The sequence below is a fragment of the Carassius auratus genome, chromosome 14 (genome assembly GCF_003368295.1).
Source record: "Carassius auratus strain Wakin chromosome 14, ASM336829v1, whole genome shotgun sequence".
Classification (NCBI taxonomy): Eukaryota; Metazoa; Chordata; class Actinopteri; order Cypriniformes; family Cyprinidae; genus Carassius; species Carassius auratus.
The window spans coordinates 14,463,738-14,752,095 of record NC_039256.1 but is presented as its reverse complement, the minus strand read 5'-3'; the positions used below and the strand labels follow the sequence as shown (position 1 = coordinate 14,752,095).

General features: G+C 36.4%; 15 protein-coding genes across 29 annotated transcripts in view; 10 read left to right on the top strand and 5 right to left on the bottom strand.

Annotated features, from left to right (window-relative positions):
- Positions 1-682, bottom strand: part of LOC113113769 (kazal-type serine protease inhibitor domain-containing protein 1-like) — a 3,951-nt gene extending 3,269 nt beyond the window's left edge. Inside the window, exon 1 of the mRNA XM_026280245.1 lies at positions 1-682. This exon is cut by the window's left edge and continues 124 nt beyond it. Coding sequence (XP_026136030.1) covers positions 1-357 — 357 coding nt within the window. The 5' untranslated portion in view covers positions 358-682.
- Positions 683-8,035: 7,353 nt separating this feature from the next.
- Positions 8,036-25,006, top strand: aup1 (AUP1 lipid droplet regulating VLDL assembly factor). Of its 2 annotated transcripts, none has more exons than XM_026280244.1 (12): positions 8,036-8,227; positions 8,904-9,041; positions 9,557-9,707; positions 12,615-12,805; positions 14,520-14,592; positions 17,522-17,595; positions 18,021-18,087; positions 20,292-20,397; positions 20,520-20,663; positions 22,503-22,654; positions 24,044-24,132; positions 24,348-25,006. In XM_026280244.1, exons 1-12 carry the CDS (start codon positions 8,187-8,189, stop codon positions 24,391-24,393), a joined length of 1,272 nt encoding a protein of 423 aa, XP_026136029.1. In that variant the 5' UTR covers positions 8,036-8,186; the 3' UTR covers positions 24,394-25,006. The 2 variants fall into 2 exon arrangements, with proteins under 2 accessions (XP_026136029.1, XP_026136028.1); XM_026280243.1 differs by having other exon boundaries at positions 20,292-20,415.
- Positions 25,007-25,470: 464 nt separating this feature from the next.
- Positions 25,471-28,260, top strand: LOC113113767 (tubulin beta-4B chain-like). Its single transcript, XM_026280241.1, has 4 exons — positions 25,471-25,628; positions 26,586-26,694; positions 26,792-26,902; positions 27,125-28,260. Exons 1-4 carry the CDS (start codon positions 25,572-25,574, stop codon positions 28,183-28,185), a joined length of 1,338 nt encoding a protein of 445 aa, XP_026136026.1. The 5' UTR covers positions 25,471-25,571; the 3' UTR covers positions 28,186-28,260.
- Positions 28,242-53,945, bottom strand: loxl3a (lysyl oxidase-like 3a). Of its 2 annotated transcripts, XM_026280239.1 has the most exons (15): positions 53,705-53,945; positions 52,575-52,906; positions 52,271-52,434; positions 49,109-49,326; positions 41,662-41,854; positions 41,359-41,539; positions 41,110-41,264; positions 40,477-40,647; positions 38,396-38,551; positions 37,118-37,277; positions 36,754-36,997; positions 32,825-32,940; positions 30,467-30,603; positions 29,879-29,990; positions 28,242-29,693 (listed from the first exon to the last, which is right to left on the bottom strand). In XM_026280239.1, the coding sequence occupies exons 2-15, from the start codon at positions 52,867-52,869 to the stop codon at positions 29,620-29,622; spliced, it is 2,376 nt and encodes a 791-aa protein (XP_026136024.1). In that variant the 5' UTR covers positions 52,870-52,906; positions 53,705-53,945; the 3' UTR covers positions 28,242-29,619. The 2 variants fall into 2 exon arrangements, with proteins under 2 accessions (XP_026136024.1, XP_026136023.1); XM_026280238.1 differs by lacking the exon at positions 38,396-38,551 and having other exon boundaries at positions 29,067-29,693; positions 53,705-53,928.
- A 6,896-nt stretch (positions 53,946-60,841) lies between these two features.
- Positions 60,842-104,304, top strand: LOC113113766 (BTB/POZ domain-containing protein KCTD8-like). Its single transcript, XM_026280240.1, has 2 exons — positions 60,842-62,156; positions 102,193-104,304. The coding sequence occupies exons 1-2, from the start codon at positions 61,322-61,324 to the stop codon at positions 102,717-102,719; spliced, it is 1,362 nt and encodes a 453-aa protein (XP_026136025.1). The 5' UTR covers positions 60,842-61,321; the 3' UTR covers positions 102,720-104,304.
- A 55,511-nt stretch (positions 104,305-159,815) lies between these two features.
- Positions 159,816-173,101, top strand: LOC113113763 (seipin-like). Of its 2 annotated transcripts, none has more exons than XM_026280236.1 (8): positions 159,816-160,431; positions 169,654-169,738; positions 170,708-170,851; positions 171,276-171,410; positions 171,554-171,651; positions 171,811-171,940; positions 172,368-172,449; positions 172,548-173,101. In XM_026280236.1, exons 1-8 carry the CDS (start codon positions 160,172-160,174, stop codon positions 172,793-172,795), a joined length of 1,182 nt encoding a protein of 393 aa, XP_026136021.1. In that variant the 5' UTR covers positions 159,816-160,171; the 3' UTR covers positions 172,796-173,101. The 2 variants fall into 2 exon arrangements, with proteins under 2 accessions (XP_026136021.1, XP_026136022.1); XM_026280237.1 differs by having other exon boundaries at positions 160,172-160,431; positions 169,657-169,738.
- Positions 173,102-173,710: 609 nt separating this feature from the next.
- LOC113113762 (inositol-trisphosphate 3-kinase B) lies at positions 173,711-179,150 on the top strand. Of its 2 annotated transcripts, XM_026280235.1 has the most exons (8): positions 173,711-173,810; positions 174,121-174,962; positions 175,470-175,554; positions 175,708-175,921; positions 176,328-176,532; positions 177,364-177,465; positions 178,544-178,615; positions 178,699-179,150. In XM_026280235.1, the coding sequence occupies exons 2-8, from the start codon at positions 174,198-174,200 to the stop codon at positions 178,915-178,917; spliced, it is 1,662 nt and encodes a 553-aa protein (XP_026136020.1). In that variant the 5' UTR covers positions 173,711-173,810; positions 174,121-174,197; the 3' UTR covers positions 178,918-179,150. The 2 variants fall into 2 exon arrangements, with proteins under 2 accessions (XP_026136020.1, XP_026136019.1); XM_026280234.1 differs by lacking the exon at positions 173,711-173,810 and having other exon boundaries at positions 173,827-174,962.
- Positions 179,151-180,079: 929 nt separating this feature from the next.
- Positions 180,080-197,673, top strand: nxf1a (nuclear RNA export factor 1a). 3 transcript variants are annotated; one of them, XM_026280232.1, is made up of 22 exons: positions 180,080-180,288; positions 181,238-181,294; positions 182,303-182,501; positions 182,573-182,696; positions 184,045-184,128; positions 184,242-184,346; positions 184,436-184,513; positions 184,601-184,670; positions 184,827-184,915; positions 187,065-187,172; positions 187,316-187,425; positions 192,975-193,011; positions 193,340-193,408; positions 193,495-193,550; positions 193,654-193,758; positions 194,959-195,017; positions 195,108-195,223; positions 195,319-195,361; positions 195,454-195,526; positions 195,748-195,927; positions 196,344-196,423; positions 197,231-197,673. In XM_026280232.1, exons 1-21 carry the CDS (start codon positions 180,207-180,209, stop codon positions 196,375-196,377), a joined length of 1,878 nt encoding a protein of 625 aa, XP_026136017.1. In that variant the 5' UTR covers positions 180,080-180,206; the 3' UTR covers positions 196,378-196,423; positions 197,231-197,673. The 3 variants fall into 3 exon arrangements, with proteins under 3 accessions (XP_026136017.1, XP_026136016.1, XP_026136018.1); XM_026280231.1 differs by having other exon boundaries at positions 196,363-196,423; positions 197,231-197,670; XM_026280233.1 differs by lacking the exon at positions 180,080-180,288 and adding an exon at positions 180,664-180,746 and having other exon boundaries at positions 196,363-196,423; positions 197,231-197,309.
- A 1,461-nt stretch (positions 197,674-199,134) lies between these two features.
- atg2a (autophagy related 2A) lies at positions 199,135-220,231 on the top strand. 2 transcript variants are annotated; one of them, XM_026280228.1, is made up of 42 exons: positions 199,135-199,651; positions 199,946-200,108; positions 200,216-200,365; positions 200,484-200,586; positions 201,630-201,768; positions 202,052-202,246; positions 202,438-202,540; positions 202,840-203,013; positions 205,170-205,312; positions 206,631-206,706; positions 206,788-207,040; positions 207,120-207,261; positions 208,276-208,374; positions 208,450-208,614; positions 208,748-209,012; positions 209,479-209,566; positions 209,689-209,857; positions 209,928-210,070; positions 210,256-210,410; positions 210,625-210,779; positions 210,902-211,052; positions 211,182-211,366; positions 211,460-211,540; positions 212,163-212,269; positions 212,356-212,448; positions 212,531-212,601; positions 212,693-212,769; positions 213,314-213,484; positions 213,575-213,701; positions 214,246-214,469; positions 214,552-214,781; positions 214,952-215,087; positions 215,171-215,383; positions 215,457-215,558; positions 215,646-215,730; positions 216,295-216,448; positions 216,547-216,616; positions 216,775-216,857; positions 216,928-217,049; positions 217,278-217,432; positions 218,283-218,435; positions 218,536-220,231. In XM_026280228.1, the coding sequence occupies exons 1-42, from the start codon at positions 199,481-199,483 to the stop codon at positions 218,770-218,772; spliced, it is 6,078 nt and encodes a 2,025-aa protein (XP_026136013.1). In that variant the 5' UTR covers positions 199,135-199,480; the 3' UTR covers positions 218,773-220,231. The 2 variants fall into 2 exon arrangements, with proteins under 2 accessions (XP_026136013.1, XP_026136012.1); XM_026280227.1 differs by having other exon boundaries at positions 214,243-214,469.
- A 620-nt stretch (positions 220,232-220,851) lies between these two features.
- On the top strand, positions 220,852-222,285 carry trmt112 (tRNA methyltransferase activator subunit 11-2). The gene is made up of 4 exons (XM_026280229.1): positions 220,852-221,060; positions 221,314-221,415; positions 221,569-221,661; positions 221,939-222,285. Exons 1-4 carry the CDS (start codon positions 220,986-220,988, stop codon positions 222,035-222,037), a joined length of 369 nt encoding a protein of 122 aa, XP_026136014.1. The 5' UTR covers positions 220,852-220,985; the 3' UTR covers positions 222,038-222,285.
- Positions 222,286-225,998: 3,713 nt separating this feature from the next.
- Positions 225,999-232,826, top strand: tgfb5 (transforming growth factor, beta 5). The gene is made up of 7 exons (XM_026280226.1): positions 225,999-226,557; positions 227,927-228,090; positions 228,338-228,470; positions 228,581-228,691; positions 229,066-229,243; positions 231,466-231,616; positions 232,099-232,826. The coding sequence occupies exons 1-7, from the start codon at positions 226,209-226,211 to the stop codon at positions 232,255-232,257; spliced, it is 1,245 nt and encodes a 414-aa protein (XP_026136011.1). The 5' UTR covers positions 225,999-226,208; the 3' UTR covers positions 232,258-232,826.
- A 6,610-nt stretch (positions 232,827-239,436) lies between these two features.
- On the bottom strand, positions 239,437-246,829 carry kcnk4a (potassium channel, subfamily K, member 4a). The gene is made up of 7 exons (XM_026280225.1): positions 246,739-246,829; positions 245,213-245,413; positions 244,341-244,455; positions 244,109-244,269; positions 242,731-242,917; positions 241,256-241,392; positions 239,437-240,538 (listed from the first exon to the last, which is right to left on the bottom strand). The coding sequence occupies exons 2-7, from the start codon at positions 245,399-245,401 to the stop codon at positions 239,723-239,725; spliced, it is 1,605 nt and encodes a 534-aa protein (XP_026136010.1). The 5' UTR covers positions 245,402-245,413; positions 246,739-246,829; the 3' UTR covers positions 239,437-239,722.
- A 5,161-nt stretch (positions 246,830-251,990) lies between these two features.
- LOC113113755 (centromere protein F) lies at positions 251,991-272,914 on the bottom strand. 6 transcript variants are annotated; one of them, XM_026280222.1, is made up of 17 exons: positions 272,699-272,914; positions 270,917-271,135; positions 269,244-269,440; positions 268,144-268,247; positions 267,831-267,877; positions 267,471-267,735; positions 265,492-265,673; positions 265,281-265,406; positions 264,930-265,058; positions 259,918-260,040; positions 258,338-258,473; positions 255,511-257,870; positions 254,704-254,891; positions 254,327-254,471; positions 252,881-253,745; positions 252,249-252,417; positions 251,991-252,165 (listed from the first exon to the last, which is right to left on the bottom strand). In XM_026280222.1, the coding sequence occupies exons 2-16, from the start codon at positions 271,076-271,078 to the stop codon at positions 252,278-252,280; spliced, it is 5,169 nt and encodes a 1,722-aa protein (XP_026136007.1). In that variant the 5' UTR covers positions 271,079-271,135; positions 272,699-272,914; the 3' UTR covers positions 251,991-252,165; positions 252,249-252,277. The 6 variants fall into 6 exon arrangements, with proteins under 6 accessions (XP_026136007.1, XP_026136006.1, XP_026136005.1 ...); XM_026280221.1 differs by having other exon boundaries at positions 252,253-252,417; XM_026280220.1 differs by having other exon boundaries at positions 251,991-252,417; positions 270,917-271,220.
- Positions 272,915-275,816: 2,902 nt separating this feature from the next.
- Positions 275,817-278,690, top strand: LOC113113754 (protein RD3). The gene is made up of 3 exons (XM_026280218.1): positions 275,817-276,167; positions 277,179-277,480; positions 278,327-278,690. The coding sequence occupies exons 2-3, from the start codon at positions 277,179-277,181 to the stop codon at positions 278,688-278,690; spliced, it is 666 nt and encodes a 221-aa protein (XP_026136003.1). The 5' UTR covers positions 275,817-276,167.
- Positions 278,691-279,284: 594 nt separating this feature from the next.
- On the bottom strand, positions 279,285-285,590 carry stx5a (syntaxin 5A). 3 transcript variants are annotated; one of them, XM_026280215.1, is made up of 12 exons: positions 285,470-285,573; positions 284,714-284,774; positions 284,346-284,603; positions 283,654-283,721; positions 283,479-283,534; positions 283,223-283,293; positions 282,913-283,029; positions 282,664-282,720; positions 282,286-282,367; positions 281,766-281,872; positions 281,524-281,645; positions 279,285-281,307 (listed from the first exon to the last, which is right to left on the bottom strand). In XM_026280215.1, the coding sequence occupies exons 3-12, from the start codon at positions 284,412-284,414 to the stop codon at positions 281,148-281,150; spliced, it is 909 nt and encodes a 302-aa protein (XP_026136000.1). In that variant the 5' UTR covers positions 284,415-284,603; positions 284,714-284,774; positions 285,470-285,573; the 3' UTR covers positions 279,285-281,147. The 3 variants fall into 3 exon arrangements, with proteins under 3 accessions (XP_026136000.1, XP_026135999.1, XP_026136001.1); XM_026280214.1 differs by lacking the exon at positions 284,714-284,774 and having other exon boundaries at positions 285,470-285,590; XM_026280216.1 differs by lacking the exons at positions 284,714-284,774; positions 285,470-285,573 and adding an exon at positions 285,246-285,463.
- Between the last annotated feature and the right edge of the window lie 2,768 nt (positions 285,591-288,358).

Here is a 288,358-nt window from a genome sequence, read left to right as displayed (position 1 = left end):
CTTACTGCACACACAGATGGCTCTGGGTTCACCTGCGGGGTTTCTGCGTGGGGCTCTGCAGCGCAGACCTTCAGCACAGCGCCCGTAAAAAGCAGACCCAGATCGGGGCTCCGGGTCACACAGTTGTCCCTCATCGTTTCCACATTCCCAGCAACACCCGCACTGGTCACGAACCAGCCCGGCTGGACAACCCTGCAGCTGCCTAACATCTGGACAGCGCTCAGGGTGGCACTTTTTAGGGCATCCCTCGCCTGGTCGAATGCTCTTCTGCCAGTCAAAGCGACCGAGGCGATCCAAATGGACAGACTCAGATACTGAAACTAGCATCAGCACCAGTAAAACTAATAAATAAGCCATTGTCTGTTAGGTTACACTGGTGGAAGTCACCAAAAACAGCCAATGGATGGAGAAAGTCCTCGTCTCTGATAGCAGAAGTAGCTTTAATGTTGATGTAGCAGGCCAAAAGTAGCAGTCTTGTAGGGCAGTCACTAGGCCTGAAAATCCCAAAATGCAGTATTTCTAGAATTCCTGTGATCATCAGCAAAGCCTTTTCTCCCTGCTCAGTCCTTGAAGTATCTTTATAAACTGAACTCTTTGCAGTGTCACAAAAGTGCAACAATGAGCAAGGTGGGAAAGAAAACACAGAGGCAGCTCTAACTTTGGTGACCCCCTCTTAAACTGTAGGGTGCCTCCCCCCCATTGGCTCAACAAAAGTTTAAAAAAGGTGTGAGCTGGGAGATGAGTAACAACCAATCAAAACACTCAATCCTGAGTTTGGGCGGGGGTGAAACCAGAGTTTGAAATCATAGGTTAGAAACCAAACTGGACACAGATATGGTCATAAATTAACACTCACAAACTTGGTCTCAGGTAGTAAATGATTTTTTACATACCCCATCCATACCCTCCCCAAGGCTGTTTTCCCACATAATATGTGAGTTAAGTAATAATAAAACATCAATTCATAAAACAATAATGATTTAAATATTGTGTAACTCAGAGCTTATAGCTCACTGAATCAAAGCGTTCCTATTCACTTTTTATAGCCAATCACAAGAGCCGTAAATATCATGTGACTGATCACATGGTGCATTTTACAGATCTGACAACAAGTGGAACATTGTTGATAAAGCACAAAGAGATATTAAAAAGAAATAAAGAAAGAGTCTTAATTTTATTGTGTTGTTTAATCACAAATTTGACATTTTAGCTCTGTAGTTGCAGTTGTTGATATCAGACATGCTGAGGACGTTCAGTAAAGTATTGCACATTTATTTGGACAGGTTTCTGCAGTCATTCAGTCTAGGTTATTAGGTTATTTTTATTTTTAGTAGTTATTTATTCATTTCCTTTGTTGCTCAAATGCTTTCAACCAGCTATTTGTTAATTGGACCATGTTGATTAAAACGGTTTGGACCCAATTTACAACTGAATTTAGGGTAGACTTTGTTCTTGAATCTTTTTTTTTCCAGTGACACCAAGAAATTGCTAATTGAGTGTAAGTGTGAAGACAGATTAAAAGCCACAAAACTCTCATTTTGACCTAGAGGGGACTAAAATCATTGAGCAGATTTGTTGGTGAAAAACAAAACGCTCCTCCATTACAAGAGAGTTTATCTGTGCTGTGAAAGAAAGTGAGAAGACATTTAGCTCCCCTCTCTCTCACTAATGTCCTTAGTTTATCTGCTGCTCTCACCTCGCCACGTTAAGCCAAAACAAACAATTAGGCGGCCATTAAGGGCCCATTGTTAATTGTAAATAATCCATCATTAATATTGATTAGCTGTGGCGAGCAGATCTCATTCACTTCTTACCTCCTAATGAGTGGGTCTTAGTGGGCTAATTGCTTCAGGCTATTTCTATCCGACACCGTAGAGGCTGCAGCGAGCTCTGGAGTGTGCCTTGAGTTTTACTATTAACTAACACAGATTGAACGTCCATGATAAGATCAGACCCCACTCCAATTAAGTTTCTTTGAGAATCTTTCCCAAGGTTACAATGTGCTTTTTCTATTACTGTCCGAAAAGCACCATAAATGCAGGTCACATGACTCGCACAACTCAAGTCTTCTGAATGTAGAGTACAGGACATACAGACCATTTGTTTTTCTTGTTGTTTTTTCACCTCGACAGCTTCTGGTCAGTGATTGATGACATTTTTATGGTTTGAGTAACCTTTAAGGATTTTAACTGAAAAATGCATGCTGTCACAATAATTAGACAGCCTTCATAAAGACTGTATAATATATATAAAGAAGGGGCATTAAGATTTTTGCATTATTTTTCATGACAAGACATGAAAAGACATGTCCTCGTTGAAATCAGAATTTCTCTGTATTTTTTTATTTTTATTATTATTATTATTTAAAAATAAGCATATTAAACATTTAATTCAAGTCACTAGAAAACATATAATAAATATTTGCACCTCAGAATTTATTGTGCTTTCATGGAAATATTATAGTGGATAAAATAAAATAATGCAAAATATAGTTTCTTATCGTGTTCTGTATTACAGATGGAAATGTTATGCACATATTAGTGACTGAAGAAACTTTTGGAGGCTATACCAGCAATATAAATCTAGGCTAGTTAATCATAACGCATGAAAGTTATTACGAATAAAACAGAATTGACCAACAATGCAGAATTATCAGATTGCTTCACCCAAAGAAATGCAAATCTTACCAATCAAATATTCTTTAGAAAACCTTTAATCGCAATTAGAGACCCGTTTAAAGAAAACAAAACTTGATATGTAAATCATTCTTATTCATGTCCATTTCTGTTGTCTGTTTTGCAGTGTAATGGGTACCTTGCTCTGTGATTTATTTTCAAGTGGACAGGAATGTCAGTTTCATGAAGATCAATTGCCTTATCCTGTCTCGTCTGTCTCTCCCGTGCGTCTCTCACTCACACACAAGCAGTCTCAGTCTTCATGGAGCCTCCGCAAATTCAATTCCTTTATAACAGTGATGTCACCAAGCGGAAGTCACATGTGGAGCAAATGTTTGTAAATCCAAATGGCTGTGGTGTATTAAACAGTGCCAGCAATGGAATTACAGGAGGTGAAGCAGGGGAGAGGTTCAGCTCACCTCGGGGAGTAGAAATATTGGTTTGTGATGACACTGAAGCCATGAATCAGCGCAGTGTGAGCCATTATCACGAGCCTTTAAATGATGATCAGTAGGATCTTTATTTGACTCATTTGCTCATTTCATAGATAGATAGTCCAATATTTGTTTTAATCATATATCTTAGAGCTGCTTTACTGTAGCATGTCAACTGTCTTTTTCTATTTTTCTATTTACCACTGTAACAATTATACAATATAAAGTGCTAATGAAATAACTTGACACTAAAATATATATTTTATACAGTGTAAATACCATGTATAGACTACTTCTGTTGTGCTGTAGGGTAGTTGTTTTTGTCATGGTGCTCTGGCAAAGCACGTAGAGCGTTTATTCATTACACTCTTTTGTTTTGGTCTCCCATATAAAGATGCATTTCCTTGAGAAAGCAATATAAATCCCATTCAGCACATCACCTGCTGTGAAATCGCAGTACGGTGTTTTGTCGGGCTGTGTACGCACGCTGTGTTGAAGGTATTGAGTTTAGCATAATGGATTTTGGAAAATATTTCCGTTGACGTTTTTGAATTGTATCTTAATTCACTTGCATCTTGTAGCCTGTTAGCGAAGGAAACAAGAATATTAAACAAAACAAGTCAAATACATCAGCGCAATCATTTTATCCAGCCCATATTTGCAAAATACACCAATCCACATTTATGGCACTTTCATTATCCATTATTTCCAATATTATGAAACACCTTATAACCTGTCAAGTCCTTTATCTCAACAGGCAGGTACTTAACTTCAGCGTTATTAACACGATTCAACTGCCGTAGACTCTCCACAGGATGCGTTTCCCGCAAAGTTCACCCCTTGATTTCTTTTTAAATTGTTTTAAAGTGCCTTTATTTTCCTTTGACAGGCATTAGCCTCACAGCGTTAGCCACGACTTGAGGACTTGGCACGCTAGGACACTGAAATGGTCAATCGGAGCAAGTAATATTGGTCAGGGAGGGTGGTTGATTTCTCTTTGCAATCTTCCAGTACGCACCATTTAACCATTTATTCCATCGTTTTGATAGTTTGAATGCTCAACAGGTACACAGATCTGGGCAGTGTGTGCTGTGTTTCCCAAAAGTCACACCCTGTGCCAATCTGGACTTGAATAATTGAAGTGGTTTTGCGTGCACTCATTCATCTGAAGTGCTCTCTCATAAGTCTTTCTCCAGAGACGGATTTGAACGGGAAAAGGCGGCCCTGTTCCTGCATTAATGAGAAGCTCTTTGCTGCATCCCAGCTGGACTCTGTTGAGAATGACTGTACGACCTCCAACATAACAGTTTTTACAGCCATTAATCACATCAATCCCAACTGACATACATGTGTGTGTGTGTATGTGTGTGTGTGTGTGTGTGTGTGTGCATTTTGATCATAAATACTTCTCAGTAAACACATTTTGATATTATATGAGGTTTTTATCAATATTATTATTATTTTTTAATTATTATTTATTTATTTAACAGAAAGCTGTGGATTTGAAAATTTGGGGTATCAACATTTGTCTTCAAGGACATAAATATACAATTTTCTCGCTCCTCTATGGCAGTGAAAAGAACGCATCGAAGGTGCTTAGAAATGCATTTCATGGCTTTGGTACATTGAGGAAAGTGTGTTTAAAATACTTAATTTACTAAAAGGACCTAATGTGGCAACCATACTCATAATACACTCATAAATGGATGTTTTATATAGACAGATAAACATAGCCTCATATTAAGGCCTTTAAACACAGTGGATGTCTTAAAGCCTTAAAGTTGGCTGAAAAATTACTGTTTTTAAAGGTATTTTAAAGGTATACAGTTTTTGTAAAGTGAGTCATTTTGTTCTTCTTAATAAATCAGCTTATATATATATATATATATATATATGAAGAGTTCAGATGCAAAAGCCTCTAAGTGCCATCTGAAATTTTCATCTAAAATTAGGATTTTTATCAAGCTCCTATGCTTACGTTGAGTCATTTTACTTCAATTACAATGTGCAGGTAATTTTCCAGGCTATTAAAGTGAAATAACTGAACATAAATATGGACCCTGATAAAAATCCTAATTTTAGATGAAAATTTCAGATGGCACTTTGAAGATTTTGCATCTGAACTCTTCATAATATATATATATATATATATATATATACAATAGGCACTGAAACGGACCCCGGCAAACACAGAGGACGTACTGACGCAGCCCAGCACCACAACTTCTACTGTTACACAAACTTTGCTTTCGCCCCCTCTAAATCAAACCCCTTTACCAGCATCTGCCATCTGTTCCAGGAGAATCTGTTTCACTCCCCGAGCCAAGCAAGGCCGTTATTGGTCCTAATGGCGCTATCAGCTAAGCCGCTAAACCCAATTACTGCTTAAAAAGGGAGGCCACCCCAGCTAATCATAGCCGCCTAACCTGATTTGGCTGTGATGAAGAGATGGGATAAAGATCAGTTAATGCAGGGAGAATGATCTCACAAATACAAAAAACTCAATTCATTTCTCTGGGAGGCCAATCTGTCCGATTCAGCGCTAATGGAGTGGAGTTTCATTAGACTCGAAGCGTTCTGCTCGCTCTTATCAGCCTGGTGACAAATAATATCAAAAACGGGTGATCTTCAGACGTGTCTCAGAAAGCTTTGATTTGTGAGGGGTTAAAGCAGAATATGTTAATATACTGATCGGGACATAATGGTGGTGAGACAGGACCAACATGGAAGCTTCTAAAGTGCACCAGTGTCTAAAGGGAATATACATAGGGATTTGAACAAAGTTAGCATGTATTTGTGTATCATTTGTACAGACATGAATGATACCTTAGCTTGTTCAAATTAGTGTTTTTGGAGTGACTTTTCTCATCTTAAAATTTAAAAAATAAACAAGAATGATGTGAAAATCATTGCAAAAGTGTGCTTGTTTTGTTTTATGGTGGACATGGTCAAACATCCTTTTTTCCAGTGTGGTTTTAGGCCTTAAAGTCAAGTCCTCTTATCACACTGTTAACTACACCATCTGTTAACAGGTCTGGACCCACAGCGTGTTTGCGTGTGTGTTCACCTGAGGCTACAGATTCATTTATTGGTCCGCTCTCATCTGCAGCCCTGCAGTAAGCATGAGCTGTGCATGAGGCCGAGGGGCTGAAGGGCAGGTCTGGCCTAACAGAGCCGGGCCAGGCCTTACAGACGGACATTAGGCCAAACCGGAGTTAAAATCCTATTAGTTTCAGCTGGGAATCAGATTATCGTCGTCGAGAATCACTCGTCTGGCAACTAGGGTCTAATTTATGCCAATCAACAGCAATTATTGAGGGGAAGGGGAGCATCTATTAGGGAAGCTCATCCACTTAGGCTAATGAATGGGGCAGATTCAATCTCTAACTGAAGAGACATATTTGGGAACTGCAGCTGGGGGCGAATGCGCTGCATTCAAGGGGCACCACTGTTATCTGAGTCTGATTGTGTGTGTCTGTGTTTGTGGACTACATTCATTCGTATAGTGAGTTTTATTATAGATGGCAGCCGTATAGATCGGACGTTTCAGTTTTTTTGTGTAGCATATTACCTTTGCAGTATACTTGGATCAATATATGACAAACTGTGTTATTTGGTTTGTCAGTATACTGTCAAACTGTTCATGAGAGAGATGTAGTTTGCTACATTTAATGTACCCTAATCTGACTTATTACCCTGAAGGAGAAAAAGTTGGAGAAATAAAGAATTGTATTGTTTTATTAATTAATTTAATGGTTTTAATCTGAGAATTAATATGGAGGGCTAACAAAAAGTGATAGGACATGACAGCCGAAGTTCTGTTTTGAGAGTTTGAGAGTTGGAAAGAACATTGGGAAATAAGAAAGATTGTGGTGCCCTCTATTGTTTTAAACTCGCAAGTGTTTCTTGCACAAAATGAATTCCTTACAAAAATAATAGCCTATAGAATTTTGTACACAATGCAAAAAGGTATTTTTCCCCCACTTGAAGATTATTATTATGATTATTATAATATATATATTATATATATATATATATATATATATATATATATATATATATATATATATATATATATATATATATATATATATTTTATTTTATTTTTTGCAGAATTACAAGTAGGCCTACATATCTTAAATGTTTAACTTTTCTGACAGGATTGCACAATAAATTAATAATAATAATAAAAAAACAATAATTATATATATATATATATATATATATATATATATATATATATATATATATATATATATATATATAAATTTCACCACTAGAGTGCTAATCTGTAAAAAAACAAACAAAACAAAGAAAAAAAAAAACAATAAGGCTATGAAAGGTTGTCAGACTGTATCGAAGTTCATATTCCATAACGCAAGATGTCAGCCTTTTGACTAAAAAATACACCAGGCAAAGCAAGTGAATAAGATGATGAAAGGTGAGCTGTCCTTTGAAAACTCAAGAGGAACATAGAAGCTATACTTACCAGCTCGTCCACTCTGCACTATTTAGTAGCAGTTATCAAATACGCATTGAGAACGCTGGACTTTTAACCTAAGGCTTATAACTGAAATGGTAAATGCAAAACAGTAATTAAGGCACTTATTTTTGCAAAATAACACATAGATCAATATTTACAGCATTTATATTAAATATTGGTTTCATTGTATTAATGAAAACACTTTGCTCTATATCAAACAAATCTATTTTAAAATGTATTTGCAGATAACTGAACTTCTCCTATAATTATTATTTGGTGGTGTGCATTGTTAAATATTGAGTAATATAATTATTGTGTAAAACCCATAGAAACCCAGTAAATCGAACCGCAACATCTATGTACCAATCAGATGCGCTACAGCTAAACATGTGACCTAACACGGAAATAGCTCTGGAGTGTCTAATGTCTCGTGAAGTTCTTTGTTCCCCATCTAGAAACATCATCAGCGTCTCAACATGGCGAATAACAGCACAGGCTAATGGCGAGCTAGCGTCTCTCCCCTCTCACCCGCCGTTAAAGTCTGAAGAATAGCATGCAGCAGCCTTTGAAAATATCCAAGAAAGAATTTAAATAATGGAAACGCGGGGGATTGAGCAGATGTTCGACTTCCAGCGGTAACTTTCTCACATTGCAAGCTTGAAATGATAAAGAGTTGCAGAGCTAATGTAATTAGCCGTAGCATGTTCAACATCAAACTCACAAAACACAAGCGTATAAAGTCTGACACGTATACAATCTTCAGATACATGTATATGAGAATGGATAGTCAATGCATGTTGTCTGTTTATTATTAATCTTTTTTTTGCTTTTTTTTTTGCTTTTATGTAATATAATACACCATATTTTCCATAAAGGTTATTCATAACGTTATATGCATAATATGGTTAACGAGAGTACTGCGGTACACAAAAAAATCTGGCTGTGTTTATATTTCATGAAAATATGTTGCATAATAACAGAAAGTTTTAATATTTGTGGATGTTAACAGTAAGGCCTGTTGCATAACGCTTATCTAAGTTAATTAAAAATAAAAACGAAAGAACGTATATTAGCTGCTTTTCACACAAAAACCAAGATGTTTGCCATAACGCACGTTTGTTAGGTTTGTCTTTCTGATCTCTGAATAACTCAAGCTTGACAGCAGAAATGAAACCCTGGTTGGTACACATTATTTGAATTGTGTGCACTGCTCAGGTCTCTGACATTAGAGATGTTAGTTTCTGGCTAACTGCTCTTGTCATAAATAGATCCTGAAGCTGGTTGCTATTCCTGTCCTCTCTCTTTCCACAGGTTACCAAATGATCGCTTCATCCTGCTGTTGTTGTTGCTGTACTCCCCTGTTGGCGTATGTTTGATGCTACTGCGAATATTTATTGGTGTCCATGTGTTTCTAGTGAGTTGTGCACTGCCTGATAGTATTGTCAGAAGGTAAGATTCCACACTGGAGCATTAATGGTACAATTCAGAACAGCAAAAGGCTACATTTAGCTTTTTTTTTTTATTCGTTTTGAGGGATTTCAAATATTTCTGTTTGGCTTTTAAGTATTTTTTTCCCTCAGTTTTACTTATATATGTTTTACAACTGTTAATTTTTATTTCAGATTTGTAATGTTTTTAGTTAACAATAACAAAAATGCTGCAGTATGACGTTCTCAAGCTTTTTTTTTAAGTGCATTCATATATAATTTTCACACATGCAGATCTGATTAATGTTATTACTACACATGTAGACTATTATTATTATTATTTTTACTTTTCAAACTTAATATGTAACAGACAGGATATTTAATTAAGATTCAAACAAGCTAAAAGTGTTAAAAATTTACTAACCTTTTATAATACATGTATTTGATTTTTTGTTACTTTTGGTTTGGCCGATTTTGTTTTTGCATTAGGAAGTGTTTTTAGTATTGCTTGTTACACATTTGTCTTTGTTGTTACAGGTTCATAGTAAGAATAATGTGTTCAGTGTTGGGTCTGCATGTCCAGCAGAACAGTCCACGCTTACGGGACAAAACCGCCCGACTTTACATCTGCAATCACGTTACACATTTTGACCACAATATTATCAACCTTCTTACCTCCTGTAACACGGTGAGTGTCAGTGTTTTCCCAGCATGATGTAATCTTTTTCTCCTCCTCTGCTCTGCCCTTGACCTCTGTCTTTAGTTTTTTTCATTGGTTTACTCACACAATGAGGTCTGTTTCTCCTTTGGCAGCTGTGCTGACTTAATGTTGGGCCAGAAGCCAGTGAATGAGGTTTAGTTCTCTCTGTTTGCTTACTTCAAATGATTCAATTCGTTTGGTTGCAGGGCAGCAGGAATAACTTAAACATTAAAGGGGGGGTGAAATGCTATTTCATGCATACTGAGTTTTTTACACTGTTAAAGAGTTGGATCCCATGCTAAACATGGACAAAGTTTCAAAAATTAAGTTGTACGTTTGAAGGAGTATTTTATTTTGTTCCCAAAATACTCCTTCCGGTTTGTCACAAGTTTCGGAAAGTTTTTTTCGAGTATGGCTCTGTGTGACGTTAGATGGAGCGGAATTTCCTTATATGGGTCCTGAGGGCACGTCTGCCGGAAGAGCACACGCTCCCGTATAGCAGAGCAGAGAGAGCACAACAGACTTCACTGATCAGAGCGAGAGCGTCGCGAAATGTCACAAAAGAAGTGTGTTTTTTGTTGCCAGTGCAAGACAACCCTGCACAGATTACCAAAAAAAAAACAGTATTAAGGAACCAGTGGATGGAGTTTATTTTAACAGAGCATCAACGGAGTTGTGCAAGTGTTTGTGTTTGTTCCCTGCATTTCGAAGAGGCTTGTTTTACAAACAAGGCCCAGTTTGACGCCAGATTTGCACATCGTTTATTTCTTAAGGATGATGCAATCCCAACGAAAAAGGGTCACGATCGTGTGTTGGAACCGCAGGCGGTGAGTAAAACTGCTTAAAATATCTCTGCCTCCTTGTTAGTGCATCCGCCTCCCATGCCGGAGACCAGGGTTCGAGCCCCGCTCGGAGCGAGTCGTTGCTGCTGCTGCTCTCGTTCAGTTTCAGCCTCTGGATCTGATTCTGGATCATAAATAAACGGCTGAATCTGACTGTAAGCCATGGTTTGTTTTGGATGATGGTTTTTCCCTCAAGGTAACGTCACAGCTTCCAGACGCTCTCAACGCAAAAGCCTACTGGCGCTCGTGATTCTTTAGCTCCGCCCACACGTCACACCTCCAGACGCTCGTGTTTTTCCGGGAGAAATCGGTACAGACTATCTTTCTCTTATGAATATAATAAAACTAAAGACTTTTTGGAGTTATGAAGGATGCAGTACTACTCTATATGTACTCAAGATTAACAGGATATTGAGTGAAAACGAGCATTTCACCCCCCCTTTAAGTCATGCTTGAATACTGTCTGGATGAGTTGACCTAGGATTTAGTTCGAAAATAAATGTTATTTATATATATACATGGGTAATATGAGTTTATTACTAGCATTCAAGTTTGAGTTCAGAAATATTTTTATTTTCTCATAATATTTTTATTATACATGACACTAAGCTCTAATAAAACTGACAAAATATGATTATACAAAATATTTCTGTCAAACAAATGCTGTTTTATATATATATATATATATATATATATATATATATATATATATATATATATATATGATATGATATGACTCATGTCATGACTAATATTTCTTCATACTGATTTTACTGTGTTTTTGATCAAATAAAATGTATCCTTGGTAAGCAAAAGAGACTTCATCACATTAGCATAAGAACAGCAAAATATTTTTCCCTGACCACAAACTTTTAGGTGGTAGTGAATGTATTGCTCAGATGCATTTTAAAATGTACTTTTATTTTCACACAATGTTCCCTACTTGATTCAGCTTCAATAATAAAAGAATTAGGCCCAATCCCAATTCTACCCCTTAGCCCTTTCCCCTACCCCTCCGTTTCATGCGTTCACATGAAGGGGTAGGGGTGTCTCAATTCTCTTTTGGTTGGAGGGGTAGGGGTAAGGGGAAAGGCCAGATACCCCTTCAAACTAAGATTTTTCGGCACCACACTTCAAACGAAGGGGTATGAATTATCTTGGCAACATGGCTGCTACAGGGAACAAAAAGACACATAAATGTAAGCTTTTCTGGCATAAATAAAGATTTTAACGAAAAGTAATCATTGTTTTATTTTACATTCAATTGTGAGTTCATATTAATGGTCATGTTACTCAAAGAAATCTTTGCAAAAAATCGCTAATATTAACGTCATATCATTACAGACTGCATAATAGTGCCACAGCATATGTCTGATCAGGGCGATAACTGCCGTAGACATTGATGGGGGCTAAGCCACCCAATAATTAGAAATCGCTAAACCATTTTCTCAAATATTGCCAATTCTAGAGAAAGAGAGAGTGAGAGAGAGAGAGAGGGAAATTGCACGTATTTGTGTCTCTGCGTTTATATTTTTAGAGTGAGTTTACTTAAAAATAGTGATTGTATCCTCTCGTCACTGGAAAATATAATGTAGCGATTCAGTTTTTAAACTGTATTTAATAAAAGTTGTGGGGCAGCGTCGACAAGTTTATTTTCTCCTGGATGTGTGAGCTGTGTGATTTCCGATATGTGTGTGTCAGTAAGCAGTGCATTAATACAGAATGATAATTAAAGCTCTAATGCACACCAGTATATCACCAGTATATATGTGTGTATTGTAAGAGCTAGACGACAAATGATGGTGTGTGACGTCATGATAGTGGTGTCCCAATCCTTAGGGGAATATTTTCTCCCCCTTGACACTCTGTTTCAAGGGACAAGGTGAAGGGGTATAAAATAGAATTGGGATTGGGCCTAAGATAGTTTTAATGACTATATAACCCTTTATATTTATTTTACACATTTCATTATTGCGGACTTCATGACTAACATAATGCTCTAGTTAATCAGCTACATGTAACCATGTTTTCCTGTCCGTTTCTTTGTGTTTAGCCATTGCTGGAGGGCCCTGTGGGGTTCCTGTGCTGGGCGAGGGGTTTTATGGAGCTGGGTCAAGGTGTCCAGAGCAGGGCGGAGCTGACGGAGACCCTCCGCAGGTATTGCTCATCTCCTGCCGCTTTACCCCTCCTGCTTTTTCCAGAAGAGGACACCACCAACGGCCGAAATGGCCTCCTCAAGTTCAGGTACTCCAGCATCACACAGCTGCCATCAAAACAATATTCCTTTATACATTTGACTATAGTCAAATTAATTTTAAGTGCTTTTTTCAGATTTTAAAGCAGCTTTAAAGTAAATCATAAAGTTAATGTTATATAATAACTTGATGCTTTATAGTCACATTTAGCAGATTACAATCAATCAAGTAGCTAACTGCTATGTTTTATATATATATATATATATATATATATATATATATATATATATATATATATATATAGTGTATATATATTTGTGTATATAAATACAGTTATTCAAGATATGGAGTAAAAATGCCCCTTTATGAGTTTTTTTCTCATTTATATCACATGATGTCAAGTGATCACATGAGCAGCGAGAGCAATATCACACAAGTGCAGTTTTTCCTAGTTTCTGAATGAATCTGTATTTTGAACAAGTCATGTAAACCAGTGATTCAAAGCCATTTTATAAAGAGAGCCATTTACTTCATTCCTGAAAATCGAAAATTGACTTTGCTCTTTCAAGCTTTCAGTGGAGTAAGCGGTTGTTTGTTGTCAACAGTTCAGAAGACGTGAAATAAAGCACATCCATGATAAAACATCCGTCGCATGGCTCTGGGGCATGAATAAAGGTCTCCTGTAGCATCCATGCATTTTCGTAAGAAAATATTTCAGAAGTAATAAACACTTTCTATCACTTCCACCATCTGTCATATGCGGAAGGCGTTTGGGCGGATGATGTAGGACATCATCGCTGCGTGGCTAGCATGGAGAAAGAACAAAACAAATCATTGTTCATGAATTAGAAGCACAAAATGAGGATTTGTAAAGAAAAATGTTGGGTAATTTCGGTATAAGCCAAGAGGTTTTCCTTTGCTGAAATAAGGAAACTTTGTTTTCTTTGTTCCTGCATTTCTCAAGAGGCGCACACAGGACACAAACGTCCTACATCATCAGCCTGAAAGTTTTCTGCATTCCACAGTTAGCGGAAGTGAGAAAAAAAGTGTTTATTACATTTGAAATCTGGATATTTATTTTTTACAAAAAAACATGGATTCACTACAGGAGGCCTTTATTCACCCCCCGAAGCTGTGTGAGGGATGTTTTATTACAGATATGCGCACTTTATTTCATGTCTTCTGTACTGTTGACATCAAACCCCCATTGAAAGGCTTGGAAGAGCAAGACCAATTTTCACAAATCAATCGACAGCCCCCACATTTTATATATAGATAGATAGATAAATAGATAGTGTATTTGTGTGTGTGTAATGTATTAATAAACAATATGAACTCTTTTTTTTTAATGCTTCACTTACTATATGTAAGAGTAATATTACTAAAAGATATCAAACAAGTCATTAATTTAATGTAAAAATACCCTGAATACTGTTTGCATTCTCATCTGGTTTTAAATGTGACCATACTGTGCATAGACGGTCAGCTGCCTGATATAAATATTTTCTGGTAAGTAAGGGCTGCTTTAATGCTTAGTCTCTGGTGATTAAATGTGGATCTGTTCTGGGAGGGTTGCCAGGTCCTCGCTAAGCATCCTTGAAGGGTTTAAGGTGTGATAAGTCTTTACCGATCCTCAAGGTTTAGACTTTACTGCCTGTAAATCAGCTGACACCCTCTTTGCCATTAGCTTTTAGAAGACAACATTTCCTTTCTCTTTAGGAAAGACACCATTTTTAAAAGACCAACTTCTACTCTCTCCTCAGCTCTTGGCCATTCGCTGTGTCTGACACCATCCAGCCTGTGGCATTGCTGGTGAAGAGGCCTTTCATAGCTGTGGTAATTACATTCAAAACTTCTTCTGTAATCCACTGTTGACAAATGATCGGTCATTATGGATGTGACCCTTTTATATTCTCAAACATTACAACAAAAAACTGATTGTTGTGGATGTGTATGTAATTCGACCCATAGTTTTTGTCATGGCTGCTCTTGTCATTTCTGCAAATCCCTTTGCTGTAAAACCATCCACCCAGGCATTTAAATGTGACTGAACAATCGTGTCTAGAGTTTCCATATCTTTTTTCATCCTCAAGTTCCTGTTAAAGCACATAAGAGGGTCTTTGTGTTAGTGTGACACATCAGGAGGATATTTATAGCAGCACTGATAAAAAGTTATTGACTATACAGTAGAAAGATGGACTGTTAAATGCCGACACATCGGCTCATAGTGACCTCTTGCTCCCATTACAGCATTGCAAAATGGGTTTATTTATTTTTGGGTGAACATTGGAGTATGTTTATGATTTATTCCCTCAGCTGCTGTATTGTAGCAGGGTTTTCAGTCTTTTAGATGCCACGTACGTTATGGCCATATTCAAATTTAAAAGGTTTAAGGGTGGTTTTTCTACAGTGGTGAAACCACCCTTAAGGCAAAATTTTATATTTATGTGTGATCCAATTTATGCAGTGTAGGGCTGGGATAAACGATTATTTTTTAAACGATTAATCTAGCGATTTATTTTTTCGATGCATTGATTAATCTAATGATTAATTTTCTCAGACCGATTCGATTTTGATTATTTCCCAATTAATTGACTACTAACAATTTATACATGTTGATTTACATATCATATAGCAATATGTTTATTGCTCTTAAAATTACAAAATAAAAGACTGACTAAGAATGCATTACTTTGCACTTGTATAGAGATAGCATTCAATAAAACCTTAAACACATAGCTTACTGAAACAAGCTTACTGAACACATAGGGCCTAGCTTACTGAAAAAAAGTTCTTCTTTCAGATGAAAATAACATCAACTTGATGTCTAGCATTCAATAAAAAAGGTCACCCAAAATACTTGTTTAGAGCAATTGAAAGAACACAGTAACCAATGTAAACTTGAGGGCTTTAAGCTAATACAGAGAGTGCTTTTCCAAAAATAATAATAATTTACAGTGGGAGCCAGCAGCTTGTCATGGAGAAAAACAAATCTCTGAATGCTCCGCGTGAAACTTTGGCGTTCCGCCCTTTTTCTATCGCGTCTAATGATTTTGGTTAATATGCCCTGTGTCAGGCGCAGCAGTCATTCTATTCTACATCACTCACCGATCAAATAAGGCTTTGACAGCCGCCAAAAAAAAAAAGATCAATGCAGAAAAACCCCTGGATTGGTTATATAATGTTGGACAGAATGTTGATCCGGCCATCGCTTATATTCAGCGCACATAAGGTAAACGTTTTGCAAATGTTTTTTAGAGAAATAAAAACAGGTCGACGAATCGATGCGCATAGTTTGCGTCGACGTATTTTTTGCGTCGACGCCATTGATGACCTTGACGCGTTGTCCCAGCCCTAATGCAGTGAAAAACGATCATACTCATGTAAAATTATTTGGAAGATACTTCGTTTCTCTTGTAACATGCCTACACTTTTGCCTACTTTTTTTTTTAGTGCTGTCAGTCGATAAAAAAAATAATAATTTTTTTACTGAAATTAATTGCAATTAATCCCAACTAATGTTAAAGTTTTTAAATAAAATTTTATATTGTGAAAATTTCACATTGGATCTTCAAAATTAATGCAGAAACAACATAAACAGTATATTTTCTATATTTGTTTAATGCCGTCTTTTTTATGACTGAGGGCGAGTTTCGAGACCAATATTTCTCATGTCTCTTTGAAATTGTTTTTCCCCATAATATTTTATGATTGACTATAGCCATACACCATTACAGTGTAATTGAGCGCTATCAATTTTAACTTGACTTAAAATAAAAATTTAAGTTAACTTTAAACCATTCTCACATAAACTCATTATAATAAATGTCATATTTAGCTACCTGTGCACTTCAGCTGTAGAAGTGTAAAGAAAAATTTAATAAAATAATCAAATTCGAAATTAAATGGATGATTTCAGAAGCTACAAAAGTAATTTTTATCCCAATTTTTCTCTGATTAACAGACATCACAGCAGCTAGGTTATTTTGTTATTTTAGTGTTTCCACGCTCGTTTGACTACTGCCTGGCGCTGAGGTGGAGTGGAGTGCCGGTCTCAAAAGTCTTCCATTTGATGTGGTTGTAAACATTTTTTGCCTTTAAATAAACACAATTCTTTTCAAGAAAAAAAGAGACTGAAACAGCAGTAGGGAATAGGGTGGCTCTGCCCATGCGTAAACTTTAATGTTTACGTAAAAATTAATGCCATTAAACTGGAAAAATTAATTGCCTGATCAAAGTCTTTTGGTTTTGTTTGTCATGTCATCACTTGGTTTTTGTTATTGTATAGTACAGTAGTCATATTCTACAGTTTTTAGTTTATTTTTATTTTCTACCAGGCTTTCTTGCATACATAGGTTAAACACACTACTGTAGCTTTAGGTCATATATTGAAATGACCTCTGTTACGATTTGCTTACCTGTTTGCATGTGAAAACAGCTGGTGCAGCTCGCACTGTGGTTCAGGATGGCATGGGGGTGATTCTCAATACTGTATATAAGTGTTTTATGGAAATGTGGGCGGTCATAAGTTAATGTGCTTATTGTTTTGATGGTTTTTCCCGGACCGTTTTTGAATGACCTAATTTTGAAGCTCTGTAAATTATTTCTGTCAACTGGAAAGGGAAATTTGCATTGTGAAAGTAAAAGTATGTGTATATAATAAGTGTCAAATCATCTACATTCGCTTAACTGTGTTCTGTTAAACACTAGCATCTGGGATGATATAAAAGGTCTTTCTTTGGTTTCTTTTTTTTTTTTTTTTCAGAACATACCAGAATCCTCATGGCTGACAGAGATGCTTTGGACCTTTTTTGTACCGTTCACAGTGTACCATGTAAGGTACTACATATTACAATCTCTTCTTTGTCCAGTGGCAGTATTTTAAATGTACAACCCTCTCTTGCTGCTGTCGACAGGCCAGCACTGGTAATACGACAATAATGAAGCTTTTTAGTATTTAATAGCCTCAAGAGTCTTAGGCATGCAGCTTATAAGATTGACAGTTTCAGATTTAGTTCTGAATTTTTGTGCATACTTGCCTGTTGCAAAGTATATTAATTTAATTACTATCCCTTTTGAATATTTGGTTAGTAAATACTTTCACACCATTGCAAATATTTAGTTTTATATAATGTTGTCGATTAAGAATAGATACAAATGTTTAATGACAATGTTTATTGTTGTAAAATTTAGCATTGCATCATTCTGAATAGATCTCTGTACAAAAATGTAAGGTGTAATTGTTTTGAAATGCTTTCAACCAGATGGCTACCACTACTGACTAAAGAAGATGGTGAATCCCATCAAGAATTTGCCATCAAAGTACAAGAGGTAAAACTGTTTTCTTTCTATCTTTTTGTGTTGCATTCTGTTTATTTTATTTTTCTCTGTCAAACTTCGAATGGTGGCAGTTTGCCATGGTTTTTTATTTAAACAAAACATTTTAGAAATGTGCAGTGATTGTAGTCACATTTACCATACAACGATATAGTTAAAAGTGGAAAAGTTTTTAAAAAGTTGAACCTATACACAACAAAGTTTTCCAAATGATTCACATTTATACATATCCGCAAAAATGTCTAAAAACACTCTTCTACGTATGACAGGCCACTAGTTGGCGCTGTCACCTTGTTAGTAAACAGTACCTGTAGGGAATTGATAATTATATGTTGTATGTGATAGTTGGGCGATATGGTCATTTTTCAAATCGACATCGTCAGCCTGTGAGATTGATGATACACGATATTATTGTGCATGGGTGGAGCAAGAGAGAGACTCTTTGTTCTTGTCATAGCAGAACTATTTGGTGTTTTAAACCATTCAGGTGCGCAAGAGAGAGCCTATGAGATCACCAATAATTGAAAAAATTTACTTCCAAACATACTGATAAACTAATGTTAAATATAAAAATACTGTATTTAAAACAGCTAGTTCATATATAGTCGGACGCAACTGTCATGTCGCGCGTCCTGTGACAGATTTTCTAAATTTGTTTAAATGTTCTTCAAAAACAGTCAACGATGAAAATCAATAGTAGATTTCATTTAATGTCCAATAGTTTAACACTAATATTGGACATAAACGAACATGTTAAATATAAAGTATTCAAAACGGGTAAGTTCATATATTTGGAGTAAAGTTGAATTGAACTGATGCGCCTCATGACGCACCGCAACAGAAACAAGAATAAGATGCGTTCTAACATAGTAAGGGCTAGTTTAAAATATTGCACATATATAGGCCATTAAGATTACTTGTTAAAGTGCAATGAAATACCTTATATTAGTAGACGATGTACGTCTGTTTGTGGATGGCGTTGCCCCATCACCCAATATGAGTTTTTGTTTTCGATACGTTTTATTTCGTTAAGTACTAAATTGAAGTTTTCTATAGATATATTTATCATGTCTGTGAGGCATGTATTCGCTGAGTTTCGGTTCATTTTCTGAAGCGCTCCTTTTCAAGACCAGATGGCAAAAAGCGCAGCATGTTTGTTTTCTTTGTTTTATAAAAGCACAAAGTTTTGTTGATATTGTGAGTGAACAAAAATAAAAGTAGACCCTTTACAGTTACGAATGATGTATTACTCTTACCTTTTATGAGCAAAAATTATGGCGTATCTACTGAAAAAATGCAACTGATCACGTTGGCGTCTCCATGTCCTGAAGCGTTTCTGCGTAAACTATTGGATATAGTGCACATTTATCTGGGTCTAACATTTAAACATTGTTATATGCTTGGACTGTTTTAGTATATCTATAGATTTTGATTAAGGCAAGTCATGATGATTTTCAGTCCCAAAAACGCTGTTTTTGTGTAAACGAACAGGCAAAATGCATAAAAAGTTTACCGTTTTTGGCTGAAAACGTGTAAACGGCCCCTTAGTCTGATTAACATGAGCCCCTTTCACATTGCACATTGGTCCCGGAAAATTGCTGGAGTGCCTTTTGTGTGAACGCAAACATGCCCCGGGATTGGTTCCGGGATCGATCCCGGGTTGGGGACCTAGTAACATCGCTGTGTTCAGTCCCAGAATAAGCTCTGTGTGAACAAAAACCAATGCCATAAAGTGTGTGTCATAGTGATGATGCACGTTATCGTGCGACTCTTTAACTGGGTGTTTTGAAGGCAAATCAACGTTTGCAATGAAAAAATATGTAAAAACTTTAATGAAGTAGGGATCAGGTAGTGCCTATCGTTTGCCAGCTTAAGTGAAACAGAACCCATCACATCGTAATGTCACATGTCTTTACCGATCCTCTGCTTATAGCCTGTTCAAAAATCTGTGAGTCATGCTCCTGTAGCAATTAACACTTTCTGATATGTCTTGAAATTGAATGGATTTGAAACCATTTTTCAGTAATGTCATATTTAGTTGAATTACCATTAAGAAGGTTCAAACAAACCATTATCTTATTGTCTGCTGACATGGCTTTTCATCTGCCTAACCTTCAGATCTATATCTTTTCCAGTTCAAAGCTTTGACTTGGTTTGGTGTGTCGTTTGATATAATGTCCATTGTGTCCCTTCTTCAGCTGCTGGCCACCGAGCTGGGCGTGATCTCCACACAGATCACTAAAGCAGACAAAGCAGAGCACATCAAAAGGAAAAGACACACTGCCGCTCAGACTGCACATTCAAGTAAGAACGGATTCAATGGTGAGAAAGAAATTATGATGTATATCTATTAAGTTAGATAACTAAATGTATATAGTAGATGTATTTATTCTTGTAGTGTAACATGAAACTATTTTTGTCTTTAGATTTGGGAGCCAGACCTCGCACAGTGGCACAGGGTTTCCTGGGCACAAATGCAGGAGCTGAAGACATACGAGTAGCACGTATGGCGCAGCAGGTGAAAGAGGTGCTGCCTGACGTCCCGTTATCGGTCATCACCAGAGACTTGTGTATGTCATCCTCCCATAATGCTTTAAATTAACATGAATTATTATTAGGAGTAAATGATCCAATAATGAAAATTTGCTAAAAATGTACTCAACTATCCAAGACAGGGCTTGAAAAATAAGGATTATGTCATTAATAACTCACCCTCATATCGTTCCAAACCCGTGAGACCTCAGTTTATCTTCGGAACACAGTTTAAGATATTTTAGATTTAGTCCGAGAGCTGTCAGTCCCTCCATTGAAGCTGTGTGTACGGTATACTGTCCATGTCCAGAAAGGTAAGAAAAAAATCATCAAAGTAGTCCATGTGACATCAGAAGGTCAGTTAGAATTTTTTGAAGCATCGAAAATACATTTTGGTCTAAAAATAGCAAAAACTACAACTTTATTCAGCATTGTCTTCTCTTCCGTGTCTGTTGTGAGAGAGTTAAAAACAAAGCAGTTTGTGATATCTGGTTCGCAAACAAGTCATTTGATGTAACTGGATCTTTTTGAACCAGTTCATCAAATCGAACTGAATCGTTTGAAACAGTTCGCGTCTCCAATACGCATTAATCAACTAATGACTTAAGCTGTTAACTTTTTTAATGTGGCTGACACTCCCTCTGAGTTCCAACAAACCAATATCCCGGAGTAATTCATTTACTCGAACAGTACACTGACTGAACTGCTGTGAAGAGAGAACTGAAGATGAACGCCGAGCCGACTCGTTCTCGAGTCAAGAACCGTTTGTGTCAGACTGTACGATTTGAGAACCGAGGAGCTGATGATACTGCGCATGTGTGATTCAGTGTGAAGCAGACCGACACACTGATTCTGTACTAGTGTTATGAGCGCGGGTAAACCGAAGGCTTGAATCAAGGGCAATCATCGCCAAAAAGATTCGATTACATCGAATGATTCATTCACGAACCGGATATCACAAACTGCTTTGTTTGTACTCTCTCTCACAACAGACAGGGAAGAGAAGATAATGCTGAATAAAGTAGTAATTTTTGTTATTGTTGGACCAAAATGTATTTTCGATGCTTCAAAAAATTCTAACTGACCCTCTGATGTCACATGGACTACTTTGATGATGTTTTTCTTACCTTTCTGGACATGGACAGTATACAGTACACACAGGGACTGAGAGCTCTCGGACTAAATCTTAAATATCTTAAACTGTGTTCCAAAGATAAACAGAGGACTTACGGGTTTGGAACAACACGAGGGTGAGTTATTAATGACATAATTTTGCTATTTGAGTGAACTAACATTTTAACCCCCAGAACTGCGTTCCAAAACAGCAGGTTCCGAAAATAAGATAACATGACCTAGTTTCATCCGTGTGCTCTGAAGCTCGCAATTTTTTTTTTTTTTTTTTTTTTTTTATTATTATATTTACCACAGGTTAATCAGAAAGTGATGATTTTGTTCTGGATGGAAATGGTGCTTCATTCGCAATTGGAAATATTCCATGTTTTGCGCACAAGTTTAATTCGTAATTTGAATGGAAGCATAGCTAGTGGCCCGATCAGGCCACTGTTGCGTCCTCGCGAATATTTATAATTTGCATGTGTTTTTAAGCTTTGCTTTTATTTATTCAATAATAAATTATTATTCAAGCGATTTTATAGAATTTGAGCATAAGACGCGAAAGACATTCATTCAGTACTCATGCGCTATGTTCTGTGTGTAAAGTACACAAACAAAGGAGCATCTCACACCGTGTCCTAACTACACGTGACGTGCGATAAAAGGTATCTTTTCCATGTCAATCAGTGTTTTTTCCCTAACTATAGGCGGCACATGAAATTTCTAATTTGGTTAAGTAACCCCTTGATATTGAATCTGTACAGTGCAGACCAATTGTGTGGACACAACCATAACCAACCTGCTGGAGAATACTGACCAGTTCACCTCGGAGGTGGCTATGGGCACACCTTCAGGTCCAGCTAAACAAGCAGCTTCTTCCACTCCGTCTGTAACAGCATCCACACCCAATTTAAAGGTACAGTTGACCCTCAAATCAACCATTGAAAAAAACTGCAAAGCAAATGCAGGAGCAAGACAAACTTTAGTCAAAGTCCCAAAGTGTCTTGTCCCATATTAATGAAAACCATTTATTACAACAAGATTTGCAATATACAGCCGCGTTTCCACCCCAGGAACTTTACCCAGGAGCTAGGGACTTGGTGTACATGGTGTGTTTCCACCGCAGGAACCTGGAACTAAATAAAGTTCTGGGTAAAAAAATGCCCCTCAGAAAGTCCCTGCTGGCGAGGTAGTACTTTTTCAAAGTTCCGGAACTTTCTGGGGTGGGACTTGGGAGCTAAACATGCTGATTGGTTGAGTTCACGCAGCATTGTGATTTCAACCAACATTTATTCGGATCAGTTTCTAAATAATACTGTTATTGTGTGTGTTGTGTTTTAAAAGTATTTCAGGTGAGAATGTAGTTGTTTAAAATTCAAATCTGTGTTTAATTTATAAAGACCGCGCCTATTTAGAAATGTTATGCCAATTTCGTAGACGGTGAGCTCCACGCGATCAGCTGGAGCTCAGTAATCATGTATCTGCCGAGAACAGCCTCACCTCAGCTAGAACTACTGATGTGTGCCGCTGGCTCTGATGTCTCTTTAGTGTTTAAACATAAAATATAATTTGTTTTGGGTAAATCTAACAGGTAATCTTCGGCCTGTATTCAATTTATCTATATGTTGAAATTAAAATAAAAGAGGTAATTGATATAATATTTTGTTTCATTGTAATGGCTGTATATATACACATTTCCCTAACCTTAGTACATTTCTGCTGCTATTATTATGTTTAAATGAAAAACTAAAGGAGGCAGTGGTATTTGATATCATAATTTGTTTTATTGTAAATGTACAGTGAGGAAAATTGCAAGCCAAGGCGAGTTGACTAATGTTATCAAATACGCTGCTGTTTGCAGAATTACAGGATTTGCGTCATGGTGGACATCACACTCCCGAGACGAATGCGCAAAGTCTGAACGACCGAGGATGCAAGTCTGAAATCAGAATACTTTGTATTTAGAAACACGCGCAGACCTACGTCACCAGTCTATTTGCCTAATGTTCCCGGTACTTTACACCGCGGTGGAAACACAGAAACCAACAGGTCTGGGAGGAAAAAAAGTTCCTGGGGAGAAAGTTCCTGATACAAATGTTCTTGTTAATTTCGTTGGAAACGCGGCATACTTCATTGCCCCACAAAGAAACAAGCTCTGTGTTTTAGATTTGGCTTTATCCTGTGCGAACAGCACAATGGCCTCCATCTCGCATGGCCTATATTAGTGCATTTATCTATAAATAGTAATCAAAGCCTTTTGTCTGACAGGATATTTATATTAATATGTCTGTGTATTCATCAACAGCCAGCTGCCAGTTCTTTTGGAAGATCACCCATAGACAGACACATGTCTCTACATGAAAGAAAAGAAGCCTTATATGAATATGCAAGAAGGTAATTGTTTTAAAATCCTTAACATAATAAAATGTGTTGCATTTTAGACATATCTAAAATGTTTGGCACACAACGGCATTGTGCCTGAAATCAATTCTATGCCAGTTTCCACTAGGGTTTTTTTTATGTGTGTGTGTAAAAAGGTATGTTGCACTCCATTTGTATTTTTTTTTAACTGAGTAATCCGATTCTTTTTCTGTTCACCCCACCCGCAGACGATACATTGAAAAACATGGACTGAACAAACAGGACGATCTATGACCGTGGACAAAGACACACCCGAGGAGTTGTTTTGGAAAGACTGCTTAACACAAAATCCACATAGACAAAGAAAAAATTATAGAGTTGACCCAGAATGAAACAATATTTGAGTTTACCAAACTTGCTGAGAGAAGACTGGATTTTTCTTTTCTTGTTTTGTTCCTTTGTAAATCTTCTTGCATGGCAATCATGCATGTCTTTTTATTATTTCTCTCTGCAACAGAAAAAATATAAATATTTTGGTAAAAAATTTGTATTAAGACCCAGTGACCTTGGCACACTTCATATTATTTTTATAAGGTCCTTGGGTAGAGATTAGGGGATCAGAAACATATGACAGTGAGCTAAAATAACTTGAGGTTCATTATGTTGTCAAGAATACATGTTGATGCAATATCAGCTTTTAAAGACATTAAAATCATATAGAAATGCAAAGACTCTCCTTGTATCTATTAATACATCTTATTGATGCCTTTTTTCAATGAAAACGTGGTCGGGAGAGATGGATGTACATTTCTAGGCATAAAGACTGGGCATATAGCTTGTATAATCTTAAACACACTTTTTGGAAAGATTTATTTTCAGGAACCCTTTATAAACGACCCCAAATGACTATACTGTCTGTGGTTATCTTTGTTTACACATTTGCACACGCTTAATAGATAAGCTTTAAACCTATTAGCGATTTTTATGTATTTATTGCTGCCATATAAAATAACTCTCTTTACTTTTTCAACGTGGTGAGCGAGGTGCAAATAGTAAGGTTAAACTCAAAATGGCATTAGCCCTGATTTCATTCTTTACCAGCAACCACGTTTTGGAAAATAATATCCCTGCAGCCCCTCCTATTTCACAAAAACGTTAGATTTTTGTAGATTAGCGTTTTGAATGTCGAGAGCCGTTATAACCGCGCTGCCTTCCAGCCAATAAATATAAATCACTTGTAGTGACGTCAATGCCCGTGCGAACCAATCATAACAACGAGCACACAAGAGAGCCAGTGAGAATGCTGGGGAGGGCGTACAGCAACCAATGAGAATGAAGGAAATGTAGGTGATTTCTCCAGACTGAATAAGTAGGAGCACGTCTGATATTACGATCTCATTGTCGAGGGTTTTGAGTGAGAAGGGGCTTGTTTCAGTTACGTTTTGTGTTGTTAAGCAAACAAGTAATCGACAATGAGGGAGATTGTGCATTTACAGGCTGGACAGTGCGGCAACCAGATTGGTGCTAAGGTAAGAACCGAACAAATACATATATTTTAATCGTACTGTATTAAATAACAATTAGGCTTTTGTGGTTAAAAATAACTAATCCGCGGTTTAGAGCAGCGATTTTATTTTCATTTATAGTTTATGCATTTGTTCTTAAATGTATAGAGCATTAACCTTCCTGACTTCGATGGTGGTTATCCTTTTTAAATCTCACAATTAAAACCTACTCCAGTCCTGGATTAATCTCACACGCAACAAGTTTTTAAAAATAAGGTCTTATTTTTTGAGTTCTCGGTTCAGACGAAAATTGGCTCGATGTTTTTTAAAGGACGTAAATTTCACGAAAAATCAGAGCGATTGGAATGAAGTAATGGTGAAACAATGCGTTAGTTTTAGGGTGTTGGCCGCGCCTGACCGGTGTAATATCCGATTCGCCAGCGAATCGGTTCTTTTGATTTGGTAGAGCCGAATTGCTCGAGTTTTCACTCCTCAACAGATGTCACCCCACTTTACGGAGTGTTGACGCAAGCGAATTGCGAACCGTTCAAACGAGTCGATTCGCTTGGAAGAATCACGTGTCGTAATGTGGCCGGTTGTATCTGGTTCAGCTGATGGAAAAGTGCGGGAACGCTAATATGACGCAAATGCTATTCTGGCCCCATGTAGAGACTTGATTTAAAGGATTCTGTAGCACTGAGCAATAACCGAGACTAATATTCGTGACTCTAGTTTTGCTTTGTCTGCTCTGTTTCTTTAAGCTCCTGGGTAATATAAAATGGCCCCGGTGACTTGGCAAACTCCATTTTACAAGTCCGGAGCTCGACTAACGGGAAGCGCTGGTCATTCGATATTGCATTAGGCTTTTTTTTTTTTTTTTCTTTTTTTTTTTTTTTTTCTTATCGGAATATTTGTCCAAGGTCCAAAAACGTTTTAAATCTTAACTAACCTGTTCCTACTTTTGAATCCATCTTGTTCCAGTTCTGGGAAGTCATTAGTGACGAGCATGGAATTGACCCGACAGGCAGTTACCATGGCGACAGTGACCTTCAGCTGGACAGAATTAATGTTTATTATAATGAAGCCTCAGGTGAGCAGAAATGCCATGCCTTTTGTAAGGTCACGTCACATGACAACTTTCATATGCACACTTCGTTTGACCTAAAACTCTGCTCTTTGTTTTTAAGGTGGAAAGTATGTTCCACGTGCTGTTCTGGTGGATTTGGAGCCTGGTACAATGGACTCCGTGAGGTCCGGTCCATTTGGTCAGATCTTCAGACCAGATAATTTCGTTTTCGGTAAGTGTTTTTATATATATATTTTTTTAATATGCACCCTAAAGCGGAGTTTGACTGTCAAATGTTTATTGGGACATTCGATTTGGAAAGGATTGATCCTGCACTGTCTGGCTCGGAACAAAATTTGAATGGCAGATTGTAACCTGATATGGATCTAGTTTCCTTTTGCACCGATGTAACTAAACTCCCTTTTGTTTTTTTTGTTTTGTTTTTTAATGTTAGGCCAGAGTGGTGCTGGAAACAACTGGGCTAAGGGCCACTACACTGAAGGAGCGGAGCTGGTTGACTCTGTTTTGGACGTGGTTCGGAAAGAGGCGGAGAGCTGTGACTGTCTGCAGGGCTTCCAGCTCACTCACTCTTTGGGTGGAGGAACGGGGTCCGGTATGGGCACCCTCCTCATTAGCAAAATCCGTGAGGAGTATCCTGACCGTATCATGAACACCTTCAGCGTTGTGCCCTCTCCTAAAGTCTCCGACACTGTGGTCGAGCCCTACAACGCCACACTGTCTGTCCATCAGTTGGTGGAAAACACAGATGAAACCTACTGCATTGACAACGAAGCCCTTTACGACATCTGCTTCCGCACTCTCAAACTCACAACACCCACATACGGTGACCTCAACCACCTGGTCTCTGCCACCATGAGCGGGGTCACCACCTGCTTGAGGTTCCCCGGCCAGTTGAACGCCGATCTCCGAAAACTGGCAGTGAACATGGTGCCCTTCCCTCGTCTGCACTTCTTCATGCCCGGCTTTGCTCCTCTGACCAGCAGGGGCAGCCAGCAGTACCGCGCACTGACCGTTCCCGAACTCACCCAACAGATGTTCGACGCAAAGAACATGATGGCCGCCTGCGACCCTCGTCACGGCCGCTACCTGACCGTTGCCGCCGTCTTCCGTGGCCGCATGTCCATGAAGGAGGTGGACGAGCAGATGCTCAATGTTCAGAACAAGAATAGCAGCTACTTCGTTGAATGGATCCCCAACAACGTGAAGACTGCCGTCTGCGACATCCCGCCCCGTGGGCTCAAAATGGCCGCCACCTTCATTGGCAACAGCACCGCTATCCAGGAGCTGTTCAAGAGGATCTCCGAGCAGTTCACGGCCATGTTCAGGCGCAAGGCTTTCCTGCATTGGTACACAGGAGAGGGCATGGACGAGATGGAGTTCACGGAGGCTGAGAGCAACATGAACGACCTGGTGTCCGAATACCAACAGTACCAGGACGCCACCGCTGAGGAGGAAGGGGAGTTCGAGGAGGAGGGCGAAGAAGAGCTTGCATAAATTAACCATTCTGCTTTGTTTTCCATGTCTTTTCCTTTTTCAAGTCCTGTTACATCTTTTTTTTTTTTTTTTTTTTTCTTACTGCATTTCCTGTCACTTACACCTTCAGTTGTACCTTCTCATGTTAATGTTAATAAAACCAATGTAAGAACCTGACTGGTTTACTAGTGTTTTTATTTGTATTTTTAACGGAAGATCTCGAGTTCAAATAGATTAATTTTATAAATCAAAGCTGAGCCTGAAGTTGTCTGGACTGCATTGCAAGCTTAAAACTTAGGCTCATGATACTTTATGGAAATGCAGCCCAGGTACAAACCATTTTTCTTGTAACTTGATTTAAGACTGGTGCCTGGTCTTGGAGATCTAGCTACCTGCAGAGGTAAGTTCAAACACACCTGTCTGTAATTATCAAGTGTTCTATCAGATCCTAAGTGATTGGTTTATATATGTTTGAGCAGAGTTGGAGCTTAACTTTGCAAGAAGGTAGATCTCCAGGAAAAGGATTAGACCCACCTCCCCATTTAGGATTATGCGACTGGTTAAAATGTACTTTATTTTTTTGGGAAGCTATAACTACCTGGTTCTAAACCTTCAGAATTTGTTGGAAACCATCTGTCTGTTAAATGCGTACACATTTGATTCCGAAACCATGACTTCCGGGAATTGCTGTCCATTTATCATGGATGACTGGAAAAGTAAAGCTTTTCTTGACTCGAACATGTTCAATCTCAGTTCTGTATCATTACAGAGTTTTCAGTAGCATTTACTAAAGTCATTTGAGAAATGCCCAGAAATGGCAACATTCAAACCTTTTTCCATCTTATACTTTTTTTTTTTTAGGTCTGAATGTAGGCAGAGAAGATTTATTGACTCCAAGATGGTTTAAGTGCAGTATTTAAACTGTATTTTACAAACATGATTATAGGACATTCCAGAAATATACAAATATACACATACATTGCACACACAAATCCTTCATGGGCATACACATAAATGCACATACTGTGATGAAGTACAAGAAGCCTATTTCATCCACAATCACAGTCTGTAAAGATATATAAAGCATCTTTTATAATTCCCTGATGCATGTTCAAAATTCATTAAAGGAAACTGGTGTTTCACGTGACCGTCTGCTCTGAGGTGTTCAGCATTTCATCAAGAGGAAGTGTATAGCCACTGTCTTTCTCTAAACCAACCACTTACATTTGCATGGACAAAAGCCCAGGCCACAATCACAGCTTTGTTCTGTCTGAGGCCCTTGGCTACATGATGATTTCTGATGACCTAACCTAAAAGTAAACTCCGCATGATTGGACCACAGTAGCAATGGATTCAAAAGAGAATAAATAGTAATGTTAAGTGATTAAAGTTTCTCTCTGTCCTGAGCCATGTGGTTTGCAGTTCCTGGGATCCATGGGTTCATTCTCAAAAATGTTAAGATATCTTGTTGTTGAGTTGCCCGGGATAATGTTCAAACTCTTTCTCAGCCTCCTCGCTAAATGAATCACCTGAAAGCACAAACAATACAAATTAAGCTGAAATTGGCCACCAACAAGAAAACTGAGGGTAAAGAAACTTCCATTTGGTGCTCATCTAAAATATCTGTGTAAGCAAGCATGTCATTTCATTGCCATCAAATGTTTAATCGAATCAGGCAGGTCTGAAGGAGCCAGCGAACAACAGCCCGTCTCACCGAGATGACATTTATGCAACCAGACACGGTTGCCATCGTATTTGCAGTTGCACCGCATAGCATTGTTGGTGAAGTCGCTCTCAGCTACCTCAAAGTTGGGGTTTATTATGACCTGCGAAAGAGGAAAAAAATGAGACTGATACTAGAAAACCTGGTAGCATAATTTAAATCAAATTTGATCTAGCTAACAGCATAATCAGCAAAGCATGTGGACAAACGTGGTCTTTTTATTAGTTAATCCTAATCTGGGAGGGGTTTTTCCAGTAAAACCTGGCCCTCCCTCTGTGTACTCAAGGTTTATTACATCATTAATCAAACCAAATCCTATTATTCTTCTAACAACCTTTGCATTCTTGGACAGGATGGTGAGCCCTGTGACGCATCTCGACCACTAGAGAGCAGAACTGCAGCAGCTCTTTGACAAATGTTTGACTTGCTGAAAAGCCCAGACAATGGGGTCCTACGGGACCAAAGTCTGCTCATGTAACAGTCTCTCCTATTAGTGTGCTATATATCTATCAGAAATACATTTCTACCAAAGTACCAAGGTGGTTAATATTTCTGCAACAAGGTAGCACAACTGAATACCTGTAGAATGTAGTTTCCTGGTTTAACATCTGTGATGTCAATCCACTGGCAGTCAATATCATGTCTGTACAAGTCCCAGCAGCCCGCTGTGATGCCCTGCTCACCAAAGTTGGCACACTCGTAGTGTTTCGAAACACCTGTATCAAGATAAGCAACAGGTCAGTGGAGACACAAGCCAGTATTCCTGCTGAAGTACACCTTGAAATAATCAAAGGTGTCGTCCACATGAAACGTGTTTTTGCAATGGTTTTGCATTCTACTGCACTTCTTTTCCATAGTTTTTTTTCTATTTAAAGTGTTAGATGGACATCTTTCACCATTACTCTCTTGCCATGCATCCTTGCAGCATCTCGCTGATGACAATTGCTTTTCAAAAAGCGTTTAAAAAAAGGTTATATAAAAACAGGCCTAGAGACCTTAAGCATTTAATAAATAAAAATAGACTCAGTCCAGTGGGATTAAAAACCTAATATTGAGAAATTTTAAATATAACTATTTTTGAAAACATGGCAAGTTCGAGCACAATGAATGAAATTGAAAATCTATGGAGGCCCATCTCCGCCAAAAAAAAAAAAAAAAAAAGTTAATTGCGACTTTTCAATTCTTACATTTTTCTTGCAATTGCGAGTTTACATCTCACAATTCTATTTTTCTCAAAGTTGTGAGGTATAAACTCGTAATTTAGAATTTTCTCTCAGAAGTGCATTATATAAACTTGCACTTGCAGGAAAAAAAGCTCAGAATTGAGCAATAAACGGAAGCCCGTTTCCACCACTAAATAAAAGTAAATATTAATAAATAAACTTTCTCAGGATTGCAAGATTTAAATTCACAATTCTCCAAAAAAAAAAAAAAAAGTCAATTGCAAGTTTATATCACACAATCCTTAGAATAGTATAGTATATCTTGCAAATCTGAATTTAGAACTCGCAATTGCGAGTTTATATCATGCAATTCTGAGAAAAAAGTCAGGATTCAGATTTTTTTTTTCAGGTGCAGAAACAGGCTTCCATAAAAATAAGTGCTGTAGAAAGCAAAAACATTCCGTTTGAAGTCTAGCTTAATCAAAGTTAGAATGAACTATACTGTTTTAGAAGATTTTTAGATAACTGAAGACCAACTAAACCAGCTTAGATCAGCTAAGACCTGCAAACTACCTTTGGTTGGTTTAATGTCTTTAATATTTATTTATTCAGTTCAAAGTATTGAATAACATACCAGATGTATAAAGGTGATAGAGCAGGTTTACAGTAACGGTCACTGTAATGTGACATTATTATAACTGATAAATAAATACATTTCTATACTTAAAAGTTTAGGGACCCCTAGTGGATAAACAACTGACCTGACACAATGTTACTCTAAAACAGTTAAAGCTGCGGTAGGGAACTTTTGACGCTCTAGCGGTTAATAAACAGAACTGCTTGCATCTTGCGGAAGAACATTGTAGCCGGAGCTACTTCTCTCTGTTTATGTCTATGAAGAATCACAAAGGTACTGGGTTACTCCGCCGCGGTACCCCCGAAACAATCTAAAATAGTCCGAATATAAACACTTATTATAGGTGTACCCTAGTGATTCAGGACAAGCTAAAAACACGATTTGGAAAATGGATTCATGGTGTACTCGCTTATTATGTTCATTTTTCTACATTTTGAACACAAACAAAGTTACGGACCGCAGCTCTGATTGGTTGTTTCTTACCGGGAGCGGATGACTTTCTGCAAATGGCAATAGGACACTGGGGTCTCATATTCTACTGTCAGGACATAATGACAGGTTTAACAAATATGTAAAAAAATTATTTTTACAAAAGTTCCCTATGCTTTAAAGGGCACATATTATTGATAGAACATGACAGAAATATAGTTTTCCTTTATTTTTAGAAAAAAAAATAGACTATAGTTATGAATGAAACTCTGGGTAAAAAAAAATGTAACCAAAATTTGGGTCTGGTTTCACAAACAGGGCTTAAAGGGTTAGTTCACCTGAGAATGAAAGTTCGTCCATCTTCTAATCATCCTCGAAGCATCCTAAGTGTATGTGACTTTCTTCTTTCAGAATAATCCAATCGAATATATATTACAACAAACACCCACTTACTCCATTGAAAGTCTTTGAAAGAGCAAGGATCATATTTAATACTTCAATTGGATTATTCTGAAAGAAGAAAGTCACATACACCTAGTATGCTTCGAGGGTGAGTAAAAGATGGACGAACTTTCATTCTCAAGTGAACTAACCCTTTGGCCGTAGTTCAGTTAGGGCATTTAAAATGTACCTTAGAAGGGTTGGTTGGTTAGGTAGGTTTTCATTATACAGACATGTCCAGCATTTGACCTTTGACATCTTTCTTACCTTCATGGCAATCTGTGTCCTCTAGGCAGAAGCTGGCTTTATGTCCGTCTGCCACTTTGGTCCCATTTGGAGACAGCAGGTCATAATAGGTGAAGATATCCATACTATGATAGTGCCTGGAGGTTATAAACACAGTCTGCTGAAATCTAACAGGGTTAAACCATCCCAAAAACCATACGATATTGCTGAAATGTGACTGGCTGTACAGAATATATCTTTAAAATCAGTTTACCAATATGTATGTGTACAATAACTGACTTTAAGCTACTCTGAATCCTGGATACAGCAAACTACAAATCTGCCGTTTTCATTGACAAAATGATTTAAACAGCCTTGGAGAGCAGATTCAGTGCTGTAGGCCTGTAGGAGGGAACTGAAGCCATTGAGTAAACACTAGCTTCTCAGACACTGGCCTCTGTCCCAAACCCAACTGTGTGTCCTTTTAGCCTGAGCACATAACAGGTTTCCTCATCATCACTGTGTCAGGCAAACGCATTGGGAAACCTAATGTCTGCTATGAAGCTTGTAGTGTAAACACAGACCACACAAAGAGTTAATGGAGACTACTCAGAGCTGCACTTATTCATTAATCAACGCAAAAAGCATGGCGAGGACAGTATGAAATTCACTATGTAACAAAAAAAATGGAAAAATAATTTACTACTAATTTAAAGGGGAAAGTTAATACTAAAATTTTATTTCTGTCATTATTTACTCACCCTCATGTTTTTTTTAATTTTTTTTTTAATCTCTATGCTTTAATTTTTTCTGTGGATCTCAAAAGTAGAAATTTTGAAGAAGTATATCTTGGGCAGTTCAAATCGAACACTAAAACCAATCAGTGAACAAATTATTTAAGTTGGTTCTTGAATTAGTTCAGTTGGTTCACAAATCTGTTAAATTCACTTTAGCTGGTAAGTTTAGAATGTTTGAAAGGATTTACTTTTAAAACATCTAGTTTGTGTTCAACAGAATAACACGAGGGTGAGTAAATGATGACAAAGTTTTCATTTTTAGGCGTATTGACACCGTGCTGGTTTTGCAATGGCATTCTAATTATTGTTATGGTAATTTATTTTCCATAATTTTTTCCCCATTACAAGATCATTTTGAAACCTGTTCCAAATGTTGGAAAGGCATATGGGAGGCCATTCTACAGCTATATTGAGAAAGCCAGCATGATATCAGGCCAAAAACTTCATGAGTTTGACTATGTTTTATAAACGTTGGCCAGTAGGTATCGCATCCACCACCACTACCACCAATGATTCTCAATAAGAGTACTCATTTTAATAATTTAAAATTCAGTTTTAAGGGCTGCCATAGAATTCAACGCACAAAGCAGAATAATAATTTTTACAGATGCAAGAAGAAATTGTAACCGTACAGACAAAAAACTATTAATATTTAAGCACTTAGCTCATGCTTTGTCTCTGTGTAATTAAATGTTAGAACCATGACAAACAAAAACCACTGTTAGACGGTTATAACCAGCCCTGGATCATGTCGGCACACATGTGTTCATTTAAAGCAGAGACAGCTAGCGTGAACTTTCATTCACCCTGTAGGTTGTCCAGGGTCTTGAAAGCTTCTGCTCTGGTTTGTAAAAAACAAATTTCTATCAGTTTATGACCTTTAGGAATCAGATGTTGAGCCGACATGACCACGAGCGCTCAGTGTTAGTAAAGCCATATGGGTCCTTGGGGCTGCAGCCGGATCCGAACGGAGCAAAAGGAGATCCAGCAAGGCGGCCAGACACTCAAAAGAAAAACACAGTTGATAGATCCCTGTTCAAAACAGTTTCAAGTGCTCTCTGCGAACAACATTAGCATAAGTGAACATGAATCTATTTATGCATATTTCAGTCTGAGTTCAAATCTTGATGCTGTCATAGACCAGAAACATACTCTTTACTCTCATACTCTTTCTATATATATATATATCCTTATTTTAAATCTGCCTTCGCTGTCTGGCACAGAGCCAGAGACACATATTTTTAAAGTACTGCCCTTTATAACGAATCCCATATGATTCTGTTGAGCGTATGAAAGCAAGGACCAATCAGAGGCGTTCAGATGAGTCACTGCTGAAAAACGCTGTTTCGTCACCACTCGCGCTGGCTGACTGAATTGTGAAAGAGTGAAGATGTTCAAATTTAAGTAAGATATTAATTCCACAGTGTAAACAGCTTTAGAGATTACTTTGGCAGTTTCTGAGAGCGCTTGAACTCGTTGGAGTGAAGTGAAAACGTTCCTTGATAATGTAAAAGTTATTTGCTCTCTTTTTGTACAATGAAAGTGTTATATAGGCTAATTAGTAACATATGTTTTTATTAAATTCACATTGAATAGAAAGTCAGTCATATTTAAAGTATTTTAGGGTATGACACCCATATCTGGTACTTGAGTAAAAACACAGGCTATTATGCAAAGTTAATAGATTACAGTATCAGGCTACTTTGACCATCGCCCATTATATATCAACTAACAAAATCTATAAAGGTGCAAAATTAATTTACTTACACATATTTGAGAATCAAGATGTTTCATGATATATTTTGGGGATATATCGAATAAAAACAAAAAACCTTGCTGAAAAAAACAATAGACACCATTACAAAATTAGTAATGGTTTTACTTTTTATAATGGGACGTGTATTGGTTTAACCTGTAATGGATCCTGTTGGTCTCTACTGGTAATTGGTTGCCTTCTATTGGTGGCTTGTTAAAACCAATAAATCCTAATGGAATATGTCCCCAAAACAAACTACAGAAAACCATTTTTAATGGTTAAAAGTTGATATTTTGTAATATCTGTAATGGTATTTGTAGTGAAAACCATTAAAATGTTTTTTTTTAATGGTGTTATTTTTATTTTATTATTTTCCAGTGGGGACATAAGCCTATATTAGTTATACATACAGTGGTATTGTGGTTGCTGTGTGTCACATGACAAATGACAGCCCCAGTGAAAACTGACATGGAAGAGAAGAATTGTTGAATAAAGTTATTTTTGTTTTCTTTGTGCACAAAAAGTATTCTTATAACTTCATAAAATCATTGAACCACTGATGTCACATGGACTATTTTAACAATTTCCTTACAACCTTTCTGGGCCTTGAACATTGGCAGTTACATTGCTGTCTATGGAGGGTCAGAAAGCTCTCAGATTTAATCAAAAATAATGAAAATTAAAAATGGTTTTATAGGTTTGGAATGACATGAGGGTGAGTAATCAATGACAGAATTTTTATTTTTGAGTGAACTATCCCTTCAATATTAAGTTATAAGTTAAGTATATTAACACGTAACATGCAATCTTACATTACTGGGCAGTAACAAATCTCAGTACTGGAATGATTTTCAAGGCATTAATTTAGAAGTCGACAGTTTAACTGAGTTTAATTAGCTTGTCTTTAAATTTTTTGCTTGAAAAGACCAAACTGACAATAGAAAAAGACAGTTCATGGACGATGGCCACTGTATTGCCACTGTAGTCTATGTATTAGACACCATGAACTAACAATTATATATTTTTTAGATTATTAATTAGTATAGGATCCTAGATTGATAAATGCTGTAAAAGTATTAGTCCACTTTCAGTCTCATTGTGTTAATAGTCATCTATTTGCAAACTATTTCTGTCTCAGACTTTCAGGATTTTTTTTTGTTTTTGTTTTTGTTTTTTTCTAAATACAATTTAAAGAGCTTAGTGGAGGTAAAGCTGAAGTCACATGACTGCGGCATAATTCGTTTACAGCCTAAATTTAGCTTTTACTTCTGGTGACTGAATTAACCTCATATTAAATGAGCATTTGCATACTTGTGTAGTGTGTGTTTTTGAGTGTTAAACACATGCACTACATGCAAGACTGGGCACATAGATCAAGTATACAAGATCTAAAAAACAGCCACAGCTCCAGCGTTTACCTATGGCATTCATGCCACACCCAGGAGTGGCGACCGAGCCGTGGCCGGAAGTCAGCCTTGCCGATGTTGTGTATATAAGAGGAGAAGCGCAGCAGGCGGCGGTGGCCGTACGGCCAGTCGGCTTGAGCAGCTGATTTGGCCAGGCAGTTCTCCTCTGCCGCGCAGTACAGCAAGTGCAGGGGTCTGTCCTCGATGTAAACCGTCTGCTCCACCAGTGGAGCGTTCAGCACAAGGTCCGAAGCCGCTAGGGATTGTGGGAGAAAGAGACCATTATTACACTCAAATACAATGGAATAACATTAGCTATTGCTTTACCCCTTCTCTTGCGAATTAACTTTTGTTTACAGACTTGCATATGACTTACTGTCTGAGCAAATGACGCCAGCAGAAAACTGTGCTCCCGCTTTTTTGCAGCTGACGACAGAATGATGCTGACAGTCGGTCAGAGTCATCTCATCTCCTTTACACTTTACTCCGCTCAGAACCATCTCCGTCACATTACTGCTGTCCCAGTACCAAGTTTCCTTTACACAGGGGAGAGCTCATCAGTAGATGAATGAATGTATTAAATTACTGAACACGGATAAAGGAAGAAACCCAATACAAAGCATGTCAGCAGCAGGCATTAATCAAACAGAATAGCAAAAAAAAAAAAAACAGCTAATTCTTCCAATTGGTCAAAAAAACAGATAGTCCCACCCAAATTTACACTATTGGTTGAGTGTTGCTGGTTGCCATATTCTAAGCTACAATGTTTACCATTCAGGATATGAGTAGATTGCTTAACGTTTTTCATATTTGCACATAAAGAAAAAAAAATTGAAAAAGTTTAAAATTACATTCATTAAGTAAAGAAAATATATACTGTTTGACTAATAAATAATAATAAAAATATATAAAAAATATATTAATTTCAATTTTATTCAAATATACCGGAAACACCTCAATGTTTTAGTAACCTATCTTGACTATTTTATCTTCCACTGTTAATATGTCTGTTAAGTGGGAAAATAATTCCACAAAAATAGCCTCTAGTTTTATTATTATTATTAATATTTATTTTATTTATTTATTTTTCATGTTCTACACCGTTCAGAAGTTTGGGATTTGTAAGATCTTTTTTGTGATTAAAAAAAAGGAAAAAAAGTCTCTCATGTTAAGCAAGGCTCTATTTATTTAATCAAAAATACAGTAAAAATGTTAATATTTTGAAATGCTATTACATTATAAATATATAATATTATAAATATTACTTTCTGTGTTAATATTTGTAAAATGTAATTTATTCCTGTGATGCAAATCTGATTTTTCAGCATCATTACTCCAGTCTTAAATATCACATGATCATTCAGTAATCATTTTAATAAGCTGATTTGCTGCTAAAGATACATTTCAATTTATTATCAACATTGAAAACAGTTGATATTTCTGTGAAAACAAAATACTTAAGTATTATTCGATATAGCATTTATTTGAAATAGAAATCTTTTGTGACATAATTTTTTTTTTCTTATTGGCCCCAAACATTTGAACGGTAATGTACACTACACATTTGAATAATAATTCACATTTAAGGCTAACATGGGATTTCATAACCAATCAATCAGAGCTTGATTAGTCCTATAGCTCCTCTCTTACTCACAGTGATAGCATGCAGGCAGTATCTGAGGCCTAACTGTCTGCACGCCACCATGGCTTCTCTTGTGGTCCAGTTGTCACTGCATACAGTGCCCCACCTGGACTTGACCTGAACCTCCACGCGCCCCTCGTGATCTGTCCTGCCCCCCACTATACGGATCTGCAGACAGACCCCCACTGCAAGGGCTTAGCATTGGAAGTAGGCTAAATACAGTGCTAGCCAGGTATGAGCCAGCTATGCTAAAGCTTCAATTACAAAGTTCTGTACTATCTCATACTATCCAGTAGTCATTTTAATGGATTATTATGATCATTCACAGAGGCAAGAGAGTATTTTATTTGTAAAGTTAATGTATTGCAGGGATAAGAGGTGCTAGCATTATGCCCCGTTCACATGCCCCGAGTGTTTTCATGACACAACATTAATCCGCAAGTCAGCCATGTTGGCTGCACACAACATAAAAAATTACACTGAACCGAACAGAACTTTTTGATCATTGCTGCTTTTTGGTCAATTGTTGTTGCGTTTCAGGCTTTAATAATCAGTCGGACAGGAAAACACATCTGGAGTGCTAGTCATAACAAATCAAGGAAAATAGTGCAAAACCTGAGAAAAAAAGGCATTTGTGGTTGGCCAAAATGAACCAGGATTTCAAGTGCAAGAATCTTGACAACATTCGTGTTTGTTCTTATATTTATAATTATTATAATTATTCTTATAATTAAATTTCAGGGTAGGTGAAATGTTAGGGTAATATCTTAACCACATATTAACCTTTGTTTGTCAAAATATTTCACCCTTTCCTGCTTACTGCTTTCTTGCTTAAGTCCTTCTCTATATTATTCAGCATCTACCACAAGTTTTTCCCCTGGTTTAGACATCCTAAATTATTAGAACGTCTTCAGTAGTACATCAGCTGTGCAATCCAATCCAAGTATCTCTACGATATAGCCACGTATAGGGGTAACTGACCAAACCGTGATGCACTGTAGGTGCAAATGCTCTATTATTATCAGCTGAAAACTTCCTGTTCAGTGTGACCACCTACACTGCAAAAAAATGTTAAAATAAATTAGGGGTGCTCCGATCACGATCGACCGATCGTTATGCGCATCTCGTCAGTAAAGCCGGTTATCTAATCAGCGGTTAATTCCATCAGGTGAGGGATTTCACATAGAGAATTAACCGCTGATTAGAGAACCGGCTTTACTGACGAGATGCGCATAACGATCGGCCGATCATGATCGGAGCACCACTAAAATAAATTATTATCTTGTTGTTCAGTGCAAATATCGAAACATTCCTAAATGGATATTAATTAAATTAAATTAGCCCTTGCAGTTCCTTCACGAACCCCAGTTGGGAAACCCTGATAATGAAGTGCTTAATGCCTTTTAGGTCACAAACAGAATATATTTTAATATTAATATGATATAATTTTGGAATCAGTAATGAACTACAATTTGTAAGTAATCTACCCAGTTTTGCTAGTGCTTGAATGGGAGAAGAAAAAACCTTGTCACTGCTAAAAGCGTGTGTATATATGTGTAAACAATAACTTTCATGCCTTATTACATAACACAAAATAGTTTTCATGGATCAGCCTACCTTCCTTTATTACTTTCAAGAAGCAATCTTTTCTGTTCAGATGCTAAGATCATTCAACAATCTTGTGAATTTAAAGTCTGTAAGGAATTTACGCCCACAGAAAGTTCAGCAGAAACACACATTAATCGTAGAGATTTGTTCCAGATTTTCCCACATAATCAACACAGAAAATGTGGAAAGCATGGATATTCTGTCTGGGTCTACTTATTGTACACTGCAGGCTAAAAAACTGTGCCAAAACCTGCTGTCACCACTTGGTCTGTTGGAACTGCCTAAAAACATCATTTTCAGATTTTGAAAACCCTTGCAATGAATTGTGTGTCTAGCTATCTCTTTACGGTTACCTTCTGATTGATCTGTGTCTCTGTAACTCTGAATTTTTCATATGGTGCTTGAGATGCGGTATCTGTGCAACCCCCTATATTCACCTATTTATATGTGTGCATGTGTTGTATGATATACAGGGGTTATCTTACTCTCAAGCCACTGCTGGCATGTCCCAAGCCCAGCTGTCTGCACACTACCATGGCCTCCCGAGACGTCCATCCGTCCCCGCAGACCAAACCCCAGTTTCTCACCCTACTGTCTGTAGAGAGCAGCAGCTCAACCCTCCCTTCCAACCGTGTTCGACCCCCTGTCAGGCGGATCTATGATGGGTTACAAAGCAAGCATGAGAATAATTTAAAAGGCTTAAGGACCTTGACTTTGATCATTTAACAGTGCTGATCTAGGGCTGTGAGAACTTGATTTTACCATGCATTGCATCACCTATTTGAATAAAAACATGCTCGTTTTAAGTGACTTTACAAATTCTGGTGGTGCAATGCTTTAGTTAGGATCAGCCTTGAAAAGCATTGTTAGATTTCACAGCTGAGCTAGGAAAAACTTTTGCACAATGCACAAAACTGCACTTAAGCGTTATGTTAGCTGCACAGGAAGGCACTTTGATGAGAGCCTTAAAGGTTTTTTGAGTGTTGACTCACACAGAGACAATTCTGGTTAAGTATATTAATTGTTACATGCTGAATAAAAGCCAATTTTAGGCAGTTTTTTTTCTCCAAACACATTATAGTTTACTTTAGTAGTAGACATCATGTATGTTATCTGACCGATTTCTCAAAGCCCATGTAGGGGGTGTTGCAGATGACGGAAGCGTCCTCCATGTGTTTGCAGTCTTTAGCAGTGATGCTCTTATGAGGACAGTCCCACAGGCTCTTCTCATCACCACGACACTGAACTTCATTCATGTAGATGGGACCCATACCTATGGACAAGAGATCATAACAGTTTTTCAATGGGGAGCATGGATCAACTATGATCAGCTGAAGCCCTACTATCTATTGTTATTAAAAGCCCACCTTGGCCCATTCGTGCTCCGGTCAGAGCCTCTTTAGCAGTGCCGAAGCCCAGCTCTCTACACACCACACTGGCGGACTGCAGGTTCCAGTGATCGTCACACACCGTACCCCACTCACTCCCATTTAGGACCTCCACACGACCCTCACCTGTCTTTGCCCCGCCCTTCAGACGCACCTGAGACTGGAGAATGAAAAGGAGGATGGTCACTGGGAGCCTTAATGCAGGTGTTCATTGTTATACTGTTGTTATTACTTTCATAAATGATTTGAAATCAGTTATTAAAACAAGTTTTATTTGATCACCATTGGATTCAGCTTGACTCTGCGAGCTCTGCCCTGTGTGAAAAGTGGCCCGGGCACACAGCTGACTACAGCAGCTCCTCCATCGGGACAGGGAGCGCTAGAGTTCACCTTGCTAAACTCCATAGAGCATGCTGAAAGATGGGCCTCATTTCCTGTGCAGGCCACTGAGTGGATCCTATACACAGTCTGGAGACTAAACAGAAACACAATTGATCAAATGATTACGAACTAAAAAAATATACATTGAATCCCTAAACAGTAGAAAAGAATAATGACATTGACACCAATTCATGTACCACATTCAGTAAAATACACCAGAAGATGTCTTTGAAAACTGAACTGTGTTCAGTGTTCAGAAACCCCAGCCCCCCGAATAGAGAGCATGACAGATTTCTCACATTCTGTCAGCTTGCTGAGAAATAGTATCCGGTCCAGTGTGAGCAAATAGGGCATGCTGACGTTGCTTTTCCACTGAAGGCCTTGTTTAATTTACCCTTAGAACAAAAGTTTAGAATAATTATATTTCAATGTTTCTGAAAGATGTCTCTTATGCTCACGAAGGCTGCATTTATTTAAAAAAAAACACTAAATGAAAATTAAAAAAATACAGTCTGAATATAGTTTAAATATATTTTATTCCTGGGATCCAAGCTGAATTTTGAGTATAATTTCTTCAGTCTTCAGTGTCACATGATCCTTTAGAAATCATATTAATATGCTGATTTGCTGCTCTCAAGAAACATTTCTTATTATTAGCAATGTTCTAATCAGTAGTGCTGCCCAATGTTTTTGTGGGGGAAAAAAAAAACATTATTTAGTCCATAGACACATACATGCATACAAAGTTCTGTCATGAAACTATAGATCAGCACATGTCTAACTCAGTCTGACATAGTGATATCATTATTCACATGGCGCAGATGATTGGATTCCTTCACATAAGCAGCCAATGAGCTTGCTTCTCAACATTCAAATACTTTGCTAGTCTTTGCTTTAGCAGGTTCAGCAAGCTTCAGAAACCCTCCACCTTCCCCAGCTCCACTTGTATAGATCTGCTATGGGGTGATTAATGTATTTTACATATAGGGGTTATTTAATAAATATTATATGTGCAGCAGCAGCAGTTTTTCTTACATGATTAAAGAATGTCTGTGGATGTATTGGCAGTAGCAAGTCTTGGTGCTTGCTCTGCAACAGCAGCATCAGCAATGTTGCAGATCTATTCTGCCAAGAATAAACATTAACATAAACATTGCCATGTACATTACCATGCTAAACTCTCTGAGAGTTGTCCTAAAATGGTCCTTAAAAAAAGGGTGATCTCCTATTTCTTTCTATTATCTGATGAAATATGACCCAGAAATGTTCTTGACAGCTTTCCCAAGATTCACCCGCAGCATGTCTAGCTCACACTGCATTATTTTCTTTATGAAAGGCTAGACTTTTACATTGGTTTGTCTGATTTATGACACATTCTAGACTCTCACGCAGGCGATGACATGACCATGTGAAATCTGGTATGGAGTAATATTATCGTAGTGAGGGGCGGTATGAGGTTGAGTCACCGAGGTTTTATCACACTCCTGAGAGAAAGGATACTTTCCACTCACGTGTGTGTGTTACATTTTCGTTCCAGAGCAAAGCAATCTGTCCAATTAAATGATCATATAAAAAAATCTAATAAAATATTGGAGAATACAATCTATGTACATTGGCCCCAAAAATATTTACATGCTTACAAATGTCTGAATGTCATTGCATCACAAGAAATAACACCAAGTAAGCAAACAAATCATTTCACTGCAAAATTTCACTTTTTTAAACTGAATTTCTCATCTGAGAAGTGCAAGATATCCACAGTCTTCTGAATGTGCAGAGTGTGCTATTTCTGAAGTGTATCTAGCCAAGCACTTATGTTATGTTTATATTAGCACAAACCTGATATGAATGTCATAATTACAAAGACGAAGAGAAGTACAGTATTTTATACATTTCCTTTCAGTAAATTGTCTGAGCCCACAATCATTTAAAAGCAATGGAAAAGATAAATGGCATCTTTTTCATCCACTGAAGATTACTTGTGTTTAGTCAGCTGGTAGACTTTAATATTAAACACCATTAAGTGTAAATAAAATGGACTTCTGTCAAGAGGGGATTTTTATCAGTCAGAATGAAGAACAGCCAGCAGGAGTGTGTTTTTGGAGCTTAACTTCAGCATGCTGAGGACTTGAGCTCATGTCTAAGGGGGTATGAGTCACTCATTCAGTTTAGTACACACACAGAGAGCTCATTGGTTGAAATTAGTTATTCTCTTAAACAATGAGGATGCACACGTGAATTCTCAGATGCTTGCTTGTTTTTCTGTCCTGTCACAGACTGCTTACATTTCACCATCTGCTGTGAATCTGAGTAAGTGTCTCAGAGTTCAGATGTGGATAATTGTTCCAATGCAGATGAAGAAGAGAAGCCAAACAAGCAAAGCAGAACAAAGCAATGCAATCACATTCAACCTTATTAAAGAATCATCAAAAACTTGCACAAGCTGGGTTGTATTATGTGGCTGCCAGAGCATTGCCTCTGGAGGGTCAGAACCCCCCCCCCCCCCACACACACACCTGAGGGTTGCCCCCCTAAAAACCATGCTGTATTTTACAATTTTAGCTGTATTATTTGTGTCCCCTTCAGGAAATTTCTCTTCAGAAATGTCATGTTTATTGCCCCCAACCCCCAACTGTTAGAGGAATTTAACGCCACTTGGGAGTTTGGTCTTTTTGTTTAAAGAAATTGAACAGTTGAGGATTTTAAATGGATTTAAGAGATTAAAGAAAATTACAGGTTTTTTTTTTTTTTTTTTGTAATCAGTTTGAACTATTTGCAAATAATATTTTTATTTTAAAACAAGCATACATGTACATCTGAATTTGTGCACAATGTGCATGTCGAAAACACAAAATTGCAAAATGAGTTATGAATTACATGAAACATGTAAATGATTCATCCTATATTTTCAGTTCAAATATATTTTCAATTCAAAATGGCAAAATCTGTCAAAAAAAGTTGAGCCGTTTGGTAATTTAAATTTCTATTGTAAAACAGTTATAAAATAATTTACATATTACCTCACACTTTTTCACTGTTTTGATGCCAAAAACAAACAGCAGCAATTTGGCTATTTCTAATTATATATAATATGATATTACTTCCAAAGTGAAATACATTATATATTACTAGTTACTGTCTTTTGAAAGCAATTAGTTACATTACAATAATACTGTCTCTAATTTGTAATGTGTTGCACTACTTTTAGTTACTTTTGAGTTACTTTCACCAAAATATCCACAAAAGTAGGCTATGCATTCTAAAATGCCAGAATATAGCTTATTGTTAAAAAAAATCTAATTAAATCGAAATCACCCTTTTCAAATATGCATATGCATTTGGCCTGAGTTCAGGCTGAACTGCACGGATATGTCAGACTATATTTTATTCTGATAATGAACAACAGGTTTAAGCATTAGCAATGCTATATGTGTGTGTGTTAGGCGCCAGCGCAATCAAACAACGGAAACATAAAATTATCTGTACTTTTTGGTCATAGATTATTCGAAGCAATGTGTTTACTTTTATTTTAGGATGTGCTTTTTGTCATCTCAGTTTCCTTTCCGTGAATTTGTTTTCTAGAGCACCACGCAACACAAAAATAAACCAAACTCAGCTGCATATATTCACATTTTTTCTTTTTCTTTTGTTGCAGCTCTCAACGTTAGCTTAGTGGTACCAAACACTCTTTGTTACTCGAGCTTTTTCTCCATGTTGAGTTCGGTGTTGCACATAGATTGCACCTGACTATGCATTTTGTCCTTTTCTCTGATGAACCGAAAACAACGGGAGTGTGTTCGTCTCAAATGTAACACGTCTCTGCAATCGTCTCACTCAACCATCGAATTATAGCAACAGGAAACAAACCATTTTACCCACGGAATTTATTCTCTGTTGCTGTTTTGCTGTAAATTTTGAGTTTAAGTATGTAGTTGTAACTTGCATTACTGAGGTTGTAACGGGTAATAATATTACCCATATTTTATTAATAATGTGCAAAATGTAATATACTACTGTAATAGCGTTACTTCCAACTTACCAGGTTACAGCCTGGTTTGCAGTTCAGGATCAGATTAACAAATTAACATAACAACATTTTATTACATATCGCTATGATATTAAATCAGAATAAATCAGAGACAAAAACAAACACCGCAGCTCAGTATGAAATTCCCATCAGGGCCTCACTAATCCATATGGTACATTTTTCACTGGCACAATGATAAAACTTCCACATCCCTCACACAGTTAAAAACACGTTGGCCAGCTGCCCAGTGGCCACATATGGGATGGATTTCACTTTTTTCAGGGCTTTGTAAACATTCGTCAGTACTTCATGTGACAATGCACAGAAACTGCCAGCAGAACAACATCGCCTATGACCCCACAAAACACTGGGGTCTGCAATAATGGATCTTTCTCTGACACTTAATATATTCATCCAGATTTGTGTGTGTGTGCTCACATACGCTGCCAGGTTTCATAACTACATATTTTGACTTGCATAAGCAGATTCTTACAAAAGTCTTTTTGGCAGGAGCATGGAAGTATACGATGATCTATAATGATTCATTGGCCGAGGTTCATGAAATAGAGACAGTTTCCATCTTTTTCCATCTTCTTGTGTATATGAGCTCTTCATTCCAGGTATTTGAAGAAAAACTATCTATAAGGCATTGTAGTAAAAAAAAAAAAATAATAATAATAAATATATATATATATATATATATATATATATATATATATATATATATATATATATATATGTGTGTGTGTGTGTGTGTGTGTGTGTGTGTGTGTGTGTGTGTGTGTGTGTGTTTGAAACAATCTTTTGAATCCCTGGATGCTCTGGTTAAAATGCAAACACTAAAATAGGTTTAAAATAACATATACATAAAAAAATGCACAATAACTTCTCCTAAGAATCCAAAATAGTCTAGATCACACAGACAAATGATAATTTAGAGGAAGCCAGTCAGCCGCAAATTAGACAGTCAACGTCGAGGAATTCCAAACAGAGCAGGATGCTTTTAAACGGCTGTTTTGATCACAAAGTGGCTTCAACTAAAATATAATATTTATTTTGATTTAAAGTTATAAAATACCTGAAACTGCCCCATAAACCAGTGCATTATATAACAAAATATCAAGCCAAGTGGTATGTAAAATAAAGAAAGATACCATAAGCACCCTTTTTGAGAAAACATTTAACAAAAAAGATGTTTGTTAGTGATAAAGTTTTCTGTTCAAAAGTGCCAATTTGTGGTTGTCAAACATTAGTGGACCTCATGTTCATTAATTTAATGAACAAACCTGGGATTAGTCTGCGAGGACATCTAGAAATTATATCAGACATCCACTAAAAATCACCAGCTGAATTTGGTACTCTAGGTCTAGCCACTTTCTGGGGGAAGTCGTGGCCTAATGGTTAGAGAGTTTGACTCCTAATGCTAAGGTTGTGTGTTTGAGTCTTAGACTGGCAATACCACGACTGAGGTGCCCTTGAGCAAGTGCAATGAACCCCCAACTGCTCCCCGGACGCCGCAGCATAAATGGCTGCCCACTACTCCATGTGTGTGTTCAACGCTGTGTGTGTGTTTGCACTTTTGTACAGTATGTCACTTTCACTTATTTTTAGCGCCCAAGTTACGATGGTGTGAAGATCCTATTGTAATTGCTCCGTTTCTTCTTCTTCTTCTCCAAAATGAATAGCATTTTTGAGGGCCTAAACATGCTCAAAACTCACAAAACTGCACACGTGACAGAAGTGGCAAAAATGTACGTCTGATATGAGTTTCAGAATTAGGTGTGGCAAAATGGCTCGATAGAGCCCCTTTTCAAATTTAAACGGCTTGCGCCTCAAGCTACGTTTCACGTACATGTGACTTTTGTGCAGTTTTTGCCATTTTCAGGCCTCGTACACAGTACAATATGCCATTGTGTGCTAAACATGCTAGAAACATGCTCAAACATGCTAGAAACACTTACTAAGTGCTAAAGCATGCTATTAACGCCATCAAACAGGAAGTTGTTGTAACTCATGATATAATGTCCAATCTGCCTCAAACTTTGCGTTTGATTAGAGTCCTGGCCTGAAGACATCCACATGCTCATATTTTGTTATAGCGCCACCTACTGGCAATAGGAAGTGGCATCTTTAACAGTGTGACTGTGACCTTTTCATCGCTGCTTGCAGCCTTAATTTTATATGCACCTTTTATTATTCAAATTGATGGTTCCATGAAGAACTTTAAACAGCTATAGAACTTTTCCATTGCTCAAAAGTTTGCACATACAGTGGAAAACAGTTATTCAGATTATTAAAATGTTCTTCACACTAAGAAAGTAAAGGTTATTTTAAAGACTGTTCAATGAAAGCTTATTTTGATAACCAAAAATGGTTCTTCTCCACTGAAAAAATAAAATAAAAATTCATTTAAAATGAAGGTTATAATTAAAAAATAGTGTGCATGGTTTATTTATTTTTTTAAAATGTGGTTTAGTGTTGTAAATTAAATATTGAGAACATTTCACTAATATAACCAAGAGTCATGTTCTCCTAATTTTTAAGGAAACTTGAGCAGTTATGAGGCTTGAACTGAGGAACTGATAAAGCTGCAAAATATTAAGCAAAGAAGGCTTTTTATTTATTTCAAGAGAATTAGCTCAATTATGCAGTTTTAATTTGGCAGTGATTTAAAGTTCCCAGCATGCTTTGCATATGGCTGGATATGGAGGGTAAATATTGAAATGAACTGCTATTTTAAGTGTTTTTGAGTCAAGGGAAACATCTGTTTATGTTTAATGTTCAGTTATGTTTGACATTTGAAAGAGTTTCTGTGAAGTTTCTATCATTACCATTGTGCAAAGGAGTAGAGCTTATGGTTAGGTTCTGGATAACAGCATGAACTAATACTATGAGGCATGATGCATTGTTTAATGAACCGTATCCTTGCTAATGCCAGAGCAGTAACAAGTTTGTTCCTACACAAGCTGTTTAGCTGTATATAGTTTTTAATTTGTATAAGATGACTCAAAGTCACAAACTTTTGAGGATCAACTTAAAATGAATGAGCAGATCTAATAATATTACATTCATTGTGTCATAGATTAAACAATTAAGGAGATGATTCCATTAAAGAAATCAAGCTTTAAAAATGACTCAAAAATATTATGTGTAATGTAAGTACATAGCACATACCATTTTTACAGTGTATGGCACCACTGTAAAAAAACAAATGCAGCTTAATTATTTTCAAATATCACTAAGACATCTGATAAATATGGTCTAAGAGGTTTTTTGGACAAGCATACAATCTGACCCTTGTATTATTTAAATGTCCTTTACCTGCTTGGCTTCTTCCCCATAGTTCTCTGCGAGGGGAATCCCATCATGCCACACACCACACGAGAGTTCTTGATGGTCCAGCCAGTGTTGCAGATGTGACCCCATCCTTCCTTAAACTTCACCTCTATCACTCCCTCCATCACAGGCATGCGGCCGGCATGGGAACCAGAGAGAGGACGCAGACGAATGTTCTTCATTCGGTTTTCATTCACCTGCATCTGAAACACATATGCAGAACAGGTCCATTGGATGTAGGGCATATACAGGCTTTGAGACAGGTTTGATCAGTTTTTGTGTACATGCATGTTTGTGGTAAAGAAGTCATGTTTTTCAGATGGTTATAATAAGCTTTCGATATGTTTAACTAGTCAGCTACAATCTCCTATTCCATGAGTTTTTAATGAACGAGCCTGTCTCTTTGGCTCATGCAGGATATGAGTCATCTCACATGAGGGTTTTGGATCTTTAATGGCCAAACCGCACCGTAACTGTGCATCGGCTAGAACACAAACTCTCTACACCACTTACACAAGCACTTCCAAATGTCTAGCCAGAACGGTCAACAACGTCTGCTGAGCACCTTGCCATAAGACCATCAACTGAAATCTGAAGTTGGAGTCGCAACCTAAGGCTGAACTGCAAGGCAAAGAAGTAGCAGGCCACATCTATTCCAGTCAGCCTTCTTATGGAAACATGAAAGTTTCCAAAAAAAAAAAAAAAGCTTCTGCTTTTATTTGTGGGACCTTTGACCTCTCAGATGATCTTGTCAGAAAGAAGTTACAGTGAAGACATTTATAAGGTCTGGTTTCTATTTCAAATAAATGTTGTTCTTTTGAACTTTCTTGGAATATTTTTCCGAGAATCATGAAAAAAATTGTATCACACTTTCCACCATAAAATATTAATCAGCATATTAGAATGATTTTTGAAGGATCATGTGACACCGAGGTCTGGAGTAATGATGCTGATAGGGAATATGCTAATGATTATTAAAATGATTATATAAAGTGATCCAATCATTTTTGTTAAATCTAGTAATATTTGCTGTCTAACTAAAGTACTAAGTTGAAATCTATTTTATAAACATCTGCACGTGTGAATAATCATCATACAAACATTCAAATTAAAATGATGCCAAAGACTAAATGTCATATAGTGAGTCTGGTGTTCTTTTGTTTATTTGTCTGCAAGTGTTTTTGGCTGTGTGCGAGTGTGTGTGTGTGTGTGTATGTGGTTATGTCACAAGTCTACACTCGGAGTTAGGTAACTGACATCTAAAAACAGCAGAAAACAAAACAAATGACATTCAGTTTCAAATTAAATAGCATTTCTTTGACTCAAATAGAGTGCAAATTCTAATTCTAATTTGGGAAGGTCTTTGAAAAGAACATTCTTCTTGTCGGTCTGTGTTCTGAAAAAACATTTGTACATTTGGAAGTGAAAACAGTCTTTTGCACCATTCCAGTAAACTCCGACATCTGTAGTGTAACACAGACTGCTGTTTGCCAGAGGTTCGTCTGACACCCACTTGTGTTCTCTGTGTTCCTTCTGCCTTCCGGACAAGAACACAGAGAAACCTGGCATGTAAACTGAGCAGTGGAACTTCTGCACGTACTCAGCCCTTCCATCTCTTCATTTCTCTTCTGCTGTTCAGTCTCTAATTCTCCAAGCTGTCGTATCTCTACATCTGTCTCTCTCTTTCTGGTGTGGTTCCAGCACACAAGCAGATCATCAGAGACTAATTTACAACAGAGCAAAGACTTTCAGTTGAAGCAGAGTGACATTGGCTGTGGACCTTCATTCTTTGCATGTGGATGAAAGAGGAAGAGAGAGAGAACATGGGAGGGGAAAGAGGCTGGCAGATGTAGCGAGAGAAGATTATGCAGTAGAATAAAACAGGTGAAGAGATAAAAGGTGTGCATAAATTTGACAGAAAGTAAATGCATTTTAAACAATGTGTTATACAGTTATGGGTTGTGCAAAGTGGTTTTTTATTGATCGAGGACACGAAAACTCTAGCTTTGAAAAGTAACAGCCCCACTCTTCTGAAGATGTCAAGAAAAAACAAATTTAAAATTAAAAAATGTATCTAAAAATCAATTTTTTCCCCAAATTATGGACAGCAATCGAGTATTTTGAATCTCTAAGCATTGCTCCAAAACACCATCTCAATAAGCATTTTCATATTTATCTTTTTTTTTTTTAAGAAAAAGAGGAACAATTGTTTTGAGAAAAACCACAGGCAAACACAACATCAGCAATAAAAACCAGTACAAATGTGCTTTTGATTCTAAATGTCTTGCATGCAGGCTGAGAGAGCTTTCTTATTTGATATGCACTTCTCAATCAGCATAACTTCACATACAGGAGACTATTAAATCAGTTTTCATTGCTACATTAATATGATTTATTGGTGCAATAAAGTGCTGCAAAGATGCCTTATTTTTTGTAGGCCAAAAAATCCCAGAAACTAATATTTTAGCAGTTCCGGTTCCTTCACCTTGAAGTCAGTGTCTTTTTGTTTTTTGTTATATAAATTTTTGGTTAATGCCTAAAATAAGGTCTGTGGTTATCCCAAGCACAATATATGTTTTTTAAATCTGTCATTAATTACATAACTAATACACCGTTGGGATCTTTTGAAGCCTTTACTTGTCGTGGAAAAGGTACTTGCTAACAAGCGTCTAAATTAAACTGCAGAGGTTTTTGAGCATGTTAAACATCACAGGTAAACTCATCTACACACCCCTCTACTTTCACAGCCCCACTGTGTTGATAATAACCAAGACCTTGCAAACTATTCTAACTCAATCTTTCATGCAAAACAAAACTGAAAGAGTTGTCAGGAGGTGAGACATGTGATTGTAGTGTAGATCTTTATAACCTATATTTAGCTTTTAACTTCAGACAATTTAATTTAGGCGAAAAAATTCATAAAAGATTCTTATATTAAGAATCATGAACTTTGTTGGTCACAAAATCTTATTTTTCGCTATGATTCAAAAGCCAATGGAAAAATCTTATTGGGTTTTTGTCGAGGGAGCCAGGGTGAAGCTAACATCCAAATATATCATCACTGCAGCTCTCTAATGGCATCAATGTTATTTTTTTCTCGCTTTGCCAGAATCAGTGGGATTGCATTGGATGAAAGTCTCCATTTACCTCGATGATGTTGGAATCTGCAAAGCCTGGAAGTCTCTCGTCTTTACAAACTACCCCTGCGTCCTCCTGGTGTGTGCAGTCACTGTTCCCCCAGCCACGGGACACACATTTCTCTATGCTGTTTTCCGATCCTCCACACAAGACATTATCCAGCCAGATTTTACCTGTAGGTTTTTGAGCACCCAGGTTAGCTTATAACATCTTTTCTACCTTTTTCTGAGAGTGTATAGAGAAAGCTGAATTCAGATGTGAAAAATACATAAACTGCATTACGTTTTGCTAATAAGATTCATTTTTAACTCACCAGTGCCCGGTCCATACTTGGCACTGTGCGACCAGCTTAGTGCCTCCACAAACCCTAGATGGCGACAGAGAACATGAGCGTTGGCCAAGGTGAAGTCGTCATCACAGATAGTGCCCCACTCTCCGTTGTAAAACACTTCCACTCTCCCTTCATTGTGCTTGCGAGGGTATCCCGCCAGGCGAAACTTTATTTTTCCATCCTGAGAGGGTGGGGGGGTCTGGCTGAAACAGGAGGGCAGCCAGACGCCCCATAGCACCATGACAATCACCATATCCCACAATCCTCCTCTCAGCATGGCTTGAAAGTGTAAAAGGTGAAGAGAGCAAGAAAAACTGAAAGAGAGAGTAAACATTCATTTACAAGGTTTTAAAATGTGCATTTTATTACACTAAAATAAAGCAAATCTCACTTTAATTCTCAATGTTTCCTGTTTCCATGGAAAAAGCAGGGCAGAAATAATATCAAGCAATAATTATATTAGAATATGTAGGAATTCAATTCCAAATAGTATCGTGTCAAAATATATAAGATTGAGAAATATAACTCATTGTTTTTTTATATGTTTATGTCTTTTTGTTCATAATTCATATTTTTGTTATTTTTGTATTGTTAGAAACTTAAAATGTGCAATAGTTAACTGTGTATTTCCACAGGAATGATTAAATATATCAGGCCAAGGAATGAAATCAGTCAATTTTACTCATACTATCAAGTTTAAATCAATTGTATGTTATTCTCATATACTTAGAAACTTAAAATATGAACAAGAGTGCTGAATTTAGAGAGCATTTTTAGCTGTGGGATTTACACATATTCCGGAAAACACGTTGGATCTTACACTGTAGCTACTAAAGCCAAACCTTCCTCAAATCTTTGAATATCTTCTTAACATAGTCATGTTTATGATGACAACACGCAAATAACAACTGAATTACTGTATAACCAAATCCACAATAAAGTGAAGTTTAATGCTTACTTTATATCCCATATAGGAATATTATTGCATGCAACTATTTTAAGTGAAACAATTGTGTTAATTTAATTTTAAATTCTAGAATAATTTTGTATTTTAAAATAAAATGCATTTAAACTAAATAATCAAATTTCTATAGAGTACATGCTCTACTTACCTGAATCAAGGAGATAGAAACTTGCATAGAATTTCTAATAATTTAATAGGTTTTGGGCTCAGTTGAGATCTGATTGCTAAGTTTGTTCAGTCAGTGGAAGTCCAGAGCATCAAGAGAAATCACAGTACGCTGTTGCTGTCTGCAAATAGAGAGAGAGAAAGAGCTGGCGGGATGCAGGGGTTGAGCTGGGACTGCCCACTTCACAGGTTTATGAGGAGGCAGGTCTTATGTAGAGGTCTCTCTCAGAGTCACTCAGTGGAAATGTCACGTCATGTCCTCTCCATTTCTGGCAGATCTGTTTTTGCATAATCTGGAAAAGACTCTCTGAGGATGCACGTGTGCAAGGAGTAGGAGGGATGATCAAGCATTTCTCCACTCTCTCCTTTTAATTTTCTATTTTCTATTTCACATGCATTCATATCATTCTAACATAACCTGTAAGCCATTTAAAGGTAACCCATTTTAGATCGCATCTCCTAGGTTTGAAATTAAACATCCCACCTGTGTAGTAAACAATTCTCCCCTCCAGCCATAGACTGCCTTAAACTCAAGGCAGCTGTCAGAGTCAGCTGAGAAACAGCGTCATCTCTTGGTCAATAGCGCATAGTGCATAGAGGTTAATACTCTACAAAACGAACATGATTTGACATCATGATATTAATACTGAAAGATACATACTTTAAAGACAATAGGACAAAATTAATTTTTATATCTTAAGTATTTGTACTGCAGACTATGGTTTGTTTGTTTGTTTACTATGGTTTCAACGGTAATGACCAACTTTTAGAATTACTTCTGAACTGTATTATTGATTGATATAAACAAAGAACAATAAAATCAAAAGTTTGAACTCCAAGGCCAATGTTTCGAATGAATAGCTGGTACGTTTGTAACAATGCAACTTCACAGCCGGTCATTGTCGCAAAATAATGCACCAATATTAAGTTACTTAAGATAAATCTCTCAATTTAGTTTTAAATCGTGTAGGTTTTCATTAAAGAAACAATTTATTGATAAATCAGCAGAATCATTTTACCTTGACACTATCGACAATTAATTCGTGAATGAATCAATCTTTTGAGTCGGTTCTCGAATCAGTTTTGAATCATCCGCGTGATAATCGCGGTGAATCATTTGAGGCTGCGTTTCACTAGTATCGACAAAACAATGAAAACATTAAAGACAAACGTTAGAAAATAGAAACAGTCGCTGAATCAAGTGGATATTTACCTTCAGTCTAACCAAACTCGACAATTACTTCAAACGTGCATGTGAAGCTTGTGAACGACTCTGTGTAGGCTACAAACTGAAAGACTGTCAGTAGGCTACTCTTAAAATACAAGTTATATTAAAGTACATTGATATTACTTTGACTTGGATACGCACACAGCAAAAGGGATATCAAATTTATGTTATATCTTTATCATATATTGACTGTTTTTAATATTTAATGTATATAAAAACAGAAATTATCTTATTGCTACGTATTACCAACTTGTGTTACATTTTCTGACATGTAAATTAGTCTAACAACCTGTTACCAAAAGAAAATACAATACTTTTACATAGCTAGTAAAAGTGTGTGTGTGTGTGTGTGTGTGTGTGTGTGTGTGTGTAATGAATAATTGCCATACCGATTAATATTTGCATGGTACTCCAACCTAAATGTCTTTGAACATTTCTTTAAAATTACTCTTATTCTGCACCTTACATTTTTGCTCTTTCTTAAATGATCCATTGAGACAGTTTGATATGATTGACACCTGTTAAAGGCCTTAAGGTAAGGCAAGCTCATACTGAATTACCTGCCCTTTTTCAAATGTGTCGTGTCATACTGCCTCAAACCTTTTAAATCAGCTTGACAAGTCATGCTGATGACACCTTTCCTCTTCATTCATCTCAATGTGAAGTGTTGACTGCTGGTCTACAGAAACAGTGCTGTTGCTCTGCAGGAAGTCGTCTCACCCCAACCCGTAATTTAACAGCAAACGGGTGGGTGTCGGGGGGCCAGTGTCAGGCAGTATCTCCTCTGATAGGCTTGTCTTCATTCCCCTCACACCGCCGAGGGAAAAGCAAGGCTGCAGCAAAGAGCTGTCATTTGCTGCTGTCAGTCACTGTTCAGTTTTGTATACACTCCTCTTCAGGCCCGGAGATTTTTCAACCTCTGCTCTTGAGTACTTTTTAAAATTTTATTGAAAGTGATTGTAACAATATGTTTGAGCTGCTATATAATTTTTTTTTGTGCTGAATAATTGTGTTATGGAACAGAGTTGGGAGGACAAATAGTAAACAGCTTAAGACAAATAGATTTTTTTACACCGTTTAAGTGTTTTTTTTTTTTTTTCATTCAGTACGATTGTTATTTTAGTATGTTATTTTATTTTTGTTATGTTATTAAAATATTTAGCATTTGCTTTTTTATTTGTATATGTTCAGTTTTATTACATTTGTTAAGTATAAAGTCATTCTATTAGTTGATATACATATTTAGTACATTTAATCATTTAGCAGACACTTTGATTCATAGTTACTTACAAATGAGGACAACAGAAGCAATCAAAACCAACAAAAGAGCAATAATATACAAGTTTTATGACAAGTCTCAGTTAGCCAGCCTAATGCAGTACTTGTAGCAAGGTTTTTTATACATGCATATATACAATATAAAACAAGTAAATAGAATAGGGAAAGCTAGTATTAGAGGAAAAAGCAATAAGAAAATGTGTAAGACTAGAGAGCCGTTTATATATACAGTCAGGTCCATAAATATTGGGACATCGACACAATTCTAATCTTTTTGGCTCTATACACCACCACAATGGATTTGAAATGAAACGAACAAGATGTGCTTTAACTGCAGACTTTCAGCTTTAATTTGAGGGTATTTACATCCAAATCAGGTGAACGGTGTAGGAATTACAACAGTTTGTATATGTACATCCCACTTTTTAAGGGACCAAAAGTAATGGGACAGATTAACAATCATAAATCAAACTTTCATTTTTTAATACTTGGTTGCAAATCCTTTGCAGTCAATTACAGCCTGAAGTCTGGAGATTAGACATCAGCGTACGCTGGGTTTCATCCCCGGTGATGCTTTGCCAGGCCTCTACTGCAACTGTCTTCAGTTCCTGCTTGTTCTTGGGGCATTTTCCCTTCAGTTTTGTCTTCAGCAAGTGAAATGCATGCTCAATCGGATTTAGGTCAGGTGATTGACTTGGCCATTGCATAACATTCCACTTCTTTCCCTTAAAAATTTCTCAGTTATTTCTTAAGTGAAAGTAAACAGTTGAGGAAAATCGTCTCTTAAAGTGACCACGCCCAATTTAGCTACTGGCTGCTGTAATGTTAATCCAAGAAAATTAAAATTAATATCACTCACTGCTCTTGACTACTTTGTAGTTTTAATAGTCAAACCAAAAATTATTCAGACACCAGATATATTTTTTGATATATATAGCAAAACTGTAATAATGTGAGAAATGTTGAAGGTGTCTGAATAAATGTAGGTTTGATTGTATATTTTATTTTTACTTTGAAGACTGTCCAGTGATTTTTTACATTTAATTATTTAGTTTCTGTACCTTGACACCTACAAACTTGAAAAAAAAAAAACTTAAACATTGTGTAAATAGCACAAATAAATAAAAATAAACTAACATACAAATTAAATTACAACCTTCACCGGGGCTCCGCTGACCCCAGCTACTTTGGAAACAGGAGATGTACATTTCTAATGCACCATCTAGCTTGATAAACCCCTTCTCAAAGGCTTACTGTTTGTCCATTTTATTTGGGTAACACACATATTCTGAATGCCATCGGCAGAATTCGAATGAGCCATTTTAAACGAGATAAATTTTAAAATCACATTGAGATTAATCTAGATTAAAAAAATTAATCTATGCCCACCTCTATATATATATATATATATATATATATATATATATATATATATATATATATATATATATATATATATATATATATATATATATATATATATATATATATATATATATATAAGAAAACAAATAGATAAAAATATAATTAGAATTGTAAAAAAATGCTAGCGTTAGAGGCTCAGATAAAATGAAAATAAAAAAAGATACTTAAGTGTAAACTGGAAATGTTGCCTTGGCAAATAACTGAAATATAAGTTTTTCATGTAATATTTAAGTTTTAATTTATTTCATCTTTATTTAAAAACAATTGAATATTTTTTTTTTATTATTAACTTTGCTTGAGTTAATAACACTACCATCCAGCAGGCAAAAAATGAGTTCCTTAATAGCACACCTCTATTCAACAAGCTGCATAATTTGGGACATCAATTATGTCCATTGCTCTAATGATGCGTAACAAGTTACACACCAAAGCACTTAGTGTAAGAGGTTCGATATTGTGTAGTCATGTCAAACACTGAGTGATTTTATAGGCTTGTGTTTGGTTGCATTCGATCGATGAGATCTGTTAAAATTCTGCATGTATTTGTAGTCAGTATCATGCTAAATATGTTGCACTATCATAAAATTGTGATTTAAAACATTATATTTCAGTGTCTGTACAGAATTCTTATTTCTTTAAAGGAAACCAGAGCAGTAAAATGTCATTATTCAAGCATATCTATAGAAATATGTGGTGGTGGTGTTCTTTCTCTGGTTGATAAAGCTGCACGCCCTGAGTATGACATTCAGTATGTCATTCACATGCACTGTGCTGCATATTTAACAGGCGGTTTACCTCGTGAGCGATTATTTCAGATGGAAGGTCAATGTCACTTTTGTGCCTTCCACTGTAAAATCAGCCATGCATGCTGTCTTGAGTGGCTGATGAATAGCGCTGTGTGCAGGTCTGACTGGTGTCTGTCGGAGTGTAATCGTGGAGGGAAGTGTGGCTGTGGAGTCTCAGTGGAGTCGAAACTAAAAAAAAGAGGATGAACAGTGTCATGGAGCGCCATTGAATCACCTGACAGGAGGGTGATAAGGAGAAGTCACACGAGGTGAGACCTTTTCTGAAAGAAAAAAAAAAGGTGAGTGGTGATTATATGTAATTGTTTTAAGTGTTTTTTAATGTGTTGATACGTGGTTGCTCGGGTTTTTTTCAATGGTTGCTTATTATGGGACCAGTCAAAAGGGCCTAGTTTCTGTGATGTTCTGATCTCTAGATGGAAGTCTGTGCTCATTTTATCATCCACCATACCTGCTGAGAAAAGTAATTGTCATAATGATGCTTTCCTGAACATACTCCAGAGAAAAAGGGAGATGAAAAGGCTGAATGAGGAAGATAAGAAGAAAAACTGTGTGTAATATCCACCGCTGTTACATGCCCACATCCATTGTTTTTTGTTGAAAGATCTGTGATTTTCTGCTTACCATACAATTATACAGATAGAGGCCAGCTACAGCATTATAATCTTCACTGCCGTGCTCCAATTACCGTCCTCTGCTCTGTTTGATTGTGGGTATTTGTCTGTGTACGGGGAAATCACTCACCATACATTGTCAGAAATAGGCTTAAAAATTGGAATTACATGCAAATGCTGAATATGACTGCAGATCAATAGGTCCATTCATCAACAGCAAGTAGTATTTAGACACTGCCAAGGCTGCGTTCTTCAGGATCGCAGAAATTACTCATTGTCATCTCTAAGTCAGGTAATTAGCACCTAAAAAGAATGTCCCTGTTTTTCATTTTCCCCCTCGAGGAAGCCTGTTGTTCCTCAGGATGACAGAGATAAATAGTAATGCATTGACATCCTCATCCAGATCTCCTGAAAAGCCATGTGGGCTGCTGTCCATCAAGAAAATGTTACCTCCTAGCTGGCTGATGTTTTGATCCTTTTAATAAGGTTGCTCTAGAATCTGTTTTTCCCAAAATTTGACATCTTTTAAAAATGCAACACTCAAATAGGTTAAAAGCCTCATGCAACTGTTTCAATGACCATATTATGTTTCAAACTTTCATTTTTCTCCCAAATTGTCATACAAGTTTTGAATCTGTGTCACTAACCAAGTGGTCTGTGATTCTGACCACATTTACAAACTCAGTCAATGCCATCTCATTTCCCTCTTTCCTAAGAAAGTGCTTTACAACTTTTTCTCATTTTCTTCACTTTCAGTCCCTGTTAAGTTCTTTACAGAGGTGTTCTTAAAGAGGGGGCATGCAAGAAATGACAGAAAGGATGTTCAGTCATCCATCAGTGTTTTTTCATATTCTGTAAATGAATGAAATGTGTCAGTTACCAGAAGGTCTCTATCAATGTAAATTGCATTTTGCGGGGGTATAGCAGTGGGTTCACGCTTGACACACATTAGAATAAAGGTGTAAATGTATGCGGCTAAAAAATATTCAGATATTATCCTAATGCCAGATATTAAGAGTTCACCACCATTTGGAATGTGTACCATTTGCTAGTTATTGTAAGATTATCTGATTGGTTACCCAAATTATACTAATCTAAAAAAAAAAAAAAAAAGTAATTAAAATATGGGGAAATGTGAATGGGAAAATGTACCAAATGGCTTGTAAATACTCTCCATCCAGCATTTATTTCAATACTCACAATGTTATTAAATGTATCAAGAAATCACTTTAAATCTCACTCTGTTTTGCAATCTGTTGTTCATTCAGAAATTTAAATACATTTTAACAAAACTTGTTATTGTTTTTTACTGCTTATCTTTTCACTTTCAATGACAAACCTGACCAAATACACTTACATATGCCCCCTAGGTGGCGATATAGTCTACTGGGTGATTAATAAAGCGCACTTCTCTCTGTCTCTCTCTTACCCCCTCCGTTTTAATGGTTTGGCAGTGATAATGTGAGAATTACAGCTAATCTGTGTTTATTCCCATGAGACAATCACATTGTGAGCCTGTTCATTATTCACTGTGCCACAACATGCAGACATCTGAGTCCAACTCATTACACAAGATAGTTATTTAGAGAGATCATTCTTCTACACAACAGCATACACATGCACTTAACTAAAAGAACACATTTCTCATTTTCTTTTTGTATGGGTTTATAACTTGTCCTTCGATGGTAATTCGTTTTTGGTTGCATGCTTTTTGGTAAATCATTGTGCTGCTGTCTCTTTAAAAAGGCAGGACTGTGCAGCTACACCTCCACTCCCTCTCTCATTCTGTAGATGATGTCATTGTGGCTTCCCTTAGACCTTGGACAAATGATGTGGGTCTCTGTTTGGCGTTCCTCCTCTTTTCCACCCCTCTCTCTCTTTCTCTCTCTCTCTCTCTCTCTTTCTCTCTCTCTCTCTCCCCCCCAGTGTCTCCATCTCGTACTCCACTGCTCTCTTCATCAACAGAGGGATAGCAGCTGAGGAAACTTGATAGCACTCCATCCCCTTCTCTTCTCCTCTTCCCTTTTTCTTAATCTCCCTCTCTTCTTCTCTCTATCCCTCTCTCATTCTCTAGCAGCGATGTAGTTCTCTCTCAAACTTTAACAGCTGTTTGGCAGTGAAGTCTTGACTGAGATCCATCACGCCTGGACCTCCATGGATTCACTCCCTGCTTCTTTTTGAGATCTTTCCAGAGTCGCCTCTCTATTCATTTCTGTCTTCTGTTTACATTGTCGTGTCGGTGGGTTTGGACCATGGCCATGAAGGAAACCATACTCCCTATTAGTGAGGTGTCGAGTCCGTACCCGGAGATTGTGGAACTCAATGTCGGCGGCCAAGTGTACGTCACCAAGCGCTCCACCCTGGTCAGCGTACCTGACACCACCCTCCACTACATGTTCACGCGGTGCAGCCCGCACGAGTTGCCCCGCGACAACCGAGGGCGCTTCTTCATTGACCGCGATGGGTTCTTGTTCCGATACGTGCTGGACTTCCTACGGGACCGCCAGCTTGTGCTACCAGAACACTTTCCGGAGCGGGAACGTCTTCAGCGTGAAGCCGAGCACTTCCAGTTGGGGGAAATGCTTAGACTTTTGGGCCCACGTGTAGCCAAGCAAGGCTCGCTCAATGACGAAGGCTGCCAGAGCGACATTGAGGAAAGTTCGCAGAGCAGTGAGTTGGTGACTCGAACTGGAAGCTGTGCCACCAACTATGCGACTTCCTCTTCCGTCCTGGACAAGAGGTCTGGGTTTATTACGATAGGTTATAGGGGATCCTACACAATGGTGAGGGATAACCAAGCTGATGCTAAGTTTCGCCGTGTGGCACGGATCATGGTCTGCGGGCGTATCGCCCTGGCGAAGGAAGTGTTCGGTGACACTTTAAATGAAAGTCGAGATCCGGACCGTCCGCCAGAGAAGTACACCTCCCGCTTCTACCTGAAGTTCACCTACCTGGAGCAAGCATTCGACAGGTTGAGTGAGGCTGGCTTCCAGATGGTGGCCTGCAACTCAACTGGAACAGCTGCGTTCGTTAACCAGTACAGAGACGACAAGATCTGGAGCAGCTACACGGAGTACATCTTCTTTAGTAAGTGACAGAGCAGTTCTCGCAAACCTGTCTGTGCTGCACTTTAATTTCCTTTTCATGTAGCCGAGTGTTCCAAACCTTGTTCCCAAGGGACATGTCATACGTTTCACAACCCAACCTACAGCCTTTTCCCCACCAAAAAAGAAAGCATGCACTTTATTTTATGTGTGTGTGCATGTGCATGTATTGTATTTTGTGGCTTATGTAGAACAGGTGTGACGTGTGTACATTTCACTTTCTGCTCACTGTGTGCAGATTAAATCGAAGCATGCATACTTTTAAGTACCCAACGTCTGTGGATAGTCCAATTATTTTTAATCTTTAATGAAGAAATTCAGATATTGCAAGACCTTCAAGAAGGAGTAATCAGCTTAAAATCATTGCACACTTTATCATTTTATCAATTTACAAGAAGGAAAGAACATAAACATTGACCTAACCTGCTGTTTTGTGTAGATTTTTTGTAGTTGCCAAATGTTATTTTTGCACGCAGCTAAAAAAAGGTTCATATTTTAGTTTAGACTACTTTATAACAGCTAATAGGTTTCTCTAAAATCAAGTGCACTTGATGCTCCTTGGATAACTCAGATCATTCTTTCCTTTCATTCAGTCTTCTCTTTCGATATTCATCTGCAATCCTATTTCGCCCTTTAACATGACACTTTTTTTCTCTCTTTTGAACACCTAACTACCCACACATGCTCTTTCTCCTGCTAGCTCCTCTTCAATATGTTGCGACTTTGATGCTGTAATTCATTGCAGTACATGTAAATGTGTGTCATAACTGGGACAGCTAGTGCCTCGGGCCTGACATACTGAATATAGAAGATAGTAAGGCACACTAGGCAATACCACATACCACTTGTGTCCAATCATAAAGAAGTTGAACAGATCAAAGCCTCCTCAGCCAATGTAAATCAGAGTTGGATTAAACGATTGCTGCTTAGTTAATTCTTATTGGTTGCTTCGGGTTAGTCATTCTCAAATTGTACAGACTAGTGCTAATCCACTGCAGGCTGATGCTTTCACGCTGCAGTGACTGTGAGTTCACTTTTTTACGAGGTGTCAACAAAAATGCAGTGTCGCATGAGGTCTCTGACTGAGCTGAGGTGAAGGTGGTGGCCGGACCACCAGCTGATTTGATTGATCTGTGATTTATTGTGTTTTTTTTTGTATTATTATTCAATTTGTATGCTTTTAAACTCTTTAAAACATTTAAGCGTGTTTTAGCATGTTTTGTGCATTTGCATAGCTTAAGATAAAGCATAGCTGTGTGGACAGGTAGAGAAGTGTGAAGAAATGCTGATAAGGAAAAGAAGGACCCTCTAGGAGTAAGAAAAATCGCACTTTGGTAGACTTAAGCGAGGTAATGAAACTTCAAGAGCTAATCCTACCTATGCATGTCGCAGATAATGAGGCTGTGTGTGTGTGTGTGTGTGTGTGTGTGTGTGTGTGTGTGTGTGTGTGTGTGTGTGTGTGTGTGTGTGTGTGTGTGTGTGTGTGTGTTTGTGTGTGTGTGTGTGTGTGTGTGAGAGAGAGAGAGAGAGAGAGAAAGTGAGAGTGAATGACTATATTTGTCTTTCACTGTGTTCCCTGTTAGGTTTTAAAAGATTCTTGATGAAGACAAGATATCCACTCTGCCAAGGACGCAAATACTTTATTGACATAGCTGTTTAAAGATGATGTGTGCAGTTATTTTGATGTTAAATTCCTTCTTTTATTCCAACTCCAGACATATTCCAAATATTTAAGTGGGGTTTTTTATGGTCCTTTAAGTTTTGCAATTTTTTTATATTAGTTTAAAATTTAGACTAGGCTTCACATGCACCCCAGAGATGATGAGATGAGATCCTCCAAAACTAAAGGTGGCAGTTTGGAAAAATCTCATTTGTTGAATCAGTAAGGAACAGGAATGAGAGGCAGTTTTCTGAACTTTAGCTACTTTTACCTTACCTATGTGTGATATTAAGTGTTAATGAAATTATCAACAAAAATACCAAACAACTACTATAAATGGCTGTGTATCTCTGCATTTTACAGCATTATGACTTTTGGATTGACTTACGTTTCAAATTTAATTTTGAAATCAAACTATTAAATACACATTTAGAAAAATGCACTGTGAACTCTTTTCCAGATGTATTTTTGTATTTGTATATCATTTTTGCATCTAGTGGTGGTCAAAATTATTAGAACACTAGTATTTGCATCAGCTAAAAAAGGTGTTTAGTCAGTTATTTCTATCTTTTGCTTTAAGGTGTCAGTAGGAAATATCAGAAATTACATTTACAAACCTATAGAAAATATCATGAAGAAACAGAACAAACTGAGACAGACTACATCCAGAAGAACTGTGGCAACGTCTGCAGAAATCTACCTGAAAATCTACAGTGCTGCAGTTGTTTTAGGCACTTGTGTAAAATCCTGTAAAGTGAGGATGCTTTCAAAAATAATATCATGAATATATTTGATTTATCAATTAACTTCTATTAACTAAATTCAATCTAAATGAAAACAAAAAACTAAATTTTGTGTAATCATCCCTAGAGTTTAAAGCAGCTTTTTGCACAGTGCACTTGTTTTACAGGTAGCTTTGCAGGTAGGTCTCTTGAAGCATCTTGGAGACAGTTCTTCTTCTGCACTTAGTTTGTCTCAGTTTGTTCTGTTTCTTCATTTCATTCCATACAGATTGGATGATGATGCGGTCAGATCTCTGTTTGAAGCAGTTGTAACAAAAACCTTTTGCATCTATTTTTAAATGCACCTATTAACATCAAACCTTACCTGCACTAATGCATTTTACATTTTTCGAACAATTTAGGATACGCTTGAGGTGTGACTTAGTTTTTGAAGTATTTCCTTCATTTTAAGTTTAAATTTGTTTATTATAGAAATGGAGAAGGTGTCCCCCTCTCTCTATCTGTCTCTCCGTCACACCCCTGTCAGTTTATATTGTACCAATTTGTGTATGTGATTGCAGAGGCAGAAGTGACGGAGAGCCTGAAGATAGGAGGTGAGAAGTAATAAGTGATAGAGAATGAGGGACGCAGTGTGTGTGTTTGGGCTGAGGGGGTGGAACGGTCACCAGTGGTCCCGACTGTCATTCAAGCTTAGCGTGATGTGTGTCTGCCCCGCAGGAGCATCAACACCGGCTCCTTATCTCTGTCAGGATGCTAATCATGGCTCTGTAGGCACAGAGGAAGAATGCGGACATGCCTCAATGTGCCAGAGGGCTTTACAGTACAATAGCTACTACTTAACAATAGCAGAACCCACACCAGTATACAAGGGTCTGTCATCCAGGGAACAGTCAATAATTAGTGATGTTTACTAGGATAAGCAACCATAGTACTATTGCTCATACTTAGTTGGCGATTAAACCACCTTTTAATATACTTTAGTATTAAAATGTGGTGTGAAACAGACATGAATGATTCTTGTTTTGTTATTTAATAAGTGACTTGAGATTTTTACCTGACGGACAGGTGAAACTATCTAGACTTATATTGAATGAGGGATCCGAGTCATCTATAGACTGGTATATACATTTACTTTATGAAATGATTTACATATTATTACAATTGTTACGTTTTCTCATTAATTTGTTTTGGTGTATCATCCTTCATTACATTATTTTTCTACTATTTTCTGTAACTTACAACAGAAAATGTATATGTTTTATTGTTCAAAGGTTCGGAATAGTTACGTGGTTTTCATGTTTTTGGAAAGAAGTCTCTTATGTACACCAAGACTGCATTTATTTATCTGAAAACTGGAGTAGGAAATGGTAATATTGTAAAATGTTATTAAAATGTCGTTATAAATTCATTATTAATAATTATTAATAACTGATTTCTAATAATGATTAATAATAATTGCAACAAATCAAAACATTAGAATGATATACTGTATGAAGGATCATGTGACACTGAAGACTGGAGTAATGATGCTGAAAATTTATTTTTATTATTATATTCATAATTCAGTCATATATTTGAAAATATATTCAAATACACAAGCTTAATAAAATGTTAAATTGAAATAATATTAAACAAAAGAAAGTATTTTTTTATTTATTAATTGCAGCCTTAATGAGCATAAAAGCTAATCTTATTTCTTTGGAATGTTTGTCTGGTAGTGTATTTTGGTTTAAATTGGATTTTGACAAGTGGCTGTTACATACCAAGAATTGCACTTGTGAGTTTGCTAAAAAAAAAAAAAAAAAAAAAGCCTAAATAGCTGTTTGGCTGCTGTATAAAAACACCAGCAGGACACCAGAGTTATTACAAGAGCAAGTTGCTGCATTTTAATGAAAGATTATGTAGGCAAATCTTTTTTTCTTTGGAATAACGTGCACAGAAGAATCATTCACAATAAGACTAGAGACGAAGTAAACAATGTCGAGTTTGATTTCAAGTTGACTTTAAGTGAAAGACCTTCACTATGTCCGTGGACAATTGTGTGTGATCTATGTTTTAATATAGACCATGTTCAGATAGCTGTGGGCAGAATTCGATCATGCATGTTTGCGCTTGTCAGTATGTTTGTGTGTGGGTGTGTTGTGAATGTGCGTGTTTCTCCACACATCCTCATGCGGCGCTGCGGTAGAGATGTGAGTGTGCGCGTGATTCTTACTCTGTCCAAGGACAAATCAAACCTCTGATTACGAAGCCACGATGGCCTTAACTCACTCAGAGGACACGAGTAAATCTCTGTCATCTGTCCAGCGTCGATCTCTGGTGTTCTCCAAACCTCTGGATAAAGGAGCTGGAGCCAGCCAGTCATCTCATGAACCGCTGCTTTCAAGCAAAGTAAACAAGCTCGAAAGAAAATTGTTTTGCCTGTTTTCATCTTTCTCTTTGATTTTTCATTATGTCCGAGCTCCCCAGGCCGACAAAGCAAACTGAAATGTAAAATTTTCATCTGATTCATGTGAATTGGTGCCTCAGCACAGGAAATTGTGAAAAATACTGTAATTTTGACAGTGTTGTGGATGCTGAGTTACATCTCTGCGATTAACTGACTTTTTTTTAACTCAGAAAAGCGTAACAGTTAGATCAGTGACTGTCTATGTTAGTGAGGGAAGCAAGGAGTATGAGCAGGTCAAGGTTGAGTATATGCATCTGACCCCGCATGAATATTTATACAAATTGATTCACATATTCAGCAAATATTAACAAGAGTTTAAACAGCTGTTAGAGAGATACATATAGAGTGAAACCAGAGATGGGATGGATGACCCAGGGATGTGCCGTTACAGGCTGATGCTCAGCAACACCACAACACATTGATAGTCTTGACACACCACAGACATTTGACACTTACAGTGATAGTTAAACCAAAAATTAAAAATGTCATGTTATTCCAAAACACAATTATACTCTTAGTAGCTCGAGTGACAATAGTGCAGTGAATTTCTTTAGTTATTAATGGTCAATGTAGTTTCATTCAGGATACATAAATGAAGTTTCAGAATCTAAAACAGATTGGAGTCATTTTGACTGATGAAAATTAGTACTTGTTAACATACCATGTGGTGTTTAAACTACATTAGTTCCCACTGTCTTTCATTGTACAGACAAAAAACATAATAATCAGACATTTGAGGTTGAGTAAATGACAGGATTTCATTTTGGGTGAAATATTCCATGAAAGGGCACATATTATTCCCCTTTTTGCAAGATGTAAGATAAGTCTAAGGTATCCCCAACATTTTTCTGTGAAGTTTTAGCTCAAAATACCCCACAGATAATTTATTATATCATTTTGAAAATGCCTGTTTTGAGTGGAAGCAAACTGTTTTTTTGCATGTCTCTTTAAATGCAAATTAGGTGCTGCTTCCCCGCCCTCTTTTGCCAGAATAGAGCGCTGTGTGCTGTGCCTCAGATACAAAAAACATCTGTTTGGTTTTGATGATCATGAATATTGCACTGAAAGCATGCATTTTAACGGCATTTCAGTTTTAACATCTAAAATATGATGTCCCAAGTTCGAATCCAGACCCGAGGGCCTTTCCCGATCCCACACCATCTCTCTCCTACTTCACTTCCTGTCAGTTATGATCTGTCCTATCATAATAAAAATGGCAAAAATAAATCTTTAAAAAAGTGGATTTTATAATATAATGTAATTGTTTTGTATAATGTAATTAGAAGCTGACAAAGCCCACCAAAGCTCCATGATGGCCGCTCATTTGTTTTTGTCACAGCACAGGGTAGTTGTGGTGTGTAAACACTGTTGATGTTCTGTCATTAGGTTTGGATGGTTTTGTTACATCGTGTAAACAAATTACAGCTGGGGATGAGAGATTACAGTCACTAAATTACTTGAGCATGAATTGATACTGTGAAAAGAAAACAAAGAAAAGAGAAGAATAGCTGCATATTCATTAACAGGATGAGAGTAGTCACATCTATTGTTGTTCTTTGTTTTATTGGTTGCTTTATGGATTTATTTGTTTTATTTATTTATTTAAAAATGGAAACTATTTTTGGCCTCAAAAAAAAGTGTGACTATATGTCACTATTATGTCATTTATATATATCACAGTTTTTGTGTTTAATACTTTCTCATAATAGTGATTTTATATCTCACAATGTGACTGTATTCCACAACTTGTAAATGTTTTCTTGCAATTGCACCTTTCTCATAAATTGTATTTCTTTTAGTTGCAAATTTATATTTTACAGTAGGACTTTATATCCACTATTTTTTTTTTTGCAATTTTATTGAAAATAACACAAAGTATTTCTCAATTTAATATAAGATTTGCAATTTAATATCTCACTATGGGAAATATAATATATTTAATATAAATACTATAATTAATATTTAATATAATTAAATTCTTATGTAAAATGTTATCTCAAAATTTCATTTCAACTTTTTTACTCTGAGATGAAAACTGGTTTCCATAGAAAATAGACTTCCAGTAAAGTTTTTACAGTTCAAACCTCAGAGCCTTCTAGAGCAGATACTGTCACTTTTATCTAACAGCTTGAGAAAACCCACTCAAGCTTCATCCATCCTCTGGTGAACTTATAAAAGCTCTCTCCATTTCTAACCCTCAGGGTGAATAAGAATATTCAGAATGAAAGAAATGGAAAAAGAAAGCGCTCTGACAAAAGAGCAGATGATAAGGTAAGCCCTGCTGCCCTGCAGGTGAGGAACTCTGTTCTTCTCTCTACAGAGAAGCCATAAATGACCTAAAAAGAACATTGTACCATAAAATTCTTAATAATAATGTAGGATTTTTACACAGTATGCCTTTGTAATTCTTCTGCTGTACTTTAGAACTGGGTTATGGTGATATTTATGCAATATAATGCCATTAAGTGCATGATCTTGCACTGCATCTTTGGAGAAGCCACTGTCAGGAGTAAAAAGGTTTTCTGACTGCTTTTAAGCACATACTGTAGCTGTTCTGTTCTGTTTTCTCTGGTGTTGCTAGTCTGAGGAGTTCTAGGTGGTTTCTTCTCAAATCTGTTTGATTACTCCGGTCTCTAAATCTGGAGTTTTTCTACCATTTTTATAATCTGCTATGTGAAATCCATTTGTCTTATCAGTTTGAGAAAAGTATTAACATACCTCTCTGCACAATTTTAGATATTATTTTTATAGCACCGACTATGGGATGTTACATATTGAACTTTTAATGCTTAGCTGGGTTTCTTCAGGTCTTAAAAATCTCTTTAATTTGCGCAAATTAAATCATTTAAAAGTTCTTAAATTTGAGTAAGATATCTTAAAGTCGTGGCATTAAGAAAAAAAAAAACGCACACACACACACACACACACACACACACACAAATATATATATTAGTGCTGGGCAACATTATTTTTTTTTTAATCGCGAATAAATGCATTATTGTCTGCAATTAATAGCAATTAATCAAATGCAAGTGTAAAAACTGAGGCCAGTGTAAAAAGACAGCCTGCGTATCGTCACAAAAGCTTATCATTTGCACGTGTTTTAATCCTTGCCAATTTAAACATTCAAAACAGTTTAAAGTATTCAAACAGAAAACGTGGAAAAACTCAACTGAGAGTTCACGCGCAGAGTTCAGTGTACAAGGAGAGCCATGCAAACAACAAACCGAGCTCTTCTTCGCTTCCTCCCATGCCTGAACGAACAAATACACCTCACCATTTTAAACATACAAGCACAAAAAGACATGAAAAGCTTAATTCAGCACACGTGCGCTGTTTGGTGCATACAGTGTGCATACTGAGAGCTGTGTCTACAGCCCTTAAACACCGAATTGAGTTTTGTCTGTTCTTGCTCTTGAAATGACAAATACATACAAAATTGTCAGCTTGAAAGTATCCTTGAAAAAATGGTCGTTATGTCTTAAGTGAAAAACTAAACAGTTGCGAAAGAAATGGAATGATATCATATTGGATGTATTATCTCTTAAATGGTTACTCCTCACAAAAATTTAAATTTTGTCATTAATCACCCCCATGTCGTTCCAAACCTGTAAAAGCTTATTTCGCCTTCGGAACACAATTTAAGATATTTTGGATAAAAACCTGTAGGCTTCAGTCCCATAGACTGCCAAGTAAATAACAGTGTCAAGGTCCAGGAAAGTATGAAAAGCATCATCAGAAGAGTCCATCTGCCATCAGTGGTTCATCTGTAACGTTATGGAGCGACAAGAATACTTTTTGTACACAAAGATTTTTTGTTTTGTTTATGAATACAAATATTGAAACATCCTTAAATCAACATACATTTATTTGTGATGCAATATAAAGATATAAAATCTTGTTCCTGAGAAATTGAACAAAATTAACATCTGTCGATTTTCTGAGCCCATTGGCAGATATTTGTTCTTGTTATAGTCATGAAATGACTTTATTTTGATCAACTTATCTTGTCATTTTGTGTCAAATAAATGCATCTTGATTTAAGAATCTTTAAACATTTGTACTAAAATACTGAGGAAGAACATTTTTACAGGTATGATAGAAAATATGGTAGTAGTTATTATAATGCAGCTTCTGTCATGATGATTTATGACTTTGACCTTTGACCTTTTGACAGGTTGAACTTCCGGTAACCTTATGATGGATGGGCGGAACTTTCCGACTTCAAGGGTTAACCTATGACCTTTCCAAGCATCGATCATGCGGTTTTGACAGAAAGTTTTACCCTATTGACCTAGTTAGTTCTAAATCATGGTTGTGACGGCTAGTTTAAACGGAAGATGAAAGACTCCTCACGCATCGATCATGCGGTTGTGACAGAAAGTTTTACCCTATTGACCTGTTAGTTCTAAATTAAAACGGTATATGAAAGACTCCCCAATCATCGATCATGCGGTTTTGACAGAAAGTTTTACCCTATTGACCGTTAGTTTGTTTGAAGTCTGTGCCAGATAACTTGTTTGAAGTTTGTGTCAGTTAGCTTGTTTGAAGTTTGTGTCAGTTAGCTTGTTTGAAGTTTATCACAGTTATACGGTTATGTGTGTGTGTGTGTGGATATACGGCTTCTCCCCCCTCCCATCACGTTTATGAGCGGTGTATAAATGGGATCGGTGTGTTCTACATTTTATATATATAAAACATTATATAATTTATATAATCTCAAACAATTAAAGATTGAAAATACATTTTAATTATTTCACATTTATATATATAAAACATTATATAATTTATATAATCTAAAACACATTTTAATTATTTCACATTTATATAATATACATAATCTAAAAACAATTTAACTAAGGTTGAAAAAACATTCTGTTCTTTTAAAAAAAAGGTTATAAATTAAACTGTATAAAAAAAATATACTGAAACCGACTGTTTCAGATAAAACAAGATCTTTTTTTCCTTTTTTTTTTTTAGAGAGCAGAAAAAGAGATGTTTTCACACACCTTTGATCCAGCGTCTGTGTTTGCACGCCACAGTGCACACTCGTCGGAATTTACTACAAAATCATAATATCTTCAAAGCCATTTTTTAATTAAAACCAAACGTATCTCACGCGGGAGTACCATGTTTTTGACAGTTTTCTGACGGTTCACCTATGAATTACGGTCGGTGCGTGGCTAGCATCTCTGTTACCCCTCTCTCTCTCCCTCTCTCTCCCTCTAATGCCTGTGTACACACATTCGTCTCCAAGTCTTATTTTCTTCTTTTAATGAATATAAACACACTATACATTCACAAACAAAACATTTACATTAGTTTTGTTCATCACTAAAAATATACATTTTACCAGGATCGGGGAAAAAATATATAATTGAACAGAATGAAGAATATGGTCTATTGAGGAACCCGGACGTGTCATTGACACAATTCAGTTAAATTCATTTCACATTATTTGTTGCAAGACATTTTCTATATTATATTTAAAACCTTTTATATCCATCTTTATATCATATCTTTTTCAAAAAGCTGTTTAATTATTTATTTTAACCGTACACCTACAGTACCACCATACAATAAAATGCTGCATGCACGTACACTTTTAAGCGATCTGAATTATGACTAGCCTATAAATTTCATCATAAGCCACACGTACCTTGTTATATCACTATAATATCCACGGCGCTATACAAATTAGTATTCTGATAAACCATATAAACAAGCGGACATACGCGTGGACATATCGAGTTAAAAAGAGACTTATCTCTATTTTAAACAATATTAAATTATATATGACGGCATGTTACTAAACCGGAACATACATTTTAAACTTGTTTATCAAACTTATAAAACACATCGCAGTAAGAGACATGTTACTAAACCAAAGCAAATCATTTATCATTCATTTTTTAATCATGTGTTCAATCAATACTTATACAACATATACAAACACATTTTAAACATATTTTAAACAAAAACTAATCATAAACGCAGCCTTCTCAAAATTACAGACATGTACAATCATGCTGATCACATATTATGGATATTCAGACTTTTAACCACTAATACGTTTTAGGATAATGAAAAACACCAACGTCTGAGGGGTGTCAAAATATCTCCAGTCCCCAAAACCCACTCAGACTCCAGGGGTTAAAGAATATGGAAATAAATAATTATATAATGACATCGGGCTACTAAAGCAATTCATTAAACAAAAAAAGGTATTCAACATTTAAGTTAATCAAACTTATAAAACACACCATACTCTTCTTTTTTTTTTAAAGATAACTTATTTTAAATGTGATAGCATAGTATATATACAATAAACATTTCTGATGATACATATAAAAAATTATCCCTTACAGTTTTAGACCGGTGAGAGATGTCCAAACATGAATGAAATATCCCCAAAATAAAATAATACGACTTAAAAAATAAAATAAAAATGATTAAATCATAAACAGAATCTCACAGGTCCTCGTAGTGAAATGTATGTGAGACCCGAGGGGCTGCTTCACACACACACCCCGCGCAGGCGAGGGTGGAGTTCCAGACCGCATGATCTAAGTCAATGGTGTACATTATTTCAAAGCTAACATTAATGTAATGTTTTTTAATAATCAGTACCCCCGGTACATCTGATGTCCGTTGATTCTTAATTCAACAAAATGATGATATATATTACCTAAAATATTTTATATTTTTATATAATATTATATAATAAAAAATTATTTATATCATATTATATCATATATCATATATATGATTATATTATATTAGATGCGTCATGCATTAATCACTTTAGATTCTTTAAAGTTCTTATTTTTAGCACCATTTTCAAAGTTTTCATACCATCTCTCTCTCTCTCTCTCTCTCTATCTCTCTCTCCCTCACACCCACACACACACACACACACACACACACTCTCTCCCCCCCCCCCTCTCTCTCTCACACACACTCTCTCTCTCTCTCTCTCTCTCTCTCTCTCCCTCTCTCTCTCTCTCTCTCACACACACACACACAATGAAACATGAAGCCAAAGTATTTCTGTATGTTTTTTAAAAATAAAACTTAAAATATTGATTTTGCTTTAAATCTATGCTGAGGAGCTTGTTTGTTTGTCACAGTATAGACTGTGAAGTTTAGATGAAGTTGCTTTATCTTTTAGAAGAAAGACCCTCGATCGTATTCAACCATTAAAGATGGTTCAGGAAAGACCCACGCGTCCTAGAGATGTAATTTATGTGCGTTGCTACGGTCGTAAACCTTTCACATATCTACGCTACTTTCAGACACAGAGCAGGAAAGACATTTGCAGGCCCTCTGCTTAGCCGTCCCAAAATACCTCCATTTAAAAGCAAAAATATTAAAATGACCGCCTGTACATCTAACAGGCTGTAGTTCTATTTTATATGTTTTGTATTAAAAGTACTATCCATATTATATTTAAATCCTTATTTAAAACAATATATTTAACCGACAGTATCCCCCAACGTGTTTTTTCCATCAGTTGTTTGCCCTTCAGCCTTATTACGTAGTGCTTTTCATTTAGCCTACTGTAAGATCCCTTTACAATAGTGTAATGAAAGTTAACTTTTCTTAAAGTTTATAGTTGTATTTTACAGTATCCCCATCCTTCTATCCTGTAGTTTAAACACATTGTGTGTCACTAAAGCAAGGCTATTTTTTAAATAACCGATGACCGTCATCGTCTCTTCATATAATTTATCCACCCGAGTGCTTTTCTTACACGAGTAGAAAACTCTTTCTCTTTGGATGTGTTTGGCAGAAACATAATTTCTACATCAGAAAATTTTTTCAATGTACGCTGAACTTTTCTCATTCGATAGAAATACTATTTTCAAATTATTTACCCGGCCTATAACACTCGGTGTAAATGTTCTTACCTAGAACAGAAAACATACGCTTTGACTGTTTTGTAGATGCCAACAGATTATGTCAAGGGTGTTTCACATCTAAGAATCCCGAAGTTTTGTAAATCACATTTTTCTTACACCTCGAGATTTAGCCCTATCAAGATTTTGGACGGCCGTTCACAATTTTTTTGTCGGACCGTACGTTTTTATGCGATCTTTGTGCGGCGTCATCGTAATAGGAATAAATGAAAAATTAAGAAATTAAGTTACAGTTTTTCTCTTTGAGATATTTCTTGTACCGCAACTTTGTGTCTGTCCAAAAGTGTGATCGCATGAAGCATCGAAGCAAAAATGAAGTCTAGCTGTTTTGCCCTTAAAACTATTACAACCTAAACAAATCAAACGGTACACTCGTTAAAGTTTCCACTCTCTTGTGAGATACATTTTATCCATAACCTTTTGTGTATTTGAGCGACCAAACCACTAAGAAAGAGAGTATAGCAAGAAAACTAACGTTTACAACGCATATAGAATTCAGAATACAATTGTTAAAGTATTTTTTTTTTTTTTTGGTTAAATGTTGATTTGTAAATTATATTTTTATTACTCCGTTAGATTTACTCATCGTTTTCGGATAGCGGATGACACAATTCACATTTTGTTTTAAGACTCCTGTAAGTTCATGCTAACTCTCGCGTGGGAAAGAGAGCGGGGTGAGCGTATTCTATTCATTTAAGAAAAATTATTAAACATTTGCCCAAACTTTTTTATTATTTTGACAAAACACAACACGACGACATTAAAGAATGTTATCAGTTCCTACGGCCATCTTCTTCGATTCAAATAAAGCAACATCTCTAGTGTATGTGCTAAACATCTTTGCTTCTCCACTTCTCCAGATTTGTTAGATGGGCTACCGTTGTAATACAAACACATTTGAGAACTACGACGTTCTCACTTTTGTAACGGTTATAGAAAAATGCCGTACACACTTTTGCATTTCATAATTCAGTGATTTTAGCTGTAATGGTCACATAAGACAAAAAATTGTCAATGTGTGACTCGTAAACATGTATAATTTTATTTGTTTATTTATTTTTACCAGAGATAGTCGACCGATCTGTTGACACTGCGGTCAAACATACACTGCCTGTTCATAGGAATTTTACAGCATAACAATATAGCCCCTACATCTAGAGCTCTTGTTTATATAGCCGATGACCACGTTCACATTGTTTCAACATTTCCGCATTACATTAAAGAGTAGGCCTATGCGTACTCCCCTTCGATCGTAAGCATTATCATCTACCGCGCGCTGAGATTTTTCTGCTTTGTCTACTGTTGACGGATTTGCTAGAGGGACTATGTCGCGCCGTTGTAACGTGATTACATTTAAGATCCATAAGATTGCGCTACATTCACCTGAAAAGGCTATAGATATAGTCTTTTATACAGGAAATGTGTATCAGAATAACAATGATCTAATAGTGAAATCCACTCTTCTAAACTATTGTGAAAGTTTTAATGCAACTCTGTAAATAGCTTTTTTTTTCTAATACCGTATACTGCACATTATTGTTTGGTTGTCTTTGTACAGTATTTCAATAAATAAACCGGTGTTGATAAGTCGTTCATTTAAGTGGAGGGCGGGATGATTTTGACCTTCTTTAGTCATTCGTCGTGCTTAAGGTCTGATCCGGGAAACCGCACTACGACTGGAACTGCGCTTTGTCGCGTCTAAATAACCCGCTCTTCTTTAAGAAAACCGCGAGGCGAGCAGTTTCTGACATCCATTAATTCACCTCATTTTTTCACAACCGCAAATGTTTTGTTTAGCATACATATTAGTTACATAGGTGTCACGCATGAAGTTTATAGTTATTTTAAATAATTATGATAGAGTTACAGGTTTAGGTTAGTGGGGTGCCTGTAAGCGGTGAAAACTTCGAGCATCGGAGACGACGGTGTTACTCAAACACCCCATAGCGTTATCTTTTAACAAACTATTGTATTGTGCGTTTCTAAGACAAAATCTGTAACAGCGTTCATTAATATGTTGAGATGAAAATAAACATACAAAACTTTATAATGAGCGTGAGTTCAATATAGCCTAACCAACAAATGTTTGTTCTAACGCTTTCGCACTAAAATTGCGAGATTTCCTGACTTTGCCGTGTTTAATGGATGCTAGATCTCATCACGCCGCAGCGAATTGTAAACCACACACTTCCTCATCGCATTATGCTAAGAAACTGCACATGGTTAAAGCTATTACACCATAAACTGTCTAAAGTTGTTAATGTACAAGCACAGTAAACTATTTCTACAAAAAATATCATTGCACTACTGTTTTTGCATATAATACATCATTCAACAATACTTTTGCACACTCATTCAACTATTTATTACCAGCCGTTCTCACGTTCCTGCTGTTCATAATGTATATATAATCCTTCATTGCTCCGTTCATAATGTACATACGATCCCTACATTGCATTCATATTTATATTCTGTACTCTGATCAATATCGTATATAGCAACTACGCTGTATAGTCTGCACATCATAGCTTTACTTACTCTGCACTTTTATGTATACAAAACACTATATTCTTGCACTTCTGGTTAGATGCTAACTGCATTTCATTAGCTCTGTACTTGTACTCTGCATAATGACAATAAAGTTGAATCTAATCTAAACAAGTACAATCGTACGCTTCCAGGACTCTGCTCATTCTTTCTGTTTCAATTTGTTTAAACGGACTTTCGCATTCTTATCTTATTTTCACCAACTAAGCGTTATTCCTAGGCCTCGCGGATTGTTTTCTAGTTTTGGCCCTCAAATTCTTTGTTCATACGTAGCGATATCTCTGTGAATTTGCTTGATTTCATAAAATATCTTTTACGCTATATCATTATCCTATCCTAGTTTATATCAGATACAAGTTTGTTTCTTCATATTTCTCGCACATCTACTCCCGTCCATTCTACCCCCGTTAGAGTATCCGCGACAGTATACTCATTGTAATGTGCTAAATCATTAAAATCCAAAAAATGAACTCTGAGAAAGAATATCCGATGAGAGGATTCAAACTTTTATTTCAACAAAACAGTGTTGAATTTACAATGAAGTAATGAAGAAAGTGATTAAATTGTTATTACAAACAATAGGGATGACATGACATCACAAGTTATCTAGCCAGAAAAGAAAATCTCGGCAGGCCCTCAAGTTTTGTTCTACTATGAAATCGACGACGGTTTCAATAATTTCAGGTATGGCGAAACCGTAATGTTTAGCGACTAACATCACACACAAATCCGTTATGCACGTACACAGACAGAGAGTCTCGCTAATGTACATCTCGCCGCTACATTCGGCCGTCACATACAGAATTTTTCTGGTCGTTACACAAATCGGCGCCCTGCTGGTCGTATACAAGCTTGTCAAATCGGGCCACGGGTTATTTTTCAGTCTTCTTACAACGTCCATTTCTTTCTTGAGATTTGTTACGCGCTTGGAATCCGTCGTACAATCATGATTCGGATCAGACGCATCGTCTATGATTTTATGCATCAGATCAATCATTTGCTCTCTGTAACATTGTTTAAACATAGAGTCTATGTTGGCTTTTACAGGACACATCTTTCCTTCGTCACCGCCGCACTCCACTCGATCATCCGCAGCAGCGCTGGTAGTGGCGGACATCCTTTTCAGATTTTGTTCCAAGAAGTAAACCAAGCGTCTTAAAATCCACTACGATCCAGTGTTTTTTTTTTTAAAATCCACGACGATCCAGTGTTTGTTTGTTTTTTCAAATGGTTCAGATCCGTCAAAGCCTTATTATTTGAAAATTTGAGAGTGCGTCAGTTTCAGACAAAGACGATTCTGTCAGTCCAGGTAGATACTGATAGATACTCCATCGACTGCGCTGTAAAACCCTTGTTCGCGGATCATAAGAAAACCTGCGATAACTGCAGAGTTTATGAGGTCAGCCGCTCACAGGGGATAAAGACTAGCCGTAGTCATGAGGAAGTAGCGGTGGATCTTCTGTACATTCTACCAAAAAATAGGCTGTGGGTGTTGCGCTCAAAAAGCGGAGGAGGGTGAAGGGCCGTGGTTAGGGGTTTGACTTACGAGAAATATGAAGAAACAAACTTGTATCTGATATAAACTAGGATAGGATAATGATATAGCGTAAAAGATATTTTATGAAATCAAGCAAATTCACAGAGATATCGCTACGTATGAACAAAGAATTTGAGGGCCAAAACTAGAAAACAATCCGCGAGGCCTAGGAATAACGCTTAGTTGGTGAAAATAAGATAAGAATGCGAAAGTCCGTTTAAACAAATTGAAACAGAAAGAATGAGCAGAGTCCTGGAAGCGTACGATTGTACTTGTTTAGATTAGATTCAACTTTATTGTCATTATGCAGAGTACAAGTACAGAGCTAATGAAATGCAGTTAGCATCTAACCAGAAGTGCAAGAATATAGTGTTTTGTATACATAAAAGTGCAGAGTAAGTAAAGCTATGATGTGCAGACTATACAGCGTAGTTGCTATATACGATATTGATCAGAGTACAGAATATAAATATGAATGCAATGTAGGGATCGTATGTACATTATGAACGGAGCAATGAAGGATTATATATACATTATGAACAGCAGGAACGTGAGAACGGCTGGTAATAAATAGTTGAATGAGTGTGCAAAAGTATTGTTGAATGATGTATTATATGCAAAAACAGTAGTGCAATGATATTTTTTGTAGAAATAGTTTACTGTGCTTGTACATTAACAACTTTAGACAGTTTATGGTGTAATAGCTTTAACCATGTGCAGTTTCTTAGCATAATGCGATGAGGAAGTGTGTGGTTTACAATTCGCTGCGGCGTGATGAGATCTAGCATCCATTAAACACGGCAAAGTCAGGAAATCTCGCAATTTTAGTGCGAAAGCGTTAGAACAAACATTTGTTGGTTAGGCTATATTGAACTCACGCTCATTATAAAGTTTTGTATGTTTATTTTCATCTCAACATATTAATGAACGCTGTTACAGATTTTGTCTTAGAAACGCACAATACAATAGTTTGTTAAAAGATAACGCTATGGGGTGTTTGAGTAACACCGTCGTCTCCGATGCTCGAAGTTTTCACCGCTTACAGGCACCCCACTAACCTAAACCTGTAACTCTATCATAATTATTTAAAATAACTATAAACTTCATGCGTGACACCTATGTAACTAATATGTATGCTAAACAAAACATTTGCGGTTGTGAAAAAATGAGGTGAATTAATGGATGTCAGAAACTGCTCGCCTCGCGGTTTTCTTAAAGAAGAGCGGGTTATTTAGACGCGACAAAGCGCAGTTCCAGTCGTAGTGCGGTTTCCCGGATCAGACCTTAAGCACGACGAATGACTAAAGAAGGTCAAAATCATCCCGCCCTCCACTTAAATGAACGACTTATCAACACCGGTTTATTTATTGAAATACTGTACAAAGACAACCAAACAATAATGTGCAGTATACGGTATTAGAAAAAAAAAGCTATTTACAGAGTTGCATTAAAACTTTCACAATAGTTTAGAAGAGTGGATTTCACTATTAGATCATTGTTATTCTGATACACATTTCCTGTATAAAAGACTATATCTATAGCCTTTTCAGGTGAATGTAGCGCAATCTTATGGATCTTAAATGTAATCACGTTACAACGGCGCGACATAGTCCCTCTAGCAAATCCGTCAACAGTAGACAAAGCAGAAAAATCTCAGCGCGCGGTAGATGATAATGCTTACGATCGAAGGGGAGTACGCATAGGCCTACTCTTTAATGTAATGCGGAAATGTTGAAACAATGTGAACGTGGTCATCGGCTATATAAACAAGAGCTCTAGATGTAGGGGCTATATTGTTATGCTGTAAAATTCCTATGAACAGGCAGTGTATGTTTGACCGCAGTGTCAACAGATCGGTCGACTATCTCTGGTAAAAATAAATAAACAAATAAAATTATACATGTTTACGAGTCACACATTGACAATTTTTTGTCTTATGTGACCATTACAGCTAAAATCACTGAATTATGAAATGCAAAAGTGTGTACGGCATTTTTCTATAACCGTTACAAAAGTGAGAACGTCGTAGTTCTCAAATGTGTTTGTATTACAACGGTAGCCCATCTAACAAATCTGGAGAAGTGGAGAAGCAAAGATGTTTAGCACATACACTAGAGATGTTGCTTTATTTGAATCGAAGAAGATGGCCGTAGGAACTGATAACATTCTTTAATGTCGTCGTGTTGTGTTTTGTCAAAATAATAAAAAAGTTTGGGCAAATGTTTAATAATTTTTCTTAAATGAATAGAATACGCTCACCCCGCTCTCTTTCCCACGCGAGAGTTAGCATGAACTTACAGGAGTCTTAAAACAAAATGTGAATTGTGTCATCCGCTATCCGAAAACGATGAGTAAATCTAACGGAGTAATAAAAATATAATTTACAAATCAACATTTAACCAAAAAAAAAAAAAAATACTTTAACAATTGTATTCTGAATTCTATATGCGTTGTAAACGTTAGTTTTCTTGCTATACTCTCTTTCTTAGTGGTTTGGTCGCTCAAATACACAAAAGGTTATGGATAAAATGTATCTCACAAGAGAGTGGAAACTTTAACGAGTGTACCGTTTGATTTGTTTAGGTTGTAATAGTTTTAAGGGCAAAACAGCTAGACTTCATTTTTGCTTCGATGCTTCATGCGATCACACTTTTGGACAGACACAAAGTTGCGGTACAAGAAATATCTCAAAGAGAAAAACTGTAACTTAATTTCTTAATTTTTCATTTATTCCTATTACGATGACGCCGCACAAAGATCGCATAAAAACGTACGGTCCGACAAAAAAATTGTGAACGGCCGTCCAAAATCTTGATAGGGCTAAATCTCGAGGTGTAAGAAAAATGTGATTTACAAAACTTCGGGATTCTTAGATGTGAAACACCCTTGACATAATCTGTTGGCATCTACAAAACAGTCAAAGCGTATGTTTTCTGTTCTAGGTAAGAACATTTACACCGAGTGTTATAGGCCGGGTAAATAATTTGAAAATAGTATTTCTATCGAATGAGAAAAGTTCAGCGTACATTGAAAAAATTTTCTGATGTAGAAATTATGTTTCTGCCAAACACATCCAAAGAGAAAGAGTTTTCTACTCGTGTAAGAAAAGCACTCGGGTGGATAAATTATATGAAGAGACGATGACGGTCATCGGTTATTTAAAAAATAGCCTTGCTTTAGTGACACACAATGTGTTTAAACTACAGGATAGAAGGATGGGGATACTGTAAAATACAACTATAAACTTTAAGAAAAGTTAACTTTCATTACACTATTGTAAAGGGATCTTACAGTAGGCTAAATGAAAAGCACTACGTAATAAGGCTGAAGGGCAAACAACTGATGGAAAAAACACGTTGGGGGATACTGTCGGTTAAATATATTGTTTTAAATAAGGATTTAAATATAATATGGATAGTACTTTTAATACAAAACATATAAAATAGAACTACAGCCTGTTAGATGTACAGGCGGTCATTTTAATATTTTTGCTTTTAAATGGAGGTATTTTGGGACGGCTAAGCAGAGGGCCTGCAAATGTCTTTCCTGCTCTGTGTCTGAAAGTAGCGTAGATATGTGAAAGGTTTACGACCGTAGCAACGCACATAAATTACATCTCTAGGACGCGTGGGTCTTTCCTGAACCATCTTTAATGGTTGAATACGATCGAGGGTCTTTCTTCTAAAAGATAAAGCAACTTCATCTAAACTTCACAGTCTATACTGTGACAAACAAACAAGCTCCTCAGCATAGATTTAAAGCAAAATCAATATTTTAAGTTTTATTTTTAAAAAACATACAGAAATACTTTGGCTTCATGTTTCATTGTGTGTGTGTGTGTGAGAGAGAGAGAGAGAGAGGGAGAGAGAGAGAGAGAGAGAGAGAGAGAGAGTGTGTGTGAGAGAGAGAGGGGGGGGGGAGAGAGTGTGTGTGTGTGTGTGTGTGTGTGTGGGTGTGAGGGAGAGAGAGATAGAGAGAGAGAGAGAGAGAGAGATGGTATGAAAACTTTGAAAATGGTGCTAAAAATAAGAACTTTAAAGAATCTAAAGTGATTAATGCATGACGCATCTAATATAATATAATCATATATATGATATATGATATAATATGATATAAATAATTTTTATTATATAATATTATATAAAAATATAAAATATTTTAGGTAATATATATCATCATTTTGTTGAATTAAGAATCAACGGACATCAGATGTACCGGGGGTACTGATTATTAAAAAACATTACATTAATGTTAGCTTTGAAATAATGTACACCATTGACTTAGATCATGCGGTCTGGAACTCCACCCTCGCCTGCGCGGGGTGTGTGTGTGAAGCAGCCCCTCGGGTCTCACATACATTTCACTACGAGGACCTGTGAGATTCTGTTTATGATTTAATCATTTTTATTTTATTTTTTAAGTCGTATTATTTTATTTTGGGGATATTTCATTCATGTTTGGACATCTCTCACCGGTCTAAAACTGTAAGGGATAATTTTTTATATGTATCATCAGAAATGTTTATTGTATATATACTATGCTATCACATTTAAAATAAGTTATCTTTAAAAAAAAAAGAAGAGTATGGTGTGTTTTATAAGTTTGATTAACTTAAATGTTGAATACCTTTTTTTGTTTAATGAATTGCTTTAGTAGCCCGATGTCATTATATAATTATTTATTTCCATATTCTTTAACCCCTGGAGTCTGAGTGGGTTTTGGGGACTGGAGATATTTTGACACCCCTCAGACGTTGGTGTTTTTCATTATCCTAAAACGTATTAGTGGTTAAAAGTCTGAATATCCATAATATGTGATCAGCATGATTGTACATGTCTGTAATTTTGAGAAGGCTGCGTTTATGATTAGTTTTTGTTTAAAATATGTTTAAAATGTGTTTGTATATGTTGTATAAGTATTGATTGAACACATGATTAAAAAATGAATGATAAATGATTTGCTTTGGTTTAGTAACATGTCTCTTACTGCGATGTGTTTTATAAGTTTGATAAACAAGTTTAAAATGTATGTTCCGGTTTAGTAACATGCCGTCATATATAATTTAATATTGTTTAAAATAGAGATAAGTCTCTTTTTAACTCGATATGTCCACGCGTATGTCCGCTTGTTTATATGGTTTATCAGAATACTAATTTGTATAGCGCCGTGGATATTATAGTGATATAACAAGGTACGTGTGGCTTATGATGAAATTTATAGGCTAGTCATAATTCAGATCGCTTAAAAGTGTACGTGCATGCAGCATTTTATTGTATGGTGGTACTGTAGGTGTACGGTTAAAATAAATAATTAAACAGCTTTTTGAAAAAGATATGATATAAAGATGGATATAAAAGGTTTTAAATATAATATAGAAAATGTCTTGCAACAAATAATGTGAAATGAATTTAACTGAATTGTGTCAATGACACGTCCGGGTTCCTCAATAGACCATATTCTTCATTCTGTTCAATTATATATTTTTTCCCCGATCCTGGTAAAATGTATATTTTTAGTGATGAACAAAACTAATGTAAATGTTTTGTTTGTGAATGTATAGTGTGTTTATATTCATTAAAAGAAGAAAATAAGACTTGGAGACGAATGTGTGTACACAGGCATTAGAGGGAGAGAGAGGGAGAGAGAGAGGGGTAACAGAGATGCTAGCCACGCACCGACCGTAATTCATAGGTGAACCGTCAGAAAACTGTCAAAAACATGGTACTCCCGCGTGAGATACGTTTGGTTTTAATTAAAAAATGGCTTTGAAGATATTATGATTTTGTAGTAAATTCCGACGAGTGTGCACTGTGGCGTGCAAACACAGACGCTGGATCAAAGGTGTGTGAAAACATCTCTTTTTCTGCTCTCTAAAAAAAAAAAAGGAAAAAAAGATCTTGTTTTATCTGAAACAGTCGGTTTCAGTATATTTTTTTTATACAGTTTAATTTATAACCTTTTTTTTAAAAGAACAGAATGTTTTTTCAACCTTAGTTAAATTGTTTTTAGATTATGTATATTATATAAATGTGAAATAATTAAAATGTGTTTTAGATTATATAAATTATATAATGTTTTATATATATAAATGTGAAATAATTAAAATGTATTTTCAATCTTTAATTGTTTGAGATTATATAAATTATATAATGTTTTATATATATAAAATGTAGAACACACCGATCCCATTTATACACCGCTCATAAACGTGATGGGAGGGGGGAGAAGCCGTATATCCACACACACACACACATAACCGTATAACTGTGATAAACTTCAAACAAGCTAACTGACACAAACTTCAAACAAGCTAACTGACACAAACTTCAAACAAGTTATCTGGCACAGACTTCAAACAAACTAACGGTCAATAGGGTAAAACTTTCTGTCAAAACCGCATGATCGATGATTGGGGAGTCTTTCATATACCGTTTTAATTTAGAACTAACAGGTCAATAGGGTAAAACTTTCTGTCACAACCGCATGATCGATGCGTGAGGAGTCTTTCATCTTCCGTTTAAACTAGCCGTCACAACCATGATTTAGAACTAACTAGGTCAATAGGGTAAAACTTTCTGTCAAAACCGCATGATCGATGCTTGGAAAGGTCATAGGTTAACCCTTGAAGTCGGAAAGTTCCGCCCATCCATCATAAGGTTACCGGAAGTTCAACCTGTCAAAAGGTCAAAGGTCAAAGTCATAAATCATCATGACAGAAGCTGCATTATAATAACTACTTATGGTTATTTCCAGATAGTGGTTGGGAACAAAGGGATTCAAGCCTTAAGCTATTCTTTTGTTGAATTAATTTAAAAGTATTGTAGATCTGTTGAATAGTGTATTTTTAAACGTTCAAGTGTTGCTAATGCAGCTCATTGTGTGCTCCCTATACAGTTATAATAAGAAAATATATTGACATATTGTGTTCCCTTCAGTGTATTCCTTAAATTTTCTTTACTATTTGGTCTTGAAAAATTATTAAAAAGGTGTTTCATTTACCATCAAAAAACCTGCATGGACCTTGCTTATGATTATGGCTTTTGAATAATGCAAGCACCAAAAATTACAGTATAGCTCCTGCTTTAAAATCTGAAATCATGAGCCACATTCCAAGCTATTGTAAAACAGATAGTATTTTCAAGTATGTGACTTCACATGTTATTTCTATACTAATGCGACACATTGCTAAATCTTTCTTAATATAAAGTTAATGAACTATATTACTAGGAGAAAACAAAAATACATTCACAGTGCAAAGTGGCTCGGAATGCAGCATTTAATTTAAATGTAATTAAAGCCTCAAACCTAATCTTGAACTTTTCTTTTACTTCCTTGCAAGCAGTGATGTTTAATTCTAGCAATGCAAATCTAGATATTTATGTCCTGTTTATATTATCCCTGCAACAAAATAATGCCTGTTTTTCTTGCACTTCCCCCATCATTTCTACATATAGTCCATCCTCAAACTCACGCCACACATTACCTTTTAAATTGGTAACTAAACATATTTTACACTGTGCATCATGCTTAACAATTGCACTTCAATGCATGACCTTTTGTAATTAATTTAATTATTTCACATTTAAAAAACAGTCACAATGACCATCTTGATTTATAGCAATATAATATAATGCAATTAGAAACTTTATTATAAAAGCTCCATTACAGCTGCAGCCCTTTGCAAACTGTAATATGTAATTCTAGCGATGCAAATCAACAAAAGTAATGGCTGTTTTCCAGACTGGTTTTTTAATGCACTAACATTGCTCAGACAAAATATTTTAGCACTTTGCATCATGCCCACTGTAATGCATGAACTTTTATGCTTTTGTATACTCAGGACAGAGTATGTTAGAGCAGGTTTGTGTCATGGCCTGATCTCATTCCCCATATCCTCCACTTTCCTGTCTACACCTACTATCCTTTCAATTATAAGCAAAAGCCCATAAATGACAATGAGAAAAAGGTTTTATAATAAAGGAAAGGCAGCCGAGCTCCTCCCGCTGGTTCTAATTAACAGAACAGAGATAAGAGGCACCGCCTCTCTTTCAGCCCACCGGCTAAATTGTAAAAAGCTTCTGGGCATCAATAAATTTCCTCAATTGAAGTCATTTGGGAAAGAAAAGGAACCTTACACAGAGAAAAGGACAGTCTTCGTCTGCCGTTTAGCTCTAATCTGTTTCATATGTCCACTCCATGAAATCAGTTTTCACAATCACTTCAGTGGTCAAAATGTAGAAACTTTGCTCAAAACGATAATGGAATGTCATTCCAGTGAAAAGTTACTGCTGCAAATCTCACAAAGTAACATTTTCTCTCTGGGTAGAAGATATGGCAGGACTATTGCTCATTTATCAGACTACCGCAGGCCTCTATCTCACCACTAAGTAAAGGAGAACCAGGCTGTTGAAACATATGTAATGCTTTCAGTATCCTATCTAAGCTTCTAGACAGGGCTGCATTATCTTTCCCCTGGAAATACTGGATTGTTGTATGTTCTTGCCAAGGTGAAGAATGAGACGGAGAGAATCTGTTGCTCCTGCCGTGTATTTCCGACTCAACCAGACCTTGACATTTTTGGGTTGGTTTGGAGATTTTTCCAAGTAGAGGTTTGTAAGGTAAAATATTTTGGCCTATCTGTAAAAAAAGTATCTGCGCTATGTATTTAAAAATACTTGTTATTTTGCAGTTCACTGCCGCTATACTTTAAACTTGCCTTAGTATGAATATTATTGCAATTTGTCACGAATTACTTGTGATGTTTCTCATTATTAAGTGGATAAAATGCTAAAAGAAAGGACATGTAAAATGTGAAGCTGCAAAAAATTGATGGAGAGAATGTCCTCTAACAAACAAATTTAGAAAAATATGGACAGTTCAATCCTGTCATTTGGCTGTAGCAAATTGTCTAACCTAAATCTCTGTGCTATGGCCAATAAATTTGCCAACTATAGTGATATGGCCAATGCTTACTTATTATGTACACTTGTAAGACTTCTACTACCTGTGTGAAATCTGACTAGTTTTCTTATGTGCACACCATTGTCATATCACGAGAAAGAGCAAAAGCATGCAAAAGAGCAAAAAAACAATAAATAATAAACATCAAACTACTCTGCACATCTCCCCAAGCACAATCTCATCTATGTTTTCGTCTTGTTTTCATCTTTCTCACCATTCTTTGTGAAAGCTTCAGTAAGGGTGGTGTTGTCTGGCATGTGCTCAGACAAAGCTCAAAGAAAAGACACTTTGAGACTGAGAGTGATGTGCTTCAGTCTTGTAGAGGGCATTAGGCTTTAGTGTCAACTTCTCAGCCTGAAACTTCAACTCAGATTTACATGAAATAAATCTCTGCTATTGCTCAACATTCCCTAAATCCCTATCCTCATACTTCAGTAATTCAACTCAAATTGTGAAACTTGTGTATTAAATAAATTCAATGCACACAGACTGAATTAGTTTAAGTCTTTGGTTCTTTTAATTGTGATGATTTTGGCTCACATTCAACAAAAACCCAACAATTCACAATAAATTAATCTCAATAAATTAGAATACTTCACAAGACCAATAATTAAATTTAAAAAAAAAAAATTTAAGAATTTTTTGTGAATTGTTGGCCTTCTGGAAAGTATGTTCATTTACTTTACATGTACTCAATACTTGGTAGGGGCACCTTTTGCTTTAATTACTGCCTCAATTCGGCGTGGCATGGAGGTGTTCAGTTTGTGGCACTGCTGAGGTGGTCTGGAAGCCTAGGTTCCTTTGACAGTGGCCTTCAGCTCATCTGCATTGTTTGGTCTCTTGTTTCTCATTTTCCTCTTGACAAGACTCCATAGATTCTCTCTGGGGTTCAGGTGTGGTGAGTTTGCTAGCCAGTCAAGCACACCAACACCAACACCATGGTCATTTAACCAACTTTTGGTGTTTTTGGCAGTGTGGGCAGGTGCCAAATCCTGCTGGAAAATGAAATCAGCATCTTCAAAAATATGGGGTTAGAATTGTTGCATTATTCCAAATAAATAGATTATGATCCACAAATAAATGTAACGAGATTCACAAAAATATATCAAATTCACAAATAAATGTAAAGAGTTTCACAAAAAATAAATAAAACTCACAAATAAATAAAATGAGATTTGCAAATAAAAATATATATATTTACAAATGTGTTTAATGTCACAAACACAACTCTACCTGGCATTTATTTGTGAACCGCTGTCTGTGCATTTGTAAATCACTGCACGCATTTGTGGATCGGTTCCTGTGCATTTGTGGATTTGAAACACTTCTAGCGTCAACGTGCAGATAAATCCACAAATTAGTGGACTCCACCCACCATCTACTTAACCCAATCAGACAACACCCATGTTGCACTGACCAATCGCAGCACGCTCTCTCTCCAACCAATCACGTTTTGCCTAACAATCAGGGCGGGGACAGACACATGAACGCGAGTCACTCGCTACAGTCTCTTCAACATGGCCGATCAAGACAGGGGAGTGATGCTAATTGAACACAGTAATTAACTGTTTTACCAGGTTCTTGATATGTCATCATTTGTCAGAACTAGTGAGGTAGTTTGACAATTTACACCATGATTTCATAAGTTATTATTTGCTCTCAAGCACCATTTCGAAGACTGTCGCATTTTTCGGCCACATACACCAAGGGTGTCTTAATTCTTAAATTCTCTTAATTCTCTTAAATTCTTAATTCTCTAAAAAACATTGGACCAACACCAGCAGATGACATTGCACTCCAAATCATCACAGACTGTGGAAAATAAACACTGGACTTCAAGCAACTTGGGCTATGAGCTTCTCCACCCTTGTTTAGCCTAGTGAATCAAACTGAGAGACCATTTTGAAGTCTCAGGAATTGTTTTGAGTTGATTAGCTGATTGGCATGTCACCATATTCTAATTTGTTGAGATCGTGAATTGGTGGGGTTTTGTTAAATGTGATCCAAAATCATCACAATTAAAAGAACCAAAGACATAAACTAGTTCAGTCTCTGTGCACTAAATTTATTTAATACACAAGTTTCACAATTTGAGTTAAAATTACTGAAATAAATTAACTTTTCCATGACATTCTAATTTATTAAGACGCACCTGTACATTTAATTTTTAATTAATTTGATAATTGCTGTTTCACAATGATAAATCCTCTCATCTCTGAAAATAATTTATGTGCAATTCCATGATAATTTTCAAGCCATACAGTTAGGTCCATATATATTTTGACACAGGAACATTTCTTTTTATTTTTTTATTTTAGATGTTGACCAAAATCTCAAACTTTCAAGTTACAGTTATATAATGAATATGGGCTTAAAGTGCACAATCTGAACTTTAATTTGATGGTATTCTCATCACAATTGGACGAAAGGTTAAGGAATTACAGCTCTAAAATGTATCTCCCCCTTTTTCAAGGGACAATAAGTAATTGGACAATTGACTCAAAAGCCATTTCATGGACAGATGTGGGCTCCAAAGCGTTCATTATTTCTGCATCAATTAAGCAGGTAAAAGGTCTGGAGTTAATTCTAAGTGTGCCTTTCACATTTGGAAGCTGTTGCTGTGAACCCACATCATGCAGTCAAAGGGGGGCTCTATGCAATTGAAAAAGACAATTGTTCGGCTTAAAAAACAAAACTAATCCATCAGAGAGAGAGAGCAGGAACATTAGGAGTGGCCAAATCAACAGTTTCAGTAAATCAACAGAAAAAAAAAGATCCCACAGGTGAGCTCAGCAACAGAAAAAGGCCTGGATGTCCACGGACGACAACAGTGGTGGATAATCTGAGAATCCTTGGTAAAGAAAAACCCTTTCACAACATCCTGCCAAGAGAAGAACACTCTCCAGGAGGTAGACGTGTCACTGTCAGAGTCTACAATCAAGAGAAGATTCATAATACAGAGGGTTCACCACAAGGTGCAAATAAGGCCTGATTAGACTTTACCAAGAAACATCTAAAAATGACAGACCACTTCTGGAAAAGCGCTCTTTGGATGGCTGAAAGATCAGCTTGTACCAGAATGACAGGAAGAAAAACATATGGAGAAGGCTTGGAACAGCTCATGATTCAAAGCATTCAGCATCATTTGTGAAACATGGTGAAGCAGTGTGACGGCATGAGCTTGCATTTATTGATGACGTGACAGAAGACAGAAGCAGCCGGATGAATTCTGAAGTGCACAGGGATATACACTCGGCCCAGATTCAGTCAAACGCAGCAAAGTTGATTGGATGGTGCTTCATAGTGTATACAGAGAAATGACCCAAACATACTTCAAAAACATCCTTGGACTTTCTGAAGGTAAAAAAAAGTGGATAATTCTGCAACGGCCAGGTTAATCTCCTGATTTCAATTCATTTCACTTGCTGAAGACAAAACTAAAGGCAGAAAGACCCACATACAAATAACAACTGAAGTCAGCTGCAGTAAAGGCCTGGCAAAGCATCACAAAGGAGTAATCCCAGTCTCTGGTGATGTCCATGAGTTCCAGACTTGAGACACTCAATGCCTGGAAAGGATTCTTAACAAAATATAAAAATTGAACATGTTATTTATGATTATATATCTGTCCAATTACATTTGAGCCCCTAATAATTGAGTTTCTGTGTATAAAAATGGTTGTAATTCCAAAGTTTTTTATGTTTTATATTTTTTCAACCCTTTGAATTAAAGCCTAAAGTCTGCACTTCAATTTAATCTTCATTGTTTCATTTTAATTCTATTCTGGTGGCATACAGAGCCGAGATTATGAAAATTGTGTCAGTGTTTAAATATATATGGACCTAACTGTATATCGAATAAAATATAGGAGTTTTTCTTTTAAAATATAACTCTAGTGCCAAACTCTAACAAACAGGCAATCAGATAAGCAGATGTTGACATGGAGAACAATTGATCTTAGAGCTTAAGAGCATTTTCTATGAGTAATTTTACTATCGTTCGTTATTGTTTCACATGTTTCCCAAAAAAGCACATATGGCAATCACACGTATCTGTGCTTTAAATGCTACTTAGAGGAGAAGCTATCCGTTTGTCAAATGCTGAAATGTGACCTTATAGAATGGCTTGTAATTGTAGTTCATGACCGTTTACTGACGTTAACCTATGCATTCCAGACAGACAACTTGGATATAATAACTATAATACAATACAATATTATATTATATTATAGTGTATAATATAATACTTCACTTAATAATATATAATATACTTTATGTACAGCATGGAGAGAGAGACGTTATTTCCGGGTCCAAAACATAGTTGGTTTTCATTCACGTCAGCAAGCATTGACAGATTTTTTTCTCCCAGTCTTTGAAGCATTTCCTACATTACTACTTCTTAGGCTTACGAAGTTTTGTGTAGAGTAGTGTAGAGTGTAACTAATTACTTAGTTATTTGTTACAGTAATTTAATTACGTTTCCCTTGTAAAAGTAAAGTAAGGAATTACTTTTTTTTTCTATAATTTAATTACAGTTACTTCTTATGTAATTTAACGTAATACTGTGTATAGACTCTAAAACCTTTATACACAATACAATAGTAGATTTAACATCAGAATTTCAAGTCTAACCTTAAGATGCATGCTTTTTATGTACCTTCTCACTTTAATAGTTTGAGTAAATAAGAATATTAATTCTCACTGTTAACTGGTTGGTTATAAGCATGAATATTACTGGTATACTCCTTACATACACTTACATGCTCCTGGCCTTATTGTGCACAATTATTACAGACGTCCCCAACAGCAATTTCAAAGTCCTTCTGTTTCATATCTTTACTTTCATTAATTGTTGATTGTAAATTTGTTCTACCGACTCTTTAATGTTGTCCAGATGGCCATCAATTAGATTTGAGTCCTTGTAAATTCCCTCTTCATTTCTGTGCGAAGCTATAAGGGTGGTTCAAATAATGGTGGGGTTGTGTTTCCTGTTGTGTTCCCTGTTTTTCATCCTTCGTGTTTTCGATCTTCCTTGAAGCTGGCATTAAATAAAGCTGGCTGCAAGCCTTACAGTAAGAAAGAAGCTTAGGTTATATATTGATGGTTTATTTTTATATGTGGCTATTGTGGGAACAAAGCCTAATATTTCCTTAATAATTTATATATATTTACATGCAATGTTTTATGCATTTGCAGGTGTCTTTATCAACTAAATTTCTGTTAAGAAAGATGAAAATATTTACCTTTTGAATTCGTTTTAAACATTTTCCGAAAAAGTTTACAACATTTTGTAACTGTAAATGTCTTTATTCAAATAGCTGATAATTTACTGTGGAGTATTTTGTGGTGAAATCATCTATATGCTGGCATGTGTGTGTGTGTGTGTGTGTGATTAGATGTGTAGCCTTTGACATAATCAAAATGATATGGGGAGCATTTTTTCCTTCCTTAAGGTGAATAGCCCTATTTATTTTTGCAGCTTCTCTATGTACAATTATATGGTTAGTTGCATTTTATTTTTGGATTTAGCATTGTTTTTCCCTGGTGTTTGATCAGAACCCATCTGTGCTTGAGTTAACTGAAATTTCATCATATTATATTCATTTCTGGCAATAAATCCGTCGCAGTGTTCCATTATAAAATGAGTGAAAACAAGACCATAGTTGTATTATTTACAGTTTGTTCCATCAAGCTTAGCGAGGCGGATGAAACTGAAAAGAGTAAATCATGGGCATCTGTGTCAACCAAAATATCTCGTCAGAAATATCTTCAGCATAAACCATTTAAGGTTTGCAAGAGGAAATGAGAGTTAGAGTAGAGAGAGGATAGAGAGATTTCTATGACAGTGGTCATGGTGGAAACACGACCACACACAATATGTTTACAATGTTTTCATGCTAATTATGTGTAGTACACGGTACGGCCCGGTACACGGTAAGTCACTTACATAACAACATAACAACAGTTATCTCTTGGTTAACTGCTAGTTAAAACTAAACTAGTTCATAAGTGAATAATAGCGGCTGTGCAAATGTGGCACAAATGGTACAGGATGAGTGTAACTTTTGGAAGATAGTTTAAATCCCATACATTGTGCATTTCATATAGTAATACGTATTTGGCTTGCCATTATAGTGAAAGAGAGTGGACATTTTATTGCATGGAATTTTAATTGCCATATATTTTTGTTACAGTCCCTCTGGCATTATCAGTTTCACAATGACATCTAGATAAAGCACAGTCTGTTTCTAGTTTCCAGTGGAACACACTCCGATTGGCTCCTTTTATCACAGTTATCACGATTATATCATAAGCTACGCCAATCTATATACATTATCTCTGCTTAAACATATTTCTATCAGAGCAAGTCAGTCCTGAAGGTCACTTCCTGTAGTTCTCATGCCCTGCTGTTTGGCCTCCCGGCTGATGGCTAGACTCCTGTAATCCTGTGTTACTCCCTGTGGGATTACAGCCTTATTGAAATCCCTATCAGATTTTTGCCTTTTATCAATCCTTTTCTATTCCTTCTGCTGAAATGCTCTGTGCATCTCAATGATATATCAGCATTGTGTTCAACTTGTCTGTTTTTTTTTCCCTCTTGTCTATTTCTTTCTCCAATAATCCATTCTTCCCAGGCAGAGGTCAGGGTGCGTTCAGTTGTGTCGGCCTGGCAGCGCCAAGAAATGCTAAACAGATGAGCACAGGGAGGGGCAGAGTTTCATTCCTCGAAGACATCTTCCAGCAATTGCTAAAAGTTTTTGAGGCATCCTTGCAGTGCTTTCACATTAGTAATTTTATTAAAATTACACACACACACACACACAATCGCATATATATAAAATATATATATATATATATATATATATATATATATATATATATATATATATATACACATATATATATATATACATATACATACACACACACACACACACATATATTTCCAAACAAATGTTATTGCTACAGTATTGAATTATGCAAGTTTTCATTTTTAGCTGAAATAATAAAATAGCCTAAATATTGCTCGATTCTGGTGGGGCAGTTCTGTGCTACCCCAGTAATAAAAAATAAAGAAGAATAAGAAAGAGTAATTTCACTCAGCATATTGGAATGTCTGTAAGAATCCTTCTCAAAAGAAAGGATCCTTCTAAAGCGGCTCGTGTCTCTGCCAAAGCTAATTGGTCTTTATTTCACGAGGGCAGAATGAGGGATAAACCTGTGTCTCTCTGCCAACAGCATTCTGACAGCTGGGAGGATAATTAACATTTTTCAGCAGTCATTATCCAACCTTAATGTGTGGTTTCACATTATTACAAAAAGCAAATATTGTTTAGTTTTTACAATTAACATTATAATATACAGTAGGGCTGTGTATTGCCAAGGATCTGGCGATATGTATCACGATACCGGGGTTACGATACGATATGTTGCGATACACTGCAATACTGTCAGCAAGGCGATATATTAGGATGTTTCTTATTTTAGGAATAAATAAATAAATAAAAATTAACCAGAACACAGTGGGATCTGCATTTTCTATAATCAGTCCCTGTAACATTCAATGTTATTGAACCACTTTTTGTGCAGTACGAGTAAAGGGGGATAAATGAATGTGCTTGCAGGATCCTTCAGTTAAATGTATAATACATATAAAATGTATTTTATAAAAAGACCATATATTTTTTTAGCACTGCTTTAAAGGTTTACAGTTTAAGTTTACAATTGTGACATACAATGCCATTCACCCAACGGTTCTATCATGGAGCAACACCCTTAGCAACATAAACTATCAATAATATAGCATCAAAACTTGTTCATGTATTATGTATTTCGGCAGAATGAACTGTTTGTTATATATTTAATGAAGTATGATCCCTTCTGGCATTATGTTGCATCTTTCATCTTTAATTTTGCCACAACATCGTGATGTCGATCAGCTAGGGCTGGACAATAATTCAATATTAATATTTATCGCGATATAATTTTTTCCAATAATGGTGATTTTTAAAGACATTTCCGATATTTCGATAAATTACCAATATTTCCCATACATTGATTTATTTGTGGAATTTTACTTTGTTGAATAAACATGAGCACTGCACGTTTCAAAATCAAAACATATAACGGGTGTTTTATATGAATGTATATCTGACAGGAACCGACTGTCTTCAGAAATGTTTTGATGGCATTTTCATTTTATCTGATAGAGAAGTGTTCATAAGCGGAGCTGCTTTGATTACAGCCGTTACTAGAGAAACCGCTGGTACTGCCGCTCTCACAGTGCCTCCTGCTGGCAGACAATCACTTTGCATTTAAGTCCGTATCCAGCTACATATTTTTTTCACTGCAGCAACTCGGAGCACTTTTCATACTGTTTGTACTGCAAAGCACATTTGTTTCAATCTATAAGAATAATCAGCTTCCACTACCAGTCAAAAGTTTTTGAACAGTAAGTTTTTAATGTTTCTTCTTTTAAATATTTCTTCTGCTTACCAAGCCTGCATTTATTTGATCCAAAGTACAGCAAAAACAGTTTCATTTTGAAATATTTTTACTACTTAAAATGTATTTTATTCCTGAGATAAAAGCTGAATTTTCAGCATCTTTACACCAGTCTTCATTGTCCCATGATCCAGAAATCATTATAATATGCCCATTAGCTGATTATCAATATTTAAGCGTAAAGTAAATTTTTTTCAGGATTCTTTGATGAATAGAAAGATCCAAAGATCAGCATTTATCTGAAATAAAAGTTATGTTTTAGTATATAATAGATGTTTATGTTTATAAAATAAAAGTATATAATTTTTTCTTTTGACTGGTAGTATTTACTAGCCGATAGTTATGACTATGATTTCACATTTGTTGTTTTTATGAAGGCTAAATAAAAAAAACGCTGAACATTAACTTGTTTTTTTTTTCTAAAATATAATATGATTTTAAATGGTGTCAAAGACTTGTCTGATTAATTTTTCATAAGTTTGTATGCACAGAAATCTGCGTTCTTGCCAGTTTTAAGTAATGTATCGTGATATAAATTTTGGCCATATCATTAAGACGAATGATGTCATCCTTTATCAGCCCAATCCTAATATGTATATATATATTAGGGTCTTAGAACATGTTTATACTAAAAATTAAAAATAGTTTTATAAGAATTTAAAGGGTTAGTTCACCGAAAAATGAAAATTATGTAATTAATAACTCACCCTCATGTCGTTCCAAACCCGTGAGACCAAACCCATTTATCTTCAGAACACAGTTTAAGATATTTTAGATTTAGTCCGAGAGCTCTCAGTGCCTCCATTGAAACTGTGTGTACGGTCTACTGTTCATGTCCAGAAAGGTAAGAAAAACATCTTCAAAGTAGTCCATGTGACATCAGAGGGTCAGTTAGAATTTTTTGAAGCATCGAAAATACATTTTGGTCCAAAAATAGCAAAAACTACAACTTTATTCATCATTGTCTTCTCTTCCGTGTCTGTTGTGAGAGAGTTCAAAACAAAGCAGTTTGTGATATCCGGTTCGCGAATGAATCATTCGATGTAACCGGATCTTTTTGCAACAGTTCACCAAATCAAAATGAATCATTTTAAACGGTTTGCGTCACCAATACACATTAATCGACAAATGACTTAAGCTGTTAACTTTTTTTAATGTGGCTGACACTTCCTCTGAGTTAAAACAAACCAATATCCCGGAGTAATTCATTTACTCAAACAGTACACTGACTGAACTGCTGTGAAGAGAGAACTGAAGATGAACGCAGAGCCAGATAACGAACGAAAGATTGACTCTTTCATAAGTCAAGAACCGTTTCTGTCAGACGTGTCCGATTCGAGAACCGAGGAGCTGATGATACTGCGCATGTGTGATTCAGCGTTAAGCAGACCCACACACAGGGCGTCTGAACTGAACTGATTCTTTTGGTGATTCTGAATTGATTCTGTGCTAATGTTATGAGCCCAGGTAAACCGAAGGCTTGAACCAAGGGCAATCATCGCAAATGACGCCATTACGTCGAGCGCAAAAGAACCGGTGGATCGTTTTCTTCAACCGGTTTATTGAATCAAACTGTCGAAAGAACTACTGGTGATCTGAACACCGATGCAACCGGTTCTTCACTCGTGAACGAGTCAGTCTATCGTTATATGGCTCGGCTCGGTGTTCATCTTCAGTTCTCTCTTCACAGCAGTTCAGTCAATGTACTGTTTGAGTAAATGAATTACTCCGGGATATTGGTTTGTTTGAACTCAGAGGGAGTGTCAGCCACATTAAAAAAGTTAACAGCTTAAGTCACTTGTGGATTAATGTTTATTGGAGACATGAACCGTTTTAAACGATTCAGTTCAATTTGGTGAACTGGTTCAAGAAGATCCGGTTACATCGAATGATTCGTTCGCGAACCAGATATCACTACACTGTTGTGTTTTGAACCTTCTCACAACAGACATGAAAGAGAAGTCGTAGTTTTTGCTATTTATGGACCAAAATGTATTTTCGATGCTTAAAAAAATTCTAACTGACCCTCTGATGTCACATGGACTACTTTGATTATGTTTTTCTTACCTTTCTGGACATGGACAGTAGACTGTTCACACAGTTTCAATGGAGCTACTGAGAGCTCTCGGACTAAATCTAAAATAATTAAACTTAAACTGTGTCCCAAAGATGAACAGAGGTCTTACGGGTTGGGAACGGCATGAAGGTGAGTTATTAATGACATAATTTTGTATGTTATGGGACAGTATTTTAGTATTTACCTCATCTTCCACGATTTATCAGTCTTACGTCCATATGTCACAGCTCATGGCCTGGTTTGGAGATGTTTTACGATGCAACGTTTTTTCGCCTGTAGAGCCAGTACAGTTATTACCTCTGCTTATTTATGTGTTCTTATGCATTTCATTAACCCCACTGACAGTTTGATATAGACTGTATTTACTCAAAAGAGAGAAGCTATTACTGTTTTCCTTCAGGCCGCTCATGTGTGAGACACACCAGTAAGAGCTGATCTGTGGATCTACATGTGTAATTGTTTTTCAAGTGAGATGGGAAGTCTGTGTGTGTGATTTGAAGCCATTCATTAGCCCGGCTAGCTCGTTTGCTGCAGGCCCTGATGGTTATTGCTGTTGTAGAGATTATGAAGCAACAGGAGCAAGTAAGATGAACAGACTGTTAAAATGCCTCCATCTCACCACATGTGCCGTAATGATCAGCTCACCATATGTTATTCAATGGTAGGATATTAGTAAAAAAAAAAAAAAAACACACATAATGACTTTACAATGGACCATTCAAGCTAAAATGCCCCCAAATGGAAGATGTTCTGGAACGTTCCAGGCCTGTAGACAGTGCTCATGCTAATTCAGAAAGGCAGGGGAGTGTAGAGGGAACATCTGTTGGGTTTAATAAGGTCACGCTACGCTATCTACAGCTGCATCTGAGGCCCCTTGACCTCAGCAAATGGATACGCTGCTGCTTCAGATATGCAGCTACCCAATTTACAGCATGAAGGTTGCATGTGGTCCTCTGACGGTCAATTATGGTGAAAATAGTTTTTTTCTTCAACCCAGTCAGTGGGTTTGCTCAACAAGCTCAGGTTTATAACAAATGTTTTTAACCTATCATTTTATTGTTTCTGAAGAAAATATGATTCCTACATAGTTTTGGATAGTTGTTAGATTGTTGCTAATAAACCCAAGACAAAAGAGACTTACTGTCTTATCTAGACATTTTTATGATATTCTGGTCTTTAGGTTTGGGCCCCTGTAAAGAATTTTGTCATTAGCTTTATATGTTCTCTACTAACTTTACTGTATTAAAGTACACTAAGAAACATTTGGTGTATATATATATATATATATATATATATATATATATATATATATATATATATATATATATATATATATATATATATATATATATATATATATATATATATATAATAAAGCGAATAAAGAATTTTAGTGAGAAAATGATTATTAAAGAACCTTAGCATTGTCATGTAAGTCTCATTTCTATCCTCTCCTCTCTTTTTTTTTTTTTTTTTTTTTTGATGACCCGGATCGCTCATTTTTTTTATTTTATTTTTTTCCTAGTCTGCTGACTTTTCTTGTTAGATCTGGCAACAAGTGCACCTTTACAAATTTTAGATCTTTACGTTACTTTTCCCACCTCATCTGAATATGCAGAGACGCCTGCAAGTAATCCATTTATATGATGATTGTGAGAAGTATAAAAAAGATTTCTCAACTTCTCATTACATTTCTTTTCCCTTTTCTGTTGCAAATGCAAAGTACCTTTAAAGGAAGATATGTTCTGTCTGCATTTAAGTTAAAATGTTGATTACTCAAAAAATTTAAAAACGGATATCAAATGTTAATAATAGAGGAAGACTCTGGAGTTATTCTCCCTTGTCTGTTAAAAGTTTATATTATTTGAGTTGTAAATCGAACTTTTAAGATTTAGGCATTACTGTACTTTAGCATAAAGTTTTGAAATTTTATGTAATTTTAATTTTACTCAGAAAAGTTTAATAACACATTGTTAATGTATTTTGGCTATAATATTGGAAAAGTGAGTATTTAAAAAAGATTTTAAAAAGATTTATTTTTTTCCATTATATGGAAAAATTCATTAAAATTAATTTTTATAAGAAAAGAAGGGATCTGTTAAAATTACATTTTGTGTTAATTAACCTAATGCCTTAAATTCTGTCGATTTAACTTATACCAAACCCAGATTATTCCTGTAAGATGCTATTTGAACTATTTTTATTTTCATCAGTGTTGGTCAGGGATCTGTGTCCAGCCAGTGGTCAGATGTCCTGTTCCCAGAGGGTCTCCTTCAATGATCTGTGTCCAGAAAAGCGACTGATGGAGTCTTTGTTTTCAGCTACGCCTGCATATCTACATTTAATCACCAATTAGCAGCTCTTCTGCATCACATTAAGAGACTTGCTGAAGCATGCAGTTACAGCTTGCTCTTGATTCTCTGCAAAAATGTGTTATTTCATCATTATGAGCTAATACAGAGATAACAGACAAGAGATTAGATGTAGTTAGTCGAGTTAGTTGTGTTGGTCATTTGTAAAGCTTAATTTTTATTTCAAAATGAGCTACATTTTCTCTTTTGCAGGCAGAGAAAATAAAAGCTATCTCAAAGAACTCTGAAGCCTGGACAGCAAATGACTTCTTAGGAGGGAATTAAAACATTAACTTCAGGACTTGTCTTAATCTGTTCAGTGTAAACCACTTTAATGTCCTCTGAACATATCTCTTATGTGTGTAATCACCACTGAGGCCTTGATATTGCTCTAAAATGTAGTCAGTTACCATTTATGGACCACATTTCCATGTTTCTGAGCCGGGCCAAAGAGCTTTGGTGTTTTGTTTGAGGCTGAACTGAGAAAACCTCTATCTGAGAACACATGTATGACATCCTCTCACAGACTCCTTAAATCTGTGGTTAAGACGGAATGCAGTATGGGTGGTGTTTTGAATTAAAACAGATATACTGATATAATTGCAATAGTTGCAATTGTTCCAAACCTGTATGATTGTTTACTGTTGTTAATATTAAACACAAAAGAAGATATTTTGAAGAATGTTGGTCTTCAAAAAGTTGTTGGTAGCTAATTGACCGTCACATTATTTTTTCCATAATATGGAAGTCAATGGTTACCGGCAATTGTTGGGTTACTCGCATTCTTCAAAAAAAGATTCATATTTTGAGAAAACAAACAAACAGAGTAAATGATGAGAACATTTTTTGTGAAATGTACATTAAAATTTCTGAATTTACTCATTAACTTACATTTACGTAACATTAACTTAAGAAGCAAAACTGCATTAGAAAACAAGTCAAAGATAAAGTTTAAGTTTATATTTGGTGCTGCTGGCATTTTTTTTTTTCTTGTAAGCTTACATTTAGTTTGATTTAAAAAGCAAGTCCTGATGCAGTTTTTTGCTTATTAAGTAAACATCTTTTTTTTTTTTTTAAGGATGTTTGGATATTTTTGCAGTGTACGCATAACAAAACTAATGAAAAGAGAAAAAGCAATGGATATTTGGTGATTTATTGCAAACGCTAACACAAAGGAGCTAAGCATTTCATCAATTCAGTCTGTGGGACTTTGACATTGGCCTCTAGGGGTTTCTATTGGTTTATCAGCTATTTTTTCTTTATCTGTCCAGGACCAGCCTGCAAGTCAGCATCCCCTAAACTGGAGCGTGAGGAGCCCAAGTCCGAGAAACTGCTGGATAAGGCCAGTGAGAGCGGAGCCTCATTGAACGAGCTCTCCACATCCAGCTCCGAGACCCACTCAGAAGCCACATCCCCCCAGGACGGGGGTCCCATCCTAGTGTCACGTGGTGAGGTTGTGGGGGGCTCGCTGGCTCCGTGTGGTGCCCTGCACTCTGTATCTCGACCTCCGAGCACTTTCACTCTGGGCCGACCGCCCAAAAAAGGATCCTCTGTGCAGTGGATGGAGCTGCCGGATAAGAGGAGGAACAGCGAGTTGTTCCAGTCCCTCACCAGCGGGGTTGGTCCGAGGGAAGGTGTGGGAAGCGGTCTGACCCGGAGGAAGACTCTGGAGAGGCCCAGCGTGGAGGAGGAAATGAAACAGTGCATCCGAGAATTCCGAAAGATCAAGATCCCTCCGGCGTTCCCAGAACGCAAAAGGCAGTGGCAGTCAGAACTGCTTCAGAAATACGGGCTTTAAAGAAAACTCAGAATAGGCGGTTTAAACTATCCAACTGATTCACAATCTCGCACAATAGATTGCCCAACAGACTTTAAAGTCCTCAGAGGTCTTGATTCACACTGAGAAACCAAACAATTGAGTATCAGAAAAGAGAAAGAAGGAACTTGAGTCATTAAAACATGTTCCACTTTGCTCCATTTTTATTCAAAATTGACAGCACCATTAATATCTTTGAACTAGACTTTAAAACCTACCAAAAAGTGGTGATGGAGCACATTTCGATGAAAAGCCATTCCATCTAGACTTATCTAAATAAACCTTTCCATTGTTCAGAAGGTCTGCAAACAGGGCTCATAGTATATACTATTGTACTGACAGACAGACAGTGTTTACTGACAGACAGTATTGGCTTCTTTGTAGACATATTGGGAAGTAAATTCTTGTTGTGTCCAAAAGAGAGATGTCACTGTGCGTTAACTAGTTGTTCAGTTTGGTTCTATACAAATGATGTTAATGTAAATGTTGTTGTCTCTACCTACCTTTGTTTCAATGATTAATTTAGGTTTGTCTTTTCGTATACATGTATTAGGGCTACCAAACTATTTCAAATGCCAGTCAAATTGCTATATGCTGATTATTTAATCAAATTGCAATTAATCACATATACAGTGCATTCAGAAAGTATTTAGACCCCCTACAATTTTTCAATCATGCTATGTTGCAGAATGATACTACAAAAGTAAAAAAAAAAAAAAAAATTCACATTGATCTACAGTCCGTACCTCATAATGACAAAGGTGATGAGCAGTGCCTGGTTTCCTTCAAACATGATGCTTAGAATTGAGCTTTATCAGAGCAGAGTCTGAGGGTCCTTCGGGTGCTTTTTTGCAAACTCCAGGCTGGCTTTTATGTGTTTTGCACTGAGGAGAGGGCTACAGTGATGGTTGTCCTTCTGGAACTTTTTCCCATCTCCACACAAGATCTCTGGAGCTCAGTCAGAGTGACCATTGGGTTATTTATTGGTCACCTTTCTTACTAAGGCCCTTCCCCATAAATTTCAGTTTGGCTGGGTGACCAGCTCTTGGAAGAGTCCTGGTTGTGCCAAACCTCTTCCATCTAAGAATTATGCAAGCCACTGTGGGAACCTTCAGTGCAGCAGAATGTTTTCAGATTCTTCCCCAGATCTACACTGTAAAAAATTACTGTAATTTTAATGGTAAAAAACTGTGAAAAATGCTATAGTACAAACCTGTTCAATGGTTATGTAAAATTTAATCGGGAATTTTTTCTTATTTGTTATGTTTATTAGGGTTTTATGTTACTTATAATGCTGCTAAATTTCATTTTAATGAGTCTCACCATGATGGTGTTTAGTGCTTGTGTGAATGACTGTGCACCTTCTATGTGTATTATTATTTAAAAGCAGCTTGTGATGGACTTTGGTTCATCACGTGACTTTCTCATTACCAACTGCTTTTGGTAGTTTTCAGTGTATTACAAAGTTACAAAACAGAGTTCAGTACTTCAATAGTTAGGTATATTAACATTATATCAGTTAATGAAATTACGGTATTTAACTGTAAATTTAACGTAAAACCTAAAACGTTGTTAGGGTTAGGGTTAGGTTAGGTTAGGTTAGGGTTTTTTTCTGTACATTTTACAGATTTTTTTTTTTTTTTTTTTTTTACAGTGTATGCCTCAACACAATCCTGTCTCTGAGCTCTGCAGGCAGTTCCTTTGACCTCATGGCTTGGTTATTTTCACTCTGATAGCATTGTCAACTGTGAGGCCTATTATAGAGAGTTTTATAGAGTCCAATCAATTTAAGTTAATGCAAGTGGACTGCAATCAAGGTGTAGAAACATCTCAGCAATGATCAAGAGAAATGGAAAGCCCTTGAGCTATACTTTAAGTGTTGTTGCAAAGGGTCTGAATACTTGTGTAAATGTGATTCAGTTTTTTATTATTAATAAATTAACAGACATTTCTAAAATTATTTTTTTCACTTTGTCTAAGGAGTGTAGAATAATGAGAAATATTTTTTTTATTATTTAAACAGTTGTAGTATCAGGCTGCAACATAAGAAAATGGAAAAAAGTGAAGGGGGTCTGAATACTTTCTGAATGTACTGTATATCAGCATTTGTTAAAGAAAGCCCCCATTTTTCAGTCAAGTCTGTCAATCAGTATGTATTCAATCAGTCTGTCCTAACAGACCTTTCTTAATTTTTAGTTTATGTACACAAGTTCCAGATGGGTGTCTTTGGATGTTGAATTATTTCTTATGTCATGTATGTTTTTTTACAGCATGTGTCACATTCAAAACAGTTTTATGTGTCTTAAGACACTTTCTTGAACGTCTTGAACTAAAAAAAAAAAAGTCCTTTTTAAATAGCGACTCTTTAGTCGTTCTGTGCTGCTTGCTCTTGGTTAAGTCTGGTGATTAAATGTGTTAATTTTTTAAAGAATGAATTACACTATATGGATTTTAAATTGACAGCCCTACTATATATACCTCTATACAATAGAAATATATAAAAATATATATATAACTGTATATTTGCTGAGAATCATCAAACTAGGATTGGAAGGTATGATGAATGAGTTAACACATGATCTTAAATCTTAACTGGAATATGAGGTTGTTGGAATTTTATATTAGCTAGGTTTAATGAGCACAGAAATATAATATAATGGATAAATTATCTTCTCATTCCATCACTTTAATTGACCCAATTTTTGCATTTATTGATGGACTACTATAAACATCTACACAGTGGTTCTTCTCTGTGTGAGGTTTCTCTGACTGATGCCTAGAAATTGTCCATTGTCTGGGACGGTTTTGCTATGAGTTTTGTGCCATACATTTTCTAAACGTGTGTGTGTGTGTGTGTGTGTGCTTCTGTCCATATTTGTGCACACACTTTTCTTTATGTACTTTTCTATAGTGTCATTTCTGAAGGAAATTTCTGATTTTGAATCACAAAAAAAAAAAACAAGGATTGCTACAAATTGCTATTCATAAAAAACATATTGTTGGTCCAGAGCTGATAATGGAGAAGACCAGGAGTTGACCTCCAATGATGCATGCCCATGTTGGTTCCTTTACAGTTTTTCTCAGTGCAAAACCTTAATGTGAAATCATCTTTAAGAATTGATCGTCTTTACACAGATTTATCTATGTTTGAGCCTAGCGAGATTTATTTTTAAATGAAAATAGCCATGGCGTCAAGCCAGTAGCCTAATCCACGTGCTGAAAACGGTTCCAAGAGATTGTTTATGGCAGAGCGTCATTCCAGACTCGGGGAATGATCTTTCCATCTGCCGTAGGCTGCGTATCAAATGTCAGTGAGCATTCACAGTGCATTTCCATCTCCATAAAGACTTGTATTTGAGATATATTAGATGATTGCCATCTAATTGATGTGTGCGGTGTTCTGTGCACGTTTAAAGCACAAAATTCAGTTAATGCCGGTTTGAGACATGAAATGGTCTCAATCCAGGACACAGGTTTGAAAAGCACAAGGCGCAGTTGACTCTTATCCTAGAAATATAATGTTTAATTGGTTTAAATCAGGACTTAGTGTTAGTCTACTGTGAAACCTGAATGCTCCCAAATTTGTGAAGATGTTGTTATATCTGTTGATTTGCCTCAGTGTCCTGTAATAAAGGTGTCATGTTATGATGGGTAATTTAATGTGCAATTTCCTTATTTCATTTAGAGTGATATTTTTTTGCTTTTATTTTAATTCCATGGTAATTTTCTAAAATATTCTAGCACTTTTTTTCTCATTTATTTGATTTATTTATTTTTTTGGTCAAGAAAAGGTCAATACCAGCCTTTTCCTGTTTTTTTTCCTGAGACAACAAAGCATGTGCCTGCTATTCTTCCTGATAGAACAGTGTTGCCATGTCCTCTTATTATATAGTTGCATTTAATGGCCCTTTTTTCCAGAATTGTCACTCCTTTTGACTCACTATAGCATAGTTCTTGGTAGATGTAAAACATCCCCCCTCTACATAATGTTACTCATTTCATCCTGTGTTTCTGCCTTTTCCAGAGCCTCCCCACTTGAGTGGTGCATAAATGCATGCATTTTCCATTCCTGAGAGGGAATTATCTTATTGATTTATATTTATATATATGTCCTCTTTCCATATTTAACCTCCAACAAGGCCTCACATCCTCTGGTGAGTTTTGTAGTTTAAAAAAAAAATCATTTTAAATATTTATGTTTGCTTATATTTTCTGTCGGCTTTGTCACACAAAGTGTAATGAAACTGTTTGAGATGTTTTCTCAATTATAACTTAAAATTAAATGCTATATATATATATATATCAGTGCTTATATGACATATTGTTGACAGGAGGTTGCATTAAAACAACCAGCAGTTTGGACAAGCTAGAAAAGCTGGTGCCAACTTCCAAAACACCTTAAGCTGGTTTTGGCTGTATTTTAAAGCAGGGATTGCTTCAACAGAAACGTCATGGCATTTCCCCTGTCTCAGATAGCTGGTAAGTCCTCAAGAGCATAATTATGCTGAGAAGAAGCAGACAGTTTTATTATTCTTATAAGTGAAGACTTCATTTAGGCTGAGTCTTAACTTTGTCATCCGAGGCTTTTCTCTTCAGCTCGGCCTAATCATTTCAGACATCTGAAATGATGCTTGTCACGGAGTTGCTGATACTTTAGCCGTGTAATCAGTCAGGCAGATCTGACATAGTTTATTCATACCTGTCAAAATGACGCCGGTCTTATATTTGGGATGCGGTAATCAGTGATTTAAAGTGAGTCGTCGTCCTTGTCATTCCTGAAGCTCTTTCCTGGAAGTGTTTCTGCAGTTTGGTTTGAGTTCCTGTCAAAAAAGCTACTAAATGCTATTTTGCCATGTATAAGTTATCCGTAAATTGGATGTTGATGTGAGGGTTTTTACAGGTAAGCTTGATCTGGTTAGGCCTGCTAGTTTTCACCATCCACACACAAAATGCTCTTTTTCTTCTTCATTGATCCAGTAAAAGAAATTCAAAAGTATCAGTTTATAACTACGTAGTACAGTATATAAATAGCTTATGTTACCCTGGACCACAAATACAGTCATAAGAGTATATTTTTTTTAAATTAAGATTCTATTCCATCTGGAAGCTGAATAAATAAGATTTCAATTGATTTATGGTTTATTAGGATAGTATAATTTTTTTGCTAAGATAACACTATTTGATAACCTGGAATCTGAGGGTGCAAAAAAAAAAAAAAAAAAAAAGATTCGGCTTTAAAGTTGTCCAAATGAAAAATTACGTTTTGATACATTTATGGTAGGAAATTTACTAAATATCTTCATGGAACATGATCTTTACTTAATATCCTAATAATGTTTGGCATGAACGAAAAATCAATAATTTTGAACCATATAATGTATTTTTGGCTATTGCTACAAATATAGACTCTCCGTGCTTATGACTGGTTTTGTGGTCCGGGGTCACATGAGGATTAGTCATGCTAATATCTTGAGAAGAAAATACAGGCCTACTTAAAAAAAAAAAAAATTCTTGAAAAATATTTGTCAAAATCTTTGGAAATTAAACAGAAAAGACTGGCTTTCAAAGAACTAAAACCTTCTGACGTGTGTGTTAATGGAGAAAGAACTCTGTCTAAATGTTGTTCCAAATGGAAATTAAATAGAACTATTATTGTGTGGAGTCTGGCATTTTAAAGTGAAAGATGGAGAAACACTTCTTGGAAAGGCTGAGCACTTCTGCTTCCATTAAGTACGAGTCAGTGAGAGAATGAATAAAATGTTCAGAAGGCCTATGCGAATTAAAGCCGTGACACACATCAGTATAGGCCTATTCCATTTCATCAATATCAGCCGTATTCGAGCGCACAACACCAATCTAAATGCAAACGCACGGCGTTTAAAATGCTGCCGTTCAGCTCTCTCAGATCAAATATGGTGATATGTTCTACAAGAACGCCTCGAGAAGTAGCACTTTGCCTGCTAAGCCCTCTCTCGCTGTCCTCTTTCCTCACAAAAGCAAAGCACTTACATTTACAAATGCACGACACGCCACTGAAAGGATGGAACATTTAAATATATTTGAATAGAAAACAAAAGACGTAAAATTAGCGCCGTTTTCTTCCCAGAGATCTCCATGGCAACCTCGGAGTAAGTGGCTTCCCTCACCTGTTTTAGAAAGTCGGTGTCCGAGCGATCTCGAGGGACGCATACATTATGCCTCACGGTAAACTGCTCGTTTCAGCGGTGCTGTCTGTCGCGCGTGGCTACGGTATAGAGGGAAAATGACAACCGCAATTACGAGCCACTCAAAAATCCATCACGGCAAGTAACGGAAAAAAAAAAACAGGCGAAATGTCCACAAGAAAAAATGTCACGCGGCCTTTTAGGCTGTTCACTACCTGCGAAACAACCTCTCGTGACTGCTCCACTTGAAAAGTGGGATTCCCCATGTAAATTACATTTAATCCTACAGTATGGATGTGAAAAATTGGCCAACATATTTTCAAAACAGAACCTGGACTTAAATGTATTTATTTATTTATTTGTAAGTATCCAGTGACAAACAGAAGTTGAGAAAAGTTAACCTGTATGCAAATACAGAGCGAACTAATGGAGCTCACGTGATCAGTTTCTTCAAGTGTCAGCAAGATGAATTTAAACTTGTAGTAAACAGTTTATACATGCCACGTCACATGTTTTAATACAAAGATTATATGTTGCTTTATAGCTGTTATTAAAAACATTATAACATATGTTTATATTAAAAAGTAGCATGTCTGAGATATGGACATAACCTACAGCATATTATATTGTAACTTAATTTTTTTTACATGATTGTACATTGTATTAAATTATTAAAATTGTGATTATAAAAATTATTTTATATTAGAAAGTAACATGTCTGACATCAAGTGTATTATATTATCCATACATTTCTACATGAATATATATTGTATTGTATTAAATTATTAAAATAATCATGACATGATAATATAAATTATCTTACATTGAAAAGTAACATGTCTGAGATCATTTTTTGCGTTTTATTGTTATATTGTTATATTGCGTTTTGATTTATTCAGTTATTACAAAAAGCACAATATAATTATTTTTATATGAAAAAAAAACATGTCTGAGATCATGTGTTGCATATTATTGTGTGTGTGTGTGTGTGTGTATGTATATATATATATATATATATATATATATATATATATATATATATATATATAGTTTCGTCTCCATAACTGATGTGAGCATAAGTATACAGTTGGGACAGTCTTTCTAAGTATTCAGCTATGTCCTGTTGCAATCATTCTTCAGATATTAAAAGTAGGGAGTGTGTCTTATCAGTTATATCCTTTGCTTCATTCTGAGTCTTGCATTCGATGACAACACACTTAAACCAGGATGAAGACAAGGGAGCTGACTTTGAGAGAAAAGTAAGCAATTTGGATGCTAAAAGAAAAGAGGAAGTCAAAGGGCATGGAGAAATCATCAGCAACCAATGACGACCTGATCGGCTGAGAAAAACAACAGTAGTTGATGACAGACAAATCATAAAAGCTGTGAAAATAAAATATGGGTCTGTAAAATCACTGGGGTGAGGCACTGACAATCTACAGTCCGCAGGAGAATTTGACACAGAATTACAGAAGCTACACAGCAAGATGCAAACCTCTGATCAGCATGGAATTGGCTGAATTAACCCATGTGTGGCCAATTTTTTCTGAATGGTTTCATGCATATAGTTATGTTAATAATGTCCTATGTGAACATGTTTTGCATTTATTTTCCCAAGGTGTCTTCTTTAAAAAACTCTTATTTGAATGCATTTATTTATAAGGTTTTTTTTTTCTTGAAACTCGTATTTGAATGCATGGCAGTTGCTGGTGGGCAGATATGCTGTATTCACTTGGCATCTAACTCAAAATAACTGCTTTCAACAGGTCAATCTTTATTCATAAACAAATTTATTATGCATAAAAGTTTAAGAACATTGGATGCAAACCCCAAAAATGGCTGCATCTAATCGCTTGAATTTGAAAACACAACATATTCATTAGTCATAAAATGGTGGAACAGTGCAGAACAAAGTGCAGCCATCAAGTTGCCATGTGGCAAAGAAGAAAATATTTCATATGTATAATAAAAACTGTATATCTGAAAGAAAATTATGCATTTCACTGTTTGGTTACCAAAATTCAGCAAAATATAATATTTTTGCTCAACAAAAGAAAGAAAGATAGGTTTGCAACTTGAAGATGACACGATGACACAATTTCCATTTTTGGGCGAACTTTCCCTTACTTAGTGAAGGTATAAGTAGTTTTATACATTTTCATAAACATGTTTGCATGCTTTGTGATGTAAATCAGATGGATTAACCCAGAGAAAAGTCCTTGATATTAATGAAATGAATGATATTCTTTTTAAAATATATACTTTTTTAAACAAGTATCACGTGTAGGCTACACCCATTATTGTTTGTTTGTTTGTTTATTTAATTATTATTAAACATGCAAATATTTTCAATCTTAGAGGAGTATTAGATCTATTTACAAATAAATAGAATGAAGAAAATATTACGTCTATATAATAAAAAAGGTATACCTAAAAGAAGATATTTATTTTTTTAGGTCTCTAGTATTCAATGGCTTACTGTAATAGGTGATTTCATATAATAGTGTAAATATAAACTCATTACTAACTGATTACATTATAATGGAATCCTACGCTACTAGTCATAAAAAGAATTAGGGTCCTTGACCAATTAGAATGAATCGCATCCAAACTAAAGGGGTCTCAATACAAGACATGATGCATAAAGGGAGAAAAAGATAATCTACATCAGTTAATCCCATGTGTTAGCTCTATTATCTTTCCATTTCCACTGAAAACTTGAAATTCCCACCCCTCATGTCTAAAGCAGACACAGAAGAGGGGCAGTATAGCTGTGGAAAGATTGCTCTCTCATATTCTCCTTTTGACAGATTTATTCACTATTAAATTAAGGTCTACTGTACAGCAGAAGTGTCAGTTAAGGGGTTAAGTTTATGATTTAGATGGGATATTATGAAAGCAAACAGCAGAAAACAAGGCCAATAACCTTGATTTATTAACTTATTAACACAGTATACCCGATTTTCCCATGATATGTACTCGCAAGTCATTTGCCCACCGGCAATTATAGCTGCTGCTTGGACTTTTTACTAAGTATATATAAGATAATTATTAGTAACAGGAAAATTCTTTGGGAGGGTTTGCCTTCACCATGCTTACTGGAAGTAGAGGTAGGAAGTTGACAGCCTCATGTGACAGGAGGTAAGTGGATACCTTTTTTTTTTTTGAAATCCTTTATTTGGTTATTTGCTTGTATGTCACTGAGAAATAAAACATGGATAACATCTAGAAAAATACTTACAAAATGAAAGTGATAACTATAAACTGAGGCAACTATAGTTGCCGGTAGGCTTAAATTGATGATGAGACCATTCAAAGGATGAGACCAGAGTCTGGTGATGTCTGTGGGTCGTAGATTCACTGCTCTGATTGCACACAAGCGATCTGCAACAAAATAATAGCTTTTCTGTCTCAGTTTCAACTGTTTCAATACTTCTGCTCACATCAGATAGTGTGATGAACTCTAAAAGTGCTGTCCTTTTTTATTTGGTAAAACTTGTGTTGTGTTGAAACAGCTAATAATAAAATGTGACATTCTGTAGTTTTGTCTCATATTCATCTTTAAATCATATTTGCAAATGTCTTGACTCCACGGCAATTTTGTCTTAACTGTCCCAGTACTTATGGAGGGCGCTGATATCACTTAATTTAATGATTATATATTCCTTTGTATTATATTATTAAAATAAGCATGACCTTATTTTTTTATAGTTAAAAAGTATCATGTGTTGCATATGTATATATATTATTATGAATATATTTTATGAATAATTGTATTATTAATTGTAGTATTGAAATGCAAAAATGGACTTTGGCATGTATATGCTAGGCGATGGGTAGGATTAGGGTTGTGGGTTAGATGCATTTCATGTATGCGAAAACTGCGTATCATATGCATGACAACAAATTTCGTATCATATGCATGCCAAACACGTGCATATCATATACACTCCAGTCCAAAAACCCTATCAATACCAAAAGTATTCATTTTTGTTTGGCATACTATTTATAGGCATTTTCAAGAGACCAGGCTTTGCTTGCACTAGTAGAACTTATAAACCCTTCTCCCTCTGAAATGTTCATCTTTGTTGTGTTTAAACTGATTTGATATTAATAAGGAATGGCATGAAATGATATCTGAGCTGTAGTGATGTTCACAACAGTTATTGGTGCAACCAGAGCTAGGTATACCAACTAGTGAATAATGGTGTAAACAGAGGCTCTTGAGATCTATCTTGTGTTAAAAAAAACAGCAAAACAGGTTAGAACCAAAAAACACATTAAAACCCTATATTTAAACATTGGACTATTTATTGATTAATTATTTAACTTGATGCAGCAAACAACAACTGCGGCCAAAGATGTTTGTCGGCTTGGCAGTAGCTGTGATGTTTTCATATAGATTTTTTCTAGGGGGATTTACTGTGAAACAGCTAAAGCACAGCAAGCTGTCAGCCTACCAATTAAAGCACATCGCTAAAAATATCAAAACTGACGAAAAAATAAAAAACCTAGTCAACCATCATGACCCATCCGTATCCTATAATAAGAAAGCTGTTTTACAGCTGCAACTGTCCATGAATGCTTTTCAAGAACCAGTCTCTCTTTTAGACACCAATCTCTCATTTGCAGGAATATTTGATCCATTTTCTCAAGGATCATTTAAACCACCTTGAGCACCTGCCACGTTTGAACAGTGTTCAGGAACATCATGAAGACAAGTGTTTGTGTGTGTGTCCCTGTGAGAAATGAATGCTCGGCGTCGTGTTTCTTAATTGTGGTATTTATTATGCTCAAGGACAGAGATGTCACTCTTCTGCTGTTTAACATGGAGTCTGGGAATACGGCGCTCTAATGAGAGCTTTTCAATCAAGAAATTAATTGGCAGATTTTTGGCTTGCAGCACGCTCACATATAGTCTGGGATTCATCTCAGTCTTGGGCCTTCGTCGCATGGGACAGGAATAGCTTGCAAGCGATTGCCACCTGTGTTCAGTGCAAGGGGTGTTACTGATAGAGCTATGATTGGAATGACAATGGAGATGCTGAAAAATCATCAATAGCTTCCTTGTTCTGTCTAGGAACGGTGCAGAGATGCAACTGCGGGAAGACACATCTGTCCTCAAAGTAAATGCAGGATTTAAGGCGTTCAATGATTGCACCTCCAGTCGAACGCTTTGAAGGCTCATGTATGCACCTGCTAGAGGTAAATCCTTCAATTGTTCTTGCTGATTGGTGCATTTCTGTCCCAAATTTGCATATGGTAATATGTGCAAATGAAGCACATATGCTTTGTCCTGCACTTCTGACTGCAAGATCCTAAACCAAACATACCTTTCTACTAGTCAAGCCTGTTGAAAATCAATTTACACTCCATCCTAAATAACTGTGCTAAAACACTCCCTCTCAAGGGAATAACAACATTTCAGATCTAAAGTCCCTGTTCTTAGAGATTTAGCCCCTGATAAAGCGGTACTCCTACAGCCTAATATCCTAGATTGCTTTGAACAGTTTGTAGCTGTTGCTGTTCTGTCAGAATATAAGATGAAATAATAATAAAACTCTAGCCTATTCATTCCAGTCTGATGTTTACTTTGGAATTTATAAAAAACCAAGCAACTCGCGAGTTGTGAATCACTTGATCTGGGGGCGAAAACACTGTAAATGTGTCCTCTAACAGACTGTAAATCTTCTAAGGGGGAGTTCTGAAGTAAAACAACCTCAGCAGTTTTAAGTATTCTGCATCAGTAAGCAATAAACGGCAGAAGAAGAAAAAAAGATGCGTCTTGCTGAATTGATACCCTCCTGCTCAACGAAACTTTAATCAAGAGCTTTTAGGTGCACGAGTCAGCGCTGTTATCCTGAAATGATGTTTGTTTCATAGGGCCTGTTTATATGGAAATTCAAATGAGAGTTTTGTGGCTTGTCTCTTTGAAGTCATTTATATTCCAGTGAACTCCTGAAAGTTGACACTATATTTATATCTTTAAAGACAAGTATTTGTATTTATACTACTAGTCAAAAGTTTGGAAATCACTAAGATTTTTTTTTATGTTTTTGAAAGAAGTCTCTTACACTCAGTGAAGCTAAATTTATTTGATAAGTATAGAATAAAAATGACAATACTGTGAAATACTATTACATTTTAACATGGTGTTTTTATAGTCATTTTAATGTATTTTAAAATGACATTTATTGCTGTGATGGCAATGCCTTAATCCCTCAGAAATCATTCTAATATGATGATTTGCTTCTCAATAATTATTTCTGATTATTATCAATGTTGAAAACTGCTTAACATTTTTTGTAAACCAAGAATCGAAAATATTGATGACTTTTTTTTCAGTGGGATCCAACACATTGTTGAACATGTTGTTGTTGTCTTTGTCAGGAAGTAGGAAAAAAGAGAAAGAAAAATGAAATGGCTACAGTGTCAAAAATAACTTCCCAGGAGGACTTAAAACATAAAACTCTTGTTTTGGTGCAGTGAAGAATGTGTTTGCTGAATAGACAGCCTTGTGACTCACTAGGATACATTAGCACTTGGCTATGTGCAAGTGGTTTGAGTGATTGGATCACAAGATGCATTGGACCCCATTTCTATCTGTATTTATAGCTGACCACTTGTGGTTGGATGACTAGAGACAGATGTTAATACCAGGTGTAAATGGGGCCATACTACTGCATTATTAGAAAAAGAGTGCAACACAGAGAGCCAAAAGTTCAGCCGTGAATGTGGACAAAAAAGTTCAGCTGCAATTGGTGTGGACATTTAATTGAGCTCTGAGGGACAAACTGAGAGGTTGATTGTCTGTGGGCCATACTTTTAAAGAAATAGTGCACCTAAACAAATTCATTATTTACACACCCCTATTCTGTTCTATATCTGTGTGACTAAACTTAAAAAAACACACAGAGTATCATACAAGTATTTGACTTGTACACTATATTTCAATCACTTCTTGAAGAAAAGCATGATATTTAAGACACTGTTCACAAACAATCTTTATCGTGCAGTTTGTAAAAGGAATAGTTATTTTTTGTAAAGGAAAATTATCATTTGCTGATATTTGCTATTTTTAAAGTAATGAAAGCATTCTTGTGAAATACTTGTGGATTATTGTGATGTTTTTATCAGCTGTTTAAACTCTCATTGTGACGGCACCCATTCACTGCAGGGGATCCATCGGTGAGCAAATCATGTAATGTGAGATTTCTCCAGATCTGTTCCAATGTAGAAACTCCAAAATTTGTGAATATATTTTCACTTTTGGGTGAACTATTTCTTTAACAAAAGCAAACTGGGTGTCAAAAATTTCAGTGATAACAAATGAAATGCCATTATGCTTCTCACATAACGTTCAGTGACATATGTCTGTAAAGTTTTTTCATTAGTGAAGCAACTGTGATTTAGTTAGTACTTCCATTTGTTTGTGAAAGAGAGAAACAGTGGGAGATGGAGGGAGAGAAATTGCGAAAATGTTCCTTGCACTCTGCAAGCCGTCTAACCTCCATGGCAGTCGATTATGACATCACACATTGAAGATGAAGTCCACTGCTGGAAACCATCATCTGCTCAGTACCCAGAGTGTTTGAGTGTTTGCCAGTATTTAGCCCGAGCATTTATTCAGCCAGTCAGTAATCATGCTTACATAACGAATTATTGCCTGGATGTCGCTCCCCTGGAAGGCCTTTTCTTTCAGCTGATTGTTTAGGGAAAATGAAGAGACGGCTGATTAGATTTACTACGCTGCTTCAAAGCAACACTCCATAATTTCACCATGCTCATTCGCAAGGAAGGACCTGTTAAAGGGCAATCATCCTGATATTCATAAAATCATGGGCTGTAATATCACGATGAATGCATATTTCTTTCAATTTACATCTTTTTGAAGCAGAAAACGGAGCATTATGGTTGCAGTGATGGAGCGATGTGCGATGCGCCCACACCTGGACCGCTGCATCCTCTTCACTTGATCAGTGCTGCTGATGGTGGGATTGGTGTGAAAAGAATCATTGTGTCATTTTGCATCCATTGAACTGATGTGTGAAAATACGCCCCTACAAATGTGAGCATTTGGTTATCACAGTGCTCCCACACTGATGTGCATTCATTCTGCCACCAGAAAAGAGAAAGAGGTTCATTAGGCCTGTCTCGCACGTACTGTGTCCACAGGGCCGCGAGCATAACAGCGCAAATAGTACCTGTTTTAATACATTTTAAAACATAATTGTGACCCTGGAACACAAAACTTAAGTTGCACAGGTATATTTGTAGCAATAGCCAAAAGTACATTGTTTGGGTCAAAATTATCGATTTTTCTTTTATGCCAAAAATCATTAGTATATTAAGCAATGTTCATTTTACATGAAGATATTTTGTAAATGTAGGGATGTAACGATACACTCAACTAATGATGCAATATGATTCACAATACTGATTTCACAATACACAAATTATAAGAGAAAAGGTATCCTATTATTATTTTTTTTTTACAAAGTGCTGCCCATTTCTTTGTGAAACTGAAATATGTCTTATAACAAAGCGAAATTGAAATTTGAAAACAAATCAAAATCAAATATATAAATAAAACAAATAAAAGAAATCTCTTCATATAAACAAAACACTTCTGAATGAAACAAAAACAGCAGACGAGCTGAATGCAATATAGAGTAATAAGATGTTTTGTATTGCATGGATGAAAGAAAGCCATACAGAAAGTTTGGAATAGAAGGATGAATAAAAATGTTGAACTTTTATATTTTAAGTGACCTGGTTCCGTATTTTTCGGACTATAAGTCGCACCTGAGTATAAGTCGCAATCAGTCCAAAAATACGTCATGATGAGGAAAAAACCATATATAAGTTGCACCGGATTATAAGTCGCATTTATTTAGAAACCAAGAACCAAGAGAAAACATTACCGTCTACAGCCGCGAGAGGGCGCGCTATGCTGCTTAGTGTAGACTACAGGAGCAGGGAACAGTATAGAGCGCCCTCTCGCGGCTGGAGACGGTAATGTTTTCTGTGAGTTAATTTCTCTTGGTTCATGTCAAATTAATTTTGATTAATAAGTCGCACCTGACTATAAGTCGCAGGACCAACCAAACTATGAAAAAAAGTGCGACTTACAGTCCGGAAAATACGGTATTTATTTTTGGCGTAAACTTACTGGGTATATCACGTCAGCATTACCCATGACACCCTGCATGTAATAGTATTTCAGTGAAGAAAGATGACAAGATATTAGGCCCATCTATACTGCAGGTAAACAACAACATGACATAAACACTAATAGAGAAGATCATAAATCATGAGACATGAGTATTTTCAGGCCATTCACTGCAGTGGTTTGAAAACAGCATGACATGATGGATGCTTTTCAGTTATTGCCTCAAGCACACAAGAACACAAACCCCCACACACAGCTTCCTATTCCCTCCCTATTTCACTTCCTCTGTTTTATATCAGTCTACATTATTTCTTTACGCCTTGTGCCTTGAGAAAATCCCTCGCCTGCAAACTGCAGGACATCCACCATGTGGAACGGCATCCAGAGACACAGGGAGAGTCAAACATCTGCTGTAGCGTTCGGCTTCTCTTCTCAGTGTGAGCCTGTGGTGTCTTGAGTAATGACTGTACCGTTGTCTGACAGAGCGACGTATACCCTCAAACTGCTTCGCCTGCTCCTGCAGAAGAGATACAGAAACACCTAAACAGGTGTGTGAGTCCTTCATTTACATTCCACAACTGATTTGTATTAACACGTGTTTTTTAAGGCCATCCTTGCAATTATAATTTGATATCAGTAAGATATTTTTTTACGTTTTTGAATCAAAAATGCAGCAATATTGTTAAAAATAATTACAATTCAAAATAATTATTTTCTATTTTCATCTATTTGAAAATTTTCAGTTCAATTAAGTTAAGTTCAATTGTATTTATATAGCATATTTAAAAACAACCATGTGCTTAACAATGTCCGGAAAAACTTATTCAACTTATATATTAATTGTGTAGTATTTTAGATAATTCCTTTTATAGTAAATTAATATACTATATAAAAATAATGTTATATATTATATACTTTTTTAAAAGGTACCACATAAATGCAGACCATGTTTTCATGAATTCAGCTGTCAGTCCGGCCCCTACAGCTAAAGGCAACATGTTTTATCACACCACCAAGAGCAGACGGAGCCGTTCACACATGATGTGTTCATGCATTCAAAAAAAATAAAAAATCTGGACAGAATGCAACAGACTGGAACCGAAAGCAAGATGCATTCTTCAAAGTTGAACAACTTATAGCTTGACATGGCATCTTACAAACATGCCGTTTATGATGCGAGACGCTAAATAAACAGCCAAGCGTGACGCAACAACCAAAGATGTCCATCTGGTGCATGTGTGCATAGGCAAACTATTATAAAAATAGCCCAGACAGAAAGCAGGAACAAGTGCTGTGTGAACGGCCCATGGAGAGACTGACAAATGTGATTGTAAATAGACTTTCAAGTGTGCTTTTTCTTTGAATATCAGTGATTGCTTGTGGCCAAAGCACAGCCAGATCTATTCAGTCAGTGCAACATCTGATATTTTAATAGCATTATTTAAATCTCAGTTTGTTTGTGTTTGTTTGTTTGCTAGAATTCCACATACTGCCGTCCTGTCTTCTGTGATCGCATGAGCTAATCATAAATATGTCTAACAAGTTCAATTACATTCCCTATCGGCTCAGGTAAGAGACCGAAGCTTTTCTGACTCACTGCTACAGAACATTGGATGAAACAGTTTATGTTGTCTTTTCCTTTTTCACAAAATAAGCTGCTTAGCTTTTTATTTGAAAATGTTTCTCAAGGAGAATCAATGGATTACTGTGGATCTGTATTGATTATAGTGATTAGGCTCACACTAGAACAGCAAACAACATTTTAAGATACACATGCCTTTTTAAAAATGCACTTGATTTGGGAGAGGGAATTGTAATAATTTTGGCAACTTGCTCAAGAGTCTGATTATTTAGCTTGTGCTACAAATTATATAAGCTATACAAAAAATGAAAAAGATGATTTCAATTTTTTATAGAACAGCTATTATTGTAGTAAAATTTTACACTGCACTTTCTATTTTTTATCACTATATGTAAAAAAATTAAAACAATTACAGATAGTATACAAAAAATATACAAAGTGCAGTCAAACGTTGTGGTTATTCCTACACATTTTTTACAGTTACACATTGTTACTTACAATGAAAGAATTTGCAAGAGTGTATTAAATGAGAGCTTGCGTGTTTTAGGACGTGCCACTGATACATTTACACAACTCTGATTGGCCATTGCTTTCAACAGACATGTCTGTGATTGGCTACGATGCTCAACGCTGTTAAACATGTTGTAAATAAAAACTTATGAAGCGCTTAATAGAAGCTCACACAAATATAAACCATGCTGGACAGTGTGCATCTATCGGCTGACATAGTGAGACCTTTTTTTTTTTTTTACTAAATTTAGGATGACCACATTGTTTCTAGGTTTGGCATGCACTCGTTTTCAAGTACTCTGGATTACATCAAGCAGAAACTCCTGATGCATAGTGTTTCTATTGGAGCTTTGAGGTTTAGCCAAAACACTGACTCCATTAGTCATGAGCATCATTGACTGGCTTTATTAACCAGAGCTTAGACGTATCTTATGGCACGCTGAGTTTTGAAGAGAGAATCTCTGTTTAGCAATGCTGAAGCACCAAAGCTTTGAAGGCAAAGTCTCGCTGAAGGGCAAAGAGTCGGTATAGATCTGTTGCTTCTGACGCCTGGGAGTTTGAAGTCTCTCACAGTAATTGGTTAATGATCTCTTAAATAAGTGAGCATGAAGAATTTTAATCATTTTTTTGAGCAATTGAGGCTCAAATGATTTATTGATCTATATTGTGTCAATACTTTGAGACAACAAACAAATGAGATGACACCTTAATGCCACGTAGCTAATGCCTAAAGCACCTTTAGCGATTAAATATTCATTCTGTTAGGCATTTTTATAAAAGACTGCAGCAGCAGATAATATATCAGGAACAGGATGATTGATTATCAATGCATGAATCAAACTCATTTGTTTTCCATGCATCATTTTGAGTCATTATGTCCCTGTAGGCTATGCATTATTAAGAACAGTAGAATCCCTCACAGTAACTTCTCCATCACAAGATAGATCACATGAGATAAAGTGTCTCCTCTACCACTGGTAGTGGCAGTAATGATGCCATTCATTTGCATAAAAATAATATTTTATTAAGTTTTTTTCGTATTGGACATGTCGCTTATGTCACTAGAAATTGCACAGAATCAACAAACCCAGCTTTCTTTCATGTATAGACATATTTCCTATTAAAACAGCAAATCTCAAACTCAATATTTGTCAAAGTAATACCTTGCTACTTGTTAGTCGGTTGCAGGTATAAGGTGGCGGATAATTCTTATTCTAAATAGCATGAATAAAAAAATCTGTGTAGTGCAGGATGAGTCATAAATATTTTTGTTCGATTTCCTGCAAGACAACATCTGTAAAAAAAATATAATAATTTTAAATGTGTTTCTCTGTATATTTTGTCAACATTTAGTTGAAATTATTTTTAAAGCATTTGAAAGAGGATTCTTATGATCACAATGGCTACATTTTTTTGATCAAAAATATTGTAAAAACAGTAATTTTGGTAAATATTATTATAATTTACAGTGGCTGTGTTCTGTTTGAGTGTATTTTCAAATGTAATTTATTCCTGTGATGCAAAGCTGGATTTCCAGCATCATTACTCCAGTCTTCAGTGTCACATGATCCTTCAGAAATCATTCTAATATGCTGATTTTATCAGTTGAAAAAAAGTTTTGCTGTTCAATATTTTTCTGGAAACTCACATTCTTTGATTAGTAGATTTATTTGAAATTAAAATCTGTTGTATCATTCTAAATGTCCTTACTGACACTTTTGATTAATTTAATGCATCCTTGCTGAATAGAAGCAGTAATTTAAAACTTTTCAATGCAAGTGTGTAAATGAATGTCTTTAAGAAAGATTATATTGGCTCAAATTAACGTCAGTTCTGCGATAGGGTTCATATACAGTTCAAAGATCTGAAAAGTTAATTAGCTACACATTCAAGCAGAAATGAACCCATCACTGCCTTCACTTCAGAAAAAACAACAACAACCATACCTGCAATTTACAAAGATTGTCAACGTCAACAAAGCTCTTCATTTCTAAACTCTCATATAGAGGAGATTCTTCTAAAGTCTTGCTCAAACTCTGACTCTTAAGCATTCATTTTTACATGGCAGTGCATTTTATTTTGACTTTCTCACAGGATGCTCAGACGCGGATGCTCTTGTGTTCTCCAGTGCTTGGACGGCATGCTGAAATCCTGCAAAGTATTAGTGTCACATGGGCTGCTCAGGATGCAGAGCGTGTTGGCATAATCTGACGGTGAGTAGTGTTTCTCTCTCCAGAGACGAGCACACTCATCCCACTGAACCACACAAGCAAACTGCAAGAGTCTCACCTGCATTAATCACATCCTCTTTTAAACCCACACATGTTTGTGTTTGATGACAAACTGATGATGAGGTCCAAAATATTCAATTCACTTCATTATTTGTAAAATCCCTGCAGTACAGTGATCCGTGCAACACCATATTCAAATTATTGATTACTAATATACTGTGGTTGATACACCTTTTTATGTGTGACCCAGGTGACAATTAAAAAAAATATATATTACTAAAATATTAAAATGTCCAAATTTTGTATCGCAATTCAAACATTATTTAAATTTTACTAAAAGGGTTTTTTTACAACATTTTTTTACAACTTTAACAAAATATGTGATTTAAATATTTATTTGTAATATTCTAATAGCATTAAAATGTCCAGATTTCTAATTTAAGTGGAATGTTATTTAAAGGTTACTAAAACATTACTTACAACATTCCTTCTTTTCATATAAAATATTACATTTAATTGTATTTTTTAACATTATAACAATGTTTTCTCTCGACATTAAGAACATTCATCAAGTACTTTAGGCCTATAAATATAAGGATGTTTTTAAAATGTTGTTTGATGAATGTTTTCTCTTAAAGGGGGGTGAAATGCTATTTCATGCATACTGAGTTTTTTACACTGTTAAAGAGTTGGATTCCCATGCTAAACATGGACAAAGTTTCAAAAATTAAGTTGTACGTTTGAAGGAGTATTTCTGTTCCAAAAATACTCCTTCCGGTTTGTCACAAGTTTCGGAAAGTTTTTTTCGAGTATGGCTCTGTGTGACGTTAGATGGAGCGGAATTTCCTTATATGGGTCCTGAGGGCACGTCTGCCGGAAGAGCGCGCGCTCCCGTATAGCAGAGCACTGAGAGCACAACAGACTTCACTGATCAGAGCGAGAGCGTCGTGAAATGTCACAAAAGCAGTGTGTTTTTGGTTGCCAGAGCAAGAAAACCCTGCACAGATTACCAAAAGAGAAACAGCATTAAGGGACCAGTGGATGGAGTTTATTTTTACAGAGAATCAACGGAGTTGTGCAAGTGTTTGTGTTTGTTCCCTGCATTTCGAAGATGCTTGTTTTACAAACAAGGCCCAGGTTGACGCTGGATTTGCACATCGTTTATTTCTTAAGGATAATGCAATCCCAACGAAAAGGGTCACGATCGTGTGTTGGAACCGCAGGCGGTGAGTAAAACTGCTTCAAATATCTCTGTGTTGTTAACTTAGATATCAGCGCATAAGCACATCAAGTAAACAACATGCGATGTTGTTATCAAACTGCACTTTCCATATGTAACGTTACAGCTTAAAAAAAAAAAAAAAAAAAAAAAAAAGACGACAAAGTGGAACTTAGTCATTTTCCAAAACCGCTAAGCAAATATATACAGTTTCAGTACATACCACATAGAGAAGCCTTTGCTGATGCTGCTCTTGTTAAATTTCAGCCTCTGGATCTGTGTCACAGCTTCCAGACGCGCTCAACACAAAATCCTACTGGCGCTCGTGATTCTTTAGCTCTGCCCACACGTCACGCCTCTAGGCGCTCGTGTTTTTCCGGGAAAAATCGGTACAGACTATCTTTCTCTTATGAATATAATAAAACTAAAGACTTTTTGGAGTAAAGAAGGATGCAGTACTACCCTATAGGTACTCAAGATTAACAGGATATTGAGTGAAAACGAGCATTTCACCCCCCCCCCCCTTTAACATTATGAGAACGTGTTTTAAATATTAATAATGTTCTAAGAATGTTTCATAAACATTTTAAGAACATTTTGTCCTAACATTTAAAAAACTATTCTCTTCTGTTGCTCTTCTCTTTGTGAGTCTCTGTGTTTGTTTTGTGGAGTTTCCGATAAGGAGATTCTGTAGATATAAGAAAGGACAAAAGAGAGAAAAACAGACTAATTGTTTTTACCCAGTGGGGAAAAGAGACTGTTGAAAGTTTTTTTCCCATTCACTCAAATCTTGCGTCTCTATCAAAAGTTCATGATTAGCAGATGATTCATTGCTTTCATTGAACCTTCACCAAACTCAGCCAACATGACTGAAGGGAAAACAAATGAAAAGTTTATCGTCACTATCCGGTCATCCCTCAAAGTTTATTTATTAGATTATGTGGTTGATAGAGTGGATGATGCAGTTCATTTTCAAGACCTCAAGAACAGTTCTGAGGAACTGTTTTTTTTTTCTGTTTCTTTTATTTTTTGTGCTCATAAAGTCTTCTCATAGCTTCATAATATTACGGTTGAACCGATGATGTCTCATGGACTATTTTTAATGATGTCCTTACTATCTTTCTGGGACTTGAACGTGTCAGTTGTGTTGCTGTCTATGCAGGGTCAGAAAGCTTTCGGATTATCTGAAAGTCAGAATTGTGTTAATCAACACAGTATATCACTAGATTTACGGGTTATATATATATATCTGAGAACACATTGAAAATTTCAAAAATAGGTAAAAAAAATTTTTTTTATATACATATAAAATTGTTTTTACCTATTTTTGTTTATTATTATTTACATCGTACCTTTCAGTTATTTATCATCTTTATATTATTCAGTTATTTATTTTAATTTTAGTTGAAATTTGAGTAATTTTATCTTGTGATTTTTATTTTTTTTTACATATTTTTTATATAACTTTAATTTTAATACTTCTATATCTTTAAAACTAATTTAATTTCAGTTTCAATCATTGTAGTGCTTCTACTTATTTCGTTTATATGTATTACACTTCAAATTTGATAAGCTTTTTTTTAAGTTTGTCCTTGTTTTTTTGTAATTTATGTATTCTTTATTTCATTTGGCAAAACTAATTTTAATAGGTTTAGTTTATAACAACACTTGTTTTAAACTGAAGTAAATCAATAGAAAATTTCAATGAATTATTAAATCATATTAGAATGATTGATAAATATTTAATATTCTTCACTATTAGGTCACCATTTAACCTGTTAACTGTCACTCACGTTTTTGAAGATAGACTTGAACATGAAAACATTTTGTAACATGATTTTGATGTACCATTTACATGGTAATGCAATGTCTGATTTTAAAAAGGGTTTTAAAGGATGAATTTTTAGATTTTATGTTTTCAAGTGATATATAACTCCTGATGATTTCTAAAATGTGATAGAAAAAAAGGCAACGAGGAAGTATTTTTTTTAAACAAAGGTCAAAACTCCTGTTATGATGTAGATTTCTGAGGGTGCACTCTTGTCATAAATTAATCTATTACTTTTCCTACATAATTTTTAACAGACAATATTGGTAAAATATATATTTGGGGTCTTAGACCTTTCCAACGATATATAGTTTGTCAAGATTAGATTAGATTTGATTGTAATATAGTATAGTCAACGTAGGCGTCCCGTATACGGGACGGGGTGACAATTAACAGGTTAAACATAAGAATATCAGTGACATTCTGACATTAAACTTTGGGCCCCAATTGTATTGAAATCATTTTTTTTTTTTTTTTTTTTTTTTTTGGCTACATCAATTAAAATTCAAGCCACTGAAATGTTTCCAATAAATTATCTTCTTCTTTTAGGGAACTCTCGCAGACTTCCTACAGACATTGCCTTCATTTCCATGGCACAGTCTGAGGGTTATACTTTTATCTATTGCAGTAATTGGCATAAAATTGCATATTCTGTGGCCGTAGTTTTCTTACCCCCCTCAAATAGCAGAGAAATAGCAATTATGGCTTCCCTTATCGAGCTCCTCCCTGGTCTAGGGCCAGAGCTCAACAGAGGAGAAGAACATTTCTTTTTCTCATTCCATGAAATTGGCCACATATAGGGCCAAATGGGCTCTTTCTGTTCACACGGAGAGGCTTGTGTGTTGGTTTTTCTCTTGCATTTTAGCTTGAGATCTTCCTGAAAGTCTGTTCATCAAATGCAATATTTGACTAAGTGTCTTGTCGCTCTCTGAGGAAGACGTCTGCATGTTAAGCATTCTTCAGATAACGACCCTTTCTTTGTGCTTTCATTCCAAGGATACAAAAGCAATCACAAGTAACCATGGTTACAGATGTACGTCTTGCCAACGTAACAATGCGTTTGCAGATATGGCATTATATCAAACATTTATGATTTAATTTGTGACTGGAGCAAATTTAATATCATGCAACTGAATCTTATGCTTTAATATGTGCGCTATCCATCGCCTCGCAAGACGTGTCTTGAATCCTCAGAAGCTGAGAGCTTTGCCTGACAGGGTGCATATATAAAGGTCTGTCCTGTGTGGCGTATGAGATTAAGGTGTTGGGATTCTAAGCTGTTTCACGGCTAAAGGGAGATGGCTAATCTCTCCTCCACAGGCTCAAGAAAATCTGTTCTAGACTGCTAGACGGGATCCTGTTAGTTTCTCCAGCAAAAATCAGACTCCCTTTGCTGCTCTCACCACAGGCTTCAGTGTAAGGAATACAAATAATTCTTGTTTTTTGAACAGTTTTGAGTTAGTTACTCACATATACTGTACTTGCATGTTCAGTGTAAAAAGTAAACCAAAGAAAAGAAAGAACTGCCAGCATTTCACCATCAAAAATAGGGTAGCAACATTTTAAGTTACATTTATGGTTAAAATAATTGTTTCATTAACTGATACAAGTGACATCTGTATCTATATATATAGCACTTTTAAGACTGTTAAATGCAATGTAATGTATGCAAAATTATCCAAGAACCGAACATATCCACTCCTGTGCATCAAAAGGTTGAGTGGCCTAAAACCATTAGTACCATTTGCAAGAACTAATTTGCTCTCACTTATATCAACACAGAAACAATTCAACAATTCAATTTGGAACTAACAGCAATGATTATAAGAACTTTGTTTTTGACAAGCTACAGCTCGAAGCACAAGGCCGGCTCTCTCATTATACCTGGTGAGTGCCAGTGGAGCGTGGCCCAAATGTGGTGTTATTCTTAAAGAGGGAAATTGCCCGTTATAATTATGCCTGTGAGATTTTCAATTCTGTGACGTGGGTGGGGTTGTGGGCTAATGCATGCATTATGGCATAAAAAGATTATAGACTCTAAGAAAAGTTTACAAATAGGTCACAACGTAGTGTTAATATATAAAGACTTTTCTGTACTGGTTTTTTAAAGGTGTTTTATCTGTATTTTGAATATTAAACTCTAAAGAGAATAATACAGGTTCAACTCAAGATGAACGAAAAAAAAAATCATTTTACATTTTTGGTTCGAAATCATTATATTGTCTACGAAACAAGCCTTTTAAACAAAGAATGGGTTTAATTGCTTTTGTACAATTTTATGCTTCACGTTTCTGCATTTAAATACTCCAAGAATGGCCCCCATTTACTTCCATTGTAAGTGCGTCACTGTGACCTTGATTTTTGCTGGAATTGTTTAATAAAATGAATAACAAGTCCAAATTATCTTTCCCTGGTATTCAACATTATGCCAAAAATGCTGTTGACTGAGCATCGAATGTCTCTTAAAATTATTTATTTATTTATTGTAAATATTTAAATTTATTTATTTATTATTTTTTTGTAAGATACATGCCTGAGATTCAATAGCCTCTTTGTGCATAAGGATCAACATCAAATAACAAATCTTCCAAAAGTTTCTTGTAATGCTAATTGGAAACTGTCTGAACAAGAACCAGCTTAAGGAGACCTTTAACATTTAGCATACAAACAAAATTAAGTTAGCTACACCAAGTAGTCTGAGAACAATTGCTGAGAGAACTCAGTGCATGGTGTTGCATGTGATAATTTACGTTTTTTTACAACTTTGGACAGTGTCAAGTTGCTGTCCCCTTCATCCACGCATCCATTATTAGTATTCTTTCCAGACCCAGAACAAGGTGAGACAACTTGCCATTATTATGAACCCTTTTAACACATTTTGGCAGGCTGCTCTTGGCAAATGTGGGTTGAATTACAAATAGTCCTAATTATGCACATCACAAGTTTACAAGCCACTACACGCGCTCATTTAAACAGATAAGCACGCTGTGGCTATATAATCACTTTAATTATATTACAGCTATTTTTTTCCTCCATTGTTATCAGTAATCTGGGCACAGATATATCTCAGACCGGGCCAGTAATACTGTAATAGGTTTCACTATGCTTTATATAACAGGAGCGAGTGATTAAATATTTGATATGGCTGCTGTGCTAACATCCATATCCCCATCTGCCCCACAGGGGAACAAGATGACTCTGGGAATCAGTACTTCTGAAGGGCATGACGGGAATTAGTCACGAAACACCTGCTCTGCCTTGATAACACTTTACTTTTGTCTGTCAGTATAACGTCCTGGAACACGTTTGTGATGTCACAATTGAACACCAAATGTTCCTCACCAACACAAACGTATAATTAGAATGAGCAGAAGAGGCATATAGCACGATTGTGATTTTATTTGGTATGAATAAAATCCAAAAGCAGGCTGCTTCAAGATTGAAAATCTTTTCCCTCTGAAATATATATTGAAATCTATTTTGGTTTATGGTTGAAAGTCGTTTCAATATATACTATATATTGCCATCGTTATATTGGCTATAGCCATACTTTTGCAATGGACAGTCATATTCAATAAATTGTTATTACATTTTGGACATTCCTAATAAGTTAATGAAGTTCTTGAACATGTCACCTTACAAACAAGCAATTTTGTACTGTAGCTTATTAAAGTTTATGCTTGTTGTAATAATAAAGAGCAGGCTAGTCTGATATTTGTGTCCAACTGCTGTGCTAATTGTTTCCTCTTTAACAAACTCAGTTATATTGATAAGTATTGATATATATATATTAAATTAAAATTAAAATTATGCATTTAGCAGACGCTTTTATCCAAAGCGACTTACAGTGCATTCAGGCTATCAATTTTTACCTGTCATATATATATATATATATATATATATATATGATATATATGATTCTAAATTCCTCATGAATGCCTGAAGCAGCCTGAAAAGTTATATACATGATAATAAAGTTCAGATGAATCATGTTAATGTTCAAAATTAAAAGCGAATCAAGCCTAAACAAACATTAGTGCTAGATAAAATAGACTAAACAAATTATATCCAATATTAGTCAATATTGATCATTTAAAAAAAAAGTTTGAAATGATGATTAGGAGATTAGGAAAAATGGATTTTCTTTCCTGTGGGGGTTAAAAGATACTATTGTGACAAACTGTGACAAAAAGGTTTTTGATGTTTTATGGGTTTGTGATCTAGAAAGTTTATTTTACTTTCATTTTATGTTTCTAGTTTTAATGTTTTCCATTTGACAGTCAAATCAAGAATATTATAATTAAATGGACAATATGTCATATTCACAGGCTTGACTACCGAATGTCTTTTAAAAGCTTCTGAACTTTTAACCACATCACATACTAAAACACTTATCCTGCTCTTCTCAAAACTCTCTCTCTCTCTCCCAACTCTCTTTCCCGGGGAGTTTTGACCCAGCAAGGGGTGAGTAAATACATGTATTCCCAAAGTGATTTCACAGGCCTGTGGTCCAAAGAGAGCTGCGTCTGTGCTCGGGATTAGGAAGTCATGATTGACAGCGGCTTGAGTGCTGGACAACACGACTGGCAGGAAAGAGAGGATATCTCAGAATGTGCCAAGACTTTCTTCTTTATTCCTCCTCCTACTTCCTCTTCCTTTCATCTCATTTACTGGTTCTTTGCTTTTGCCTTTTATCCTTCCTTCACAAAGATTAAAGTTTTTTTCTTTTTAATAGCTTTTTTAAATTTAAAATGTTTAAATTTAAAATGTCAATTTATAATTTTACTAGAAAAAAGAATGTACTTGATGAAGTTGTTAAAAAATCAAAGATTTTCGGAGTACGTTTTACACGAAAATACTATTTCTACTTCAGAATTGTACATTTCTTCTTAAAAGAACCATTTTTATTTGTACATGATGATTATTTCAATAATACAATGAAAAAAAGTCACTATAAAGAACGTTTTGTGATTTCATTGATGTTAAAGGATCTTCATGGAACCATCAATGCCAATAAAGAGCCTATATTTTTAAGTGTATTGTCTGTAAAAACAGCTTCTTCTTCTTTTTGAAAGTGTATATTTTTTTCTTGCCCTCTTTGATGACTGAACAGACATCCTGTTCTTGATGCTTATGCTGCAGATAATTCGTTTATGGTTCACTTTGCAAATACTGCATTAAAGTCTCCTCACAAAATTATATCTGAGTCTAAAACAAACTTTACTGCAGAAAAAAAATGGCCGTGTTTTTACCACACAAGCTGTGACAGTTACAGACTGTTGCAATATGTTGAGAAAACTGTGCTGAAAATAAAAATAGATCCTCTGCACTCAGCAGCCTGACTATTCTTGACAACTAGATGCTTTCTGCCATCTATAACTCTATTTTCTCTCTCTCTTCTTTTTTTTCTATCTGTCCTGAGTCTCATTGATCAATGTGCAAACAGAGCAATTTCTCACCATCCATCATTTTATAGTCAATAACAACAGAACACAAGGCGGCGAAATGGAAAATGGTGTCTCAAAATCACTCCTACTGCATGACCCGATGCATACTGTAATAACTCAGTTAATCATTAACTCCCCATAAACATAACACACGCTGACACACATGCACATACACACGTCACTGGTTGGCCCTGTACAGCATCCCAGCGCTCAACTATTGTTCACATTTGTGCTTTAAATAATATGAGACGCCCACTCTTCTGCACTGATGTCCTGTCACTCAGTCTGCTTCTGCATTGTGTTTCATTCAGTTCTGTCATGGCTTTTGGGAGTGCTTAAATCTTTGCTTTTGTTCAATTCATTTAGTTTAAAAAAGCATTCAAGTGGTAATATAAAGGGATTATTAAACAATTATTGTTTTCTTTTACTAGTATCGCTACTGGTGAAGATCATGTGATCATGTGAAATGATGCGAAAAGGTGCTACTCAATTAAATTGAGATTGTAAATATTTTGCTAAATAAATGAGTGTGAAATAAAATTTAAAAGTTAAAATAAAGTTTCAAGGTTATTTTTTTTAAAAAATACAAATATCTAACAATATTACAGGATAGGTTTAACTGCATTTTTCATCAAATAAATGTAAATAAATAATTTTTTAAAAATCTTTATTTTTTCCTTATTAACTTTTGGCCTGTGTGTGTAGTGGTACCGTTTATGTTTACTTTTATGGTATGTACTTGGTCATTCATTTGTTTTACTTCCAGAAACCATCATTTTACATAACAGTATTTATTATTGGTATTCTTTTTTTATTAATATTTTATTTTATTAATATTACTTATTTTTCTGGTTGAAGATGCATTCAGTATCAGCTTGCTCCCTCAGTTTAAATGAATGTGAATCTGCTTTTTGGTTTTAATATGTTTAAATGGGGAAACAATTATTAACATGTTCACAAATGAGAACTTAGATCTTAGTTTCCATTTCTTTCTGAATTTCTCAGGGGCCAACATCTTGAAAGCAGAAAGATACGGACACAGCTTCATTTCCTAAACAGGCACGCTGCCATTGCTGCTCTGGCCTGACTCCAGCGCAAGAGAGGGTGAGTAAGGAGGACACTGCTGAGTGTTCAAGGGCATTAACAGAGATGCGCTTCTTTCTCCTATATATATAGATACCTCAGCTCAGCTAAAAAATAAGGTATAATAAAGGTTCATGACACTAGCTTTGTTCTGAAGCCAAGTTATCTGCCTCAGTGCCTTTGGACGTCATAGGCTGCTGCACTCCAATGTTTTGGAATCATTTTCTAATATTCAGATTATTATTATTTTTTACTTTAAGTTTCTTTCTTTTCAGTACTGAATGAATTTTATATTTATAATGTCTAAAGCATATTTAGAATGTCTCTAGCATTGTCTGATTGTTGCACTGCATTATGGGAGTCAAAAAAGGCATCTTAGAAGCAGCACGATTAACGTTGTATTCTTTAAAGGAACAGTTCCCCAAAAAATGAAAAGTTGCATAAGATTTAGTCACCCACAGACCATCCGAGATTAGATAAGTTTGTTATTCATCTCAAGAGATTTGGAGAAATCCTCTGCAGTAAATGGATGCCATCAAAATGAGAGTCCAAACAGCTGATAAATGCATCACAATAATCCATGAGACTCTAGTCCTTCATTTTATGTCTTGTGAAGAGAAAAGCTGTGTTTGTAAGAAACAAGAACATCATTAAAGTGTTTTAACTTTAAACTGTTGCTTTCAGCTAAAATCCATAATTCATAATAATGCTTCCTCCAGTGGAAATGTCCATCCACTGTTGTCTCTCTTGTTCTGGACTGTCAGTGCCGATAGCCTCGTGGTTAAGTGCACTACCGTGTTCATGGAAACTCAAATTCAGTTCCGGTCCACTCCCGCTCCTATCTTTCTCCATTTAATACTTTCCGGTCATTTCTTTGCTGTCCTATCCCATTAAGCATAAAAGCCCATATATATATTTATATAATAATGTACTACTTTGGCTTGTAAATAGTGCTTGATCTGTGTATATTTCTCTCCTGATTCAGACTTTTTCACTGGAGAAAGCAATACTGTAGATAGAGGACTTGTAGAGGATAGAAACAATCGTTTGAAGTTAAAAAGATGATGGATTTGTTTATAACAAACATACAGCTTTTCACCTCACAAGACATTCATTTATGGACTGGAATCGTGTGGATTACTTGTGGATAATTCTGATGTTTTTATCAGTTTTTTGGACTCTCGTTCTGACGGCACCCATTCACTGCAGTGGATCCACTGGTGAGCTAAATCTGCTCTGATGAAGAAACAACTTGGATGGCCTGAGGGTGAATAGAGTTTCAGGAAATGTTTATTTTGGGTTAACTTTTTCCTTTAAAATCTGCCTAACATGTGTGAGAGTGTGTGTGAATTGTGTTTCCCTTACCTTGAAGTCAATAGTAATGCAGTGACAATAGGCCCACATCAAATTTTACACCGTAAGCAAACATGGAATCAATTAACGGCATGGTTTTGCATGTTTCACCCTGTTCTTTTGAGGTGTTGTGTCTCGGAGCGACACACCAGCAGAGGCTTTTCCATTCATCCCGGGCTCTGAAAGAGTAAATAAACATGCACGCGGGCCTTTCACCGTCCGCCGTCTCTGTAATCTCTGCTCCCCAAACTCTCTGCCCTTTAACATTTCTAAAGTGTTTAGAGGGGCTGCACACTGTGCATGGAAATGTTAAGTATCGATTGGTGGGGGGACTACAAAGGGCCCGGCAGCTGGGATAGCAGGATGCTTGAAAACCCTTCCTAATGAAACTGGCATTTGGAGTCTACAGCAGGACGCATGGGCCGCCCGGCCGGCATTTGTCATCCTGTTTAGAGCACCCTCAGGCTTTTGGGATGGAAAATGTGTGACAAATGCAGAATGTAACCTTTTAGCATCGTAGGTGGAGATAAACTGTCTCTGATAAGTTATTAGCAGTGCAGTCACTATTGATGCAGAATGTAAATATGTTGCTCTTCAGAGTCCAAAGACACAAATTCAGTTCTTACAGGATATACAGTAAGGATTCATAAGCCTGATACCACTGGTGAAATTGCTTCTTTTTTGTATATTTTTTTAATATTATCAATTTTCATTCTTTTTTTTTCTAACGCATTATCAGCTAAATGGTTTGAGTGATAACCTGATACTGTCTTCTGTATTTTTTTCGCTTTAATGACAGCTAAAATGGTATTAACAAAAACCTGATGATCACGTTCTTCAACATGATTTGTGGATTCAAATGATAGTGATTAAATACTGTATATCAACTGTATATACAATAAATATTTGATTAATTTGATACATATGTGAGGGATTCATCTATTTTTGTTTAATTTTTGCTTTTCTTTTTCCTCTGCACCTTTTAAATGTCTCGAATTCATTAAACTTTGTTTATTTCCATGTTTAGGAAGATTCATTCGTATAAACATTGAAATAAATTAATTTATTAGACTTTTGGATAGCCCTTAATGTTGTCAAATATGTTGCGCCTGCTCGTGCTCATCACAGACCACAAACACAGGTAGAAATCTTTTCATATAAATCTAACTTTGAGACAGAGTGATTGAGCCGGATGAATATGAGCGTGCTCAGAGTGCTGTAATTACACACTCTTAAGTTGATTGTGTCCTGTGATTACAGGAACGGAGAGAGTGCCTTCTTGTCTGATTTGGGGGCTGTTTCATGGTCATTAAGGAGCATTCAGCTAATTAGCAGGATGTGTCTGCACTTGCCTGGAGAATCAGCTGTTATTTGAATCAGATTGGGACATGAGTGGGTCCACCCTGTCTGACTTGCTATGTCATGCATTATAACAGTCTCTTTTAGTGCCATAAACTCCTAAACAAACAATCCAGACAGTACAGGGGGAAAAAATCCAGTTCTCAAGCTTAAATGATTGCAGTTCATGAACAATAACATTACTACTGCTCATTTTCCATCTGTAAATATTTCTGGGTGATTACAGATGTTTTAAAAACAACTTTTCATATTAAACTTTCCTGACAGACCTCTGATCTGAGATAAATATATGATATATGAACCACAAAACAAGCCAAGGGTCAGTTTTCTGAATGATGTATTACTACTCTGAAACCATTATTTATTTGTAATATTAAACTTAAATATGTTGCATTATATTTAAACTGTACCATGGTTTTTGATTTGATTGTTGTCTCAGAGCTGGATGGTTTTGTCCTTACAATTCTTTACTGAAGAATATTTTGAAATCACTATGAAGAAAATGAATGGAGAAAAATACTTCCGGAACCAAGACCAGGCGCTCAGTGTTGCACTCTATTTGCAGTCTTTTTGAAGATAAAACTCAGTGTGACAGACTCTCTAATGTGTTTCTTATGGGTAGGTAATGTCTGTTTTTCCACTTCCATTCAAATGAACACATTGTACTGCAGATATAGTAATGCCAGCACAATGAGCTGACTATGGTTAATCTGATTAGGAGAACCAATTTTCCACACTTCAATGCTGTTCCTGAAAAAAGAAATCATAAAAGAGGGAACTCAATTATGTACATTTTAATAATCCACACTGTAATTAATTAAAATAGGAAGAGAGACTGGGAAAGAGAGCGAGAGCGAGAGAGAGAACAAATAGTTAGAGATTAATCTAAAATAATTCTGTTTCTGTTCACAGATGATGTTTTTCCTGGGGAAAATATAATAAATATAAGTTCAACTATTCTCACATTTTTTTAATATTATTTCATTGCTAATGAATATTACTTTTTTTTTTTTTTTTTACATTAATGGCAGTTTTTATACTCATATTTACTTTTGTCAGCATGAGAGTAAAAAACATTACCAATCAGAAGTTCTCTTGATATTCTTTTCTGTCGAGTAAAGACAATGGCAAAGATTGAATCTTATAAAATACAAAAAGTAAGATGATGAAATAATCTGAGACATACTGACATATTTGATCTGATATTGAAGATGTTGGGCTTTCTTGCTCACCTTAACATATTCATGAATGATGGCAGATCTTTTGAAGTTGTGGTCACACTGAACATCATTAGAAGAAAAAGTTTCTATAGGTCACAAATCCCAAAGGTCACAAAAACATCCAGAATAGCAGCATGAATATTAAGCCATGTGTGATTGAAGGAAAAGTTAATACAAAAATAAAGATTTGCTTTAAATGTAGTCACCCTCATATGACCCAAGATTATATATGTTTTTACCAGAACAGATTTGGAGAAGATTACATCACTTGCTAAACAGTGGATCCTTCCAGTTAAATATTAGTCCCCTATAATATTTCATATAAAGTTTTGTCTGAATCAGGAGAGAAATACGCACCTATCAAGCACCGTTTCATAAGTGAAAATAGCTAAAACAGTTGTTTTTTAAAAAAGTAGGATTTTTAGAAACAACTGGGGATTAACTTTTTCACCGTTATTATGGATTACCAGCTTCTAATTTTTGGCAAGAAGCAAATATTTTAAATTGCACAGGATTTGTGTGGATTACTTGTGAATTATTGTGGTGTTTTTATCAGCTGTTTGGACTCTCATTCTGAAGGCATCCATTCAATGCAAAAGATCCATTGCTGAGCAAATGATGTAATACTTAATTTCTCCAAATCTTTTCTGAAGAAGAAACAAACTCATCTATATCTTGAATGTACGGATAACTCCATTTTCAGCTAATTTTCATTTTCTGGGTGAACTGTTCCTTTAATGTCTTTTGTGCCTATGGAACTCCATAGAATCGTTTTTTTAAGAAGCTGTCGGGGAATTATGATTTCTCCTTGGATCCTTGGATTCTACATGTCCAGTATGTATGCATGCACACGCTTTCTCCTTCCTGCTTTCCATCATGCACCCTCACACAAAAACACCCAAGTAGCCTTATATCTGTGCAGAAACACTCACACACATAGTCTTATCTCCTTCTAGACAGACCTCCTCATATCCTAGTGGAATTGTGCAAGACCTCCACTGCTGAGGATTAGATCTTTTAAGAGTGTTGCATTCTGATGCAGTTCCTGTCTTAGGTTAGCGGTCCTCTGGGATACGGGAACACTTTCACACTGTGCTCACAGTTGCACCATTGCGAGGTTAAAATGTTAAAAGAGCATCTGCTGTTGAGGGGAATCTTCGGCATTAAGCCCATGGGACCACTGTGAAGATGGACAGCAGATAAAGATGGATCAATCTAATCTCACATGTTATGTCGCTCTTCTTCTTCTTATGGAAATGGATCCTTGGAACAATTGGGCTTGAACATTTTCTGAGAAGTTTGTAGAGGTTTACAGTCTTTTAAAAATGTCCTTTAAGATGCTGCAGGAAATAAATGGTTATGATGGGATGCCCCGCAAGATAATCTTGTCCAATTGTGAAGGAGTGCAGCTGAACGATTTAATTACTTGCTAGTGCTTATCAGCACAGTCCATCTTTTTATCTATCCTTTGTTCATTTCACCTACCTCATTTCATTTATTGGAATATCTTGTATAAACTGGAACTCCAGTTAGTCAGACCAACTGGGTGATTACTTAAATGAAATGTGAGGGTTTTATTAGAAGATAAGGGGAGTACAAACTAAATTTAGACTTGAATAATCTCAATCTCATATTTTTCCTCAGTACAGACCAGGCTGGTCAAAATTTTGAGAAAATTAATATTGATGAAGTGTTACATGACAGGACAAACAATATTGATTTGATCCATCCATCACAATAAAGTTTTATATTGTTTATATATCAACATAAGTGAACTAATAATACATAAACAATAATATCAGAAAAAAAATGTCTTTATGTATGTTTTTCTGGAGTGAAATGGAAATTAATGAATTCATTACACGTACAGAAGTTATGAGAATTTTAAAACATTTATTACATTTTAATTCTGCTTCCTTTAAACCAATTTATAAAATAAAAATGAGATATATAGGCTAACTCTTGATTGCATTCTAAGTTGCTTTGGATGAAAGCATTTGTTAAATGCATAAACATAAATGCATCCTATTGGATTCTTCAGATCAAATTCAAGAATTGAAATTGAATTGGATTGAAATTTTATTAATATTCATTTCAATTCAGAATGGTCTAGAACATACACAACATACACATCTACCTCCTATTTGACGGGACTAAAATGAAGACTTTCTCCTGTAACTGAGGGAAGGTTACAAATTATGATTGATCAACCTCAAAGCCCTCCATTTTCTAACCTATTGAGTTTGATTTGCATCGCCCAGCTTTCATTCACAGCTGTGACCCATGTGGAAATGAGGGGATCAGCGATTAGCCAAGCGTCCACTGGATGTGTCCAGCAGGCATCGCAGAGAGGATGCTATGTGTGAGCTTTTTGGGTTTGTTCAATGCATTGCCATTCATCAACTCTCATTACAGAGCCTAGCGACTGGTGACCCAGCGATTCAGAGCCACAGATACAGAACTCTTCATCCACCCCCATCTGTTCCAGTCCATTAGCTTGGGAGATGGGCCTGAGCCTGTGGTAAATGCTTTCCAGAACATTCTAATTCCACTCATCTCTGTGTCTCTCATTGCAACGTACCAGCTACACCACAGAGATCCATTCCATCCCCATGACAACAGCGACAACATCCCCGCTTCCCGGTTCCAGATTCGGGTCTGTTTGCACATACTGTCATGAATGGGGTGTTTAAAAAGATGTGAAAACTGTCATTTGTAAGCCGCGTGCAAAATAGCACTAATTCATAATTATTCTGAAAAAGAGCATGACATGATATGTGACACCGTATTAAATCACTGCAGAGTAATAAGTGGGATTTTCTAAGGGGAGCATTGCTATTTCTGTTGCTCATACTTATGTTAAGGGTCTAAGTATTACAATTTGGCAAACAATTTATCCTGCACCATTTTTTTGCAACAGACTTAAAAAGGTATTAGCAACTATCTTTTTTTTATATATATAATTAATAGTGCTGTCAAATGATTACCGGTAATTGCGAATATTCGCATCCAAAATAAAAGTTTTTGTTTACATAATATGTGTATACTGTGTATATTAATTATGTATATGTAAATACAAACACATGCATGTAGATATTTAAGAAAATGTTTATATATTAAATATATTTATATATAATATAAAATTTAAGAATATGAATATATACATTTAAATATTTTCAAAATATATACTTTATGTATTAATGTATACATAATAAATACACACAGTGACAGCACTAATAATGTAGCACAATATTGTAAAAAAAAATCTGGTAATAATTTAAAACCAATTTATTTAAATTGTAATTTATTTTTTATATATAACAATGACATAAGACACTGTTCAAAGAATTATACATTGTCTAATAACATAAGAAATCTATTAATAATTGAACACCATATCATTTTTTTTAATTCAACTATTTAATTAGATTTTTTATATATATAAAAATGACAAGTTTATACATTTTCAAAGAGTAATAAATGTATAAAATAAAATAAATAAAAACAAATACAGAATATTTTTCAATAAAGCAATACAAATAAATATATTATGTTATATATCATGGCTGAAATAAATGATGTTGTATATACTATGAAGATTATTCTATATTAATTGTTCAGTTACTTATAACTATTTAAACTGAACCAGTATATTTTACAGTTATAGGATTAGGCCTTGTTTTATATTTGTTTTATCTTTCATTTTTTGTCTGGCTCTGTCTTCAGCTGCCTCTGCAAGGATGCATTTTGTGGTCCTCTGAGGAACATACTGATGATTCATCTCCCCTCATGTAAGGCAAAACTCCTCAAATACATTCACACGCTTTTATCTATTAACAGAGAGCAGGTTTGGCATTTTCAATAGGCTGTGGCCGTTAATGACACCATTAAGACAGCAAATCTGCTCAGCCCACACTAATTTATTCATGAGCACACCAGGAACTCATCCTTTGAAATGTGCAATTGACCTTTCCACTGGCTTTTAGTACTAAAACAGCCATCGTTCGACCACAGTCAGGCTTATTACATGTTTTAACACATTGGCTGCTGTTGTATGGTAAGTGTTCATTCATTATGCGACTGAACCCTCACCCGGACCATGACTAGCCAAGGGAGTGGAAAAGAATCTGTATTATCTGACTGCAGGCTTACAGATGAACTTTTTGAACAATGAACAGATGAACAAAGCAGCATCTGCCCTAATGATGTTTTTAGGTTGTGTTTGTTACCAGAATACTTCCACTCAGCTGCCCTCTCTCTTCCTGGTTAATCAGGGAGCCAATTGAGGAGTGCACTTCCCTTTTTAATTTGCCTTCTACCTCAGATAACTCATTTGACTCCCTGCAGACCTTGTGTAGTTTTAGTATGAGCACTGAGAGTAGATTGAGCACATGGTCCCTACTCCCAGCTGGGAAAATGTGTTTTAGCTTCTGTTTAAATATTGTATTGATCATTTAGAGGCAGCTTCATTTTTTTTAATCTAGTCACTGCTTTAGATCACTCTTCAAAAGCTAATTAGAAAAATATGGAAAACTGTGGTATGTTAATTTAAAATGTAATAACTTTAGATTATATTTAGGTAGTGTGTAATGGTGCATTGCATTTTTTTAAGGTCATAGTTGTAGTTTATATCACTAAATATAGAAAACAGTGACTGTTTAATTTTATGCTCTGTTTAATTCGGGTAAGTGTGTACAATGTATACATTGTTTTAAAGTAAAAAAAAAAAAAAAACCTTTGTATTAAAGAAAACATGAAATCTGTTTTGATCCCATTTTCTTTCTAAATGCATGGTGATGGTCGTGTCTTATTCCAGAGAAAAATAAATTGTGTGTCACTGGCGGTTTTTAAAGGAATAGTTCACTGAAAAATTAAAATTAGCTAAGAATGTACCATCGGGCTATCTAAGAGGTAGATGACTTTAGCATTACATCACTTGCTCACCAATGGATCCTCTGCAATGGATGGGTGCCGTCAGAATGTGTCCAAAAAGTTGAACAAACAGCTGATAAAAACATCACAAAAATACACAAGTAATCCACACCACTCCAGTTCATCCGTTAATGTTTTGTGAAGTGAAACGCTATGTTTATAAGAAACTGATCCATCAGATGCATCTGGCCATCATCTATAATAACGTTTTCTCCAGTGAAAGGTCCATCTCCTATTGTTCTCTCACATCAAAATCCGACAGACATATTTGTTTAAACTCTTTAGATGATTTATGCTTGTAAGTGTTGCGTATTTCATTGCATATTGATCTGTGCATAGTTCTCTCCTGATTCAGGCAAGACTACTTTTTCACTGGAGGAAGCAGTATTTTGTATAGAGTGCTTGTATTTAAACTGTTAGAAACTGTTTGAGGTTAAAACATCTCGATCTATTTGTGATCTAATGTTAAATTTCTCCAAAAGTGTTCTTGAGATTAATGATGAGAAACAAACTCATCTTGGACGGCCTGAGGGTGATTCCATTTTCAGGAACTTTTTCATGTTGGATTTTATGTTGATGTTATATTTTAACATTTTTAAATGTAGACTATAAACAATATAAGTACAATGCATCTGCACATATTTATTGTAAATTTAAAATACCGCATCAAAGATCTGTTTCAAAGAACACAAGCTGTTTATGTGGATTTCTTGAAAAAATACACCACAGCGTTCAACAAAAACGTTTTCTGTAATAATACATTTTTTAAAGCTCTGCCTTTTATCCATCAATCAAAATTTCACTATATTAGACAGTGTAATCAAGCAACAAAGTTCATATTAGAAATGATGCTGAATTCCATTTGTGTGTAGAGAGCAAAAGGGATTAGCATGTGCTAATGAGCGTTTGATGAGCCAAACAGGAAGAATCCAGGCCAAATTATTTGTGCCTGGCATTGGATACGGCCACCAAGCACTATAACTCAGATGTAAAACAAGCACAAACAGAACTCCTAAAGAGAGCAGAAGAGACAGACTCTCTAAAATAATAAGTGCTACATCAGTACAGTGCAAGCCGCTAAATAATATCAATATCTCCTATTCAAGGTTGTAGTGCTACTTTGAAGGAGCCCAAATCACTCACTCACTCACTCAGACTGCAACATCAGCTCATCTATAGGACGACTTCTGAAGGATCAGATGAGAGACAGTCCTTCAGGCTTTGAATAAAGAGAGCGAGAGAGAGTGCAATCTGCCCCACCGCTGGTATCAAATGACCTTCACTGTGCAAACATATCCATCTGTTATGTCTGCAAAGACGATGACAGACAGCCAAATAGTGCCTTATAATTAAGTAAAAATGAAGCAGACATCAAACTTAACGATCCAGCTCCATTAATGTCTGTGCAGGTATTTACAGGATTTTATTAGTAAAAGCTCCTGAAGGACAGACACACAGCCAAACATTTACGAGCATTAATAATGTATTGATTGTTTTTTAAGACAATGTACTGTACAATGTTGTGTTTATAATTATATATTTGGCATATTTACTATCACAAATGATGAATACAGTAATTATTTCACATTTCAGCTGGCACTCATAAGAGACTCTTTTTGAATAAAAGAGCTTGACAGATGATTTCTGTAAACAGAAATTCAACTGAATTACAAGTTCTCAGTTCAGCAGAGCTGTCCGTCAAAGTTGAATACAAAGTGAATTGTCTTGGCAAGCTTGAAAAGTCTTTTTTTGCTTTCACTAATTAGCCAAAAAATATTTTTGCAGCGTGCATTTGCTGATTGAAGTATTTTTTTACACAATGATAAAATCACCAAAGAACAAGAACAATTGGCAGTAATTGCCAGGAAAATGAAAGCCATGCTCATCTAAATGCTGTCATGAAAGGTTTCACTGTCATTAGGTGGACATGATGGACGGTCAGAGTTGGAAGGGCATTTTATGAAACATGACATATGACCTTTAAATGTGAGCGTGTATTAATCAGAGGCTGAATGAATGCATGTAAGCTCATTAACAACATTTGACCTTCTGATACCTAAGCATTTTTCTACCAGCCTACAGGTAGAAACTCAAATCTGCTAAACCTGTAAGAACTGTAAGGAGATGGACTGTTAAAGCAGAGAGGGGTTCACAGAGCTGCTTTGAACTTAATGATCGGAGTGTTTTTGAGGCTGCAGCTACTGATCTGGATTACTATACAGCACGTCCTGATTTTGCGAAGTTAGATGTGTTCCTAGGTCAACATATTTTGTTGACCCTGGAACAACATTTTACTCCAAAAATATATTCTTGAACATATCCCTACACCTAAACCTAACCCTAACCATGAGTAATCCCTAAAATCAGAGGAAATGATAGATGAATGACACTGATGTACAAGCACCAAACAGTGATTTTAAGCGTAAACTTCACAAAATCTATAAACTGGTTCTTCAAATCTGATTCGCTAATCACAATGTTGTTCCAGGGACAACAAAGATGTTGTCCCAGGAACATGTCTCACTTGATAAAATCAGGTTCTGCTTACTATACATCAGTTTCTGTCAGGATATGGGTCTTCCCAGCAGGACTTGACTTATTTAACATTTAACAATGACAAACCTTGGTTCAGTGCAAAACAAACAGCTTCGTCAGGCCTAAGAGGACGCCTACAGGACTGGGGACACATCACAGTCCCTTCTCGCCCCAGACACAACCTGTTTGCACTTCTCCCCCTCAGGCAGATCTCTGGGCACTAGTACATCTAGGCATAAAAACTGTTTATCCCCCCATGCCATCTCCAGCTTAAACAGCTAACATATGAATCATTACATGTGTTCTGTAATTCATTTCTGTGATTCGTTCTCCATCTTTAGTTATTGCTTCTTTCTCAACTATTATGTAAATACATGTAAATATGCATACAAAATCTCTTTATTTATACTGCTGTATGTAGAGTAAATGTACAAATCTGTACATAAATCTACAGTTCCAGATTCACACACATTAATGTTAAGTATTTCTATTTAAAAGTTTTTCTGTTCTCATGTCAGATATGTATGTATGCATGTACCAGGAGAACCTTAAAGAACAACAAATTCCTCGTGTGTTTGCGCATACCTGGCGAATGAAGCTAATTCTGATTTCTTATAGCCATAGGGGTGACTAAAACATTAGAAGAATACATTTGTATAGTTAATACAAACCCAAGAACACATTTTAAAGTAGATTAAAGCATGCAAAACTGCATGATTCTAGAAGGGTTGATGGGGCATTTTTCTGTTGCTAAGGTTTTCTGAGTTTTCTTCCTAAGTGGTTGCTAGGGTGTTCTGATTGGCTTATAAAATTAAAAGAGCCCACCCATGTCTCAATGTTATTCTGACTCTTAAGTCAATTTTTTGCTCGGGGGGCCTCGACAAACTTTGAGGGGGGCCTCAAATTTATTTAAAGTGATAGTTTTAAAAAATGAAATTTAACCCATGATTTACCATCCTATGTACACTTTCTTCGTTCAGACAAATTCAACAAAGTTATTTTAACACAAAGTGTGAAAAAATGTCCTGGTTCTTACAAGCTACAGTATATAATCGCAGTGAATGGGTGTTGAGATTTTGAAGTCCAATAAAGTGCATCCATCATTCATTAAAAAAATACTCCACATGGCTCTGGGGGTATAATAAAGGACTCCTGAAGTGAATCGATGCATTTGGGTAAGAAAACTATCTGTATATAACTGTATCTCATCCCTTGAAGCACCACTCTTTTGTGAATGAGCATACGACAGTTTGTGGAAGCTAGAGACTACGGTTTACACAGTAAATATGGGTATTTTTCTTAGACAAACTCATCACTTCCTTTCAGAAAGCCTTTATTAAACCACCAGAGCTATTTGGAGCAATTTTATGATGGATAGATGCACTTTATTGGACTTCTAAATCTCAACACCCATTCACTGCCATTACAAGGTTTGGAAGAACCAGGACATTTAATTTAACTCAGACTGTATTTGTATGAAAGACCAAAAAAAATAATATACACCTAGGATGGCTTGAGGGTGAGTAAATCATGGGGCACTTTTCAGTTCTGGGTCAATTATCACTTTAATATTGTGACCACTTATAAATCAGTCCTGTTACTATTAGATCAGATCAAACCTGGTAGCCCTTAATTTAGTAGGTAGAACTACTGGTTGATTTTCCATAGCTGAAATGTTATTCCTCTTGCTTTGCATGAAATGTATTTGGTTTTAATGGAGACTGAGCTGCTTGGCTCAACACTGATCCAGAATGATTGACAGCAATATCAGCACTGCCCACACATCATTTACATTTATTCACTCCCATTATGTATGCCTGTCACTATGCATCAGGCTACAATCAATGCTGTGTGTGTGTGTGTGTTTGTGGGTGAGATTATTTTGTGCAAGTATGCATGCATGCATTTATGTGTGTGTGTGTGTGTGTGTGTGTGTGTGTGAGTGCACACATAGACACTACTTTAACAAGGCACAAAAGAGCAACAGATGACTGACTGTTCAGTGGGAATGACCCAAGACTCAGTATGATGTCATCCACCTGCAGGTGTGCAGCATTGAAGCGTTCTTGAGAGCTGTAGATTCACGTCTTCTCCTTTTGTCATTAATCCAGCACTGTGCACCGATCCAAGCTTGCAAAGGCAGAAAACATGTGTGTGTTTTTGTCTGAATGTGTGAGTCAGAGCATGTGAGTGTATGGAGACCATTCTAGCCGGCAGATGGCCACCCGGAAGGGCTTCATCTCTGGCCTCATTGGCTGCTCACATCACAGGCGTGCTGGGATATACACACACCTGAGCCAAGTTTCTCTCCCCCTGACTGCAGCGAGAACAATTGTTGTTCTGCAAACTACGTTTTATGTGTCAGTATTAGTATTTCTAATGCGTGCGCTTTAACAAATAAACCCAGTAATCCAGTTCGATTTCTCGTCTGAGGTTCATGTGCGTAATAATCTCTAATTACAGATCAGTAGGATAAATAAAAAACCTAGAAATACCCAGGCATATGGTGTTTGCCTCATTTTATTAGACTGGATCTGCTTGCCTATAATTCTCCTGGAGTTTACAGCACCTTGTTTTGCCTCCCAGACTTATTGTTGAGTATTGAAAGCCTGGTGACACCTGGTCTGGGTGTTTGCTTGCTGGGGCAGAAATAATCAGCATGTTGTCAAGCTGAAGCAGGACTCAGCAGAAAGATCAACATCTTTGGAATCAGACAGGCGAAGAGACACATGCTGTTCCCTTTAATTTGCTTTGTCTAGGGATCTTCTGGGTCTGAAAACCCCACTTGAAAGGATAATTTAATCATATTTATAATGTTTAATTTGTAATTGATTGATTTATTTAGGGACAGTACACATTAATAATAATTTAAAAGTCTGTAAAAGTGACTTTGTGCTTCTTTTGGGATTCTTTGGGAATGTTCATTTGCAGAACGCAAGCTTCTAGAGGGCAAATTAGTCTCATCTTGGTTTATTTCAAAGTCCTCCAACGTTTTTCATTACAAATCCTTGTTTTGTGCTTCTAATACAGGACCAGCATTTAATTTTGTTCTCTCTCTGCGCTCATCACTAACCACGCAGCTTTGACGAACTACGACATCCACCTGCACGTCTTCCAGTTCCCAACAGTCAGCAGAAGTGAGACAAAAACAGTTTATTATGTTTGAAATCTGAATATTTATCTCACAAAAATGCATGGATTCACTAAAGGAGGCCTTTATTCACCCCCAGGAGCCGTGTGAGGGATGTTTTATTACAGATATGCGCACTTTATTTCACGTCTTCTGAACAGTTGACAACAAACACCTTTTTACCCCCACTGAAAGGCTTGAAAGAGAAAGTACAATATTTAGTACAACTTCTATTGGATTATTCTGAAAGAAGAAAGTCACATACACCTAGGATGCTTAGAGGGTGAGTAGAAGATGAATGTAATTTCATTCTCTGGTTGGATGCTACTAAATTCATTAATGTACAATTAATTTGTAGTCTCATGTGTACTTATTTTAAAGAAAATTAACATTATTAGCAACCCATTCTCACTCCAAAGGCGTCAAAAACCGAAGCATGGTCAAGCGCCCCTAGCGTCACTTTTATGACGCCAAATGTGCCTCTCGGCGTCGAATATCGAAGCACTACGACCTTCATTGCTTTCAATGGGAAACTTTTGGCGTCAGAATTCGACAAGAGGACATGAGATGTTTATCGCTATGAAATCACGTTCAAGAAGTCTCAGCACACATCGCGATACTTGCTATCAGTTCCACAGTTTGGGTGAGTAGTCGTATATACGCTCTTTTAATGCCTTTTATAAAATGTATTCTGTCTTATTTATTAATCAAATTAGTGCCATATGTTTAATCGCTGTATTATATCGGTCATCCGCGGCTGTCTTTGAGTTTCATTGCGTTTAAATAAATGAACACAGCTGCTAATTAGTCTGATTAAACTCTATCTGTCACGTGACGTGCCATAGACCTTGGAACGGTTTTATATTATTATTAATTTCAGGATTAACTGTAACTGTAGTTTTACTATGGTATATTAATAATCAATACAACAATACAATAATCACCAAACCAGCTATGTTTGTATCACTGTAATGTTAGTGTTTTTATGTGCTTTTATATGACAGATATCACAGTAATCATATGTTCTGTAGCATGCTTTTAATACCTTTTAATGTAAATCCAAAAAAAAAAAAAAAATCAAATTAAAAATAAATAATAAAACATGCATTTTTCCATCTTGCAGTTCTTTCATATCAGTTTATATATATATATATATTTATTATATCTAAATATTTTGCTCACAGATCATTATTAACATTCTGTATATAATTCAATTTTATTTACTCTCCCCTTTTTATTATTTTTATTTTTATTTTTAGCTGAAAAGACGTAAAGGCAGTCAGCCCAGTGGTGTTTCTGGAGAGGGATTCCTTCAGAAATGGAGAAGACAGAAAGCTGCGGAGGCACATATTTGCAGCAGTAAGTCTGTGATAGTTTGTCCCTTTTATCAAACATTCCTGCTGTTATAATTTGTACAGCATTTGTTGTTTCTTAAACTGTTGCACTGTCCAAATACCCACACTTGCCATCTTTGCACTTGACCACTTGATTACTTATTTGAAGTCTTTCCTGTATTTGGCCTAGTGTTCGAGTGAGCATGATAACCACAAGTGTGTGTCGAACTTTTCATGACCTGATGACTGTGTTTCCCAATCCTGATCCTGGAGAACCCCAGCACTGCACGGTTTTGGTGTCTCTCTTATCTGCCTTGGAGTCTTCACTGATGAGCTGATGAGTTGAATCAGGTGTGTTTGATCAGGGAGACATCTCAAATGTGCAGTGTTGGGGTTCTCCAGGACCAGGATTGGGAGCCACTGCCTTATGGGACACTTATGTGTTTACAGAGATTTTTAATAACTAATTATCAATATTTCACATACTGTACATTGGACAGCTTCCCATGACCTCTTGTGAGATCTCGGCAAAAAGTCTGACGATTTATTCCAAAACATGATGCATGATGGGATACACTAAGCTTTGTATAGTGCTCCGGAGCAGTATTGGAGAGGTTTAGTGTGTGTTAAGGACGCTGTGCTTTGGCATTATTAAGACTGGGGACAGTCTCGTTCACACACTGTCACGTACACACACTCTCAAGTGGCCAAGACTGCAAGTGTGGGTATCTGGACAGGGTCAAAGTCTTAAAAATGATCCCTAAACACATCACAGTCTTAATAATCCAGTTTAACACTGTATGATATTGTACAAGCCCCAGGACGGTCTCATCTGACACTATCAAAAGAATTCATATGACTATAGCTTGCTATTAATTACTTGCTTTCAATAATGGATGCATTTAACATTTAATTTACAGCATCTTTACAGAGGTGTAATGTACAAGTTGCACGTAATTAATAATATTTCCTTCTTTCTGTCTTACAGGATTTTTTGCAGATAATCCTAATGCTGTTCTTCTTTTTCAGGTCTAAAATATCAAGCTCAACAACTCACTCAAGAGCCAACCCTCACAAACCTTCCTAAAAACTAAAAGAGCTATTACTGAGTCTCAGCGAATCTTGCCATGATCAGCTTTTCCCAGGTACATTTGTTTAGAATATTTTTTTTAATCAACATTTACTCCTCAAATGCTCTGGTCTGAATCTTACTTTAAATTAACTTAATTATGTTTAATGAGCAATATTAATTGCACACAGAGTAAGTAGAGATTATCTTGTTTCACAGAAGAGAAAGAAAAACCAAGGAAATGATTTGCTCAGGATGAGGAATGAAGATGGCCATCTTATGCTCAAACAAACAGAAGTCCTCTGGTATGTGTGTGTTGAAGCAATGCTGTGTTATACAACATTTTATGATGATCTCTCACAGAACTGGTCATGTCAGCCTTAATTTCTTTTTTTACTATTACAATTGCAGCATGTTAGCAAAGTGTGACTGGACATTTTTAATATTATGTTTTTAAAAACACACCACCTGTTTTAAGAGTAGACAAGTATCATGAAATTGGTTTAGTTGATATAAACACCAATGTACATTATTTAATTGTTTTCTAAATGTTATGTTATAAATTGTGAATTGATAGTTGATTGGTTTGAAGCCAGGCCTTACACTGCACAGACTAAAACACATTTGTGAGAGAAGTCAGGAACTTTGGAGAAAGATTCTAGAGGAAAAAAACACATTTACTGCAACAATAGATGAATTCTAGAGTCTCTGAGAACTACACATGCTAATGCAGTCTCATGAGCAAGACCTTTGCCTCTGTAACTTTTTCTTAATTCTTTAATTTTTATTGCAGTATTTTAATTTGTACAGATGGTCTCATCAGCCAAATGAGGGGTTTTGACCAAATGATGCTCTTGAAAGGAGTGAAAGAAGAGGATGTGCTAAATTCTCTTCAGAGAAAAAGCTTCTCAAAAGGTCTCAAAACAGCTTGAAGAATGGTAAGTGTACAGTACTACAAGGGTCATAGTTGCTCACACTGCTAAAATCACACAGAACATAAGCTGAGCTCTCTGTCCATTAAACAACTTCATCTGGATTGCTTGTTTCACTTTGACCAGGTCTGGGATCTTAGGACTGAGAGATCCTCTGGCTGAGAACAAGCACATCAGTGCTGGATATCAACCACAAACTGTTTCCAGGCACGAGAGAAGAAGAACACGATGGGGAGATGAAACCAGTTTAGATGTGATGATGGGAATCATTATTTTCTGGAACCGTATCTCATGTCTTATATATATCACATGATCTGTATCACAGTTGACTGGATGGGACTCTGTGACTTTTAAGGACATTTCATCACTCATCTGTGTGAACTGATTAATATATGAGGTTAATGTATTTTTGATGATAATTATTTTCATTGAATCTTATTCGTCTTGATTCTACTTTATCAACTTTATAGTCTATGCTTCAATAAAATGAAAATGGTGAATATTGTGTTCTGAAGATTCTTGGTAGATACATAATTTTACTAGGTAGGCTCATATGTGTTTATTTTAGACTTGGAAAAACAACATTTTAATTATTGAGATTATTTTTTTATTTAAGACATAAACATTTTTGATCGGATTAATAACATCTGGGACAGCAGTACACCAGAAAGTAATTTTTTTATATTTTAGTAACAAATATGCAAATTTTTTTGTGAAATAAAGGAAGTTACGAGATTAACTATTCTGCATTACAAGATGGTGCCATGGGCTTTATTGTTACAAACACTTGAGGGATAACTGAGAATGTAGCAGGAATGATCAACGTGGATCTTGTACTGCATTAAAACCAAGAGCAGGCAAATTACTGATGTCCAGCACCTGAGGAATAAGATACGGTGAGGGTGAGGAAGACATTTTTACACTGATTTTTGCTAAATAGTTATATATATATATATTAATAATTAATATTCTTAGCACTGCATGAATTTGTCCTTATGTAATAGTGAAGTATCACAATGTGTACACATTGTCCTTGATTACTGCTTTACAGTGGGGAATAGATAAAGGCAAGTTGTTGCAGGTTCATCCATTATATTTCTTGCCATATACTTCAAAAATCAAATAAATAATCTATTATTTTCATTATTAAATCATTTCTTTCTAATTTTTCAATGTTTCAACAGATGGCCTCACAATGTCCTGTCAAAAGGTATAATAGTCATGATGAATAGAATAGAAAACAGAGGACTGTGAAAACTGTCAGATATAAATGTGACTCAGCTCAGTTTGTTGTCCATTATGAGGAGAATACATATATGTAGGTTTTACTGCCCTTCAACCCCCCGGGGCCCAGTAGCACCCCCCGGAAGAGCCCAAAACTGTACTTTTCAAATGGCTGTAAATCAGAGTCCAATTAACATATCAAAGAGAAAATGGGCAGGATTATTACTTATGCTATGCTGATAAAATAATGTTGAGCTCAGTTTTCAGAAATAAATGGAAAGCTGACATAAAGGCATTTTAAATATTGCTCACTGTAAAATACCACATTTCAGCCTGCCTCTCAAATATATCATAGAGGTTTGCACAATAAACATATTTAGATATCCAGTTTTCCTTAAAATAAATAATTTATTTCGTTTCGTTAATAAAAAGTTTTAAACTACATTACCCACAAGCCTCCGTCGTTCTATCTATGCAAAGGCAACACTAGGGGGCTGTTTTTTGTAGTTCATTGAAGTTATGCTTAGGGTTAGGATTAAGATCTCGCTAAAGATGTCATTTTTGTCAAGATAGCAACACTTCATTGTTGACTTAATATATTACTAATGTGATGATAGCAGCAAAACATACTTTTTAACATGATGCGCTGTTTAATATGGGTTAAAAGATAGTCCAACCACAGACTGTCCTGAAAATTCATAGCCAATGACATCAAAGCTGAGCAGCAGCGTCACACTTCCTTATCCATGTATGACCGACGTCTTTCGTTTTTCGGCTGAAGGGATAGATTCGGTTAACAATAGTTTAAGCTTGCTACTTATTAGATTCTGTTTTATTAACGTCTTCACGTTCCTCCGTTGTTCAGCTTGACAAACATTGGGCAATATTGATGTGCACATGCCCAGCAGTCGCAGTTGTATCCAACAGACAGATTCCTCTATAATAAATATAAGACACATTTTTAAGATTTGTATTTTTTTTTTTGACCAAAGACAAATATATTTACTAATCAAATGACGTGCTTCTAAAATTTACATTGTATATTACATTGTGTTTTAAAATTAAAATTGTTCACATTTGTGTTTCTGTGATTTACCATTCTCTACCATTTGAACTCTAGGAATAAAAACTGAAATTATAAATGAATGAATGAACAAATAAATACATAAAGCATAATAAACATGCATATTTTTGTAAGGATCTTCCATTATTTATTTATATGTCAAACTCATTTAAAGACAACATGCCCAAATTACTACACTGCATCCTCTGTCACCAAGCTCGTTTTTGCCACCATAAAGAATAAAAAGGCAGTTATGTTGTAAACATTAACTATTTTCAGTATGCAAATGAAAATGCTTTTATTAAAAAACAAAACAGTAAATACAGTATGTCTTTCAGAGAACACTGGAAAAAGTGTTGTGACCAAAATGTTATACAACACAATGTAAATGTTTCAAACTCACAAAAAAACACCATGAAGACATGCATGTCAAGTGTGCAATATATTTTTAATATGGAGCGCTATTTTTAACTATTGTTTTCATCACTGGTTCTGTAATGTATTCATTATGAGCTTATAATTAAAACAAAGTTACATCTTCTGCAAAAATCAAACCACTGCAAAGTCTAATCACTGATCCAGGGACCATTTCTGTGTGTGCGGGGGATAAAGAGTTAACGAGGTGAGTCCTTGTGCATGATGGAGCTACAGCTTTATCCTCAAACAATCCTGTAAGACAGAAAGGAAGGAAATATTAAATGACATTCAAATTATACATTACACTGTGTTTTGTTTAGACCATAAAAGCAGCCTCTGTAAAGATGCTGTATAATTAAATGTTAAATGCATCCATTATTGAAAGCAAGTAATTAATAGCAAGCTATAGTCATATGAATTCTTTTGATAGTGTCAGATGAGACCGTCCTGGGGCTTGTACAATATCATACAAGTGTTAAACTGGATTATTAAGACTGTGATGTGTTTAGGGATCATTTTTAAGACTTTGACCCTGTCCAGATACCCACACTTGCAGTCTTGGCCACTTGAGAGTGTGTGTACGTGACAGTGTGTGAACGAGACTGTCCCCAGTCTTAATAATGCCAAAGCACAGCGTCCTTAACACACACTAAACCTCTCCAATACTGCTCCGGAGCACTATACAAAGCTTAGTGTATCCCATCATGCATCATGTTTTGGAATAAATCGTCAGACTTTTTGCCGAGATCTCACAAGAGGTCATGGAAAGCTGTCCAATGTACAGTATGTGAAATATTGATAATTAGTTATTAAAAATCTCTGTAAACACATAAGTGTCCCATAAGGCAGTGGCTCCCAATCCTGGTCCTGGAGAAGCCCAACACTGCACATTTGAGATGTCTCCCTGATCAAACACACCTGATTCAACTCATCAGCTCATCAGTGAAGACTCCAAGGCAGATAAGAGAGACACCAAAACCGTGCAGTGCTGGGGTTCTCCAGGATCAGGATTGGGAAACACAGTCATCAGGTCATGAAAAGTTCGACACACACTTGTGGTTATCATGCTCACTCGAACACTAGGCCAAATACAGGAAAGACTTCAAATAAGTAATCAAGTGGTCAAGTGCAAAGATGGCAAGTGTGGGTATTTGGACAGTGCAACAGTTTAAGAAACAACAAATGCTGTACAAATTATAACAGCAGGAATGTTTGATAAAAGGGACAAACTATCACAGACTTACTGCTGCAAATATGTGCCTCCGCAGCTTTCTGTCTTCTCCATTTCTGAAGGAATCCCTCTCCAGAAACACCACTGGGCTGACTGCCTTTACTGAATTATATAAAGAATGTTAATAATGATCTGTGAGCAAAATATTTAGATATAATAAATATATATAAATATATATATATAAATATAAACTGATATGAATGAACTGCAAAATGGAAAAATACATGTTTTATTATTTATTTTTAATTTGATTTTTTTTTTTTTGGATTTACATTAAAAGGTATTAAAAGCATGGTACAGAACATATGATTACTGTGATATCTGTCATATAAAAGGACATAAAAACACTAACATTACAGTGATACAAACATAGCTGGTTTGGTGATTATTGTATTGTTGTATTGATTATTAATATACCATAGTAAAACTACAGTTACAGTTACTAATGTCCTGTTTACTGTGTTTTAACTTCACATTTCATTTATTACTATTGTAAGTGTCGTGATTACCATGATTTTACTACAAATACAACTTACATCATTAATCCTGAAATTAATAATAATATAAAACTGATCGAAGGTCTATGGCACGTCAGGTGACAGATAGAGTTTAATCAGACTAATTAGCAGCTGTGTTCATTTATTTAAACGCAATGAAACTCAAAGACAGCCGCGGATGACCGATATAATACAGCGATTAAACATTTGGCACTAATCTGATTAATAAATAAAACAGAATACATTTTATAAAAGGCATTAAAAGAGCGTATTTACGACTACTCACCCAAACTGTGGAACTGATAGCAAGTATCGCGATGTGTGCTGAGACTTCTTGAACGTGATTTCATAGCGATAAACATCTCATGTCCTCGTGTCGAATTCTGACGCCAAAAGTTTCCCATTGAAAGCAATGAAGGTCGTAGTGCTTCGATATTCGACGCCGAGAGGCACATTTGGCGTCATAAAAGTGACGCTAGGGGCGCTTGACCATGCTTCGGTTTTTGACGCCTTTGGAGTGAGAATGGGTTGTTATTAGACAGTATACCTCAGAAATAAAAAAATTTTTTTGAAAGAAGTATCGTATAATTTATTTAAGAATAAATGCAGTAAAATAAAGTAAAATTTGTGAAATAACATTGCAATGGTTAGTATTTGATTATATTTTAAAATGTAATTCATAATTCAAAGCTGTATTTTCAGCATCATTAATCCTGTCTTCAGTGTCACATGACCCTTCAGAAATCATTTTAATATACTGATTTACTGCTCAAGAAACATTTCTTAGTTTTTAAAAAGTAAATTAAAAGTTAACTCTAAAAAAGCTAATCTAAGCTTCAGGTTTATGTTTAATTCTTTATGAATTAAATGCCCTGGTGAACCTGTTCTCCGTGAATAGAACTTAATGTAGTAGTAGCCTAAATATGATTTTATTGCACTTTTAAGTGTCTGCCTGCCAATGCTGTGAGTTTTGGGGAAAGGAATATTTGTCTGGCTTACCAAGAGCAGACTAGAGTGAGTGTTGAAATCATTATTTTTGAAAATCCATTTTCCTACAACTAAGGCTACTTTTACAGTTTTCTCGCGGGATGTTTTTCATGTCCGCGGGTTGAAGCAACCCCAATAATGTGATATTTAGCCCCCTGGAAGGCGACTTTTACCAGGGGTACCCCACCAAAAAAATATTATTTTACCCCCCAGAATGGGATTTTTACCGTGAAAAGCAATTGGGCTAGTTTTGAGTAGCAATTGGGTGGGTTTTGCTGTGATAACCTGGCAACCCTGCCATTTGGAGCCACTAATGGTAGAAACACAAAACACGATTCATCTATACAGAAGACTCCTGTTGAAAGTCCTACGGTAACGAGAGCAATTGAAGGTTTTAAAAGCCCAGGTATAAGGTCTTATGTAAATGACCTGGCAAGAAATTACCACCTTGATTCAAATTGATCAGAAATAGCGAAATTAGCCTACCTCCTCAGGCCCGGAACATACTCTATGCAAGTACACGAGTGCGAATGCTTCTTCTTATGCAAGCTCAATTTCATGCACCATTGAGTTCAGAAATGTATCAGAACACGGTGTATAATCCAAGACAAGTACACATTGCATTCACAGTTTTGCCTCAGAGGGTGCTATTGTGGCGTTTAGCATTTGTGTAAACCGTCTCGGTCAGATTTTTTTAAGAATAAACATAAAGTATACACTGGATCAGCGAGCTGGCAATACTTTGGCCATGCAATCATGTCTATGTATGCTTGAGTGCTTCCTTGCATTTGTGAGCCTTCAGATAGCATTCTCTTCGTACAGTGTCCTTCAATAGCAAAAATTGAGAAAGAAACTGGGATTATGAAATGCAGTGCATTCAGAACAGTATTTGAGCAGATACAATTACAAAATAACAATGTTTTTGCAGATTTGAACAACCATTTTCTTTAGAATCACAACAGCGCAACAGTCAGACAAGGGCTGGTTAATATAGAGCAAGGACAGGAGAGAGAGACGGATAGAGAGAGATTATGAGGCGTGCTAAAGAGAGTAGAGGTCACTGATGGCTTTATTACTGTAGTGTAATAAGAAATCATCCGAATGGAAAGAGGACACCTGCCATGGTCTCATATAAAACATTCACTCTCCCAAAATACAATAGTGGATTTAGCCCATCTAGATCCAATACAATGTTTCTGGAAAGAACTTCTGAACACATTATTAACTTTTTCATTTAAAGCCATTGAAATTGGAGTTTTGTGGCTTTGGGCTGTTGGCTTTGAGTTTATCTGTACAGTGTACTGCTGAAAATTGACTAAATTTGTTTTAAAGTTGCCATGAAATGAAAATTCACTGTATACATTTTCCAAATGTCTGTTGTAGGAATATTGTGAATGATTAATCTGTGCATATTTTATTTTTTAAATGAAATTTACTTCATAATTTTTTCCTCAACATGTCATAGCTGGATCTTTTGGGGAAACAAGATAACTTCAATTACTTAGTTAGCTCCTTAAGTCATATACTTTCATATTCATAATTACATTCTTCAATCACATACCTCACTTCATCTGCTTCCAATTTTTGGGGCACAACCTCAACATCTCACAATCCAATCAACATTGAAGCAAAGAGCCAAGGCTTTTTTGATGAGCCATTCACATCTATATACGTACAGAAGAAAAGATCAGTTTATTGTGACACTCAGAATATTTTAATTTATCTTGTTAAAATTGAATTAAAAATGTACATTCTTTTTCTTTCAGAAAGTGTTTTTTCAATTTCACTGAAATTATTGGGTGTAATAGTGATCTCTACAGGTCAAAAGAAGTACAACACATCTGCAATGACTTTCAAATGAATGGTCACTGATGCCTATTTTTAACATCTGAGTGCATCAAGGGTGCGATCAAACAGGAGGTACGCCTTGGGTCAAAAGAGTTAACTAAGACTGATAACGGTGCAGACACCTGTCAATCAAAGGGTCAGATCCACACCTGCAGCCGCTATCCTTCAGTTCACCTGAGCAGAACTGTGGCTTTATTCCAAAACCTAGTCAGCTGCCTTGCTAAGGCTTATAGACAGCTACTTTATAAGACAGCATCCTGAACAGCAAGGTTTTGACATGTTGCTAAGATAACAATGCACTCTAATAGACATTTTTTAAAGTCAAAATTAAATTGAAAGTGCCATAATCTTTTCTTCCATTTTGTGACGTATATCGACCTTCTCAATCGAGAGAAAAAGAAACTTAGAAAAAAAGAAAAAGCGCTACCTTAAAATTTGTCTATGGCTTGGAATAACCTGTGCATTAATAGCTTCCTTATGATTCCTTAAAATGGTGCATATGAAAAAAGCTCAGTGTTTTGGAACAGTGTGTTTTTCATCCTTTAAGAATCTGTTTTATGTGATACTAAGAGAACGTTTTTGATCAGAAATTATCTGTGAGATTCCGTCCATTTTCCATCTGTAGAAAAGTTTTTGACATTTTACTTCTACTTTGGCATTTGAGATCTTTGTTGACCCCAAAGACCTTTTTCCCCCCACTGTGCTGATGTCTGTATCATGGCGGTGTTGACTGATGGGAAAACTGAACATATTCTGCCTTGTTTCTACATGACCTGAAGCGACTAAAATATCAGAACTCGATCTGTATTTCGCTTTCTCTGTTGAATAAGTCATCTCATCTGAATCAGGAAAGAAATTTGCACAGATAGTATATCTCAGATTATTATACATTCAAATATTATAAGCCAAAGAGTTCTAAACAGATATGTTGGTGGATTTTGATGTATGAGTTCCTATGTAGAAACAAAATCATCTACATCTTTGACAACCAAAGAAGTAGTATATTTTTAGTTTCTTTAAGTAAGTCAATCAACCAGCTGTGCCATTTTTGAAGCTTTTTTGTACAAATACAAGTGACCTTATATTACATGGTAAAGAGCAGCATGAACAATCTTCCTGGCATCTTCTTTTGTGGTGTTATTCACATTTCAAAATGTACGATGCAGTGACTGACCAATCAGAATCAAGTAAGAATGGTAGTGATAGAACAAAGTTTCAACATATTTCTGTAGTGTTGGCAGCCACGGTGCAGCTCCATCCTATAGCTATACATAGAGCTTTAGCACAGATTATGATTTGCAAATGAGTCATACCAGCATGAGGGGAGGAGGAGGGGAGGAAGAGCTCTCATCTGCAGTCCAGTTCAGCTACACCTCTCTTCATTTTTACAAATTTAATTCAAGGAGTCATTCTTTAAATTTTCACTTGATCTCCCTTTATCATTCTGTCAGAAAAAAAGCACTATTCCACTTGCTGAAACAATTTGATTCACCTGCAAGATCCTTTTTTAAACATGTATGTAGGCCAGCAGTCTCTCTTTGGCAGGTCATTTGAAATCATCCACAAAATTCCTATCATCTCTCGCTCTTTCTCTGGCATGTGAAAAATCAATCCAAACGTGGCACCTTTTCAAGTGCTGCTCATTTTAGAGAAAACTACTTGCTTTAGGGGGGGGGGGAGAATAAAGGAATACATTCAGACATTTGATAGCAGCGTTCATATTACTGATGATAATGTAAACTAGTAGATCTTTGTGTTTTCTAAAGGAAATGTAAGTGCTCTTTGTCATTCAGAACTCACTGCCACAATTCTAGAATGTTGTGAGAGGTTGCTATGGCATTGTGTTGCAGTCGCTAAGGTTTCTTGCTTTGTTGCTAGGTAGTTATTTACTGTTCCCAAGTCCAAAATTGTAGGTCTCAATGATACAGCTTGAGTCCTTCCTTCAAAAGCAAACACCCCTAACTTATTGGATTTGCCATGATAGCAACACCATTTTTACTAATACCAAAATAAAAGCTTATTTAAAGAATAATTTACAATAAAATCTTTCATCTTAATCTCTAAAGGAACCTGTTTTACTGTTCTGCAGTTTGAGTTTGAGTTTGCTCACAGTAAAAGGGTGTGTATTGCCATCTAGTGGAAAGAGATGCACATTACAAAAACATTTAATGGCGACACAATACTAAACATACAAGATTGCTGTAAACAAAATCTCCTTTATACTTTATGTGCAAAACTACTTAAGTTCATGTAGGAGTAATCATGTGTAAATGTTCAACTGAGCTGGAAACTCCAGTGTCATAATAACAAAGTGCACGTGTGTCCTCAAACAGCTAACTGCCTGTAATTTGAATTTACTGAGCCGTGCATTGACCTGGCCTACTGTGCTTTTTTGCTGTAAAGTCATGTGTCGCATGTGTCTTGTGTGCATCCGATGGATTTGTAATTGCATGGTAAACTTGAAATGGTTATTGTGTGTCTGGCCTTTCAAACCAGTTACATGCATATGATTCTCACAAAATGATAAATGACAACTGTTTCTGCTTGATTTAATAGCTGTTACTAATTGTGTTTAAGGTCATCTAGATCAAAGATAGAAAGATTTTCCTTGGATATTTCATACTGTTTGCATTTCTTAACAGCATTCCTTGTCATGTTGCCTCACATGCTGGTCATGAGTCCCAGCGTCGTCCCACTGGGATCCAGCTGTTCTTCGGACTGTCCGTTTTTTTCCAGGAACCGACAGTGTCACAGTCCATTACTGCAGGAACATTCATTAAAAAGGGATTGTTCATTGATTCGGAGCATTTTAGATTAATCAAAAGTCAGACGTCAGAGCTTCAAGGGCAGAGGAAAGAATCTCGCAGGAACTCAAAAACTGAAACATGAGCTGGTGAGAAATTGGCTGAGTTTTCATGAGGAATGAGGCAGGTTTGGGTCTTTGGTATATAAACCAAAGACGCCAACAAGAGCTGAAATCGAAAGAGAAAAGGAAGTTGTGAAGGACTTTTCTGAGATAGCAGCACAACAACACTGGACCGTTTGAGAGAAATAAATCTTAGTAAACATGCAGCCCACTGTGGAGGAGTTCGAATCTGAGGATTCTGGTGTTCAAGATGTGGGACCTCAAATCAACGGGCTGGTGGTCCAGATCCTGGAGACAATGTCAGTGCTTCTGTTGCGAATCAGACAGAAGCTTCTGGAAATTTCTATCCTGATCTGTGTGATTCTGCTGGTGTTCTGGGTGGCTTTATTCCTCTATGGCAGTTTCTATTATACCTTTATGCCCACAGCCAATTTCATCACACCTGTCTACTTCTTCTACAGGTGAGGTGTTTACAGGTACCAAGCAGAGTAAGCTGCTTTAAATCATTTTCTTAATCAGGTTTTCTTCTCGCGTCTAAACAAGCTTTCTTGAAAAGCACATTTTTTAAGCATATGCCTAAATTGTTAAATATCTTGTTGGAAACATTAAAATTTGTCTTGTCCCATTCACAAAATCATTATTCATGATTTAAGCATTAACTTCATGAACATTATATACATTAAGCATACAAAAATATATTGTTTCTAAAAGCAGGTCTTTTTTAAATGAATAAATGCTAAATTAATAAATTAATGTTTCAAAAAAGCCAATGTATCAAACTGTGCTCAGTTTATATGCTCAGCTAAGGCCAGTTCATCTAAACTATGCTATCCACATTTTATAATTTAACAGGTTTATATTATCACTGTGTCTCAGCAATTGTCTTATATGTATCTTATTTTTATTGCTATATTAATTTAAATGCGCAGTAGATCTTGGAAAATGCTAACTTTAGCCTGATAGCACTGAAAGTGAACCAAGCGGCAACCTTCTGGTCTCTCACTTGAAACCAACACAGAAGTGACTTAAACTGCAATTCGTTGAATGGCCACTAGAGCCAAAGGGAGTAAGTTCCATGGTTCCCAACCCTGTTCCTGGATGCACCCCAACACTGCACATTTTGCATATCTTCTTCCTCCGACACAACAATTTCAGATCCTGGAATCTCTACTAATGAGCCAATGACCTGAATCAGGTGTGTTTGATTAAGGATACATGTAAAATGTCCAGTGTTGGGGTGCCTCCAGGACCAGGGTTGGGACCACTGCAGAGACTACCCTTGTTAAAATGCCCAACTTCACAGCAGAAGAAAAAAGGTGTTTACAGCTTGGTACAAAAAGTGGTTTTGGTCTATATAGTTAATTTTGCCCTTTGTGGGGGTGTGATTTTTTTTTATAATTCGTCAATTTTAAATTATATCAAGCCTTAAAGTTCATGCATAATTAAGGGTGTGGCCACTTGAGTGACAGATGGATTGCCACTGCTGTCACCACCGTTGTGTAAGGCAGGTTTGGTTTCAGCAACCAGCTCCACCCACGTCCCGCCTTTTTGCCTATTTTCTATTATCTAGGAGTAACGCGCAGCCAAGATGACGGTGGCTCTTCAAAAACAATAGGTTACTTGCATAACCCCAGTTCTCTGACAGCATTATGTGAGGTGTCTCACTATTGGATTCACCCCTTCCATATACTCCTCAAAAGCCCAATTCCATTACGCCAGCCTCAATTGGCTGGCAGACATGACGTTGCGTCAGGGAGCGGCACCCTCCCCTCTTTATAAAAGGGACGATGCAACGTCATTACGGCATTCAAAACAAGCACACCTCTTCCTCGCTTCACAGAGCAAGGAGGTAGTTCTGGTGAGACACCTCACTAAATGCTATCAGAGAACCGGGGGTTATGCAAGTAACATATTGTTCTCTTTCAAGCATACATTTCATGGTCTCACTATGGGATCTCCTAACTCCTGTATTGCCTGTCTCAAAGTCTCCTGCCACCCAAAGAAACTATTATAGGGCTGGTAAAGTCAACACTCAAGATCCAATGCTCAATATGGCATGTGCAAACATTTGAACTGTAACATCCAGTTTATAGAATCTTGCAAATGTGTGCGGTGAGGACCAACTTGCCTCTTCACAGATATCTTATAGCCCATTACATAGATATTCCTTTCATTGAGTGAGCACATAAACCAGATGGAGGCGTAAGACCCTTACTGGAATATGCAAAAGAAATTGCCTCCACTATCCAGTGGGATAAACACAGTTTAGTAATTGGCTTCCTATGTGGCTTTGCCCAAGACACAAACAGCTGATCACTCTCTCTGAACTCTTTAATTCTCTTTGTATACGTGAAGCACACACCAGACCTCAAATATTCAGCCTTTGCTGTTCTGCTAAAGCATAGGTGGTGGTGTGTTATAAGCTCTTACATTTATGCATTTAGCAGACACTTTTATCCAAAGCAACTTACAGTGCATTGAGGCTACACACACACACACACACACACACACACACACACACACACACACACACATATATATATATATATATATATATATATATATATATATATATATATATATATATATATATATATATTAGGGGTGTAACGATACGCGTATTCGTATTGAACCGTTCGGTACAAGGCTTTCGGTGTGCAATATGCATTATGTACCGAACGGATCGTTGGACTAATTAATTATATTTGGGAAATAAAAAAGTGTGTGAAATATAATGTAATGCGTTCAACAAGGTAGTGCAATAACCCAAATGATGTAACAGGCAATGCCCCTGACACCCCTGAAGAAAAAATACCTACCAACTTATGTTTATGTTATGCTACTTGGTCAGGCGCTCGCTCACTCAGTACACGCTGAGTGAGCGAGCAGTTCATGCACGGTACGCAGTGGCCAATGCGTTTAACAGACCAGAAATAGAAGATCCTCCAATAACCAACAGGTCTGGTGTTTGGGTGCACTTTGGATTCCCTGTAAGCTATAATGGTGATGGCAAGAGAGTGGTGGATAAAAAAACAACGGTATGTCGCATCTGATACATGACAATAGGGTACACCAGCGGGAATACAAAAAAACTAAACAAAAAAAAAACACTAGCGGGAATACTTAAAACATGTCAACTCATTTACGCCGACATCACCTTAGTGTGTCAGTATCTGGGAAAAGACGAAAAAAAGGAGAAACATACACACAACAAACTATCCCCGCAGCATTTAGACAGACATTTCCAACTGACTCAAACAGGGCAAAAGACATCACCGTGGGGATTGGTAGGCTACATTTACGTTACATTTACATTATAGTCGCAGATATGAGACCTTACTATTTACCATTCATTCTATCATCACCATTATAGTTTACGGGGAATCCAAAGTGCACCCAAACACCAGACCTGTTGGTTATTGGAGGATCTTCTATTTCTGGTCTGTTAAACGCATTGGCCATTTTGTAAGGAGCCTTCAGCGCTTACTGAGTGAGCGAGCGCATTACTCTGTAGTGGAAAACGCAGGTTTTAAGAACATGCTTAATGTAATTGAGCCCCGTTACAATATTCCTTCACAAGCTCATTTCAGCCAGACCGTAATTCCTGCTTTGCTCCAAAAAACATAAGCCCTATAAAGAACCAATTGAGTAAAAACACACTCAATATAAACAGTTATAGAGTTCCATATAAAAAGTTACATCTTTGTATTTGTTCATAACTACTACAACAATATAACATTTTCAGTTTTTTTTTTTTATAAGGAGCTGTTTTTGTTTTATACAGTATGCTGTATCAGTTCAATGTAAAAAAAAAAAAAAAAAAAAAAAAAAAAACATTGTTAGTTTTAATAAAACATTTTTAAAAAATCAAGGAAATTTATCTGCCAATTTTTTCTTTTTGCTGTATCTAAAACATACCGAACCGTACCGAACCGAACCGTGACACCAGTGTATCGTATTGAACCGAACCGTGAATTTTGTGAACCGTTACACCCCTAATATATATATATATATATATATATATATATATATATATATATATATATATATATATATATATATATATATATATATATATAATTTAAAATTTTACCAGTCTGTGCGTTCACCTGGGAATTGAACCCACAACCTTTTGTGCTGTTAATGCAGTGCTCTACCACTGAGTCACAGTGATACTCTCTTAACTCAAGAGGAATAATAGAATTGACCATCTTGAGCATAAAAGCAGTGTGTGAATTTCCAATAGCCAAAGCTAACAGCAGCACATTTGAAACATCTTAAAAATAATTTTAGGTCAGCCTTGTCCAGTGGCTCAACTGGAGTCAGAAAGCAGAAAGCGCATCAAGCACCAGAACCAGACCCCATGAAGGAGAAATCGGTTTTGAGACACACGCCCTTCATCAACCTGAATAAGAAAGGATGCTGCTCAACAGTATTGTTTTCAAAACCTACATGACAGGCAGATATCATGTCCAGAAACACTATGGTTGAGAACGCTTTGCCCTGATCTATCAGATCCTGCAGAAAACATAGAATAACTTACATTGAACTCTGAATGGGGATTATGTGTCTAGCCGCGCACCAAAGCTCAAACACACCCCATTTACATTCATAGAGTGAGTGAGTGAGTGGACCGGGCCCTATAATTCTGTATACTTCTGATGACACTGTCTGGCAGACCAGCTGCATTCGTAATTTAGCCACTCACTGGCCAGGCCCACATTTCCAGGTGTTCTGGATAAGGATTAAAAATCTTCCCTCGGCCTGTGACGGCAGATTTCTGCGCAGTGGAAGGGACTGTGGCTCTGCATACAGCAATATCATTTTCTGTCCCTCCTCACTCACTCTATGAAGGGCTAGGGATATCAATACTATCCATGCGAACGCATACAGGAGAGTGCGAAGGCCACTCATGCGCCAGTGAGTCTATTCCCAGAGGCACGCTCTGATCCTTCAGAGAGAAGAACAGAGGACATTGAGTATTGTCCTGCGACCCAAAAAGATCCACTGTTGCTCTGCCATATATGCTCCAAATTTGACCGACCACTTCCATGTTCAGCTTCCACTCTCCATAAAGGGGATTTCCCCTGGACAGCAGATCTGCACCCCGGTTCATGATCTCTTGTTAGTGCATCGCCCTCAGTGATAACAAAGGCTCCACAAAAATCTGTTTGAATGCCAACATGTGTAAATGGAGTGATCTGAGACCTCTCTTTCTCTTAATGTAAGCCACAACTGTAGTGTTGTCCGTTCCAACGAGAACTTGATATCCTTTCAGAAAAGTAAGAAAATCCTTCAACATCAGAAAGACGCCAGCATTTCCAAGTAGTTTATGTGACAGTGGCTCAGATGGGGATCCCCAATTCATTGTTCTGCCCTTATGAATTTCCCTCCAGCCGAACAATGATGCATCCATTGCTATGACGTTCCTGGCCTGGACAACGCATAAATATAATATTATAAATATTCTGCCAAAGGGAAAGATTATTAGAGTTGAGGCCATCAGACTTAATAGTATGAGCCATGTGCGAAAATAAACACTTTTCCCTTTCCAAAATTTGGCCAGGAATTTATCTTATTTTGGGACTATCTGAACGAACTGAAGTCTGTAACCGTTCTGTACTGTCCTCAGCATCCAGCGGAACTGTGTGCACACTTGCCAATAGTTTACTTGCAGCGTGTTCTGATAAAGTGTTTTTCAACATTTTTGGGGATATTATGTTTTTTAAAAAATGTTTTGAGGAAACAGTGAAAACTTTTTTTTTACTTTGAGCATTTGTGTGCACCACTTCATCGTCTCTTGTTCTCTACACTGCTCTGCATCCCCTTGCACAACTCTGGTTTCCCCACAGAACATCTGTAAACATCCCTTTTTGCTGAAATCCGAACAACTGAGGGTCAGGGACTAGCGAGGGGGAGGGGGGCTGTGAGTCCCCTTTTTCTTCATCTACATCACCTGGGTAGGATGAGGAGCTGGCTGATCCATCTGAGCTCTTGCGGGTGAATAATGTTTCCTGGGCCAGATGGGTTTCTGCTCTGTTGCGCCACTCTGACCTGCTGCTGCATTCACACATTGTCTCTGTCGCCTAGGAATGCGAAAACTGGGGGGTGGGCGAGCTATAGCCTGCGCAAAGGTCTGCCGAGGAAGAGGAAGGGGTGCAGTCTGCATCTTCCTTGGCATGCAAAACTGCAATGCCTCATTATCCCTTTTCTGCATCAGTATCAGCGCTGAGCCGAAAAGACCCTCTGTGAGCTGAAAATACCTTCTTTAAATGCCGGTGCATCTAAAATGGCTTTTCTCTGTTAGAGAGAATAGCCAAATTAAATCAGCGTCCTCTCTCCTGAATGACCATTGTGGCCATGGCCTTGCCCACAGCCTTAACGCCATGGGCGTAGGTTTAGGGGGGGATGCTAGGTACTAGTCCCTATCAATATTTTGAGATGGCAAATTTGTCCCCACCAGTATTTAGCAAGCACCTTTGAACTGCTATTTGGATCTTTGCACTCACTGCTATTTGGATCGATTCTAATGGCCAGGACGACGACAGTACAAGAAACGCCGTAATTTGATTGGAAGCGGGGTATCTGACAGGCTACACGCGCGGGCTACACGCGTGTCCCCACCAAAGCTGAGACCAAACCTACGCCCATGCTGAACGGCATTTCTCTGAAGACAGAGCTAGAGATCTGTGATGACACAGATTTCTTCCCACTGTGTCTTACCTGGCGTGACAGACACCTTGACTTGTAGCTCCACCTGGTACGCGGAGAGCAGAGAGATGGCGTTCATTGCCTGGAATGAGAGAGCGATTGCTTTGACTGGAAGCGGTCCGCTTTTGATGGCAATGTCAGGTTTGCAGTCGCCATGCGCTTTGGATGCAGATGCACGGCGACTAAAGGCCCTCCTTCTCCACACCCTCCACGTCAAGTGCAGACCCAACCCCCCTCATTATCACTCAGACAGAGCGTTTTGATTGGATGGACATTTATTGGAACATATACAGAATATATAAATACAGATAAATATATTTAAATCACTTAACTTAATGATACCGGGATGTGAAGAGACTTTCAACCAGCATTACAAAAAGTGTTTCTGAAGACAAATTTCCAAAAAATATTTTTATTTTTATTGATTAGTTTATTTAACCTTTAGACAAAATAGAAAAAAAAAGTTTGCATATGTGTTTTTGTTGAGTATTTATTTTAAACATTTAGTGTTGTGTAGTATAATGTGGAGCTCATACTCGAAAAGGATAAAAAAAAACTTTTATTCAGAGGCCTAACTGTGCCCAAAATACGAAAGTTGGTTGAGTTGCTGATATTTATATGGCCAAAAAAGTAAGAGCTTGGTTTAATAGGGGTTATACGATACGTGCTGCATTTTGTCTGATGTAGTCCAGACTGACAGGATTTCTCTTGGATGTTTCCTAACAGCATTCATTCTCATAGCTTGTAATGTAAATCAATGAGATCTTGATAACAGTGAAGCAGACTAACATAGATATGATTTGTCTCTCTATTTATCAACAATGTCTTAGTAAGATCAAGATGCTTAGTTTTATGATCAAAGCTCTGAAGTTTTTAATGTGGAGAAAAAATGTATTGCAACATAATGATGACTGAAGAAATTAACAAATAAAAAATATCCTCAAAAGCCTGATGGATCAAATTTGATATATTGATTATATCATATATGATATACATATTTGATTTATATTTTAACTTGACTTTTTTTTCTTTTCTTTCTTTTTTATGAATAATTAAGTAAATAAGTTGCTCCAGTCCAGTAAGTGTTCATCCTGGAATATTGCTAATAATATAAATGTTGTTCTTATGCTTCATAGCAAAAAGACCTAAAGAAATAGATTTTTAGATTTATACTTAAAGGCCTTTTACAGTTGTGTTCAAAATTATTCAACCCCCTTGACTTGCAAGGCAATTTGCTGTGGAGGACATTTTATGAAATAAATTTAACAAAGGCATCAGTAAAGTATTAGAGAAAGTTTGTTAATACACTTTTGAGTGATTCTGAGAATGGAACATTGATGAATCATGATAAAATTCGAATTGGCTCTTAACATTGATGTTCAAAATCATTATTCAACCCCCTTTGTGCAGAATCTTTTATTCTTTAACATCACCAATAAACGCTGTCTGTAAGTGTTTAGAAGCTTCTGTCACCTCTCTACTACAGTTTGGCCCATTCCACACCTGAAAAAGCTTTCAGATCACTGATAATCTTTGGTTTTCACATTGCCACTGCTTTCTTCAAATTCAACCAGATATTTGAAATGAGAATTAAGCCTTGAGACTGAACAGGTCACTCAAGTACATTCCATGACTGATCCCTGAACCAAGCAGAAGTAGATTTGGATGTGTACTTTGGGATGACCGTCCTGCAGGAAAGTCCATTCATCATCTGCTTCAGTTTTTGCACCAAAGGCATCACAATTCTTGTCAAAATGGCCTGATACTTCAAAGAATCCATGATGTCCTTCATACAGACATGATTTCCACTTCCTGCTACAGTAAAGAAACCCCATAACAGGACTGATCCACCTCCAAGTTTGAGGATGGAGATGGTGTTCTTCTGCTTAGTTTTGTCATTTTTTGCAGTAGACATACCGCTGATCCATGGGTCCAAAAAGTTCCAGTTTGGTCACATCACTCCATATAACATTCCTCCAGAGCTCCACAGGTCCACACAAATGAATTTTATCAAGTTCAAGTTGGCTTTTTGTTCCTCTTGATCAAGAGTAGTATTTATCGATGTGTCTCATCATGAAGGCCATACTTGTCTAGTGTTCTTCTTATACACTGCATTGAAATGGTTTTCCTCCTTTCATCGGGTCATCTTGCAAGTCTTTGGCTGTACATTGCACGTTTTTTCTCAGTTGCTCTGATTAAACATTTTATGATATTGTGCTTTTTCTTCCACACCCTCAAAGGTTTTCTGGTAAAACACACTTTAAGCTAAGAAATAAAGCTGAGAGCTGTGTCTCTAGGAACTTTCAATGTCTTGGAAATCTTCATATAGCCTTAGCCTTTCTAAAGTATTACAATATTTCTTCTCTTTTGCTTTTGTGAGATCTCTGTTGACATTTTTGCTACTCAACTTCAATACATGCATGGGCTAACTGTATGTGTAACGGCTCAAGCTAATTCTGTTTTTAATAGAGTTTCTAAAGGCTTAATTGTGTTTTGAGACTGTTTTATTCCCCACCATGCAAATAAGTGATTTAAAAACAGCAATGTTGAATAGGGGTTGAATAATTATGACATAGCAGTATTATTAAAAAATCTCATAACTCAAATATATTACATTACATATTGACAATATCACTTTTAATATGCCAGTGAACTGTTATAGATGCAAGTTTTATTATATCCTGGATCTTCAGAAAAGCTTGTATTTGTAAAGTACTGTAGTCTCTAGGGGGTTGAATAATTTTGAACACAACTGTACTTGCTAAAATGTATAAACTATTAGCTAAAAAGAGGCATGCTAAATTTTTCTCAGCAATGTTTTGATCATGTTGATAATTCACATGCAGTCGAAATGAGAACAGGCTCAGATTACAGTAATATCACAGAATCAGCCTAGATTCATCAGAGGCTTGACTGTGGTAGCTCTTGATGGTTGTCATCTGCTTGTTCATGTCAAATGTGTTTCTGATCAGCAGGACTGATTGTCTATCTCCTCATCACTCTTTGTGTTCTTTCCCTGTGGCTAATGTCTCTTTACTGAAAAATGGAAAACATCAGGTAATCATCCTTGAACTCTTCCTTGCGTAGTTTCTTAATTTTAACCAAACTTTATTTTAAAGGTCCTTTTATTATTATAAATAATTATTATTATAATTTTTTTTATTATTATCTTTTATTGCTGAACTTAGTCAAAGACTATAGCAGGGACTTTGGTTTAGTATAGTATGTAGAAATGTGTATATTATGTCATAAGTGTTTCAAATACTAGCATTCTACATTGTTCTCTAATGTCACTATGACATATTTATTTTAATTTATGTTCAGTGATGTTAGTAATAAATTTAGTTTGCATCTATCCAGCCTGATCAAATAAATCCGGGGGAAAATTTTGTTAAAAATAAAGGTTGACATCACTTTACTTTGCATACTTTGGTTGCATGCTGCACATATTGTGCAGTCAGAATATATGTGGACAAAGAATATTTGCATACTATGCACAGTGGATATATATGAGTATTTTAGTAGTATATTGTCCTAGTGAAATATAAATACACTAAATACGTTTATTTAACCTTAAGCCAACTACATGCATGTTCTTAATAAAAATATACTGCAATTGAAATTTTAGTATACTAAATTGATATACTTAAAAGTCTGATAAATTGGAACAACCAGTTTTGTAATGCACTTTAATTTTGTGGAAGTAGTGCTGAAGTCAAACTAAAGTTATACTGATGTATATTTGATTGTGCTAAACTGGAAATACGCTTTAAATATCTTTCATTTAAAGAACAATATTATTTTAAATTCATACAATCCTCATCAATGACATTAAAACATATTTTACGCATTATATTACGAAAGTACATTTTGCACAAGTAGTTCTCCAAATAAAGTGTAATGATAATTATTATTTATATCAGCAAGTCTTGAGCAAAATGTCAGTAAATATGTTCATAGATTTGAACTATACATGATGAAATAAATGTATTTTAGATACGTTTTTCTCTTTCCTGCCTACTACAGGTAATGACATACGGTCAGCCTTATCGGATCACACTAGAGCTGGAAATGCCAGAGTCTCCAGCCAACCAGGAGCTGGGAATGTTCCTAGTAAAAATGAATCCCTATTCTAAAGCTGGTCCGATTGTTGACAGATCGGCACGTTCTGTAAGTATGCAAACCAGGAGCCATGTACACAGACAAAAAAAACAACCTTTTTACGTTTATTGTGTACAGCAAATATTTTCTTCTTGATAGATTACACTCAGTATCTAAAATGTGAATTATCCAACCAGTCAAATTCATTTAATGCTTAAAAGGAATTTTTCACACAGAAATGACATTTCTATAAGCATTAACATGATTCATGTCAAATGGCTTCAACAGACTTTGAATATAGCACACTTCAAGTCATTTTATGGTGCTTTTCCATAACAGAATTTAAATTTTCACATGACATTTCCTATTAAGTAACTGTTTCAAAATGTAGGTTCATCAGGGCGAGCCTTGTTATCTTTCTTCGTTTTCACAATGCATCTATGGTAAGATGTCAGATCGACTCCCATTCTCTCTCTCTCTGTTTGTGTCTCAGGCAATGCTCCATTATCGCTCCTCTCTTCTTCAGGCTCTGGGCACAGTGGCCTTCTCCCCCTTGCTGTTAACAGGAGCGTCGGAGCAGAAGCAGTCAGTCATGGTGGAGCTGTACTCTGAATTCAAAGATGATTCTGTGAGTCATGGAGTCCTAGCAACCACATAGAAACTCTACAAAACTTAGAATACCTTTAGCAGCTTATGTACAGTATATGGGAAGTGGAACTAGATTTTAGAGCTCATTTAGTATATTTTTGACTCTCTCTTTTCTCTGTTCAGTACAACCCCATTGTTGGAGCCATCATTGAGATCCATTCCCAGCGTATTCAGATCTACAGAGCTCATCTCTACATCTTTGCTCACTTTACAGGCATCAGGTGTGTATATTCCTGTCTTTTTGCTGGGTTACTTAAAAAGTCCTCACATTTTTACATTTATTGTTAATTTAAATAATGTGCTCTGTGTTTGAGATCAGCCCAACATTTGTCTCGTCAAACAGATGATGAGGTCTTTATGAATCTGTCTGATCTTCATAGGTACCTGCTGTATCACTTCCCCCTGATCTCAGCGCTCATCGGGGTGATGAGTAACTTTACTTTCCTCAGTTTGATCATCCTTCTCAGCTTCCTGCAGTTTAATCTGGGTGGTCGCAGGACTCGTGGAAAGGTACGCTTCTCTAAAATTGAGCATTTAATGTTCAGTTATACAAGACACTGGCCAAGAGCATACTCTACAAAAGTATGCAAACGTAGATGTGAATGCGTGTAAATATGTAATGCGTTTGTAATTAATGAGGCTTTTCAAACCTTAGTACTCAAGGGAGAACAAATGTATGAAAGCTTGTTTTTGCAATAAAAAAAAAAAGATGTTCATGACATTTTTCTCACAATTCAGACTTTTTTCGTATAAACTCGGTACTCCAAAATTGTAATCCATAAATCTGTGGGCTACAAATCATAAAAACTTGCAATTACACTTTTAATCTTGTATACAGTATGTTATGGGCATTCTAGCCTTGAAATAGTGACTTTGTGTTTCTTCTGCGAATGTCTTTGTTAACAACATTTTTCATACAGTGTTTTCATTGATTCAGGCTGTAATGCAACAAGAGGAAAATAATGAACCAGATGATGTAAATGATCAGTCTGAACCACAGGATGAAGGAAAGGCACCAGGTGAAGTCTGGTTTAATCACTGAAATTTTCACTGCATTGATCATATTTCTTTATACAGCCACTATAATACATTTGTTGGATTTCCCCCATTATTATAGAACGTTTCGATGACATAGGGTGTAAATCAGTGGAGGCGGAAGAATCCATTCCAGACGTGGGGGTGGAGGAGAGTGAGGATGACTCCATAGAACTTGCTGAAGATGAACCCACCTGTGAAGCTGGGGATGGAGAAATGATTTTGAGGCACAGGAATTTGTCCCAGAGCATGTTACAGTCATCTCAAGTGTTAACAGACACCACAGATAAAACTTATCAAAACAGTGTTGGTGTCTGTTCAAGCTGCTAGAGAGCGAATGGAGCTGTCTTTTAAATGAGGGTAAAGGTTATGAAAAGCAAAGGCCACCCACTGGATTTCATAGATTTGGTAACAATGTCCTTTTTAAAAAAATTTGGACTTGATGCTAGCCCTAATCTCTTGTATCATTATTGTAGACAACCACAAGTATTCAGTATATTAACCATTTATTGTCTACCAAATGTTGAGATAAAACTGACCCTTCTAGACATATCCTTTGTTGTTCTTCTTATTATTATATTCCACAATGAAAACAGTGACACTGTGCCAATAAATAACCAAAGGGGGAGAATGTCATTTGTTTGTGGTTTTTGTCTGGAAAATAACATTAATTTGCATTCATTTACATGTATTCCACTTTTAAAAATGCTGAGAAAATTATAGAAATATCAATAGGATATTACTTTACTGAAATCTATTTATGGACATTTATAATCATAACTTTAACATGATATATTTTATATCTGAAAAACAGAATAAGTAAAGTTGTAAAATATGTCAATATTGGCTGTATTAATATGCATAATATTGTATTTTTATGCTAATTTTATAAATACATAATTGTAGAGAGACTCTAATATGGCTCAGAATTAAATGGCAATTTGTGGCAAGATGTATAGCCACCGAAAAACAAGTGATTATTATTTTTATTATCTAAATCTATAGTTTACTGTAAATGGTATCACGAGTAAAGGTTCAATTCCTGTGAAATCTGTATGCTGATTAAATAAAAATTTCCACATGGAAACACATGCTGTATATGGACCATTTGTCAGAGTATGAGCTGCTCTCACATTAGAGAGAGTGTGGGCCAGCCGTCGGCCCAACCTCAAAAAAGCTCATTGTCAGATATGTTGTGGAAAACCATGATGTCACATTATGCAAAGCACTGCTGGAAAACGCTGACAGCAAGACTTTAAACTGGTGTCAAGTCTTTAGCTGGTTTAGCTGAACTACTGGTGGGTTCAGTTTAACACACAGGAGTGATGAAAGATTGGCGACTCAGGTACGTGGGAGTACATGCTTTTTCCCCCTACAAGTATTGTTTTGAACTTTGTGCCATTTAGCATATGTGGGCTATTTCCTGGACAAGATAATGTTTGTTTTTTTATCGATTTCTATAGGAAATCACAAGTGACGGCAATATTTTTTACACCAAGGCTTTGTATATGTCAAGGAAATTCCCTACATAATGTGCCTCTTTAAATAACAATATTATTAAGATATTGAATATTGTATTATGTTATTAAGATATCATCGGTCTATTCATCTGTCATCTTTAGGTATGGTTTATCAAATTTTGTTTATCCCATCAGATTATTTTCTGGAGCTCAAAATAACAAAACAGGAGTTTTGTCCATTTTCTGATGAAAATTTCCCTTCAAGCAGCTTCATGAAATACTTGGATTCTCCTCCAGAAAGAATGAGCACATTGACAGAAAAGAGAAGCAATGGAAGTGATGGGGAGACAATGAGAGATGCCATAGAAGAAAGGATTTTTGATTTCTCACCATCCTCAATCAAGAAAACTGGCTTCAGAGCCAGACCTAAACTGGCTTCTGCTCATGCCGTCCTTTCATCCAAGCTTGAAGATCCAGCAGAAATGCAGACAAATGCAGATGAGGAAGCGGAGGATATGAAACCAGAACATCTGAAGCGCAATTGCATGGATCCTCTACAGATACCTACAGGAGAAACGACCAAGAACAAAGACATAGAAGAGCAGAAAGTGAAAGAGAGTATGACGGCAAGTGAAAATCTTGTTGAAGAGGGTTCAAAAGTGGCAATGAATGCGGCAACAAAGAAAAGCCTGTGGAAAAGCAAGATCGAACTGAGGGAAAGACTGGGAGGAAGTCTGGAGAGTATCGATGAGAGTAATGAGGGAGATTTTAGCAACAAACGACTGCACAGGAAGAAGAGTTGGGGTTCCAGACAGAGAAACACACAAACGCTTGGGTCATCACGGGATGGAGAACATTTCGTGGAGAAAAGTATGGCGAAAGATGGTGAGGAAGAATTAGTTCCCCACCCTATTCTCTCTCGGGTTCTCTTTCACTCCTCAGCTTCGTCCTCTTCTTCCTTCAACTCCTCAGCAGAAAGTGATGAGGTTTTCAGTGAAAATGAGGACACTGTTGCCAGGAGGCAGACCATGAAGAAGGTGAGTATAATTTTGGGAAGGCTTAGAAAACACAAAGCAGTTTATCTAGATTCTGCAGAATCTCTCAGGAGCAGTGAACTGACGTCAGGTTCAGTCTGATCTGTGGACTAACTGAAATGTTCTGTATTTTTTCGGTGCACTGAAATGTATCAGACAATTTGCATGATTCTCAAAGTGGACCCATAGCACTGCGTATTTGAATAAGCTATTTGCATAGTACTGTAGACCGAGATAGGGTCAGAGTAGCGTGTCACAGTCACATTTCCAATATTCCCAAAACAAATTCAACTTATCTTCAAATTTTATACTTGATAAACATGCAATATACAGTACCCCATAATAGACCAGCAGTAGGCAATGTCTTTGGGTCTGAACAGTTTCACAATGGGTAGAGTATAACTGTAAAGCAAGCTATTTTATGAACCAATTTGGAAAATGAAACCCCAAAAAATAGTTTTAAGGTACTGTTAGATCTCTGCCCCTAAATGACTCCCATTTCTTTCCCAGTGTCGATCTTGGAGAACGTTTTTGACCATAATGCAGTGGTCCAAATGTACACAAACCTCATGGATCCAGCTTGCAGGACACGAAGGTACTCAGGATTTTGACCCTGACCATACCTACACTTTCTATCAAAATCCATTAGGTTATAGGTGTAAAATAGGTTTGAGCATTCCTTTTGTCTCTGCCTGGTCCAAAACCATTATTCTGAAGAGAGAAAATGAGTTTTGTATGTTCTGTCTAGGTAACGTGAGGCTGAGTGAGGGCGGTGAGGTGCTGAAGAGGTTTTGTGAGGTGGAGGCCATCTGTCTACAGGCCCTCATGTCTGACGCTCTCTATCAGTTTGTGCCTCATTATTTCGGGCCCATCAGTCAGGATGGAGAGCGATACATCCGACTAAAAGATCTGCTTAGCGGGCTCAAAAATCCTGTCATCATGGACTGCAAAATGGGTGTCCGGTAGGAAGGAATGAACCCTTACTTCAAATACTGATTAATTTTGTACTTAAGATATTTAGTTTAGATTTTATTTGTTCTCTTAAGCCATAGTGCTTACAGTAGCTGAGAATCTCAAAATGAGAGACAATACTTTAAAATAATGTAATTTGTGGGTAGGTTTTATAAAATCATGATGCATTTGCCTGCAAGACAGAATATTAGTATTACACAAATTTTTACAAAACAAATCGTTACAAAGCAACTTTACAGAAAATTATGTTTCTACAATATTTAGTAGTAGCTAGCATACAGAGTTCTACTGTCTATTACACAAGTAATAGTTTGCTACTCTATGCTTCATTGACCTTTATAAATGTACAATATTTGAACAATGCAGTACCATCTGAACTTATGGCATCACTTGCAGGACATACCAAGAGGAAGAGATCATTAAGGCCAGGACCAATGCCAGTGTACGCGCTGATATGTATCAAAAGATGATGAAAATAGATCCGGAAGCTCCCACTGCAGAAGAACACGCACAGAAAGGTGTGACGAAGCTGCGTTACCTGCAGTGGAGGGATGACAGCAGTTCCACCTCCTCACTGGGATTCCGCATAGAAGGCATAGTGGTACGAAACATGAGGCTAAAGGCCTGATCACAATGATAACTATAACCAGGGAATGATTTGTCGGTGGTTCCTGCCTTCTGGTCTATGCATCCCTGCCTCTGCTGAATTATTTTTATCCCTGGTGGGGATAAAATAATCTCGCAAACCCGCTGTGATTGATGTCCCGATCTGAATCAAATGATTCGAGACACTTGGTTTTAAGTCCTGACCTGAATCAAATGTTACGCAATACAATTGGTATGAAAGCCCATTTCCACCACTAAATATAAAACAAAACATGGTAATGGTTTAACTGATTTGGAGTTTCAAAAAGCTCCATTGTGTTCTTTGCTCACTTTCTCTATATAATTTATTTCTATGTTTGAACAATCGTGGAAATTAAATCATTACAATTAATAGGCCTAACATACAATGTTTTTATTAAACTGTGATCACATTAAAATACAGTTTCTGTCATATCAAAAACTTTTCATAAAACGTTTTCAAAAGCACCCCCCCCCCCCACACACACACACAAATCACACCCTGGCTATAACGATAATATAAGCATGTGCTGCATTTCTCTTGTCTGCTGCTTTAAATGCTCAAGATCTTTAAAGCAGGATTAATTCTGATTGGCTGTCAATGCTTTGCCTAGGTCATTGATCAGCCAGAAATTAATGTTCTGGAGGTGATTGCAACAATTTTGCATTTTCATTATTTTTGTGCAGTGGACTCTGTTATTCTTTTCCATTTAAAACAGTTGTTAAAACTATATCATTATAGTCATTGTCTTTAGTGTGAGTGGACATTTATATTGATTTTTGACTTCTGTTACATTTTTTTTTCCAGATGGGGAACGGTAAAGTATTAAGAGACTTTTACAAGACATGCACAGAAGCTCAAATAACAGAAACACTGTTAAACTTCACCAGGAGGCAGGTTCACATTCTAGTGAGTGCACACCATTTCATACTTAAAGGCCCGGTTTCACAAAAAGGGATTAGCTTAAAAGGTTAGTTCACTATAAAATTAAAATTAGGCTTGACCCTGAAGTCATCCTAGGTGTATATGACTTTTATAGGAATCCAGTAGGAGTTATTTTTTAAATAGTCTTTGATCTTTTAAACTGTTTGATGCCACTCAATGGGTGTTGTGTTGCATTCCTTCAGTCCAAGAGAAGTTTAATAAAAAGCACATCCATCAAAAAAGGTGCGAGTGCAAGCTAGATTCAAGTATATACTATGTTGTGATTATGGATATTTTCCTTTCAAAAATGCATCGACTTGCTACAGATTTAGCTCTCCCCCGGGAGTCGTGTGAGACATTTTTTTTTAAATGGATACCATTTTAATTAAACTGCTCTTGGACTGATGCAGTGCAACGCCCGCTGAGTGGCATCAATCAGCTTGAAAGATCAAAGACAATTTTTCAAATAACTCAGATTGGATTCATCTGAAAAAAGAAAGTCATATACACCTAGGATGACTTCAAGGTGAGTTATTTACGGCCTAATTTTCATTTTTGGTTGAACTAACACTTTAAGCCAGGACTAGACCTTAGTTAAATTTTGATATTTAAGGAACATTTACAAAAATTACTTAGAAGAAAACATTACAGGTATGCATCTTGACACAGAACAATGACAGTTATTTCTTAGTTGATAAAATTAAACCCACTCAGCCCATGTATGCACATCTTGTTTTACCCAATATGTGACTTTTATTGTTAAAAGTAAATTTGGTCTTGAATGGGGATTCTTGTTGACTTTAAACAGTTTAAGCATGCTTATATGATTATTTTTCTACACAAAATATGCCTGGTTGACAATATAATTTGAATATAGTAGTCAAAATTTGAAGTAGATCAAAAAAGTTCAAAGTTGTCCTAAAACAAGGACGCATTTTGGTTTTAGGACAACTTTTTACTTTTTTGATCTACTTCAAATGTTGACTACTATCAAAATAAAATCAATTACAGTACATCTCAAATACATCAAAATATCCTCAATTTATCACTTTGTGTATCTCAGGAGGCATATGAATCCAGATTACAGGCACTGAATGAAGCCCTCAAGGAGTCAAGCTTTTTCAACAGACATGAGGTTAGTGTGAAACTTTAAACTTGTCACCATTATCTGAGAATTGCCATTTTGAGCTGAATTAACATCATCTCAATTTCTCACAGATCATAGGCAGCTCTTTACTTTTTGTCCACGACTGCAGCAGCAAAGCAAACATATGGATGATCGATTTTGGAAAGACCATCCCAACCCCAGTGGATGTCCAGCTAAGGCATGATGTTCCATGGGTGGAGGGAAACAGGGAGGATGGGTACCTCATCGGACTGACCTCTCTCATCACTTTGCTGGGTGAAGCCATCAAGCAAGCAGGGCAGCAAAGCTGAGAGTGACCTCATATACTTTAGCATATACAGATGATTTCATGTTGGATCTATCAATAGACGACCGAACAGTCTTTGGGTCACTACACAGCTTTACAGGTCTATGAAGCTTTACTGTTAACAGTATTAATTAAGCACTTGTGTTGCTATTGTTCTTCAATTCTCAAAATGGAAAGGTTCTTGTAAATCACCAGTTTTTTTTTTTTTGCATATAAAAGTTTGTCTATTAAATATTTGATACCATAAAAGTATTGTATGTGTATTCTTTCTGTTAAGATACCCAGTTAATGATCATCCAAAGGGACAGTTCACCCAAAAATGTAAATTATATAATAATTTACTCACCCTCAAGTTATTCCAAACCTGTATGAGTATCTTTCTTCTGTTGAACGCAAATTAAGATATTTTGGAGAATGTTGGTAACTAATGATTGACGGTAGCCACTGACATGCAAATATTTTTTCAAACTGTTTGGTTACCAACATTCTTCAAAATATCTTTCCCTTATTAAGCATCAGCCTATTGCACATATTATGCTACAGACATGAATGATATCTCAAATTTTGTAGCTTCTTTGAGGGAGAGGAGTTATTTTATAAGCAATTGCACTGATTTTCACTTAGCAGAATACAACATAAATTTGCTTTGCACTGTGCTTATTAAAGATAAAGATATTTTGAACAATGTTGGTAACCAAACAGTTGGGGAAAAAATACTATGAAAGTCAATGGCGTCAACTCTTAGTTACCAACATTCTTCAAAATATCTTCATTTGCACACCAATCCATACCTAGTGACCAGGGTAGCATTTACTCCTGGAAGTAGGCTCTTTTGACTTGGATAAGTTGGCAAGCACCTACAACACACTACTACATAGCAAGGAACTAAAAAATTCAAAACACATTAGAAACTATGGCAAAGCCCTAGAAACTTGCCACAACACAAATCACATTTTCTTTCAAAAGTCTAAAAAAGTAGTTTTAAAATGGACCGACTTTCAAATGTCAGTTCTCAAAAAAAAAAAAGGCAAATTATTAACCCAGCTGAATAAATTATACATATACATAATGTACAATACATAATGTACATTTAAACAAATCTGATTTATAGAAAGGTAAGTTAGAACGTGCAACTACCTTCTATGCTTGTGTTTTCGAACGGATCCATTGCCATTCAATGTTTGTTCTCGACCGAGACTTGCGCACGCTCGTGCTTTCAACGCAAGATGAAGCACATTTTCACGTGCGTCAGTAGAGCACGTGCACACGGTCGCGCGCAATTATCAAAAATTGATGAGTCGGTTGAAGATGACTCGACACCGGGAATGGTACCCTAACCTGTCTGTGATTACACGGGTTTGCGAGAGTTCTTCAGGTACAAATGTTATCAGGGTTTAAGTCTGAACATCAACATGTGGTTTAGTGTCTTGCGAAACAGTAATGTTGCTGAACAAAGGTTGCACGTCATGATATTAATGCGGAATTATTGACAAGTTTGATTGTGGTCAGCTGCTCATCTTTACATTTTCATTATATCATTGTTGTTTTTATATTATTAGTAAACCTTTAGTACGTCAACGTTATTCGGTGCAAAAAAGTAAAGCATGTGGTGGTGGTGATTATGATGATGATGATGATGAGTGAGTGAGTGAGTGATATGTCTCCCCCTATTACTGTTTAATGCAAATACTGATGATAATTCAACGTGATTAAACGTGCAGTTAAAACTGTTGAAATACGTTTCTAAGTTGCAATACATGTAGGAGCATGTGTTTCTGGGCTTATAAAGTTGTGATATTTAACACCACTGTGCACCCAAGATGAGAGAAATGGGTAATATTTTAATGTTTTAGTTTTCTATCATCGAATTTTGACAAACTTACAAAAGCAACTCGCTACGGTGCTAGCAATATTTGTGCAATTTAGTTTAACTTACAAATGACATATAAGCTAACATACAACCAGGAAGCATGCCATAGAAAAGGAGAACTGTAGAAAAGTCGGGAAAAACGATCCCACTATTATCTGCAAAGGCGACATTCTCCTAACAAAATGCATTGTTTGCACACAGCTAAATATAATTAATCTATATTTGAATACGTAACAGGAAAGCAATGTTATGAATTAGATTTATTTTTTGGCACCGAGAGACCCGAATGTAAGTGTATTTTGGGAATTGTAGTTTTTCATTAACTTAATGCTTGTTGATGCATTATGGGTTTTGATGAGCCTGATGTATTCTACTATTCTTTTTTTTTTTTAATTCCCTTAAATGTTTTTTTTCTAGTTAACAACATAAGAACACTTTTCCTCCCTTCCTTTAGATCCGAGTGGCTCTTCTGTAGTTCGAGAAGTGTGGAGCACAGAAAGCTCTTTCACAGGTAAAACCGCACCTTGCTGCTATCAGACTTAAACTAAATATTTATGCACACGTATAAAAAGTGAAGTGACATTCAGCCAAGTATGGTGACCCATACTCAGAATTTGTGCTCTGCATTTAACCCATCCGAAATGCACACACACAGAGTAGTGAACACACACACACTGTGAACACACACACGGAGCAGTGGGCAGCCATTTATGCTGCAGCGCCCGGGGAGCAGTTGGGGGTTCGATGCCTTGCTCAAGGGCACCTAAGTCGTGGTATTGAAGGTGGAGAGAGAGCTGTTCATGCACTCCCCCCACCCACAATTCTGTCCGGCCCGAGACTAGAACTCACAACCCTTCGATTGGGAGTCCAAACCCTCTAACCATTAGGCCACGACTTCCCCACCATACAATCGGTACAATATACTGATTGTATTATATTCTGACTAAGTTTAATTTAAAATAATTACATTTTTGTTCATGTGAACCGAGACATGGCTAGAATACTATTCCATTCCTCATGATTTGTTTTGTGTTGTTTGACTGTGACTATTTCATGTCTTCTTTATGTAGTAGTTCTGCAGAAGATTGTTTTAGGATGACAAGTGCTTAAAAATATCCTAAACATAAATAGCAAGCAAATATAAAAATTTTAATAAATGTAAAAATGCATGACCGTCATTGTTAATGTTTTGCATGACTTCTCATTTAAATATTAACATGGAGAATATTGATTGTAACTTTACACATCTGTTGTATTTATAATTTTTTTAATTAAACAAAAAATTAAATAGACTTATTAAAAATATTAGATGGTGTGCTGCATTCAAGAAATGTAAAATTTTTGTTATGAAAACACGTTTCAACAGCATGTGCTAGAGGTGTTTTTATTATTATTATTTGACAATTTGCATGTTTTGCGTATTGAATATTGAAACCGATAAGCACATCTTATCAAAAATACAGTGGCACATTGCCATTTATGGAAAACCTGATATTTGTGATGCATGTTTGTGTTTGAGATCATGATGGCCGCTGGTTGGGGGTCCGTGGAGGTTGGGGGTCCATCAAGGCTCGTCTACACAGTGGTACAGTTCGCTTGCAGCATCGAGGTGCAGCCCCAGAGTCGTTCGGGCCGGTACCCCGCAGCAGGTTTCAGGGCGGCAGTGTCTGTGATGTGTCTGTGATGAATAATCAGTATGGGAAGTCACAACACAGATTGTAAGTGTTGTTGCAAATGATTCAGCTTCATAACTGTATCAATGTTTCATCGGTGTTATGCTTTCCTGCAGTATTCCATATGACCGTCCCGGTCAGAGAGGAGAGGGGTGGATGGACAAGATTGGAGGGGGAAACGCACACAGATTCGGAGCAGAAGATGCAGAGAGAGGAGGGAAAAACTGGTTTAAAATTACAGTAAGAGTTAAACTATTCCTGTTAAAACTTGCATCACTTGCTCACCAGTGGATCCTCTGCAGTAAATGGGTGCCAGTCCAGACAGCTGATAAAATCCACATGACTCCACTCCATCAATTAATGACAAACCTGTGTGTTTGTCCGTCATTAAGGTTCATACAAACTTGCAGCTTTTCACTCGATTATGGTGATGTTTTATTCAGCTGTTTGGACTCCGCTGTTTTGGGTATTATGTCATCTAATGGCTACCGTCAGTTGTTTGGTCACCAGCATTCTTCACAGTGTATTCTTTTGTGTTCAACGGAAGATAGAAACTCTGAAATAAAAAAAATAGATATATTTTGGGGTGAACTGTATTTTGGGGTGCAGACTGATTAATACACAAGAAGGTTATTAAACTAGAAAAATCTAGACTAAAAAAAAAAAGTTTTTATTAAATGCAACCACAGCAGAAATTTTAAAATAATTACATTAAAGGGGTCATATGATGTTACTTAAAAAGAACATTATTTGGTGCAATGAAATGAGTTTAAGGTTCAAAAAACACATTATTTTCCACATACTTTACATTATTGTTTCTCCTCTTTCTGAAATGCGTTGATTTTTACTAAGCTCATCATTCTGAAAATCGAGGTGTGCACTGATTCGCCAGCTATCCAATGCATTGTGATTCCCAAAAAAACCATCACAAACTAGGCATTTGGATACAATTTATGATTATAATGACTTCTAATGTCTTTTTACGTGTTGCGTTGCCTTGCATAAACATAAAACCATATCTGCATTTGTGAGAAAGGACAAACAAAACTCAAAACTCACGTTTGAATCATCAATGGCAAATACTTTAAATATGAAAACAAATTTACAGACTGTGAGTAAGCATTATTTGTCAGAAAACCGGCATTGAAGGCTACTCTCACAGCTACTCTCCTCATCCTCACGTAAATGTGTTGAATACATCTGAATATTTGGGTTGAACTGTTCTGGAACAGCCTGTATATACAACTTAACCACTGATTTCTAGTTGTGTTCTCTTCTGGAAGACCAAACAAACTCTTTGCAACTTTAAGTATCATATCTATTCATGAACAGCTTGAAACAATCCAAAGAGAAAGGAAATCGCTTCATGTGACCCCTTTAACAACTGACTCTAAATGAACCAAAAAATGGGTGTTAACAACATAAATGTTATCTAAAAACATGTTTTATGTTAAAATAAAGTTTTGACCAAAAAAAAAAAAAAAACATTTTAAAATAACATAATATAATACAATCTTCCATTTCAGTCCGTCTCTCCGGCTGGGAACCACTGGATTACTGCATTTGAAATGTTTTACATTTATTTCAGATCCCACACGGAAAAAAGTATGATAAGAAATGGCTTTTAACATCACTACAGAATCTCTGCCCCATTGCGTTTATTCCATTACACGTAAGTGATCGCTGTGAATTGGTCAGTTTAGCTAAACCATATTGTTTGTCCACAAAGGACTAGCTGATGTGTCTCATCTGTGTCTGACAGTGTGTCTCTGTGTTTTTGTCTAGTACTCCACAGAGGGACATAAAGTTAATTTCTATCTGGAGGATGCTGCTGCGGCTAGCGCTCTGTGCAAACTCACACACAGAGTCACGGACAGTGAAGGGAACCGGGTACAGCGCTGTCATCTGCTGTAAAGCATTCATCTCATTCTCACACTGTGTTCTATCTTGAAACTGCTGACATGTTTCTTGTTTTCCAGGTGGCTGTGCTTATGAACAGTTGTTCCATTCCAGTCCTAAAAACCGAGCTGAAACCACAAGATCTGGAGCGTTTAAAGGTTTGACCTACAGCTGCTTCTTGCTGCAGTAACACTTGTGGCCTGCAGGTGGCAGCTGTTGCATTTAACTGTTCTGTTTTTGTGAAGCAATGCATGTCCAAACGCTTTGACGGTTCCCAGAAGTCTCTCGACCTGAACAGCATCCGCACTGATCCTGGTAAAACTATACTGTTTGAATAACCAAAACCCTGAATTACTATAGATTTCCCAAGTCAAGATTACCAGAGTTACCTGTTTGTCAGAAATTTAGTTGAGAGCTTTTTCTAAATTGTTTTTTGTTGTTGTTTTTTTGTTGTTGTTTCTTTTCCATCAGACCTGGTTTCCCATAATATTGAGATGATCTTAAATCAAGAAAACTGCATGCAAGCTGTGATCAAAATCATACAGGAGAATATCCCAGAGGTAAGACTTAAAGGGTTAGTTCAGCGAAAAATGAAAATGATGTCATTAATAACTCACCCTCATGTTGTTCCAAACCCGTAATACCTCAGTTCATCTTCGGGACACAGTTTAAGATATTTTAGATTTAGTCCGAGAGCTCTCAGTCCCTCCATTGAAGCTGTGTGTACGGTATACTGTCCATGTCCAGAAAGGTAAGAAAAACATCATCAAAGTAGTCCATGTGACATCAGAGGGTCAGTTAGAATATTTTGAAGCATCGAAAATACATTTTCAAAAATAGCAAATACATTTTCAGCATTGTCTTCTCTTCCGTGTCTGTTGTGAGAGAGTTCAAAACAAATCAGTTTGTCATATCCAGTTCGCGAACGAATCATTCGATGGATCTTTTTGAACCAGTTCACCAAATCGAACTGAATGGTTTTAAACGGTTTGCATCTCTAATACGCATTAATCCACAAATGACTTAAGATGTTAACTTTTTTAATGTGGCTGACACTCCCTTAATCCTAATTTTAATCCTAAAAAGTTTGGATTATTGCAAGTGACAGGAAAAAATGCAAACATGACCCAGATGTTTTTTTCTACATCTGTGAGTGTTTTACTCAAAGCAAAAGAAAATACAGATTTTGTGGAAAAGGCTTTTTATTATTTTTTTTATGAACTTGTTTATGTAAAGTTATTTGAGATTAAGTATTTGAACCTGTTCACTCCTTTGCAAACTAAGTTAATTGTACACTTTGAAGAAATGTTACTGCTTTTATTTTCATAAGTACAGTACATTAAAGCTGATTCATTCAATATATGTATATGATTTGAAAAATCGAAATTATTATTTTGTGAAGCAATCTGTAAGTGAAAGTTTTGATTCATTTTGTGAACTCATCAAATTTGTGCATCATCAAATTCAGTAATATTAGGCCTTTATTTTTTGCTTATTTTTATGTATTTAGCTTTATTATGATTATTTTTATTGTTTATTTTTTGCTTTTTTTTTTCTAAGACACATGACTACTTTCTCTTGGCATTCAGACAATCAGCTAAATAATGTTTATGACAGAGTAGCTTCAAATTCCATGAAGGTTTACTATGATCGTTTGAGAAGTGTGTCAAAGGCCAGGTGTTCATTGCTTCATGACCGGCTTTCTTCATCTGGCAGCACTAAAGAATAAATATAGTAACTTCATCTAATCCAGTAAAGTTCAGCCACAATGTCTGGGCAAAAATAAGAAATCAAAACATCCAGCTGGTGAAAACTTGAAACTATGCAGTTTTATTTTCTAGGGTAAACAGCTGTGGGCAGGCCATGCTCAGACACTGATTCCAGGAATCACTTTATTTATCTGAACACTTTCATAATAGTAGATGAACAAATATAGTTGTTGATCAGAAATTGTGTCACCTGTGATTCTAAAATCAAGAATCATCAGATCAGATGAAAGCAAAGAACAACTGTTAAGACAACGACAAACATACTTTTAAATTTCATGATTCTTTGATATGTGTGCTATTGCAGAGAATATGGCATCAATACTTTCCTAATCAGGTTTCTGTTCGAATGTGGTGTTTAGAAATAAGATATTGTCTTGTTTAGATTGTTTTATAGTTTAGATATTTAAAAGTTTTGTTTTGTTTTTGTAATGTATTCTAGTTGGAATGCTCATGATTCATTCCAAAATTTGAATTCCTAAAATTATAAAAAAGTTTACTAACTGTCATGTTTCAAATTGTTGAGATGGTGTTCTCTGTGAAACGCAAAAAGAGGTTATTGACAGAGTGTTGACAGTATTTTCCATAAATGTTGCAAAAGTGACAAGAAAAGTCCCAAAAAGTTGATTCATATGACTATATTCTATATTCTTCTGAAGCCATACAATAACTTGGTATGAGGCAGGGATTCAGACTTTTTGGACAGTTGAAGCTCTTTTAAATAAAATGCTTTCTTGAAAAATGTCATAGTCATTTCTAAATAAATTTGTAATACTTTTAAATATCATTTAAAAAATAAAAGTTAATATAAATATTGATATTTACATTTTTATGGTTTAATTATTAGCATTTCATCATCTCCTCCGCAGTTTATGTTCCTCATTTTGGAAAATCCTTCATTTTAAACAAATAATTAAGCCTCTCTTTCTTTGATTCTTCTTAGTTGTTATGTTTGAATCTGAGTAACAACAAGCTGTGTAAGCTGACTGACATTGCAGAACTTGTGGACAAAGTCCCTAACCTGCAGTCCCTGAACCTGTCTCATAATGAGGTGAGATTCGCTCAGGTCCTGCTGTTTTCATCTATTATCACTGTCGTCTCACAGTATTAGCCTCAATCTTTAATTCTTCAGATTCTATTTACTCGACTTCCAGCTCCACAGAATTTATTTTCTGTGTCTATCTGTGTTTGCAGCTGAAGTCAGAGCAAGAGCTGGATAAGGTGAAGGGGTTCAAGCTGGTGGAGCTCTGGTTGGACAGGAACCCTCTGTGCGATGACTTCAAAGATCAGACCACATACATTAGGTCAGTGCCAGTGACAAGGGTAAATGTCAAACATTAGCCGAAATAATACTTAAAATAATCACAGTTCCTTATACTGTAGACATAAATCCTAGACCTGTTTGTACAGTAACTGTAGTAAAACGATTATAACAGGCATTTTGGATATCGTTGTGGACAATGGAAGGCCTTGAAGTCAGAAAGTTTGAGAACCTGACAGTTACAATATTATAGTCTATAAAGTCTCATATAGTCCCATTCTGGCCCACACAGTCTTGTAGTGCTTAATATACCTGAAATATCATCAAAAATAATCATTAAAACATGCCATTGCAGATGTGAACACATGAACAACCATTCATAATTCATTGCTCGTGGTTTATTTAATCTGCTTCAGAGTATCCATCAATTAGTTACTGTGGTTCAGAAAAAAATTAAGTTGTTTGAATAAATTGTGATGTTTCTGTTTTTTATATGGCACTCTGTTCATTTGTTATAAGTGCATTCATATGTGCAAGTGTGTGACGGACTGACATGTCCAGAAATTATTTTATATATAATTTTATAATTATCCAGAAATTGATTTTCTTTCTTCCTTCGACTCCAATTCACAGCAGTAGCTGCATTCTGTGTTGATTCTGGGGCTTTTTTCTCATTAGTTTTTTTACACATGAAGCTAATTACAGCCTTATAATAGGGAAATGAGTAAATAATAATAATTTTTTTTAAAAATCAAGATCGTTATAAAAAGTTTTATAAAAAAAATAATTATTAATACATCCACAGGAAATAGTATGGTGGCATTTCAGTCCACTGGTTTTTTTGCTGCATAATGTAGTAAAGTTGTTTGCTCATGTTCATCTTTTCCCCGTCACTGTATTCCTGCTCCAATCAGACTGCAGTTTCTGGATAGCCAGTGACTGATAAGATCCCGCTCTCTGTCTGCTACAAAAAGCCTACAGTGATGACAGTGAAGAAGGAAGTTGATGGAAGGAAGATGACTCTTCCAAAACTCTGTGTTGTTGTATAAAATGGCTTGGGGACAACTTTTCATGCTAGAGAGAGTGAGTTAAGAAATGCTCCTGAAAACAGGAATAAATTCATCCTACTGTAAAATAAAATGAGTACTGGTGTAAAGAGGACACTGTTTTGGCGCTGTTGGGATCGGTTTCATTGTATTTCTGTTTCTCTCATAGCTAACTTTGTTCATATTTTTAAGCTGGGGTTCATTGGCTGTTTTGCTAGAAGATATTTTTTGATGGTTATCAGGGCATCACTGCCAAGACTACTTTAGGGCTATTCAGTTAGCTTCACTCGAGGGCCAGATTTGCAGACTGAAGATTTGAGGTGGGCCAAGGGGAAGGAAGGCATATAAAATGAGAAATAAAACGGAAAAGCCTATTCAGCAGTAAAGAGAACTGATATTAACAATAGTAAAATATCTAAATGTTATAGGGTTAAATTGAAGTATTCTGAATACATGAATATGCATGGCTCCTTCTAACTTGATGGTTAAATGTAACTGATTTTGCTTAAAGGGGGGTCGAAATGCTCGTTTTCACTCAATATCCTGCTAATCTTGAGTACCTATAGAGTAGTACTGCATCCTTCATAACTACAAAAAGTCTTTAGTTTTATTATATTTATAAGAGAAAGATAGTCTGTACCGTTTTTTTCCCGGAAAAACACGACCGGCTGGAGGCGTGACGTGTGGGCGGAGCTAAAGAATCACGAGCGCGAGTAGGCTTTTGCGTTGAGAGCGTCTGGAAACTGTGACATTACCGTGAGGAAAAAAACATCATCCAAAACAAACCATGGCTAACAGTAAGATTCAGCCGTGTATTTATGATCCAGAATCAGATCCAGAGGCTGAAATTTAACAAGAGCAGCAGCAGCAGCAACGACTAGAGCAGGACGTCTCTATGTGGTATGTACTGAAACTGTATATATTTGCTTAGCGGTTTTGGAAAAGGAATAAGTTCCACTTTATGTCGTCTTTTTTTTTTTTTTTTTTTTTAAGGTGTACATGTGGAAAGTGCAGTTTGATGACAACATCGCATGTTGTTTACTTGATGTGCTTACGGGCCGATAGCTAAGTTAACAACACAGAGATATTTGAAGCCGTTTTACTCACCGCCTGCGGTTCCAACACACGATCGTGACCCTTTTTCGTTGGGAATGCATTATACTTAAGAAATAAACGATATGCAACTCCGGCGTCAAACTGGGCCTTGTTTGTAAAACAAGCATCTTCGAAATGCAGGGAACAAACACTTGCACAACTCCGTTGATGCTTTGTAAAAATAAACTCCATCCACTGGTCCCTTAATGCTGTTTTTTTTTTTTTTTTTGGTAATCTGTGCAGGGTTGTCTTGCCCTGGCAACCAAAAACACACTTCTTTTGTGACATTTTGCTCTATCGCCCTGGTCATTGAATGTCTCTGCTCTGGTCTACGGGAGCTGGCAGACGTGCCCTTAGGACCCATATAAGGAAATTCCGCTCCATCTAACGTCACACAGAGCCATACTCGGAAAAAAAAACTTTCTGAAACTTGTGGCAAACCTGAAGGAGTATTTCAAACATACAACTTAATTTTTGAAACTTTGTCCATGTTTAGCATGGGAATTCAACTCTTTAACAGTGTAAAAATCTCAGTATGCATGAAATAGCATTTCACCCCCCTTTAAGATTTTAGCAAAACTAAATTTGTTTTAAAAACAATAGTCTAAACATTGGTAAAGAACTATATACACCCACACAAACTGCCATAGTTTTATAACAAAAAATAATTATATTCCTTCACTCATAATAAATGTAATAAATGACTATATTATAATTTAGTTTTCAATGAAATATACCACATTTCTGGCGAAAAATGGTTTAAACGATTCATGTTATTACAATACATTCATGGTAAATGTTTGTACGGATGGTGATTTGGGGATTTAATTCTAATTTGTTGATTTATAACGGTGTTTCTCCTGTTTTCCTCTGTCATCTGAGGCTGTTTCATCTGATTTGAAAATAGTTTAATTATAGAGTAAATTATGGCTTCTAAGAGATATGTGTGTCAAACTTGAATCCCTTTAACTTGAATGTCGCAAACCATTTAATGTTAGTGTCTGGGAGTAAACATTGCGTTAAATGCAAAATATATATAGGATTTCACAGATCCATTGTAGAATAAGTGTATAGCTTATTGCTTTTTTTTGAATGTAGATCAATGGTGGGTCACTTTTTTTTTTTCTTTCTGATAACCTATTGAGTCTGCAGTTATCAATTTTCCATGAATACACTCATGTGCATTCATACATGTATAATAAAGCCACAGCACCCAACACAATTTTTTTTCACTGAGCTTGTATGGCTTTCATTCACGAAGTTATTTGAGAACTCGTCTATGTCTGTTGAAGTAGAAATACTTTCTCCTGTTCAAGTTTAAGATTCAGAGAATGTTTCTGTAAGCCATTTCAAGGTAAAAGATTTTCTTTTTTTCTTGTGATGATCTTGCGTTTTGTACATGCTCTGATGTAAGAGACTGACAGTAGTAGGGTTTAAAATCTTAAAACTGAACCAATCCACCCAGAGAGAGTGTTGCAAATAGGGTTAAAATATCTAAAATGAAATCTATTCTGTGCGGAACCTGGTACAGTTTCAAATGATTTTATCGCAAGGCAAGTTTATTTATATTGCACATTCATACTCATGGTAATTCAAAGTGCTTAACATAAAAAGAAGTCAAATGAATCATAAAAAAAATAGGAATTTAAAATGGATTTAAAATTAATTTTAAAAAGAAAATTATTATACATAAAATACAGTGCAATCGGTTCAATAAATGCACAGCTAAACAGATGAGTTTTGAGTCTGGATTTAAATATGGCTAATGTTTTAGCATATCTGATCTCTTCTGGAAGCTGATTCCAACTGCAGATGGCATAATAACTAAAACAAGCTCCCTTTGTTTTGTTTTGTGTGAACCCTTGGTTATTCTAACGGATTCAATCCTAATGATCTTAGTGGTCTGTTAGGCTTATATTCAGTGATCATATCTGCAATATATTTAGGTCCTAGGCCATTGAGTGATTTATAAAAGAGTAAAAGTACTTTAAAATCAATCCAGAAAATAACTGGAAGCCAGTGTAACGACCTGAGGACTGGTGTGATTTGCTCAGATTTTCTGGTTCTAGTCAGAATCCTGGCTGCAGCATTCTGGTCTTTTTAGGAAGGCTGGTAAAGAGACCAATTCAATAGTCCACTATGCTGGTTATAAAGGTATGAACAAGTTTCTCCAAGTCTTGACTTTTTTTCTCCTCGTTTAAATGAAGAAAGTTCTGGCACATCCAACTGTTAATTTCATCAATGCATTGGCAGAGGGAGTCAGTGGGGCTTTAGTCATTTGGTGATGAGGCTACATAAATCTGGATATCATCAGCATAGCTGTGATAGGCAATTTGATTTTTTTCATATTATTTGACTAACTGGGAGCATATATATGGGCTAAACGAGCGGTGCAAGAATTGAGCCTTGTGGGACTCATGGACGTCCACTTAGACTTACTGTATGCTATCCTATACTCGTATAATGACATCTCCCTTCGAAGTGACCTGAATCCTTTGAGTACCATCCCAGAAAGCTCGACCAAGTTGTCCAGTCTCTCTAGAAAGTGTCTTTATGACACTTTTTTAGAAATAATTTGCTGTGTTTGCATACACAAGCAAATAAAAATCAGGAGAAGTGGCTTGGGAGTGCACAGGTGATTATGGTGTTTGTGTGTGTGTGTGTTAGAGGTCTTCTTGGATCCTAAAATCTGTACACAACCCGAATAACTCCTTACCTAAACCCAACATGTATAAATACATAAAAAAATAAAACCTGACCAGAGACAGACCTGATGAAATGAGACCCAAGTCTGACCCGACCCGTCCCGCCCCGACGGGATTTAATTTTGAACCTGACAGGACTCAAACGAATGGCATTGACTTGTGTACAGCCTGCAGACCCGCAGTCAATCAGGAGAAATCCCAGCGTCCTTCTGACGGATTTGGCCACTTCTCCATTACTATTTATTATTTATCAATTTATTATTAGGCTACTTTCTATTAGTGCTTGCCTGATGGAAACAAGTTATTTCTGTGCTCGACTTTTAATAGTGACCAGTGGATTTGAAAAATAAACATGATAGTTTGATAAAAAATAAATTGATAGCCTTATTGATAGTGTATTTGTGCTAGTGTTGTCTGCAGTGTATTTGTGCTAGTGTTTTCTGCAACCTGATCTCCAGTGAAAGGCTTCTGCAAACAAAAAAAACCCTATATGAACCGACAGCATAATGAAGTGAGTGGATTTTGCTGATGGATCTCTTATCTATAAGATGATTTCTGTGTGTGAGGTTAATACTGAACCCGACCCATGTCCGAGGTACTCGTCAAAGTTTTGGACCTGAACCCGCTCGGTTCTCGGGTTAGACCTTGGTTTTTCAGATCCAAGTGGACCCTTGAAGACCTCTAGTGTGTTTGCCTGCTGGAATATGTGTCACTGTTTTCCTTTTGTCTTTCTTGTCTTGTGACAGTGCTGTTCAGGAGAGATTTCCCAGGCTTCTGAGATTGGTGAGGTTTTTTATTTGTCAGTGTTTTGAAACAACATCACTCAGTGTATGGTAAAGTTATTAGTGTTTTTTCAGAAATAAAGTCAGTTAATCATTAATTGGTCAAGGACAGGAAGCCTGATTCCAGGCTGGCTGCCAAAAGAACACATTGCTTAAGTGTCATTGTGCACTTTTCCAACTGTAAAACAGAATTTTAAATTTTTTATTAAATGTGCATAATTAAGCAGTGCATGTTATTTTAGAGAACTTTTTTTTGTATTTATAATCTATCATCAAAATGTGATCACTAGCATTTGAAGGAGTGAATCAGATGTGTGTTATTTCTGTAGGACGGTCATATGCTTCCACCTCCAATCTGCTTTGACGTGGAAACACACACAAACATACCTGCTTGCAAGGTAGCTCAAGAGTCAGTGGTGTTATATTGACCTGAGGAGTGTTAATGTGAAGTTTTTGACTGGATGTGTGTGTGTAACTAATTCAGGGCAGCCACTTTGTATCGAATGAAATCCAGGGACTCATTCAGCATTTTCTGCAACAGTAAGTGCATGTGTGCAATTGTTTTCATGTAGGATGATCTTTAGTATTCTGTAAAGCATGCTTTTGTCAGCAGTGGTCTGTGTTTGTGTTTGCTTTGTGGCAGTTATTACTGTGTGTATGACTCTGGGGACAGACAGCCGCTGCTGGAGGCATATCACAGTGATGCCTGCTTCTCTCTCAGCCTGCCATCAATAAACCATCTCTCAAGGTAAAACACCACTCATCTTTGTTGGTACTCTGCTGTCTTTAATAAGCAATTCAATATATATTTACACTCACTGGCCACTTTATTAGGTATACCTGTTCAATTGCTTGGTAACACAAATTGCTAATCAGCCAATCACATGGCAGCAAATCACTGCATCTAGACATGGTGAAGACGACTTGCTGAAGTTCAAACCACCATCAAAATGGGGAAGAAATGGGATTTAAGTGACTTTGAATGTGGAATGGTTGTTGATGCCAGACAGGCTGGTCCGAGTTTTTCAAAAACTGCTGATCTACTGGGATTTTCACGCACCACCATCTCTAGGGTTTGCAGAGAATGGTCTGATGAAAAAAAGAATATCCAGTGAGCGGCAGTTGTGTGGACGAAAATGCCTTGTTGATGTTAGAGGTCAGAGGAAAATGGGCAGACTGGTGAAATAACCACTTGTTACAACCAAGATATGCAGAATACCATCTCTGAATGCACAACACGTCGAGCCCTGAAGAAGATGGGCTACAAGACCACACCGGGTGCCGTTCCTGTCAGATAGGAAACAAGAAACAAGAGACTAAAATTTGCATAGGCTTACCAAAATTGGACAATATAAGATTGGAAAAACGTTGCCTGGTCTGATGAGTCTGGATTTCTGCTGCGACATTCAGATGATACAGTCAGATTTTGGCTTAAAGAACATGAAAGCATTGATCCATCCTGCCTTGTCTCAATGTTTCAGGGTTTGTTTGTGTGTATGTGTGTGTGTGTGTGTGTGTGTGTGTATATATATATATATATATATATATATATATATATATATATATATATATATATATATATACATATACTTAGAATATTTATACCTACTAAAATGACAAAACACAACAAGATGAAACAGAACATATATAGAAATAAATACTAAATATTCAAAATATTATCAATAGAGTAATGCAAGTAAGTGTGTGTGTGTGTGTATATATATATATATATATATATATATATATATATATATAAACATAAAGGTAATGGTGCTTAAAGTAGGCTTTATTTGTCTTTACTGAAAAAAACTCACACTGCACAATTTTCTTTATATATAAAATAAATGTAAATGTAAAAAATATTTTTAGTGTTTGTAAATGTGCAGAATTGTATATGATATATAAAATTTAATTTTGGTCTCATTTAATTTTTCCTGTAATTTTGCAGGTGCAGGTTAAAAAATTATTATGAACACAGCCGCAACATCAAGAACATCAAAGATCCCTGTATGTTTCACACATGAGAAATGAGCAAAGAATAGAGTAAAAAAAAAAAAACAGATCAGTATGTGTCATGTACAGTTATCTTCTTAACAGCCGCTTGGTTCCACTTGCTAAAACGCTCCCGCCTGGCTGTAGTCGCCTTCCTCAACGAGCTCCCAAAGACCCAGCATGACATGAATTCAGTCAATGTTGATGTCAACACATACTCCGTGAGTTCCTCAATGATTTTATTACTGCTATCACTGGAGCTTTCTTCTTTTTTATTTTTTTTTGACATTTTGATGTTCTCCTGCCTTCTCCATAGAGGACCTTATTAGCGTTCACAGTCAGTGGAGTGTTCAAAGAAGGTGAGTGTTGCTTGAACGCAGTTACATGTGTCAGCATAACAGTGGATCAAATAGCGCTGTGTTCAACTCAATGTTTGTTTTCCTCTTTTCAGCTGATGACAAATTGAAAGAACGTGTCAAGGCTTTCTCCAGAGTCTTCATCACAGTTCCAGCTCGGAATTCTGGGTAGGAAAAGACAGCAGCAAATCACAAGCATGAACAAATAAAAACTCTCTCTCACTCTCTTCTCACTTATAACTTAATATGTTTATCTTCATCTACTGGCTTTCCATGTGTTTGTCTGAACTTTCAGCTGACAGTTAAAGCAGTCATCCTTAGTCACAATTAGCTCTTACTTACATAAAGTTGATTGGTTAATGTTTATTGGTATTTGTTTCCTTCTGCAGTCTGTGTATTGTGAACGACGAGCTCTTTGTGAGAAATGCCACCAGCGAGGAGATACGCAGTGCATTTGCAGCACCAGCCCCCTCGAATTGCCCAGTGTTGCCCACCCTCATGCCATCCCAGCAGGAAATGCTGCCTGCTTTCTCCCAGATGTCTGGAATGAACCTGGAATGGTCTCAAAAGTGAGCAGAGGGCAAAAACCATGCCCATATACTTGCAATTCTTAATTATAGAACTAGATATAAAATTTTCTTTCTAAGAATGATGGGAAAAACTAGGGCTGGGCCATATGAGGCTTAATACAAAAACGGCTATTTTCCTTTTTATTTTATGTTTATTTGCATCCAAAGAAGTAAGTTATACTCCATTAGCAAGACATTATTTTCAAATGAGTGTCCCGAAAAGTGAAGCAGTTTTCATTTGAAAAATGTTTAATTTTAAAATGGGTATTATCATATTATTGTTTAGAATAATAAATGAATTTCCAGTGAAGATGGTTATATATTGTTACTTTTGATATAAAGCTGACCTTACTTTGATGTAAGATTTTGGTAATACTGCCCACCCCTAGTCAGTATTATCCAACCTTGTTGTTAAGGCTTGTGTATTGCTGTCAGATGTCTGCAGGATAACGCATGGGATTTTAACCGAGCTGCTCAGATTTTCTCAGAACTCAAGGTATGAATCTGTTTGGCCAGTTGATAGAAATGTAATATGTTAAGTATGCCCTCAGTTTGCAGTTCAGTTTGCTGCTAATAAATAAACAGAAATTAAAAGTTATTGGCTTTAACCATTGAAAGCCCCACTAGTTTAAATGTTTCGAAAGCTGATTAACCTTCTCAAAACATTTTGCCAGTCTTTGACTGGATAAGCTGAAGAATGTATCTGAATCTCCTCAGAGATCAGGTGACTTGTGAACATGTTGTGAATCATTGTTGTTAAAGGGTTACTCCACCCCAAAATGAAGATTTTGTCATTAATCACTTACCTCCATGTCGTTCCAAACCTGTAAAACTTTGGAACACAAATTAAGATATTTTGGATATTCGGGAGGCTTGTGACTGTCCCATAGACTGCCAAGTGTCAAGGCCCAGAAAAGTATGAACAGCATCTTCAAAATAGTCCATCTTCCATCAGTGGTTCAACCGTAACATTATTATGAACGAGAATACCTTTTGTATGCGAAGAAAACAAAAATAATTACTTTATTCAACAATTTGTCTCCTCTGTCTCTCCCCACATCAGAAGCATCAGTTTTCATCCAAAATATATTGAATTGTATACCGAAGATGAACAAAGCTTTTACGGGTTTGGAACGACATGGGAGGTATTATCATTTTGGGTTGGAGTTTCCCTTTAATTTATGTTGATTAGTGTTCAGATCTGAGGTGGACCATGTGCTTTTGAAATCTAATTGCATCCATTTTGAGGCTTTGGGGTTTGAAATGTATCATATTATTCATTATAATATTTTGTCTCCTTTAGGCTCAAGGAAAGATACCTGAAGCTGCTTTCATAAAATGAAAACAACAAACATACAGAAATGCATATGTATATAGTTAAAATTTTTTGTTTAGCAGGCATTTAATTATGATGTGTTAAATTGAAATATAACAAACTTGTTTTATATTAATTATAGAGTTTTATTTGTTTGATTTTTTTTTTTTTAAGGGTTATACCTCTGTTTTATGCTTGAATAAATTAGAGCACTGTTCCTGCATTAATTTTAAAAGCACTTTTTCTGTTTTAATTGTGATGTCTGAAGTATGTGCTGAGCTTTTGTTGGTGTTGTGTTAAATGTGATGTTTTCACAGCAATAAAGTTTGTTTACTCAGCAAGATCAAGAAATCAATACCATATCTTGTTGTTTCTATATTAAAATAATAATTATGATTATTGCTAAATGAAACACACAAAAAATGACAGCACTGGAGGAATATTTGGCCCTTACTGGACAAAATTCCAGGTAAACTTTTGGCCACGTGATTAAATTTGCTTTTGTTGAAACTGCTAAAGTTAATCAATACAGTAGGTATGTGACAATCTGACCTGTATACGCACGAGCGCTTTGTTCCCAGCAGGTAATCAGCGCCAGACGCGTCGGCGACTTAGGAAATCTTTCTTATCTTTGCTTTGTGAATACCTCTAAAGCCCATATACTAGTAACGTAAATTACGTCCTCATGTTGATTCTCACGTTCGAATTTCCAAGTTATCTGCCGTAAGAAGAAAGTTATAAGCGAAGCAACATTTTCTCGTGTTTATAATTTCATTATAGGTATGATTTGTCAAACATATAAATAAATACCATGGATGGTTATGTATTTATTTAGGAACAACTGTGCTTCTAGCTGCCTGCTAGGTCAAGTGACCCGTTTATGGCAAAGTGATTAGTCGAATCTTACAAACATTTCAGCCCATGTGTGCTGTATTATTCTTACAAACATTGTGAAAATAATTAAATTTTACCAACTCTGTGCAGAATAATACAGCACACATGGGCTGAGATGTTTGTAAGATTTTTTTTTCAAAAGTAAATTAAAGCAGCAAAAAAAAAAAAAAAAAAGTCTGTAGTACTTGTAGGCTTACAAGTGTATATTATACATAAGGGTATATTACTTTTTGAAATCTAAATATCATATACTTAAAAATAAATAAATATAATATACTTTTGATATAATATGATATCATATTTTTAAAAGGCTGTTTATTTTTTATGTGGAAATATATGTGTGGATTGATGCTCTCGGTTTCATTAATTAGTGGTTAATTAGAAATAATAAATTTATTATATTTACCTTTTAAAAAGAGGTCATCTTAATCTTGTTGGGCAATTTATTACCTACACTGTGGGGTTTGAATTATGCAAATAGACCAAGAAATGAGGATGTTATGATATTTTGAAGTGTTTAATCAAGCGGAAGAGGTCACAGTTTTTCACTGTTTTATTGTTATAATTAGGTACAAAATGACCCCTAATTTCCGAATTTAAAAATTCCATAACTTTCTTAATAATTATCCGATTTTAATCATTTATAAAACATTTTAAAGTTATTTTTATCTATCATATGGTTATGATTATATATTAATTTTCTTATTGATTTTTTTTTTCTCACATACCTAAATACAGAATTAATACAGAACGAGTTAGAATGTTGAATTTGTTATTATATAATCATTAATTATGTGGAACTTAATCGAATATTTATTACATAAGGCTCGACACAATAAAAAAAAATACATTAATCTACCTAAGTTTGGGTACAGTAATTTTTAGTCATACGTCTAAATCTGAATGAAGCGTTCAAGTTGACCGTCCCAACATGGCGAATTGACACATCCAACTTCCGGCATCTTCAGCTACGGTGACGTCATGACGCATACTTTTTCTGTACGAAGATGAAAACAATAAACAACCCGTTAGCCAGAGGACCTGTCGCATATTTCAGTGACATTTATTATTCAAAGTAGAACCGTAGAGCCCCGTTTTAACACAAATACCCTATTTTAAACGCTGCTTTGGAAAACCGACCGTCCAAAAAAACGAAGAACCAGGGGATTTTGGTGTCAAAGGACAGGAAGTTAAACGGATTCACTCCTTCTTGTCCATCGTAGTACTCTTGTATTATTCTATTTTCATATTCACACACTACCGAGTGGGGTTTCGGTCTGTTATGCAGGACTGGTGTCTTGATCCGCCACCTCTCTGCTCCCTCTCCCCGTCTGCTCTGGCCCCATGTCTCGGTGGCTCTTCCCCTGGTCGGGCTCGATAAAGAAACGGGCCTGTCGGTACCTCCTGCAACACTACCTGGGCCACTTTTTGGAGGAAAGACTCAGTTTGGACCAGCTGAGCTTGGATCTGTACAATGGCAGCGGTGTCATTAGAGAAATTAACCTAGATGTGTGGGTAAGTGTGGGGTAAGACACCCAGGCCAGTTTCTTTGTCCAAATGGCCCTTATTTCCAGTTTTTCGCAATATCAAAACATCTTGTTAGTTGAGGGAGCACTCAAGTTTCCAAGAGTTTAATTACTTGTGCAAAAAAGACTGCGTCTTAGATCTTCTTCCTGGTCTTAAATCACATTGATCAAGGCTTATTAACTTTTGCTTTAACATTTTAAGTCTAATTTCTTTATTGTCTTCTTAAATTCTTGTGGAGTTGTCATTTAGTTTAGTTTTAGATTCTCTGAATCCTCTTTTCAGGCAGTGAATGAGTTGTTGGACTCATTGGGAGCTCCGCTGGAGATTGTTGAAGGTTTCGTGAACAGCATTGCAGTGACAATTCCTTGGGCAGCACTTGTGACAGAACACTGCACCCTTGAAGTCACTGGATTGCAAATAACATGCAGACCCAAATACAGAACCAGTGAGTTCTGCGGAGCTTTCTTTGTGCACTCATTTGATTTTATACATAAAGCCATATTTTACACAGGACTGAGTTATTGTTTAATTGTTTTCTCTGATCTTGTTTAGACGGAAACTGGGATTCCCAAGGGTGGTCATCATGCATGACGTCCAGCATGCAGCTGGCCCAGGAGTGCCTGAAGGACCCACCCGAGGCGTCAGAAGAGCCTCCTGCTCCACTGGAGGGGCTGGAAATGTTTGCACAGACCATCGAGACAGGTGTGTAGAATTTATTTAGTCTAGGAGTGTGATTCTGTACATTTGTATTGTTGCATCATGAAGTAAAACTGTTCAATGACTGGCTAACTGTGTATTGTCACATAATGTGTGTTTGCAGTCTTGCGTCGAATAAAAGTCACCTTTCTGGACACTATCGTGCGAGTAGAACACCATTCCCTGGACGCTGAGACTGGGGTAGCCTTAGAGATGCGCATTAAACGGTGAGGCCATGAATTACATTTTTATGCATTTTATTGTTTTTATTATTTATTCATAAAGTATGGTGATGTGTCAGATATGGTTACCCAGATGTGCCATTGAAGAAAGGATTTTTTAAACTTTGATTCTGGTTATTGAAAAATAAAGTAATGTTGAGAAGTTTGGGTTCAGATTTTTTAAATGTTTTTTTAAAAGTCTCTTATGCTGTTTTCTATTTTAATTTATTCTAAACTGTAATTTATTCTTGTGATGCAAAGCTAAATTTTCTGCATCATTACTCCAATGTCACATAATCCTTCAGAAATCATTCTAATATGCTGATTTGGTATTCAAAAAATGTTCTTATTATTATCAATGTTAAAAACTATTGTCCTTAATATTTTTTTTGTGGAAACTGTGATAAAAAAAAAAATTCAGAGTTCTTGTCTGAACAGAAGGTTCAAAAGAACACATTTTGAAATAGAAATATTTTGTAACAATTTATAATTTTATATATACATTTACTGGCTAAATAAAATAAGTAATTTCTAAATTGTTGTGACCCTAAACCTTTGAACTACAGTGCTTGTTACTGGAAAAACATATTTGTCCAATTCAAAATACTTGAAAATCTTTGCATTATTTTAGTAGATTCACAAGTTAAACTAAAAATACTCAGTGACTCATAAACATCAGTCATGTCCTTCTGAACAAACCTTGCATTCTTGAGGTTCTAGAGCAGTGCTGCCAAGTCTGTGGTTTTTCCGGAGAATAGGGCTACTTTAACATTGTTGCAACAGGTTGTTGCTTTTTTTTTTTTTTCATGCCTGTGGGTTGATGCAACCCCAATATGTGATATTTATTTTACCAGGGGAAACCCGACAAAAAACATGTTTTACCGTCCTGTATGCCATTTTTACTAGTGGACCCCTCGAAACACGATTGGGCTTGTTTTGTAGCAGTTGCATGGGCTTTGTTGTGAAATCCTGGCAACCCTGCTCTAGAGTGCATTCCATTTTTTGTGACCAATCTGTGTTCTGACCCTGGTGGTAACATGATACTGCAGAGTGGACTATTGTGATGAGGCTGTGAGAGACTCAAGCCAGACAGTGCCTGTAGATATCCACCAGCCACCAGCCTTCCTGCACAAGATCCTTCAACTCAACTCCGTACAGCTGCTCTATGAGACTCTCGGAGGAGCACAGGTCAGGGAAACTATGCAACCTTTGAGTTTCTGGCTTTGCACTTACTATGACTCTTATTTTTTTACACTTTTTTTTCTGCATTTCACTTACACACTAGCTTGTATATTCATATTTAACATAATGTACTATAAATATTGTTGTTGCCTCTCATGATAGATTGCTTGTGATGTTCCTTATTTGTAAGTGGCTTTGGTTAAAAGCATCTGCTAAATGAATACATTTAAATGTTGCTATGGCAAGGATTTAGATATAATGGACTATGATTTTCAATTTCTCAATTTAGGGGCTAGTTCATTCTGATGACATGACGAGCAGCAGGGACACGGATAAGATGGATGAAAATGATAGAGGTGATAACGCCTCTCAATCAATACATCCCACCCCAAAGCCCCCTGAGCCTCTGCTGATTGGAAAATGCTCTGGATTTATAGAGACGACAGTCAAAATCAAACAGAATGAAATGCTGCCTGGACCCAAGGTTTGTGTGCACAATAAAAACAAAGACTGAATGGAGATGTTTTAAGCATGATCATGAATCTTCTTTATCAGTGAGATCAAATGATCAAATAATGCAGCTTCTTCATGAATGAAGGAGTTTTATTAGTGCCAAACAAATAAAATATTAATTTATATTAATTTCCTTACTAACTGATTTGAATGTCCTCTTAGTTTGAGTTGGATGGTAAAGTCGGATGTCTCCACCTGCTGCTATCCCCCAGTCAGATCACACACCTGACAGACCTCATGTCCTCCCTCTGCATTGAGACATCAGGTAACATGAGCACTCTGTTCAAATAAATATTTTCCCCTCTGAATATTGAAGAAACAGTTGATGGTCCCTATTGACTTCCATAGTAGTATGAAACTTTCTTTCTTTCTTTAGAATATGCTAACACATATTCTACTGTTAGGATATTGATCTATAAACATCAACTCGACTAGTGGTGGGTGTGCTAGCTGCTGTTCAAAATGGAGATTGCCTGTGGAAAAAACAGTTCTTATGCCTGGATGTACTTATCTGATTGACAGTGTCCAGTGGGATGACTATGCTCTTTCTCTCTCTTTTGTCAGATGGCAGTGGTGGTGGTGGTGGTGGTGTATCCAGTGGGGGTGTTTCTAGGCCTCTGGGTTCTGATGATCTGCGATTGATTGAAGAGGATCTTAGTAAGCAGCTGAACTCAGAAGTGTATGACAGAGATCTGGAACTGGAAGCAGAACCATATGTCACCAGCATGGAGAATGGAGGTGAGACGAGAACAGTCAATATTTTGTTGTAGATGACTGATTGTAATTATGGGTATGTTCAGTTTGGTATACTACTATATTACTACTAGATTTTTTTCAGTAAGTAAATACATTTTTATTATGAAGTACATACCTGTTTGATATGCAGCATTTGATAAATTGTGTAGTGTGCAACTAGATTGTGGAATAATGTATTTCACAATGCAGTATGCTCAACCTGACCTTCAGTTTTGTGACAGTAGCTATGTTTTCACCCATTTGTATGCATATTTTGGAATATTGTACAAAAAACGCTGGATGGAAACGCCAAGCTGTGCATAAATTCTAAAAATGCACACAAACTTATGCACACAATTAAGTAGGATAAACTTTTTATCTGATTAAGAAACAAGTTGCATAAACTATAACGGATACACAATTACTGAATAAATTCCACATTGCGTATTGAAAAAGTAATGTGACTTTACGGTATGAGATGGGTTAACTTGACTGACCAGTGAACCGATCTTGTTCACAGCATCGATAAGTTGCTTTGGTCGTTCTGAAATGCCTGAGGAAAGTCTGTCATCAAATTATTTCAGTATAATTACTGTCTTACATGATCACGTTCCCAAACAGCAGGCATCCACCTCAAAAAGCAATGACTGCATTTATTGTGTTACGTTTGCTCACGCTGAGGTGCAAATTAGAGGTCGACGATATATCGGGCCGATATTTGTCTTTTTATATATATATATATATATATATATATATATATATATATATATATACCGGCATCGGCCGATAGCCGTGTTTAGTAGTGCTGATTTAAAGTCACGCACATTGGGGTGGGCAGCCCCATGTTATTGGTGCGGTGGAAAATGCCGCATGTGAAGGACCCCAAGCCAAAAAAATTCAAGAACAGTCCTGGGAGATAAAGGTAGTCAGAGAATTTCCCTCTGTAAATGGGGTGGAGAAGTTGGCAACGCTTACAAACACTGCAGCGTGATTGAGGGCTCTGTTACTCCCCCCCCCCCCCCCCCGCTCACAGACAGCACTGTGCTCGGAGAGACAGCTGTCCTGGAGCTGCCCAGAACCGTGAATCACATTTGTTCAGAAGCATGGTTTGATGCAGACAATAGCCAGGATTCCATCCAACTCATTTACATTTAGGGATTTCAATATTTGATAATTTCCATGATCGGTCGTTGTTTAAATTAATGATCAATTAATAACCTTAATACTGCAAAATACATCTGCAGCAGTATTATTATGTTGTGCAAAAGCCACTTGGAAAAAAAGCTTTCTCACCCGAATTAAAGCGGTTTTAGTCTGAATAAAATGCTAGTAGCAGGACTGTTAACCTGATAACTGTCACTCACGTTTTTGAAGATAGAGATGAATGTGCATGATACAAACCTAAATTTTTATATTTCATGACTGAAAACATTTTGTAACATGATTTTGATGTACCATTTACATGGTAATGCAATGTCTGATTTTAAAATGGGTTTTGAAGGATGAATTTTGAGATTTTATGTTTTCAAGTGATATATAACTTCTGATGATTTCTAAAATGTGATGAATTTTGATTATAATATAGTATAGCCAATGTAGGCGTCCCGTATACGGGACGGGGTGACATTTAACAGGTTAAATGAATAGATGTGATTTTTTTTTATATATATATATATATATATATATATATATATATATAGTAGGCCATGTATTGCCATTTTCTCCTGGGGCCTCATTTATAAAAATGTATAATGATCATGAAAGTGAATGTGCAACAGTTTCTGAAATTTATAAAACATCCATATGTAAATATCTCTGTTTATTTTTACATACAATATTGAATTAATTGATTAACTGTTAGTTATATGAATGCTACACTTGCTATTCAGTTGGTCTTTGTAATGTATATGAACATTTATAAATCAGTTTCTGTCTTAATTAAACTCAGTTTGTTCCTCACTTTGACATTGGATAAAACCCATGACATTTTGGTTTAAATCTGATCATACATACATTTTACATTTTACAGATTCAGATTCTTGACTAAAATTGCAATGTCTTATTTTATTCTCCTTTTATTCTCATCATTTTAATTTTCCAGAACTATTCAAAGTTTAGTGTTTTGCCAAAATGTCAAATTTTTGTCTCTTGTTTTTCAGAGATGTTTTATTCGATGGGTCTCGGCTGTATGACCAGCAGTGTGTTGTCAACACGCTCTGGGAGTGAACTGTCAGACAGCGATATGGAGTCGTCCATTCATAGCCAGAGCAGCCTGCTTCAAACAAACCCTCTGTCTCCACAGGTGAGTGATGTTATGAACTCAATGGTGTAAAGGTCTTCTCTAATGAAGTTCAACAAATTTAGTATTTCTAATTAGGGCTGTCACTTTTGTGAAAAAATCATTTTCGATTTTTAAGACATAAGTGTTCATTAAATCGATTGTAAAATAAAATGTCCACGTCAAAAAAAAAAGACGTTTCCTTTTTCAACATCAAATAACGGGTGAACGTAAAGTGAGCGATGGAAATGCACAAGTCAGCAATATTTCTTATTTATTGGCATGAAGTTTCGTGCAGAATAACAAACAGCAACAGGAGTGCAACATTCTCGAAAAAATATATATGCAGAGGGGACGGCTGCCATAACAGAAGAAAAGATCACTGCAGGCTTCAACTCAGCTGCATTTATGATTTAGGCAATTCAAAAATATCCAAGATTATTTTAAATAGTGATTCAATCCATTTAAAAAGCTGTTCAAAAAGAAGACTCACTCCGACCACACTGATGTCCCAGGGACACTCAGGTATAGCTGCGCAAGGTGGGGGTATTACTGCCAATTTTCCACCACAAAAGCCAGTTGCTGTCAGCTTGCAATGGTCCTTTTAATAACTCAGAATTTCCTATAACAAGATGCGCGAATGAGGCGAATTCACGTCTACCGCGCTGCGAGACCTCCAGACACGCGTAAACGCATCTTTACATTGACTTAACATCTAAATCATTCGCGCCAGATGCTCTATTCGCGTTTGGTGTGAACGCAGCATAAGAGGTCGCTTTAGACGTCACTGGGTCTGGCGCGTTAAATTGCTGGTATTTTCTGTCTAGCTTTCGCAAGGCATACTGCACTTTTGGAATTCTTTATTTTCTTTTTCTGCTTGTTTCTGAGTTTTGTTACATCTATATTTTTTAATTGTTTAATTATTTTAAAATTAATAGTGTACATATTTGGTTAAAATCGATTCCCTATTTTCATTTTCGAAACTTTTTTTGGTTGGTCCGATCGATTGTGCAATCGACAGCCCTATTTCTAATGTGTATTCAGGTTTCCAAACGTTATTCAGAGAATGACAAAAAATTGACACCAGACTTGGTTTGAACAGCTTGCAAAAACTTTGTGTAAAGACGCGTTTGTTTTGCTGTATAGCATGTCACATCTATTTAGCTAATTATTTGATCTTTTATTCTGATTATTATGCATGCATTTTTTCTGACCACATATTAATTGACAGGCTACATTTTCAAAACTAACTTGCAGCAATGTTAAAATCCATCAACCTTTTATGCATCAGCTATCTATGTACAGTTTATGATTCGCTTGAAATTTTATATGTCTCTTACAGGGGATGCTCAACTGTCCTCGTCGTTATCCTGTACCAGGATCCTTATCTAGTTTGCCTCAATGTAGCAGACCTCCCAGTATGTATCTTAACCTGTTTTAAACCATACGTTGTGTGTCACTGCTCTCCATTAAACTTTTTTTTTTTTTTTTTTCAACAGAACGGTCATCTCGAAGCAGTCAGTCAGAGCCGCTGAAACCAGACTCCTTGCTCCGCCTCTCTCTGGGCGGAGTCACACTTACTCTGTTAGAGCAGGACCCGCCTCCCGGGCCGGATGGACTGTCCTCATTAGCCGAGGTGTCACAGTTGTTTTTCCGTGAGCTTGGGTTTTTTAAGGACAGCATGTTCAGTGAGAGAGACTTCCACAATCTGAGAGGAAACTTTGCCAAAGCATGTCCCCACTCCCACATCAGGTATGGCAAGAATTACCTGCTATGCTCAGCTACAGTATATGCATGTCCACACACTCTCTCTGACATCTCTGGTCGTTAGGGTGACCGGTGCAGCAGTGCAGCTGGCTTGTGAGATGCGTAGCGCAGGGCGGCACACCCGAGCAACGACCTCTGACCTCTCCTTCAGCAGGCTGGAACTGCTGGAGTGCCTGTGGGACTCGGGCGGTCCACATTACACAGAGGTAATCATTTTAATTTTAATAATAATAATAATTTGATTGTTTAGTCATCAAAGTTTACCAAACTATATATATGTTTTTCACACATCTAATTAAACCTTATTGTTAAAGGTATAGTTCACCAAAAAATTCTGACATTAATTATGTGTTGATAGTGTTCCTGTAGCTCAAGTGGTAGAGCATTGTTTTTTGTTCATATTCAGAAAACGAATTAAGATATTTTTGCTGAAATCTAAGAGCTTTCTGGCCCTGCATGAACAGCAAAACAACTGACATTGTTCAAGGTCCAGAAATGTAGTAAAGACTTCATTAAAATAGTCCATGTGACATTAATTTGTGTTCTGAAGATGAACAGAGGGACTTATGGGTTTGAAACGACATAAAGGTGAGTAATTAATGACAGAATTTTTTAATGTCAGATAAACAGTCCCTTTTAAGTGTTACTAAAATGGATTTTCTGATCTTTTCCACCCTCTCTCTGACCCCTGGAAATTCAAATAAGCTTGGAATTAAATAGCTGGATCTTGAAGAATACATGCAAATGACCTCCACTGTGTTTGGCTGGCCTTCACATACTGGCCAAATGCTGAATAACTTTTTGAACTCTCTCATTAAAAGCAAAGAGCAAGTAAAGTTATTTTTTTATTCTTTAATCATACATTCTCTTGAAACACTTTTGTTACATTATTTTGTAGAGTATTGTGTTTAATCTTTAATCACTGTTGCCCTCTAGACCACAATCTGGACTGTCAAAACAGTCAAACAGCCATTTAAATCAGAAAATTACCAGTTGGTCACCAGATTATTACAGTGGATTTAATGGTATAATAAAGTCACATGTCCAAGGCTTTGCCAACTGCTCAGGGTGAATTTAAAAAAGATGTGAATACAGTTTGATTTACAGCAAGTGAGTCGGCCAAAAGTTTGTAAATCCAGCAGACATCACGCAGTCTGATTAAGGTGTTGGAAGAGTTCCTTTAAAATGTGCATTTGTGTCCGCACCTTTTCTTTTCTCAGCTTTTGCAGTTCCAGTCAGCTGGTCTCTTCACGATGGGCACCACTGCCAGACCCTGTGCCCAGTTCCACCACAGTCTGTCTGAGAAGCACATGCGTAAGGTACTACAGTCCTTTTATACTTTTAAACTTTCAGCCATAGGTCTATATGAAACAGTTTTTTCTGTTTTCCTATAGAGTGGAAGCAGACGTCGTGTTATACGCAGGGACAGCTCTCTGCGAGTCGAGCTCGGAGAGCTCAGCTCTGAGTTGGACCTGGACATTATAGGTCGACTGGAGGACATCCTGCAGGCCTTGAGGCACAGTCCAGCACCACCTCGAAACACAGCTCAGACTGCAGAGGTCATTAAACTCTCCTGATTAAAAACATCAAAATAATACCCCTGCCTCAGGATTTTATTTTTTATTTTTTTAACCTTACACAGTAAAATTGTTTGTGACGTACTGTTTAATCCTCTGTTTTTTTTCTCTGCAGTCTCATTTGTTGGAGCTCCATTCTTCTCTCCTGCTTCAATCTCCTTATGCCGTGTTGAAGGTCCGTTTCCCCATCCCTGACCTTCGACCCCTGGGGCTGAGGCGGCCCCTGAACCAGCGTGCAGTGCGAAATGAGATCTTGAGCCTGCAGATCTCTAATCTGGAGCTGAAGTCTCAGCAGGGGCCAGACGTTCAGCAGGACGGCCCCTGCAGCCCGGGGGCCAAACTCACCAAACTACTGGAGGCCTGTTTCACTGATTTGCATGGTGAGCCATCCATTCATTTCTCATATACGCTAGATGAGTAAGATTTTTTTTTCTAAGTAATTAATACAGCAAGGACACATTAAATTTAACAATAGTGACAGTTTATAATGCTTAATTGTAAAGGGGTAGTTCACCCAAAAATGTCAAATTTTTCATCATATATTAAATTCTCATGAATCATTCTTTTGCTCAACAAAACAGTTGCTAGTAGCCATTGACTTCCATGCTTTTTTTGTCCATGCTATGGAAGATATTAGCTACCTGAAGCTGTTTGGTTGCCAACATTCCTCAAAATATATATTTTTTCACTATTCTTTTAATAAGAACAATTCACTCAAAACCTTTCAGCATTTTATTATTATTATTATTATTTTTTTATCTGGTTGGATTCATTTTAAGGTCTAGTGTTCAGGAGACAGTGGTATTTTCTCTCTAAACTCACCTGGAGTGTGTATGTGTGTTTTAGGAGTGTATGAGGGCTGGGAGGGAGAGGCGTTTCCCTGTATCCTTGTGCAAAAGAGCCCAGATCCACAGAACCCTGATGGCATTCCCAGGTGAAATTATGCTTCGAGTACAGTACAATGTGTCATACAAATCTTTAGTTGGAAGAAAACAGCGAATCTTAGGAAAGCATTTGTAGCTCCCTCTCTTATTTCCCTCTCTTTCCGATCTATAGAATTCAGATACGAGTGAATGAAGGAGTGTGTTCTGACAGTACGGGTGTTTGTGAAGGGGTGAACAGGGATCTGGGGCTGGGCTCCATGTCTCTAGAGAACCCCTGTGAACTCCGAGAGAAGAACAGCTCTCCTTTCTCCTCCAACCGCACTATGTTTGAGACAGAAGAGGTACGTTCATCTGTCTGTCTGTCTGTCTGTCTTTCTTTCATTCCTGTACTTGACTCGTTCTCTGTCTCAGATGGTGATCCCAGCAGACCCAGAGGAGATGGAAGAGTTTCAGACTCAGTGTATCTGTCAGTGTCAGTATGTGGTTGATATCACGTTTCCTGTAGCCTACATTCTCCTTCCCAGTAAAGAGGCTTTTATGAGCATCTATAACAGGTATTGCGCGACACACGCACATACAAGAGAATTAATTTTGGGGGAAAAAAAAGATCTTTGAAATGCCCTTTTCGGAATTAATATTCATTTTAGATTATATGTATGTTGTGTTGGGTACAAATAAAATAAATAAAATAAATGCCATGTAAAAAAATAAAGCCATGTTTGTATCTATTTCTACCCAGGATTAATAATGATCTGTTGATGTGGGAACCTCCTCCACCTCCTCCGGCCCCTCCTCCGGCTCCTCCCTCTTCTTTTCAAAGTTCCCGTAGCTCCTCCCACCAACACAGACCTGAGGAGGATGAATTTTACTTCTGTAAATCTGCCTTCAGGCTGGGTCAGTCATGCTCTTTGGTTTCATATGTTGAGTTATGAACATTTTGACTTGTTTTATATACTATTTTTGCAAATAATAATATTTTGTACGTGCTTCTACTTTTATATAGGTTTTTTTATATCTTTTTTTTTTTGTTTGTTTTAGTTAATTGCAACAACAATGTTTTGGCTTCAGTTAAAGAATATTCTTCTTTTTTTTTTACTCATTATTCCAGAATCTGACTCTGAGGAGGAGGAGCCTCCGTTCTTCTCAACCGACCAATCAAAACGAAGGAAACCAGTAGAGCCTCAGTCCAGCCACGCCCTCAGTCTGCTCTGTTTAACGGTGCTGATTGGCAAAGGTCGCCTCCAAGCCATGACTGACTGCAAGGTAAATGCGGAAAAAAACAGCATGTAAATTGGAGCATTGTCACCATAGCAAAATTAAGTCGACACCAGTGGCAGTAATATTTCACTTTACTTCCATCAAATTCTGATACCATTCCTTTGAAGAATGAAGCTGGATGTAAAATGGACCTCTGTCACGGAGAACTAATTTTGGACTTGGAAGGAGGAAAGATTTTTAGTGTAACGCAACACCAGAACAATCCCAATCTCAACTTCCTTACCATAGAAAGCAGAAGAGTAGAGCTGTACCATAAAGGTGAGCTGTTAAACCATTTAAAATGACATCTAGTCTCTTATACTCCTTTAGTTCTTGGATGGGAAAAAGTTATTATCCTGTTCTGAAATAAATAAAAAAGTTGTTTTTGTGTCTTTGGATCTTTTATAGCCGAGGTCCCAGACTCCCCTATTCCTGCGAAACTGGAAATGCCCAGATTCACTTCCCCGGGTCATCTGGACCCTACCATTTACCCCACAGAGGTGGGGGTGAGCAGTGTTGGTGGCCGAGAAACCGACGTTCAGATGCTGTCGACTGCCATCAAGATCACATTAGATCTTGAAAGGAATGTGAAGGTCTGTTATCTCATCTTCGTGTCACCTGTCAGTTAATTATGTGAGGATTGTTGTTTGTTTGTCCTATAAGTGTTCATCTCATTTTCTTTGCAGGAGTTTCTGGTCGCACTGCGGCTCCATGGTGCTACTTTACAACATCAAATGGCGTTAACCAATCATAGCTGGCATGAGCAGGTACCTGTTGGTCACTAGTTTAGATATCAACTTAAAATTTGTGTGGATCTGGCCTGAATGTTTGGCTAATGTGTTTTTTTATATATATTTCTATATAGATTTAATCTGTTTTTATTTCAGTTTCAGTGATTGCAACAGAAATGTATTTCAATTACTTACCATGGCAAGTTTTTCTTAAAAGTACTCGTTTTAACATCACTGTTTTGACTTTTGACAATTATGTGTTATTAGCAGTAATGGTAATTATTTACTTCTAATAGTTTTTTCTGCATTCTCCATCAATGCTATTTTAGTAACATTGAGATACGGTTTTATATAGGTTTTATTATTTATTTATTATATATTAGGTATAGATATAGGTTTTATTAATATGATAATTCGTTTTTTATATTTTCCATTTTTATTAGATTTTTCTTCATACATTTTCATACATTTTTACTTATTTTAGTACATCAAGTTAAACTGAATTAAATGAGAAATGTTGCTACTATGTTGCAACCAGCTGAAATCTAAATAATTGTTAGATTTGTATATTATTTCATTCAACATTTTTTAATGCAGTTAACTCAAATGTGTTTGTTTTTAGTTTCAGTTAATTATAATGACACTGTTCTCTATACAGATTGTTGATTTCCTTGATGTCATTGATGATGAGATTTTAGGCTACACCCCACCTGCCGTCATCACGGTTCTTCACACTCACCTGGCCACCTGTGCAGTGGACTACAGGTAATGTAGTAACACTGAATGTTTGCTCTCACAAGTGCTCTTACAGTAGTTCATTCTGTAATCGTTCTTTTCATTTCTCCCTCCAGGCCGCTTTATCTTCCTCTGCGAGTTTTGTTTACAGCTGAATCCTTTTCTTTATCCAGCAACATCATTGTGGACACTGCGACCTTTCACCTCAGGTACTTGTCACTGTGTTGTGATCTTAAATGGTTGCGCTGAATTTATTTGATTGGACCTGACAGCTCTGAAATTTTCTTTTAGGTTTATCTTAGATGACTCTGCATTGTACTTGTCCGACAAATGTGAAAGTGATATTGTGGATTTGAGACGAGGTACAGAACAAACATAGCTTTTAAAATCTTGTTTTTGCATTAATGTTTATAGGTGGAATACATCTAAACATATCGGTTTTGTTTGTCTCAGACTATGTGTGTGTGTTAGACATTGATCTTCTGGAACTGGCCATAACAACTTGGAAAGGAACTGACTCGAGTAAACTGGTTAGTTTCATGACAGCCTTCACTGGCCTGAAGATTTCTTAGCATTTCTATTATATTATTTAGAGATTTAGAGTTTTGTTTTACAGTGTGCATTGTAAGTAAATAATAATATTAATAATAATATTAATTATCATTATAAAAAATATATTTTTTAAATATTTTTAATATAATGCATGTTATTTTAAATATTTTAAATTATTAAATTTAATCTAAAATAACTAGTTTATTAGGTAACACCAATCTCAGGGTTTTGAGTTAAAAATGTATTATTATTATTATTTAAAATTGTATAAACCTGTGAGCATTTTATTTCACATTTTATCTTTCTGGCAATTCTCTTAATCATGGGATGTGACAAATACATTTTCCTGCATGTGAATAAAAGTGCATGTATTATATTCCTTTTAAGGTTACAGAATTATACAATAATTGCATAAAATGTTGTTTAAGATGATTTATCGCCTGACACAATGCTGGACTATGCAGTAGCAGCATTTTTTTTTCTTTCATTTTGTTATCTGTGTTTCTTTAATTATATTTGCAGACTCAGCCGTTGTTCGAGCTTCGTTGTTCTAATAATGTTGTTCACGTGCACACCTGTGCCGACTCGTGCGCTGCTCTGGTTAACATGCTGCAATACCTGGTGTCCCAGGGCGATCTTCACCCTCCCCCTCGCTACACATCCCCCACAGAAATCGCCGGACAGAAACTTCTGGTGTGAATTTTTTTTTTTTTTTTTTTTTTACAGCTATAGAACAGCTTCTTTCTCACATTTGTCTTCAACTCTAAAATCTCTCTCTTTCAGCTGTCAGAAAGTCCTGCCTCGCTTCCGCCCTGCCCTCCAGCAGAGACGGCAGAGATTAACCAGTGTGACCTCACAGATGCCTTGATTGACACCGAGAGAATCCTACAGGAGGAGCCCCAAGATTCTGGTAAAACTTTGCAAGCGTGTGGCGTTGAGTTAATGTAGTTGTGTTTCATGACTAATTTTTTCTAAATTTGAAAATAGTTTGGGGTTGGTATAATTTTGAAAGAACTCTTATGCTCACCAAGGCTGCATTATTTAATCTAAAAGACAGTGAAATTTATAATATTGTGAAGTATTATTATAAATTAAAATAACCTTTTTTTCTGTAAGAACATGTTTTAAAAAGCTATTTACCCCTGTGCTTCCAAAGCTGAATTTCCAGCATCATAACTGCAGTCTTCAGTGTCACACGATCCTTCAGAAATCATTCTAATATGCTGATTTCTCAAAAACAGCTGTTGCTTCATATTTTTGTGGAAACTGTGGTACAGAAAAGTATAAAAGAACAGAATTTATTTGAAATAGAAATCTTTTGTAACATTATATGCATTTACTGACACCTTTGATCGCTTTAATGCATCCTTGCTAAATAAAAGTAAAACGAAGAAGACTCCAAACCTTAGTGTTATAGATTCATGGTTATTTACTTCTGTGTATTTATAAAGCAGGTTCTCCCTCCATTCGCCAAGCCTCACCTGTCTCAGTCTACCTGTTCCCGGGAGAAGCCCCCAAGCTTCGCCCCTCTGTTCTAGAAGGGGAGGAGTCTGATATTGATGGACTGGTCAGCACAGCTATGGAAGCTCATGCAGATATGATGTCAGAGGAAGGATCAGAGGGTTCCACTGACAACGACGACTTCTGCATCCTAGAGGCTCCTGGGATGGGCATCCCAGTATGTACCCTCAGTTTTCATATTCTTCTCTAGCCTTTAATTAATTAATTTAATTAGTGCAGTTTCTCTCTCTCTCTGACAGCCTAGAGACGGTGAGCCTGTGGTGACGGTGCATTCCCAGGGTCCTGTTAAGGTGCGAGATGGTTACTACTCTCGGCCTCGGGGCAGTTCAGATCTTCTGCGCGCCCCAGCCCGCTTCCCAGTGCCTCAGAACAGAGTGGTGCTCCGAGAGGTCTCGGTCGTCTGGCATTTGTATGGCGGCAAAGACTTCAATGGCAAACCCGGCTCGGCCCACACATCACACAGCCATAAGTGAGTACAGCAGAAGGTCTGAGAAGGCCGACTTGTTACAGATTGTTACAATGTTGCATTTTCTTTATGGATCAGCTTGTTTTCACAAGGCAACAGGTTCTGAAACAAGCGCTCCAAACAAGCCAGGTGTGAAAAAAGTTGAAATCACGTGATTTGTTTGTGTATGATAGAGTTCGCTCAGCTGCTCCCGGAGCCCGTGGTTCTCCCTCTCGTTCAGCGGGGCCCTCGCGGCCCCAGAACTCTTGGCGGTGGGTTGGAGGAAGTGGACGGCAGCACACACTTCTCATGGAGATACAACTGACAAAGGTATAATGTATTGCAATCAGTGATTTGAAGATTCAGAAAGCCTTGTGTCTAGTTCTATAAACTCTTTCTCTCTCTCTCTTCAGGTCAGTTTCCAGCATGAGACGTACCCAGTGGTGGCGCCCCCTGCTGCGGGACCAGATCCAGAAGTACCCCTCCTCGGAGAACAGCCTATTTCCCGCCAAGTGTTTATTGTCCAGGAACTGGAGGTGCGAGACCGCCTTGCTTCCTCTCAAATCAACAAGTTCCTGTACCTGTACACCAGTGAGAGCATGCCCCGCAGAGCCCACTCCAACATGGTGAGATAGAGAGCGGGAAACAAATTGAAGGAGTTTGTGTTTGTGTTCTGACCCGGCTCAATTGTTGCCGTAGTTGACTGTGAAAGCGCTGCAGGTGATGCCGGAATCGGGTTTGGGCGGACCAGAGTGCTGTCTGAGAGTCAGTCTGTTACCACTGCGACTCAATATCGACCAGGTACTCATTATGCACTGTTTTTCAACACAGAACAAATAATGTTTCATATCAGGCTCCGTAAAAGTCCCATTCGTTTTCATTTCCTAGGATGCACTTTTCTTCTTGAAGGACTTTTTCAGTAACATGGCTGCAGGAGTTCATCCTTACCTGTCCATCGACCCTGCAGCTGAGGGTAAGTCTTCCCCCATTAATGAACTTTTTATCAGTTATTATTGGTTTATGAATATTTTGAATTGGATTTTATTTTGTATTTTTAGTTTTCATTTTAAATTGTTTACTTTCAAATAATTTGTTTATTTTACATTTTGTCTGTTAACCTAGTGCTATTTTGGTTTCATTAATAATTACTTATTTCAGATTGTTGCTTTAATATATATATATATATATATATATATATATATGTGTGTGTGTGTGTGTATATGTGTATTTATGTATATATATATATGTATATATATATATATATATATATATATATATATATATATACACACACACACACAGTTTTATTACTAATTAGATTTTATATTTAATAAGTTTCTATAACTTTAGTAAAGTAAAGTTTAGTATAAAGTTATAGTTAATATGGTTCTGCCAATTTTTCATTTGTTTCTATTTTATTTTATTGCAGCCGTTTAAAATTGTATTAATATTTTTTTATTCTAAATATATGAATTTAAATGTATATTTTTAATTGCACACATTTATTTGAACTGTAATTGTGTGGGCATTGTCCCAGTGAGAAGTGACGCTCCTCAGAAGGCTTCAGACGACTCCGAGCCTGGCTCTGGACTGGGTCATGATCTGGCTGCTTCTGTAGAAACTACCTTTAGTGAGCAGAGTTCCTCCTCCGCTGGCTCCTCGTCCTCCTCGGACCAGCCCATCTACTTCAGGTAGAAGATCTGCCATCTAATCTCATCACAGCACCCAACAAAACAAATGTGTCAATCATAATCAATGTCCTTTTGCACTCTCTCTCTCTCTCTCTAAGAGAGTTTCGGTTCACCTCTGAAGTTCCCATCTGGCTGGACTATCACGGGAAGCATGTGGTTATTGAGCAGGTTGGCCATCACTTATATCAAATAACTGATGCTCTGTTCATGTAATCATAGTCAGTTTATCTGTGTAGTTTGAGTGCTAAGCTTAAACACAGCGACAGCATTTTCTGAATAAGATCAGTTGTTTAGTTTAACTTGTATTAACATCTCTGGTTTCCTAGGGAACGTTTGCAGGCATCCTGATTGGTCTGGCCCAGCTAAACTGCTCCGAACTAAAGCTGAAGAGATTGTGCTGTAGACACGGGTAAACTCCTCTTCATCTGAACTCTTTTAGCTTTGAATCTAGATCTGAAGAGCGAGTTGTTTTGTTTCAGGCTGCTGGGTGTTGATAAGGTGATTCAGTATGCTGTGAACGAATGGCTCACAGACATCAGGAAGAACCAGCTGCCGGGGATTCTGGGAGGAGTTGGTCCCATGCATTCTGTCGTACAACTCTGTGAGTATGACAGAGTATGTAACATCTTAGTTAGTTGCACTGCTGTATTTCTTTTAACTGCTCTGACTATTTAAAGGAAAGTACCGAGTTCAGACTAATGGTTATTAGACTGATTTCAGAACTTTCCTTTAATATTTTTTCAGTGATTATTTCTCCCGTTATGTTGGAATTAACTGATCTTGAGGTCTTGAATAGTCAGATTGCTATAAGGTTTTGTGTTCTCTGCAGTCCATGGTGTGCGGGATTTGTTCTGGATGCCGATAGAGCAGTACCGGAAGGATGGGCGAATTATCCGAGGCCTCCAGAGAGGGGCAGCATCGTTTGGGACCTCCACAGCCTCTGCTGCTCTAGAGCTCAGCAACAGACTAGTGCAGGCAATCCAGGTATTACTCCACACTCACACACACAACTAAAGTAGTGCTAAACCATACTAGTAATTGTAATACATATATAATTATATATAATTACATACATGTATATATATATATATATATGTATATATGTGTGTATATGTAACTTTATTATTAAACATTTATTTTTAATTGTATTTTTATTTATCATATTTGCATATTTTTCTTTGTTATTTTTAATTATATTGATTTTTATTATGTATAATTTATGCTTATATATTTTATTTTAATTATTATATTCATATTTAACTATTATAATTATTTATCTCATTTGTATACTTTTCTATTGTTACTTTTTTATTATAAACATTTTTATATTTCTTAAATTATAATAATAATTATATCTTAAATTATTTAATTTGTTACTACATATTTTGAATGTATAAATATTATCATTATTATTTTTTCTTAATCGTTTTATTTAAAAAAATAATTTTGAATGATATTTTTATCATATTTGTAATATTTTTCTTTGTCATGTTACTTATATTTATTCATAATTGAATGAATTATGAATAATTCATAATTGTATTTTTTCAGTTAGATTATATTTTAAAATTATTTATTATAATAGTTGAACTTTTTACTGTGTTACTAGATATTTTAGTTAATTATTTTACTGATAGATTTGTTATTTTTAATTGTATTTTTACATTATAATTATATTTATCTTTTTGTATATCTATCTATTGTCATGTATATATTTTTTATATATTCTATTTTATATTTAAATAATATATTATATTTGTTGGCTTAATCACAATTTAGAATTTGTATTTATATTTATTTATTTAATATTTTATATTTTTATGTATATTTCCAGGCCACTGCGGAGACAGTATATGACATCTTATCTCCGACTCCACCTCTGACACGCTACATCACTGAGGGACGTCCCGCTCCTCGTCCCAGACGCACCCCTCAACCAGCTGACCTCAGAGAGGGTGTGGCCAAGGCCTATGATACCGTCAGAGAGGTACATCGCTGAATTATTAACAACATGTGTATATCTGTTTAATAAATGTATAATATAAAGTGTTTATGGCTAGTCCTCATGCCATTTTCTCATTTGCCAGGGAGTGATTGACACCGCTCAGACCCTGTGTGATGTCGCGTCTCGTGGTCACGAGCAGAAAGGTCTTCCTGGAGCAGTGGGCGGGGTTTTGCGTCAGATCCCGCCCACTGTAGTCCGTCCACTTATAGTTGCCTCAGAGGCCACTTCAAACCTACTGGGAGGAATGCGGAACCAAATTAAACCAGATGCACGGAAAGAGGACTTCTTAAAATGGCGCACCGAAGATGGCCAAGAATGAGATTAACAGGCCTTAATGAAGTCTGATTTTTGTTTGTATGAATGTGAAATGTGAGTACCAATGCTAAAACAAAGGACAAAAAAATGGAAACTGAACCATTTTTAAGTGGCTTCCACATAGTTGCACACATTGTTTCATGGAATGCAAATGTTTTGGTCTTGCACTTTTGCTCTAGACAGCCAAGTGCAGCTCAGTCTCTTCTTGTTGTATTGAATCGAATGCATTCATATCAGTCTGTGACTCTGTTTACCTGTTAGCTCAAGACCAGATGTTTCTTTTCCCTCTCTGAAACCCTGATATTCTCCCTCTCAAGTATTTCAAACATAATGTTGAAGTTAATTACTCATTTAGGTAAGGTGAAGCACTTATTAAATGCGTTGAGGTGGCCTTACCGTACTTTTCATTAAACACTAGGAAAGAGATTCTTCTTTGCCCTCTCATCCTGATGTCTTTGTGCCATATTTCTATTTCATTGACATTATAAAGATCTTGCTTTAAACTATTTTAGCCTAAATAATGCATTCGTTATTTGAGTGATTGAGTGAGTGAGTGTCCAGGTCATATTTCACCTCAAAATCAAAAGATAAAAGAAAATAGATTTTATATAAAGAAAATAAAGCCTATGTTAGGTTTTGCATTGCAGCATCATTTTCTTGATAATTTATATATTCCAATCTGGATATTGTACATTTAATTCTTAATTTTATTTTCATTTCTGTAATGCAGTATTTTTATTTAAATCAGCATAAAGTCAGTACATATATATTCTTAGCTATTTTATTATTTTTTCACATTGCAGTAGATTTTTTTTTCTTCTTCACAATAATGAGATTTGCGGATTGAAATGTTGTTAAATTGTCCAGAAAAATAATGCACAATGCAAACTTTACAATATAGGGTACAATATTTTTTTCTAATGTTTTTGTGGTGAAATATGACCCAGGCATGTTCTTGCCAGATTCAGCCTTTAATCTGCCACTTACTCCTCAATCAAACATGCTTGCTTTCGTCTCATAAGTTGCCTTCCTACGTGTTTTAAATATTTGATTTCATGTGTAATAATGGCTAGTGAAATGTAAAAACTGATCATGTTAAGCATTCAATGTCCTTGTGCAGGAAGAAGTGGAGTGAGTTGGTTGACAAAGGGCTTATGGGGTAATGTTACATTCACTTTTTTGTTAATTGTATAACAGTGTGAGGGAAGTGAGTTATTGCTGTGTGTTTTTATTTGTGTCTAAGTATGTACAGTGCGTGTATGAGCGAGTGTGTCAGGACATGCATGTTGTATTGATGGTTGGCTGGCTGGTTATGTGATTCATAGCTATCAGTGTGTGTTTGTTTCTTCTGTAATTACAACGATATCATACGTTGTAATAATTACCTGTATAGTACCAGACGATGTGTAAACAAATTAATACAAATTAAAAAAAAAGGAATAAAAATGTGCATTTGAAAAATATTTTAATTTACTGTTGTAAATGTTGCATCCACAGAGCCAATAATAGTGTGGTTTAATAAATAATTTTAATAGATTTAAACAAATATATTTGATGCTATGTGACTAGGTGTTTGTCCCACAGCAAAGTCATTTTTTAAAACCCATATGCAACTGGATTACAAGTTAAGTTGGTTATTTTTTTATTATTTTTTTATAAAAAGGGAAAAAATTAATAAATGGTGTAAAATTTTGCAAAATAGCCTATTACAATTAGCAGAAATGTCAAATATGCTCAACTGTAAAGTTATATTGAAACCCTGTTTTACCTGTCGGATATTGTCATTTACATTTGTAGCATGTGTCATAATGTTCGAGTTTATTGTGTATACTTGTTAGTTTGTAGGACATTATATTTTAGCACTTTTTTATTTTTAACAAGACGTTTGAAATCAGCATTCAGAACCACTCAAGAAACACTTTTGTATAGCTAATTGTAATTTAGGCTCAAACTATTCACTGAGATTTAACCATGATATTACATCTTAAATTGAAATTATTGCACATTCTCCACTTATAACGACGTAATGCAGTTATTAGCCAGTTACTAACAGTGAATCTGCAGGCGGAACCAAACACACCGCGCTTTGTTTCTCGGGGAGCTTGTTTCAGAGGTTGCATACAGTCATCGGCAGAACGCATGTGCTTGTTGTTTATAACGTAACACGTTAAAATAATTAAACTTTGTTACTGAAATAAATAGCCACGTACTGCGAAAATGAAGCTGTTAACGCATAACATGTTAACATCCCACGTGAAAGGTGTGACTAAAGGATACCCACTTATTATCAAGGTGAGCTTGACGTACGTGTTTTCATTAATGATCAGTTTATTTTGGAGATACACACTAATACAGCTTGCAGCAGTCATTTAGTGTGGAGTCCAAACGGCTTCTAGCTTTTATACTAACTCATCTTCTTTTTTCTTTTTTTTTAATCAAACATTTAAATCAGAAAGTTACAGGGAAGCTCTTTTTATATATAGACACAGACTATGCTTTTGAATGCCAGGCCTGACTCTTGTTCTGTCTTGGCTCATGAATGAAGGCAACAGAAGTGAAAGTGAATGAGCTGGAGTTCAATTCTCAGTTTGTGAGCCGGATGATCCCTAAACTGGAGTGGGGTGCACTGATCCAGGCAGCAGAATGGGTGAGTGAAGATCGTGTGTTTCGTTTCAATGATATTTGATGAGGAGCTGTGAATTGAATTGTCTGTGAATGATACATCAGTATTGGCTATCAACATGTCTCCCATTGCATTTACCTGGTGGATTGTGGGATACTCATGGGGTGTTTTTAACAGCTTGGACAGTCTCAAGACCTGCCCAGTACTCTCATACCAGACTATGAAAAGGACGAGGAATTCCTGCGGAAAGTTCACAGAATTCTTCTGGAGGTGAGACCAATCAGATGACTTGTATAAAATATTTAATGTGTTATAGATTTATAGTTTAGTCATTTCCTATGGACTCTTTTCACATGTCCCGGGTTTTTTTAAGTTCCCATTTGCCCCAAAAGAAATAAAAATTAAATCAGTATAGCATTTCTGTGACTTTCCGAAAGAGGAAAAAATATTGAAAGATTGATTCCATTGGACTGAAGCGAGTAAGATGTCAAATTTGTTTTTTGTTGAAGTGAGTTAGTGCTAATAGCGGTGTCCTCTTTCCTCCCAGGTTGAGGTTATAGAGGGATCTTTACAGTGTCCTGAATCTGGCAGAGAGTTCCCGATCTCCAAAGGTGTTCCCAACATGCTACTCAATGAAGGCGAGTAGATCAAGCTGCTTCACGTGTCCCACAAGAAAAGATACCGAATATCAGACCAACATTTTTGGGGTGCCATTTTATTCAAGGGATAATGGAGTGAAACATATGATCATAATTCAGGAGTTATGCTGATTTATACAGTCATGTTCAAATACTGTCTCCAAACATGTGGTTGCTATGAGAATTTACTTTTGTGTTGTTTCTCTCATTGTATATTGTGCTTTGTAAAATATGAAATAAATTTGTATTGATTTAAGTTTTGAATCTCTGTTACTTGTTGGTGCTACCTGCAAATAATAATGCCAAAAATATAATGCCAAAAATCTTTTTTATAATAATAATAATAATAATACATAATAATGTGTGTGTGCATATTTAAAAGTTAACAATAAGATAAATGTTAAAGATTAATTGCACATGCACATATATACAGTATCTGTGCTGTCAAATGATTAATTGTGATGAATCGTATCCAAAATAAGTTTTTATGTATGTGTACTGTATTTATTTATTATGTATAAATAAATATGCACACATGCAGTATTTATTTTGAAAATATTTACATGTATATACATTTAATAGTCAATATAAAAACAACAATTGTTCCTTAAATATAATAATCGTTTGACAGCAGTAAGTATATACATACACACACCTTTTATTGTTTTTATTACTATTTGGGTTCATTCATTTTATTAGTTCAGTGAGTCAGTATTTATTTTGAGTTAGTAATTTTAGTTCTTTAACTTAGCGTACTTAAAAAAAATTAAGTTGTCAAGTTAACATTTCATTTTGACATTTAGTACGTTTTTATCTAATATTTATAGTTTATTTTATTTCAGCTATATTAAAGTAACAGTAAGTTTATTTACCATAATAAGCCAGTACCTCATGTCATAAAGCTGCTGTAAAGCGTGGTCTTCCTGCTCGTCTGAGATTATTTAGGTCAGCTGTAGTAGTTTCACGAAACAAACTCTGCCAAAGACTTATTCATATCACACAGAAACCTCTGAGAGCAAGATGACGTGGCAAGGCAGCAACTATATTTAGTCTAAAGGGAGGTTAAAAGAAAAAAACGGGATAAACTGTTTTCGAGCTCTCTATATTTAAATCTTATATTGCAATACCGCAGCGAACCACCAGAGCGGCCCCGCTCCTTTCATCCGTCCGCGGCCGCCTGATGGCGCTCGAGGCTCCGCGTCCACGTCACAGGATTCCACGTTCTCTCCGATTCAGAACCACAGAACGCTGAATTCATGTTTAAACAGGAAAATATCAGTTCTTTGGAAATGGTTTCAGCCTTTGAAAAATTCCAACTCTCTGGTGTCTGTTTTTGGTTCCTAATATCTAATTTCTTCGAGGCTTTTGGTGTCGTATACCTTCTGCCTTCTCTTGAAGTTCAATTACAGCCCTCTTGGCCAAACTATAATAATGTCATAATGGAGAGGTGGAGAGAGAGCAGCTACAAAGCTGTTTTTGAAAGATTAACGATCATGTAGATGGTGAACTGTAATTAACAATGAGAAGAAAGATAGGGAGTGGAAGTAAAGCAAGGAAGGGTGTACAAAATGAAAGGATGCGAAAGCTTAAGATTGAGGCCTTGGATATCTACCATTTCTCTCCAGGAAACAAAAAGGAAGGTGAAATTAATATCCAGTGAATCTATTTTAAATGTGTCCATGGGTCTTTTTTGAAACGGGTCTGTTAAATGCATGAGGGAAATATTGGATTAGAAAAGCACATTGTCTTATTTCCAAGGTAAACAAATGAAGAAAGTCAGTCAGTAACTTCAGCCTGCTGTGGGGGATATTTGACTGTTTGTTCAGATTTTTGTTAAATATCAGGCTTCTGCTTGGAAACACAGTTGCCAAGGAAAGATTCCAAAGAAGTGTCACCATTGTTATGTAATGATGCCATCTGGAAAAGTCTGTGAGAAATACTAACGTAACATAAATAGACTTCTGCGGCTTTGTTCTGGTGACTTCTTATGATCTGATTAAAAGGCTGGCGAAAATTTTTGCAGACCAAATCAAAGTCAGTTTGGCATAACCTGCATGCACTGTAAAAAAAAAAAAAAAAAATCTGTGACATTTATGGTATAATACCGGCAGATATGGTTGCCAGAACTTCACCGTTAAAAATATGGAAGCAACATTTTAGGTTTCACAGACTTAAATTCACAATAAAACACCGTATTTCATTAACTGATCTAATGTTCTAATGTTAATAAATCAATATATTTAAGTACTAATATCTGTTTTGAACCATTGTAATGCACTAATAACCACCAAAAACTGGTGGTGATGAGGAAGTAACATGATGTATCAAAGCTCATCACCAACAGCTCTTCCACAAGCTGAGAAGGGATATATAAGATAGAGCCCAAATATAAAAAAAACTAAGAAGAAACATATTTGTTTCAATTAAAAAAACATAAAATATGAAGTGTCATGCAGGGAATTCTGGGAGTGTCAGTTTACAGTTTTTCACTGTAAATTCAACAATTATTTTTTTTTATTTTTCACTTCCAAAAACTAAGTTTAATGTTATTTTACTGTAAAATTAAATGCAATTACAGTTTTTCACTGTATATAGTATGGAAACTGATAACCAATTAACAGGTTTTTACTGTAGCATTTTTACAGTCTTTTACTGTTAAGATCACAATCTTTTTTTACAGTGTGCACTGAAATGGAAATTCATGAATTTTACATAAATATTAAGTTGATGATGAAGTTTAAAGATGTGCACACCTTAATTGTATTCAGTGTGCAAAATATTAAAGCTTTTCACATGTTCAAAAATAATTTAATTTTTAGTATTGTAGACATGCTTAGTCCTTTTATTTTTCTCGTCCTTCCTTCTCTCTCTCTCCCTCCCTCCCTTTCTTCCACACTGTTGTATGTTTTTTTTCTTCCTTTCAAACTTCAGAAAACTTTAGGGACTTGTTTTGTTGAAGAGATGTTTTTGGTAGCTCTGAAAGCCACGGAGGTTTGTGTTTTTAATTACAGCAGAGTAGTTAAGTTCACACCTTCAAATACTTTCTTTGACGTCTGACGTTTTTGTTGACGGTCTTGTCATTTTTTCCCCTCTCTCCTTTTAAATGGATTACTCTTTGCAAAAGATGCCTTCTGGTACGCCAAGCCTAGACTAGCATTTATTCATTTTGTTTATATTAAATCCAGTTCAACTCTATGCTGGAGACAGTCAGTCTTTGTCATGGGATCATTTTATTTTCCTTAAGCAACTTCAAGGGCTTGATTGAACATTTGGATGGCAGGTCTGCATCTTGACTCGAGGCTGTAAGGAAAGAGAATAAAATCTGACCTGATCTCTAATAGCTGTCACGGGAAAGGAGCTGAAGATTCACTAAAAGAAAAGAAAGTACTAACCCTCCTCACTAAAGCTCCAAGACTAACCACAAGAATTCAAAGCAGCACTTGGAGTTTCTCTCTGAATCATTGGATAGCCTACCAGACGAACACGAGACAGTTCATTTATTACCTTACCGGTAAATGCTTAAAACCAGGGAAGCATGATGGAAAGTCTGTGTTTATAGATTCCATATGGATTCATATTATTAAGATGGTCTGTAATAATGGACTCTTGTATTCCACTTGTCATCACAACATGCAGAGAAATCTGGCCAATATTTAACATTTGTTTCACCTTGAGTAGCTCATGCAGGGTGTGAATCACGGAGGGTTTTTGGCGAGGGTTTGAACCATAAAAAGTGCTTATACTTAACTGTTTAAGTTCAACAGTTCTCTCTGCTTACCGTTAGGGACGCCAAAATACGTAAGATGTAACGTTACCTTAAAAGTTTGCGCCTCGAAAATTACCTTAAGGTTACGTAAATCCTTTCAAGTTACTTGGAATTCACACATCGAGCTCAACTAATGTCATCTGCGCAATATTCTTTCCTGATGGTGTTTTTTTTTTTTTTTTTTACTACAAGAGTACATAAATGGCAGTGTGTGAGGAGGTAAAAGCTCGTATCTGACAGCAGAGCGGCTCATTCACCTGGTGAACACAGAGCGCCAGCAGCGCAGCCTACGCACTTTGGGTTTGTCCCATTGCAAGAGACGCGCTCAGTGCGCGGCGCGCCCTCCCCGAGGACATCCAGCGGACCGGGCGTTATAGAGGAGCGCACCCGAGCCTCTCATCTGTCAATCAACCATGTGGTTCATCAATCTAACTTTGCTCGTTCTCAAGCTGTCTGTGTCTGCGGAGGGATTCTCCACGTGCCAATCCTACAGCTTGGACGACCACAAATCTAAAAGGATCGAGGCGGTGCGCGGACAGATTTTGAGCAAGCTGCGCATCCGGAGCCCTCCGGATCCCGAAGCCAATCGTTCACCGGAGTCGGTACCGGTGGAGGTGATGTTACTTTACAACAGCACGAAGGAGCTGCTGAAGGAGCGCGCGCGCCAGGCCGAAGTCGCGTGCGAGCGGGAGAGCAGCGAGGAGGACTATTACGCCAAAGAGGTGCAGCGGATCAATATGATGCCACTGCGCGCAGATACGAGTGAGTGATATGCAGTTTTATATAATATGGTTGCCCATTCAAAGAATGCACTCTGATTCTGGATGTGTATGCTAATTAAACCTAATTCTAGTGCAAGATATAGCTTGCCCATATCAAAATTGGTTGTGCGTGAGAGATGATGATTAGATTGTTTAAAAATATCTTACAATGTTAAAGCAAACTCATAGAACTTTGAAACGACATGGTTGGGCTGTATTTCACCATCGAAATATTCAGAATTATATTTTGCTTCATGAAAAAAATAAAAAAATAAATGTCAATTTTTATGCCGATAACCGATATACAATATTTTCAATATTTGTTTATTTCTGCTTTTTAACAAAATGACATGATTCAAACTGCATTTTGTATAATTCAATTATATTCCGTGTAGTATTATTAGGCCAGTATTGGCTTTTCATGAATGATAACTAATATGCAATATTTTAATTCCTGCTTTTTGACAATAAGATAACAACATGATTATTAGATAACCACAACAAAAATATAATGTATGGGCAATTGTAATGCCATTGTATTTCAGAATATAGTTTTGCAATCTAATTGGTAACACACTTTTTTTTGTCTTTGTTATTAATACATTTAGTTATTTTATATATTTATTTATTTATTTATTTAATGAATACCCTTTTTGGTGCTTTTTTTTAGAGAAATATGTGCCCTGAAAAAGAAGTTTAAACTATAAAGTTTGCATATCAGTATAATATCAAACAGATTACCAGTCTGTAACAATTATTTATTGTTTTGTATTGTGGTAGTATACATACATACATACATACATACATACACAACTATAATGCAATATTTCTAATCTGCATAAATCACGTATTGCCGAACTAATAAACTATTGAAAATAATGTCAATTACAAAAAAAAAAGTACATTGTAAGTAATAAGTCAAACATGCTTAATTTTCATTACAAAAATGTAAATGAAAAGCAGTTGTTGTTGCCCTAAAAACATTTGCCACATGCAAAAAATAATTATTGTTTTTCTTTAGATTTTTTGGGTGAAATATGACATGCATCTGTGACATTCTCTTACATACATAGTTTATATACAATAAAATTATCAGATTCGAAAAATGTACAGAGTTGAAAATATCCCTGAGGCATATACTTGATCTAACAACTATTATATATAGTGTACCTATAATATACAATTTAGTTGCTAATAATAAGGCAGCTTGAGTTCGGTGAGGCCTCTGGGAAGCTGAAAGGGGTTAGTCATTACATCTGCTGCTTTGGCACCAAGACAAGTTTTATTTCCTTGAGGTTGACCCTCTGAAAACCACGCACAGACCACAAAGTGTAAACAAGGCCAAAGTGAATCCTGCTTTTGTTCCACAGACTCAATCCACCCGGTTCCTCAGAGCCCGTACTTCAGGATAGTGGGCTTCGACGTCACCAACGTGGAGCGAAATTCCAGTACTTTAGTCAAAGCAGAATTTCGCATCTTCAGAGCACCAAACCCACAGGCGCGCACCACAGAGCAGCGTGTGGAAATATACCAGGTGAGAGAATCGCATGTGGTTTTTCTAGACAAAAGGCTTGGATCGTCCCAAAGAGCAGCAGCAAGTGGCAACATCTGATTCCTCAGGGTTTGATTCCTCACATATTTTTTCATGCAAGTGGCAACATCTGATTCCTCAGGGTTTGATTCCTCACATATTTTTTCATGCTGTACAGTGCAAATAGACCAGCAGATGAATGCATGGGTAACTCAAATAAGCTTGTGGTTTTTTCCCTTCACACCCACAGATTCTCAAATCTGAAGACATGACAGCACCGTCTCAGAGGTACATTGACTCTAGAACAGTTGAGCCTCGTGCCAAGGGGGCGTGGCTTTCTGTCGACGTCACTGAGACTGTGAAGGAGTGGATGGCGTTCAGAGGTCAGTGAGTTCATCTGGAGGTTTAAACATATACTTACTGCTCGATGAAGCAGAAGAGCAAGTCAAATGAGATTTCCTTCTCTAAGAAAAATAATCTTTTTCCCGTTTAGAGAGGAATCTCGGACTCAAGATCAGTGTTCACTGTCCCTGCTGTACATTCGTCCCTTCCACAAACAATATTGTCCCTAACAAGAGCGAAGAGTTGGAAGCCAGATTTGCAGGTCATTTTTTCATCAATCTAAATTTGAATGAAAACAAGAAAGGCAATAGAGTGGTAACAGTGGTAACAGTTTAGGTCTTACAATTAATGCAAAAATGGGTAAAACTTTTTAAGGTGTCCTTGTTACACGTTGCATGTGCATACTATAATAATTATGTATAAATGTATAATTACAACGTAACAAGGACACCACGTTTGGGCCAACTTCAATGCCTTCACCAGACATCCTAAATACATTTTAAAGCAGTAAAAATACTGTTCCAAATGAAGACAAAAAGTGAACTTTCCTAGCTGTCAAATTAAGTGTAACATTGTTAATGTCATAGGAAACTGTTCATTTGTTGTCATTGATATTTTGGATCGATTCTTTCCCAGGTATTGATGACGACATTATAAAGCATAACAGAAGACCAGGCATGACTTCTGGACAGATTGAATTCAGCACAAAAACTCCCCATTTGATACTCACCCTGCTGCCCACCGACCGTCTGGACATTCCCACTAAGAGAAACCGCAAGAAGAGATCAGCAGCGGACACATCCATATGCTCACGGTACAGAGAGAAAGAGTGCCAGAGTGTGTGTGTGGCATGTCTCTGGGATACTGAGAATCAGATATTTTTGTATAATCTGTGTAAACTGTATGTTCCGTACCAACACACATTATAAAAGCTAGAATGTGACAAAATGAATGTTAGTATAAAAACAGATGCAAAAAGCGAATATAAATGGTTCTGAAGGATTGCAGTATTACGCTTAATATACAGTATTTTGTCAAGTTATAGAACTTTATACAATACTGTTAATGCATACAGTAAACAGAAAAAGAATTATGCATACTTCATCATTTCCAAATTCTGCAGTAAAGCAGCTCTAATAAGACATTATGCAGCCTAAGCCAGCTCAGTGTTGATTCAGTTCAGTTAAATTATTGCGTAAAGTTCATCAATTATAATACAAGTCCAATTCAGCTATAAGAAGCTCTATTGAATACAGTATTCAGGAGTCCCCAGTGAATGCAAGAAAACATTAACACTGCATGAAAAACCAATCAGGATCCAACAGAGACACTCAGAGCTGGATGAGATTGATCCCAATGCGTGAGCTTGTAAAATAGTAGTCTAGATTATATTGCATATCACACCCACAGATCGCATGCAGCGACTCGCCCAGGGAGTGTCACGTCTGATATGCAGTCTGCTTCTTGTCTGTCCTGGGACTAAATGCTCTTTTAAATTGTATTTGTTATTTGGAGTGGTTCCTCTGTGCTAAACAACATAGAAATGCTCACATCTAAGTCAAATCTAATTTTGTTGCTGTAGTCAAAACTAGACAACAATTATTCAAGGGTTAGTCCACCCCAAAATTAATATTCTTTCATCATTTGTTCACATCATTTACAGTGTTGTTCCAAACTGGCATTACTTCTTCCATAGAGCACAAAGGGTGAATTATGTATATACACTGTAAAAAATTTCTTGTTGTTTTTACAAAAACTTTTTGGCAGCTGTGGTTGCCAGAATAATTTTGTAAAAATACAGAAAACTGTAAACACATTTACGTCAAAAACTGTTAATTTTACAATATAAAGCTGTAATTTACAAACAAGAAAATGTGAATATGAAACCAGTAAATTCAACAACACACAAAAATAAATCTGTTTTGTACCTGGAAAATACTGACAACCACCATAATAATAAAGATGGTACTGTATAAGAGAAAGCCACATGAAGTATCAAAGCTCATCACAAGTAGCTTCACCACAAGCAGAAGTATATATTAACATATAGAAGGTGCACATTTCTGGAAACACAAAACACCATCATGGTAACACACGTGATAATTAAATAATGCAAAAAACTTTCATTAAGCAACAGAAGATGTAACATAAAGCTCAAATGTACATGACTGATAACAAGAACTATTTAAAAACATGATTATTTAAACAAAATACTTTCAAACGTGGAGTGTCACGCAGGGAATTCTGGGAATATCAGTTTACAGTTTTAGACTGTAAATTATACATTGATTTGTTTTTTTTTTACTTCTAAAAGCTGTATAATTAACAGAATTTTACTGTAAATTTACATTAAATGCTTTGTTAGATCTTTTACAGTTTTTCCCTGTATATAGTACGGGAACTTACTGTTAACCTATTATCAGTTTTTTTCCGTAGCGTTTTTACAAAATTTTACAGTTAAAATTACACTTATTTTTTACAGTGTATATATATATATATATATATATATATATATATATATATATATATATATATATATATATATATATATATATATATAAAAGAATATACAATTCTAGAATGAAGAATATAGAGTTGTTATTGTTAACTAAAATGAATTGTTAATTGAAATCAAGTTGGAATAAAATAAAATATAAATATTAGATCCAAAAGGTTTAGGTTAGTTTCATTTAGTTGCAGCACTAAAATAACTGGAAATAAAATTAAACTGAGATAAAAAAATATATATATATAAAACTATGTAGTTATACTTAAAAAAATTAAAAATAAACTAATAAAAATGACAAAAGTACACAGCACAATTAAATTTCAGTCTGCTGGTCTTATAAAATATTGTAGAATATATTATTGAATATATTGATATATATATAGAAAATATTGTAGAAACTACCCTTTTTCTGTAAAGTTGCTTTCCAACGAATTGTATAATAAAAATCACTATACAAATAAACCCGAATTGAATTTAATTGAATAAAAACACTGTTGTATTGAAACCAATCATTCTCCCTCCTCCAGAACTGATCAGGGCTGCTGTCTGAGGTCTCTGTATATCGATTTTCGTCGGGACTTGAACTGGAAGTGGATCCACGAGCCAAAAGGGTACAAAGCTAATTTCTGTGCGGGGAACTGTCCTTACCTATGGAGTGCAGACAATCACTACAACATGGTAAATATTGATCAGACTTAGCATGTTTGCAGGTTGGATCAGGACTCCCAGCTAAAAAAAAATGACACCACCCTGCATCATATTTGCTGAAAGAAATCCAGTGCTGGTTTCTTACTAATTTAAGGCTGCTGATTACAAAAATAGTGTCTGTTTTGCTTCAGCACATCAGACTTTCTCACATAATCTGATTCGCGTTTTGTAGCATTTTTGCAGTCAACAGTCATTTGAAAGGTAAACAAGTCTCATATTCCACCATGATCGGCAGAAAAACTGCAACAAAGACATGACTCATTTCTTTCTCTAAACTAGATTACAATTCTCAGCTCATTTTCACATGTATGATTGTTCTCAATGCTTTTATTTGTCTTTAAACTTGAAAGGCATTGACATCTGTACAGTATGCTTGTATGTGCAGTGTTCTAGAGTTCAGATGTTGTTTTCTGTGTCTGCTCACAGTGTTTCTCTTTCTGTTTTAATTTTAGATTATCCCGCTGTATAATAAAATGAATCCAGAAGCATCAGCATCTCCGTGTTGTGTTCCTCAGGACCTGGAGCCCCTCACCATTGTTTATTTCCTAGGCCGAACCCCCCGTGTGGAACAGCTCTCCAACATGGTGGTCCGGTCCTGCAAGTGCCGTTGACGCAGTGGAAAGAGAAGACATAGCGTTCTCAGACAGAGCACAGAAAAACAGGTGGATCAGAGGAGAGCAAACTTACATCTCAATGTATGGCATCTTAAAGGGATACTACACCCAAAATTTTTAACTGTCCTCATTTACTCATTTACATTCCAAAACGGGATGCATTTCTTTCTTCTGGCACGCACAATATAATCTGAAGAATGTTTGGAACCAAACCATTGACTTCCATTGTGACACTGAAACATTTCACAAAATGTTATCATTTATGGTCTACAGAAGAAAGAAATGAATCTTTATTTTTTTGGGTGAACTATACCTTCAAACTTGTGGAAAGAGGAATAGCATATAATCATACATCAAGCATCTTCAATAAAGGAGCGATAATCGTCTCTGCATTGGTAATAGTCTAATAAATAAGCTTTTTTAACAAGTATCTCCTCGCATTTTCAATATCGCACACAAAGCACACGTCAGCAGTACAGTTTTTTTTTTTGATTTTGTACGAAGTTTACTGTAGATCGGTTTATATTTTTGCAAGTGTAAATAGTTTTCGGTGATGTTTATATGTGTTTATTTGCTAAATACAATAAATTTTGATTAGATAATAATATTCTGTGGCCTTTTCATTCATTTTCGTTACATTTATAGAAGTAGATTATTGGCTGTGGCTTCGTATATTCAGTATACGGCCCAGCGAGTGGCCTGCTCTCAAGGTTTCCTTTTTTTCTTCAAACGATAACTGTGTGGTCTGCACTCGCTGAAAATGCAGATTTGACTAGTGGACTCAACAGCCAGATGCGGTTCGAGGTTAGAAAATCTGCGACGTAAACAGGATGTGAACAATTTCCAGACACCGACCACTCACGGAACGCCAAATTTAAACGCTTGGGGTTCAGGGTTTGTGGTGACATGGGAGAAAGAACAGTGGGCGAAAAGCGGGCGACCCACTGAGTCGAAATGGCCTGTTGGACGCGTTTCAAACGCACCGTGTGATGTCTTTGATTTGTATAATCTGGCAGTGCCATTCACACCCTATAATGCTGTGCGATATAATTTAGTCTGATCTGTGGGAAGTTCGGAAGGAATGTTGGCCTACATATCTCCTGTTTGTGTTCATTCTGTCTATAAAGCCTCAACATGTCCTTTAAAAACCTATAGCTGCTGGCATCGCATTACAAGTTTGTTTTTGAGTAAAAAACACCAAATGTTTATCTGTGGCCGGTGAGAATGATCTGTCGGGAATGACAGGGTTTCTGTGTTTGGCTGCCAGAGCTAAAATGAGCAAATTCTTCTGCCTCTTACTCAGTGAAAACAACTTTTATAACTTGATAGGAAATGGGGGATGCAAAGGGAGAGAGGGAGAGCGTATTGTTACATAACAGTCCTTAAAATGAACCGACTGAAATACTTATTGTCGCTTACGCAACGTTGACTCAGCGTCCTCCGCAAAAGGCTGATTGGTGGAGTGCAACTTTGAAACCTCGGGGCACGAAAGAGGACGATCATCAGCCGTCTGACGGCCGTGTGGTTTGGGAAGAGCGGGCTGGGTGTGAGAGCAGCTTCGGGACACATGGTTTTGACGGGGTGTGAATGAGCAAGTGTTGTGAGAGTTGTACAGCAGTCTAGACACAGCAGACTGTGATCTCAATTATCAGTCATTGGTTGAATCCTTGATCCTGTAGATCAATATTTTTAGGAAAATCTTAATTGCATTACAATTTCACTGCATTCCTGTAGCTGAAATCTAAATGCAGTTATGTAAATGTGCATGCATACATTTTTTTAAACTGTAGCAAGTTGTTTAAAGTCATTTGATAGTTAATATTCTCTAAAACCATTATGATCGTCTCACCATCTAAGGGCAGTTCTTTTTTTAGTATCACTGAGATACTATTAGTTTTTAGTCATGTTTTGAATTGATTTTTGCTTTTATATTATCTTTTTCAGTTTAATTTTAGTTAAAGGTTTTAGTCTTTCTGTTTTTTTTGTGTCTTTTTTGTAGTTGTTTTTATTGAGTATGTCTATATAGATTTTATTCATTTAATTTCTGTTTTAGTTTTTAGTTATTTTAGTACATAAAATTAAAGCTAAATTAAATGAGAAATGTTAAGCATATTTATTATATATACTTGCAAAGAAAGTTACATAAGTGAGATTTTTATAGTTTATATTTATGTTTTTTGGGGGGGGGGATAACTATAATAATCCTGCATGATATTCTGATCGGTTTAGGAAAACAAGAAACTTACTGTATATTGAATATTTCTTTGTAAATATGCAAACTGCAACACAAAATGAAGTCCAAAAAAGCCAGATCTCTAGATGTGATGTGGCATTAATGGGGCACCATGGCCACTTATCTTCATCAAGAACCTGGGACAATGACAGATTTGGTAATAAATATGTATCATGTCCAATCACTATTTTTTTTTTTTTTCAAATGATCTCTTTGGCATTACTGATTGAGTCTTTGTATTTGTCTGAAGCAGAGTCTAGATGGAGAGACAGACAGATATTCTGGCAGTTCATGTCTATAAACAAGGAAGATTCTTGGCCATAGCAGAGTCTGTGAGTACTCGTATAAAAGACCTTTATATACACAACAAAATCACAAGAAAAGCTTTTATAGAGAGGATGTCAAGCAAATTCTTTATGCAAACTTTCAATGCCCCCATAATTATAAAAACATGCTAAAGATAAGCATCCACTGGAGAAGTTACAAAACAGCTTCTGAGAAATAGAAAAAGCACTTATTTATAGTTTGTTTATATATTTATAAAGGGGGAGCAGCGAAATGTTGCTTCACACCTGCATGATATATAAAGCTAATGTAAAGCTATACAGCTTTCCACATACTGTATATACATATATACCACAAAATAAGACCTGAAACTATTTAAGATTCTTTTATTAAATGCAAGCTTATGCTAGATTCATTTGGTTATATACCAGTTTATCATATATGTACTGCAGTTTTCACTACAGAATATTAGATTTGTGTATTTTAGAAAAGTTAAAGTTCAGCGTGTTTGTTGAATGAGCAAACAATTTCTGCATTTGCCAATGAGGAAAAAACTAGAAAAAGAAGAACAGAGAACGCATTTAGAGACACTATAATTGATTTGAATTAAAGCATTATGTCACTTAGGGTGTATTTGGTTAGACTGTCGGGTTCTTGACATCTCACGACATGAACTGCGCTTGGTATTCTTGAAATGTTCGACCCATAATGCCCAGAAGCTAATCTTGTGGATGAGCGCTTCAGCCAAAAGTGAATAATGTTTTTAAATGTAAACCGTAGCATGGAAACACCAATTAAGTGGTTAAGAAATGACTTGATGTCATCTTAGACAACTTCATAGTAAGATTTTGTTTGTGACTCATAACTGTTGATGGTGGAAATTTCATTTATTTCGACTTTTCTAGCCGCTGTCTATATAAATGTGGTTTTAGCTAATCAAGAAGAGTGATACTGACCCTTCAGAAGTACAAATTTCATGCTCTCACTTGCTGTTTAAAAGCATAAACTTTCATTCGCCCATGTTGTGGTGCCGCATATAGTATTGCGAATCATTCTAGAACGTTCTTTCAGATACAAACCAGCACACCGCCTCTTTGCCAAGGTTTTAGTATTCTTTCAATTCAGAATGCAACCACTCAAATGGAAACGAACGAATCAGAAAAACAGTAATGGAATTTATGATCTGATGTCATGTTCATGCAGTGAAGCTGATGAGATGTGAAGTGTTGGACGCGTGGAGATTTTCAGAGGATACTTGAACATGTCTTGCATCCTGTTTTTACATCATCGACTCCCAAGACAAAAACGATATTTGAGAATGTAATTATGTAGTTACTAAGAATTCTCTGTGCCAAAATCTAAACAGTATCTGCTTCAACAAGCAACAGCTGTTATTAGTTAGAGTTGCACTGTAATAAGTGGAAAGTATAGAGTGAATGTACTAGAAGACTTTTCTGGGCAGTTATGTCAATGAGGTAATCTGAACTTAATACTTAATACATCTTTGCTTTAGTTGTTATATGTTGTTTGATGGTATACTATTATTATCTATGCAAATTATTTCTGTTTCTGTCTCTATATGAGGCTTGATCCTTTAAACTAATCATGTTTTTTTTGTAAAAGTGTAGTAGCCATGGTTTGGCATATTGATGGTCATTTGTATAACCATTAATATGTGGTTTCCATGGTTTAACTATACTAATACTAACTATAGTTATTATAGTAACCCTTTTTGGTCTTGGTTTTATTTGTAGTGAATGGTTAAAGGGATAGCTGTGTTTTACTGCTTGAGGTAAAATTTCAACATTAAGTTCTGCTGTTTAGATGTCTTTGTGAGGACTCAGTTTCTTTACATTTGAATCACATTTTGAGGGCCTAAACATACTCAAAAACTCATGAAACTGCACACGCGCCACTGTCAGGAGTGAGTGTGGCAAAATGGCTCAATATAGTGCCACCTATAAAATTTCAAAAGTATGACCCTCGAGCTAATCTCTAAAGCCCTTAATTTGTTTAGATCTTGAGTTTTCATTGAAGGGCATGTCCGTGGCAGCCTGACAAAACAAAAATAGGATGATGTTATAATTCTGGCATACAATGTCTGATCTGCCACAAACTTCACATTTGATAAGAGTCCTGTCTTGAACACCTGCCCATATTCAGTTATAGTGATAGCGCTACCTGCTGGCAACAGGAAGTGGCATGTTTTATATTATGAACTCCACCTAGAGATTTTGATGACATCATTATATTTTGTCAGACTACTCTGATGGCCTTTGCAATGTTAAATTGTGAATATCTAGAGTTTTTCGTTGAAGAGTGTGTCCTTGGCCTGACAAAGTTTAGTTTCGCCATGGAAAGGGAAGTTGTTGCAAATATAATGTCTGATCTGCCCCAAACTTCACATGTTTGGTAAGAGTCCTGGCCTGAACGCATCTGAAGGCCAATATTCATGGGCGTTTTCAGCAGAGCGCCTGGCATTTTCAGCTGGCTAAAAACGCTTTGGTGGACACAGGGCCTAATGGTCATAGCGCCACCAGCTGGCAGTAGGAAGTTTGCCACAAATAAAAGACTTTGACATATTTCTCATAAGTTATGTGTATATATATATAGTTATATATTTACAAAATTACATAGTTAAATGTTTACTTCCATTAGATTGCTTTCCGAGTCCAGGTGCATCACCAAGCACTTCTGAAACAAGACATTGCTAAACATTTTCCCTCAGAAATGGATCGCAGTCACGCTCAGTTTACAAAAGGAAACGGCTTCCGGTTCGAGACATTAGTATTATGGGTGTTAGTTGTGTTAGGTGGGGCTGAAGTGCAGAGGTAGAATTTAAGGGTTCTTTGAAAGCCCTGCGGAAAAGCTCCTCCGTAAACCTCCACCATGTGTTTGTCCTCTACCCTCTAAATACCGCCTTTACTCGGCAACCGGCATTTATCCCCACAGCCAGGGCCTTACAAAAGCCATTCCTGGATCTGTCTCACGCTGGGACATACTCGCTCCCTCTCTCATTCGCCTCGTCTTCCCACACCAAGCCCATTTAAAAGCTCATCGAGCTCCTGCTGTGCAAATTCACCATCGAAATTGCTTTTTTTTTTTTTTTTTAAATCATTCTGTTTGTGTGCTGTAAAATGAGTTTGGGTAAATGTATAGATATGTTTTCTGGAAAGTGAGCAATGTGAGTACGCCACAAACCTGCAGGGCAAATATAACATTTGTACAAACAACAGTCTATTTTATGCCCTGTTAAGATTTTTTTTAATCACGTGATAAAACTTGAGAAAACCTTGAGAGTTGCCCAGTTCAGATGACCACAAGAGGGCGCCAAAGATTTCGCCATTTTCTCCTGTTTTTATATTTTTTTTAGCTCTTTGTCTGAAATCAGCTGTGGAAAAAAGGGAAAAGTAATTTAACATCAATCAACAACAAAACATTTGTATTCATGACAATAGAATAATAACTAGTTTGGCACACAAATAAAATGACATTTCAGTAAACAATATGCATCTTACAACAAATTGTCTCCTATTTTTTCAAAGTATATAATGCAAAATATAAACAGTATTTTATATAACTAAAGTATATAACTATAATAAGAAAAACTATTAGAGGATTAACAAGCAAGACGCTACAAATAAAATATCATTCCTAAAAACAACAGCATTTACCATTCTTTGTGTGTGTGTGTGTGTGTGTGTGTGAGTGTGTGTTTGCAAATCGGAACACTAACATATTACCTGTTACACTGACAGCATGAAAGTTACAGTGAATTCTATTAAATATTAAGACTAAAATATAACAATTGGTGTCAGTGACAAATTAAACATTTAAACAAACATCAGATTTTCCACATTTCTGGCTATGTTCAGAACAGAATACTACATTTATTAAATATATGTAAAATAACATATAATGCATCTAATTTTACATAGTGGGATACACTGTTGACACATGACTTCATGAAACAGAATGGAGAACAGAAATGGATTTAATGAAAATGGCATGAGCCAATTCAGCATGGTGCCCAGTTAATATTTTGAAAATAAAATATGGTTGTTTATTTAGCAAAAAAATCAGTTAAACATTGAAAATAACAGGGGGAAAGGAGATGTGTATGATTAGTTTCAGATTCACCTGGAAGTTGATGGTAAAGGTAAGTAAACTGCATTGTGAGATAGGCTACAGCACTTAGTACAGTGTGCTTTATTATTTATTGCACATTTCAACAAATGGTGTCGGCCATCTGGAGTCTGGACATTAGACCTTTTTGCACAGTTTGCACATCTGTTTAAAAGTTTGGGGTCAGTAAAAAGTGTTTCAATGAAATTCATGGTTTTATTTAACAAGGATGCATTAAACTGATTAACAGTTCAATTGATGACAGTTAAGACATTTACAAAACAACATTACAAACATTTCTATTTTGAATAAATGCTGTTATTTTGAGGAAAAAATGTTACCCAACTGTTTTTAACATTAATAATTGATAATTTCTTGAGCAGCAAATCAGCATATTAGAATGATTTCTGAATGATCATGTGACACTGGAGTAATTATGTTAAAAAAACTGCTTTGCATCACAATAAATTACATTTTTAAATACATTACAATAGAAAAGTCATTCTGAATTATAAATATATTTCACTATATTATTGTTTTTAGAGTATTTTTGATCAAATAAATGCAGCATTGTACACTTAAAAAAAAAAAAAACTTAAAAAGTCACCCCAAACTTTTGACAAAAGTACATTCTGCAGAAAAGGTAGTATGCTATTCTGAACAACACCACTTTATCTTTGTCTGGGAGGCATGAACTGTTTTTGTACAATGCACAAACCATTTAAATTGAAACTATATTTGCACACATATTTGTGATGGTCTGCATCAGTCGCTCTGTGAAGCTGAAAGCTAACCGGCCTTCGGTCAGATGTTTATTCATCAGGTTTGAGGTGGAGGTGTTGGAGGGTGTGATGGAGGTTGTAGTTCACTAGTGATCTCCCTCTGGAGTCCTACAGGATACGAGTGGGGAATCTGTCTCGTCATGTTCCTTCTCTTGGCTTTGCGTTGGCGGTTCTGTCCAGCAGGTTTGACCCGATCACTAAGAGTGTCCGAGGACTCGTCGATGTATGCCAGGTTCTCACCAAAGAAGTCCAGAAGAGAGGGACGAGGTGGACTGCAACTGTCAACCACGACGACAGGAACATCCCTCCGACTCTCTGATCTAAGAGACCCTTCAGCTCTAGACTCCACGTCCGCTGAGTTACGGGAATTTGATTCATTTTCATATTCCGACCAGGATTCCGAAGGTGTCTCGGATCCCGTTCCAGATTCTGAAGGGGACCTGGAAATGGCTCTGGATACGGGTCTTGATGGTGGATTCAGCTCTAATCTTGAGACGGATCTTGACGCTGGTCCTACTGTCTGCCTCGATCCTGGTCTCACCTCATACGCCTCATCTAACCTACACCACGACCTGGACCGGGACAGTGCTTCAGACCTGATATCAGACCCTGGGGTGTACTTGCACACAGGCCATCCGAGAATCAGGTGTCCGTTCTCTCGGATGACATCTGCATCGAGGGAGATCCCATGAGCCAATCTTGGGCGGCGATGACGGCGGTGACGCTTCCGTCTACGTCGCCGCTGGAGCTGAAAGGGGTCATTGAGATCCAGTGGCACGGGAATACGGAAGTCCATGGACATGTTCTGGATGTTCTGAGTCCAGTCTGTTGCATGGGCTCTCAGCTCCTCCATCTAAAAGAAAAACACAGTACCATTAAAAAAAAGAAAAAACGTATGGAAAGATCTTATAAGAATTAGTGTTTTATTGCAATACAAGCAGTCAAAATGTGGTTAATAAGAGCCTAAAAACATGCAAATAAAAATTCATTTGGGACAAATCCTAATACTATATACACTGTCATTCAAAAGTTTGGGGTTGGTTAGATTTTTTAAATATATAAAAAAAAAAGTTTCTTGTTCACCAAGGCTACATTTATTTATAAAAAAAATTAAAATAAAGTGAAAACAGTAATATTGTTAAATATTTTTTACAATTTAAAATAACTGTTCTATATTAATATAATTTAAATTTAAATTTATTCCTAATGCAAATTTAGATTACTCCAGTTTTCCTTGTCTAATGATCCTTCACAAATCATTCTAATTTCCAGATTTTTTGTTTAAGAAATAATTCTTATTAATATGTTGAAAACCTTTTTTTTACGTTATACTTTTTTTCCCCATGAAATTTTAAATGTAATTATTTTGTAGTACTATTAATGTCTTTGCTGTGACTTTTGGTCAGTTTAACGGATCCTTGCTGAATAAAAACTTTTGAACAGTAGTGTATATATCAAATACAAATTTGGTCAACTTTGAAGCTTTATTTTAAATAGTCCATACCACAATAGTAGTCCACTGCGGAAAAACTGAAATGAATAAATCCATTGTTCATTCAGTCTGTCTCACCTCTGCACGTGTTTTCTTTGACAGCACTCTAAGCCAGTTCCCAACCATAGTGAGGATAGATGCGAAATACGCCAGACCAAACACTATCCACAGCCACACCAACGGCTTGTACAGGGGCGTGCCATCTCTCCTATTCTCTGAAATAGAGGAAAGAGAAAGATAATGACACAGGGTTTGTTCATGGGGTGATGTGGCCTGGTGGTTGAAAGCTCTGGGCTGGTATAATGGGAAGATTGCTGGTTTGAAGATTGAGCCATGGGCAAACACCATTGTTCAAATGAGCAAAGCACTCAAAGAAATATTCCAAGTTAAATACAAGTTAAGCTCTACCAAAAATACACACCACCACTCACATGTTTTGGGTTGGTTTTTGGTGTTTTTGAAGTGTCTTATGCTCAACAAGGCTGCATAAAAAAAAAAAAAAATGTAATACTGTAAAATAATTTACACATTTAAAATTACTGTGTTCTTTAATATATCAAAAGAAATATATATTTTTTATTTTCAGCAGCAATAACATGATATTTCAGAAATCTTTCTAATATGCTGATTTATTATTTTAACAATGAAATATTTATGGAAATTGTGAATATTTATGGAAATTTTTTATGATTCTTTGATGAACAGAAAGTTCAAAACAGCAGCATTTACTTGAAATAGTATATCTTCTGTATCTCTGTGACTATATCTATATAGTCTATATCTATATATATATGTATCTATATCCTCACTTAAAAGTAATAGTCATTTATTAAAAGATATTACATTTTTTATTTATTTATTTAAAAGGGTATATATATATATATATATATATATATATATATACTTTAAAAACAACAACATTTCTACAAGCAAAACGTATTATAGTTAAAACTATTTTAAAAAGTGGTTAAATTTGGTCTGTTACAGTTCACAAAAAATACTTAACAGAAAATGTAGGCAGTAAACGGGAAATGGATTTAATGAAAATGGCATGATAAAATATATGATATAAATTTAAAGTTATTTTTTTGTCAAAAGTCATCAAGTATGACTAAAGCAAAACTAAACAAATGTATAGAAAACAAATGATATATATCTATATCCCTCTAGACGGAGATTGGAGTTTGACTGATGATTAAATGACATGAAAACACTGAGTCGATGAGACCGTTTCTTATCAGGTCTACTGTAAGTCCCTTTTCATCTGTTAAATGACTAGATAGATTAGAGATAAGTGCCTGCTATGGTCTAAAATTAGAGCTATTACAATTAATTATATTACAATTAGTGTCTATGGCTTAAAAACAGATAATCAGATGATGTAAATGTCTGCAACTTCATGGCTGTCTGGATCCAATGATCCCAAAACATCCTGCAATCCCAGGCGTAATACAATATTGAGCTCCTTAACAGCATTATGATACAGTCACATGACGCAGTGAACTAAATCATAAGTAATGATTATTGTATGTAGACATCATATATCTGTGCACCTGCCACATAGTCCCCGAAGCCCACAGTGGTCAGGGTGATCACGACAAAGTACACGGCTTCCAACAGGCTCCAGCTCTCCACTTCCTGAAACACCATGGTCGGCACGGCGATGAAGACTATGCAGCCAATCAGGATGGAGAAGACCGCGGAGATGACACGGACACTGGTGGGCTTCACACCCTTACGCTGTTCAGCAGGAGAACACAGCACAATAGAGTTATCTTTGTTATTGTGGAAATGATCTGATGCGTATTAGTATTTATAAAGCAAAAAATACTTACAATATATTCGTTCAGACATTCATAAGAAAGTGTAATTCTTAACAGGTTTTCAGGTCATTTCTTAAGAATGTCTTTAGTGTGTTCTGATTGTAAGGGGGTTCTTGCTGAAGACTTGTTGATCAACTCCGTCTATTTTCACGCTGCATGCAGTTTACAGTAATAATCGTAATGAAGCAAGACACTACAGGCAAAAACATTGCTTTTTCATGCACTGGTCATTTTGAAGATTTTGGGTTATTTGGCTTCTCATGTGTTGTTTAAGACTAGTAGAAAAGAAAACTACATAGAAAACTACTTTAAAATACATATTAAAGTGTTTATTTTATTGCATTTTATCTATTTTGCGTCTACACATTTCTTACAATGCATAACTTTGAAGAAATCTCCACTTCAGCAGCACTCACAATACACAATACTTTACTTTTTTACTCCTATCTATATTGTTTTTATAGAGGGGTTTGTTCACAAGTAATTTGCCCGATGTTGTACATTCCTAAAAACACTGATTTTTTTTTTCTGGAAATTGACATTATTTTTCCTCCATAAAAAAATAAATAAGCAATGCAATTGTGACTTTTTATATTACAATTTTGTGATATTTTTGAAGATTATTGTGAGATATAAACAAACAAACAAAAAATATATTTTTTTTCCAGCGATTCAGAATTTACATCTTGCAATTTTGTCTTTTTTCTCTGAATTCACATCTCGCAATTCAGCATTTTCTTCTCTTAATTGCAAGTTTACACATAAAAATTGAAAAAAAAAAAAATCTTATCTAAAATCTAGAAATCTAGAAGATTTTTTTTTTTTTTTTTAAGAAATTGCAGTAAAAATGTTCTAATGCAATTTCTAATGTAATCAAATCAACTGCAGAAGTATGATGATATCTATTAGTGGTTGTAGTAACTGTCTGGAAGTTACATTGATCTTTATTATTACTATGAAATGTTTCATAATACAAGACAATTCTGTATCAAAAGTTGATGTTGCAAATGCTCTTTACAATGAGTTGTTAATACAATGTCATCACTTACTGTTTTATCTCTTCATCCACATTATTAATCACATTTTCTAATGGTCTGAAGACACTTACCAAGAACAGAGGCTCTATCTTTGCCACTGCTCTCCTCAGGAGGGTGCCCAGGTGGTCTCCAACCCCTGCTAACAGTATCCCAAACATGGGGATCCCCACCAGAGCATAAAAAATACAGAACAACTGACCGCCTTTTGTCTTGGGCGAAACATTTCCAAAGCCTAGAGAAGAGGAGAACGTGTGAAATCAAGCTCCTAAGATGAAAACAAAACTCTGAAGTGAAAGAGCTCACCGATAGTAGTGATGATGGTACCGCAGAAGAAAAAAGCATTGGATGGATCCCATCTGCTGGTATAATTTAATGTGCTTCTGGCATCTACACCTGCTTCAATGGCATCAACCACTTTCTAAAGTGAAAAGATGATAGATTTATCAATGATGCCCCAGTGTACATATAGCTACACACACACACACACAAACACACAGAATATTTATAAAAAATACCTGTTGTTATTAAAAAAAGGTTAATTAAAATAAAGCTCAAACAAAATCAAATATTAAAAATAAAAACGTACACTTTAAAATATAACAATGAAATTTAAAAATGTTGTCTTGACAAGCAATTGAAATAAAGTATTCAATCAAATTAAATATAAATATAACATATTAAATAAAACAACACCAAAACAAAATTTAAAAAGACAAATGCATATTACAAAATTTGTAAAAGTAAAATTTGCTATAGTATTTGAATAGCAATGTAGTATTTTTTATATTCTAATTGCCTTTTACTTTATATTTTGTTTTCAGTCTAATTTTATTAAATTAAATTGTATTGCTTTTTATATTTATATCTAATATTTTATTTTAGCTTTATTTTATTAAACATTTAAATTTTGAATAGCTTTACCTAGACAATTACTGGTTGTATACACTATAAATAATAATTTTTCTAAGGAGTAATTAAATAAAGATTATTGGAAGATGTTTTACATAAAATACTCTTTTAATGCCATGTTTAGTTCGATGAGTTGTTTGTCATTTCTTTGCAAATATTGTGACACTTACTAGCAATTTTAGAATGTAAATTATTTCTACACTAACTCCCCAGGTTACAGATTGGAATTCCACTGAATTTTTTTACATTTACATTTTCAAACAGACCTCTGTGAACGCTCTCAGACTGTAAGGGGTGACGCAGCTGTGGTTCTGTAGGAAAGTGATTCGAGACGTCAGCAGCTCATGGTGAGCCCATTCCTCCCTGGACGACTCCAGCCAGCCGAAGACCAGAGCCCCCAACACCAAATACAGGAGCACGGCTGCCAGGATGGTCAACAGTGTTGTGTACCGCATGGCTACAAGACACTGATAATCATGTGTCCATCAGGTTAGGTGGAGCGAAGAGAAGAACATCAAGGGAAACGAACACAGTAATGAAATTATCTTATACACTCTTCTTGTGTCTGCACAGCCTCTTCCACTGGCACACAAAAAAACCTGAGACATAATGGTCAAAAAATGCTCTGAGTGCCCTGAAACTGACTCCAGATCAGCTTTGAGCTTCAGGAGCTTTGACCCAGCCCAGACACATAACAGAAGATGGGTAAAGGCACAGAGGTAAGAAAACAACACATGACGCCATTGAAACAGAACTTCTGGAAAAGGTCTATGTAAACAAATTGTACTGACAGAACCCTGATGCACACCAGGGCTCTCTAGGACTTGGCTACCATATATTATGGTATACATTATGTTGTCACTTTAAATATATGCAATCATTTATTTTACTTAACTGTGTGTTTTACATTGCATTTATTATGATTGTAAATATGCACAACTTGCATGTGTGAAATTCTTAATTTTTGCAAAGAACATTAAATGGTTACAGATCTAACAAAATAGACAGTTACAGATGAGTAAAGCACAAAAAAAAAAAAAAAAAAAAAAAATATGGGTTTCTCCCAAGATCAGATTAAAGCCTTACATTTATTAAATTCAAATGACTTTGATATTACACTGAAAAATGATACAAATTTTTTTAAGGTAGTGCAAGTGGTTGCAAACAATTTATTTTAGCTAAAAAAGCATTGAAAGTTAGTCAACTACATTTCTTTATCTAAATGTATTTCAAATAAATTGATTGCATCCACTTACCTTAAAACATTTCGTAAATTCAATGAATCATTTTTTTCATTGTACGTTTCTCAGACCTTCCTTTATTAGGCAAGTGATATATATTGATACATCCTATAATAAATAGAAATGGGTATACAATATTTGGGTTAAGATTTACATTCAAAAAAAGCAAATTCATAATAATTAATAATTAATCTGGACTCAAAATAAATTAATATAAAAAAGAACAAAAGCTGTCAGTGGGTTGGTAGGCTACAGCTCTGTACCTTGTTTAACCCTAAGAAGTGCAGTAGTCCCTCGAAGGTACATGTTAGTCCTCAAAGGATGCATATTTTGAAAAGGTACTGTCCCAGAGACAGCTTTTGTAATTTAAAAATATTCTACATGCAAAAGAAATTACTGTTATTGTTTCGTTTTTTGCAGTGCAACATGCAATAAAAGTAGCTGTTCACCTTAATATCTACATTAAAATTAACTATTAATTTAATCAGTTTCAATTTATGCCAAAACAGCATAAAAACACGTGTAAAGTTTGTGAGGGAGTGTTATCTTACCTCAGCGCGCGGTTCCGTCGGGAGTAGCGGGGGTCGTGAGGAGTTCCCTCTCTAGTGCAGACCACTGTGAGGATACATGCACTCATCAGGACTTCCCCCAATCCCCCATTCCCAAGTCTAACGTGGACCTGCCAACATGAGAGAAGAAAAAGAGCAGGGAAGAGGGGGGGGGGGGGGGTTGTTTGATACTAATGACACCTGACAGTTTATTTATCTGTTTCAGGTCTTTAAAACATTTTTGTTGAGCACTTTTTTTTAATGATGTACACTAAAGCATTGGGATTACGTCATGAAATCCCAGCAAACACTCCGCTTGGTTAATTTATGGGAACCAATTATTAACGTTCTAAGAACGTCTTTTGGGAATCAAACATGTATCGCTGTGATGGACAGGTTTGTAAGGTCCATGTCCAGGTTTGTCCGATCTATCAGAAAATTTAGGCAGAAAATATATTTTTTCAGTTTCTATAGGCATTCAGATACTTTATTGCCTGGCAATGACATGAAAACACATAAACCATAGCTATATAAACAGAGTATAAAGGAAACATTAGCGAGTATGTTCACATCTCATTTCAGATACGAGTAAACAGGCACGTGAACACAGACATCAGAGGGCGGAGCACCTGCCCTTTTTCTTTCTCCACAGAAAGTGCCCTTCTTTTTTTCTGGGGAGGTTTTTCTTTCAGTAAATGAATATATGTATAGGTCAGGAAATGTTGAAACTGTCGATCGAGTTCCGATGCCTTTCTCCCTCCGTGTCTCTGCAGCACACAGACAGCAGTGTAGCACACATTGATCCCAGAGCCGCAGAAGTGAAGCTCTCCCTCCCTTTCCAGGTTTGTTGGCCTTGGTGTGGAGGTGAGTGGTGATAAACAAAAGATTAAGCTACCTGTGCCTTGAATTTAAAGCTAATTATCCTATCCATGACTCATGAGAGTTACCAAGTTACCTAAAGTGCTATTAGGTTAGAACAGTGCACTTTTTTTTCAATGCACGATTCAGTTTATTAAAATGCTTTTTGAATGATCACAAAATTCAAGATTTGGCGGCAGAAATGTTTATATTTATATAATTTCATATCGATAATTGGTATCACGAGAAGACCAAAAAGCAGAATGATTACAAATGTGATATTGATTTAATACAACAGTTCAATAATTGAATATTAAGACACTTACGTTTTAGACACAATATTGACTGTTTTTGCTTTAGTTTGCCAACAAATATAAATTCAATTTGCGTTTATGAGCAACATGACACTGTTTTGTTCCTGAATGAATCAACCGTTTAAATGATTAGATTCAGTCAAAATAAATCACTTATTAACAGTGACTTGCTGCAGTCTTCTGGCAGTTTTAATTTACCCTTTTAAAGTAGCTTTTCTTTTTTTATCTACTAGAGGGCTGCATTTATGAAGAAGGAAAAAAAAACACCTAACCCTAAAAAATTCTAACTATAGGTCAGCTGTTTTTGGTAGTATTAGGTGTACAAGTTTACCAAAGTTAAATGCATCTGAATGTCCCTTCTAATGCAGCTTCTGTGTTTCCTCTGCATTGCAAAGATTCATTTTGTGAATACTGATTTTGGACTGGTAACAGCCCAAATTACTTATTATTCTAACTGACTGATTAAGTTCAAGAATTTGACTGAAAAGATGATGCACACTTTTAGAAAAAAGTGCTTTATGAAGGTAAAATGCTAATAAAGGGTAAAAAAAAATCTATTCAAACTTATTGGAAAAGATTAATTTCTATCACTCCTGTGAATTGATCACCACACAGAATATGCAGAATATGAAAAACTTTAGGAGTCAGCTGCCAGGATAGTCCTTAAGATACCAGCACAATACACACTCAGCAAAATATAATATAATTAACATTATCGATAAAATCCCAGAATATATTGAGACATATAATACTGCACACCTCTAATATATGTAACATTTTGTTTAGAATTTGTTTTTAAATAAATATGAGAAGTGCATTTTTTTTTCCACTTGAGAACCTTCCCCTCAAAATGTCTGTGCACGTCCCTGCGGACTAAACACCAGATCATGCATAGCCTTTTTTTTTTTTTTACATGTATTTTTTTACATGTATTTTTATTTTGCTGGAGCACCACCCAAGTCTTCTCCTCTCATTTTGCTCAATTCCCACGTCTGCTACCTGCACAGACTGAAGATGGAGAGAGCGCTGTACATTCACTCCTCCCACCTACAATTTCTGCCGGCCAGAGAATCAAACTTGCAATCTTTGGATTACGAGTCTGAATCTTTAACCATTAGGCCACGACTTCACCAAATATATAGAACATTATAATATAGAACAGTGATCAAACTGAACGGTATTATTGCATAGGCCTTGTCACACACACAGGACCAAAAGTTCGGCAGTGACAAATTTTGTGTTTTGCAAAGATTGATGCTTCAGTATTTGTCGATTTATTGTTCCCCACATGCTTCTGACTATGGTATACTTAAAAACAATGATAAGCAAAAGTATTAAATGCTTTTATTGGAAAATAATATATATAATTAAAAATAATTAATTTACAGTTGACCCTTGTTTTTCATAAGCTCTGCACAGTTCACTCTGGCATGCTGGATATTAGTTTCTGGGCCAAATCCTGACTGATAGAGTTCCATTCTTGCCTTATTAGTTCTCAGAGTTGCCTGGCCATGGATCCGATTTCAATGTAGCCAAATGATCTTCGAGCCACTTCTTTTTCACTCTTGCTTTCATGACATGGTGCTCCAGCATGCTGGAAAATGTACGGATCATAACCAAATGCTCATGGACCGTTGATAGAAGTTGCTCTTGCAGGACATTTTGATACCATTCTTTATTCCTGGCAATGTTTATGGGCAGAATTATGAGAGAGCCCACTCACTTGGTTGAAAAGCAACTCCGCACATAGAGGGTCTCAGGATGCTTCACTGTTGGCACAACACAAGACTCGTGGTAGTGTTCACCTTTTCTTCTCTGAACAATCGATTTTCCAGATGTCTCAAACTGTTGGAAAGGGATCTTCATCAGAGAAAATAACTTTACACCAGTCTTCTGCTGTCCAATTCTTGTACTTCCTGCAGAATTTCAGTCTGTCCTTGACATTTTTCTTGGCTTGAAGTGGCTTCTTTGCTGCCCTTCTTGACACCATGCTTTTGTCCAAAAGTCTTGGCCTCACTGTGTGTGCTTTCACAGCAACATGCTGCCATTCCTGAGCAAGCTCTGCACTGCTGGTGACACGATTCCTCAGGAGGAGATGGTCCTGGTGCTTTCTTGACACTCTGGGAATTCCTGAAAGACTTCTTCACTGCAGTCGAACCTCTCTTCTTGAAGTTTTTGATGATACGGTAAATGGTTCTTTCAGGTAAAATATTTTTTGTAGCAATTTCCTTACATGTGAGGCCATTTAAATGCAAAGCAATGATGACTGCATCAGTTTCTTTGGAGGTAACCATTGCTAATAAAAACACAATGTGCGCTTCTTCCCTCCTTTTATAGTAATTAGTCTGCTCTAACAAACCAATTAGGATGATGATGATTTCACCTGACTAGAACTCACTCAGCACAAACTTCATACCTAAAATATTGACATCAGCTAGGGTGATGACCTAGCACTAAATGAACTGGATGTCTGTCATCTGTGGACAGAAGTGCAATACTAAATCAACGTCAAACACTAAAGCTCAGAATTCAGAACATCCACTGTAAGGACCGCAGTGGGCCCTCTGGACCCAGCCAAAGCTCAGGAGAGAATAAACAGAACCCCCTGACCGAGCTGAAGCAAAGACCAAAATGGCCTTTAAATCTTTTGAAAGCTCTGATATGTGATATCACATCCCTGGCCATGCCTTTGATTTCTGCTCCAACAATGACTAACATTCGGCTTTTGAAAACACCATGTTCATGAGTTATCTCAATCTATTATTACATTATTCCTCAAAACAGGTTGTACTTTAACTGTGGAAATTTCTTGTGACTGAAGGAGGTTTGTGTAAAATAAATTATGCCAGAAGTACATTTCTTACAGATGAGTAGATATGTTGTGCACAAGAGGAAAGCATCCACTGTGGACTAAACACAGACCCTTCAAACAACCGGTTCAGTCAAAAGACAAAAATGAAGAGTCTTTAAAAATACTGAAAGCCGAAGTATTGTACATTACTCTCTTTAAATGACTGTTCGAGGTTTGGATAACATTTGCTTACACTTAAAGTGCTGAATCCAGTTTGTTTTTAAGGCTGCATTGATCTGCTGCCCATGAATCTTACAAATTGGAATACAAATATGTAAAGTCACAAACATGGTGTAAACTGAGCTTCAAATTCACAAAATGTATGGAAATTAAAGAAAGATCCACAAATAAATGATGTTTCAGATGAAATTGAAAATTTAATAAAATGACATTTCGATGTGAGCACTATGTAATGGAAAATAATGAAGCAAAGCTGACTTAATTTGCATTAATGACTGGCTGACTGTATTGGATGGCAACTTAAATCAAAAGGACTTGATATATTGATACAAGTTTTAATGATTTAAATATGAAAATAGAGCGTGTATCTATTATATAAAACTTTTTTTTTTCCTACATTGCATCGCTAGACCAATTAATATGAAATGTCTTCAAATCGTTATTAAGTAAACCCCAAATTCAGCTGGTAAAGAAAAAAAAAACAGCAACACATGGACAATTGGATTTCATTTATGTTTAATAAATGTAAACATTCCAAACTGAAAATCCTACAAACCATTTGACATTTCGAAGAACCACATTCAAACATATGTACACAAATACACAGATGACAGTGAATCAGATAAATAGATTAATCTAAATCAAAAATGTATCCAAGCTTCTCAAATGCTGTATTACAAACGGAAAATGATATAAATACTCCACTGTGCATTATAAAGCTGTTAGATGACAGAGAGAGAAAGATACAGCCTGACAGTGAATCGCCATACAAGGATCGGAAACAGGCTCAGGTTGATCTGAGTCATACCACACACACACACACACACACACTCTCTCTCTCTCTTACAGTAGTGCACAAAGGCAAGTCTTCAAGGCGGGTCTGTCAATAAATAAGGCTATTCACAAAGTGAATATTCAAGTGTCATAAAACGGGCTAACGACTCCTCTTTGCAAACAAAAATGTACTACATTGGTATTTCAGAACTAATTTATAAACTGCTCCAACACTCAAAACTATACAACATCAATATGCACAATAAGGCATTATCTATCAGCTAACGTGAATGATCAGGAAAAAAAAAAGAGATCACAAAACTTCTACATCAAATGCTACAGGCAGCGCTCAGATCCTGTCGACTGTCATGGCGAACAGAAGACACTGTTGATGTGTACATTATGATATTCCTTCAGCATGGAGACCTGAGAACATGCACAGATGCTGCTGCTCTGAAATGTGAGTGATATTAGAGTAACTAGTGAAAATTATGATGCGTTCCAAACACATGTTGCTAAGCATTCAGAGTAAATACCTACGAGAGGTATCAGGTGTGTACGAGTACTACGGCTCGATGTCATCATCATCATCATCATCTTCCTGGGGTGCGGCTTCTCTGCGTGGGAGGGGCACTGCATCAGTTCCCAGAAGCCCCCTACGCAGAACGTATGGACAAGCCGCTCCGCTGGGAATGTCAGCAAAGCCTTCAGGAGAAAAAAACACCGTTAAAGGAAAAGTTGTTTCATAAAAGAAAATTAACTGAAAATTGACTCGCCCTCAGGCCATCCATGATGTAGAGGAGTTTGTTTCTTCATCTGAACAGATTTGATTTGAGAAATTTAACATTACATCACTTGATCAGCAATGGATCATGTGCAGTGAATGGGTGCCATCAGAATACACGTCCAAACAGCTGATAAAAACATCACAATTATCCACATGACTCTAGTCTATCAACGTCTTGATGTAAAAAGCTGTGTTTATAAGAAATAAGTCCAACATTAAAGGCGTACTTCACTTCAAACTGTTGTTTCCTGTTAAATTTAATGCAAAATTTCTACAAATCTATTGCAATACCAAAACTAACTCATCTTGGATGGCCTGAAGGTGAGTCAATTTATAGCAGGTTTGCTTTTTTTTTAGGTTAGGTTTAATCTAGTATCTAACCTTTCATGACAACCTCTGGCAGGCCATACGGTTCGTATTCGGTCTCGTCGTAAGCGGCAGACATGCGGCTGCGGTTTTGCCGGATGCGTTCGGCGAGGTGAGCTGGGTTACTCATGGGGAACGTGCTGGATAACAGCAGTTGGTTCGTAAGAGGCTGTGGGGTTGGAGAGACGGGTGGCGAGTCTGCAGGCTGTTTATCGCCTTTATCTTCCTCCATCTCCAGCTGTTCTACATCTGTTTGTGTGCAGGTGTGGATGGGTGGCTGTTTGTCCCCCAAAATCAGATCTTGGCTCTCCTCGGTCTGAGTGGATACACTCTTCACCTCCATTCTGACCTTGATGACCTCTACCATTTTACACGGAGCAGATTCATTCTTGACTGGGTTTTCCGCAGGTTTGTTCGGTTTATCTGTTGTTTCTCCATGACAATGTCCGTGTTTATCCGAATCAACAGTTCCCATGGTTTCGATCTCATTATGCTCAGAGCATAACACACCAGAATTCTGGGAGTCTGCAGTCCCACAGGACTCTGGGATTGGATTGAGGTTGATTGCCTGATATTTGGTTGAGATGGAAACACTGATCAAGGCATCGTCCTGGCTGTTCGGACTAGCACTGGCTGCTTTGGTCTGATTCTCGGGAGACAGTGAGGCAACCGTCGGAGAATCTGAATTACTGTAATCTGCTGGTTTGGTCTGTGGAGGTGATGGCTTGTCTTTAGTGTTACTACTCATTATACTGGAGACACAGACAGGAGGACTTTTGTTGTTAACAGAGCTGCTTTCACATGTGTGTTGAGCATGTTCTTTGGTCAATACATTCTCATTTCCAGTCATAAGATCCTGAAAACAATTAAATGAATAGGTCTGTGATCATTTAAATAGCATTTTATTGCAGACGAAATGAAAGGTCTGTAATTTTCTAAATGTAAAATGCTTTTGACTATATTAGGGCTGCACAATGAGTGTGTGTTGGGGGGGGGGGGGGGGGGGGTCATTCCATTTCGTAATATAGTGACATCAATACTAATGGCTTAATTTCTTAATTAGCAAATGTTAAACCATCAATCATATATTAAGTTTGTCTGAAAACCACAGAGAGCACTTATGGTTTGAGTTTGATTAATCATACAGCCCTGGACTATATATTTATTCAGTCTATATTCACAAGAGATCAGCAGAACGTTCATGCAGTCATTGTCTACATAATAAAAATGTTAATGCACTTTTGTCGTCACTTTCCCCAATCACACTCATTGTATAAAAAAGGCAATCCATAATAAAAATTAAAATAAAGAACATACAGGTTTGTAGTGACATGAGGGAAAGTGAACGATCACAATTTTTATTTGTGGAAAACTCTCTTTTAAAAGTACAGTTCCATACTTTCAACAGTTCAATGTTTCTCCATATGTAAATAATAACATGCATGACTAAGTGTTATTTACCTTATCAGGGGCTTGAGATTCTCTCACATTGTGTGTCATTTGAGTTTCAGGTGACACATGCTTCCCTAAGTTGATTTGGTCATTAGTGTTGGCCAATCCGGACCGATTTGTCACATCTTTGACAGTGCCCTGGTGCATCATGGTTCTACAGCAGACAGAGCACAGACTGAAGGGTCTTGCATTGAGGGTCTTACATAAACATCACTCATTTCCTGAACCTGTGTTTACCTTCCTCATCTCAGGATCAACATACACATAATTCACATTAAGCACCTCACACTGCCTTTAAAACTATTATGAACAAATGCTGTTTACATTACTATGTTGCTTATCGCATATTTATCTTCAACAAATGACAGTCAAAGGATGTTTGTTACCTTGTTATTTGGGACTGCGTGTGGAGCTTTCTTGGACTGCAGGGGAGGTACAGCTCGAACTCTTTTAGCACGATGGAGGGCGAGCTGTTGCCCACAGTTTCTTCTGAGAGCTTCCAGAGTTCTAGTTCTTCAGCTTGTGTCCTGTTCTGCTCAGAGAGGTGCTGGATTTGCTCTTGTAACGCCTGGATCTGGAGGACACAGCAAATATGAATTAAAAAATAAAAATAAATGAACATGACCCACATGTACTATACATGAAAATAAAGGGGTTTTCCTAATTAAGTAATCTTTGGATCAACACAAAGTGTTGCATGAAAATGATGCATGAAGTATCAAAATCACAACAGAACATATTTTGTTTAATATACAGTCATGCCAATTTAGAATAATTTCACTATGGGGGGAAAAAATGTCTTGTGCTCATAGCGGATTAGGACAAGATCACAGATTAACATGGAAGGGGATTATCACTTTCTGCTTTGTCACATTGCACCCTGGTTAGGAACTTTCTTCCATATTGTCTGGTACACAAGAGTGAAACGGATTATTGAAAATGAAAAAATTAGGGGTGGGGCTTGGTTCTATCCATTGGTTATATCTTAATGTGAACTTGCAATCAATATTAAAAAAGGGCCTGGGTTTAAACAAAATAACTGGATATGTTTTGGCATACAAGAGAGAATCCTGTAATTCCAAGATTGAGGTCAAAAATGTAACAAAAATGAAACTGAAGATGCATCTAGAAAAACTGCTAGAGTGTATTTCCAATTCACACCAATAAAACATTTCCATTTTAATAAAACATACCTGCTCCTGAAGAGACTGAACCTCTGCTTTGGAGTCTGCATGAAGAACAATCAACTCCTCCTGTCCTAGTGGAGAGCCACTTTGTAACCCTTCCTTCGTGCTTGACAATTCTTCATTTTCAGTGTCCACTAAAAGTAAGGCACCATCTTGTTTAGCACAAGTGTCTTCAGCCAAGTGTTTCAGTTTCAATTTCAACTCCTCGTTCTCTTGTTTAACAGTCAGAAGCTCTTCCTTTATCACATCTCCCTGTAGAGCAAGCTCTGAATTCTGAGCCTTCAACACATTCAGCTCAAGCGGAGCATCCTGTAATTCCTCTGGTACTCGTTCTAGCTCTTTGATATCACCCGTGGAAGGTTCTGGGACGCGATTTTGGAAGTTAAAAACATCCAACTGTTCATTTTGCAACAGAGAACTCATGTTTTCATCAGTTACCTCAGAAAGTCTGGGTGCTTCTGAATCAGCACTAGAATTCGGAGAATTTCCACAATGTTCATGTGGCTTGGAAGCTTCAGTTGCTTGCAGCTTATCAGATATCTTACTAGTGTTGGTTTGGTCAATGTTTTGACTAGCAGGAAGTTGTACAGAAGGCCGTGAGACATTTTCCTTCAGAACCGGTTGTGTATCATCACTAAACATTTCAAGGTCACTTATGCTTGTGTTGCTGAAGACTGAATCACAGCTTAGTTCTCTCGAGATCTCTGTAGACAGTTCAGGAGGCGTAGAGACCTCTTTGGGGACAATGGTCATGCTAGTGTGTTTTTCCTCTTCTTCAAGAAGAGCGATTTTCTCTTGACATTTTTGCAATTCTGTGCTCTGCTCCTTTAGGGCGAAGTCTTTATCGTGCAACTCTTTCAGCAGGTTCTCAATGTGCTTGCTCTGGCTTTCAAAAGCTTGGGTAAGGTTCTTGGTCTGAGTGGTCACTTGCTTCTGTAGGACCTCCAGCTTTCCTTGAGCTAGTTTTGCCTTCTCGGACTCTCTGTCTCGTGCTGCCCTCATGCGCTCCAGCTCTAAAACTAAAACGGTAGTGCTGTCCAAATCGGAGGCATCTTTGCTCAGTGCTTGAGTCCTGCCCATCTCTGCAGCAGAAGTCTCGTCATCGGTTTGTTGGGTTTGTGCTCCAAAATCCATAATCAGCTCTACTGTTCTGGTTTCTTTGCAGACCATTGTGTTCTGAAGGTTCACAGAATCACAGGAAAACTCTTGACTGTCAGGAGAAGGAACAAAGTCTTTGTTTTCTTTAACAGTAGGATTATTATCGGTGTTTGGATGGTGTTCTAGTTGTAAATATGTGAGGGGAAGATTGTCTTTTGAGATCTTCTCTTCCAAACTCCTAGATTTTCGAAGACTGTCAAGCTCTTCTTGAAGCTGTGCAATCTTTAGTCCTTCCAATTCCTCTTTTCTGATCCGTTTCCTTTCCTCTTCTCTCTCCCTCTCTCTTTCCTCCCGTTCCTGTGCAAGCTTGAGCTGAAGGTCTTGCAAGTCCTTTTTCATTCTTGTCATTTCTTCCTCTATGCAAGTCTCCTTTTTCTCCATTTCAGCCAAGTCGTTCTTCAGCTGGGTACCTTCATCCTGGTCTCTCTCAGTCTCTTCTAGCTTCTTCTCCGCTTCTCTTTCTAGCGAATCAAGAGTTTCTCTCAGTTTTGTGCTCTCTTTCTTCTCTTGCTCCAGCTGGGCTTCCAGTTTTGTCACGCTGTCTTTGAGTTCAAGAGCTTTGGCACGTTGCTGCTCTGTCTGTGTCGAGTGTTTCCGGCTCAACTGTTTCAGTTTGGTCCTAGCCTCGGTCTCAGCTCTTCTCTGGGTTTCGAGGTCTTCAAGACGCTTCTGAAGCTCATATTTCACATCTCTAAGTTCATCACGAAGTTCTGCGTTCTCCTTCTTCAGATCTTTTATAGGTGCAGAGTCACGTTTTTCAGTTTTGCCTGATGTGTCATCTATCTGTGGGCTACAAGAGATGGCCGATTCACTTTTAGGCATTGTGCCGCTGGTTGACTCCGAGTCGGTGTCCACATCTTCAATACCCGTGTCTTGTTCCGTCACTGAGGTCTCTACATCGGTCTCACTCAATCTCAGAGAGTCAATTGGATGTGTTCGGACGCCTCTTCCTTTAAATTTCTGTGATTCCTCAGACTCAAATTTTCCAATGTGCTCTGAGTCGATGCCCTCTCCTGGCTCTCTGCCGGAGGGGTACTTCATTCGCTCCTCTTCTCTTGTTTGCCCTGCTTTAGGGGCTTTCTTCCTCTGAGAGGAGTTGCTGTATGGAGGAGAGCGGTCACGATGAAGGGAAACGGAGGGAGAGAAGCAGTCTCCTGAAGAGCTGAAGTGAGGAACAGCCACAGCTGGAGGAGGAGCAGCCAGTTGAGCTACAGGGAAAAAGAGGAATCAACTAAATAAAAATAAAAAATTGCAAATGATATTCTAGATATTGGCAGTTATTTGGTAAGTTTTATATACATTTTATCTCATATAAATTTATCATTTAATAAGATTAAAAGCTCTGGCATTTGTTTCTTCAAGTCAGAGTAATAGTTCAATATTATCACACCCCAGAACAGCAGTAATAAAGTATTCAACTAATGACACATTAAAATGTATGGTCTTAAAAAACATAAATGTAAATAATAAAGGTTGGGAGGATCTGGGTGTCCACTGTTTTGATCAGCTTCACACAACCCATTACAGACTTTTCATAATGTACAGTGATTTTTGAAGGTGCTCTGTCAAGGTTTGGTCAGAAGAGGGAGGCAAACACAAGGGGTGTGTATAAGAGGGCGGGGCCAATACACACAAACACAGTGCTCTGTGTGAACCAGATTCCTTTCCTACGCACCCTGAAGTTCTTTAATGAGCCTGAGGGCCTCGGCAAGCTCTTCGGTCAATCGCTTTACTTCTTCCTGTAGAGCTTTCTCCTGTTTCTTCATCTGCCCCAGAGACACAGTGAGACTCTCACAATCCCTCAGCGCCTCCTACAGGAGAAGAGGAGAAGTGCGCATATAGAACAAAGAACAACAGGCTGGTCAGATGAGATTAATCATTAAAGAGTCGACACACATCACATCTGAAGAGCCATAAAACCGCATTATACAATTGTGTTGCTACAGCGGACAGAATTTTAATGGTGAAGAGCAACAATCCTTAGGGTGAGGCATGCTGGAAAAAGACACACACCTAGATACACATAATGAAAGCATTCAAGTGGACAAAGACGTTATCCAACTGCAATCCTGATCTGCATGTAACATCACACTGCTTTTAAACATCACAAAAGCTTTTGGTTATTATAATACATGACTCTCATATTGTATGCATACTGTCTAAAAAATAAAGCGCTTAAACCCAAGCCCCAGCGTGAAACAGAAGTCATAAGGAGATAATGGTGCTATATCTGAGACTGCATTCAGCTGAGTCAGTAACGGCATTGTTGCACTGGGAGATTCATCTGTGTGTGTGTGTGTGTGTGTGTGTGTGTGTGTGTGTGTGTGTCTCTCTCTCTTTGACTGGGTCTCGCTGATCAGTACGTACTTGTGTTTCTGATCTAGCTATGCACTACTGTTCAAACGCCTGTGGCCAGTAAGAATTCTTTAATATATTAGTACTTTTATCCAGCAAGGACACATTAATCAAAAGCAACAGTAATTTTTTTTACATTATTATAAAGATTTTTGTGTCACATAAATGTTGTTCTTTTGAATGTACATAGAGTAATACTGAAAAAAAATCATCATGGTTTCGACAAAAATATTAATCCGTACAATCGTTTTCAATTTTGTAAGTTACTTTTGGGGACATTCCCAAAGATTAAATAAAGAAGCCATTTATCATTGTAATAATAAAAACTTTATATCACTACTAATGTAAGTCAAAATTACGCAATTTAAACATGCTGTCTAGTCTTAGTTTGTCTCTCTTTTCTTGACAGGATCTCTCTCTGATCATGTTGTTTTCTGACAGGGTGAGGAATCAGCAAAAAAAAAATTCTCATTCGGTCATAACTGAAAACATCCCTGCCTTATCTACCAGACATTGTGACAGGAAACTTTAACTGGACTTTGTGTTGTTGTTACTGAACAGCATTTCTTGTCACTCGTTTAGATAACCTAACACTTATATTTTGATGAATGTGAAAGAAAAAAATGGTGAGGCAGATTGATTAAATAGCGTGTCAGATTGGTGAAAAGTCAGTGCATCTCTGTCCCATAATTCTTAATTATTTATTTTATTTACTTGACCTTTAAAATTAGCAAACAATTTCAGAAATCATTCTAAACAGTTGTGGGGATGAAAACAGTGATACATTTTTCAGGATTCACTGAACAGGTTTAAAAGAACTGCATCTGTTTAAAAACTATTCAAACTTCTGAATAGTAGTAAACTTGTGTTGACTCTGATGAGCGTGATATGTTGTCGTACCGTGAGTTTGGCTTCAGTCTGTGACTCTCTCTTCTGACTCTCTTTCAGGTCAGACTCAGTGTTCTTCAATTTTCCTCTCACATCCTCTAGATCTCTCTCCAAACTCTGCTTCTGCAAACACACCTGAGAGAAAGACAAACCGTCAGCAGAAGGATTAGTGTGTGTGCCAAAAAAAAAAAAAAAAGGGAGCACGGATCTTCACCATGCCGTGTTTGTGGCAGACTAGATACGCGTCACTCATTTTCATGCAGGATGCCACATAAACCAATGTTATGGAAACCATTTTAAACAAATGATGAGATTTATTTATGGAATGTAAAATGCAAAATGTCCCTTCACGTCTTGTAGTTCAACCAGATGTTGTACAAACCATGCAACATTTATGAGTCCAAAGGCACATTCATGTAAATTAGACATTCATGCAAAGCACACATCTGAGATGTTTATGCTCACTTTGTTTTTATTTCTCTATGTTAAACATCCAAGTACGGCCATAAGTAGTGTTATACAATCTGTAACTATCAGAATTTCAAAACAGCACATTCTATGAACTCAATTCAGGTTATGGTATTGGTTTTGTGTCCCATCAGCACAGAAACACAATTACTGATCTCTGTATTTACAGACATGCTTGCATCACGTGTCTTTTATTTTAACACACAGTATCTTATCTGCAAAACAGGGCTCAAACAAGAGTTTGTTATATCTTGGTGAAATATGGGTGAACTGTATGGGTAGAGAGTGATATTTTTACTACAAAAATACACACACACACACACACACACACACCAAACCCCTGGGTCATATCCATATCTTCTTCCTGTACTCATGTCTCTGGAGAATATAAGCATTTCTGAAAAACCATGCTGTGTGTTTCAAACATACATCACACTGAGATTACAACACTGACCTTCGCTCTAGTGTCCTCTGAGGAGGAAAAACAGAAAGAGAGAAAAAGGAATAGAACTGTGTGAGAAAACATAAGCAGTGGGAGAGGGGGAGAGAGAGAGAGAGAGAGAGAGAGAGAGAGAGAAAGAGAGAGAGAGAGAGAGAAAGAGAGAGAGAGAGAGAGAAAGAGAGAGAGAGAGAGAGAGAGAGAGGGGTGACATTAGTGCATAGACCAGAGGACACCCATACTGGAGCTCTCATGAGACAAAGAACAAGAGCCAGAGAGAATAAAGAGAGACAGAGGAAAAGGAAAGAAGCTACAGTTTAATACAGAGTAGAAAATGTCTAGTTTCTACAAATTACAAACAAAAATTAACTGACTGAACCAAAGCTATTTAAGGAAATAGGAGAAACGAGTGGTGTTTGTCTAAACACTCATCATTACATTATCCTGTGTGTTCTAATTGGTTACTAGAGCAGCGCTATGTGGTTTCTAGAGGCCAAATTATACTGCGTACACTAGGGTATGCACACGCGGTAAAGTATTGTTCAAAATAATAGCAGTACAATGTGACTAACCAGAATAATCAAGGTTTTTCGTATATTTTTTTATTGCTACGTGGCAAACAAGTTACCAGTAGGTTCAGTAGATTCTCAGAAAACAAATGAGACCCAGCATTCATGATATGCACGCTCTTAAGGCTGTGCAATTGGGCAATTAGTTGAATTAGTTGAAAGGGGTGTGTTCAAAAAAATAGCAGTGTAGCATTCAATCACTGAGGTCATCAATTTTGTGAAGAAACAGGTGTGAATCAGGTGGCCCCTATTTAAGGATGAAGCCAACACTTGTTGAACATGCATTTGAAAGCTGAGGAAAATGGGTCGTTCAAGACATTGTTCAGAAGAACAGCGTACTTTGATTAAAAAGTTGATTAGAGAGGGGAAAACCTATAAAGAGGTGCAAAAAATGATAGGCTGTTCAGCTAAAATGATCTCCAATGCCTTAAAATGGAGAGCAAAACCAGAGAGACGTGGAAGAAAACGGAAGACAACCATCAAAATGGATAGAAGAATAACCAGAATGGCAAAGGCTCAGCCAATGATCACCTCCAGGATGATCAAAGACAGTCTGGAGTTACCTGTAAGTACTGTGACAGTTAGAAGACGTCTGTGTGAAGCTAATCTATTTTCAAGAATCCCCCGCAAAGTCCCTCTGTTAAAAAAAAGGCATGTGCAGAAGAGGTTACAATTTGCCAAAGAACACATCAACTGGCCTAAAGAGAAATGGAGGAACATTTTGTGGACTGATGAGAGTAAAATTGTTCTTTTTGGGTCCAAGGGCCACAGGCAGTTTGTGAGACGACCACCAAACTCTGAATTCAAGCCACAGTACACAGTGAAGACAGTGAAGCATGGAGGTGCAAGCATCATGATATGGGCATGTTTCTCCTACTATGGTGTTGGGCCTATTTATCGCATACCAGGGATCATGGATCAGTTTGCAGATGTTAAAATACTTGAAGAGGTCATGTTGCCCTATGCTGAAGAGGACATGCCCTTGAAATGGTCGTTTCAACAAGACAATGACCCAAAACACACTAGTAAACGGGCAAAGTCTTGGTTCCAAACCAACAAAATTAATGTTATGGAGTGGCCAGCCCAATCTCCAGACCTTAATCCAATTGAGAACTTGTGGGGTGATATCAAAAATGCTGTTTCTGAAGCAAAACCAAGAAATGTGAATGAATTGTGGAATGTTGTTAAAGAATCATGGAGTGGAATAACAGCTGAGAGGTGCCACAAGTTGGTTGACTCCATGCCACACAGATGTCAAGCAGTTTTAAAAAACTGTGGTCATACAACTAAATATTAGTTTAGTGATTCACAGGATTGCTAAATCCCAGAAAAAAAAAAATGTTTGTACAAAATAGTTTTGAGTTTGTACAGTCAAAGGTAGACACTGCTATTTTTTTGAACACACCCCTTTCAACTAATTGCCCAATTGCACAGCCTTAAGAGCGTGCATATCATGAATGCTGGGTCTTGTTTGTTTTCTGAGAATCTACTGAACCTACTGGTAACTTGTTTGCCACGTAGCAATAAAAAATATACTAAAAACCTTGATTATTCTGGTTAGTCACATTGTACTGCTATTATTTTGAACAATACTGTATGTGACATTAATGTGCACCCAAACACCAGACCTGTTGGTTATTGGAGGATCCTCCATTTCTGGTCTGTTAAATGCATTAGACATTTTGCAACGAGCCTTCAGCGCGTGCTGAGTGAGCGAGCACCTTAGGGGCCGTTCACATATCGCGCCTAAAAACGCGTGGAAAACACTAGGCGCATCTTTCTCCTCTTTTCCAAAGCGCTTGGGCAGAAGCACTCCTGAGGCGTTTGCCTTTGCTAAGCAACAATGACCTGCTCTCTCCATGAAGACGCGGAAATTTCAGCAAAGGATAAATGGATTTGCAGCTCTAAAAATCGCTTGCAGTAGCGCTGCTACTAAATTTATTTCAAAATTGCAATCCATATACAACTATGATCAGCTGTTCATCTTGGCTGAGCTTTCAACGTTGTTACGGGAAAGGATGAAGCTGATTGGTTAGTTCTTGTCACATGACCCGCGGTGCGCTTGCGGCATTCTGAAAAGTTGAGATGTTTTTACATTTTGCTGCATCTAAAACATATATATATATATATATATATGCAATTTAATTCTTTGGCAGCAGGAGGCGCTTTTAGAGCAGGAGAAATAGAGGTTTTCTGGGTAATGGCTGTACACAAAGCAGCGCTCTGCTCTGCTACTTTATTAGGCTTCAAATGCAAGATGAAATGAAAATGACGTTGAACGTTTTCTGAAGAGAGTTGGTTTCTTTTAGAAAAACAGCATTATAAAAACAACTGCGTCGTGTTTTAATTTTGAACCGTGCAGTGCTCATGTTTATTCAACGAAGTCAAAGCCTTTTGGAAAAAATCTATACTGTTGAATAAACATGAGCACTTACTTTTGTCATCTGGCCGGCACTTCAGAGCCACAAACACCAGAACAGCAATGCACAAGAACAGCTTCTTCCCCCAGGCAATCTACCTCATGAACAGTTAAATAAAATGTGCAATAACCTTATATTTATTTGTTACCACCTCCATCCTAGCATATCCCTGCATCTCACTCTATTCTCTTCCATTCTATCATCTATAGCTGTTAATAGAATTTTATTTTTCAATATTTGACTATTTATATTTGCATATGTGTACATATTTATTTATTTGTATGTGTTGTTGTTGTGGTCTCTGTGTACAGGAAGCTTATGTCACTAAAACAAATTCCCTGTATGCGCAAGCTTACTTTGCAATAAAGCTCTTTCTGATTCTGATACTTTAAAAGCACCTTCTGCTGGCAGATAATGAATTTGCATAATATTTGCTGACTAAGTCTATGGGAAACACTGCTATGTCATCCACATCCACTGTTATCTCATGAACGAGGAAAAACGACATTTAGCAGAAGCTTGAGATTACGGTTTATTAAGTTTTATTAAGTTATAAAAGTGGATACTTTTTTTTACACAAGTGCAAAACTTTGCTTCAGAAGGTTAATGGAGCTGTATGAATACTTTTTATGATGGATGAATATACTTTTTAGGACTTCAAAATTTTGACCTCCATACACTGCCATTATAAAGCTGAAAGAAAAAGTCATATACACCTAGGATGGCTTGAGGGTGAGTAAATCAAGAGGTAATTTTCAGGTGAACTATCCCTTTAAATGGTTTTTAGTGTGTGGCTAAGCGGTCACAAAGGTATTCACAGGGTGATTGCCAAAGCACTACCAAGTTCTTAAAAGGTGGATCCGAATTGTAAGGATTTTGCTCTGGTTTCTTAGGGGTTTCCTACTAGATCAAGGCTTGCCTAGATATGTGTGGGACCCCTGTTTTAAAGTGGAATGTATTTTTTTTTTTATTACCAAGGAAAACACAAAGTAATCACAATAACATTACTTCTAAATAAATGAAACTTAATACAAAGCTACACTATTTACATAAAGGCTGAGCAACGCCTAGACTATTCTAGTCAATTCAGCAGGGTCGCTACATCTAGTTACTCTTCAGCCCTAGTACCTTGTCATGTTGAGCCTGCAGGGTGTTGTGAAGTGTTCTGGCCTGCTGGATCTCCTGGTTGAGTCTGTTGGTCTCCTGCTGATGTTGTCTCTCCTGGGCCTGTCTCTCTCTCTGCAGCTCCAACAGCTCCTACACAACACAAATCACAAATCACAACCATTTCCAGTCACTCTGGGACTTTTCCGTACATCTGTACTGAAATAACATACATTGTGAAAAGGGCTATTATTAAGGAAACAAAATCAATTCCAAGACAGGACCTTAGAACTTGAGGCTAAAAATAAAAGAGTGACGAGGCTGTGTATTTAGCAGCAGGGCAGTGCAGGAAACAATGAATCAGAAGCGTCTCACCCTCTGATGTTCTCTCTCCATGTCTTTCCTGCGCTGCTCTGCGTTGCAGCGGCTGCTTTCAGCATTCTGCCTTTGACACTTCAGTTCCTCCTGAAGGTGCTTCACTTTCTGCTCAGAAGCTTGGGCCTACAGACACACAGCGACATTTTATAAACATTTAATCCACAGTACAGGCAGTGATTTTGAACAAAAATTTTGATTAATTACTGACCCGGTCAGTCTCTTGTGTGATGCGGGTCTGTGCACGGGTCAGCTGGTCCTGCGTGCGTGTCAGGCTCTGTTCTTTGGTGCTGATCTCTCTGTTAGCCTGAGCCAGACGAGACTCCATTTCCCTTAAGCGCTCAGACTCCAGCTGTGCCTCATGCTGTAGATCTGATACCCGCACACGCAGCTCTGAGAGAGACAGACGGTCACTTAATTATTTATATGTTATCATTCTGAATGATATTTTTGGCTCTTTTGAAATAAGTGTTTGATGTATTTTGAATTAAAACAGTAAAATATTAAATAAATAAAAAACATTGTAGCAAAAACAGCCTGTTTTAAACTTTACTCAGGTAAACAATAACTTTCAGTGAAAATCCTGGCTAACCTAGAATATTTAAGAAATGAATGGATTGGGTACGACCCTTTTAAAACCCTTCTGAACCACCTGCTACAGCGACAGTTTATTACAGCCCATCTTGAGGAATTTACATTCCAGAAAAGTTTACATTCCGGATCCAGGGGCCATTGGAAGGGAAGTGTTTATTGGGAAGAATCAGTGATCATGTGTTGTAGAGCTGCAGAGAGCTGTCTGTGGAGATGACCAACCCTGATGACTCACCAACACAAAGAGACAAAACAATGGAGAGCATTCATCCCAGGCGCACGCGCACACACACACACACACACACACACACACAGGGTATACTGATCTATCTTGCTCACCCACTCTCTCACTAAACCACCTCACAAATGTGTCCCATTCTGGCAACAGATAAGACCAGCATGTGTCACTGTGTACAATTCCCTCCTCTCAGATTATGAATTTTACACTGCAACAAAGGTCAATACAACAAATCTGCCAATATTAAAATTTACCCTAAGTTATGCTATTTATCAGTTCATCTGCTTAAATATTGGAAGATAAGAACAACGACGCTGAATGTTGATGGTTTACTTTTTGATTGAATTGAATTAGCTAAATAACTAAAGAAATATCAATCTTATTCACTGTATGCAATTGTGTTTTGATGCTTGACAACAGATTTAGAGTGAAAAAGGTAGGAATATATATTATATACTACGATTTACAAGTTTAGCTCAGGCATTTTGTTTTTATACATAAATTATTTTAAGCAAAGATGCATTTCATTCAAAAGTAACAGTAAACCGTAATGAATGCTGTTTTTTATATTTCTAATCAAAGAAAAAAAAATCTAAATGTTAAGCAGCCCAAATAATCAAATAATAAAGAATACATCCTTGGGAAACATAAAATTGATAAATCTTACTACCCTCAAACATCTGAACAGTATTTTATGTGCTTTTAATAATTTTTTGCAATACTTATATTATAGATCCCTGCTTTTAAATGCCACAGAAAACATATAGTTCTTTTTGGATTAGATTCTGTAGATGTTCTAGGATATTACTGGAAACCGGACTACTTCACTCATTAGGTAAATCCACCTGACATTCAGTGAATAAACATGATACTTTCTCTTGCTTAATGGGCAAACAAGAACTGCACAAAATAAATAAAACTGCACTTTATTTCCTTAAACTACCTTAACCTTAGACACATTCTTATGGCAAATGTAGGTACGCAACCAATTTATTTCCAGCACAGTCTGAAGCTCCGACCGCTGTAAAATCTACCTCTTTAAACATGCAAATACAACACAAATCTGCTCATGCCACTGACGAGGTTGATCTCATTGGCAGCCATGCCAACAGATTGTAAATAGTGACTTTGGACTGCTTTCATTTATGATTATTATGATTATTTACAAGCAAATGTGGGATGGAAGAGAGATGTTACTCAAACTGTAGTTGAGTATTTAAGAAATATATAGAGCATTGTCTGGGCTGGTTGCAAAAAGATTCCTTGCTTTGTTTTACTCCTTGATGCCTGAAAAACTGATTTAAATTCAGCGTTTCGGTGCAGAACTTCCTAAACCCCTAATAGTGTGTGGAGAAGCTCACCATCTATCTCATTCCTCAAGGCTTCCTCCATCCCCGAGTCACTGTTCTTGATTATGACATCACTGGATGAAACCGAGGAAGCTGGTCGTCCTTTGGGAGTGGACCACAAATCCACACGTTCCCAAGGAAACACAGAGGAGGGGGTGGATGGTTCTGATTGGCGGATGTTACGCCGAAGGGGTGGGGATTTATGAGGTTGCTGTGGAAACGGGGAGAAAGCCCCACCCACTGAGGGCTTGGGAACATCTCCAAACTGCAGCTGTTGCTACAACAGACACAAAACAGTGAAATGAGTCAGGAAGTAAACTCATAAACAACATTTCTTATTAAGAGGTTGCTCTTAATGTATACGTGACTTACTCTGGCATGCTGTGTTTTGCTTTCACTCTCTGCTCTGAAACCACCTGCTGAGTTAAGTAGGTTAAAACAAGAGCACAAAAATTAAGATGAATAGATCTTTCTAAATGCATCCCACATGTAGAAAAGCAAAGTTAAACTCAGAGAGAAACCATGCCATCACACATTGTGTACCACGCAATCAGTCCTTAGGGACCTTCAGAAAAATTCAACACTCCTTAACCTACTTAATCAGTGGATACATTTTTGCAATCTTTGAAGTAGAGCTTGAGACAGAAAAGTGAAAAACAAATGCACTGAGCGTGAGGGGTGCTACCGTTGTTGTCCCAGGGAGAGCTCATGTTCCAGCAAGGTGTGGAAAACAACATCGATTCCCCAGAGCTATTTCCCTTCTGTAGCTTTTCCAGCTCCGCCTCAAGCCTACAAGCAGAGAAAGAGAAAGAGATGGTGCTTGTTATAGGTAAATATAGACAGAGTAATGGGGCAAAAAGGTCTCTCAAAAACAAATTTAATTCAGTTTGGTGCTACTAGTAGTACAGAAATCCCTACAGCACCTTAGGCCTGACCCATCACATGTGTATAGCATTATCCTATTTATTAATATTTTGAACTGGCTTTTATTTTTATTTACATTTCTCATTTTAACACATTTTAAGTTAAGCATCTTTTGCCATCTTTTTTTTGCATTTCATTTTATTATTTAACTTTTAATAGTTTAAAGTTAAACATTTTATTTAATTTAGCTTAAGACAACATTTCTCATTTTTGTTTAATTATTTCTAATTAAAAAAAAATATTTTGGAATGTTTCGAGTTTGTCACATTTTTTATTCTCAGCCTCATTGTAATTAAAGAAAACTATTTTGTTTTAGTCAAGGTTTTAAAGGAATAGTTCACCCAAAAAAGAGAATTCTCTCATCATTTACTCACTTAAATAACAAATGTATTTAAATGTTATCACTTTAGAAAACAGACATAACTAGAAACTTAATAAAAATACATGAAATTTCCACTTTAAAGGGATACTTCATATAAATGTAAAATTCAATTTTTTGGTGAAGCATTTCTTTAATGGGCGTTCATATTGACAGTGATATGCAGCAACAAAGCAACCAATGGTCATTCATTTTTAATGAGAGTGGGTGATGAGGCAAACCAAACACCTTTGGCTATGCAACACCATTTAGCGGAGTTATATTTTACTTTGAAATGGGGTTATAAAAGGTTAGTTAAAAAATGTTTGCATAACCCTAATTTGGAACATTCCTTAATATTTTTTACATCGATAAATAAATACAGTAGTGATGCAAGGATCAATGTAAGAATAAAATGACATTTCAACTGCTAATCATTGTCATATGATTTGGTTCAGTTTGGTGTGTAAACAGACAGGATGATTTGTGTGTGCGCATCTCACCGTTTGATCTCCTGTGTGAGGTTTTGAGTCTGTTTTCTGGCAGACTCGAGTTGTCCCTCCAGCGAGTGCACCTGACCGGTTTTCACCTGCAGGTCATGAGATAGTCGCTCTCTGGCCCGCACCTCCACCTGCACTGCTTCACGCACTCCTCCCAGCTCCCTCTGAACCGCGGCCAGCTCCACACGCGCCTCCTCATACTAACAGAGAGAAGATCCTACATAACACATCCCGCATTGTTTGTGCTACAGCTGCGCTGGAACTCTCAGCCAACTTTCCATTTGGTGTCCTTACAGGCAGCTTTTCTGCATTGCTAGAGTGCCTCTGATAATGTTAAGAAAAGTCTTCTGGATCATTTTTCTTACATCAGTGGCTAAAGCCTCAAAATTATTAATATCATAACTCTGCTCAGAAATGTTGCACACAATCTATCAAATGTCCTTTTGTTGTTTGATCAATGGTTCATTTGTTTTTAACAAGCAAAAGGCATTTAAATATGATTGTAAAAACATGCACCCTCACATCGTGGTTCATGTTCATTTTTATAAAGTAAACAAGAACACATTTTAGATTGAGTAATATTTCAAAATGAACACTGGACTGATACAACTTTACTTAATTATTCATACTTTTTTTTTTAATAGAAAAATCATGTTTAAATTGATGATCCATTAAGAATTTGAGGAAAGTTTATTTGTTCTATTTTTGAGTTTATTTTGTTGCATGGTGTATTGGGCAAAGGCCAAGTTGTGTAAAAACAACCCTGGTTTTGATCCATCTAGTGATCTTGGTCAACAAGCTCCAGCTACTCTTTATCTTACTTTTTGACTTTGCCTAGCACTGACCTCTTACTGTGCATACATTTAAAAAAAAAAAAAGTCAAATTCTGGATGTTTTATTTTAGATATTGAACCATGTGCCCTCTTTCTCCATCCATGGCCTTTACGGTTTCTTGGCCCTGATTTATTAATAAATAAAAAGCTCAAAGAAAAAAAAAACATACTGTTGAAATTTTAATGTACTTAGATCGTACTTAAGTCGTTTCTCCCTTTTTTACTTCATCAGAATTGTTCTAACTAGTGCATTTTATGTATATATTCATTTTTATTTAAAAAAAAAAATTCTTATATGTATGGTTTTTGGTGCTAGCATTCAAATTTGTAGGCTATTTTGTGTATGACTCAGAGAGTAAGGAAGTTTTTTACTATTTTCATTTAATGTTGATCTGTGTTAAACTACTGTTGCATCTCTCTGATCGAATAGCATCAATAAAAAGTGTTAAACGAAAAAACTACAGAACTTTAATCATGCAACTAAGAATTTAAATATCATCTCAGTACTGGAGAAACTGAGTGACTTATAAATATATAATTGATTTACATTAGCATTTCATCTTTCTTTCTGGACATAAATACCAGCAACTGAAATTAATTGCATATTTCTGCTCAGCTTGGGCAAAATTTGTTTTTTATTTTTCAAGCTCAATATTCTCAGTATAAATTATATAAATTATTTCAAATAACATGCACAAAAAGAAGGCTGAATAAACTGATCCATTAAAAAAAGTTTTTCAGATATATCTTTATATATATTGTAAAGCCTGACATATACATATATAGCTTTACAAGGTTAAAATGCTCATGTACATATGGCTCAGTTAAACCGCCATGACTCACCCTCTGCTTCTGTTTGTGCAGAGCTGCTTCTGAGTTGTCCAGCTGCAGTTGCCTCTGCTGCTTCTCCTTGTTCAGTTTCTCATTCAGAGCCTGAAGCTGCTGAACCTTCTGTAGGACGTGACCCGTCAGACCCACGGTCCAGTCGTCTCCGGCCCAGCTCATCGCCGCAGGTGCTTACAGACTGATGCTTCAGAAAGCTCAGCTGCTCATCTTCCAGTGCTGAGACAGAAGAGATATAGACAGATCTTCAAATGTTGTTCACGAGGATCTGGTGTGCTGCCTCAGGGGAGACGCTCTCAGCTGTCTGTACATGTTTCAGACCAGAAATATCAGTTCACATACTTTTAACATTCACTAATGACAAAAAGGACAATTAATCCTTGTGTCCACATTTTTATGTAAAGCAAAATTGCAGCGATGGTGAGGGTGTGTGTGTGTGTGTATGTTAGAGGGTTTCATGGAAACACTCTTAAGGGAGTTTTGCTGACAAAACACCTCAAGTTCAACTAAAAACAGAAGATTCTGTGATAGTTTCCTCATCCAAACCTGTATGGCAAGTTATTTTCTTAGTAACACAAAAGAAATACTAACAATTGTACTGGTTGTTTTTATCCATCGAATTACAAAGGACAAGGACTGCCAGTTAAACTAAAAACCAGATTAGTCCGATTCATGAATGAATCATTCAGAACGCCTTTTGTGTCACAGATCAATAAATTCAATGAAATTATTGGACTCAGTTAAACAATTAATTCACAGAAGCAAAAGACGTCAAGATATATATATATATATTATTTTTTTTGTGCATGATCAGTTATTTCGGTTTGTTTTGTGAACAGTATTTTCATAAGGTGTCAGAAGATTTGGATTATGCACCAATTTAATCATACTTGGTGGTTTTATTTATTTATTTGTTTTTGTTTGTTTTTTTTGGGGGGGGGGTAATTTTACAGCTTGACAGGTCCAATTTGCTTTCATTATAACTGAATATATTTCATAAACACACACACAACCTACAAGCATTAGTCTATGTTTGTTCAACAAAAGAGGTAAATAAAGACATTTTCACTGTTGGGTGAACCATTATTTGAAGGGAACTTACATAATTTCACTAAAGCAAAGGTCTGGGCAGTCCCAAAGGCGCGCGCGCGCTCGCACACACACACACACACACACACACACACATAGTGAAAGTGTCTATTTACAATAACCCGCAGTCTCTTGTGTTTGGTTTCTCTTCTCAGTCAGAACTGAATTGCCAAAAGCGAGGAATGAGGAAAATCCGGCCCATGAGTCTGTGAACTGTGAACATCCTGGTCAGATCTCTCCATGCGCCTTCATTTCCATTACAAAGCATCAAAGATGGTGCTTTCAAACACAGCTGACGCTAGACTGGGTTAATAACCGTGTTCACTACCGAGATGATTATACACGTTCAACAACAGGCTTGCCTTACGTTTACAGCATCCACTGTATATTTACGAAATTAAACCTCAGCGAATTTATGAACCCTACTATGGCGAAGACATCGCTCATGAATATCAATTAAGCTTCTTGAATGAAAACAGCGAAAAAGACTCTAATTAATATTCATGAACTAAACCTACGCCATAGTAACATTTGTGGATTTGCTGACGGGTTTTGAGCAAACTAGAAGCTGAAGACTTTCAGCAGTGCAATACAGTTGCTTATTTATTTAAAAAGACAAACGCAAAGAAAAATACTGTCTGATAAAACGAAATGCTAACTTACAGCTAAATCAAACAATGTGGCATCACTTACCGGGACTTCTGATATGTTGATCTTTTAAAACACAGCGTTCCTGACGTCTTGAAATCCGTTTACGTGGCTGTTAATAAAGTAGATCCGACCTGTAGCGCCTGATCGTTTACAGATTGTCGTTATTTTTAAAAGTCAAAACTTAGCGCACGCGGTCACTGTATCTCGTGCCCCTCGGAACCAACGAGCTTGATTTGACGAAAGGCGTGCGCGGGGGTCCGTGACGCTCATAAAGAGGCGGGGCCTTGAAGCGCAGTGTCACCTGCAGGTCAGTGACAAGAACATAGACACATATATATGAGTGACTAAAAACAGTGATTCTATAATTGCGGGTACATTTGGTGTCGAAGTTTATAACGCATTATGATTTACAAGATGTTAAAGTCCATAAAAATATAATATTTTTTGCAAAACGTCTCTTAAATAGCTGAAAATTAGCATTTCTTGTTTTCCGAATTCGTCAGTGCATTTTTTTTCCATTGTGTAATCAAAATGTTTTATTATACTTTTCTTTTGGTAATATTTCATTCATTTTATTTATAAAAGCCCTAAATAGTCATTTACCTAGGCTTCTTTCACAACATTATAAAAAGGTGTGTCCCTAAATATTGCATCAACTCTGTTACCCATACTTTGCCTTAAATTAGTGGAATTATCTCCCACAACTATGTAAGATACAGGAAATTATGTCATATTCCCTCAGTGTTAAGATCTGAAGCTCTGAAAAGTCTGTGTTCTCAATAAGAAAATATTTTAATCTAAAAAGTTCTTACACCTAGAGTTATTTTATAAAGTGTCAAATCTGTTACCACAATATCAAAAGAAAAACAGATTTGTTCATTGATCACACTTTGTTTTATTTAAAAGTATTTTTATCATGCTAGCGAGTGGAGTTTTTCTCCCAAAATAAAGAAAATCGTCAATTCTGTTAAAGTCAAATTCTGTTAGGTAGAGTAACAATGAACAGAACTGAATTTTGTTACTTTACAATTTTGTGACTAAAGGGTCAACTCTGTTTATGTACTATTTTCACAAAATAAACTAAATTTTTGTTTAAAATCTAATAAACATTATTTTTTTGCACCCTTACAATATTTCAACATTATTTCTTTTTCTTTTTTTATATGTATATTGTGTATAAAAAATTTGTTTGAAAAATATTTGCTCCAAGTTGACAATTCCGTGAAGACATGGGTATTTTTTTATATTATTTTAAAAATGTTTAAGGTATGTAAAATATTATCTATGTTTCAAGTAATGGAATGTTAGGACTGTATTAAAATTAAATATGTATTCAGTAAGATACTGAAAAAAATCTGTTAGTGAAAAGTTTTTTTCTTAACTTTCTGCAATGCTATGTATCTCCAATTACAGAATAAACCATATACGTAGATGCCTCATTAATCTATGGGCCACTATACGTAAACTGTCGTCTTATCTTGGTTAGGCCTATAAGGAGTGGGAACCATAAATTTAATATGGTTTTACTTTTAGTGTAAACACAGAGATCTACAGATATTTCACTGATATTTTGTCAAAAACATACAAATGTACCATTTGTTATTTACCATGATATGATTTCTTATGGATATTTATGGCCAGTTTAGTATTGTATTTAATGGTAATTTCATACAATTATAAAAGGATAAATATAAAATCAGTACTTTTGAGTCAAAACTACGAAGGTTCAAATAAACATAAGAAAAAAAGATGCACCTACAAGTACGTCAGTCATGTATTATGTAACACTACTGATCACTTTCACTGGTCTACACCAGCATAAACAGCACATAATCAGATTATGTCCACGGCCACGGCCCTTGAGAAACGTGTAGGAGTGCACTGTAATCCATGATCACGCATATGCAGATTAAACCTCTGAAGTGCTGAATAGCGTGGAAACCATCTCAGCACCTACAGTTTTGTTTTGTTGTTTCGGGCTGTTCAGACACAGACAGTTGGGTACAGATACACTATGATTAAGACAGCATGTGCGTGGGTTACGCAACTCTTTAAGCATCTGTGAGTAACTGATGCTACCACCTGTTGGTGTCTAGCAGAACTCAAAAGAATAGATAGACAAAAATTAGCATTTGCTGAAAATCGACTCACCTTAAGGCCATCCTAGATGAGTTTGTTTCTTTATCAGAACGGATTCATAGAAATTTAGCATTACGTCACTTGCTCACGAATGGATCCTATGCAGTGAATGGGTGCTGTCAGAATGAGAGTCCAAACATCTGATAAAAACATATTGATAATCCATCAAGTACGGTTTATAATGAAAACCACCCAAAAAAAATCAAACAAATATGATGGTGAATTTTATATGAGAGAACAGGGGATGGACTTTTTTACTTGCAGAGGATTCATTGATGGGCAAGTCATGTAATGCAGAATTTCTCCAAAACTCTTTTCAGATGAAGAAACAAACTCATTTACATCTAGGATGGCCTGAGGGTAAGTGAATTTTCAGTACATTTTTATTTTGGGTGAACTATTTCTTTAATGTTTCTTATAGTCATAAATTATTTAAATTTAACAATACTTTCATTGCATCATTTTGCATGAAACTTATAAGTTGCTTTATTACTCTCCAAAAGTGCCACAAATTAATTAATTAGAACTTCCTTAACCCCTTAACTATCACTCACATTTTTGAAGATAGACTTGAATGTGCATGATACAAACCTACATTTTTATAATTCATGACTGAAAACATTTTGTAACATGATATTGAAGTACCATTTTCATGGAAATGCAGTGCTTGAATTTAAAATGGGTTTTAAATTATGATTTTAAGTTTTCAGTGGATATATAATTTCTGATGATTTCTAAAATGTGATAGAGAAAAAGGCAATGAAGAAGTCTTTTTTTTTTAAACAAAGGTCAAAACTCCTGTTATGATGTAGATTTCTGAGGGTGCACTCTTGTCATAAATTGATCCATTACTTTTCCTACATCATTTTTTACAAAAAAACATTGGTAAAATATATATTTGGGAGTCTAAGACCTTTCCAACGATATATAGTTTGTCAAGATTAGATTAGATTTGATTGTTATATAGTGAAGTAAACCTAGGCATCCTGTAATCGGGACGGGGTGACAGTTAAGTGGTTAATAATAGTCTAAAATTAACATGATGCAATACAATTTCAGTGCATTATTTTTTTTATTTTTTTTAATTCAGTGCATTAATTCTGTGCACACGTTACACACGAGAAGATATTGTGCAATCAGCTCCTGTGGATGAGCAGGAGATCGCAACATATACCAGCTTGTGTATTTATATAGGATTACATACACACATTTACAGTGTCTAAAACAGCACAAAGGAGAGCGGTCTTCCTGGAGAGCTTAGATTGGATACCAAACCCTGGAATTTAATATTTTGGATCTACATTTACATCTTTGTGTCCAATTTGAAGACATTTTACATTAAAACGGGAATAAAACTCACGTTATCTGAAAGGTAATATCCTTTTTTGCAACTTCAGTATATATACGTGTGTTTGTGTGTGTATGTGTGTGTATATATATATATATATATATATATATATAATTTTGCATTTGCAAAATAAAATTCAGCTGCTATATCAGAGTGTGGCTATTTACATTTGTTCTCCTATTTTTGTTGCTTTGTGTCCTGCTCCTGTACTTTAACTTTTGTTGAACATCCAAATGTTTTTATGTTTTTGAATAATAGCTACAAGTAACACAATAAAGATATTTAAACCCTGAGCTAATTTGCACTGGATAATTATCCAGTTAACTATATGAAATACAATGTTTTGATAATTATCCACGCACGAGTACAAGGGTGCAAATGCATGCTTTATAGTACAATCCTATACAGGGTGCAAACTGTATATTACACAATACTATTTAGCACTGAAACAGGCCTTTAAATGTGGACCAAACTGTCAGACATTCACTAGATATGTCTATATAAAACATGAATAATCTGAGGGATCAAAAAGTTTTTTTGTTTTTGTTTGTTTTTTACAAATAATTATAATAAAAACATATACAAGAAATTGTTATAATTATTAATCTATAAACAATAAAAGTAATAATAGTAGTTAAATTGAATTATATTATTATAATATAATTAATTTATATTAATAAATTAATTTGTAATTATAAAATATTGCATTATCACCAATATTATCATATTAGACATTACATGTTTAAAATTAGTATACTGTATGTATACATTTAGATTGACAGACAGACAAGATAGATAGATAGATAGATAGATAGATAGATAGATAGATAGATAGATAGATAGATAGATAGATAGATAGATAGATAGATAATCAGTTTGACTTGGTATTAGTGCACCAAATACAGTTTGATGTAATTTCTACATTTTTAACAAAAAAAATAAATAAAAAAAAGTCTGTAAAATAAATTGTAAACAGTGCTCACTGTTCAAATCTGAAGGTTATAACTCAAATCTGAATGGTTGTTGCTCTCACAGATGTTTCCCTGGTCAGTAGTGTTTTCCCTGGAGCCTAAGGTTCCCGGCCAGCGCACTTCAGAGGAGCTGGTGTCCAACACCTTGATGCTGGAGCTGGGTGCCGTGGTGAAACGGACCGAGCGAATCCGGCTGGAGAAGGCAGCAGAGACTCGCAGACGCCGCAGATCTTCCTCTGTAGACTACAGCTGGCTGGCCGGCCCTCAGCCACACGTCCACTACGAGCTCACGCCAGGAGACGTGCTGGAGCTGCAGGACCTCTGCGCACAGATCCCACCTCACCTGTGCGGCCCCGTCATCGTCAGGTGACTATCAGTGTTTTTCAGCATCACTCAGATTATATATTAATTGTATGAATAGTTTGAATGAGGTTTTTATAGTTTTATTTTTTATTTTAAGTCTTGTGATAGTTTGTTAATTTAGTTATTTTTTTATTTCGTTTTGGGTTTTTCAGTACCCCAAGTAAAACTAAATGGAAATAAGAAATGTTTCATTGGCAACTAGCTTCAGCTTAAATAAAACAAGATTTAGTCATATTTTATTTAAGTGAAATTATATGTATAATGTGTTAATATATTTTTATATGTGTATTTGTGTGTGCATGTTATAAATAAATAGAATAAATAAAATTAATCTTATTTCAGTTAGTTTATTTTAATATCATGAATACTATATATATATATATATATATATATATATACTATTAGAATATTAGAATTGGTAGTAAACATAAATAGCTTGTTACACACTGAATTAAACATTACATTTGAAAAGACTAAACTGAATTTTCTTGTAAAAATATTCACTCCAATAATCTTTTTTACTTACTGTGATTATTTTATACAAGGTAAATGTACAATGAGTTATTTTTATATTTTCCATTTAAATTTTGGTTATTTTGTCTTTTTCTTTACATCTGTATTATTTCAGACAGTTTTAGTTATTTTAGTACATCAGATAAACTAATAAAAAATGAGAAGTATTTCCTTGGAAACTAACTGAAAGTTCCATTTATTTTCTTAATATTTTATTTTATTTCCATCAAGATTTATAGTAAACAAAAATGTTTCACGCTGGTATAGTTTTACTTAACCCTGGTAGGTATTGCCCAGTAAGACATAGTGACCGAGGTTTTGATGTTTGTTTGAAAGGTTCAGGAAGCTAGTGTCAGAGTTTGAGCCGGAGGTGCATGACGTCCCCAAACTGTTCCGGGGCGTCCTAAGAAAGTGCCTGGACGAGCTTCAGGGAGACGCAGCGCTCCAGAATCGGGTGTACCGTTGGGAAAAACAGCACAGCAAGAGCCTCTCCTTCGTTACGTTTCGATCCAAGTTCCGCACCCAGAACCGGGGGAAGGGAAGCTTCGGTGGTTCCCACAACAACCTGCAAGAGGAAAACACATGGTCTGATGAAGACGAGGAAGCAGCTGAACAGGTGACAACCGTCATGCGCACCAGGAAGGGACGGAGCCTCAGCATGCCAGAGATCACTCCTCTCGAGCAGACGGCCCAGAGCTGAACAAGAGGAAGAGATGGAGAGAAAGACAGAGGAAAGAAGGATTCAAAAATCTTGAAGGAAATGTAGCCTTCAAAGTAAGTTGGCAATGGAGGAGGAAGAAAAAAGGTGGTGGCAAAGAATCAGAGAAGGGAAGAAAATCAGATTCTAGGAGACATCCTGAAAGACTAAAGCTTACAGATTGCAAGACAAACATCGAACCAAAGAACACTGGCCTAGCCTTTTTTTTTTTTTTACTTTCTAATGTGTGCTTAAATATTTAGAATATTTAGATGTAAATATAAATGTGAACATCCGGCATGTGTATTTTCAAAGCTAAATTTTTCTGTGACAGTGAAGCTCACAAAACCTGTCAAGAAAAAGTCCAGGTCAAATTTCTGAAAAAAAAAAAAAAAAAAAAAAGATAAAATAATATTTATATTTTATCTGTAAATTGTACACTTTTTAAGTAATACATAAAAAAAAAAAAAACCCTCCAAAGGTGAAATGTGCAGCTGAATTATTAAAACAATGTCAGCTTTCTTCTTATTTTGGTGCGACATATTCCATTTTGTGAGATTCACTCCACAAAAATCACAAAAGCAACATTAGCCATAATTAGTTTCTCAGATGGGTTTTAATATGTACTGTTTGTCCTTACATTACAACAGTGTTTGCTCAGTTTATACAAGAGATGCAGACCATTCAGCTAAAAAAGCCTGGAAACGGGAGTCCCCATAAAAAAGTGCTCATTAAATAATCACTGTACATCGTTCATGAGTTTGATTTGAGATAGTGTGGCATGTGTGGGAGAGAGAAAGTCTGTGATTTACCAAATTAGAAAGTTTGACCTAGAAAATCCTGCTTCTAAGTGAAGAAGACATCATGTCTGCCAGCTCCCTTTCCGGTTTCATTATTCACAGCATGAAGGAGCTGATCTTCGGTTCTTTGTGCAGGCGGCCAGAATGTTCATCCGGCCAAAGCTGCTCCTCTCAAATGAAGGAAACACATCCAGCGTTCAGTTCTCAGAGTACCGGTCGGTTTCATCACCAAACATATCCTGATGTAATGAATGAGCCGTTTATAGCTTTAGACCTGTCTGGAGTCTCTTTGGGCTACTTAAACCACAGTATGATCTTTTAAATTCTATAGTACTGTATAAAACTCTGGTCTTCATTCGCACCTTGTTTATTCCTGCACAAAGCAAAATCATAAGACCAGGCAATTTCCTCGAACTCCTTCTTGTGTATTTGGCAGAATAAAAAAAAGAAAAAAGAAACAAACTGAAATTCTCTAAACAGTATATAACATTACAGACCCCATATTTACAGAGCCTGCAATCAAAAGGCCTTAACACAAGAAAGAAGAATCTGATGAAAATGATCAGAAAATATCAGACTTATATTTCCCCACCCACAAAAGAAAAATTTCTATTTTTTTAGGACCATCAAAATATATATCTTTTTTTGCATTGTGGCATTATCTTAATGACAACTAAGCACATTTCCCCCCAAATTCCCATAAATGTAATGTGAAAGAAAAATATTCAATTTATAAATTTATTTGTACATTTATTATAAGTACATAATAAGGTAGCATTGTTTGTACTTAATTTAATTCATACTATTATTAATAATTAAAATAAAAATCATGCTAGATATAGCCTAATAAATATCATTATACAGTATTGTTTTCACATTACATATAAGAACTTAGTTTTCATAAAAAAAGTCAAAGGTCCTAGAAACACATCACTTTTTGTATTAATTATTTTTCCTATCAAATTTTGGGGGGTAAAATATGACTGATATTCCTTTGTGAGATTCACTTATAAGTTGCAAATAACTGCCTGTATTTATGATATAAATACAATAACAATATTAATAAAGATTAATGGGGGAATTATTATTATCAGGAGTATTTTATGAGGATAACCAGGTCACATTTAATTTAAAGGAAAAAAAGAAGAAACAATTTGTTATCGCTGATTCCGGATAACATTGAGAAATACCAACTAAAGCAGTTTGGAGAATCAAACCACTTGGGGAAAAAGCCTTCTCTTTTAATATGCGATCATTAATAACAAACGAAGGCTCAACTATTCATTCAGATGTAGATGAAGCTTAAAGAGAACAGAGTGAATCAGAACACTACCTCTCTCTCTCTCTCTCTCTCTCTCGCTCTCTCTCTTTTTTTATAAATACACAGTAAATCTCAGGTCCTCCTTCATCAGCATCATCCTCCATCACCCTCTAGTGCAAGAGAGTGAAAGTCGACAGTGACAGAATTAACATCTGACTCAAGTCCCTCTGACTAAAATCATCCCACCCCACCACACCCTCCCCCCGGGAGCCAGAGTCCCCTGTGGCACAGTCTACTTGTGTTTTTGCACATTCGCCCATAAGTCCATAACCTTCTCCTCCCTCCTTCAAAACCTTTGGCTCCGTTTTCATCCCTCCTTACACTCAAGGTCGCTCCTTCTCAGGCGAGGAAGACCACAAAGATGATGAAGAAGATGATGAGAACGAGGAATATCTTGATCATGAGCCAGCGATTGGAGGAGACAGACTGGAAGTACTTCAGTATCTCAGTGTGGGCCATTTCCACATTCAGCTGGGTGTCCTCCACATTGGCGTCAATCCTGGAATATTTGCACACATCAACTTTTAATCACAAATGCAAGTGAAACTCTCACAATGACTTAAAAAAATAAAATACTACTGCTGCTGTAACTGTTTGTGTGTGGTTTGGTTTGTACAGCATGTATCTGAAGCATGTACTGTGCTGCTGAGTCTGTGGTTTTGGAGTATGTTATGCCTGTGGTGTGTGTGTGTGTGTGTGTGTGTGGTTGTATGACCTCTGAATCGTCTCTTCCTGCTCTTTGACCATGTGGGCCAGCTGTTGAAAGATGGAACCCAACTCCACAATGGTGGTCTCGATGTTCTGCATGGTATCTGCTCGGCTCTGGATATACGAGTCCTACAAGAACATAAACAGACATTTGATGTTGAAATCAATCATTAAACATAGTCTCAAACCTTCAGCTCCAAACAGCAGCCTAGACTGCATTCAGTTCCTGATTTCCTGTGAGACTGATACCTGTTCATCGATGAGCTGCAGCTGCATAGGGTTTGCTCTAGAGTCCATGTCGATGGCCACCTCTCCTCCCAGACTCCTGGACTCATCCTGCATCAGAACGGAGCTGTCTGCGAGAGCCAAGACATTGAAAACTATTAAATACAGAATAAAGACTCCAAGTGTACAAACAAAACCACAGATACTTCGAAGAATATGACTAGGTGAAAAATTATGTCACTACATAACTAGCATTATTCCATAGTTGTGAGTGATCAATTTACTATGAAGAAAATATTTATACAGAATGAGTAAATGTGTCTAAAGGTTTTCTGCTGATGGCACTGTAGTGAATTATTGTATTGGCACAATCAAACACTATTGTAAAATATTAACTAGCAATAAATCATAATAGTTTGACTCATTACGGAGATCTATCTGAAATCAAAAGGCAAATGCTGGAACCTAAAGGGATAAGTGTTCAGATGTGTGAACCACAAAATCAAAATCAAATGAAATCAGCAGTACTGAAGAGGTGACATACTGAAGTTATTGGTGAGCAGAGGAGAGGCTGAGGCAGGGGCCTGGGAGAAATGCTCTCTTCTGCTGCGCTGCTGCTTCAGATTCTGAACACACGACAGGACACATATGCCTCAGTTAAAACAATAAAATAGCATTCGCTCATTACAACTCAACTAAATGTCTTCTTGTACAACACAAGTTATTTAAACAAAAGAAAACTGACATGAAAATCATACGAAAGAGCTGGTGGTTTCATAGGACCGTGGTGAACAGTAAACATACTTTGTGCGTTTTTGCTTTGCTATGGATCTTATCAAATATTTAAAAGCCTAACAACAGCTTGGCATGAAACTGATGATGTTATAAAATTGTGGCACTGATCATAAAAAAAGACACTCACCTCTGTTCTCACTTCCAGGACTGACTTGAAATCGTTTGACATTGATGCCAGCTTGGACTGCAACACAAACATTTACAGATATGACTGTTCCGCAGCAGGAAAATGAAAGGTGTGGTAGTCATCTCATGTCAATCAAAATGAGATCAACCACGTCTACTGTCTGTCTACAGCTAGGGATATCGGAGATAACGCTTCCTGGAGAGTCTGGAATACCTGTGCACTGCAGCAATATCAGATATAAGATTGTACCTGCAGGGAGACAACAATTGTGTTGGAATGTGTCTGGATGTGGCGGCCGTTTTGCCCACTCCGGGATCGTACAAAGTCTTGCAGCTGCGCTATCTGCTTGTTCAGACTGTTGATGTCCTGATGAGAGACACAGACGGCATATATCAGATCACTGCAAGACGTTTGCTCCTACACACTATTATAGTTAGCTGAAAGATTCTGGTAAAAACAGATACCATAACAGGCAACTTCAAAGTCGATAGTGAAAGTGAAAAAGTGAAATAAGTAAGAACTGAGATATATGGAGAATGACAACAGAGATGTCACTGACCTGTTTAATGATGTACGTTAGTTCCTCAATCTCCACTGCTTTATCATCGAACAAAGACTTCCTCTTAGCCACTAGGAGTGAGGGAAGAATAAAAGTTTATAATGACACCAGACCATAAAGTGCAAGAAAATCGATAACTCAATCATATTAGACCCCAAACTAAACTAGGGGACTGCCAAATAACCATGGACAAGCATCAGAACAATACTGTTAAAATACACATTCGTACATCACCAATAAGGGTCATGTTACTCACAAATTGTAAGCTTTTCAAGCTTGGCAAACGTGTTGCTCAAGTCTTTCCCAATTCGCCTGTTATGGAGAAAAAGAAACAAGGTTTCAGCGGGGCAAAGTTTTGAGGAAGAAAGATCAGGAACAGTTTCCCTGAGACAAAAAAAAGACCAAATAAAAACATAGATATGAACTCTTACTTGGCCATAAGAGTGAAGTCACTGCGCTGTTTAATGGCATTAATGGCAGGTTTAGTGTGAGTCCCATTCTGAAAAGACAGAGCAATTGTTTTTTTTGTTTTTTTTTTTTACCAAAAATATAAATGTTTTGTTATTATGCACCAATATTAACAGCATATAAAAGATATCAGTTCAGCCAAACCTTTACTCACCCCCAGACCTTCCAAAATGTTTTTTATTTTTTTTTTATCAGCACAGATTTGGAGAAATTTATCATTATAAACAGCTGATAAAAACATGACAACAGTGGGTATCGTGGCATATTGTGATGTTTTTGTCAGCTGTTTGGTTTCTCATTCTGTGACGTAATGCTGAATTTATGTTCCAATAAAACAGATAAACAACAACACCACCTCATCTACATCTTGTATGGCCTGAAGGTGAATAAATTGAGCAAAGAGTAACATGAAAATCTAAAAATATGATGAGAATTTTTTTACTTCCATGGAACAGCGAAGGAAATCTAAGGCAGAACCTTGTGTTTTTGACTATCCTTTCAAAAACTTTTAATGTAAAGTGTAATATTACTCTATCCTTAATTTTATTACTTTATATTTACACATAGTTTTAAGCATTTGTGAAAACCACTGCACAGTTCACTGAATATCCTTTGTAAGACACTATGTTTGCAGATGCATTTAATATTGTCATACCTGTAACTGTCTCCCCTGCAGTGACTTACAAGCCGACTGGAACTCAAGTGTGCGGTCCCGACACGTCATGATAATGCTGCAGAACCTCCTTCTCTAAATGATATCAGGACGTTTTTGTGTGACAGTGAGTCTAAAGCAATCCGGATGCTGTAAAATTCTCCGCTGGTGTCTTTATGAGGCCAAAGCAAACACTTCAGACTTCAGATGTTACTAAGAGCTTGGAAGAGCTGACTGTTCTTCAGCAACTCCGCACATTATCTGAGGATCAAATAATGATTTAATCAATCACCTGAACTTTGATTGTCATTGCTGAGAGGAGACTAAACAATGTTTTAGAAAGCATTTAGAAACTTAAAGGGAAAGTTCACCTAAAAATTCTGTCATTTACTCATCCTCAAGCTGTTCAAAACCAGAATGAGTTTATTTCTTCTGTTGAGCACAAAAGATTATATATTTGAAGAATTTTGGTAACCCAAGGAGTTGATGGTATCTATTGACTTCTTTAGTTTTCTATCACCACCATAATATGAAAGTCAATGGCTACTGTCAACTTGGAGTCAAATTCAACACTCTAGGTACATGGCTGCTGTCTGTGAATCCAGATAAAATAAGCAACTTCGGTAAACACACTTGTCTGGATGACATTCCCACATCTGTTTATATACCGATCCCAACACCTCAGCTAACCCTTCTTTATAATATCAAAAAAAGAAACCCACTCTAGATAATGTTTACAAGTAAGCAGACCATCAGTCATATGAGCAGAGAGGTGAACTGAACTCCTGTTATCGGATTATAGGCCACCTAGAATATTCTGGCTTCGCGGATAAACATTTAATAACACAAATCAATGAAGTACAGCTCATTCTTCGCGAAGATATATTACAAGCTTTTACTTACATGTTCTAAACACGAATTATATCCTTCAAGGTGTTAACAGGTTTGTTTACGTCTGTATAGAGACTGAACCCGTCTTCAGTCCAGCAGTAACGTTACGCATTCCTTTGGGCGCTAATTGGCCCAAAACTCGACAATGTCTGTCTTAATTTTAACTATAAACACTCCAGATGGACCTTAAGCACTCGCTAACACATTCCTGACATGGGTTATAATCGTTTACTCACGGTTACAGTATCATTTCGTCGTTTTTTCAGTATTCCCGGCTTGTCGATATTACGGAGGTGGGGGTTTCAGTTCCAGTCCTTACCACTTCCGGTGTGCGTAACGTCACTGCCACGTCCTCGATTGCGCACGCGCACTGCCACTTTCCGAAAGCGTGACTTGTGACGCAGATAATACATTTTGTGCGATAGGACCTTGAAACGGGCATTTCTAATTGTATTTAATTTAAACATAATTAGAGTTTAGTTTTTACGTTTTCCAGTTTGTTTGTTTTCCCAGTAGGCCTATGCATTTATTTATTTTTGTTTAAATATTTTAAAGCACGCTCACTCTTTTATGTTTAATCTAGTTTTAATTATCTTAAGCTGTCACTTACCAAAATTACTGTTTTGTAAACCAATTACCGGTAATTAAATAACGAAATTCACGGACCTATCTACTGATGCTTTTGGTTCTCCCAACCACGTGACATCTGTGTTTATTATTTATGAATTAATTGAAACTAAAATATTTTATATTTAAAATAGGGCTGGTGCCATGGAAATAAATTTAATTTTAGTTTTAGTTGGTCCTATTATTATTGTTATCTTTATTTAACAACAACAGAATAAATACATTTTTAAATGTAAAAAATATATTTTATATAAAAAATAATATTTAAAAAAAAAAGGTTTTGGTTTTTGTTAAAGTGTAATTTTTGATGAATATTCGTGGTTTAAAGACAATTTCTAAACTATTTTATTAGCAAATCTATTGACTGCAACGTTTAAAACACCACCACACCAGTAGATGTCGCTAAAAGAATTTGAAAAAAAAAAATCAAGAAACTGCACATGATGCCAATGAAACCACGAAATGAATCATTTTGAATGTGATTTTAAAGATTAAAAGACTACTCATGCACATTGACTAAAACATGTTGTTCCTAGTACTATCACCAAGCCAAATAACACTGGTCGAAACATAATTGTGATCCTTTCAAATAACAAAACACAATCATTTGTGTTTTATGACTGGGACAAAACTACTCTTATTTTCTATTCCCTAGCCCTATACCTAACATCAAACCTTAGATTTTCATCAAAATATTTTGCATGATTCCTAATCCATTTGTAACAATTGGCTGATTACCATTTTCAGATAAAGTGAACACTCGGGTCTCCACAGTATAGGAAAACATTGACCTACACACACACACACACACACACACACACACACACACACACACACACATTATCAGCTATTCAACATGAAGCAGCATGTAACCTGTTTGATGTCCTCTCAGCATAAGAGCTTTTTGTGCTCTTTATCTCCTCTGTATCAATCAGCAAACTCACTTTGAATCCAGCAAACCCTGTAACTTATCTCAGGATCTGCATTATTTTGGACTGAGATCGATGACACAGCTCTTTTCAGACAGGGTTCAATAGCATCAGTGTTCCCTCAGAGCAAAAAAAATCACATTGGAAAACCACTTTAGTGGCCTAAATGTGAAGGTTTACATTTTTCTCTTACACGCTGACACATACACACACAAACAGGCTGCGCTCAGACAATGTCCTCGTCTCTGCCAGATAACATCACAACGCACACATATTCATGTTGTCCAGATAGCATCCAGGCCTGCTAGAACACAGCTGCTTCAACAAAGAGACACAAGGAAAACACGACTGATGTTTTATCATTAGTGCCACTTTGGGCATCAACACACTCACACACGCAAGAGCAGGAAAACAACACAGGACTGTGTTTTTAGCTGGAAATGAAAAAACAGGTGAGCCTGACAGAGGAAGAGGGCGGCCCTGGAAAATATCATTTCTATAATCCCTATAAGAAGACATGCAGGGAGGAAGGGAGAGAAAGAGGCACAAAAATGTATTCCATCTTCTGGACGGATGAGTCACTCTGCGTTTTCTCCCTCTCCCGTTTTTTCGTAATCTTGCAGGCGGGCTGCTAAATTTAGTCCTGGCACTGAGCCCTGACAGACAGGTAGGCCAGCATCAGACTCTAAATGAGTCTACACACACTCTGAACAAACACACACATATTTGAAAATGGCCAAGCACTGAATTTGGACATAAATCCATACAGGCACTGCTGCACACACACACACACACACACACACAAATGACCTCGCTGCATCAAGCACAGTCATCAAACATGCTGTGAAATATTTATATGAGAACTCGGCTCTCCAGCATCTCGCTGCGTCTCGCTGCAGGTGATGCGCTGGAGAGGATGTTCTATTTTGATAATGTCACTGGAATCAGATGTCTGGCTCTCTATTAATACAAAATCCCATTTGAGAGTGTGATGACCAGACAGTGAATAAAAGCCACTCAGCATGATAAAATATGACCTTTACAAAACTGTCAGCAAGCACAGGCCAACAAAAACCCTTGTTTGAGTCTGTAATATGGCAGAACATGTTTAGATTTAGTTTAGATTTATGAATGGAGTCTCATAAAAACTTTAATTGTAAATCTTATGTATAAATGAAGCCTTTTATGATTAATTTTGGTTAATTGTCATCACATTTAAAAAAAATAATATTATTAATAATATTAATAATAAATAGAATGTACAATTTTATTAGTCAAAAAATAAATAAATAATAAAAAAAATAAATAAAAAAAAACAGGCCTTGTTTTTAATTATGAGGATTTTGGCCCACATAACCCACCAATACACCATCTCAACAAATTAGAATATGTTGACATGCCAATCAGCTAATCAACTCAAAACACATGGAAAGGTTTCCTGAGCGTTCAAAAGTTTGGTTCACTAGGCTACACAATGATGGGGAAGACTGCTGATCTGACAGTTGTCCAGAAGACAATCATTAACACTCTTCACAAGGAGGGTAAGCCACAAACATTCATTGCCAAAAA

Bases quoted from the DNA above. Each gene is read 5' to 3' on its own strand.
- aup1 (XM_026280243.1), top strand. From the start codon at position 8,187: ATGGAAACGCGGGGGATTGAGCAGATGTTCGACTTCCAGCG. The intron at 9,708-12,614 runs GTGAGTGTCAGT...CTTTGTGTTTAG, and splicing joins TTCTTACCTCCTGTAACACG to CCATTGCTGGAGGGCCCTGT. The intron at 18,088-20,291 runs GTAAAACTGTTT...TCCCTTCTTCAG, and splicing joins TTGCCATCAAAGTACAAGAG to CTGCTGGCCACCGAGCTGGG.
- LOC113113767 (XM_026280241.1), top strand. From the start codon at position 25,572: ATGAGGGAGATTGTGCATTTACAGGCTGGACAGTGCGGCAACCAGATT. The intron at 26,695-26,791 runs GTGAGCAGAAAT...TTTGTTTTTAAG, and splicing joins TTATTATAATGAAGCCTCAG to GTGGAAAGTATGTTCCACGT. The intron at 26,903-27,124 runs GTAAGTGTTTTT...TTTTAATGTTAG, and splicing joins ACCAGATAATTTCGTTTTCG to GCCAGAGTGGTGCTGGAAAC.
- loxl3a (XM_026280239.1), bottom strand. From the start codon at position 52,869: ATGCTGAGAGGAGGATTGTGGGATATGGTGATTGTCATGGTGCTATGG. The intron at 49,327-52,270 runs GTAAATGGAGAC...TATGTGTTTCAG, and splicing joins CAGATTCCAACATCATCGAG to ATGCAGGTGAATGAAAACCG. The intron at 30,604-32,824 runs GTAAGAAAGATG...ATCTTGATACAG, and splicing joins GGACACAGATTGCCATGAAG to GTGTTTCGAAACACTACGAG.
- LOC113113766 (XM_026280240.1), top strand. From the start codon at position 61,322: ATGGCCATGAAGGAAACCATACTCCCTATTAGTGAGGTGTCGAGTCCG. The intron at 62,157-102,192 runs GTAAGTGACAGA...TTATCTGTCCAG, and splicing joins CACGGAGTACATCTTCTTTA to GACCAGCCTGCAAGTCAGCA.
- LOC113113763 (XM_026280236.1), top strand. From the start codon at position 160,172: ATGCAGCCCACTGTGGAGGAGTTCGAATCTGAGGATTCTGGTGTTCAA. The intron at 171,652-171,810 runs GTGTGTATATTC...TGATCTTCATAG, and splicing joins GCTCACTTTACAGGCATCAG to GTACCTGCTGTATCACTTCC. The intron at 171,941-172,367 runs GTACGCTTCTCT...TCATTGATTCAG, and splicing joins GTCGCAGGACTCGTGGAAAG to GCTGTAATGCAACAAGAGGA.
- LOC113113762 (XM_026280234.1), top strand. From the start codon at position 174,045: ATGTTATTAAGATATCATCGGTCTATTCATCTGTCATCTTTAGGTATG. The intron at 174,963-175,469 runs GTGAGTATAATT...TTTCTTTCCCAG, and splicing joins GGAGGCAGACCATGAAGAAG to TGTCGATCTTGGAGAACGTT. The intron at 177,466-178,543 runs GTGAGTGCACAC...TGTGTATCTCAG, and splicing joins GGAGGCAGGTTCACATTCTA to GAGGCATATGAATCCAGATT.
- nxf1a (XM_026280231.1), top strand. From the start codon at position 180,207: ATGAGTCGGTTGAAGATGACTCGACACCGGGAATGGTACCCTAACCTG. The intron at 182,697-184,044 runs GTAAGAGTTAAA...CATTTATTTCAG, and splicing joins AAAACTGGTTTAAAATTACA to ATCCCACACGGAAAAAAGTA. The intron at 195,224-195,318 runs GTGAGTTCCTCA...CCTTCTCCATAG, and splicing joins TTGATGTCAACACATACTCC to AGGACCTTATTAGCGTTCAC.
- atg2a (XM_026280227.1), top strand. From the start codon at position 199,481: ATGTCTCGGTGGCTCTTCCCCTGGTCGGGCTCGATAAAGAAACGGGCC. The intron at 209,013-209,478 runs GTGAGCCATCCA...TGTGTGTTTTAG, and splicing joins CTGTTTCACTGATTTGCATG to GAGTGTATGAGGGCTGGGAG. The intron at 212,449-212,530 runs GTACTTGTCACT...ATTTTCTTTTAG, and splicing joins ACTGCGACCTTTCACCTCAG to GTTTATCTTAGATGACTCTG.
- trmt112 (XM_026280229.1), top strand. From the start codon at position 220,986: ATGAAGCTGTTAACGCATAACATGTTAACATCCCACGTGAAAGGTGTG. The intron at 221,416-221,568 runs GTGAGTGAAGAT...TGTTTTTAACAG, and splicing joins TGATCCAGGCAGCAGAATGG to CTTGGACAGTCTCAAGACCT. The intron at 221,662-221,938 runs GTGAGACCAATC...CTTTCCTCCCAG, and splicing joins TTCACAGAATTCTTCTGGAG to GTTGAGGTTATAGAGGGATC.
- tgfb5 (XM_026280226.1), top strand. From the start codon at position 226,209: ATGTGGTTCATCAATCTAACTTTGCTCGTTCTCAAGCTGTCTGTGTCT. The intron at 226,558-227,926 runs GTGAGTGATATG...TTTGTTCCACAG, and splicing joins GCCACTGCGCGCAGATACGA to ACTCAATCCACCCGGTTCCT. The intron at 228,471-228,580 runs GTCAGTGAGTTC...TTTCCCGTTTAG, and splicing joins GGAGTGGATGGCGTTCAGAG to AGAGGAATCTCGGACTCAAG.
- kcnk4a (XM_026280225.1), bottom strand. From the start codon at position 245,401: ATGCGGTACACAACACTGTTGACCATCCTGGCAGCCGTGCTCCTGTAT. The intron at 242,918-244,108 runs GTAAGTGTCTTC...CCTGCTGAACAG, and splicing joins AGATAGAGCCTCTGTTCTTG to CGTAAGGGTGTGAAGCCCAC. The intron at 241,393-242,730 runs GTGCACAGATAT...CCTCTATTTCAG, and splicing joins CTTCGGGGACTATGTGGCAG to AGAATAGGAGAGATGGCACG.
- LOC113113755 (XM_026280220.1), bottom strand. From the start codon at position 271,078: ATGAGCTGGGCCGGAGACGACTGGACCGTGGGTCTGACGGGTCACGTC. The intron at 265,674-267,470 runs GTGAGCTTCTCC...TGTCTCTCTCAG, and splicing joins CTTGAGGAATGAGATAGATG to AGCTGCGTGTGCGGGTATCA. The intron at 265,407-265,491 runs GTCAGTAATTAA...GTGTGTCTGTAG, and splicing joins TCACACAAGAGACTGACCGG to GCCCAAGCTTCTGAGCAGAA.
- LOC113113754 (XM_026280218.1), top strand. From the start codon at position 277,179: ATGTTTCCCTGGTCAGTAGTGTTTTCCCTGGAGCCTAAGGTTCCCGGC. The intron at 277,481-278,326 runs GTGACTATCAGT...TTTGTTTGAAAG, and splicing joins TGCGGCCCCGTCATCGTCAG to GTTCAGGAAGCTAGTGTCAG.
- stx5a (XM_026280214.1), bottom strand. From the start codon at position 284,414: ATGACGTGTCGGGACCGCACACTTGAGTTCCAGTCGGCTTGTAAGTCA. The intron at 283,030-283,222 runs GTCAGTGACATC...GTCTCTCATCAG, and splicing joins TAACGTACATCATTAAACAG to GACATCAACAGTCTGAACAA. The intron at 281,873-282,285 runs GTATGTCACCTC...TGGCTCTCGCAG, and splicing joins TCTGCTCACCAATAACTTCA to ACAGCTCCGTTCTGATGCAG.